The sequence below is a fragment of the Pristiophorus japonicus genome, chromosome 8, assembly GCF_044704955.1.
Source record: "Pristiophorus japonicus isolate sPriJap1 chromosome 8, sPriJap1.hap1, whole genome shotgun sequence".
Taxonomy (NCBI): domain Eukaryota; kingdom Metazoa; phylum Chordata; class Chondrichthyes; family Pristiophoridae; genus Pristiophorus; species Pristiophorus japonicus.
The window spans coordinates 142,939,427-143,217,250 of NC_091984.1; the positions used below are offsets into that span (position 1 = coordinate 142,939,427).

A 277,824-nucleotide genomic window follows, 5' to 3' on the forward strand; every position below is an offset into this window, starting at 1 on the left:
TCCATTTAATATGACTGTAAAGTGAGGGGCAGCATGGCTGGTTGCCTTTTATATGCCCCTGCACAGCAGGACAGGAAACCCCTGGGGCCTCCAACAGCAGCGCCCTCAGGTGGTACATCATACATAGTTACATAGTGAATACAAAGAGTTTGCATACATGACATCATTCCCCCCAAAGTCTTTGATGCGAATTGATTACAGGTTAAGGCGTTCCGGAGCCCTGCGCTCCCTGGTTGACCGTCAGAGTGTTGTTTCTGGCCTGGGTGAGTTGGTTGGGCCACTGCTGTCTTGCAGCAGAACTGGTTGGGCTGGACTGTTGGGGGTGGTGGGATCATCCTCGTGGTTGGCAGCGAGGTCTGTTGTCAATCGGGTATGTGTCGGTGGGTCGCTGAAGATGAGGTCCTCTTCCGGTGGTTCCTGGTTATCTGTGAATCGTATTTTGGTTTGGTCCAAATGTTTTCTGCACATTTGACCGTTAAGCAGTTTGTCAACAAACACTCTATTCCCCTCCTTGGCTAATACAGTGCCGGTGACCCATTTGGGGCCCTGACTGTAATTCAGCACAAACACAGGGTCATTTACAATGATGTCGCGTGATACAACCGCGCGATCACGGTATGTGTTTTGCTGATCAATGAGGTCATGGTGTACTAAGGAGAGCCTGCTTTTGAGTGCTTGTTTCATTAGTTAATCTGCAGGGGGAAATCCCGGTAAGTGAGTGGGGTCGTGAAGTGTAGCTGAGTAAAACCCAGGACAGGTGGGTTTGTAAGGAGCCTTCCGTGACACGTTTCAAGCTCTGCTTTATGGGTTTCAATTGCCTGCTCCACTTGGCCGTTGGATGCGAGCTTGAAAGGGGCAGATCTAACATGCTTGATGCCATTACGGGTCATGAATTCATTGAATTCTGAGCTGGTGAAGCACGGACCATTGTTGCTGACAAGAATGTCGGGTAAGCTATGGGTGGCAAACCTGGCCCTGAGGCTTTCAATGGTGGCTGCGGACATGCTGGATGCCTTTATTGCACATTCAATCCATTTGGAGTCGGCGTGCACAACAACCAGGAACATCTTTCCCAGATAGGGGCCCACATAATCCACATGGATCCTGGACCATGGTTTCGAGGGCCAGGACCAGAGACTAAGTGGAGCTTCCCTGGGGGCATTGCTCAATTGTGAGCACGTGTTACACTGGTGCACGCACGACTCCAAGTCCGAGTCAATGTCGGGCCACCAGACGTCGGGCCTTCATCATGACTATGCCTGGGTGGGTGGTGTGTAGGTCACGTATGAAGGTTCCCTGCCTTTCTTTGGTACGATAACGCGGTTGCCCCATAAGAGGCAATCTGAATGGATCGACATTTGGTCTTTACGACGGTGAAACGGCTTGATCTCGTCTTGCATGACTCTAGGGACCGCTGACCAGCTCTCATTGAGGACACAACTTTTTACATGGGTAGCAGAGGATCCTGGTGGGTCCAGGCCTTAATTTGGCGGGCCATTATGGGTGACCCTTCGCTATCAAAGGTATCCATGGCCAGCAGCAGGTCTGCGGGCTGTGCCGTTTCCACCCCGGTGGTGGGCAACAGTAGTCGGCTGAGAGCATTGGCGCAGTTTTCAGTGCCTGGCCTGTGGCGGATCACATAGTTGTAGGCAGACAGTGTTAGTGCCCATCTTTGGATTCGAGATGAAGCATTGGTGCTTATGCCTTTGCTTTCCGAAAACAGTGAGATTAGGGGCTTGTGGTCCGTCTCTAACTCGAACCCGAGTCCAAACAAATATTGGTGCATCTTTTTTACAGCCTAAACACAGGCTAAAGCCTCCTCCTTCAGCCTTTGATAGGCTTCTGGACGCATATGCAACCACTTGGAGCTTGCCCACTGCACTGGCTTCCTGCAAAACACACCCGACACCATACGGCAGCGCATCACATGTTAAAACTAGATGTTTACATGGGTCATATAATACCAGCAACTTATTCGAACACAGCAGGTTTCTGGCCTTCTCAAAGGTGACCTCTTGATTTTGACTCCAAGCCCAGTCATCTCCCTTACATAACAGCTTGTTCTATGGTTCCAGCAAGGTGCCCAACCCTGGAAGAAAGTTACCAAAATAGTTGAGTCCCAGGAACGAGTGCAGCTCCGTTACATTTCGTGTTGTGGGTGCGTTCTTGATGGCCTCTGTCTTCGAGTCCGTGGGTCTGATGCCGTCTGCCGCAATCTTGCTCCCCAGGAATTCTACCTCTGGCGCAAGGAAGACACATTTGGATCGTTTGATAGGTTGAGTAGACTGGGTCTTTACTCGTTGGAGTTCAGAAGGATGAGGGGTGATCTTATAGAAACATTTAAAATCATGAAAGGGATAGACAAGATAGAGGCAGAGAGGTTGTTTCCACTGGTCGGGGAGACTAGAACTAGGGGGCACAGCCTCAAAATACGGGGGAGCCAATTTAAAACCGAGTTGAGAAGGAATTTCTTCTCCCAGAGGGTTGTGAATCTGTGGAATTCTCTGCCCAAGGAAGCAGTTGAGGCTAGCTCATTGAATGTATTCATCACAGATAGATAGATTTTTAACCAATAAGGGAATTAAGGGTTACGGAGAGCGGGCGGGTAAGTGGAGCTGAGTCCACGGCCAGATCAGCCATGATCTTGTTGAATGGCGGAGCAGGCTCGAGGGGCTAGATGGCCGACTCCTGTTCCTAATTCTTATGTTCTTATGTTCTTATGTTTCAACCGGAGTCCAACTCTGTTTAGTCAACTTAAAACTTCTTCCAAGTTGTGCAGGTGTTCAGAGGTGTCGCGGCCAGTGATGAGGATGTCGTCCTGAAATACGACGGTGTGTGGAACCGATTTCAACAGGCTCTCCATGTTTCTTTGGAATATGGCCGCAGCCGAGTGAATCCCGAACGGGCACCTGTGGTACACAAACAGTTCTTTGTGCGTGTTAATGCATGTTAATTTTTTTGCCGACTCAACCAGCTCCTGGGTTATGTAAGCAGAGGCTAGATAGAAACATAGAAACATAGAAAATAGGTGCAGGAGCAGGCCATTCGGCTCCTCGAGTCTGCACCACCATTCAATAAGATCATGGCTGATCATCACCTCAGTACCCCTTTCCTGCTTTCTCTCCATACCCCTTGATCCCTTTAGCCTTAAGGGCCATATCTAACTCCTGTTTGAATATATCCAATGAACTGGCATCAACACCTCTCTGCGGTAGAGAATTACACAGGTTAACAACTCTCTGAGTGAAGAAGTTTCTCCTCATCTCGGTCCTAAATGGCTTACCCCTTATTCTTAGACTGTGTCCCATGGTTCTGGACTTCCCCAACATGGGGAACATTCTTCCTGCATCTAACTTGTCCAGTCCCGTCAGAATTTAATACGTTTCCAGAGATCCCCTCTCATTCTTCTAAACTCCAGTGAATGCAGGCACAGTCAATCCAGTCTCTCCTCATATGTCAGTCCTGTCATCCCGGGAATCAGTCTGGTGAAACTTTGTTGCACTCCCTCAATAGCAAGAACATCCTTCCTCAGATTAGGAGACCAAAACTGAACACAATATTCCAGGTGAGGCCTCACCAAGGCCCTGTACAACTGCAGTAAGACTTCCCTGCTCCTATATTCAAACCCCTAGCTATGAAGGCCAACATACCATTTGCCTTCTTCACCGCCTGCTGTACCTGCATGCCAACTTTCAATGACTGATGTACCATGACACCCAGGTCTCGTTGCACCACCTCTTTTCCTAATCTGCTGTCATTCAGATAATAATCCACCTTCATGTTTTTGCCACCAAAGTGGATAACCTCACATTTATCCACATTATACCTCATCTGCCATGCATTTGCCCACTCACCTAACCTGTCCAAGTCACCCTGCAGCCTCTTAGCATCCTCCTCGCAGTTCACACCGTCACCCAGCTTAGTGTCATCTGCAAACTTGGAGATATTCCTTCATTTAAATCATTGATGTACATTGTAAATAGCTGGGGTCTCAGCACTGAGCCCTGCGGCACCCCACTAGTCACTGCCGGCCTTTCTGAAAAGGACCCATTTATCCAGACTCTCTACTTCCTGTCTGCTAACCAGTTGTCTATCCACGTCAATACATTACCCCCAATACCATGTGATTTAATTTTGCACATCAATCTCTTGTGTGGGACCTTGTCAAAAGCCTTTTGAAAGTCTAAATACATCACATCCACTGGTTCTCCCCTGTCCACTCTACTAGTTACATCCTCAAAAAATTCTAGAAGATTTGTCAAGCATGATTTCCTTTTCATAAATCCATGCTGACTTGGACCGATCCTGTCACTGCTTTCCAAATGCACTGCTATTTCATTTTTAATAATTGATTCCAACATTTTCCCCACCACTGATGTCAGGTTAACCGGTTTATAATTCCCCATTTTCTCTCTCCCTCCTTTCTTAAAAAGTGGTGTTACATTAGCTACCCTTCCGTCCATAGGAACTGATCTAGAGTCGATAGACTGTTGGAAAATTATCACAAATGCATCCACTATTTCTAGGACCACTTCCTGAAGTACTCTGGGATGCAGACTATCAGACCCTGGGGATTTATCGGCCTTCAATCCCATCAATTTCCCTAACACAATTTCCTGACTAATAAGGATATCCTTCAGTTCCTCCTTCTCACTAGACCCTCGGTCCCCTAGTATTTCCAGAAGGTTATTTGTGACTTCCTTCGTGAAGACAGAACCAAAGTATTTCTTCAATTGGTCTGCCATTTCTTTGTTCCCCATTATAAATGCACCTGATTCTGACTGCAAGGAACCTACGTTTGTCTTCACTAATCTTTTTCTCTTCACATATCTATAGAAGCTTTTGCAGTCAGTTTTTATGTTCCCAGCAAGCTTTCTCTCATACTCTATAATTTCTCCCTCCTAATTAAACCTTTTGTCCTCCTCTGCTGAATTCTAAATTTCTCCCAGTCCTCAGGTTTGCTGTTTTTTCTGGCCAATTTATATGCCTCGTCCTTAGATTTTACACTATTCTTAATTTCCGTTGTTAATCACGGTTGAGCCACCTTCCCCGTTTTATTTTTATTCCAGACAGGGATGTACAATTGTTGAAGTTCATCCATGTGATCTTTAAATGTTTGCCATTACCTATCCACCGTCAACCCTTTAAGTATCATTTGCCAGTCTATTCTAACCAATTCACGTCTCATACCATCGAAGTTACCTTTCCCTAAGTTCAGGACCCTAGTCTCTGAATTAACTGTGTCACTCTCTATCTTAATAAAGAATTCTACCATATTATGGTCACTCTTTCCCAAGGGGCCTCGCACAACAAGATTGCTAATTAGTCCTTTCTCATTACACATCACCCAGTCTAGGATGGCCAGCCCTCTAGTTGGTTCCTCGACATATTGGTCTAGAAAACCATCCCTAATACACTCCAGGAAATCCCCCTCCATCGTATTGCTGCCAGTTTGGTTAGCACAATCTATATGTAGATTAAAGTCGCCCATGATAACTGCTGTACCTTTATTGCATGCATCCCTAATTTCTTGTTTGATGCTGTCCCCAACCTCACTACCACTGTTTGGTGGTCTGTACACAACTCCCACAAGCGTTTTCTGTCCTTTGTTATTCCGCAGCTCTACCCATACAGATTCCACATCATCCAAGCTAATGTCCTTCTTTACTATTGCATTAATTTCCTCTTTAACCAGCAACGCGACCCCACCTCCTTTTCCTTTCTGTCTATCCTTTCTGAATGTTGAATACCCCTGGATGTTGAGTTCCCAGCCTTGGTCACCCTGGAGCCATGTCTCCGTAATGCCAATTATATCATATCCAGCCTTTCCTCCTGCTAATGTTGTGAAAAGGTCATCGGCTTTGGGTAGTGGGTACTGGTCCTGTAACGAGACTCGGTTAATCGTTACTTTGTAGTCGCCGCAGATTCTGACCGTGCCATCGCTCTTTAGTACCGGAACAATCGGGCTGGCCAATTGTTGAACTCGACTGGCGATATGATTCCTTCGCGTTGAAGTCTGTCCAATTCGATCTCCATTTTCTCCCTCATCATGTAGGGGACCGCTCGAGCCTTGTGATGAACGGGCCGTGCCTCGGGGACCAAGTGGATCTGTACTTTGGCGCCTGTGAAGTTGCCGATGCCCGGTTCAAATAAAGATGGAACTTGCTAAGCAGTTGAACACAGGAAGCATTGTCCACTGAAGATAGTGCTTTGACATCTTCCCAGTTCCACCGAATCTTCCCCATCCAGCTTCTGCCAAGCAGCGTTGGCCCATCGCCTGGTACAATCCACAGTGGCAGCTCGTGTGCCTCTCCATCATAGGATACTTTTACTTTCGCACTGCCAATAACGGGTATCAGTTCTTTGGTGTAAGTGTGCAGCTTTATCTGAATCGGGCCCAGCTTGGGTCTTTGTGCTTTGCTGTTGCCCCACAGCCTTTCAAATGCCTTCCTGCTCATAATTGACTGACTCGCCCCCGTGTCCAGCTCCATGGATACAGGAACGCCATTTAATTTGACTTTTATCATCATGGGAGGACTTTTTGTGGAGAGAGTGTGCACCCCGCACGCTGCTCCCTTGGGCTGAGTTGCCTCTTTCGCTTGTCCTTTGTGAGCTATTCTGGATCGGGACTCTTCTGCCGACTCCACTGCCATGTGGTAAGTCGCAGTACGTTTGCACATTCGCTGGAAGTGGCCCCTTGTTCTGCAGCTTTTGCACGCATAGTCTTTAAATCGACATTGATAGGCCCCATGATTACCCCCACAATGCCAGCATTGTGTTAATGATTTTGCATTTACACCCCTTGGGGCCTAGCAGCAGCAGGCATATAGGCTCTGCTGTGTACAGTTCTTATTAGTTCAACAGTTCTGTCTGCAATCGGCGTTATTTTACATACAGTACTTGCCAGTGAGCGCCGATTCTGGTAGTCATCTGTATGGTATCGCGAATTAGTTCAGTCAGTTCATTGTATGTCTTATCCTTGGCCTTCGTGGATGCCAGCACGTCCCTGACGAGGCGGTAGACCTCGGACCCACAACTGGTCAGCAGTATAGCCTTGTGCTTCTCCGCCAATATGTCCGTCTCCCCTGCCAGGTCATTTGCCACGAAATATTGTTCGATCCTTTCCGTGAAGACATCCTAACCATCACCCTCTGCGAAGTCTTTTAGTGTGCCAAAGGTAGCCATAATCATGTGAAAGTCCGTATTCTCGTCGCCAGTTATTATGTCTGCAATTGCCATGAAATAACTGCACGAGTCCTTGTACTGTGAGTAAGAGCTGTGTGACTTCAGTCCATTTACTATGACTGTAAAGTGAGGGGCAGCATGGCTGGCTGCCTTTTATAAGCCCCTGCACACCAGGGCAGGAAACCCCTGGCCCTCAGGTAGAACATTGTACATAGTTACATAGTGAATACAAAGAGTTTGCATACATGACAATAAGGATGCAAATTTTAAAATGGAGAGGTTGTTGGGCTGGGGTGTCAGTGTAGGTCAGAGAGCACAAGGCTGGTGGAATTAGAGGGAGGGTAGAAAACTGGATTGGAAATTGGTTGGAAAGGAGAAACCGAGAGTCGGAGTTGACAGTTCTTCAGAGTGGTTGGAAGTGAGTCGTGGTGAGGCACAGGGATCTGTTCTAGGGCTACTTCGATCCACTATGTCTGTCAACAATTTGGATATAGACCCAGAGGGAGTAGTGTCAAAATGTGCAGATGATAACATTCTTCAGAAGACCAAATCAGGCTGCAAAAGGGCTATCGATAAGATGGGAGGATGTGCTAAAAACTGGCTGAAGCAAGTCATTGTAAGCATGAGGTGACGCATTTTGCGCTTTGGTAAAATTAACAGCAGTAATTCATAGGATCAGAGAATGATACAGCATAGAAGGAATCATGCCCGTGATGAGACCTAACCAGTGTTTTATAAAGGTGTAATGTATTTGCTTCATGGGTTTTTCGCTGAAGAATTCATAGCAACAGATTGCTATTAAGAACTAGTTGGTTTATTAACAAAGGTTTAACAATCACACTACACATTACCAGTTCATCCACCTGCCTCATCGTGGAACCCCGAACCCAACTGGCTGGGGTTTTATTGAGTCTTGTGAACATCACGTGACTGGCTAAGCCACTCCCAACTCAACAGCTCAACAAAGCTGTGAGCATACTGCTCCAAATAGTTTGAAGTACAAAAACCATGGGGGAATAAATAAGAATATTACACAAGGTTTAGCATAATGTCTTTACTGTTGTACTCTATTCCTCTATCAATAAAGCCAAGCACCCCCTGTGCTTTTTTAACAGCCTTCTCAACCTGACCAACCACCTTCAAAGATTTGTGCACAACCACCCCCAGGTCTCTCTGTTCCTGCACCTCCTTTAAAATTCAACCATTTGCATCATATTGGGGCTGAAATTGCGGTCGGAGGCTTCCCATGGGTAATTGCCTCCGACGTGAAACATTTCTATGAAAGTACCTGGTGGTCCCAGAGGAGCACGGGATTCCGGTGGGGAGGCCTTCTCTTCCCGTGCTGCGAAGCGCACCCCCGGCCTCCAGGTTTCCACACAGAAGGTGCAGTCACGTGTGACTGCTCAGCCAATCAGGTGCCGTATGCCACAGCTTTCTCATTAAAAGCAATGGGAACTCCGTATCTATCAGTTCTCATTGCTATTAATGGGGAAAAAAAACAAGCACACTAAACACATACAATAAAAAATAAAATACAGACCTCACATAATTAAAATTAAAGTTAATAAATATCTTATAGAAAAAAGAAATTCTGTGTTTTTAAAATTTTTTTTTAACTATGTTTAAAAATAAATGTAACCTGGTGGGCAGTGTTTTTTTTTAACAACAAAATGTGTTTTTTAAATTGAATTTAATTATATTTGTATATGTTTTTAAACACTTACGCCTGTACCAGTAGGCTATGTGCCTGCTTTTATCAGGCGCAAGAATTTTGAGGACATTTGCTGGGCAAGATATTGGTAAATCCCGAAATCTTGCCCTTGCAAATGTCCTCGCTCCCGAGATGCGGATGATCTGTCAAGCTCCGGTTTTCAGCACGTGCGCATTGTGCGCTGAAAACCGGCTTTTCCGATGTCTTCCCAGGTCTGTAGAAATTTCGTACGGACCTGGGGAGGCCAGAATTTAGAAACATAGAAACATAGAAAAATAGGTGCAGGAGAAGGCCATTCGGCCCTTTGAGCCTGCACCGCCATTCAATAAGATCATGGCTGATCATTCCCTCAGTACCCTTTTCCTGCTTTCTCTCCATACCCCTTGATCCCCTTACCCATAAGAGCCATATCTAACTCCCTCTTGAATATATCCAGTGAACTGGCATCAACAACTCTCTGAGGCAGGGAAGTCCAGAGGTTAACAACTCTCTGAGTGAAGAAGTTTCTCCTCATCTCAGTCCTAAATGGCCTACCCCTTATCCTAAGACTATGTCCCCTGGTTCTGGACTTCCCCAACATCGGGAACATTCTTCCCGCATCTAACCTGTCCAGTCCCGTCAGAATCTTACATGTTTCTATGAGATCCCCTCTCACCCTTCTAAACTCCAGTGAATAAAGGCCCAGTTGATCCAGTCTCTCCTCATATGACAGCCCAGCCATCCCTGGAGTCAGTCTGGTGACCCTTCGCTGCACTCCCTCAATAGTAAGAACATCCTTCCTCAGACTAGGAGACCAAAACTGAACACAATATTCCAGGTGAGGCCTCACTAAGGCCCTGTACAACTGCAGTAAGACCTCCCTGCTTCTATATTCAAATCCCCTAGCTATGAAGACCAACATACCATTTGCCTTCTTTACCGCCTGCTGTACCTGCGTGCCCACTTTCAGTGACTGATGAACCATGACACCCAGGTCTCATTGCACCTCCCCTTTTCCTAGTCTGCCGCCATTCAGATAATATTCTGCCTTCGTGTTTTTGCTCCCAAAATGGATAACCTCACATTTATCCACATTATACTGCATCTGCCTTGCATTTGCCCACTCACCTAGCCTGTCCAAGTCATCCTGCAGCCTCTTAGCATCCTCCTCACAGCTCACACCGCCACCCAGTTTAGTGTCATCTGCAAACTTGGAGATTTTACACTCTACTCCTTCATCCAAATTGTTAATGTATCTTGGAAAGAGCTGGAGTCCCAGCACTGAGCCCTGCGGCACTCCACTAGTCACTGCCTGCCATTCTGAAAAGGACCCGTTTATCCCAACTCTCTGCTTCCTGTCTGCCAACCAGTTCCCTATCCATGTCAGTATATTACCCCCAGTACCATGTGCTTTGACTTTGCACACCAATCTCTTGTGCGGGACCTTGTCAAAAGCCTTCTGAAAGTCCAAATACACCACATCCACTGGTTCTCCCTTGTCCACTCTGCTAGTTTCATCCTCAAAAAATTCCAGAAGATTCGTCAAGTATGATTTCCCTTTCATAAATCCATGCTGACTTGATCCGATCCTGTCACCGCTTTCTAAATGCGCTGCTATTTCGTCCTTGATAATCGATTCCAACATTTTCCCCACTACTGATGTCAAGCTAACTGGTCTATAATTACCCGTTTTCTCTCTCCCTCCTTTTTAAAAAAGTGGTGTTACATTACCTACCCTCCAGTCCATGGGAACTAATCCAGAGTTGATAGACTGTTGGAAAATGATCACCAATGCATCCACTATTTCTCGGGCCACTTCCTTAAGTACTCTGGGATGCAGACTATCAGGCCCCGGGGATTTATCAACCTTCAATCCCATCAATTTCCCTAACACAATTTCCCGCCTAATAAGGATATCCTTCAGTTCCTCCTTCTCACTAGACCCACTGTTCCCTAGTACCTTTGGAAGGTTATTTGTATCTTCCTTCGTGAAGATAGAACTGAAGTATTGGTTCAATTGGTCTACCGTTTCTTTGTTCCCCATTATAATTTCACCTGAATCCGACTGCAAGGGATCTACGTTTGTCTTTACGAATCTTTTTCTCTTCACATATTTATAGAAGCTTTTGCAGTCAGTTTTTATATTCCCTGCAAGCTTCCGCTCGTATTCTATTTTCACCCTCTTAATTAAACTCTTAGTTATCCTCTGTTGAATTCTAAATTTCTCCCAGTCCTCAGGTTTGTTGCTTTTTCTAGCCAATTTATATGCCCCTTCCTTGGCTTTAACACTATCCTTAATTTCCTTTGTTAGCCATGGTTGAGCCACCTCCCCAGTTTTATTTTTACTCCAGACAGGGATGTACAATTGCTGAAGTTCATCCATGTGATCTTTAAATGTTTGCCATTGCTTATCCACCATCAACCCTTTTAGTATCATTTGCCAGTCTATTCTAGCCAATTCACGCCTCATACCATCGAAGTTACCTTTCCTTAAGTTCAGGACCCTAGTTTCCGAATTAACTTTGTCACTCTCCATCTTAATAAGGAATTCTACCATGTTATGGTCACTTTTCCCCAAGGGGCCTCGCACAACAAGATTGCTAATTTGTCCCTTCTCATTACACATCACCCAGTCTAGGATGGCCAGCTCCCTGGTTGGTTCCTCGACATATTGGTCTGGAAAACCATCCCTAATACACTCCAGGAAATCCTCCTCCACCGCATTGCTACCAGTTAGGTTAGCCCAACCAATATGTAGATTAAAGTCACTCATGATTACTGCTGTACCTTTATTGCACACATCCCTTATTTCTTGCTTGATGCTGTTCCCAACCTCACTACTACTATTTGGTGGTCTATACACAACACCCACTAGTGTTTTCAGCCCTTTGGTATTCCGCAGCTCCACCCATACCGATTCCACATCATCCAGTCTAATGTCCTTCCTTACAATTGCATTGATTTCATCTTTAACCAGCAACGCCACCCTGCCTCATTTTCCTTTCTGTCTATCCTTCCTAAATGCTGAATACCCCTGGATGTTGAGTTCCGAGCCTTGGTCATCCTGGAGCCATGTCTCCGTGATGCCAATCACATCGTATCCGTTAACTGCTATCTGCGCAGTTAATTCATCCACCTTATTCTGAATACTCCTTGCATTGAGTCACAGAGCCTTCAGGCTTGTTTTTTTAGCACAATTTGCCTCTTTAGAATTTTGCTGTAATGTGACCCCTTTTGTTTTTTGCCTTGGGTTTCTCTGCCCTCCACTTTTATTATTCTCCTTTTGATATTTTGCTTCTGCCTTCTTTTTATTTCCCTCTGTCTCCCTGCATAGGTTCCCATCCCCCTGCCATATTAGTTTAACTCTTCCCCAACAGCACTAGCAAACACTCCCCCTAGGATATTGATTCCAGTCCTGCCCAGGTGCAGACCATCCGGTTTGTACTGGTCCCATCTCCCCCAGAACCGGTTCCAATGTCCCAGGAATTTGAATCGCTCCCTTCTGCATCACTCCTCAAGCCACGTATTCATCTGAGCTATCCTGTGATTCCTACTCTGACTAGCACGTGGCACTGGTAGCAATCCTGAGATTACTACTTTTGAGGTCCTACTTTTTAATTTAGCTCCTAGTTCCCTAAATTCGCCTCATAGGACCTCATCCCGTTTTTTACCTATGTCGTTGGTACCTATATGCACCATGACAACTGGCTGTTCACCCTCTCTTTTCAGAATGTCCTCACCCGCTCCGAGACATCCTTGACCCTTGCACCAGGGAGGCAACATACCATGCTGGAGTCTCGGTTGCGGCCGCAGAAATGCCTATCTATTCCCCTTACAATCGAATTCCCTATCACTATCGCTCTCCCACTCTTTTTCCTGCCCTCCTGTGCAGCAGAGCCAGCCATGGTGCCATGAACTTGGCTGCTGCCCTCCCCTGATGAGTCATCCCCCTCAACAGTACTCAAAGCAGTGTATCTGTTTTGCAGCGGGATGACCGCAGGGGATCCCTGCACTACCTTCTTTGCACTGCTCTTCCTGTTGGTCTTCCATTCCCTATCTGACTGTGTACCCTTTACCTGCGGTAAGACCAACTCACTAAATGTGCTATTCACGTCATTCTCAGCATTGTGCATGCTCCAGAGTGAATCCACCCGCAGCTCCAGTTCTGTAACGCGGTTGGTCAGGAGCTGGAGGCGGATACACTTCCCGCACACGTAGTCGTCAGGGTCACCGGAGGCGTCCCTGATTTTCCACATAGTACAGGGGGAGCATAACATGTGTCCGAGCTCTCCTGCCATGACTTAACCCTTAGATACACTTAAATTGGCAACAACAATGCTAAAAGTTACTTACTGATATAGAAGAGAAAAAAGAAAAACTACTTACCAATCACCAGCCAATCACTTACCCCCTTGGCTGTGATGTCACCTTTCTATTTCTTTCTAATTCTTTTTTGCCCTCTCCCTGTAGCTGCACAAGTACGCCTCTTGCCCGACGCACCTCCCGACTGCCACCGCGTTGGGTCTTTTATAGGCCTCTCGCCGACCCCGGACTCACGCCTCTTGCCCGACGCACCTCCCGACTGCCACCGCGTTGGGTCTTTTATAGGCCTCTCGCCGACCCCGGACTCACGCCTCTTGCCCGACGCACCTCCCGACTGCCACCGTGTTGGGTCTTTTATAGGCCTCTCGCCGACCCCGGACTCACGCCTCTTGCCCGACGCACCTCCCGACTGCCACCGCGTTGGGTCTTTTATAGGCCTCTCGCCGACCCCGGACTCACGCCTCTTGCCCGACGCACCTCCCGACTGCCACCGCGTTGGGTCTTTTATAGGCCTCTCGCCGACCCCGGACTCACGCCTCTTGCCCGACGCACCTCCCGACTGCCACCGTGTTGGGTCTTTTATAGGCCTCTCGCCGACCCCGGACTCACGCCTCTTGCCCGACGCACCTCCCGACTGCCACCGCGTTGGGTCTTTTATAGGCCTCTCGCCGACCCCGGACTCACGCCTCTTGCCCGACGCACCTCCCGACTGCCACCGTGTTGGGTCTTTTATAGGCCTCTCGCCGACCCCGGACTCACGCCTCTTGCCCGACGCACCTCCCGACTGCCACCGCGTTGGGTCTTTTATAGGCCTCTCGCCGACCCCGGACTCACGCCTCTTGCCCGACGCACCTCCCGACTGCCACCGCGTTGGGTCTTTTATAGGCCTCTCGCCGACCCCGGACTCACGCCTCTTGCCCGACGCACCTCCCGACTGCCACCGCGTTGGGTCTTTTATAGGCCTCTCGCCGACCCCGGACTCACGCCTCTTGCCCGACGCACCTCCCGACTGCCACCGCGTTGGGTCTTTTATAGGCCTCTCGCCGACCCCGGACTCACGCCTCTTGCCCGACGCACCTCCCGACTGCCACCGCGTTGGGTCTTTTATAGGCCTCTCGCCGACCCCGGACTCACGCCTCTCGCCCGACGCACCTCCCGACTGCCGCCGCGTTGGGCCTTTTATAGGCCTCTCGCCGACCCCGGACTCACGCCTCTCGCCGATGCACCTCCCGACTGCCGCCGCGTTGGGTCTTTTATAGGCCTCTCGCCGACCCCGGACTCACGCCTCTCGCCAATGCACCTCCCGACTGCCACCGTGTTGGGTCTTTTATAGGCCTCTCGCCGACCCCGGACTCACGCCTCTCGCTGACGCAGGGATTTCCAGGGATCTTCATTCTTTCTACCTGTCATATCTTTAGAGAGCACACAACACAAAACCTGTAAGATGGCTGCAGGTTCCGGAATCTTTCGACCTGCTTGTCAGGTGACCTGCTCTTTATTAAACAGCACTAGCTGCAGTAACACAGGCGCCCACAGTGTGGAGCTACAGGCATTACACTTCTCCCTCCTTAATGAAGAGTTTTTATAACAAACAATCATCATACATAATTTGCATGGTTATACATGACAAAGAATATGGCCTTATTTTGCCATATTTACAAATCAAGCTTAACCACTTGTTTTCTGTTTCGAAGAGGATACCTTCGCTCTCGAATAGAACCTTCCAAACATGGTATCGAAGTTAAACTCATTCGAGGCTGATCCTGAAGGAAGTTTTCCTCCAAGGGATGCCCTTGATTTCCATTTGAACAATCTCTAACTTCAGACTGCTTGTTTTCCTGACTCGGACTCGAACTTAAATTCTGATTTTCTCTTGGATTTGTTTCCAGTACATTGGATGTAGGATTTGCTACTGGTGTATCAAAACTATCTGATGAGTCAGAAATAATTGAATTATTCCCACCTTCAACTACTTCTATGTCTGTGGGTAAAATATGATCAATGTGAACAAACCTAACCTGTCCATTATCAAACATCTTTACCAAATATGTGCGAGGACCACATAGCTTCACTACTCTTCCTAGTAACCACTTTACCCATTTATGGTGATGGTTCTTCACTCTCACCTTCTGGTTTAATTTCACACTCCTCTCTTTTACTCTACCTCTATTATGATTCTCTTTCTGTCTTAGTTGTGTCTCTTCTACGGACTATGCCAAATTTGGTTTTAACAACGAGAATCTGGTTCGTGGCTGTCGTTTGAGAAACAACTCTGCTAGTGTTCTACCAGTAGTTGCGTGAGGAGTATTACAATACGTTATTAGAAAATTAGCTAATTTGTGGTCCAATGACAACTGGCGTTTCTTTGGATTTGGATCCAACATGTGTTTTATGAGACCACGTTTTACAATTTGTACAGTGCGCTCTGCTGCACCATTCAAGGCAGGGTGGTACAGTGGAACCTTGGTATGTTTCACACCATTTTTACTCGTGAACTGTGCAAATTCTTCTGAACGAAATTGTGGTCCATTATCCGAAACAATTTCTTCTGCGAGGCCAAATGAAGAAAATAATCTTCGTAAAATGTCTAATGTTTTACTTGTTATTTTCCACATTGGAAACGCCTCGACCCACTTCGAATGGCTATCAATCACAATGAACAATTGTTGTCCTTCTAGCTCAGCAAAATCAGTATGTAGCCTTTGCCACATCCTGGGAGGCCATTTCCATGGCTGTAATGGTACTGGTGGTGGTTGCTTGCTTACCGATTGACATGTCGTACACCAACTGACGATGTACTCTGTATCTTTATCAAGACCTGGCCACCATAAATAACTGCGTGCAAAACTCTTGGTCTAGCACATTTCCAGGTGCTGGTCATGGAGGTCTCCTAATAATTTGGACCTGAATTTATTTGGTATAACCACTCTTGCACCCCACATGATACAATCTTTATCAACTGATAATTCATTCCTACAAATGAAGAATGGATGAATATCTTTGCCTGTTACCTGGTTTGGCCATCCATTTACAATATAATCATACACCTTTGACATAACTGGGTCACGTTTGGTTGCTCTACTAATCTCTTCAGCTGTGACTGGCAGTTCATCAATGTATGAAAAATAGAACACCTCTTTCCTATCGGGTGTAACTTGTGATGGGAAAGGCAATCTAGACATTGCATCAGCATTACTGCGGTCAGCTGATGGTCTGTATTCAATATCATATGTATATGCTGACAAAATCAAAGCCCATCTCTGCATTCGGGCTACAGCTAATGTTGGAACTGGGGACTTTGGATGGAAGATTGCTGTCAGGGGCTTATGGTCCGTAACGAGAGTAAACTTACGACCATACAAGTGTTTGTGGAATTTCTTGACCCCAAAAATTAATGTCAAAACTTTCCTTTCGATTTGCGCATAATTACTCTCACTAGCACTGAGAGTGCATGAAGCAAAAGCAATTGGTCTCTTCTCCCCACTATGTAATACATGAAAGATTACTGCCCCAACTCCATACGGAGAGGCGTCACATGCTAGCTTGATCTTAAATATGTCATAGTGAATTAACATGATGCTCTCTACCAATTTGCTTTTAAATTCCTTGAATGCTGTATCGCATTCTTTTGACCACTTCCAATGGACCTGTTTTTTCAAGAGTTCATTCAGTGGATGTAATACTGTAGCCAAATTTGGAAAAAACTTCCCATAATAGTTCAAAAGACCCAAAAATGATCAAAGTTCAGTGACATTCTTAGGAGTGGGTGCATTTCTGATTGCATCCAGTTTTTCCTTGGTTGGGTGTAAACTATCTTTGTCGACTCTGTACCCTAAGTACTCCACAGAGTTTTGAAATAACTCACACTTGCAAGCAGCCACTCATACTCTGTGCTTCTCTAGCCATTTGAGGATTTCATTCAATATATTATTATGAATTTGCCTATTTGGTTCTGAAATTAGTATGTCATCTAAATAACATACTACCCCTTCAATACCTTGCAAAATCTGGTTCATTTCTCCTTGAAATATGGCAAGGGCGGAAGACACTCTAAATGGTAGCCTATTAAATTGATATAGACCTAGATGAGTATTTATAGTCAAGCTTGACTTGGATTCCTCATCTAGTTCAAGCTGTAAGTAGGCATTCATCAGATCCAACTTTGAGAAAATCTGACCCCGTGAGAATGTTGTGAACAAATCTTCTATATTTGGCAATGTATTGGGGACATTACCCTCAAGAACCTGGTTTACGGTGACTTTATAATCACCACATAATCTTACCTTACCATCGGACTTAGGTACAACAACAATGGGTGTAGCCCAATTATATCTTAGAAATAATGTTCTCAGTCTCTAGTCTTTTGAGTTCTTGCTCAACATTCTCCTTGAGTGCATATGGTACGGGACGTGGCTTGCAGTAAACCGATCTAGCGTCCTTCTGTACCCTGACACTCGCCTTGAAGCCTTGGATCGAACTGCCCGTTTCGCAGAACACCTTCGGATAATTCTTGATGACATCATCCTTTGATGCAAATCTCGTTTCAACACGACAAATCTCTCTTCAATCCAGCTTCAGTGATCCCAACCAATTTCTTCCTAGTAAGGCAGGCTTGTCTCCTGCCACTACTATTAGAGGCAAGCTCTGAAATTGATCCTTGTATGTCACCGATACGGTGATACGACCTACCACCAGAATGTTCTCTCCCGAGTAGCCTCGCAGCTCTATCTTGGATTTCTCCAATGGGAAATGACCCAATTTGTCGAGGTATAGCGACTCCGGTGCTACACTCACAGATGCACCAGTGTCGATTTCCATGGGTATCTTGAATCCTGCAACATCGATGTGGATTATGATACTTTTCGAATCGCCGTCCGTTAACCTCGTGCTCCTGATGCCGTTTAATTCTAACATCTCCTTGTCCTGTTGTTCTTCTTCCATGCTATGTAGTCTCTGGAAATTTCTACTCATAGCTTTGAAAGCTGGTTTACCCTTCAGTTGACATGCCTTCGCAAGATGCCCAGTTTTCTTGCAGACGAAACACTCTGCCTTCACATATGGACAACTTTGAGCAATGTGTTGACCCAGGCACCTATAGCAGGACGTCAATGCTCTGTTCCAGTTTCTGAGATTTTGGGGCCCTAACCCTAACCCTTTTACTTTGAATCTGCAGGCGATTTATCTCGGTTGTCTGATGACTGAAATTAGTATGAAATTGGTCAGCCATGCTCATCGACCTAGCTGTCTGACAAACCAAATCAAAAGTCAAGTTAGGCGTCGTCAATAACTTTCTTCTGATCGCATCATTTTTCATTCCACAACAAAGCGGTCTCGCAATGCTCGGTTCTGAAAGTTTCCGAAATTACAGTGAATAGATAGCTTTTTAATGCTACAATGTATTCACTGATATTTTCTTTGGTCTTCTGATTTCGTATTCCGAAACAATAACTGTTATATATGTATACTTGTATTTACTCTGTACAGCCACCAGAGTGCTCATCCCCTGGAGTCCCAAGGGATCTCCTAATGCCTTGGGAGCACAGGTATTTAAGGAGCCTTCACAGGTTGGAGAAGCCCTCTGGAGACTTACAATAAAAGACCAAGGTCACACTTTACTTTGAGCTCACAGTGTTCAGTCTGACTCTTTCTCCATACACAACAACTAACGCGACGAGATACAGATAGCGAACCCAAAGATGCAGAGAACAGTGGGCATCTTGGAGAAATTCTCGGAGGGAGGTGATTGGGAAACTTTTGTGGAGCGACTCGACCAATACTTCGTGGCCAACGAGCTAGATGGGGAAGAGAGCACTGCCAAACGAAGGGCGAAACTCCTCACCATCTGTGGGGCACCAACGTATGGCCTCATGAAGAATCTGCTCACTCAAGCGAAACCCACAGAGAAATCGTATGACAATTTGTGCATACTGGTCCGAGAGCATTTGAACCCGAAGGAAAATGTTCTGATGGCGAGGTACAGATTCTACACCTACAAAAGGTCTGAAGGCCAGGAAGTGGCGAGTTATGTCGCCGAGCTAAGACACCTTGCAGGATGTTGCAAATTTGATGGACATTTGGAGCACATGCTCAGAGACTTTTTCGTACTTGGCAGTGGCCACGAAACCATACTTCGCAAACTTTTGACTGTAGGGACCCCAAACTTGAGTAAGGCCATAGCGATAGCCCAAGCGTTCATTGCCACCAGTGACAATACGAAGCAAATCTCTCAGCACACAAGTGCTGCTACAAGTACTGTGAGCAAAGTGATGTTGTTTTCGAATTGTAACGTACAGGGCAGGTAAAACATACCTGCAGCTGCACGTCCGCAGATGACTCAGAGTCCACCATCAAGGGTGATGAATGCAAGGCCATTAACACCTTGTTGGCGCTGCGGGGGTAATCATCGATTCCATTCATGCCATACAATGAGTACGTTTGCAAGGGCTGTGGAACAATGGGATACATTCAACGAGTGTGCAGGCGAGCTGCAAAGCCTGTTGAACCTGCAAACCACCATGCTGCAGAGGAGGACAGATCCACAGCAGATTAGGATGAATCAGAGCCTCAGTTAGACGAGGCAGAGGTACATGGGGTGCACACATTCACCACGAATTGTCCCCCGATAATGCTGAATGTTGAACTAAATGGACTCCTGGTGTCAATGGAGCTGGACACGGGCGTGAGCCAGTCCACCATGGGCAAAAAGACTTTCGAAAGGTTGTGGTGCAACAAGGCCTCAAGGCCAGTCTTAACTCCAGTTCGTACGAAACTAAGAACTTACACGAAAGAACTGATTTCTGTAATCGGCAGTGCTACCGTAAAGGTCTCCTACAATGGAGCGGTGCACAAGCTACCACTCTGGGTGGTACCGGGCGATGGTCCCACGCTGCTCGGCAGGAGCTGGCTGGGAAAGATACGCTGGAACTGGGACGACGTCCGAGCGCTATCGCCCGCTGACGACACTTCGTGTGCTCAGGTGTTAAACAAATTTCCTTCGCTGTTCGGACCAGGCATCGGGAAATTCCAAAGAGCAAAAGTACAGATCCACCTAATTCCGGGGGTGCGACCCATCCATCACAAGGCGAGAGCAGTACCATACATGATGATAGAAAGGCTTGAGATCGAGCGAGACCGGCTGCAAAGAGAGGACATCATTTCTCCGATCGAGTTCAACAAGTGGGCAGTCCTATCATTCCAGTACTCAAGGGAGACGGCACCGTCAGAATCTGTGACGATTACAAAGTAACTATCAATCGTTTCTCCCTGCAGGACCAATATCCACTACCAAAGACCGATAACCTCTTTGCAACAGAGGAAAGACGTTCACGAAGCTGGATCTGACTTCAGCCTACATGACGCAGGAACTGGAGGAATCATCGAAGGCCCTCACCTGCATCAACATGTACAAAGGTCTTTTTGTTTATAACAGATGCCCGTTTGGAATCCGATCAGCGGCGGTGATATTCCAGAGAAACATGGAAAGCTTACTGAAGTCGGTCCCGCACATCCTGGTCACAGGTCAGAACACAGTCGAGCATCTGCAGAACCTGGAGGAGGTTCTTAGTCGACTCAACCGCTTGGGACTCAGGTTAAAATGCTCGAAGTGCATTTTCCTGGCACCTGAAGTGGAGTTCCTGGGAAGGAGGATTGCGGCGGATGGCATCAGGCCCACCAACGCGAAGACGGAGGCAATCGAGAACGCACCGAGGCCACAGAACGTGACGGAGCTGCGGTCGTTTTTGGGACTCTTGAACTACTTTGGTAACTTCTTACCGGGTCTCAGCACACTGTTAGACCCACTGCATGTCTTACTATGAAAAGGGGACAAATGGGTTTGGGCAAAAGCCAAGAAAATGCCTTTGTAAAAGCTAGAAAATTGTTATGCTCAAACAAATTGCTTGTGGTGCATGATCCATGTAAGCATTTAGTATTAGCATGTGATGCGTTGTCATATGGCGTCGGGTATGTATTGCAACAAGCTAATGATTTCAGGAAACTGCAACCAGTTGCTTATGCATCCAGGAGTCTGTCTAAGTCTGAGAGAGCCTATAGCATGATTGAGAAAGAAACGTTAGCGTGTGTCTATGGGGTAAAGAAAATGCATCAATACCTGTTTGGGCTAAAATTCAAATTGGAAATGACCATAAGCCACATATATCCCTGTTCTCCGAGAGTAAAGGGATAAAAACCAACGCATCGGCCCGCATCCAGAGATGGGCGCTCACGTTGTCCGCATACAACTACGCCTCCCACCACATGCCAGGCACAGAAAACTGCGCTGATGCTCTCAGTAGGCTGCCATTGCCCACCACGGGGGTGGAAATGGCGCAGCCCACAGATCTAGCCATGGTTATGGAAGCATTTGAGAGTGAGCAATCATGCATCGCTGCCCGGCAGATCAAAACCTGGACAAGCCAGGACCCCTTATTATCTCTAGTCAAAAGCTGTGTGCTTCACGGGAGCTGGTCCAGTGTCCCAGTGTAAATGCAGGAAGAGATAAAGCCGTTCCAGCGGCGCAAAGATGAAATGTCTATACAGGCAGACTGCCTTCTGTGGGGCAATCGAGTAGTGTCCCAAGAAAGGCAGAGACACCTTCATCAATGACCTCCACAGTACCCACCCAGGCATTGTAATGATGAAAGCGATAGCCAGATCCCACGTGAGGTGGCCCGGTATCGATGCAGACTTAGAGTCCTGTGTTCACAGATGTAATACATGCTCGCAGTTAAGCAATGTACCCAGGGAGGCACCACTAAGCTTATGGTCTTGGCCCTCCAAACCGTGGTCTAGAGTACACTTCAACTATGCAGGCCCGTTCTTGGGTAAAATGTTCCTTGTAGTTGTAGATGCGTACTCCAAGTGGATTGAATGTGAGATAATGTCGGCTAGCATGTCCACTACCACTACTGAAAGCCTGCGGGCCATGTTTGCCACATACGGCCTACCTGATGTCCTGGTGAGTGACAACGGGCCATGTTTTATCAATGCTGAGTTGAAAAAATTCATGACCCGTAACGGGATCAAACATGTCACATCTGTCCCGTTTAAACCAGCGTCCAATGGTCAGGCAGAGAGAGCAGTGCAAACCATCAAGCAAGGCTTGAAGAGGATAACTGAAGGCTCACTGCAGACTCGCCTATCCCGAGTCCTGCTTAGCTACCGCACGAGAGCCCACTCACTCACTGGGATCCCACCTGCTGAACAGATCATGAAAAGAGCACTTACGACAAGGCTCTCGTTAGTTCACCCTGATCTACATGAACAGGTCGAGAACAGGCGGCTTCACCAAAGTGCATACCATGATACCATGGTTGACCAGGAAGCAGAACCCATCATCCACAGCAGCCCAGAAGGGCCCAACACACCAGGCACCCCAGTAAGGCCAGCTGCACAGCAGCCCAGCGAGGGCCCAACAAGTGATTCAACAACATGAGCTTTCACACCGAGACGATCAACCAGGGCAAGAAGGGCCCCAGATCGACTCACATTATAAATAGTTACACTTTTGACTTTGGTGGGAAGTGTTGTTATATATGTATACTTGTATTTACTCTGTAACACCACCAGAGGGCTCATCCCCTGGAGTCCCAAGGGATCCCATAATCCCTTGGGAGCACAGGTTTTTAAGGAGGCTTCACAGGTTGGAGAGGCACTCAGGAGACCTGCAATAATAGACCTAGGTCACACTTTACTTTGAGCTCACAGTGTTCAGTCTGACTCTTTCTCCATACACAACAATAACGTCCAGCAATTTCTAACGGAACGGGGCTGTAATGTTGTTCTAACTTAGTTAGAATCTGTTTCAGCATTGTATCCTTTGGCTTGTCGGGCACAAGAAAATTTATCAGAGTTTCAAACAAGTTGGGCCCGGCCTAAGTTAAGAATATAGCTCTTTTCCTTTCCAACACTGTCCAGTTATTGTCTTCATTACTGGAAATTTCGATGATATTATTTGCAATGAAAAACATTTCTAGCCGATCCACATATGGTCTGAAACTTTCACGGTCGCGTTGAAATGCCCCTAAATGCCGTATAACTCCCATAGGGGCAGCCATTTTGACTCTGGCAGTTTAGCCAAGTGTACTCATAATTTACCTCGGATTTGTAGCTGTTTCCAAAAACAGAGAGGCTCTCAAAGTCTCTCTGTCGGCTGGCTGAATCCTTCACCAACAAAAATTTCAGCTTTGTATTATCCGATTACATCCCATTCTCGTCGCCAAATGTCATATCTTCGGAGAGCACACAACCTGTAAGATGGCTGCCGGTTCCGGAATCTTCTGATCTGCTGGTCAGGTGACCTGCTCTTTTTTAAACAGCACTAGCTGCAGTAACACAGGCGTCCACAGTGTGGAGCTACAGACATTACATTACCAAATTGTATCATTTCACACTTCATCTGCCACATGTCTACCCATTTTACCAGTCAGTCTATGTCCTCTTGAAGTCTGTTACTATCCTCCTCATTGTCTACTACATTTCCAAGTTTCTTATCATATGCAAACTATGAAATTATGCCCTACACACTTAAGTCCAGGTCATTAATATATATCAAAAAGAACAGTGATCCCAATACCGACCCCTGGGGATACCACTGCAAATTTCCCTCCAGCCTGAAAAGCAACCATTCCTCACATCTCTCTGCTTTCTGACCCTCGCCCAATCGAGTGTCCATGCTACCACTGCCCCTTTAATCCAACGGGCTTTAATTTTGCGAACAAGTCTATTATGTAGACGCACATTGGAGGGGGCTAAGGTTAGATCCTTGGGGTCTCCAGGAGTAATGGTGCAGGTGATTCTCTGGCCACGACTGGATAGATAGGAATGGAAATGCTGTGGAAATCTCAGCAGGTCAGGCAGCATCTGTGGAGAGAGAAACAGAGTTAATGTTTCGGGTATGTGACCCTTCGTCAGAAATTCATCGACCTGAAACGTCGACTCTGTTTTTCTCTCCACAGATGCTGCCTGACCCGCTGAAATTTCCAGCATTTTCCGTTTTTATTTCAGATTCTAGCATCCGCAGTATTTTGCTTTTGTGGACAGGAATGGAACCAGAGGAGGGTTGTCCCACCCAGCTGGACCACGGAGTTATGCTACAACTATATAAAGTATTGGTGAGGCCACACCTGGAATACTGAGTGCAGTTTTGGTTTCCATATTTACGAAAGGATATACTTGCTTTGGAGGCAGTTCAGAGAAGGTTCACTAGGTTAATTCCGGGGATGAGGGGGTTGATTTATAAGGAAAGGTTGAGTAGGTTGGGCCTCTACTCATTGGAATTCAGAAGAATGAGAGGTGATCTTATCGAAACGTAAGATTATGAGGGGGATTGACAAGGTGGATGCAGAGAGGATGTTTCAACTGATGGGGGAGACTAGAACTAGAGGGCATGATCTTAGAATAAGGGGCTGCTCATTTGAAACAAGCATGAGGAGAAATTTCTTCTCTCAGAGGGTTGTAAATCTGTGGAATTCGCTGCCTCAGAGAGCTATGGAAGCTGGGACATTGAATAAATTTAAGACAGAAATAGACAGTTTCTTAACCGATAAGGGGATAAGGGGTTATGGGGAGCGGGCGGGGAAGTGGAGCTGAGTCCATGATCGGATCAGCCATGATCGTATTAAATGGCGGAGCAGGCTCGAGGGGCCTTATGGCCTATTCCTGCTCCTATTTCTTAAGTTCTTATGTTCTTAGGAGAGAGGTTGGAGGGGCATGATGTGGTCAACCGTGTCACAGGCTGCAGACTGATTGAATAGGATAAGGAGGGATAGCTTACCACAGTCACAGGGAATGTCATGCAGCAATTACAGTGAATCTCCCTGCGATCAGCCACTGGGAAAGTCGTCACTAGAGTCCTCAACCCTCTTCTCCCCATGGCCGAGGAGCTCCTCCCAGAGTCGCAGTGTGGATTTCGTCCCCTCTGGGGCACAACAGGCATGATCTTTGCAGCGCGACAGCTGCAGGAAAAATGCAGGGAGCAGCACCAGCCCTTATACATGGCCTTCTTCGAACTTACAAAGGCCTTTGACCCTGCCAACCGCGAGGGTCTATGGAGCATCCTCCTCCGTTTTGGATGTCCCCAAAAGTATGTCACCATCTCTCCCTTGCTCCACGACAATGGATCCACCACAGACCCAATTCACGTCCGGACTGGGGTCAAGCAGGACTGCGTCATTGCCCCAACCCTCTTCTCGATCTCCCACGCTGCCATGCTCCATTTCACAGTTGACAAGCTCCCCGCTGGAGTGGAACTAAACTACAGAACCGGTGGGAAGCTGTTGAAACTTCGCCATCTCCAGGCCAGGTCCAAGACCACTCCAACCCCTGTCGTCGAGCTACAGTACGCGGACGATGCCTGTGTCTGTGCACACACAGAGGCTGAACTCCAGGACATAGTCGACTTATTTACCGAGGCGTATGAAAGCATGGGCCTTACGCTAAACATCAGTAAGATAAAGGTCCTCCACCAGCCTGTCCTCGCCGCACAGCACTGCCCTCCAGAAATCAAGATCCGCGGCGTGGCCCTGGATAACTTCCCTTATCTCGGGAGCCTCCTATCAACAAGAGCAGGCATTGACTACGAGATCCAACACTGCCTCCAGTGAGCCAGTGCAGCCTTTGACTGCCTGAGGAAAAGAGTCTTTGAAGACCAGGCTCTCAAAACTGTCACCAAGTTCATGGTCTACAGGGCTGTGGTAATACCTGCCCTCCCGTATGACTGAGACGTGGACCATGTACAGCAAACATCACAAGTCACTGGAGAAATACCACCAGCGATGTCTCTGCAAGGTCCTACAAATCCCCTGGGAGGACAGACGCACAAACATTAGCGTCCTCGTCCAGGCCAACATCCCCAGCATTGAAGCACTGACTACACTTGATCAGCTCTGCTGGGCAGGCCACACGAGACTCCCAAAGCAAGCGCTCTACTCAGAACTCGTCCACCGCAAACGAGCCAAAGGCGGGCAGAGTAAATGTTACAAGGACATCCTCAAATAGTCCCTGATAAAGTGCGACATCCCCACTGACACCTGGGAATCCCTGGCCATAGACCGCCCTAAGTGGAGGAAGTGCATCCGGGAGGGCACTGAGCACCTCGAGTCTCATCGCTGAGCATGCAGAAATCAAGGGCAGGCAGCGGAAAGAGCGTGCGGCAAACCAGTCCCACCCACCCTTTCCCTCAATGACTGTCTATCCCACCTGTGACAGGGACTGTGGCTCTCGTATTGGACTGTTCAGCCACCTGAGGACTCATGTTAAGAGTGGAAGCAAGTCTTCCTCGATTGCGAGGGACTGCCTGTGACGATTTGTGACTTTGACGAGGGCTGTTTCAGTGCTGTGACAGGGGGCGGAAACCCAATTGGACTCGAGCATGGAGTTGTAGGCACGGATTTGAGAGGCGACAACACATTCAAAGAATTTGGAGAGGAAAGGGAGGTTTGAGGTGGGGCGGTAGTTTCCAGGGACAGAGGGGTCAAGGGATTTTTTGAGGAGAGGGGTGATGACAGCAGATTTGAAGGGGAGAGGGGGACATTACCCGAGGAGAGGGAACTATTAACAATATCAGCTGACAGAAAGGGAGGTTGGGTGGTCTGCGGCTTAGTGGGAATAGGCTCGAGGGAGGAGGAGTGAGCTCAGAGAGGGCATGAGGAGAGACAGGAAAGCATCTAGAGAAAGGTAAAAGTTCAGGGCTAGGACAGGGGGGCATCGTTAGAGAAAGTTTGACCTGGTGGGCTTGGGGAGGGGAGTGAAGTGGATGGTCTCAGTCTCTGTGACGAAGAAGTTCATGAGCTCCTCGCCCTGGGTGCAAGGTCCACATTCTCACCTCTCTCTGGGCACAGACGTTTCTATTGATTTCCCTATTAGCTTTGTTAGTGACTATCTCATACTGATTGCCCCTAAGAAGGGAGTTAGGTAGGGAGTTCCAGGATCCTGACACACTGACACTGAACAAGGTATGATATAGGGCCAAGTCGGGGTTCTGTGTGACGCGATGTAAGATTTCTAAATCTCTGGCATTAAATTGACAGCAAGACCAATTCTTTTAAAACAATTTTGAATAAGTGTATTAAACACACACATACATGTGAATAGTCTATTGAACACAACATCAGTCTATTATTATACTGAGTTACAACAGATACAATGATGTTACAATAATAAAGGTATACATCACTTCCCTCTGGCAAAGCACATGGCCTGCTCCTTTGTCTGTAGCGAGAGGTCTTGCTTTTTGCCATGTGCTTAAGAAAAGGGAGCCACAGCAATCTTTGGCTTGACATTATGCCATTGTTTCTCAGAAAGCCTCAGGATTGGGTCTTGGTTTCCAGGGCCTTTCCTGATTGGCTTCTCCTCATACGTGTGTCTGTCTGGAGGGCCAATGCCATTCCTTGATTAGGTTCATCATAGGCAGTCCCTTGGAATCGAGGAAGACTTGCTTCCACTCTTACAATGAGTCCTTAGGTGGCTGAACAGTCCAATATGAAAACCACAGTCCCTGCCACAGGTGGGACAGATAGTTGTTGAAGGTAAGGGTGGGTGGGACTGGTTTGCCGCACGTTCCTTCCGCTGCCTGCGCTTGTTTTCTGCATGCACTCGGCGATGAGACTCAAGGAGCTCAGCGCCCTCCCAGATGCACTTCCTTCACTTAGGGCGGTCTTTGGCGAGGGTCTCCCAGGTGTCAGTGGGGATGTTGCACTTTATCAGGGAAACTTTGAGGGTGTCTTTGTAACGTTTCCTCTGTCCACTTTTGGCTCATTTGCCGTGAAGGAGTTCCAAGTAGAGCGCTTGCTTTGGCAATCTTGTGTCTGGCATGTGGACAATGTGGCCCACCCAGCGGGGCTGATCAAGTGTGGTCAGTGCTTCGATGCTGGGGATGTTGGCCTGCTAAAGGACGCTGATGTTGGTGCACCTGTCCTCCCAGGGGATTTATAGGATCTTGTGGAGGCATCGTTGGTGGTATTTCTCCAGCGACTTGTGGTGTCCACTGTACATGGTCCATGTCTCTGAGCCATACAGGAGGGCTGGTATTACTACAGCCCTGTAGACCATGAGCTTGGTGGTAGATTTGAGGGCCTGGTCTTCAAACACTTTTTTCCTCAGGCGGCCGAATGCTGCGCTGGCGCACTGGAGACGGTATTGAATCTCCTCATCGATGTCTGCTTTTGTTGATAAAAGGCTCCCGAGGTATGGGAAATAGTCCACATTGTCCAGGGCTGTGCCATGTTCGTCGACATCCTCCGCCTGTGCACGACGACATGCAAGCCGTCATCCTTACCAACGGATCCATCACAGACCCAATCCACATCTGGACCGGGGTCAAACAGGGCTGCGTCATCGCCCCAACCCTCTTCTCAATCTTCCTCACTGCCATGCTCCACCTCACACTCAACAAGATTCCCACTGGAGTGGAACTAAACTACAGAACCAGTGGGAAGCTGTTCAACCTTGATTAGGTTAAAGGCTCTCCAATTAAATTCTTTTCTAGTTTGGTGAGTTTCAAAGCTGTTAAGTATCGAATAATTCCATGAGGCTAAGTACAGTGAGCTAGTTCAGGCATGACCTTACTCCAGTTTATTTATTCACAAAGTGAGGATTCAACATGGCTGCCAACATTATATATATTATGTATGAATAAAGGTTCAAACTGAGTACTGTTTAACTAAGCAAGGTACAACCTTGCTTCTGCTTTATTTTGGCCCAAAGAGTCTGACTCACTAAATGGCTGGCCTTTTATACCTGAGCAGCACCATGTGTGTGCTGCTCAGTGGCCCCCAGCAATTATACCATCTGTTGGCTACAAACAGCATGTACATACATGACAATACCCCTCTCTGAGATCTTATCACAGTCTTTCACAGGTTGAGATGGTCCGGTGCTTTACGCTCCCGGGTTGACCGTCTCAGTTCGATTCCGGCCTTGGGTGAATGTGCAGAGTCTGTTGTGGCTGGTGGCTGGATGATTGACTTGTTGGGGGTGGCAGTGGCCATGTCAGAAATTGCATGTCCATTTTTATTGAACAAGTCCGTGATGGAAATTCCGGGTTCACTGATGACCCTTGAATCCACTGAAGGCTGCTGGCAGGTTGGTTGGTCGTCGACGGTTTCTTTGTCCGACTACTCTGGCTCCTCTGTGTGCCTCAGCTTTGTTTGGTCCACGTGTTTCCTGCAAGTTTGCCCATTCTTGAGCTTAATAACAACTTGGCCATGACCATACCAGCGATTCATTTGGGACACTGACCATAATTCAACACATATACAGGATCATTAACAGAAATCTCACGTGACATAGTTGCGCGATCGTGGTACCCTTGTTGACTCTGTCTTCTGTATTCTACATGATTATTTAAATCCGGGTGTACAAGAGATAACTTGGTCTTAACATCTCTTTTCATCATGAATTCAGCAGTCGAGACCTCTGTGAGTGTGTGGGGTCTTGTCCTGTAACTCAGCAGTGTACAGGACAAGCGGGTCTCCAGTGACCCTTGGGTTACTCTCCTCATGCTTTGCTTGATAATTTGTACTGCACGTTCTGCTTGCCCGTTGGACGCAGCTTGAATGGTGCTGACCTTACATGTTTTATGCCGTTAAATTTTACAAACTCCTGAAACTCCTGACTGGTGAAGAACAACCCATTGTTGCTCATCACTATGTCAGGCAGACCATGTGACGCGAACATGATATTGAGATTCTCTATGGTTGCCGTGGACGTGCTGGATAACATGATTATGCATTCTATCCACTTCGAATAAGCATCCTCCACCACTAAACACATCTTGCCAGGAAGAAATCTACATGGATCCTGGACCAAGGTTTGGATGGCCATGACCACAGACTCAGCGGCGATTCCACTGGTGCTTTGCTGAGCTGCATGCAGGTGTTGCACTGATGCACGCATGCTTCCAGCTCAGAGTCAATTCCTGGCCACCAGATGTGGGACCTGGCGATGGCCTTCATCATCACAATACCAGGGTATGTGCTATGTAACTCACGCATAAACTTCTTTCTCCCTTTCTTAGGCATTACAACTCGATTGCCCCACAATATGCAATCTGCTTGAATAGACAGTTCGTCCTTGCGACGAATGTACAGTTTGGTCTCCTTGCACATTTGCTTGGGTATGGCAGACCAATCCCCTTTGAGGAGGAAACCCTTTACCACGATAAAATCGGGTCCTGGCTGGTCCAGGTCTTAATTTGTTGAGCCGTGACAGGTGTACCTTCACTCTCAAAAGCATCCATGATTAACATTAGATCTGCCGGTTGTGGCGTTTCCACCTCCAGTGTGGCAACGGCAACCAGCTCAAAGCATCGGCACAATTCTCGGTGCCAGGTCTGTGGCATAACCATAGGCAGATAATGTCAGCACCCACCTTTGGATGTGGGATGAAGCGTTGGTATTGATACCTTTGCTCTCGGAAAACAACAAAATGAGCAGCTTGTGATCGGTCTCTAATTCGAACCTCAAACCAAATAGGTATTGATGCATCTTTTTAACACCGTACACACACGCTAAAGCTTCTTTTTCTACCATACTGTAAACTCGCTCTGCTTTAGACAAACTTTTGGATGCATACACAACAGGTTGAAGTTTCCCTGACTCATTGGCTTGTTGTAATACACAACCAATTCCATATGACGATGCGTCACAGGCCAAAACTAAACATTTACTTGGGTCATAATGTATCAGCAGCTTGTTCGAGCAAAGCAGATTAGTGGCTTTCTCGAAGGCTCTGTCTTGCAATGCGCCCCAAATCCAGTTGTTGCCTTTTCTCAATAGCATGTGCAATGGTTCCAAGATGACATCCTGATTACCTGTCATGACTCCAAGGAACATCTGAACAACCTGGAAGAGGTTCTACTGCATTTGGAAAGAGTGGGACTCAATTTAGGGAGGAAGTTACCAAAGTAGTTGAGTAGACCCAAGAACGAACGCAGCTCCGGCTTGGGTGCATTCTTGATGGCTTTGGTTTTCATGTCAGTCGATCTGATGCCGTCAGCGGCGATTTTCCTCCCGAGGAATTCGACCTCCGATGACATGAAGACACACTTCGAGCGTTTCAGTCTGAGTCCCACTCTGTCCAAATGCAGTAGAACCTCTTCCAGCTTGTTCAGATGTTCCTTGGAGTCATGACAGGTGATCAGGATGTCATCTTGGAACATGACAGTTCTGGGAACAGACTTAAGTCGACTTTCCATATTGCTGCAGCCGAGCGAATGCCAAACGGGCACCTGTGTTAAATAAACAGTCCTTTGTGCATAAGTCTCTTCAACATCTCGACCAACTCCTGCATCATATAGGCTGATGTCAAGTCCAGTTTTGTGAATGACTTCCCTCCGGCTAGCATCGCAAACAAGCCATCAGCCTTCGGTAATGGGTACTGATCTTGTTTCGAAACCCTGTTGATCGTAGCCTTGTAGTCTCCACAGATTCTGACTGTGCCATCACTTTTCAGCACAGGAACATTCATTAAATTTGACCGGTGATATGATCCCTTTACGCTGGAGTCTGTTCAGTTCAATTTCAACCTTCTCCCTCATCAGATATGACACTGCCCGAGCTTTATGGTGGATGGGTCTTGCATCTGAGTCCACGTGGATCTGCACCTTGGCTCCCGTGAAGTTGCCGATACCTGGTTCGAACAGCGAGGGGAACTTGCTCAATACTTGGGCACATGTATCCTCCTCCGATGACAATGCCTTTATGTCATTCCAGTCGCATCTGATTTTCTCCAACCAGCTCCCACCGAGCAGAGTTGGGCCATTGCCTGGAACAATCCACAGCGGTAACTCATGAACCGCACCATTATACGACATATTAATTTGTGCACTGCCAATCGCCTTTATCAGTTCTTTGGTGTACGTGCGCAGCTTGGCGTTAACAGGGCTCAGCCTGGGCCTCACAGTCTTAGTATCCCACAGCTTATTAAATGCCCTCTCGTTCATGATCGATTGACTCGCCCCGTGTCCAGTTCCATCGATACCGGTATCCATTAAACTTCACATTAATCAAATTTGGTTTACTCTTGGTTATGAAAGAGTACAGTCCATACACTTCCTCCTCTGGTATCTCAGATTGTGTATCTGGATCCGCGCTAGTCTGACTCTCATCCTCCACGTGGTGTGTCGCCTGCTCATCTTCGGACACTTGCGCTGGAGATGCCCCACTCTCAGACAACCTTTGCAACTATATTGCTTCAATCGGCACTGCTGGTGCCGATGATTTCCCCCACAACGTCAACATGGAGAAGTCAGATACATTCCCGCTGGTGGACTTTGGGCAGCCACAGGTTTCGCCAACACAGCCGGATAGGCCCTGCCATGTGTCGCTCTGCTGAACGCCGAATCAATCGCGTTTACAGTACTTGCCGAGGTTCAGTTCTTCACCGATATTTGCTTTAAACTCCTGTCCATCGTCATACATGATTGACCGATCTGGATGGCCCTTTTTAAATCCAACTCCTCCACCGCCAGAAGTTTGCACAGGATCACGTCGTGGTTGATACCGATAACAAAGAAGTCCTGCAGCATGTCTGCCAACACCGTCCCGAACTTGCACGGTCCCGCTCGACGTCTCAGGTCGGCAACGAATTCCGCCGTGCTCTGGCCCTCCGATCGAACGTGTGTATAAAACCTTTATCTCGAGATGATGATGCCGTCATCTGGCTTAAGTTGCTCCCATACCAATGTACACAACTCCTCGTACGTTTTCTCTGTTGGATCACTTGGCATGAGTAGATTCTTTATCAAACTGTAGATCTTTGACCCGCACACAGTGAGGAACACGGTCCGGGGCCGATCTGCATCGTCGACCCCCTCCGTTTTGTTGGCCACGAAGTACTGGTTCAAACGGCTCACAGAGTCTGCCCAATCTTCTCCCTCCACGAATCGCTCTAAAAATCCAATCGTGCTCATTTTGCTTCTGCTTTATTTAGGCCCAAAGTGGCTCACTCACAAAATGGCTGGCCTTTTATACTGCGTGCTGCTCAGTGGTCTCCAGCAATGATACCATCTGGTGGCTACAAACAGAATGTACATACATGACAATATACACGGCTTGCACGTGTCTGCCAGTGACCATTAGGACTCCGACAGTCACGCCTTCCGGTGGCAGGTAAAACCCAGTTAACATACATAACATCATCCTCCCCAAAGTCCTTGGTACAGGTTGTATTTACAAGTTGTGACAGTAGGGCCTTCCGCTCCCTGGTTGATCTTCTCAGTTCGAACCCAAGCTTGGGTGAGTTAGGAGGACCATTGCTGCATTGCGGAGCAGTCGGTCTGACAGGACTGTCGGGGATGGTAGGTTCGTCTTCGTGAATGACACAAGGGTCAACTGATGGTTGGATGTGTGTTGGTTGGTTGATGATGATACGATCTTCAATTTGTTCTAGGTTGTCAGTAAATCGCAGTTTGGTTTGGTCAATGTGCCTCTTGCACGTTTGGCCATTTAACAGTTTGACTACAAACACCCTGTTCCCCTCCTTGGCCAAAACCGTGCTAGCAACCCACTTTGGACCATGACCATAATTCAGGACAAAGACAGGGTCATAAATAGCAATGTCACATGATACGGCCGCACAATCGTGGTGCCATTGCTGCCCTTGCCTTCAGGTTTCGACGTGATCATTGAGATCCGGGTGTACAAAGGAGAGCCTGGTTTTGAGGCCTTTCTTCATTAACAGCTCGGCAGGAGGGACCCCGGTGAGCGAGTGGGGTCTCGTCCGGTAACTGAGCAGAATGCAGGACAAGCGGGTCTGTAGGGAGAAGTGAGTCACGCGTTTTAGGCTCTGCTTAATGGTTTGGACAGCCCGCTCTGCTTGACCATTAGACGCTGGCTTGAAAGGGGCAGATCTGAAATGCTTGATGCCATTACGGGTCATAAACTCGTGGAACTCCGAACTGGTGAAACTCAGTCCGTTATCGCAGGGAGGCCATGGGTGGCGAACTTGGCCCGGAGACTTTCAATAGTGGCTGGACATGCTGGATGACATGATTATGCATTCAATCCATTATCATTACTACTAAAAATATTTTGCCAAGAAAGGGGCCGGCAAAGTCTATGTGGATCCTTGATCACGGTTTGGATGGCCATGACCACAAACTCAGCGGAGTCTCCACAGGTGCGTTACTCAGTTGCATGCAAGTGTTGCACTGATGCATGCATGACTCCAAGTCCCGGGCTGCCAAACGTGAGACCTGGCAATGGCCTTCATCATGACAATGCCTGGGTGGGTACTGTGAAAATCTCGAACAAAAGTTTCCCTGCCTTTTTTTGGCATAACAACACGATTACCCCATAACAGACAATCAGACTGAATAGACAATTCATCTTTGCAGCAGCTATTAGGCTTAATTTCATCCTGCATTTCCCTGGGAATGGCAGACCAATTTCCATTTAGGACACACCTTTTTACGCTTGACAGTACAGGATCGTGGCTGGTCCAGGTCCTAATTTGGCGAGCCGTGACGGGTGACTCCTCGCTCTCGAAGGCATCCATGACCAGCAGCAAGTCTGCAGGCTGCGGCATTTCCACCCCGGTTGTGGGCAATGGTAGCCGGCTAAGCGCATCAGCACAGTTTTCAGTGCCTGGCCTGTGGTGGATGACATAATCATAAGCTGATAATGTCAGTGCCCATCTTTGGATGCGGGACAAGGCATTGGTGTTTATACCTTTGCTCTCAGAAAACAATGAAATGAGCGGCTTGTGGTCTGTTTCAAGCTTAAACCAAAGCCCAAACAGGTATTGGTGCATTTTCCTAACCCTGTATACGCATGCTAAAGTCTCTTTCAGCCTCAGACAGACTTCTGGACGCATATGCAATTGGTTGGAATTTGCCTGATACATTGGCTTACTGGAGCACAAAACCGACCCCATAGGATGAGGCATCGCAGGCCAGCACTAACTGCTTACATGGGTCGTAGTGTACCAATAATTTATTGGAACATAGCAGGTTCCTGCCCTTCTCAAAGGCTCTGTCTTGAGATTTGCCCCAAACTCAGTCATTACCCTTTCTAAGCAACATATGCAAGGGCTCTAGCAAGGTAGAAAATTACCAAAATAGTTGAGAAGACCCAGGAACGAACGCAGCTCCGTCACATTCTGGGTGCATTCTTGATGGCCTCTGTCTTCCAGTCATAGGCCTGATGCCGTCTGCTGCAATCTTTCTCCCCAGGAATTCAACTTCTGGTGCCATGAAAACGCACTTGGAGCGTTTTATCCTGAGTCCCACTCTGTCCAGGTAACGTAGAATCTCTTCCAGGTGTTCAGTGGCATCGTGACCAGTGATCAGGATGTCATAGAAACATAGAAACATAGAAAATAGGTGCAGGAGTAGGCCATTCGGCCCTTCGAGCCTGCACCGCCATTCAATGAGTTCATGGCTGAACATGCAACTTCAGTACCCCATTCCTGCTTTCTCGCCATAACCCTTGATCTCCCTAGTAGTAAGGACTTCATCCAACTCATCTTGGAACACGACGGTTCTCAGGACGGACTTCAGCAAAATCTCCATGTTTCTCTGAAATATGGCTGCCACTGAGCGAATTCCGAAAGGGCTTCTGTGGTATATAAACAGTCCTTTGTGCGTGTCGATGCACGTCAGTTTTTTTGACGATTCAACCAGCTCCTGTGTCATGGTCCAATTTGGTGAACGACTCCCCCCCCTCCCCACCCTGCTGGCATTGCAAACAGGTCATCAGCCTTGGGTAACAGGTACTGATCCTGTATCGTGACTCAGTTGATCATTACCTTGTAGTCCCGGCAGATCCTGACCGTGCCCTCATTTTTCAACACCGGGACAATTGGACTGGCCCATTCGCTGAACTCGACTGGTGAAATGATTCCTTCCCGTTGAAGTCTGTCCAGTTCGATCTCGACCTTCTCCCTCATTATGTACGGAACCGCCCGAGCCTTGTGATGAAAAGGCCGTGCATCGGGGCCAAGGTGGATCTGCACCGTGGCTCCCGTGAGGTTGCCGATGCCTGGTTCGAACAACGAGGGAAACTTGCTCAGCACTTGAGCACACGAAGCATCATCCACTGATGATAAGGCTTTAATTTCGTTCCAGTTCCATTTAATTTTCTCAAGACAACTCCTGCCGAACAGCGTTGGGCCATTGCCTGGAACGATCCACAACGATAAATCACGCACAGCTTCATCGTACGATACCTTCACTGCCGCACTGCCAATGACTGGTATGAGCTCTTTGGTGTAGGTATGCAGCTTCGCATTGATTGGGCTCAGTCTGGGTCTTTTTGCCTTAGTGTCCCACAGCTTCTCTAAAGCCCACTGGCTCATTATTGACTGACTCACACCCGTGTCCAATTCCATGGATACTGGAACCCCATTTAATTTAGCATTATCGGAGGACTTTTGGTAAAAGAATGTACCCCATAAACTTCTTCTTCCTGTAATTCTGGTTGAGTTGCCTGTGCCGCTTGATCCATGCTGGATCGATCATCCTCTGCCACGTGGTGTGTCACAGCACGCTTGCTCGGTTGCGGACACATTCACCGAAGGTGCCCCGTTGTTGCACAGCCTTTGTACACGTATTGCTTGAATTGGCATTGATGGGCCCGATGATAGCCCCCACAATGCCAACAAGGTGACGTTTGATTCACCCCTGATGGTGGACTTTGAGCAGTTACAGGTCGTACGAACGCGGACGATTAGGCCCTGCCATGTGTTGCTCTGCTTGCCAACGATATTATTTTATGTGCAGTACTTGCCGGTGAGTTTTGATGCTGGGAAGATATCTGTTTTGAGTTTTTGTCCGTGGACATGCATGCCTGGGCGATCATTATGGCCCTGCTCAGGTCGAGAGACTCAGCAGCCAGCAGCTTTCGAAAGATGACCTCCTAGCCAATGACAAGCACGAAAAAGTCCCGCAGCATTTCCTCCAATGCAGCTCCGAAGTTGCACAGCCCAGCGACGTGTCTCAGGTCGGCGACAAATTCCACCTCCTGGCCCTCGGAGTGATTCTGTGTATAGAAACGATGCCTCGCCATAATGATGCTTTCCTTTGGTTTAAAGTGGTTCCGAACCAGTGTACACAATTCATCGTAAGTCTTATCCATTGGTCAAGTCGGTGAAAGTAGATTCTTGATAAGGCCATAAATTTTTGACCCACAAACGGTGAGTAGAACCGCCCTGCACTTAATTGCCTCATCAGTTCCTTCCAATCCGTTGGCTACGAAGTACTGGTCGAGCTGATCAGTGAAATCCTCCCAGTCTTCCCCTTCCACGAATCCCTCCAAAGTTCCAACAGACATGGTTGCGTGAAAGTTCGTATTTTTGACTCGTCGCCAATTGTTAAGTATCGAATAACTCCACGATAAGCTCCGAGATGCGGAGGAACTTCTTCACCCAGAGAGTGGTGAACCTGTGGAATTCTCTACCACAGAAAGTTGTTGAGGCCAATTCACTAAATATATTCAAAAAGGAGTTAGATGAGGTCCTTACTGCTAGGGGGATCAAGGGGTATGGCGAGAAAGCAGGAATGGGGTACTGAAGTTGAATGTTCAGCCATGAACTCATTGAATGGCGGTGCAGGCTAGAAGGGCCGAATGGCCTACTCCTGCACCTATTTTCTATGTTTCTATGTTTCTATGTAAGTACGGTGAGCTGGTTCAGGTTCCAGTTTATTTATTCTCAAAGTGAAGATTCAACATGGCTGCCAACATTATATTCACGGCTTGCACATGTCCGCCAGTGACCATTAGGACTCCGACAATCGCGCCCTCTGGTGGCAGGTAAAACCCAGTTAACATAAATAATAAAAGCCATGCTTCCTTTGTTCCTTGGGCTCCTCCCAGCCAGGAGACATGAACTTGGGGAAGGTATCCATTGTGCCTCTGCAAACTTGTCTTTTCGTATAATCTACACTTTTAACATTTTTATATATATATATATATATATATATATGGGAAGTGGTCCACTGTCTGTCCCACCTGTGACAGAGACTGTGGTTCTCGTATTGGACTGTTCAGCCACCTAAGAACTCATGCTAAGAGTGGAAGCAAGTCTTCCTCGATTCCGAGGGACTGCCTATGATGATGATATATATACACACAGAATCAATGTTATCATTACCAAACACTTTTACTCTTCCAGCGGAGAGGATGGTGAAGGTGGGGAAGTTCCCACAACATCGCTGCTCCTGTCCTATTGGGTGGGGAGGTTGCAGGGGAGGGAGCTCCGGTCCGATGAACCTTGATGAAGTTGCCGCAGGGCATTGTGTAGGTCGTACTTACAACGGCCGCAGTGGTGGAGGGACTGGATATTGGGACCAGTGCTAGGGGAGAATGTGACGGGCGTTGAGCGATGTGAGGGTGTGTCAGACTTGCTGGACTGGATGCAAATAGACAAGACAGGTCGGCAACATTTGGGAGATTTGTCCGCTGGGCGACGCTCTGTAAGGATCCTCAAAATAGCTACTCATTGTGAGTCGGGGAAAAAAAAAGGAAAGATTTGGATTTATATAGCGTCTTTCACGACCACCGAACATCCCAAAGCGCTTTACAGCCAATGAAGTACTCTTGGAGTGTAGTCAATTACTCCTCAGATAACGAAGCAGTCCATGCCCACATGTAGCAAGACCTGGACAATATCCAGGCTTGGGCTGATAAGTGGCCAGTAACATTCACGCCACACAAGTGCCAGGCAATGACTATCTCCAACAAGAGAGAGTCTAAGCACCGCCCCTTGACACTCAACACCATCACCATCACCGAACCCCCCACCATCAATATCCTGGGGGTCACCATTGACCAGGAACATAACTGGACCAGCCACATAAATACTGTGGCAACAAGAGCAGGTCAGAGGCTGGGTATTCTGTTACGTGTGACCCACCTCCTAACACTTCAATTTCTTTCTAACAGAAAGAAGCACTTGCATTTATAGAGCGCCTTTCACGACCACCGGACGTCTCAAAGTGCTTTACAGCCAATGAAGTACATTTTGGAGTGTAGTCACTGTTGTAATGTGGGAAACACGGCAGCCAACTTGCGCACAGCAAGCTCCCACAAACAGCGATGTGATAATGAGCGGATGATCTAATTTTGTTATGTTGATTGAGGGATAAATACTGGCCAGGACACCGGGGATAATGCCCCAGCTCTGCTTCAAAATAGTGCCCTGGGATCTTTTAGGGGGCAGGAAGGCAAGTTCGACTGCAGTTGGAAGGTAGAAGGGTGAAATTATACTTGGAGCAGATGCGGGACCTGGAGGGGTTATCTTATTCTCTCTCGTTCTTCTCCTTGCTGCAGGTTTGGGCTCTACCTGCAAACTTACACAGTGGGCGTTGAAGAGAAAATAGAATTGACGCCAGCCCTGAGGTCGATCCAGACCATAAGCCATTTGGTGAGTAACTCTCCTAACTCTCATTTCGTGACCTGCATTTCTATAGCGCCTTTCACGACCTCAGGATGTCCCAAAGCGCTTTACAGCCAATGAAGTACTGTTGTAATGTGGGAAACGCGGCAGCCAACGTGCGCACAGCAAGCTCCCACAAACAGCAATGTGATAATGACCAGATAATCTCTTTGTTATGTTGAGTGAGGGATAAAAATATTGGCCAGGACACCAGGGATAACTCCCCTGCTCCTCTTCAAAATAATGCCATGGGATCTTTTACATCCACCTGAGAAAGCAAACGGGGCCTCAGTTTAACATCACATCCGAAAGATGGCACCTCCAACAGTGCAACTCTCCCTCAGCATAGCACTGGAGTATCAGCCTAGATTTTATGCTCAAGTCCCTGGAGTGGGACTTGAACCCACAACCTTCATGACTCTGAGGCGCGTGTGCTACCCACTGAGCCATAGCTGACACAAATAGCCCATGATCTCTTTTAACTGTGGGACAGTGAACTGCTCAATGAGTGCTTATGTGTCCACCCAGACCCGAAGGATCTGTGGTTTCAAGCCCTGGTTTGAGTTGTATTAGCAGATCAGGGGCTGTGGTGGTTAATTGGGGCAGGGGATGGCTGGGAGGCGGTTTACAGTCCTCCTGCATCACCTGCACTTTCTGCTCAGTTCACCATCCGGAGACTCCTCTTGCAAAGTCAGATGAGGACCTGGATGGGGCTTGGTTGCGCTGATCCCCATGATGGAATAGCTTATGTCGGAGGTTTTGTGGGGTAACAAAGGTGCGCGGCAGTGCCCTTGGAATTGTGGAACAGCTACTGTGGCTCGGCACCATTGTGCTCCCGCGCATCGTGCATTATGGGAACATAAGACCATAAGAAATAGGAGCAGGAGTCGGCCATACGGCCCCTCGAGCCTGCTCCGCCATTCACTAAGATCATGGCTGATCATTGATCACCCGGTCGCCATATCCCTTGATTCCCTTCGACCCCCAAAAATCTATCGCTCTCTGAGGGATGCTGAGACCTGAGGCTTACTCAGCACGTGGTGCAGAATAATGTGTCCCCGACACACTTGCAGCGCTCCAAGCCTGACCTTTAGGTCAGTGCTGTGCCCCTTGACGCATCAGCAAACAGTTAACCTCAGCTGAGGAGGATCACCCTCGTGTTCGTTCCTGGCTCTTAAAAGGGACGACGGCATTGTTTCTCTGTTGCTACCGGTGCCTGGACTGCTGTTGAGCTGCTTTGGGACATAGGCACTGTGCAGAATCAGTTTCGTAAAGGGGCATAAAAACAGAGAATGCTAAAAATCATCATCATAGACAGTCCCTCGATATCGAGGAAGACTTGCTTCCACTCTAAAAATGAGTTCTCAGGTGGCTGTGCAGTCCAATACAAGAACCACAGTCCCTGTCACAGGTAGGACAGATAGTCGTTGAGGGAGGGGGTGGGTGGGACAGGTTTGCCGCACGCTCTTTCCGCTGCCTGCGCTTGATTTTTGCATGTTCTCGGCGATGAGACTCGAGGTGCTCAGCGCCCTCCCGGATGCACTTCCTCCACTTAGGGTGGTCTTTGGCCAGGGACTCCCAGGTGTCAGTGGGGATGTTGCACTTTATCAGGGAGGCTTTGAGGGTGTCTCTGTAACGTTACCCCTGCCCACCTTTGGCTTGTTGCTGTGTAGGAGATCCGAGTAGAGCGCTTGCTTTGGGAGTCTCGTGTCAGGCATGCAGACAATGATACCTGCCCAGCGGAGCTGATCGAGTGTGGTCAGTGCTTCAATGCTGAGGATGTTGGCCTGGTCGAGGACGCTAATGTTGGTGCGTCTGTCCTCCCAGGGGATTTGTAGGATCTTGCGGAGACATCGTTGGTGGTATTTCTCCAGCGACTTGTGGTGTCTACTGTACATGGTCCATGTCTCTGAGCCATACAGGAGGGCGAGTATAACTACAGCCTTGTGGACCATGAGCTTGGTGGCAGATTTGAGGGCCTGGTCTTCAAACACTCTCTTCCTCTGGCATAAAAACAGAAAATGCTGGAAATACTCAGCAGGTCAGGCAGCATCTGTGGCGAGAGAAACAGAGTTAACGTTTCAGGTCGATGACCCTTCATCAGAACCAGGAAAAGTTAGAGCTGTGACACGTTTTTAAGCAAATGTAGGGGCAGGGAAAGGCGGGAGGGAAGGAAAGAAAAATAAGGGAAGGTTTGCGATAGGGTGGAAGGCAGGAGTGATTAAACGTCAAAAGGGATGATGGTGCAAGAAAGAAGAAAGAAAGACCTACATTTATATAGCACCTTTCACGACCACCGGACGTCTCAAAGTGCTTTACAGCCAATGAAGTACTTTTGGAGTGTAGTCACTGTTGTAATGTAGGAAACATAACAGCCAACTTGCGCACAGCAAGCTTCCACAAACAGCAATATGATAATGACGGGATAATCTGTTTTTGTGATGTTGATTGAGGGATAAATATTGGCCAGGACACCGGGGAGAACTCCCTTGCGCTTGTTTGAAATAGTGCTGTTATGTAATGATGTGTGTATCGTCCCAGTACCTTAAATGTATTGTAAGTACTATGCCACACCACAGAGGGCGCTGCAGTGGGAAACCCTGGTAGTACCTGTAACAGGCACTATATAAGGCTGACCACCACACCTGAGAGGCACTCTGGAGCTGAACAATAAAGGACGACGGTCACAGCAGTTAGATTTACACCAGACTGTGTGGAGTCAGTGATTTGTGTGCTAGATACACCACATTGGCAACGAGGAAGCGGACGAACTCCACGCAACCATGGCTACTCTGGGCTCGCTAAAGGATTTTACCATGGGCAATGATTGGGAGGCCTTTACGGAAAGGCTCGAGTACTACTTCATAGCAAACGACCTGACGGAGGACACATACGCAATGAGAGAGAAGCGTAAGGCGATATTGCTCTCCAGTTGTGGCGATGAGGTTTACTGTCTCGTCAGGGATTTGCTGGCACCTTGGAGCGCCAGGGACAAGTCATATGAGGAGCTGATTGAACTCATTCGTGACCAGTTGAAACCGAAGGAGAGCATCCTCACGGCCAGATACAAATTTTACCATCACTGCAGACCCGAGGGCCAGGATGTCACCAAATATGCTGCAGACCTCAAGAGACTCGCGGCGCCGTGTGATTTTGGGGCACACCTTGACGAGGCTTTGTGGGACGTTTTCGTTATGGGGATTGGCCACGAGGGCCTCCTTCACAAGCTGCTGGCCACGGAACCCACAGTCACTCTGACAAAGGCCATCGCCATCAGCCAGGCATATATGACCTCGACTTGCAGCACCAACCAAATAATCCACACAGTCTCGAACCCGGCAGGCACTGTCCACAGGATAGCGCCCACCATGGACAAAACTGCAGAACGTGGCTTTGCCCGGGGCAGAGAGCATGGACCTCGGGATCCTGGAGCTCAGAGTCCGCCGAGGGGGGCCAATCAAGCAGCACCATGCTGGCGTTGTGGAGGAAGCCATGGGGCTCACCGGTGCAGGTTTGTGGAGTACACGTGCAATACCTGCCACGTTAAAGGCCACCTTCAGCGTATGTGTAAAAGAAATCAGACTCACCGTGTGGCTGAGGAGATGGGGGATGATCCACTGTTCAGCGAGAAGCAGGTGGAAGAAGATGAGGTGCTTGGACTGTATACGTGTACCGACGATTCGCCCCCAGTGATAAGTGAAGTAAAAATCAACGGAGTCCCAGTGAGTATGGAAGTGGACACGGGCTCGGGTCCGTCGTTGATGAGTCAGAGAACTTTTGATAAACTGTGGATTAACCCAGCTGCACGACACAAGCTGGTCCCGGTCACGGCGAAGCTGCGTACCTACACCAGGGAACTAATACCTGTTCTCGGCAGAGCGATGGTGCAGGTATCCCAAGGGGACGAGACGCACGCTTTACCTTTGTGGGTCGACACTCCTCGGCCGGAGGTGGATGGGGATGGTCCGTGGGAGCTGGGAAGACTTCACCACTCCATAGGCTGCTGCTCCCCGGGGTGCTGCCGTGCCCCTGGTCCCCAGAGAGCAGCGCCAACCGAGCTGGAGCTGCAGCCTCAATCCCCCCACAGGCAAGTCCCAGGCCCGGACCTCACACAGAGACCCTGCAGCCTCAATCCCCCCACAGGCAAGTCCCAGGCCCGGACCTAACACAGAGACCCTGCAGCCTTAATCCCCACAGGCAAGTCCCAGGCCCGGACCTCACACAGAGACCCTGCAGCCTTAATCCCCACAGGCAAGTCCCAGGCCCGGATCTCACACAGAGACCCTGCAGCCCTAGCCCCCACACGCAAGCAGCCCTGCACAGAGAGGCCCAAGGGGGGGGTGGGGGTTGAGCCGGCGGGGCGCTGCGGGCGGGGTGCTGAGGGATCCAGGGCCCGGCGGATCGCAAGAGCCCCGCAGAGGAGCTGTTAGCGTCGGGCGGCGGCAGCAGCTGGAGGTCGGGGGCTACGGAGGCCGCGGGGGACACGGTACGTGCGACCTCTGGAGAGGCCACGACGGCCGCAGGAGAGGCGGCAAGTCAGGTGGCAGCGGAGGGGAGCGGAGGCTGCGGCGGCGGCATCGAAGGTGGCGGTTGTCTTGCGTCCAGGTGGAGGGGGGGAAGGTGATGTTATGTAATGATGTGTGTATCGTCCCAGTACCTTAAATGTATTGTAAGTACTATGCCACACCACAGAGGGCGCTGCGGTGGGAAACCCTGGTAGTACCTGTAACAGGTGCTATATAAGGCTGACCACCACACCTGGGAGGCACTCTGGAGCTGAACAATAAAGGACGAAGGTCACAGCAGTTAGACTTACACCAGACCGTGTGGAGTCAGCGATTTGTATGCTACATACACCACATGTGCCATGGGATCTTTTACATCCACCTGAGAGAGCAGTCGCGACCTCGGTTTAATGTCTCATCCGAAAGACCGCAAGGCAAAAGGAGATGGTAATGGGGCAAATTAAGAAACAGAAGATGGGTCAAGATAGGGTGTAAGTGGAAATGGCAGAATCATCAACAGCTGCCGTGGGAAAGAGAAAAAAACATCAGTTCAACAATGTCAAACCAAAACATCTGCCGCTATTTTTATTTTCCTGTTTGTATTCTCTCTTTCGCCTCTGCGCCCACTTCTTTGGCCGGGAGTCTTCCCCCCACACAGCTGCTCCTTTCTGCCATGTTCAGAATTCTCGCCCCACCTGGACCCCTCCCTCTGGCCTCTCGCCCTCTCTCGATCTTTTCATTGTGAACTGCCGGCATGCCATTGGCCGTCTCAATTTCTCTGCTCCCCTCACTCACTCCAACAAACCGGCTGAGTATTTGCAGCATTTTCTCTCTTCATTTCAGGTACCAGCATCCGCCGTGGCCCTGAAATCCTGGCCTCACCGTGTCAGTGTGGGATACGCACGGGCCCGGCGAGGCTTCGGGGTGCGAAGCGCATTCGCCAAAAAACGGCTTTTCCAATCTGTCAAGATGCCTCTTGAGGTAAAGAGTGTTTGAAGATCAGGCCCTCAAATCTGCCATTAAATTCATGGTCTACAGGGCTGTAGTGATGCCCACCCTCCTGTATGTCTCAGAGACGTGGACCATGTACAGTAGACACCTCAAGTCGCTGGAGAAATACCACCAACGATGTCGCCGCAAGATCCTACAAATCCCCTGGGAGGACAGACGCACCAACGTTAGCGTCCTCGACCAGGCCAACATTCCCAGCATTGAAGCACTGACCACACTCGATCAGTTCCGCTGGGCAGGCCACATTGTCCGCATGCCAGACACGAGACTCCCAAAGCAAGCGCTCTACTCGGAACTCCTTCACAGCAAACGAGCCAAAGATGGGCAGAGGAAACGTTACAGGGACAGCCTCAAAGCCTCCCTGATAAAGTGCAACATCCCCACTGACACCTGGGAGTCCCTGGCCAAAGACCGCCCTAAGTGGAGGAAGTGCATCCGGGAGGGCGCTGAGTCTCATCGCCGAGAGCATGCCGAAATCAATCGCAGACAGCGGAAAGAGCGTGCGGCAAACCAGGCTCCCCACCTGTGACAGGGATTGAGTTGTGTGTGCAATGACTGTTAGACTGAGAACTGTTTAACTCCAAGAGGTATGGCCTTGGCTCTGCTTTATTAAGGCCCAAAGTGACTAATATACAAAATGGCTGGCCTTTTATACTTGGGCTGCACACACGTGCATGCAACTCAATGGCATCCAACAGTGACGCCATCTAATGGCTAGTGATCCCAAAAGTACATACATGACAATACACCCCTCTGCGATATTAACACAGTCTTTCACAAATTGAGATGGTCCGGTGTTTTACGCTCCCGGGTTGACCATCTTAGTTCAACTCCAGCCTTGGGTGAGTGTTCAGAGTTTATTGTGACTGGTGCCTGGGTGGCTGACCTGTTGGGAGTGGCAATGCTCATTTCAGGGATTGAAAGTCCATTTTCATTGAACATGTCAGTAATTGAAAGTCCCGATTCACTGACGATCACTGAGTCCTCTGATGACTGGGGGTGGGTTGGTTGGTCGTCGATTGTCTCTTCCTCCGACTGTTCCGGTTCGTCTGTGCACCACAGCTTTGTCTGATCCATATGTTTCCTGCATATTTGCCCATTTTTGAGCTTGACAATAAATACTCTGTTGCCGTCCATGGCCATGACAGTACCAGCGATCTACTTGGGACCCTGACCATACTTCAGAACATATACAGGATGATTTACAGAAATATCGCGTGACACAGCTGCGTGATTGTGATACCCTTGCTGACTTTGTCTTTTATATTCAACATGGTTATTCAAGTCAGTGTGTACTAGAGATAGCTTGATCTTAAGACCTCTCTTCATCATTAGTTCAGCAGATGAGACCCCGGTAAGCGTATGTGGTCTTGTCCTGTAACTAAGCATTATGCATGACAGTCAGGTCTGCAGTGACCCTTGGGTTACTCGCTTCATACTCTGCTTTATGATTTGGACAGCACGTTCTGCTTGCCCATTGGATGCAGGTTTGAACGTTGCTGATCTTATATGTTTGATAACATTGAGTTTCATGAACTCTTGAAACTCCCGACTGGTGAAACACGATCCGTTGTCGCTAACAACGATGTCAGGCAGATCATATGTCACGAACATTCTCAATGATAGCTGTGGATGTGCTGGATGACATGATTATACACTCTAACCACTTCGAATATGCATCCACCACAACTAAAAGCATCTTCCCCAGGAAGGGACCTGCAAAGTCTATGTGGATCCTGGACCAAGGTTTTGACGGCCACGACCACAGACTCAGCGGCGATTCCGCTGGTGCTTTGCTGAGCTGCATGCAAGTGTTGCATTGATACACACATGATTCCAGCTCAGAGTCAATTCCCGACTACTGTCCATGAGACCTAGCGATGGCTTTCATCATTACAATGCCGGGATGTGTGCTATGTAGCTCACGTACAAATTTCTCTCTCCCTTTCTTGGGCATAACAACATGATTGCCCCACAGTATACAATCCGACTGAATAGACAGTTCGTTTTTGCGTCGAATGTAAGGTTTGGTCTCCTCGCACATTTGCTTGGTATCACCTTTGAGGATGCAACTCTTCACCACCAATAAAATCGGATCCTGGCTGGTCCAGGTCTTAACTTGTTGAGCTGTGACAGGGCTTCCTTCACTCTCAAAAGCATCCATAACTAACAATAGGTCCGCCGGTTGTGGCGTTTCCACCTCCGGTGTGGGCAACGGCAGACTGCTCAGTGCATCGGCACAATTCTCAATGCCAGCTCTATGGCCAATGACATAATCATAAGCAGATAATGTCAGCGCCCATCTCTGGATGCGGGATGAAGCATTGGTATTGATACCTTTGTTTTCAGAGAACAGTGAAATGAGCGGTTTGTGATCTGTCTCCAGTTCAAACCGAAGACCAAACAGGTACTGATGCATCTTTTTAACCCCATACACACAGGCTAGTGCTTCTTTCTCTACCATGCTGTAGGCTCTTGCTAACTTAGACAAACTTTTTGAAGCATACACGACTGGCTGAAGTTTACCCGATTCATTAGCTTGTTGGAGCACGCAACCAATTCCATATGACGAAGCATCACAGGCCAGTACTAAACGTTTACATGGGTCATAATGTACCAGTAGCTTGTTAGAGCAAAGCAGATTAGTGGCTTTCTCAAAAGCTCTGTCTTGAGACGCACCCCACACCCAGTTGTCGCCTTTTCTTAGCAGCATATGCAGTGGTTCTAATAAGATGCTCAATCTAGGTAGGGAGTTACCAAAGTAGTTGAGTAGACCCAGGAACGAACGCAGCTCCGTCACATTCTATGGCTTGGGTTTTCGCGTCCATGGGCCTGATGCTGTCAGCAGCAATTTTCCTCCCCAGGAATTCGACTTCCGGTGCCATAAGGACACACTTCGAGCGTTTCACTCTGAGTCTCACTTTGGCAAGACGATGTAGAACCTCTTCCAGGTTGTTCAGATGTTCCTCGGATTCATGACCTGTGATCAGGATGTCATCTTGGATCATGACGGTTCTGGGAACAGACTTCAATAGACTCTCCATGTTCCTCTGAAATATTGCTGCGGCCGAGCGAATTCCAAAAGGACACCTGTGATAAATAAACAGTCCTTTATGCGTCTCGACCAGCCTCTGTGTCATGTAGGCCAATGTCAGGTCCAGTTTGGTGAACGACTTCCCCCCGGCTAGCGTTGCAAACAAGTCATCAGCCTTCGGTAACGGGTACTGATCCTGTTTCGAAACCTTGTTGATCATGGCCTTGTAGTCGCCACAGATTCTGACTGTGCCATCACTTTTCAGCACAGGAACAATGGGGCTGGCCCATTCATTAAATTCAACCGGTGATATGATCCCTTCACGCTGGAGTCTGTCCAGTTCAATTTTGACCTTCTCCCTCATTATATACAGAACTGCCCGAGCTTTATGATGGACAGGTCTTGCATCCGAGTCCATGTGGATCTGCACCTTGGCTCCCGTGAAGTTGCCGATGCCTCGTTCGAACAGTGAGGGAAACTTGCTCAGTACTTGGGCACATGTATCTTTCTCCACAACAATGCCTTAATGTCTTTCCAATCGCATCTGATTTTTTCAAGCCAGTTCCCGCCGAACAGCACTAGGCCATTATTTGGGACAATTCACAGCGGTAACTTGTGAACCGCACCGTCATATGATACTTTAATTGTGGCACTGCTAATCAGCATTATGAAATCTTTGGTGTACGTGCGCAACTTGGCATTGACTGGACTCAGCCTGGGCCTCACAGTCTTAGTATCCCACAGCTTGTCAAATGCCCTCTGGCTCATTATTGATTGACTCGCCCCTGTGTCTAGTTCCATCGATACTGGCACCCCATTAAATATCACGTGATCATTATCGGTTTGCTCTTAGTTAGGAACGAGTACAGTCCATATACTTCCTCCTCTGGTATCTCGGATTGCGTATCCGGATCTGCGCTAGTCTGACCATCATCCTCCATGTGGTGTGTCGCAGCACGCTTGCTCATCTGCGGACACTTGCGCTGGAGATGCCCCAATCTCAGACAGCCTTTGCAACTGTATTGCTTAAATCGGCACTGCTGGTGCCGGTGATTTTCCCCACAACGCCAACACGGAGAAATCAGATGCATTCCTGCTGGTGGACTTTGGACAGCCACAGGTTTCACATACACCTTCGGGTAGGCCCTGCCATGTGCCGCTCTGCCAAACGCCGAATCAATCATATTTATAGTACTTGCCGAGTTTCGATTTTTCACTGATATCTGCTTTAGACTTCTATCCATTGTCATGCATGACTGAGCGATCGTGATGGCCCTGTTCAAGTCCAACAACTCCACCGCCAATAGTTTACACAGGATCACCTCGTGGTTGATGCCGATTACAAAGAAGTCCTGCAGCATGTCTGGCAACACAGCCCCGAACTTACATGGTCCCGCTAGACGTCTCATGTCGGCAATGAATTCCGCCGCATTCTGGCCCTCTGAGCGAACGTGTGTGTAAAATCTGTATCTCGAGATGATGATGCCTTTGTCTGGCTTCAGGTGGTCCTGTACCAGTGTACACAATTCTTCATACGTCTTCTCTGTTGGACTCACAGGCAGGAGTAGATTCTTTTTCAAACCATAAATTTTTGGACCGCAAACAGTGAGGAACACCTCCGGCGCCGATCTGCGTCACCGACCTCCTCCTTTTTTTTGGCCACGAAGAACTGGCTCAAACGGCTCACAAAGTCTGCCCAATGTTCTTCTTCCAGAAATCGCTCCAACAATCCAATTGTGCTCATTTTTGCATGCAAAGGTTCTTGTTGCCTCGTTGCCAAATGTTGCGTATGCAATAACTGTTAGACTGAGTACTGTTTAACTCCAAGAGGTATGACCTTGGCTCTGCTTTATTAAGGCCCAAAGTGACTAATATACAAAATGGCTGGCCTTTTATACTTGGGCTGCACACACGTGCGTGCAGCCCAATGGCCTCCAACAGTGACCCCAATCAAGTGGCTAGTGATCCCAAAAGTACATACATGGCAGACTGTAATTCCTGTATTGGACTGTTCAGCTACTTAAGGACTCATTTTTAGAGTGGAAGCAAGTCTTCCTCAATTCCGAGGGACGCCTATGATGACAGATCTTCCGCATCTGCGGGAGAAGGACATCTGTGCGGGAGCGATTGGGCTATTTGCCCAACTCCTGCCCAGCGAATGTCCTTCAAACTTTTACACCTGGTAAAAGCAGGCGCATAGCTTACTTTTACCGGCGTGAGAGTTTTAATACATATAAAACTTAAATTTAAATACACATTTTTATAGTAACAACCCTGTTCACGAAGGTAAGTTTATTTTAAGCCCCATTAAAATACACAAAAAAAATCCCCCCAGAAATATATTTTTTAAAACATTTGATTAACTTTAATTTCAATTAATTTTAAATATGTGTGGTGTTTTTTAAATGTATTATATTGTGTTTGGGTGATGGAGGGGGTTGTTCTCATTGATTGTAATTGGAACTCGTAAAATCGGAGTTCCCATGACGATCAGTGAGAATATTGCACAGTGATTGGTTGTCCAGGCCCATGTGACTCCAAGACGGGGACACGCTGTGAAGCGTGGGAAAGAAGGCCTCTGACCGGAATCTAAGGTGCCTCCGGGACCACCAGGTACTTTTGTAGAGAGATTTCGGGTCGGAGGCGTTCGTCCGAAGGAATCATCTGGCTGGAATTTCAGGGCAATTTTGTTCTTTTTTTCAGGCAAAGGAATTTTTTCACATACCTCACTAATACTCAAAACAATTTAAATGTATATTTATTTATATTGATACACAATTTAGAATCGGAGCTGCTGGAAGAACCATTTATTCTTTCCTGTCTTGTATCTTTCCTCAAATGTTACTTTGGCTTCCCGTCGGGCTTTGAGTTTCAAAGCAGGATCCCTACAAAATGTCCTTGTTCACAATCGTCTTATCCAGGGGAATGTCAACTGAGTACCTGGGAGGAAGTGTATCCGGGAGGGCGCTGAGCATCTCGAGCCTCGTCGCCGAGAGCATGCAGAAATCAAGCGCAGGCAGCGGAAAGAGCGTGCGGCAATCCAGTCCCACCCTCCCTTTCCCACCACAGTCCCTGTCCCACCTGTGACAGGGACTGTGGCTCTCGTATTGGACTGTTCAGTCACCTAAGGACTCATGTTAAGAGTGGAAGCAAGTCTTCCTCGATTCCGAGGGACTGCCTATGATGATGGTCTGGTTGTCATCAGGTGGTTGTAGTTGTACACTTTCGCAAAGGCCTTGATATTGGACCTGTTGGCCACCACCTTCTTGCCCATTTTGGCTGTCACTTTACCAGGGTAACGATCAACGTCAGCAACAAGAGGAAGACTGTAAGACCTGTCAGAGGTTGCATCATCGACGCTCTTTACGATCACACCTTTGTGTCCAGCATAGCGGCCAGCCAGCACCAGAACCACCTTCCCTGCTTTCATAAACATGCCCATTTCAGCTAGTGCTGCTCAGTCTACCTTTGGCTCTGCCTGGAGGAGGAGGTTCAGATAGGAAGCTGGAACATGCCCTTATTGCCCGGATCACCCTGCTGAATCTACACTGCATGCTCTCTATGGGCTCTGTTATGTATTTAACCCCTTGTAACCTGCATCACACCTGTCCACCAGAGGGCCTACCTGTTGGAGTCCCAAGTGATCCCAGCATCCCTTGGGAGTACAGTATATAAAGCAGGCCTCCCACGAGGTCCTGCACTCTGGAACTACAATAAAGGAGCTAAAGTCACACTTGGTGATTGTCCATATATTATGATTCAATGTTCCCCAGAGATTTGTGCCATTTTTGGGTGGGGCGGAGAGAGAGAGAGCGGCGGGGTTGGAGGTAAGTTGTTGCTATGTGTTTTTTAGTTCTTTTAATGTGTTGGGAGCTGGCTGTATGCTTCACTTTGCAGTCTCAGCTCGCATTGTGTCCCTGGTTACCATGGCAGCCCGATCTTTTTGGCACAGATCAAGGCTCCACCCCCAAAACTAAAGGTCGGGTTAGGCCAGGCCAAAGTGAAGAGATCCAACGGGGAAACTTAGAATATTATTTTTGCCGTACTTAGGCCCCCAAAAATCGGGCGTAACACTTTAAGTACGCCAAAAAAATGCTTTGAGGAAAATTGAGCCCTTAATTTTTAACATTCTTTCTATAGTGGGTATTGAAAACTGCACACAGTCCTCCAACTGTGCATAGATTAATCATTATTTCTTTACTCTTGCACGATGTCCTGATTTATAAAATCCCAAATGCTGTTGTCATTTTAAACAACAACTTGTATTTATATAGCACCTTTAATGTAGAAAACGTCCCACGGCACTTCACAGAAGTGTTTTAAGACAAACCAAATACATTTGACACTGAGCCACATAAGAAGAAATTATGGCAGGTGACCAAAAAGTTGGTCAAAGAGGCAGGTTATAAGCAGCGTCATAAACGAGGAAAGAGAGGTAGAGAGGCGGAGAGGTTCAAGGAGGGAGTTCCAGAGCTTAGGGCTCAGGCAACAGAAGGCACGGCCACCAATGGTTGAGCGATTATAATCAGGGATGCTCAGGAGGGCAGAATTAGAGGAGCGCAGACATCTCGGGGGGGGGGGGGGTGGTGATTGTGGGGCTGGAGGAGATTAGGAGGCCATGGAGGGATTTGAAAACATGGATGAGAATTTTGAAAAGGAGGTGTTGCTTAACCGGGAGCCAATGTAGTTCAGCGAGCACAAGGGCGATGGGTGAGTGGGACTTGGTGCGAGTTAGGACATGGGCTGCCGAGTTTTGGATCACCTCTAGTTTATGCAGGGTAGACTTTGGGAGGCCAGCCAGTAGTGCGTTGTAATAGTCAAGTCTAGATGTAACAAAGGCATGGATGAGGGCTTCAGCAGCAGATGAGCTGAGGCAGGGGCCTTAATGGCTTCTTCTATCTCCTTTCGCGCTCTCATTAAATGATTTATTTGAACTCCTAGATATCTCTGATCAGCCAAGCCTTCAGTGTCTTTCCATTCATTGCACACTCTCATTTCTGGTCTCTCCTCCCATGAAGTTGCACCGATGGCTCTCTCGGGATCTCACTATTGCACACTGGTTGCTAACTGAGCACCAGGACTCCATCAACTCCCCCTGTAGGAGTGCTGCACTGTCGGAGGCCCAGTCTTTTTGATGAGACGTTAAACCGAGGCCCCGTCTGCCCTCTCAGGTGGACGTAAAAGATCCCATGGCGTTTCGACGAAGAGCAGGGGAGTTATCCCCAGTGTCCTGGTCAATATTTCATCATCATACGCGGTCCCTCGAACGAGGATGACTTGCTTTCACATGAGTTCACAGATGTTTCGATGAAGGACCTGTTGTTCCTGTCCTGAACTCCAATTGAGAGGGTGGAAGATGCCTGTGTGTGGATTTTTTTAACGTGTGGTGACCATTGCACATCAGCCACCACACGGACTTGACAGAGCTAGGTCTTTATCCAGTGGCAAGGGTTAACCAGGACGACTGGAGACCTGCTCTGCTGCACGGACTTAGTGCACACACATATTGCAGTGTTGACTGGCCCGTGTTGCCCCTGGGCCCTCGGCTCTTGTGGGCCCTGTACCCTCATTTGCCGCACCTCCGCTACGATATCTTGCCACTCCTCCACCACAAACATTCGCCGCTCCTCTGCCATGATCCCTCATCAATATTTATCCCTCAAGCAACATCACTAAAATAGATCGCTTGGTCATTATCGCATTGCTGTTTGTGTGATCTCGCTGTGTGCAAATTGGCTGTCGTGTTTCCTACATTACAACATTTCAAAAGTACCTAGTTGGCACTTTGTTACCTCTAGACTTGACTATTCCAATGTACTCCTCGCTGGCTGACTTCATCAGTCACCTGAGAACTCATTTTTAGTGTGGAAGCAAGTCATCCTTCACCCCAAGGGACTACCTATGATGATGATGGCTGGCCTCCCACATTCTACCCTACGTAAGCTCGAGGTGATCCAAAACTCTGCTTCCCGTGTCCTAACTCGCACCAATTCCCACTCACCCATCACCCCTGTGCACGTTGACCTACATTGGCTTCTGGTTAAGCAACGCCTCGATTTCAAAATTCTCATCCTTGTTTACAAATCCCTCCATGGCCTCACCCCTCCCTATCTCTGTAATCTCCTCCAGCCCCACAACCCTCCGAGATGTCTGTGCTCCTCCAATTCTGCCCGCCTGAGCATCCCTGATTATAATCGCTCAACCATTGGTGGCCATGCCTTCTGTTGCTTGAGCCCCAAGCTCTGGAACTCCCTCCCTAAACCTCTCCACCTCTCTACCTCTCTTTTCTCCTTCAAGGCGCTCCTTAAAACCTACCTCTTTGACCAAGCTTGCGTTAATCTCTACTTATGCGGCTCGGTGTCAAATGTATCAGCCCATAATACGCCTGTGAAGTGCTTTGGGATGTCTCACTAGGTTAAAGATGCTATATAAATACAAGTTGTTGTGTATAAATGGCAGCTTTTTTTTCTTCTTGTAACCCAACTTGCTTAACCTGCTGCTGCTGTGGAGGAGTGAGGGTGCGAGAAGGGAGGCCATGTTTTCCAATGGGTAGATAAAGTGGGGCGGGGGAGGCCCAGCTCACCTCGGTGACCAGTTTCCTGCTCCCGGGGTCTGCGCTTTCAGTGGGGCACGGGCCATGATTCTGCGCAGGGGCGGAGGGGGCCGAGCGGCCGCTCGCTGGGGGAGGGGGGCTGATATTCGTGGTTGCGGCGGTGCGCACGCACGTGTGTGACTGACGGACTGAGCCGTGTCGATCTCCTGCCGCCGCTTTCAGAACCATGCGTGGAAGGAGCTGCAGAGGGTGATCGGATTGACCATTGGCTTCCTCCGCATGACGAGGAATCCGGAAATCCGCATGCTCTTCGAGAACTACCTGCGCGACGAGCTGTACAATGACCAGGAGAGTATGTTCACCGGCAGCCGGGGCCTCGGTGGGGCGGGGGGAGGGGGCGCAGGAGAGACGGCGTGGTGGGGGGGGAGGAGGGGAGACACAGCGGGAGTTGGGGGCGAGACACGGTGGGGGTTGGGGGGGGGGGAGACACGGCAAGGGTTGGGGGGGGAGCGGAAATAGAGCAGGGATTGGGAGGGAGGGAAGACATGATGGGTGGGGGGGGGGGGAAGGGGAGACATGGCGGAGGGGGGGAAGGGGAGACATGGCGGGGGGGGGAAGGGGAGAGGAGACACAGCGGGGTGTTGGGGGGAGACACGGCGGGGGGGGGCGCAGGGTGAGGGGAGGAGAGACACGGCGGGGGGGGCGCAGGGGGAGGGGAGGGGAGACACAGCGGAGGGGCGCGGGGGGAGGGGAGTGCGGGGGGGCGCGGGGGGAGGGGAGACACGATGGGGGGGAGACACGGCGGGGGGGTGCGGGGGGGAGGGAAGGGGAGACACGGCGGGGGGCGCGGGGGGAGGGGAGACATGGCTGGGGGTTGGGGGGGGAGACACGGCGGGGGGAGGGGTGACATGGCGTGCGGGGGGGGGGTGGGGAGACACGGTGGTGGGGGGTGATACGGCCGGAGGGGGGGAGCAGTCATGGTGGGGAGGGTGACATTGCGGGACGGGTGAGGCACCTTTTCCCACAGGCTAAATAAACAGCATGTAACAAGGCCCTTCGGCCCATCACCTCAGTCCTAGTCCTTCACATGGCACCCTCTCCCTCTCCCTCTCCCTCTCCCCTATCTCCGCTTAACGTGCCTCCTTCTCAAATCCTGCGCCAATTCCCTTCTTAATGCTGCTGTAATCATAGAATCAGAGAAAATTACAGTACGGAAGGAGGCCATTTCGGCCCATTGTGTCCGCACCGCCCAACAAAGAGCTACCCAGCCTAATCCCACTTTCTACTCTGGGTCCGTAGCCCTGTGGGTTACGGCACTTCAAGTGCCCATCCAAGTACTTTTTAAATGTAGTGAGGGTTTCTGCCTCTACCTCACTATCAGGCAGTGAGTTCCAGACCCCCACCACCCCATGGGTGAAGACATTTCACCTCAGACACGACCTTCCCTTAATAAATCCATGCTGACTGTCCTTGATTAACCCAGTCTTTTTAAATGAAGATTTATAATGTCCCTCAGAACTTTTTCCAATAATTTTCGCACCACCGAGGTTAGCAGAGGGGCCGTCAACCAGGGAATACAGTCTCTGCATCAATAGCCATCCGTGGCTAACTAAAGAGATAAAGGACAGTATCCAATTAAAAACAAGGGCATTCAAAGTGGCCAAAACTAGTGGGAGGACAGAAGACTGGGAAGCTTTTAAAAGCCAGCAAAGAATGACTAAAAAATGATTAGGAAGATAGACTATGGGCCCAAATTTGGCCCTCCGGTTTTTTCGGCACTCTCACGTGAGATGCACCAACTTCCTATGCTCAAAACAGCGGCGAAAAGATATCCCCGTATTCTCCCCGCTCTGTCGACTGTGCTTGTGCTTGGCACGGCGTGTCAAATCCATTGGGGGGCGGAGCTAGGGTCCTGCGCTCAAAAGAGTGCCGGCAGCTCAATGCATGCGCACTGGAGGTTTGGTGCATGCACAGTAGCTCCTCTGCAGTGTGGGACCCGATGTCCCGCCCCTATCCCAGGCTGAGTGGTATCACGAGAGATGTCCAGCAGTCCCTCGGAGGAGAAGTCCACCAGTCCCTCGGAGGAGAAGTCCTGCAGTCCCTCGGAGGAGAAGTCCACCAGTCCCTCGGAGGAGAAGTCCTGCAGTCCCTCGGAAGGAGAAGTCCACCTGTCCCTCGGAAGGAGAAGTCCATCAGTCCCTCGGAGGAGAAGTCCATCAGTCCCTCGGAGGAGAAGTCCATCAGTCCCTCGGAGGAGAAGTCCACCAGTCCCTCGGAGGAGAAGTCCATCAGTCCCTCGGAGGAGAAGTCCTGCAGTCCCTCGGAGGAGAAGTCCACCAGTCCCTCGGAGGAGAAGTCCACCAGTCCCTCGGAGGAGAAGTCCAGCAGTCCCTCGGAGGAGAAGTCCAGCAGTCCCTCGGAGGAGAAGTCCACCAGTCCCTCGGAGGAGAAGTCCACCAGTCCCTCGGAGGAGAAGTCCACCAGTCCCTCGGAGGAGAAGTCCACCAGTCCTTTGGAGGGAGAAGTCCACCAGTCCCTCGGAGGGAGAAGTCCTGCAGTCCCTTGGAGGGAGAAGTCCATCAGTCCCTCGGAGGAGAAGTCCTGCAGTCCCTCGGAGGAGAAGTCCACCTGTCCCTCGGAGGAGAAGTCCACCAGTCCATCGGAGGAGAAGTCCACCTGTCCCTTGGAGGAGAAGTCCACCAGTCCCTCGGAAGAGAAGTCCACCAGTCCCTTGGAGGAGAAGTCCACCAGTCCCTTGGAGGAGAAGTCCACCAGTCCCTCGGAGGAGAAGTCCACCAGTCCCTTGGAGGAGAAGTCCTGCAGTCCCTTGGAGGAGAAGTCCATCAGTCCCTCGGAGGAGAAGTCCATCAGTCCCTCGGAGGAGAAGTCCTGCAGTCCCTTGGAGGAGAGGTCCAGCAGTCCCTCGGAGGAGAAGTCCACCAGTCCCTTGGAGGAGAAGTCCTGCAGTCCCTTGGAGGAGAAGTCCATCAGTCCCTCGGAGGAGAAGTCCACCAGTCCCTCGGAGGAGAAGTCCTGCAGTCCCTCGGAAGAGAAGTCCACCAATCCCTTGGAGGAGAAGTCCACCAGTCCCTCGGAGGAGAAGTCCACCTGTCCCTCGGAGGAGAAGTCCACCTGTCCCTCGGAGGAGAAGTCCACCAGTCCCTCGGAAGAGAAGTCCACCAGTCCCTCGGAGGAGAAGTCCACCAGTCCCTCGGAGGAGAAGTCCACCAGTCCCTCGGAGGAGAAGTCCTGCAGTCCCTTGGAGGAGAAGTCCATCAGTCCCGCGGAGGAGAAGTCCAGCAGTCCCTCGGAGGAGAAGTCCACCAGTCCCTCGGAGGAGAAGTCCTGCTGTCCCTTGGAGGAGAGGTCCAGCAGTCCCTCGGAGGAGAAGTCCACCAGTCCCTTGGAGGAGAAGTCCTGCAGTCCCTTGGAGGAGAAGTCCATCAGTCCCTCGGAGGAGAAGTCCACCAGTCCCTCGGAGGAGAAGTCCTGCTGCCCCTCAGAAGAGAAGTCCACCAGTCCCTTGGAGGAGAAGTCCACCAGTCCCTCAGAGGAGAAGTCCACCAGTCCCTTGGAGGAGAAGTCCACCAGTCCCTTGGAGGAGAACTCCACCAGTCCCTTGGAGGAGAAGTCCAGCAGTCCCTCGGAGGAGAAGTCCAGCAGTCCCTCGGAGGAGAAGTCCTGCAGTCCCTTGGAGGAGAAGTCAAGCAGTCCCTCGGAGGAGAAGTCCACCAGTCCCTCGGAGGAGAAGTCCACCAGTCCCTCGGAGGAGAAGTCCAGCAGTCCCTCGGAGGAGAAGTCCAGCAGTCCCTCGGAGGAGAAGTCCTGCAGTCCCTTGGAGGAGAAGTCAAGCAGTCCCTCGGAGGAGAAGTCCACCAGTCCCTCGGAGGAGAAGTCCAGCAGTCCCTCGGAGGAGAAATCCTGCAGTCCCTCGGAGGAGAAGTCCAGCAGTCCCTCGGAGGAGAAGTCCAGCAGTCCCTCGGAGGAGAAGTCCAGCAGTCCCTCGCAGGAGAAGTCAAGCAGTCCCTCGGAGGAGAAGTCCACCAGTTCCTCGGAGGAGAAGTCCACCAGTCCCTCGGAGGAGAAGTCCACCAGTCCCTCGGAGGAGAAGTCCACCAGTCCCTCGGAGTTGACTCCTGCAGCCTCCGTGTTCTGCGATCCCAGCCTGCTGTGTGTTGTGTGCGGCCAGTTCCCTGCGCTCTCTCTCCTGTCCGGGCGTCCCACCCACCTGCACCTATCCCCAATAGACTGGTCTCTCGCACTTGCAGGCCCGCTAACTTCCCGGGCTGAGTTATGAAGGTAGGACTTAAGTTTTATTTTTTATTTATTTAAAAAAAAATTATTATTGATGGTTTTTTGCTTCTTGAATGTTGTTGTGAAGGTGTTTAGTGCTTTGTAAGGTCCTCTCCGCATCCCTTTCACCTCCCCCGCCCCATCTCTGGCTACCTGCGCTGATTTCTTAACTCTCTGCAAGGGTTTTCTGTGCGGCCACAAGTGGCCACATAAGCTGGCCTAAGTTAGTTTGGAGCAACAATTAGCTGTCCAAACTGGCTTAAATGGGCAAAACTGGCGTAGGTGGTTGGTAATGCCCTCTTTTGAAAAAAAAACTAACCCAAAAAAAATCCTAACTAACTCACTAACACTGGCACAAATTAAATGTGCAGAATGGGGATTTTTAAGATACTCCAGAAAAATCAAGTTGCTCCAAAAAAAAAACGGAGCAATTCCTGGGCAAATTTGGGACCTAAGAAAGTAAACTAGCACAAAATATAAAAACAGATAGCAAGGGTTTCTATAGGTATAGAAAAAGAAAAAGAGTGGCTAAAGTAAATGTTGGTCCCTTAGAGGACGAGACCGGGGAATTAGTGATGGGGAACATGGAGATGCCAGAAACTCGATACAAATATTTTATATCAGTCATTACGGTAGAGGACACTAACAATATTCCAACAGTGGATAGTCAAGGGGCTATGGGGGGTAGGAACTTAACACAATCACAATCACTAAGGAGGTGGTTCTCAGTAAGATAATGGGACTAAAGGCGGATAAATCCCCTGGACCTGATGGCTTGCATCCTAGGGTCTTAAGAGAAGTAGCGGCAGGGATTGTGGATGCATTGGTTGTAATTTACCAAAATTCCCTGGATTCTGGGGAGGTCCCAGCAGACTGGAAAACTGCAAATGTAACACCCCTATTTAAAAAAGGAGGCAGACAAAAAGCAGGAAACTACAGACCAATTTGCCTGACATCTGTGGTTGGGAAAATGTTGGAATCCATTATTAAAGAAGCAGTAGCAGGACATTTGGATAAGCATAATTCGGTCAGGCAGAGTCAGCATGGATTTATGAAGGGGAAATCATGTTTGACAAATTTGCTGGAATTCTTTGAGGATGTAACGAACAAGGTAGATAAAGAGGAACCAGTGGATGTGGTGTATTTGGACTTCCAGAAGGCATTTGACAAGGTGCCACATAAAATGTTACTGCACAAGATAAAAGTTCACAGGGTTGGGGGTAATATATTAGCATGGATAGAGGATTGGCTAACTAACAGAGAACAAAGAGTTGGGATAAATGGTTCTTTCTCGGGTTGGCAACCAGTAACTAGTGGGGTGCTGCAGGGATCAGTGCTGAGATCCCAACTATTTACAATTTATATTAACGACTTGGATGAAGGGATCGAGTGTAACGTAGCCAAGTTTGCTGATGATACAAAGATGGGAGGAAAAGAAATGTGTGAGGAGGACACAAAAAATCTGCAAAAGGAAACAGTCAGGCGAAGTGAGTGGGCAAAAATTTGGCAGATGGAGTATAATGTTAGAAAGTGTGAGGTCATGCACTTTGGCAGAAAAATCAAAGAGCAAGTTATTATTTAAGTGGAGAAAGATTGCAAAGTGCTGCAGTACAGCGGGACCTGGGAGTACTTGTGCACGAATAGGGGATAGTAATAGGGGATTCAATCGTAAGGGGAATAGATAGGCGTTTCTGCAGCCGCAACTGAGACTCCAGGCTGGTATGTTGCCTTCCTGGTGCAAGGGTCAAGGATGTCTCGGAGTGGGTGCAGGACATTCTGAAAAGGGAGGGTGAACAGCCAGTTGTCGTGGTGCACATCGGTACCAACGACATAGGTAAAAAAAGGGATGAGGCCCTACGAGACGAATTTAAGGAGCTAGGAGCTAAATTAAAACGTAGGACCTCAAAAGTAGTAATCTCAGGATTGCTACCAGTGCCATGAGCTAGTCAGAGTAGGAATCACAGGAGAACTCAGATGAATACGTGGCTTGAGCAGTGGTGCAGCAGGGAGGGATTCAAATTCCTGGGGCGTTGGAACCGGTTCTGGGGGAGGTGGGACCAGTACAAACCGGACGGTCTGCACCTGGGCAGGACTGGAACCAATGTCCTAGGGGGAGTGTTTGCTAGTGCTGTTAGGGAGGAGTTAAACTAATATGGCAGGGGGATGGGAACCAATGCAGGGAGACAGAGGGAAACAAAATGGAGACAAAAGCAAAAGACAGAAAGGAGATGAGTAAAAGTGGAGGGCAGAGAATCCCAAGGCAAAAAACAAAAAGGGCCACTGTACAGCAAAATTCTAAAGGGTTAAAGTGTAATAAAAAGGCAAGCATGAAAGCTCGGTGCCTCAATGCAAGGAGTATTCGGAACCTAGGACAGGGCTCTGAGCTAGTTAGAGTGGGTGAGAACTCAGATGAACAGGACCCCAAGAAAGAATGCAAAAGGCAGGAGGCAACAGAGCAGAGTAGCACTGGGGTAAGTGTAAACCACAAAGTGACAGGAAGGGACAATATGTATGAATATAAAGGGGCTGCAGGAGGGGTCAAAACTAAAAATCATGGTTTAAAAATTAGTATTAAAACACTACCTAAATGCACGCAGCATTCAAAATAAAGTAAATGAGTTGACGGCACAAATCATTACAAATGGGTATGATTTGGTGGCCATTACAGAAACGTGGTTGCAGGGTGGCCAAGACTGGGAATTAAACATACAGGGGTATCTGACAATTCGGAAAGATAGACAAGAAGGGAAAGGAGGTGGTGTAGCTCTGTTAATAAAGGATGATATCAGGGCAATTGTGAGAGACGATATTGGCTCTAATGAACAAAATGTTGAATCATTCTGGGTGGAGATTAGAGATAGTAAGGGGAAAAAGTCACTGGTGGGCGTAGTTTATAGGCCCCCAAATAATAACTTCATGGTGGGGCGGGCAATAATCAAGGGAATAATGGAGGCATATGAAAAAGGAACGGCAGTAATCATGGGGGATTTTAACCTACATATCGATTGGTCAAATCAAATCGCCTTGAGGAGGAATTCATAGAATGCATACGGGATTGTTTCTTTGAACAGTATGTTACAGAACCTCCAAGGGAGCAAGCTATCTTAGATCTGGTCCTGTGTAATGAGACAGGAATAATAAACGATCTCCGAGTAAAAGATCCTTTCGGAATGAGTGATCACAGTATGGTTGAATTTGTAATACAGATTGAGGGTGAGGAAGTAGTGTCTCAAACGAGCGTATTATGCTTAAACAAAGGGGAATACAGTGGGATGAGGGCAGAGTTGGCTAAAGTAGACTGGAAACACAGACTAAACGGTGGCACAATTGAGGAACAGTGGAGGACTTTTAAGGAGCTCTTTCATAGTGCTCAACAAAAATATATTCCAGTGAAAAAGAAGGGCGGTAAGAGAAGGGATAACCAGCCGTGGATAACCAAGGAAATAAGGGAGAATATCAAATTAAAAACCAATATGTATAAGGTGGCCAAGGTTAGTGGGAAACTAGAAGATTGGGAAAATTTTGAACGACAGCAAAGAATGACTAAGAAAGCAATAAAGAAAGGAAAGATAGATTACGAAAGTAAACTTGCGCAAAACATAAAAACAGATAGTAAAAGCTTTTACCGATATATAAAACGGAAAAGAGTGACTAAAGTAAATGTTGGTCCCTTAGAAGATGAGAAGGGGGATTTAATAATGGGAAATGTGGAAATGGCTGAGACCTTAAACAATTATTTTGCTTCGGTCTTCACAGTGGAAGACACAAAAACCATGCCAAAAATTGCTGGTCACGGGAATGTGGGAAGGGAGGACCTAGAGATAATCACTATCACTAGCGGGGGTAGTGCTGGATAGGCTAATGGGACTCAAGGTAGACAAGTTTCCTGGTCCGGATGAAATGCATCCCAGGGTATTAAAAGAGATGGCGGAAGTTATAACAGATGCATTCATTATAATCTAGCAAAATTCTCTGGACTCTGGGGAGGTACCAGCGGATTGGAAAGCAGCTAATGTAACGCCTCTGTTTAAAAAAAGGGGCAGACAAAAGGCAGGTAACTATAGCCGGTTAGTTTAACATCTGTAGTGGGGAAAATGCTTGAAGCTATCATTAAGGAAGAAATAGCGGGACATCTAGATAGGAATAGTGCAATCAAGCAGACGCAACATGGATTCATGAAGGGGAAATCATGTTTAACTAATTTACTGGAATTCTTTGAGGATATAACGAGCATGGTGGATAGAGGTGTACCGATGGATGTGATGTATTTAGATTTCCAAAAGGCATTCGATAAGGTGCCACACAAAAGGTTACTGCAGAAGATAAAGGTACGCGGAGTCAGAGGAAATGTATTAGCATGGATCGAGAATTGGCTGGCTAACAGAAAGCAGAGAGTCGGGATAAATGGGTCCTTTTCGGGTTGGAAATCGGTGGTTAGTGGTGTGCCACAGGGATCAGTGCTGGGACCACAACTGTTTACAATATACATAGATGACCTGGATGAGGGGACGAAGTGTAGTGTAACAAAATTTGCAGATGACACAAAGATTAGTGGGAAAGCGGGTTGTGTAGAGGACACAGAGGGGCTGCAAAGAGATTTAGATAGGTTAAGCGAATGGGCTAAGGTTTGGCAGATGGAATACAATGTCGGAAAATGTGAGGTCATCCACCTTGGAAAAAAAAACAGTAAAAGGGAATATTATTTGAATGGGGAGAAATTACAACATGCTGCGGTGCAGAGGGACCTGGGGGTCCTTGTGCATGAATCCCAAAAAGTTAGCTTGCAGGTGCAGCAGGTAATCAGGAAGGCGAATGGAATGTTGGCCTTCATTGCAAGAGGGATGGAGTACAAAAGCAGGGAGGTCTTGCTGCAACTGTATAGGGTATTAGTGAGGCCACACCTGGAGTACTGCGTGCAGTTTTGGTCACCTTTCTTAAGGAAGGATATACTAGCCTTGGAGCGGGTACAGAGACGATTCACTAGGCTGATTCCGGAGATGAGGGAGTTACCTTATGATGATAGATTGAGTAGACTGGGTCTTTACTCGCTGGAGTTCAGAAGGATGAGGGGTTATCTTATAGAATCATTTAAAATAACGAAAGGGATAGACAAGATCAAGGCAGAGAAGTTGTTTCCACTGGTCGGGGAGACTAGAACTAGGGGGCACAGCCTCAAAATACGGGGGAGCCAATTTAAAACCGAGTTGAGAAGGAATTTCTTCTCCCAGAGGGTTGTGAATCTGTGGAATTCTCTGCCCAAGGAAGCAGTTGAGGCTGGCTCATTGAATGTATTCAAATCACAGATCGATAGATTTTTAACCAATAAGGGAATTAAGGGTTATGGGGAGCGGGCGGGTAAGTGGAACTGAGTCCACGGCCAGATCAGCCGTGATCTTATTGAATGGTGGAGCAGGCTCGAGGGGCTAGATGGCCTACTCCTGTTCCTAATTCTTATGTTCTTATGTTCTTATGAAACACAAAAGGATAATATGCATACAGTAAGTGATCAGGAAAGCCAATGAAATCTTGGCCTTTATTGCAAAGGGGATGGAGTATAAAAGCAGGGAAGTCTTGCTGCAGTTATACAGGGTATTGGTGAGGCCACAACTGGAATACTGCATGCAGTTTTGGTTTCCATATTTACGAAAGGATACACTTGCTTTGGAGGCAGTTCAGAGAAGGTTCGCTAGGTTGATTCCGGAGAGGAAAAGTTAAATGGGTTGGATCTCTACTCATTGGAATTCAGAAGAATGAGAGGTGATCTTATCGAAACATAAAAGATTATGAGGGGGCTTGACAAGGTGGATGCAGAGAGGATGTTTCAACTGATGGGGGAGACTAGAACTAGAAGGCATCATCTTAAAATAAGTGGCCGCCCATTTAAAACTGAGATGAAGAGGAATTTCTTCTCTCTGAGGGTTGTAAATCTGTGGAATTAGCTGCCTCAGAGACCGGTGGAAGCTGGGACATTGAATAAATTTAAGACAGAAATAGACAGTTTCTTAACCGATAAGGGGATAAGGGGTAATGAGGAGCGAGCAGGGAAGTGGACCTGAGTCCATGATCAGATCAGCCATGATCTTATCGAATGGCGGAACAGCTCGAGGGGCCGTATGGCCTACTCCTGTTCCTATTTCTTATGTTCTTATGTTCTTATAGCCACTCGTGATGAGGGATTCCCTGTTCCAATAACCCTCTGTGTGAAAATGTTTCTTCAAAGTCCCTTCTTTGTTGTGCTGGTGTTAATCCTCAGTGACCCCTTGTTACTGATGCATCAACCAGAGGAAGCAACACAGGCACAACCTCCGAAATCCAGAGACCTCGGGACCGAGATCTTGCCGGTTTTCGGGTTTGTCCGGATTTCGGAACAGAAATCCGACGTCCCGAATCCGGAAACCCCTGTGCAGACCTTCGTGCATTTCCGGATTTAAAATAACACGTAAAATCTAACTGTTCGGACTGGGATAAAACAACACCAATTCACACAATACCTGTACAGACCTTTAAATCGGGAAAAACACCAGTGATGGGGTCAAGTTGGCGTGGGTCCTGATCGAGGGCAGTGGGTGGGTCAGGCTGGTTCGGCTCGGGTCACACGTGGGTCAGGGTCGTGGGGCATTCCCAAACGCTCAGACCCATCGCATGTCTGCATTTGCGCCATTTAAAAAGAAAAAAAAAACAGACTTCCGGATTTCGGACGTCCACTCGAGCGATCTGCACGTTGTCCATTTCTTGGAACATTCCTGTTTTTAGAACTCCGGATTTTGGAGTTCGTCACAGTTGACTGTCTCAAACCCTTCAGATGTTTGACAACCTGTCCCACCCACCACCCCCCCCACCCCCCCTGCTACCCCAGCAGATGAAATTATTGTCATCATCATAGGCAGTCTCTCGAAACAAGGATGACTTGCCTCCACACCAAAAAAGGATAAGTTCACAGGTGTTTCAATGTTCCAGATCCCGAACTAATATTCAATGGTGGAAACTGCCTGTGTGTGGATTTTTTTAACGTGTTGTGGCCATTGCACACCAGCTACCACACGGGCTTGACAGAGCTAGGTCTTGGTCCAGTGGCAAGGATTACCCAAGACGACTGGAGACCAGCTCTGCTGCACAGACCCAGCACGCACACACATCGCAGTGTGGGCTGGCCCGTGCTGCCCCTGGGCCCTCGCCTCTTCTGGCCCCGAACTCACGCCTCTCCTGGGCCCCGATCACATCCCTCTACAGTCTCTCGCCGCGCCTTCGCCCCGACCTCCCCGCTCTTGCTGTACCTGCCCATGCTCCAATCACCGACCTGGACCTTGATGACATTTATCTTCGCTGCCGTTACCCTCCTGCACCAGCTCGCACTGCTCCCCGTGGCCGCTCGCCGCTCTTTTTATGGCCCCGACCTGCCGCTGGTGTTCTCACGCAAGTCGGGGCCTCCACGCTGCTGAATCCATTGTACACCACTGGATGTGCCACAGTTTGTCACAAAACAGCTCACGAGTAAACAGTCATAGAATCTTACAGCACAGATGGAGGCCATTCGGCCCATCGTGCCTGTGTTGGCTCTTTGAAAGAATTACCCAATTAGTCCCACTCCCCCTCTCTTTCCCCGTAACCCAGCAAATTGATCCTTTTCCAAGTATATATATCCAATTCCCTCTTGAAAGTTATTATTGAATCTGCTTCCACCAATCCTTCAGGCAGCGGGTTCCCGATCACAACCATTCGCTGAATAAAACAAATTCTCCTCGTCGCCCTCTCATTCCCCTCTCATTCTTTTGCCAATTATTTTAAGTCTGTGTCCTCTGGTTACCAACCCTTCTGCCAGTGGAAACGGTTTCTTCTTCTTTACTCTGTCAAAACCCTTCTTTTTGTGATGTATGCACCTGTGAGTTCGTAGAGCTGTTGCACCTGCATTTTCTGCCGTCTGGAAGAGTCCGTGCTCCATGTTTGTATACAGTGTGTGAGATTGCATTATTTAAAGGGGCTGCTCCTCAAATTCTGTTTCCACTTCAGTCCCATGCTCCTGATCTTTGGGCACCCTGTGCGGAGGGGAGTGGGTAAGTCGGAAGGCGTCCTTGTAGGACTGCTCCTGGGCACGGCCAAGGTGGCCCTCAGCCAGACAAGGCAGCGGGCGGTCGAGGGGGTCGTTCAGCCTGACTGCCTGCCTCTCTTCCGCGGTTACATCCGAGCCAGGATGTCCCTGGATATGGAGCACGCGGTGTCCACCGGTACACTCGCGGCCTTCCGCGAGAGGTGGATGCCGGAGGAACTGGAGTGCATCATCACCCCCGGCAACCAAATTTTAATTTGATTTGGCAAGGTTGCCTTAAAGTTTACTTGGAAATTTGTGGGTTCTAGTGCCTTTACCCAAAGGGGGCATGGCTTAAAGTTATAATTTAAAAATAGTTGTAGAGCTGTTGCATTGGGAGTGTCTTAGCCAGTCACGTGATATTCACAAGACTCAATAAAACCCAAGTCAGTTGGGTTCGAGGGATCCACGATGAGGCAGGTGGTTGTGAGCCTGGTGGATGAACTGGTAATGTGTAGTGTGATTGTTAAACCTTTGCTAATAAACCAACTAGTTCTTAATAGCAATGTGTTGCTAGGAATTCTTAAGCAAAGAACCCGTGAAGCAAATACATTACAATTTTGAACACCTCTATTAAATCTCCCCTTAACCTTCTCTGCTCTAAGGAGAACAACTCTAGTTTCTCCGGTATCTCCACATAGCTGAAGTCCCCCACCCCTGGCACCATTCTCGCCAATCTCCTCTGCACCCTCTCCAAGGCTGTGACATCCAATGCTAAGTGCAGTGAGTTAAACAAAGTCCTGGCTTGTCAGAAGGTTGGGCAGGTGCCCGGCCTGGGTCAATGCTGGGTCCTTGCAGGTGGAATGTGAGCATCACTCTCTGAGCTGAACTGACCTGATTGCCTCCCTCCCTCCTGCTAAAGCTTTTCCGTGTTATTTCCAGACCTGACCAGCTCTCGCCTGATGACCGTGGTGCCCTCTCAGGCCAGCTCCTTCATGCAGCGTGGGAGTGGTCACGGAGAGGAAACTGAGATGATCCAGCTGAAAAGGCGAATCGTGAATGGCCGGCCCCTCATCATCAACTACCTGGTCAACGACCTGCACTTCTGCATGGAAATCCAACAGTAAGTTGGGAGAGGATTGGGTGGCGAGGCCCCAGCGACTTTGGCGATCTGAGCTGATCACGGCACCCGCTGGGTGAACCAGGAAGGATTGTTCCTTAATACTTGAGGCTGACCCCTCCAAGGGGCGTGTATGTGTGGGTGTGCACGTCTGACAGATTGTATGCATTTAATGAGTGTGTGTACTTGTGTGTCTGTGGGCGTGTGTGACTTTGTATGTGTGTGTATGTGTGAGTGAGATTTTGTGTCTGCGTGTGAGTGTGTGTGTGTGTGTGTTTGTGAATGTGTGAGTTTGCATATGAGTCGGTGTGTGTGTAAATGTGTGTGTGCCTGCATGTGTAAGTGAATGTGTGACACTGAGTATGCATGTGTCTGAGTGAGTGTGTCAGATTGACTGCAAGAGTATGTGTGTATGCGTGATTGTCGGAGTTCTTATGTCAGAGTGTAGGTTAGATCCAGAGTAAAGCTCCCTCTACACTGTCCCATCAAACACTCCCAGGGCAGGTCGGGTTGGTGTGTGTGTGGCGTGAGCTGTGTCCAGACGCTGGGCCGTGTGTGCTGATGATTTTGCTGCTGTTTCAGTTACGTGTGGCGAGCGGAAGCGGCGATCTTGATGGTTCGCATGGGGATGCACGACAACATTTACGAAGGACTGCTTCGGGCCAAAGCGGAAATGATCATCAAACTGTTCATCCAGTCGGACATGCCGCCGCGGGTCAGGGTGAGCAGTGCTACTTCCTGGGCAGGCCCTGCACCTTCCTGCCCCCTCCCCCTGACCCCCAACCCCCCCGAGTAATGCCGTGGGCACTGACCGTGGCGAGCCCCTGGGGTCACTGGGCCCAGTGCCCCGTGCCTCTCCTGCCGCTGAGTTCTCAGCCTGGCCACTAGGTGGAGACGTCTCCTACCTTCAGACTGCGGGAGGTGAAAGGCAGCGACAATTACCACGGCAACGGAGAGGCAGACTTCGGGTTCCCAGCTTTAGTTGCACCTCTTCCCGCAGCTTTCAACATGTTCGATCCCCCGCCGCCCGTTCCCGTGACATCCAATCCTGTGACCTTCAATCAGGCGATCTTCGATCTATACCCCAGCGAGTCCAGGCCCCGAGCTCCATACCCGACCCCGGGCCACTTACCTCAATCCAGGCCCCATACCCCAATCCAGGACCCCAGGCCCTGTACCCGACACCGGGCCCTGTACCTGACCCTAGGCCCTGTACTCAACCACAGGCTCCGTACCTGACCCCAGGCCACTTACCTCAATCCAGGCCCCATACCCCAATCCCGGACCCCAGGCCCTGTACCCGACACTGAGCCCCATACCCGACACCGGGCCCCGTACCTGACCCTAGGCCCCGTACTCAACCTCAGGCTCCGTACCTGACCCCAGGCACCGTACTTCAATCCAGGACCCCAGGCCCCGTACCCGACACCGGGCTCCGTACCCGACAGCGGGCCCCGTACCCGACCCCAGGCACCGTAACTGACCCCCAGGCTCCGTACCCGACCCCCCAGGCCCCGCACCCGACCCCCAGTCTCCGTACCCGACCCCAGGCTGCGTACCTGACCCCCAGGCTCCATACCTGACCCCCAGGCTCCAAACCCGACCCCCAGGCTCCGTACCCGACCCCCAGGCTCCGTACCCAACCCCAGGCTCCGTACCCAACCCCAGGCTCCGTACCCAACCCCCATTCTCCGTACCCGACCCCCAGGCTCCGTACCCAACCCCAGGCTCCGTACACGACCCCCAGGCTCCATACCCGACCCCCAGGCTCCGTACCCGACCCCCAGGCTCCGTACCCAACCCCAGGCTCCGTACCAGACCCCCAGACTCCGTACCCGACCCCCAGGCTCCGTACCCGACCCACAGGCTCCATACCCGACCCCGGGCTCCGTACCCGACTCCCAGGCTCCGTACCCGACTCCCAGGCTCCGTACCCGACTCCCAGGCTCCGTACCCGACCCCGGGCTCCGTACCCGACTCCCAGGCTCCGTACCCGACCCCGGGCTCCGTACCCGACTCCCAGGCTCCGTACCCGACCCCGGGCTCCGTACCCGACTCCCAGGCTCCGTACCCGACCCCGGGCTCCGTACCCGACTCCCAGGATCCGTACCCGACTCCGGGCTCCGTACTCGACTCCCAGGCTCCGTACCCGACCCCGGGCTCTATACCCAACCCCCCAGGCCCTGTACCCGACCCCCAGGCTCCGTACCCGACCCCCAGGCTCCGTACCCGACCCCCAGGTCCCATACCCGACCTCGGGCCCCGTACCCGACCCCCAGGCCATGTACCCGACCCCCAGGCCCCGTACCCGACCCCCAGGCTCCATTCCCGACCCCCAGGCCCCGTACCCGACCCCCAGGCTCCATTCCCGACCCCCAGGCCCCGTACCCGATCCCCACGCTCTGTACCCGACCTCGGGCCCCGTACCTGAACTCGGGCCCCGTACCTGACCCCCAGGCTCTCAGGCGCCCTATCCAACCCCCAGGCTCCGTACCCGACCCCAGGTCCCGTACCCGACCCCAGGCCCCGTACCCGACCCAAGGCCCCGTACCCGACCCCAGGCCCCGTACCCGACCCAAGGCCCCGTACCCGACCCCCATGCCCTGTAAGTGACCCCCAGGCCCCATACCCGACTCCCAGGCCCTGTACCCGACCCCCAGGCTCCGTGCCAAACCCCAGGCTCTGTACCCGACGTCGGGCCCCGTACCCAACCCCAGGCCCCGTACGTGACCCCCAGGCCCCGTACCCGACCCCAAGCCCTGTACCCGACCCCCAGGCTCCGAACACAACCCCAGGCTCCGTACCCGGCCCCCAGGCCCCGTACCCGACCCCCAGGCTTCATACCCGACTCCCAGGCCCCGTACCCGACCAGCAGGCTCCGTACCCAACCCCCAGGCTCCGTACTCGACCCCAGGCCCCGTACCCCAATCCAGGACCCCGGGCCCCGTACCCGACACAGGGCCCTGTATCCGACCCAGGCCCCATACTCGACCCCAGGCCCTGTACCCGGCCCCACGCCCCATATTTGACCCCAGGTCCCGTACTCAACCACAGGCTCCGTATCTGACACTGGGCCCCGTACCCGACCCCAGGCACCGTACCTTACCCCCAGGCTCCGTACCCGACCCCCAGGCTCCGTACCCAACCCCAGGCCCCGTACCCGAGCAGCAGGCTCCGTACCCGATCCCCAGGCTCCGTACTCGACCCCCAGGCTCCGTACCCGACACAGGGCCCTGTACCCGACCCAGGCCCCGTATCTGACCCCCAGGCTCCGAACATAACCCCAGGCTCCGTACCCGACCTGGGGTCCCGTACCCGACCCCCAGGCCCGGTACTCGACCCCCAGGCTCCGTACCCAACCCCCAGGCCTCGTACCCGACCCCCAGGCGCCGTACCCAACCCCCAGGCCCCGTACCCGACCCCCAGGCTCCGTACTCGACCCCAGGCCCCGTACCCCAATCCAGGACCCCAGGCCCCGTACCCGACACCGGGCCCCGTACCCGACCCCAGGCACCGTACCTTACCCCCAGGCTCCGTACCTGACCCCCAGGCTCCGTACCCAACCCCAGGCGCGGCACCCGACCCCCAGGCTCCGTATCCGACCCCGGGCAACGTACCCGACTCCCAGGCTCCGTACACCAATCCAGGACCCCAGGCCCCGTACCCGACCCCAGGCCCCGTACCCGACCCCCAGGCCCCGTACCCGACCAGCAGGCTCCGTACCCGACCCCCAGGCTCCGTACCCGACCCCCAGGCTCCGTATCCGACCCCGGGCTCCGTACCCGACTCCCAGGCTCCGTACACCAATCCAGGACCACAGGCCCTGTACCCGACCCCTGGCCCCGTACCCGACCCCCAGGCTCCGTACCCGACCTCGGGCCCCGTACCTGAACTCGGGCCCCGTACCTGATCCCAGGCCCTGTACTCGACCCCAGGCCCCATACCCGACCCCAGACTCTGTACCCGACCCCCAGGCTCCGTACCCAACACCGGGCCCCAATCCAGGGCCCCGGGCCCCGTACCCGACACAGGGCCCTGTACCCGACCCAGGCCCCGTATCTGACCCCAGGCCCCATACTCGACCCCAGGCCCAGTACCCGGCCCCAAACCCCATACCTGACCCCAGGCCCCGTACTCAACCACAGGCTCCGTACCTGACCCCAAGCCCCATACCTCAATCCAGGACCCGGGCCCCGTGCCCGACGTGGGCCCTGTACCCGAACCCAGGCACTGTACCTGACCCCCAGGCTCCGTACCCGACCCCCAGGCTCCGTACCCGACCCCCAGGCCCCGTACCGAACCCCCAGGCTCCGTACCCGACCCCCAGGCCCCGTACCCGACCCCCAGGCTCCATACCCGACTCCCAGGCTCCGTACCCGACGTCGGGCCCCGTACCCAACCCCAGGCCCCGTACGTGACCCCCAGGCCCCGTACCCGACCCCCAGGCTCCGAACATAACCCCAGGCTCAGTACTCGACCCCAGGCCCCGTACGTGACCCCCAGGCCCCATACCCGACCCCAAGCCCTGTACCCGACCCCCAGGCTCCGAACATAACCCCAGGCTCCGTACCCGGCCCCCAGGCCCCGTACCCGACCCCCAGGCTCCGTACCCGACTCCCAGGCCCCGTACCCGACCAGCAGGCTCCGTACCCAACCCCCAGGCTCCGTACTCGACCCCAGGCCCCGTACCCCAATCCAGGACCCCGGGCCCCGTACCCGACACAGGGCCCTGTATCCGACCCAGGCCCCATACTCGACGCCAGGCCCTGTACCCGGCCCCACGCCCCATATTTGACCCCAGGTCCCGTACTCAACCACAGGCTCCGTACCCGACACTGGGCCCCGTACCCGACCCCAGGCACCGTACCTTACCCCCAGGCTCCGTACCCGACCCCCAGGCTCCGTACCCAACCCCAGGCCCCGTACCCGACCAGCAGGCTCCGTACCCGATCCCCAGGCTCCGTACTCGACCCCCAGGCTCCGTACCCGACACAGGGCCCTGTACCCGACCCAGGCCCCGTATCTGACCCCCAGGCTCCGAACATAACCCCAGGCTCCGTACCCAACCCCCAGGCCTCGTACCCGACCCCCAGGCGCCGTACCCAACTCCCAGGCCCCGTACCCGACCAGCAGGCTCCGTACCCGACCCCCAGGCTCCGTACTCGACCCCAGGCCCCGTACCCCAATCCAGGACCCCAGGCCCCGTACCCGACACCGGGCCCCGTACCCGACCCCAGGCACCGTACCTTACCCCCAGGCTCCGTACCCGACCCCCAGGCTCCGTACCCAACCCCAGGCGCGGCACGCGACCCCCAGGCTCCGTATCCGACCCCGGGCTCCGTACCCGACTCCCAGGCTCCGTACACCAATCCAGGACCACAGGCCCCGTACCCGACCCCTGGCCCCGTACCCGACCCCCAGGCTCCGTACCCGACCCCCAGGCTCCGTACCCGACCTCGGGCCCCGTACCTGAACTCGGGCCCCGTACCTGATCCCAGGCCCTGTACTCGACCCCAGGCCCCATACCCGACCCCAGACTCTGTACCCGACCCCCAGGCTCCGTACCCAACACCGGGCCCCAATCCAGGGCCCCGGGCCCCGTACCCGACACAGGGCCCTGTACCCGACCCAGGCCCCGTATCTGACCCCAGGCCCCATATTCGACCCCAGGCCCAGTACCCGGCCCCAAACCCCATACCTGACCCCAGGCCCCGTACTCAACCACAGGCTCCGTACCTGACCCCAAGCCCCATACCTCAATCCAGGACCCGGGCCCCGTGCCCGACGTGGGCCCTGTACCCGAACCCAGGCACTGTACCTGACCCCCAGGCTCCGTACCCGACCCCCAGGCTCCGTACCCGACCCCCAGGCCCCGTACCCGACCCCCAGGCTCCGTACCCGACCCCCAGGCCCCGTACCCGACCCCCAGGCTCCGTACCCGACTCCCAGGCTCCGTACCCGACGTCGGGCCCCGTACCCAACCCCAGGCCCCGTACGTGACCCCCAGGCCCCGTACCCGACCCCAAGCCCTGTACCCGACCCCCAGGCTCCGAACATAACCCCAGGCTCCGTACCCGGCCCCCAGGCCCCGTACCCGACCCCCAGGCTCCGTACCCGACTCCCAGGCCCCATACCCGACCAGCAGGCTCCGTACCCAACCCCCAGGCTCCGTACTCGACCCCAGGCCCCGTACCGCAATCCAGGACCCCAGGCCCCGTACCCGACACAGGGCCCTGTATCCGACCCAGGCCCCATACTCGACCCCAGGCCCTGTACCCGGCCCCAAGCCCCATATTTGACCCCAGGTCCCGTACTCAACCACAGGCTCAGTACCCGACACTGGGCCCCGTACCCGACCCCAGGCACCGTACCTTACCCCCAGGCTCCGTACCTGACCCCCAGGCTCCGTACCCAACCCCAGGCCCCGTACCCGAGCAGCAGGCTCCGTACCCGATCCCCAGGCTCCGTACCCAACACAGGGCCCTGTAACCGACCCAGGCCCCGTATCTGACCCCCAGGCTCCGAACATAACCCCAGGCTCCGTACCCGACCTGGGGTCCCGTACCCGACCCCCAGGCCCCGTACTAGACCCCCAGGCTCCGTACCCAACCCCCAGGCCCCGTACCCGACCCCCAGGCGCCGTACCCAACCCCCAGGCCCCGTACCCGACCAGCAGGCTCCGTACCCGACCCCCAGGCTCCGTACTCGACCCCAGGCCCCGTACCCCAATCCAGGACCCCGGGACCCGTACCCGACACAGGGCCCTGTATCTGACCCAGGCCCCGTATCTGACCCCAGGCCCCGTACCTCAATCCAGGACCCCAGGCCCCGTACCCGACACCGGGCCCCGTACCCGACCCCAGGCACCGTACCTTACCCCCAGTCTCCGTACCCGACCCCCAGGCTCCGTACCCAACCCCAGGCGCGGCACCCGACCCCCAGGCTCCGTATCCGACCCCGGGCTCCATACCCGACTCCCAGGCTCCGTACACCAATCCAGGACCCCAGGCCCCGGAGCCGACCCCAGGCCCCGTACCCGACCCCCAGGCTCCGTACCCGACCTCGGGCCCCGTACCTGAACTCGGGCCCCGTACCTGATCCCAGGCCCTGTACTCGACCCCAGGCCCCATACCCGACCTCAGACTCTGTACCCGACCCCCAGGCTCCGTACCCAACACCGGGCCCCAATCTAGGGCCCCGGGTCCCGTACCCGACACAGGGCCCTGTACCCGACCCAGGCCCCGTATCTGACCCCAGGCCCCATACTCGACCCCAGGCCCTGTACCCGGCCCCAAACCCCATATCTGACCCCAGGCCCCGTACTCAACCACAGGCTCCGTACCTGACCCCAAGCCCCATACCTCAATCCAGGACCCGGGCCCCGTACCCGACGTGGGCCCTGTACCCGAACCCAGGCACTGTACCTGACCCCCAGGCTCCGTACCCGACCCCCAGGCTCCGTATCCGACCCCCAGGCCCCGTACCCGACCCCCAGGCTCCGTACCCGGCCCCCAGGCCCCGTACCCGACCCCCAGGCTCCGTACCCGACTCCCAGGCCCCGTACCCGACCCCGGGCTCCGTCCACGACTCCCAGGCTCCGTACCCGACCCCGGGCTCCGTACCCGACTCCCAGGCTCCATACCCGACTCCCAGGCTCCGTACCCGACTTCGGGCTCCGTACCCGACTCCCAGGCTCCGTACACGACCCCGGGCTCCATACCCAACACCCAGGCCCTGTACCCAACCCCCAGGCACCGTACACGACCCCCAGGCCCCGTACCCGACCTCGGGCCTCGTACCCGACCCCCAGGCTCCCAACCCGACCCCCAGGTTCCGTATCCGACCCCGGGCCCCGTACTCGACCCCAGGCCCCGTACCCGACCCCAGGCCCCGTACCCGACCCCCAGGCTCCATACCCGACACCCAGGCTCCGTACCCGACCCTGGGCCCCATACCCGACCCCCAGGTTCCGTACCCGACCTCGGGCCCCGTACCTGAACTCGGGCCCTGTACCTGACCCCCAGGCCCTGTACCTGACCCCAGGCCCCATACCCGACCCCAGGCCCCGTACCCGACCCCAGGTCCTGTACCCGACCCCAGGCCCCGTACCCGACCCAAGGCCCAGTACCGGACCCCCAGGTCCTGTACGTGACCCCCAGGCCCCGTTCCCGACTCCCAGGCCCTGTACCCGACCCCCAGCCTCCGTGCCCAACCCCAGGCTCCGTACCCAACCCGGGGTCCCGTACCTGACCCCCAGGATCCGTACACAACCCCAGTCTCCGTACCCGACCCCGGACCCCGTACCCGACCCCGGACCCCGTACCTGACCACGGGCCCCGTACCCGACCCCCAGGCCCCGTACCGGCCCCCAGGCCCTGAACCTGACCCCAGGCACCGTACCCGACCCCCAGGCTCTGTACCTGACCCCCAGGCCTCGTAGCCGACCCCAGCCCCGTACCCGAACCCAGGCCCCGTACCCGACCCGCAGGCTCTATACCCGACCCCCAGGCTCCATACCCAAACCCCAGGCCCCGTACCCGACCCCCAGGCGCCGTACCCAACCCCCAGGCTCCGTACCCAACCACAGGCCCAGTACCCAACCAGCAGGCTCCGTACCCGACCCCCAGGCTCCGAACCCGACCCCCAGGCGCCGTACCCGACCCCCAGGCTCTGTACCCGACCCCCAGGCGCCGTACCCAACCCCAGGCCCCGTGACCTGACCAGCAGGCTCCGTACCCGATCCCCAGGCTCCGTACCCGACCCCAAGGCTCTGTACCCAACACCAGGCTCCGTACCTGACCCTAGGCCCTGTACTCGACCCCAGGCCCCGTACCCCAATCCAGGACCCCGGACCCCGTACCCGACACAGGGCCCTGTACCCGACCCAGGCTGCGTACCTGACCCCCAGGCTCCGTACATGACCCCAGGCCCCGTACCCGACCCCCAGGCCCCGTACCCGACCCCCAGGCTCCGTACCCAAACCCAGGCTCCGTACCCGACCCCCAGGCTCTGTACCTGATCCCCAGGCTCCGTACCCGAACCCCAGGCCCCGTACCCGACCCCAGGCTCTGTACCCGACTCCCAGGCTCCGTACCCGACCCCGGGCCCCATACCCGACCCCCAGGCCCCGTACCCGACCCTGGGCTCCGTACCCGACTCCCAGGCTCCGTACCCAACCCCGGGCTCCTTACCCGACTCCGAGGCTCCGTACCTGACTTCCAGGCTCCGTACCCGACTCCCAGGCTCCGTACCTGACTTCCAGGCTCCGTACCCGACTCCCAGGCTCCGTACCCGACTTCCAGGCTCCGTACCTGACTCCGGGCTCCGTACCCTACTCCCAGGCTCCGTACCCGACCCCGGGCTCCGTACCGGACCCCCAGGCCCCGTACCCGACCCGCAGGCTCCGTACCCGGCCCCCAGGCTACGTAACCGACCCCCAGGTCCCATACCCGACCTCGGGCCCCGTACTCGACCCCAGGCCATGTACGCGACCCCCAGCCCCGTACCCGACACCCAGGCTCGGTACCCAACCCTGGGTCCCGTAACCGACCCCCAGGCTCCGTACCCGAACCCAGGCCCCGTACCCGACCCCCAGGCCCCGTACCCGACCCCCAGGCTCCGTATCCAACCCCAGGCGCGGTACCCGATCCCCAGGCTCCGTAACCAACCCCCAGGCTCCGTACCCAACCCCATACCCCGTACCCGACCAGCAGGCTCCGTACCCGACCCCCAGGCTCCGTACCCGACCCCTAGGTGCCGTACCCAACCCGCAGGCTTCGTACCCAACCCCAGGCCCCGTACCCGACCAGCAGGCTCCGTAGCCGATCCCCAGGCCCCGTACCCGACCAGCAGGCTCCGTACCCGATCCCCAGGCTCCGTACCCGACCCCCAGTCTCCGTACCCGACACCCAGGCCCCGTACCCAACCCCAGGCCCCGTACCCGACCAGCAGGCTCCGTACCCAATCTCGGGCCCCGTACCCGACCTCGGGCCCCGTACCTGTACCCCCAGGCCCCGTACCTGACCCCCAGGCCCTGTACCCGACCCCCACGCTCCATTCCCAACCCCCAGGCTCTGTATCCGACCTCGGGCCTCGTACCCGACCCCCAGTCTCCGTACCCGACCCCAGGCCCCGTACCTGACCCCAGGCCCTGTACCCGACCCCCAGGCTCCGTACCCGACCCCCAGGCTCCGTACCCGACCCCAGGCCCCGTACCCGACCCCCAGGCTCCATACCCGACACCCAGGCTCCCAGGCTCCCAGATTCCGTACCCGACCCCCAGGATCCATATCCGACCCCAGGCCCTGTACCCGACCCCCAGGCTCCGTATCCGACCCCAAGCCCCGTACCCGACCCCAAGCCCCGTACCCGACCCCAGGCACCGTACCCGACCCCAAGCCCCGTTACCGACCCTGGCCCCATACCCGACCTCGGGCCCTGTACCCGGCCCCAAGGCCCCGTACCCGACCTCGGGCCCCGTACCCGACCCAGGGCTCTGTAACTGACCCCAGGCCCCGTACCCGACCCCCAGGCTCGTACCCGACACCCAGGCTCTGTACCTAACCCCAGGCCCCGTACCCGACCCCCCAGGCCCCGTACCCGACCCCCCAGGCCCCGTACCTGACCCCCCAGGCCCTGTACCCAACCCCAGGCCCCGTATCCGACCCGCAGGTTCCGTACCCGAGCCCCAGGCTCCGTACCCGACCCTCAGGCTCTGTACGCAACCCCAAGGCTCCGTACCTGATCCCCAGGCTCCGTGCCCGACCCCCAGGCCACATAACCGACCCCAGGCCCCGTACCCGACCCCAGGCCCCGTACCCGACCCCAGGCCCTGTATCCGACCCCAGGCCCCGTTCCGACCCCAGGCCCAGTAACTGACCCCCAGGCCCTGTACCCGACTCCCCCAGGCCCCGTACCCGACCCCGGGCCCTGGACCCGACCTCGGGCCCCGTACCCGACATCCGTTCCCGTACCTGACCCCCAGGCCCCTTACCCGACTTCGGGCCCCGTACCCGACCCCAGGCCCTGTACCCGACCCCGGGCCCTGTACCCCACTCCAGGGCCCAGTAAATATCTCTATGTCGAGTGATTGAGAGGAGCTACCCCGGTTGTGATGCTCTCTCCAGTCAGAGCTACTCCATTTTACGTTAACTTATGATTATCTCTCCACCAATTCCTTTGCTTCATCAGTGGATGTGGATCTGAAAGCAAACAATGCCAGGTGGACATCTAAAACTGGTGTTGCATCGCATGAAGGAAATTCCTTTCTCTCACATCTTTGCATTTAGAATAACAGTTATAAACTTGCAGTCTGCATTTGTTAAAATTCTTACAAGTAGAGGAATTGCCTGGCCCCATGGATCTGTACCCCAGTGAGAGTCAGCACCTTCAGGAGAAGGGGGGGGGGGCATGGATCTGTACCACAGTGAGAGTCAGCACCTTCAGGAGAAGGGGGGGGGGGCATGGATCTGTACCACAGTGAGAGTCAGCACCTTCAGGAGAAGGGGGGGGGGGGCATGGAACTGTACCCCAGTGAGAGTCAGCACTTTCAGGAGAAGGGGGGGGGGCCATGGAACTGTACCCCAGTGAGAGTCAGCACCTTCAGGAGAGGGGTGGGGGGGCATGGATCTGTACCCCAGTGAGAGTCAGCACCTTCAGGAGAAGGGGCGGGGGGGCATGGATCTGTACCACAGTGAGAGTCAGCACCTTCAGGAGAGGGGTGGGGGGGCATGGATCTGTACCACAGTGAGAGTCAGCACCTTCATTTCAACTCCTTTGGCCGCCTTTTCTCCGTAGCCCTTGATACCCTTATCTAACAACAATCTATCCATCTCAGTGTGTAGTAAAAGTGTTCCATCACTTCACTCTTTAATGGCCTGGCCCTAATTTGAAGGTTATGCACTCTTTTCATGATTTCTCCACCAGAGAAAATAGTTTCTATCTAATCCCTTTATTTTAAAAACGTTGATCAGATCACCCTTCAATCTTCTAAACTCGAGGGAATACAGGCGCAGTCTATGCAACCTGCCCTCGTAAATTAACCCCTTAAGTCCCGGTATCATTCTGGTGAATAAGAACATATGAATATAAGAAATAGGCCCCTCGAGCCTGCTCCACCATTTAATACGATCATGGCTGATCCGATCATGGGCTCAGCTCCACTTCCCTCCCTGCTCCCCATAACCCCTTATTCCCTTATCGGTTAAGAAACTGTCTATCTCTGTCTTAAATTTATTCAATGACCCAACTTCCACAGCTCTCTGAGGCAGCGAATTCCACAGATTTACCACCCTCTGAGAGAAGAAATTTCTCCTCATCTCAGTTTTAAATGGGCGGCCCCTTATTCTAAGACCATGCCCTCTAGTTCTAGTCTCCCCCATCAGTGGAAACATCCTCTCTGCATCCACCTTGTCAAGCCTCATAATCTTATACGTCGATAAGATCACCTCTCAGTCTTCTGAATTCGAATGATTAGAGGCCCAACCTCCTCAACCTTTCCTCATAAGTCAACCCCCTCATCCCCAGAATCAACCTAGTGAATCTTCTCTGAACTGCCTCCACAGCAAGTATATCCTTTCATAAATATGGAAACCAAAACTGCCGCAGTATTCCAGGCGTGGCCTCACCAATACCCTGTAAAATCTGTGCTGCCAAGGCCCATACATCCTCCCTAAGAGGCGGTGCCCAGAACTGAAGGAAGTACTTCAGATGGGGTCTGACCAAGGCTCTGAATAACTTGATTATAACATTGCAAAATATTATTTAAATGGGGAGAGATTACAAAGTGCTGCTGAAGAGAGGGACCTGTGGGGTCCTCGTACATGAAACACAAAAAGTTAGTATGCAGGTACAGCAAGTTATTGGAAGGTAAATGGAATGTTGGCCTTTATTGCAAGGGGGGATGGAGTATAAAGGCAGGGAAGTCCTGCTACAACTGTACAGGGTATTGGTGAGACCACACCTGGAGTATTGTGTACAGTTTTGGTCTCCATATTTAAGGAGGGATATACTTGCATTGGAGGCAGTTCAGAGAAGGTTCACTCGGTTGATTCTGGAGATGAAGGGGTTGACTATTATCTGAATGGTGACAGATTAGGAAAAGGAGAGTTGCAAGGAGACCTGGGTGTCATGGTACATCAGTCATTGAAGATTGGCATGCAGGTACAGCAGGCGGTTAAGAAAGCAAATGGCATGTTGGCCTTCATAGCGAGGGGATTTGAGTACAGGGGCAGGGAGGTGTTGCTACAGTTGTACAGGGCCTTGGTGAGGCCACACCTGGAGTATTGTGTACAGTTTTGGTCTCCTAACCTGAGGAAGGACATTCTTGCTATTGAGGGAGTGCAGCGAAGGTTCACCAGACTGATTCCCGGGATGGCGGGACTGACCTATCAAGAAAGACTGGATCAACTGGGCTTGTATTCACTGGAGTTCAGAAGAATGAGAGGGGACCTCATAGAAACGTTTAAAATTCTGAAGAATGTTCCCAATGTTGGGGAAGTCCAGAACCAGAGTTCACAGTCTAAGGATAAGGGGTAAGCCATTTAGGACCGAGATGCGGAGGAACTTCTTCACCGAGAGTGGTGAACCTGTGGAATTCTCTACCACAGAAAGTTGTTGAGGCCAATTCACTAAATATATTCAAAAAGGAGTTAGATGAGGTCCTTACTACTAGGGGGATCAAGGGGTATGGCGAGAAAGCAGGAATGGGGTACTGAAGTTTAATGTTCAGCCATGAACTCATTGAATGGCGGTGCAGGCTAGAAGGGCCAAATGGCCTACTCCTGCACCTATTTTCTGTGTTTAGACAGGTTAGATGCAGGAAGAATGTTCCCAATGTTGGGGAAGTCCAGAACCAGGGGTCACAGTCTAAGGATAAGGGGTAAGCCATTTAGGACCGAGATGAGGAGAAACTTCTTCACCCAGAGAGTGGTGAACCTGTGGAATTCTCTACCACAGAAAGTAGTTGGAGCCAATTCACTAAATATATTCAAAAAAGAGTTAGATGAAGTCCTTACTACTCGGGGATCAAGGGGTATGGCGAGAAAGCAGGAAGGGGGTACTGAAGTTGCATGTTCAGCCATGAACTCATTGAATGGCGGTGCAGGCTAGAAGGGCCGAATAGCCTACTCCTGCACTTATTTTCTATGTTTCTATGACTTATGAAGAAAGATTGAGCAGGTTGAGCCGATACTCATCTGAGTTCAGAAAAATCAGAGGTGATATTATTGAAACATATCAGATTCTGAGGGGGCTCAACAAGGTGGATGCAGAGAGGATGTTTCCACTCGTGAGGGAATCTAGAACTAGGGGGCATAGTTTCAGAATAAGGGGCCGTCCATTTACGATGAGATGAGGAGGAATTTCTTCTCAAAGGGTCGTGAATCTTTGGAATTCTCTACCCCAGAGAGCTGTGGAGGCTGGGTCATTGAACATATTTAAGGTGGAGATAGACAGATTTTTGAACAATAATGGAGTAAGGGGTTATGGGGAGAGGGCAGGGAAATGGAGTTGAGGCCAAGATCAGATCAGCCATGATCTTAATAAATGGTAGAGCAGGCTCGAGGGGCCGTATGGCCTGCTCCTGCTCCTATTTCTTATGTTCTTATGTATTCCAGTCCCTAAAGGCCACATTCCTCAGCCTTGGTGATGACATTTTGTAGCTGTGCACTAGCTTTTGGTGCTTCCTCTACAAGGATAGCCAAACTTTTTGTTTCTCCAAATTTCCTAGCCCTAGAAATTGGGCTCCTTCACACCTCCCATTATGGGAGCTGACGCGGCGAAATGAACGACTCCCGCTAACTTCGGCCTGGAGGTTTGCGTCCCGATCTCCTTCGCCCGGAGATCGAGACGTCATCGCCATACACATCGCCCTGGTTAAGCCCCGGACCCGCACTTTGATTCTGCCCCTTGCAACATCGCCGGGCAAGCTGTTGTCGGGGAGGCCGGGGAGCTTCTTGGAGGCGCAAGTTAAAGGGGAGCTGGCCGAGGTAAGTACTAATATTTATACAGTGCTGTTTTCCAATGTTTTTCATCCCTCTCTGGCCACGATCAATCAGCACGGCTCTGTTGCAGGGCGTGGAGCTGATCGGGTCGGCTCTGTCGCCAAGTTTGCTGGCGATACAAAGATGGGAGGAAAAGCAATGTGCGAGGAGGACACAAAAAATCTGCCAAAGGACATAGACAGGCTAAGTGAATGGGCAAAAATTTGACAGATGAAGTATAATGTTGGAAGGTGTGAGGTCATGCACTTTGGCAGAAAAAATCAAAGAGCAAGTTATTATTTAAATGGCGAAAAATTGCAAAGTGCTGCAGTACAGCGGGACCTGGGGGTACTTGTGCATTAAACACAAAAGGTTAGTGTGCAGGTACAGCAAGTGATCAGGAAGGCCAATGGAATCTTGGCCTTATTGCAAAGGGGATGGAGTATAAAAGCAGGGAAGTCTTGCTACAGCTATATAAGATATTGGTGAAGCCACACCTGAAATATTGCGGCAGTTTTATTTTCCACATTTACGAAAGGATATACTTGCTTTGGAGGCAGTTCAGAGAAGGTTCACTAGGTTGATTCCGGAGATGAGGGGGTTGACTTATGAGCAAAGGTTGAGTAGGTTTGGCCTCTACTCATTGGAATTCAGAGGTGATCTTATCGAAACTTATAAGATTATGAGGGGGCTTGACAAAGTGGATGCAGAGAGGATGTTTCCACTGATGAGGGAGACTCGAACCAGAGGGCATGATCTTAGAATAAGGGGCCGCCCATTTAAAACTGAGATGAGGAGAAATTTCTTCTCTCAGAGGGTTGTAAATCTGTGGAATTTGCTGCCTCAGAGAGCTGTGGAAGCTGGGACATTGAATAAATTTAAGACAGAGATAGACAGTTCTTAACCGATAAGGGAATAAGGGGTTATGGGGAGCGGGCAGGGAAGTGGACCTGAGTCCATGATCGGATTAGCCATGATTGTATTAAATGGCGGAGCAGGCTCGAGGGGCCGTATGGCCTACTCCTGCTCCTATTTCTTATGTTCGTATGTCGCAGGCCATGGGGCTGATGGAGTCAGATGGCGGTTGCCGTTGGGGACCAGCTCACTGGGCCAAATGCAGGGCCTGCGATGATGGGCCTCCCCTTTAAGGGAGGGAAGGAGCCTCAGAATGCGGCAGCACTGCATCACTCCCACCCTGCGCTGCAGGACGGAAGTGCTGCACTTGATTTAGTTATTTCCTGAAGAGCAAACACCAGGGGCTGGATTTTCGGTCGCCTGCCACCCCTCTTAGCGCCCCGGAGGGGCATCAATGGCGACGGAAAGTACGTGTGCCCGTGTGGCCATCTTTCAGCGTCCCGCCGGGACGTTCGGGTTTGCGGGCGCCACACGGGAGAGGCGAGCCGGTGAGCAACACCTCTGGTTGCGACAGCGGCTCGTTATTTGGACTGCGCCCAATCTGGAGTGCCCCCTAGTGGGACCGCCTGGGAAAGCGGGCAGTCCGAGCTGCGGCGGTCGCAGTGGGGGAAGGAATGTTGACCTGAGGTAAGTGTGACTGTTTTTCATTTTGTTTTTCTTTTGGCGATTTAAGTCGTGGTCGTGTCAGTAATGAATCGGGAATGTTTTTGGTGGGTTTCTTTCAAATTTTTTTTCTCCATGGGTTGGGGCGCTCCGAGGCCGACTGTTTAGCTCGGGGCTTTTCAGTGGCTCAGCCGGCCTAGCGCCCTGAGAGAGGTGTGGAACGCTGCGCTCCAAACACAGGACGCACCTGGTGAATTTTGCGGCTGGAGATGCAAACCGTTTCCCAGCGCCAAGTTTAACCACAACAGAGGCGCGAACCAATTTCCACCACTACATTTTTTAAAAGCTGGGTATTATTAGCATCTGGCGCATCTGATTACCATCATCATCATCATCATAGGCAGTCCCTCGGAATCGAGGAAGACTTGCTTCCACTCTTAACATGAGTCCTTAGGTGGCTGAACAGTCCAATACGAGAACCACAGTTTCTGTCACAGGTGGGACAGACAGTCATTGAGGGAAGGGGTGGGTGGGACCAGTTTGCCGCACGCTCTTTCCGCTGCCTGCGCTTGATTTCTGCATGCTCTCGGCGATGAGGCTCAGCGCCCTCCCGGATGCACTTCCTCCACTTAGGGTGGTCTTGGGCCAGGGACTCCCAGGTATCAGTGGGGATGTCGAACTTTATCAGGGAGGCTTTGAGGGTGTCCTTGTAGCGTTTCTGCTGCCCACCTTTGGCTCGTTTGCCTTGAAGGAGCTCCGAGTGGAGCAGTTGCTTTGGGAGTCTCATGTCTGGCATGAGGACTATGTGGCCTGCCCAGCGGAGCTATCGAGTGTGGGCAGTGCTGGGGATGTTGACCTGGTTGAGGACGCTAACATTGGTTCGTCTGTCCTCCTGATTACCAGCTTTCAAAGGCTAGCGTCCCAAATGAGCTCCCGAATTTCTCTCCCCCCCACCCCCATCCCCGGGTCTCTCGCCATTTAGAAAATATTCGATCGATCTTTCTTGGATCCAAAGTGGCTGGCCTCACATTTCCCCACATTGAACTGCATCTGCCACAGATTTACCCACTCACTTAGTCTATCAACGTCCCTTTGCAACTTGCTTCTCTCATCAACAGAACTTACCACGCAATCTATAAACGTGGATATACAACTCTCGATTCCTTCATCCAACCCATCGATAAACTGTAAGAGGTGGTTTGCAGGGGGTCAGCTTTCCCTTCTGACCTTATATGAGCAGTTCCGAATCGCTCCCACACCCTTGGTTCTAGACACTGGAATTATGAAGGGACTGTGACAGACTTGGACAGACAATCGGTTTCAAGGTAGGAAGCAGGTATGGCTTTATTGTGTTTAAAAAGAAGTAAAAGGCACACCTTTAATAACACACACAGACCAATACACACTGAGGGGTACAACACATTGAATAAATTGTCAAATTGCAGCCTGTGGGGAAAAGAATACAGCTTAAACTCTAAATGGGGTAAAGAGGCGAATGCAGATGCATTTACACAAGTTATCCCAGCCTCCCCCCTCCCAATTCCCCTAACTAACTAAGTTATAGCTCTGAGGGTTCAGGGGCCATGCTCACCAATCCCTTTTGACAGTTGCCGGTGAATCGCGGTTTCGGGGTTTGCTGCACTTGGCCTTCGAGGCGAGCCGTACCCCGGTCGGAGGAGAGGACTTCGGACTGCATAGTCTTCGGTTGGGGTGCGCCCGTTGATGCGGTAAGTTGCGTTTTGGATGTATGGGGTAAGTACCCACTTTCTTTGGTTAGGAATAGTTTTAGTTCGTCCCTTTTGGTAATTTCTCACCCGTTGGCCATTCCGAAGTAGATTGTAGAGTGGAAATAAATGTCGATTCTTCGGTTTTTGCTGAGTTGGTTGCAGTTGGTCGTTTCGCTGGTTGTGGTGGCCCGGGTTGTCAATTTTGTTGCTGACAACCTTCTATTTCGTGGGCCTCGTTCTCAGTCGGTCCTTGATGATTTCTTATAGTTTCCTTCACTACTCCATTTCTTCACTCCCCACCTCCGGCTGCTTGTGTCTGTCTGTGTTTGAGTCTGTGTTCTGCTTTCTGTGTTCTGTTCCTTGGTAAAACTGGGAATAGATATACCCACAAAAGGCTTCCTTATCTCCCACCAAATCTAGCCTAGCTAACTGAAACTTGATTAAGTGGTTTTAATCTGGCGTTAATAGGCTTTTCGAAGTTGATGAGCTCTCCATTGTGCTAGTCTGGCTTTGGGTCCTCAGGGTGCGGTGATAAATGTTTCTTCCATCGTTGATTGTTTAAATGCTAATGTTTTCAAGGGGCAAGTTTCAAGGGTATACAGTTCCCAGGCAATTTGATTAGTTCCAATGTCCAAACTGGCCCTTTAGATATTGACCCCACCCCTTTTCTTGCAGACCCAACATACACCTTTTAAAAATCCCAAATTCGATTAAAGTTTGTAGTTTCTTCCATGTGCACTTTAGGATTTCAAACTTTCTGGTAGATAGTTCCAAATTAAATTCCCTTTCCTATGAGTCCAAACACTGGGGGGGGGGGGGGTCCTCCATGAATGCATCCCCTTTTATCCCCTGCAGGCCTCGTCTGCCCCTTTAAAATTCATTTGTGTCCCAAAGTTTTCCTTCCATTTTAAAAGTCCAGAAAGGTATTCTTCTCCTCTGCAAGGGAAAGGTACCTGGAATCTTTGCGAGATATTGGTAAATTCTACAAAACCGAGTGAAAAGCTGAGGCCCCAGCACAGATCCCTGGAGCAACACTTGTCCCATCCCACCAATCAGAGAACAAACCCTGCAGCCCTACTCTCTGTCTCCTACCCAATTTCTAACGCATGTCCCAAGGTTACCTCCAATTCCATGTAATAATCTCTTCGGTGGAACCTTATCAACTGCCTTCCTGAAGTCCACATTGACAATATCCATAGACAGTGACTTGAGGTGTCTACTGTACATGGTCCATGTCTCTGAGCCATACAGGAGGGCGGGTATTACTACAGCCCTGTAGAGCGAGAGCTTGGTGGCAGTTTTCAAACACTCTTTTCCTCAGGCGGCCGAAGGCAGACGTACCAAATTTAGCGTCCTTGACCAGGTCAACATCCCCAGCATTGAAGCACTGACCACACTCAATCAGCCCCACTGGGCAGGCCACATTGTTCGCATGCCAGACACGAGACTCCCAAAGCAAGCACTCTACGTGGAGCTCCTTCACGGCAAACGATCTAAAGGTGGACAGAGGAAATGTTACAAGGACACCCTCAAAGCCTCCCTGATAAAGTGCAACATCCCCACTGACACCTGGAGTCCCTGGCCAAAGATTGCCCTAAGTGGAGGAAGTGCATCCGGGAGGGCGCTGAGCACCTCGAGTCTCGTCACCGATATCATACAGAAATCAAGCGCAGGCAGCGGAAAGAGCGTGCGGCAAACCTGTCCCACCCACCCTTTCCCTCAACGACTATCTGTCCCACCTGTGACAGAGACTGTGGTTCTCGTATTGGACTGTTCAGCCACCTAAGGACTCATGTTAAGAGTGGAAGCAAGTCTTTCTCGATGCCTATGATGATGATGATAATCCATAGACACACCGCTATTCACCATGTTAGTGACCTTTCATGATCAATCAGACATGACCTGCCTTTCACAAACCCATGCTGATTGCACCTGACATACTCCAATAATTTGGAATATTGTGGCAAGTGCTCACTATATTTAAAATATATGTATTTATATCGCGCCTTTCACAGCAACAGAATGCCCCAAAGCGCTTTACAGCCAATGAGGCACTTTTGGAGTGTAGTCACTGTTGTAATGTGGGAAACGTGCAGCAAGCTCCCACAAACAGCGATGTGATAATGACCATATAATCTGTTTTTGTTATGTTGGTTGAGGGATAAATATTGACCAGGACACCGGGGATAACTTCTTCTTCAAAATAGTGGCCATGGGATCTTTTACATCCACCTGAGAGGGCAGACGGGGCCTCGGTTTAACGTCTCATCCGAAAGACGCTACCCACTGACCTCTCGATACTGGGCAGATACTCTGGTTAATGTGTCAACTGTGGCTCAGTGCGTTGCACTCTCGCCTCTGAGTCAGAAGGTTGTGGGTTCAAATGCCACACCAGGGACTTGAGCACCTAAATCCAGGCTGACACGCCAGTGCAGTGCTGAGGGAGTGCTGCACTGTCGGAGGTGCCGTCTTTCGGATGTTAAACCGAGGCTCCATCTACTCTCTCAGGTGGACGTACACGATCCCGTGGCACTATTTCAAAGAAGAGCAGGGGAGTTATCACCGGTGTCTGGGACAATAACCCTCAACCAACATAACAAAAACAGATTATTTGGGTCATTATCACATTGCTGTACGTGGGACCTTGCTGTGCGCAGATTGGCTGCCTCGTTTCCCACATTACAACAGCGACTACACTCCAAAAGTACTTCATTGGCTGTAAAGCACTTTGGGACGTCCGGTGGCTGTGAAAGGCGCTATATAAATGCAAGTCTTTAAGACCACTTTAGGCCTTTGAAGCGGAACCATAAAACATGTACAATGTGATACTTCTGTCTTGTCCGCTTATGTTTCTTTCCCTCACTCCTCTCTCCATGGACAGGTGAATATCTCAGACCACGAAAAAGATTGGATCATCATGGAAGTTCGACACGGCAAACTGGACCCTAGCCTGTTCCACACCGCCCGCATGGCCGTCATCTGCCCTCTCCTCCACTTCTGGAAAAGGTCAGCCCCCAGGCAGCACGGAGCGCCGACACACAGCCCGTTCGCGGCACAGGGTCAGACTGACCATAAGAACATAAGAAATAGGAGCAGGAGTAGGCCATACGGCCCCTCGAGCCTGCTCCGCCATTCAATAAGATCATGGCTGATCTGATCATGGACTCAGGTCCACTTCCCTGCCCGCTCCCCATAACCCCTTATTCCCTTATCGGTTAAGAAACTGTCTATTTCTGTCTTAAATTTATTTAATGTCCCAGCTTCCACAGCTCTCTGAGGCAGTGAATTCCACAGATGTACAACCTTCTGAGAGAAGAAATTCCTCCTCATCTCAATTTTAAATGGGCGGCCCCTTATTCTAAGATCAAGCCCTCTAGTTCTAGTCTCCCCCATCAGTGGAAACATCCTCTCTGCATCCACCTTGTCAAGCCCCCTCATAATCTTATACGTTTCGATAAGATCACCTCTCATTCTTCTGAATTCCAATGAGTAGAGGCCCAACCTACTCAACCTTTCCTCATAAGTCAACCCCCTCATCTCCTGAATCAACCTAGTGAATCTTCTCTGAACTGCCTCCAAAGCAAGTATATCTTTTGTAAATATGTAAGCCAAAACTGCACGCAGTATTCCAGGTGAGGCCTCACTGATACCCTGTAAAACTGTAGCAAGTCTTTCCTGCTTTTATATTCGACTGGCAGCACCTCGGGATCCTGGGCGCCAGTCCTAGCCATGGAGTTGCATTTGGGTAACTGGGGGGAGGGTGGTGGGGTCTTTAGGTTGGGTAGGTCTTACTCAACCGACATGGACATGATGGGCCGAGTACTCGTGAATCTCCTCTGCACCCTCCTGTAAGGTGGTGACCAGAACTGCACGCAGTAGTCCAGCTGCGGACTAACTGGTGTGTAGGAGGGACCTGTTTCCCGTAGCGCTTTGGGCCGAATGGCCTCGTTCAGTGTCGTAATTTTCTATGATTCTATGATACAACCGAAGGTATTGGTGAGGCCACACCTAGAATACTGCGTACAGTTTTGGTTTCCATATTTAAGAAAGGATATACTTGCTTTGGAGGCAGTTCAGAGAAGGTTCACTTGGTTAATTCTGGAGATGAGGGGGTTGACTTATGAGGAAAGGTTGAGTAGGTTGGGCCGCTACTCATTGGAATTCAGAAGAATGAGAGGTGATCTTATTGAAACGTATAAGATTATGAGGGGGTTTGACAAGGTGGATGCAGAGAGGATGTTTCCACTGATGGGGGAGACTAGAACTAGGGGGAATAATCTTAGAACAAGGGGCCGCCCATTTAAAACAGAGATGAGGAGGAATTTCTTCTCTGAGGGTTGTAAATCTGTGGAATTCGCTGCTTCAGAGAGCTGTGGAAGCTGGGACATTGAATAGATTTAAGACAGAAATAGACAGTTTCTTACCTGATAAGGGAATCATCATCATCATAGGCAGTCCCTCAGAATCGAGGAAGACTTGCCTCCACTCTAAAAATGAGTCCTTAGATGGTTGAACAGTGCAATACGAGAACCACAGTCCCCGTCACAGGTGGGACAGATAGTCGTTGAGGGAAGGGGTGGGTGGGACTGGTTTGCCGCACGCTCCTTCCGCTGCCTGCGCTTGATTTCTGCATGCTCTGGGCGATGAGACTCGAGGTGCTCAGCGCCCTCCCAGATGCACTTTCTCCACTTAGGACGGTCTTTGGCCAGGGGACTCCCAGATGTCAGTGGGGATGTTGCATTTTATCAGGGAGGCTTTGAGGTTGTCCCTGTAACGTTTCCTCTGCCCACCTTTGGCTCGTTTGCCGTGGAGGGAATAAGGGAGCGGGCAGGGAAGTGGACCTGAGTCCATGATTAGATCAGCCATGATCGTATTAAATGACGGAGCAGGCTCGAGGGGCCGTATGGCCTACTCCGGCTCCTATTTCTTATGTTTGCTCGGCAACTTCTGAGGGCAGTTAAGAGTCAATCAGATTGATGTGAGACTGGAGTCACATGTAGGCCCAGACCGGGAACAGATGGCAGATTTCCTTCTCCAAATGACATCAGTGAACCAGTCAGGCCGCTTCAGGGACACGTTCATCGACACCGGCGTTCCAAATATTGTGATTAAAAACTGAACTCAACTTCTCAATCTGCGGCTGTGGGATTTGAACCCGCGTTTCTCTGGCTTATTCGTCCAGGCTTCGGGATTACTAGTTGAGGTTGAACCTAACAACAACAACAACTTGTATTTATATAGCGCCTTTAACGTAGCGAAATGTCCCAAGGCGCTTCACAGGAGTATTATGGTATAAAACTTTTGACACTGAGCTGCATAAATAGAAATTAGCGCAGGTGACCAGAAGCTCGGTGAAAGAGGTAGGTTTTAAGGAGCGTCTTGAAGGAGGAAAGAGAGTTGGAGAGGCGGAGAGGTTTAGGGAGGGAGTTCCAGAGCTTGGGGCCTCGGCAACAGAAGGCACAGCCTCCAATGGTTGACTGATTACAATCAGGGATGCTCAGGAAGGCAGAATTAGAGGAGTGCAGACATCTCGGGCAGTTGTGGGACTGGAAGAGATTACAGAGATAGGAAGGGGTGAGTTCATGGAGGGATTTGAAAATAAGAATGAGAATTTTGAAATCGAGACGTTGCTTAACTAAGGCACATTAAAGGCAATGTGGAGGTTGCATTAACTATGCTGCACCTGACCTGGTGCGGACAGAAGGGAGCAGTGTTGCTCTGACCACTGAAGGCAGTAACGTGGTGCATGCATCTCCCTGTAACCTGCTAGCCAATCACGTCTCAGTTATGTTTTCGGTACGACCTTACAAACACACAGGCTTGAAGATGGCTGATGACTTCAGGGAGCCGATTACACTCTCAGTGCCCAGAATTGTTCCCTCTGTCTCATCGTAAAGATTCAGAACCAATCTAGCAGCTCAAAACTGGGCATCCATGAGGTGCTGTGGGCTGTCAGCAGTAGCTGAATTGTATTCCACCACAATCTATAACCACATGGCCCCTCCCTCACTCTACCATTACCATCCAGCAGAAGACCAACCCTGGTTCAATGAGGAGTGTATAAGAGCATGCCAGGGGCAGCACCAGGAGTACCTAAAAATGAGGTGCCAACCTGAGGAAGCTGCAACACAGGACTCATCATCATAGGCAGTCCCTCGGAATCGAGGAAGACTTGCTTCCACTCTTAGAATGAGTCCTTTGGTGGCTGAACAGTCCAATATAAGAACCACAGTCTCTGTCACAGGTGGGACAGATAGTCGTTGAGGGAAGGGGTGGGTGGGACTGGTTTGCCACATGCTCCTTCCGCTGCCTGCACTTGATTTCTGCATGCTCTCGGCGAAGAGACTCGAGGTGCTCAGCGCTCTCCCGGATGTACTTCCTCCACTTAGGGTGGTCTTTGGCCAGGGACTCCCAGGTGTCGGTGGGGACGTTGCACTTTATCAGGGAGGCTTTGATGGTGTCCTTGTAACGTTTCCTCTGTCCACCTTTGGCTCGTTTGCCATGAAGGAGTTCCGACTAGAGCGCTTGCTTTGGGAGTCTCGTGTCTGGCATGCGGACAATGTGGCCTGCCCAGCGGAGCTGATCAAGTGTGGTCAGTGCTTCAATGCTGGGGATGTTGGCCTGGTCGAGGATGCTAACGTTGGTGCGTCTGTCCTCCCAGGGGATTTGTAGGATCTTGCAGAGGCATCGTTGGTGGTATTTCTCCAGCGACTTGAGGTGTCTACTGTAAATGGTCCATGTCTCTGAGCCTAACAGGAGGGCGGGTATTACTACACCTCTGTAAACCATGAGCTTGGTAGTGGATTTGAGGGCCAGGTCTTCAAACACTCTTTTCCTCAGGCGGCCGAAGGCTGCGCTGGCGCACTGGAGGCTGTGTTGAATCTCCTCATCGATGTCTGCTTTAGAAACATAGTACATAGAAAATAGGTGCAGGAGTAGGCCATTTGGCCCTTCGATTCTGCACCACCATTCAATATGATCATTGTTGATAAGAGGCTCCCGATATATGGGAAATGGTCCACGGTGTCCAGGGCCGCGCCGTGGATCTTGATGACTAGGGGGCAGTGCTGTGCGGCGAGGACAGGCTGGTGGAGGACCTTTGTCTTTCGGATGTTTAGCGTAAGGCCCATGCTTTCATATGCCTCAGTAAATCCGTTAACTATGTCCTGGAGTTCAGCCTCTGAATGTGCGCAGGCGTCGTCCGCGTACTGTAGTTCGACGACAGAGATTGGGGTGGTCTTGGACCTGGCCTGGAGACGGCACAGGTGGAACAGCTTCCCACTGGTTCTGTTGTTTAGTTCCACTGCAGCGGGGAGCTTGTTGATTGTGAGGTGGAGCATGGCAGCGAGGAAGATTGAAAAAAGGGTTGGGGCGATGATGCAGTCCTGTTTGACCCCGGTTCGGACTACATGCATGCTAAACAAGGGAAGCAGCATGTTATAGACAGAGCTCAGCAATCCCACAGCCAATGGATCAGATCAAAGCTCTGCAGTCCTGCCACATCCAGTCGTGAATGGTGATGGACCATTAAACAACTAACGGGAGGAGGAGGCTCCATGAATATCCCGATCGTCAATGATAGCGGAGCTCAGCACGCGAGTGCAAAAGAAAAGGCTGTAGCATTTGCAACCATCTTCAGTCGGAAGTGCCGAGTGGATGATCCATTTCGGCCTCCTCCTGAGGCCCTCACCATCACAGAAGCCAGTCTTCAGCCAATTCGATTCACTCCATGTGCTATCAAGAAACGGCTGAGCTCACTGGATACAGCAAAGGCTATTGGTCCCGACAATATCCCGGCTGTTGTGTTGAAGGCTTGTGCTCCAGACAGGTACGGGAGCACAGTGGTTAAATTACTGGACTAATGATCCAGAGACACGAGTTCAAATCCCACCATGGCAGCTGGGGAATTTAAATTCAGTTAATTAAATAAATCTGGAATAAAAAGTGAGTGTCAGTAATGGTGACCATGTAACTTCCGGATTGTCGTAAAAACCCATCAGGTTCACTAATGTTCTTTACGGAAGGAAATCTTCCATCCTTGCCTGGTCTGGCCTGTATGTGACTCCAGACCCACAGCAATGTGGTTGACTCTTAATTGACCTCTAAAATGGCCCAGCAAGACACTCACTTGCAACAAACTGTTACAATAAAACCGGACAGACCACTTGGCACCGGTTACGGACAGCATAATGGCACACCCAGCACAGTCGACCCTGCAATGTCCTCCTCACCAACATCTGGGGACTTGTGCCAAAAGTGGGAGAGCTTCCCCACAGACTAGTCAAGCACCAGCCTGACATAGTACTACTCACAGAATTATACCTTTCAGCCAATGTCCCAGACTCCTCCATCACCATCCCTGGGAGTGTCCTGTTCCCAGGGGCCGGACAGATCCACCCAGGGTGCTGGCCGTGGTATATTGTTTATGACATCACAAACACACAGGATTTCACAAGATGGCTTCCACACAGGAACTTGTCAGGCGACCTGACACCTGATGTCTTTATTGTATTGGCTGCATTACCACTAAGTGGAATTATATTACAGCGGCTCAGTGGTACACAGTCGGGAGGGATTGGCCCTGGGAGTCCACACCCCATGAAGTCCCACGGCTTCAGGTCAAACACGGGCAATGAAACCTCCTGCTGATTACCACTCCCACCTTCCCTCAGCTGATGAAATGGCTGGGTGCACTGGAACAGAAAACAGAGTCAGGATAAATGGTTCATTTAGTAATCAGAGGTGTGCCGCAGGGATCAGTGCTGGGACCCAGCTATTTACAGTTTATAGTAACGACTTGGAAGAAGGGACTGAGTGTAACATAGCCAAGTTTGCTGACGATACAAAGATGGGAGGAAAAGCAATATGTGAGGAAGACGCAAAAAATCTGCAAAAGGACATAGACAGGCTAAGTGAGTGGGCAAAAATTTGGCAGATTGAGTATAATGTCGGTGTAAAGTCCTGACCCTGCAGTACAGACTTACATGAGGCATATGATGAAGTCAAGGTCACTCTGGACCTGCACCTTTATTTCACAGCTCTCGAGTGCCACACTTGCCTGAGACCTGCCTTTATATACCTGTGTGGAACAGGTATGCAGTGTCTCCTGCAAGTGCACCCCTGGTGGTAAAGTATGCTTGTGGTTACAGGTCATATGTAGTTACAGTCATGTATAGCATGGTAAGATACAGTTATATACAGCAGTGTGAGATACATGACAGTCGGAAAGTGTGAGGTCATGCACTTTGGCAGAAAAAAAATCAAAGAGCAAGTTATTATTTAAATGGAGAAAGATTGCAAAGTGCTGCAGTACAGCAGGACCTGGGGGTCCTTGTGCATGAAACACAAAAGGTTAGTGTTGTGTATGGAGAAAGAGTCAGACTGAACACTGTGAGCTCAAAGTAAAGTGTGACCTTAGTCTTTTATTGCAGGTCTCCAGAGTGCCTCTCCAACCTGTGAAGCCTCTTTAAATACCTGTGCTCCCAAGGGATTATGGGATCCCTTGGGACTCCAGGGGATGAGGCCTCTGGTGGCTGTACAGAGTAAATACAAGTCCACATCGATAACAACACTCCTCACCCACCCCCCCCCCCAAAAGTCAATAGTGTAACTATTTACAATGTGAGTTGATCTGGGGCCCTTCTTGCCCTGGTTGATCATCTCGGTGTGAAAGCTGATGTTGTTGAATCATTTGTTGGGCCCTTGCTGGGATGCTGTGCAGTTGGCCTTGCTGGGCTGCCTGGTGTGTTGGGTCCTGCAGGGCTGCTGTGAATGATGGGTTCTGCTTCGTGGTTAACCGTGGTGCCGGTTGCCACTGGTGTGTGTGTTGGGGGATCAAAAAATAGTAGGGTTACTCAGGATAGTCCGTGAATCTGAGTTTGATTTGGTCCAAGTGATTCCGTTGAATGAGTCCATTTGAAAGTTTGACCCGAAACACCCTGCTCTCCTCTTTGGCCACGACAGTGCCGGGAAGCCACTTGGGACCTTGTCCATAATTTAATACAAATACAGGATCATTGATTTCGATCTCGCATGACACATTTGCGCTGTCATGGGATGCACTTTGTTGAAGCCGCCTGCTCTCTACCTGTTCATGTAGATCAGGGTGAACTAACGAGAGCCTTGTCTTAAGTGCTCTTTTCATGAGCAGTTCAGCAGGTGGGATCCCAGTGAGTGAGTGGGGTCTCATGCGGTAGCTAAGCAGGACTCGGGATAGGCGAGTCTGCAGTGAGCCTTCAGTTACCCTCTTCAAGCCTTGCTTGATGGTTTGCACTGCTCTCTCTGCCTGATCATTGGACGCTGGTTGAAACGGGGCAGATGTGACATGTTTGATCCCGTTGCGGATCCTGAATTCTTTGAACTCAGCACTGGTAAAACATGGCCCGTTGTCGCTCACCAGGATATCAGGTAGGCCATGTGTGGCAAACATGGCCCGCAGGCTTTCAGTAGTGGCAGCGGACGTGCTAGACGACATTATCTCACATTCAATCCACTTGGAGTACGCGTCTACAACCACAAGGAACATTTTACCCAAGGACGGGCCTGCATAGTCGATGTGTACCCTAGACCACGGTTTGGAGGGATAAGACCATAAACTTAGCGGCGCCTCCCTGGGTGTATTACTTAACTGCGAGCAGGACTCTAAGTCCGCATCGATACCAGGCCACCACACTTGGGATCTGGCTATCGCTATCATCATTACAATGCCTGGGTGGGTACTGTGGAGGTCAATGATGAAGGTGTCTCTGCCCTTCTTGGAGACCACTACTCGATTGCCCCACAGAAGGCAGTCTGCCTGTATAGACATTTCATCTTTGCGCCGCTGGAACGGCTTTATCTCTTCCTGCATTTCCACTGGGACACTGGACCAGCTCCCATGAAGCACACAGCTTTTGACTAGAGATAATAAGGGATCCTGGCTTGTCCAGGTTTTGATCTGTCGGGCAGTGACGGGTGATTGCTCACTCTCAAATACTTCCATAACCATGGCTAGATCTGCGGGTTACGCCATTTCCTCCGCCCCCCCCCCGGTGGGCAATGGCAGCCTACTGAGAGCATCAGCGCAGCTTTCTATGCCTGGCCTGTGGCGGATGGCGTAGTTGTATGCGGACAACGTGAGCGCCCATCTCTGGATGCGGGCCGTTGCGTTGATATTTATCCCTTTACTTGGAGAACAGGGATATAAGTGGCTTATGGTCAGTTTCCAATTTGAATTTTAGCCCAAACAGGTATTGATGCATTTTCTTTACCCCATAGACACATGCTAACGCTTCTTTCTCAATCATGCTGTAGGCTCTCTCAGCCTTAGACAGACTCCTGGATGCATAAGCAACCAGTTGCAGTTTCCCAAAATCATTAGCTTGTTGCAATGCACACTCGACGCATCACATGCTAGTACCAAACGCATACAACACAAGCAATTTGTTAGAGCATAACAATTTTCTCGCTTTTACAAAGCCATTTTCTTTGGGTTTGGGGCAAAAGCCTTCGTCCCCTTTTCGTAGTAAGACATACAGTGGTTCTAACAGTGTGCTGAGACCCGGTAAGAAGTTACCAAAGTAGTTCAGGAGTCCCAGAAACGACCGCAGCTCCGTCACGTTCTGTGATCTCGGTGCGTTCTCGATTGCCTCCGTCTTCGCGTTGGTGGATCTGATGCCATCCGCCGCAATCCTCCTTCCCAGGAACTCCACTTCAGGCACCAGGAAAACGCACTTCGAGCAATTTAACCTGAGGCCCACGTGGTTGAGTCGACTAAGGACCTCCTCCTGGTTCTGCAGATGCTCGACTGTGTTCCAACCTATGACCAAGATGTCATCCTGGAAGACCACAGTGTGCGGGACCGACTTCAGTAAGCTTTCCATGTTTCTCTGGAATATCGCTGCCGCTGATCGGATTCCAAACGGGCAACTGTGAGGAACAAAAAGACCTTTGTGCGTGTTGATGCAGGTGAGCGCCTTCGATGATTCCTCCAGTTCCTGCATCATGTAGGTTGAAGTCAGATCCAGCTTCGCAAATGTCTTTCCTCCCACCAGCATTGCAAAGAGGTCATCAGCCTTTGGTAGTGGGTATTGGTCCTGCAAGGAGAAACGATTGATAGTTACTTTGTAATCGCCACAGATTCTGATGGTGCCGTCTCCCTTTGAGGACTGGGACGATAGGACTGGCCCACTTGTTGAACTCGATCAGGGAAATGATGCCCTCTCTTTGCAACCAGTCTAGCTCGATCTCTACCCTTTCTCTCGCCTTGTGATGGATGGATTGCACCCCCGGAATTAGGTGGATCTGCACTTTTGCTCCATGGAATTTCCCGATGCCTGGTTCGAACAGCGAAGGAAATTTGTTTAAGACCTGGGCACACGAAGTGTCGTCAGCGGGCGATAGTGCTCGGACGTAGTCCCAATTTCAGTGTATCTTTCCCAGCCAGCTCCTGCTGAGCAGCGTGGGACCATCACCTGCTATTACCCAGAGTGATAGCTTGTGCACCGCTCCATCGTAGGAGACCTTTAGGGTAGCACTGCCAATTACAGGAATCAATTCTTTCATGTAAGTTCTTAGTTTCGTGCAAACTGGAGTTAAGACTTGCCTTGAGGCCTTGTTGCACCACAACCTTTCGAAAGTCTTTTTGCCCATGATGGACTGGCTCGTGCCCGTGTCCAGCTCCATTGACATCGGGAGTCCATTTAGTTTAACATTCAGCATTATCGGGGGACAATTCGTGGTGAATGTGTGCACCCCATGTACCTCTGCCTCCTCTATCTGAGGCTCTGGTTCGTCATGATCCTCCGTGGATCTGTCCTCCTCTGCAACATGGTGGTTTGCAGATTTAACAGGCTTTGCAGCTCACCTGCACACTCGTTGGAGGTGTCCCATTGTTCCACTGCCCTTGCAAATGTACTCTTTGAATCAGCATGAATGGAAACGATGATCACCCCCGCAGCGCCAACAAGGTGTTAATAGCTTTGCATTCATCACTCTTGATGGTGAACTCTGAGACATCTGCAGACGTGCAGCTGCAGGTATGTGTGACCTGCCCTGTACGTTACGATTCGAAAACAACATTACTTTGTTCACAGTACTTGTAGCAGCACTTGTGTGCTGAGAGATTTGCTTTGTATTGTCACCGGTGGCAATAAACGCCTGGGCTATCGCTATGGCCTTACTCAAGTTTGGGGTCTCTGCAGTCAAAAGTTTGCGAAGTATGGTTTCGTGGCCAATGCCAAGTATGAAAAAGTCTCTGAGCATGTGCTCCAAATGTCCTTCAAATTCGCAATATCCTGCAAGGTGTCTTAGCTCGGTAACATAACTCGCCACTTCCTGGCCTTCAGACCTTTTGTTGGTTTAGAACCGGTACCTCACCATCAGAACGCTTTCCTTCGGGTTCAAATGCTCTCGGACCAGTGTGCACAAATCGTCGTATGATTTCTCCGTGGGTTTCACTGGAGTGAGCAGATTCTTAATGCGGCCATACGTTGGTGCCCCACAGATGGTGAGGAGGATCGTTTGGCAGCGCTCTCTTCCCCATCTAGCTAGTTGGCCATGAAGCATTGGTCGAGTCGCTCCACAAAAGGTTTCCAATTAACTCCTGCTGAGAATTTCTCCAAGATGCCCACTGTTCACTGCATCTTTGGGTTCGCTATCTGTATCTCGTCGCCAGTTGTTGTGTATGGAGAAAGAGTCAGACTGAACACTGTGAGCTCAAAGTAAAGTGTGACCTTAGTCTTTTATTGCAGGTCTCCAGAGTGCCTCTCCAACCTGTGAAGCCTCTTTAAATACCTGTGCTCCCAAGGCATTATGGGATCCCTTGGGATTCCAGGGGATGAGCCCTCTGGTGGCTGTACAGAGTAAATACAAGTTTACATATATAACAGTTAGTATGCAGGTACAGCAAGTGATCAGGAAAGCCAATGGAATCTTGGCCTTTATGGCAAAGGAGATGGAGTATAAAAGCAGGGATGTCTTGCTACAGTTGTACAGGGTATTGGTGAAGCCACACCTAGAATACTGCGTGCAGTTTTGGTTTCCATATTTACCAAATAATATACTTGCTTTGGAGGCAGTTCAGAGAAGTTTCACTAGGTAGATTCCGGGGATGAGGGGTTTGACTTATGAGGAAATGTTCTGTAGGTTGGGCCTCTACTCATTGGAGTTCAGAAGAATGAGAGGTGATCTCATCGAAACGTATAAGATTATGAGGGGGCTCGACAAGGTGGATACAGAGAGGATGTTTCCACTGATAAGGGAGACTAGAACTAGAAGGCATGATCTTAGAATAAGGGGCTGCCCATTTAAAATTGAGATGAGGAGGAATTTCTTCTCTGAGAGGCTTGTTAATCTGTGGAATTCGCTGCCTCAGAGATCTGTGGAAGCTGGGACATTGAATAAATTTAAGACAGAAATAGACAGTTTCTTAAACGATAAGGTGATAAGGGGTTATGGGGAGCGGGCAGGGAAGTGGACCTGAGTCCATGATCGGATCAGCCATGATCTTATCGAATGGTGGAGCAGGCTCGAGGGGCCGTATGGCCTACTCCTGCTCCTATTTCTTATGTACTTATATAGCAAATTCTCACCTCCTGACTCCCCAAAGCCTTTCCACCATCTACAAGGCACAAGTCAGGAGTGCGATGGAACCTCTCCACTTGCCTGGCTGAGGGCAGCTCCAACAATTCTCAAGAAGCTCAACACCATCCAGGACAAAGCAGCCCACTTGATCAGCACCCCAACCACTACCTTAAACATTCACTCCCTCCACCACCGGCACACCATGGCTGCAGTGTGTACTATGGACAAGATGCACTGCAGCAACTCGCCAAGGCTTCTTCGGCAGCACCTCGCAAACCCACGACCTCTACCAATTAGAAGGACAAGAGCAGCAGGCGCATGGGAACACCACCACCTCCATGTTCCCCTCTATCTGGACTTGGAAGTATATCGCCGTTACTTCATCGTCACTGAGTCAAAATCCTGGAACTCCCTTGCTGACAGCACTGTGGTTCACCACCACCTTCTCAAGGCAATAAATGCTGGCCTTGTTAGTGACGCCCACATCTTGTGAACGTATAAAATAAAGTACTGCCCCTCCGACAGTGCAGCAATCCCTCAGTACTGCCTCTCTGAAAGTGCAGCACTCCCTCAGTACTGCCCCTCCAACAGTGCAGCACTCCCTCAGTACTGCCCCTCTGACAGTGCAGCACTCCCTCAGTACTGCCCCTCTGACAGTGCAGCACTCCCTCAGTACTGCCCCTCCGACAGTGCGGCGCTCCCTCAGTACTGTCCCTCCGAAAGTGCAGCACTCCCTCAGTACTGCCCCTCCGACAGTGCGGCACTCCATTAGTACTGCCCTTCTGATAGTGCAGCACTCCCTCAGTACTGCCCCTACAACAGGATAGTGCTCCCTCAGTACTGCCCCTCCGACAGTGCAGCGCTCCCTCAGTACTGCCCCTCTGACAGTGCAGCACTCCCTCATTACTGCCCCTCCGACAGTGCAGCACTCCCTCAGTACTGCCCCTCTGACAGTGCAGCACTCCCTCAGTACTGCCCCTCCGACAGTGCAGCACTCCCTCAGTACTGCCCCTCCAACAGTGCAGCACTCCATCAGTACTGCCCCTCTGACAGTGCAGCACTCCCTCAGTACTGCCCCTCCGACAGTGCAGCACTCCCTCAGTACTGCCCCTCCGACAGTGCAGCACTCCCTCAGTACTGTCCCTCTGACAGTGCAGCACTCCCTCAGTACTGCCCCTCCGACAGTGCAGCACTCCCTCAGTACTGCCCCTCCAACAGTGCAGCGCTCCCTCAGTACTGGCCCTCCGACAGTGCAGGCCTTGTTCAATACTGCTGCTCTGACAGTGCAGCACTCCCTCAGTACTGCCACTCTGACAGTGCAGCACTCCCTCCAGTGGGCCCTCAGTAATGCCCCTCCGACAGTGCAGTGCTCCCTCAGTACTGCCCCTCTGATAGTGCAGCACTCCCTCAGTACTGCCCCTCAGACAGTGCAGCGCTCCCTCTGTAATGCCCCTCCGACAACGCAGTCCCTCAGTACTGTCACTCCGACAGTGCAGTGCTCCCTCAGTACTGCCCCTCCGACAGTGCAGCACTCCCTAAGTACTGGCCCGTCGACAGTGCAGCACTCCCTCCAGTGGGCCCTCAGTAATGCCCCTCCGACAGTGCAGTGCTTCCTCAATTCTGCCCCTCTAAAAGTACAGCACTCCCTCAGTACTGCCCCTCTGATAGTGCAGCACTCCCTCAGTACTGCCCCTCAGACAGTGCACCGCTCACTCTGTAATGCCCCTTCGACAATGCAGTCCCTCAGTACTGTCACTCCGACAGTGCAGCGCTCCCTCAGTACTGCCCCTCCGACAGAGCAGCACTCCCTAAGTACTGGCCCGTCGACAGTGCAGCAGTCACTCAGTAAATCCCCTCCGACAGTGCAGCACTCCCTCAGTACTGTCCCTCCGATAGTGCGGGACTTCCTCAGTATTTCCCCTCCGACAGTGCAGCACTCCCTCAGTATTACCCCTCCGACAGTGCGTCACTCCCTCAGAACTGACTCTCAGACAGTGCAGCACTCCCGAAGTAATGCACCTCCGACAAAGCAGTCCCTCAGTACTTCCCCTCTGACACTGCAGCACTCCCTCAGTGCTGCCCCTCAGATAATGCAGCACTCCCTTAGTACTGTCCATCTGAGCAGTACTGTGCACCCTCATTAATGCCCCTCCAATTGTGCAGCACTCCCTCAGTACCGTCCGTCTGACAGTACAGCGCTCCCTCAGTACTGCCACTCCGACAGTGCAGCGCTCCCTCAGTACTGCCCCTACGACTGTGCAGCACTCCCTCAGTACTGGCCCTCCGATATTACAGCGCTCCCTCGGTACTGTCCCTCCGACAGAGCTGCGCTCCCTCAATACTGCCCCTCCAACAATGCACCGCTCCCTCAGTACTGGCCCTCCAACAGTGCGGCGCTTCCTCAGTACTGCCCCTCCGATAGTGCGCTACTCCCTCAGTACTGTACTTCCGACAGTGCAGCACTCCCTCAGTACTGCCCCTCTGACAGTGCAGCACTCCCTCAGTACTGCCCGTCCGACAGTGCGGCGCTCCCTCAGTACTGTCCCTCCGAAAGTGCAGCGCTCCCTCAGTACTGTCCGTCTGACAGTACAGTGCACTCTCGTTAATGCCCCTCCGACAGTGTAGCGCTCCCTCAGTACTGCCCCTCCGACAGTGCTGCACTCCCTCATTACTGCCGCTCCAATAGTGCAGCGCTCACTCAGTACTGCCTCTCCGACAGTGCAGTGCTCCCTCAGTACTGCCCCTCCGACAGTGCAACGCTCCCTCAGTAATTCTCCTACAAAAGTGCAACACTCCTTCCGTACTGCCCCTCCAACAGTGCACCACTCCCTCAGTACTGGCCCCCTGACAATGCAGCGCTCCCTCAGTAATTCCACTCCGACAGTGCAACACTCCTTCCGTACTGCCCCTCCAACAGTGCACCACTCCCTCAGTACCGGCCCCCTGACAATGCAGCGCTCTCTCAGTAATTCCACTCCGATAGTGCGGCATTCCCTAAGTACTATCCCTGCGACAGTGCGGCATTCCCTAGGTACTGTCCCTCTGACGATGCAGCATTCCCTCAGTACTGCCCCTCCGACAGTGCAGCACTCCCTCAGTACTGCCACTCCGACAGTGCATCAGTCCCTCAGTACAGCCCCTCCAACAGTGCAGCACTCCCTCAGTACTGACACGCCGACAGTGCAGTGCTCCCTCAGTAGTGGCGCTCCCTCAGTACAGTCCCTCTGAGTGTGGCACTGCCTCAGTACTGCCCCTCCGACAGCGCAGCATTCCCTCAGTACTGCCCTTCTGCAGTGCAGACCTTGTTCAGTACTGACCCACTGACAGTGCAGCAGTCCTTCAGTACTGTCCCTCCAACAGTGCAGCGCTCCCTCAGTTATGCCCCTCCGACAGTGCAGCACTCCCTCAGTACTGACCCTCCGACAGTGCAGCGCTCCCTCTGTAGTGGGCCCTCAGTAATGTCCCTTCGACAGTGCAGTGATCCCTCAATTCTGCCCCTCCAAAAGAGCGGCACTGCCTCAGTACTGCCCCTCCGACAGCGCAGCACTCCCTCAGTACTGCCCTTCTGCCAGTGCAGACCTTGTTCAGTACTGACCCACTGACAGTGCAGCACTCCCTTAATACTGCCCCTCCGACAGTGCAGCAGTCCTTCAGTACTGTCCCTCCAACAGTGCAGCGCTCCCTCAGTTATGCCCCTCCGACAGTGCAGCACTCCCTCAGTACTGCCCCTCAGACAGTAAAGCGCTCCCTCTGTAATGCCCCTCCGACAACGCAGTCCCTCAGTACTATCAAGAAAGACTGGATCAACTGGGCTTGTATTCACTGGAGTTCAGAAGAGTGAGAGGGGACCTCACTGAGACATTTAAAATTCTGACGGGTTTGGACAGGTTGGATGCAGGAACAATGTTCCCAATGTTGGGGAAGTCCAGAACCAGGGGTCACAGTCTAAGGATAAGGGGTAAGCCATTTAGGACCGAGATGAGGAGAAACTTCTTCACCCAGAGAGTGATGAACCTGTGGAATTCTCTACCACAGAAAGTAGTTGAGGCCAATTCACTAAATATATTCAAAAGGGAGTTAGATGAAGTCCTTACTACTCGGGGGATCAAGCGGTATGGCGTGAAAGCAGGAAGGGGGTACTGAAGTTTCATGTTCAGCCATGAACTCATTGAATGGCGGTGCAGGCTAGAAGGCTGAATGGCCTGCTCCTGCACCTATTTTCTATGTTTCTATGTTTCTACTGTTCCTCCGACAGTGCAGCGCTCACGCAGTAAATCCCCTCCGACAGTGCAGCACTCCCTCAGCACTGTCCGTCTGACAGTACAACGCTCCCTCAGTACTGCCACTCCGACGATGCAGCATTCCCTCAGTACTGCCCCTCCGATAGTACAGCATTCCCTCGGTACTGTCCCTCCGACAGTGCAGTGCTCAATCAATACTGCCCCTCCAACAATGCAGCACTCCCTCAGTACTGTCCCTCTGATAGTGCGGCGCTCCCTCAGTACTGCTCCTCCGACAATGCGGCGCTCCCTTATTACCGCCCCTCCGACAGCGCAGCATTCCCTCAGTACTGCCCTTCTGCAGTGCAGACCTTGTTCAGTACTGACCCACTGACAGTGCAGCAGTCCTTCAGTACTGTCCCTCCAACAGTGCAGCGCTCCCTCAGTTATGCCCCTCCGATAGTGCAGCACTCCCTCAGTACTGACCCTCCGACAGTGCAGTGCTCCCTCTGTAGTGGGCCCTCAGTAATGTCCCTTCGACAGTGCAGTGCTCCCTCAATTCTGCCCCTCCAAAAGAGCGGCACTGCCTCAGTACTGCCCCTCCGACAGCGCAGCACTCCCTCAGTACTGCCCTTCTGCCAGTGCAGACCTTGTTCAGTACTGACCCACTGACAGTGCAGCACTCCCTTAATACTGCCCCTCCGACAGTGCAGCAGTCCTTCAGTACTGTCCCTCCAACAGTGCAGCGCTCCCTCAGTTATGCCCCTCCGACAGTGCAGCACTCCCTCAGTACAGCCCCTCCAACAGTGCAGCACTCCCTCAGTACTGACACGCCGACAGTGCAGTGCTCCCTCAGTAGTGGCGCTCCCTCAGTACCGTCCCTCTGAGTGTGGCACTGCCTCAGTACTGCCCCTCCGACAGCACAGCATTCCCTCAGTACTGCCGCTCCGACAGTGCAGCACTCCCTCAGGACTGCCACTCCGACAGTGCGGCATTCCCTCAGTATTGCCCCTCCGACAGTGCAGCATTCCCTCAGTATTGCCCCTCCGACAGTGCAGCGCTCCCTCAGTACTGTCCCTCAGACAGTTCGGCACTCCCTCAGAACTGACTCTAAGATAGTGCAGCTCTCCCTCAGTAATGCACCTCCGACAAAGCAGTCTCTCAGTAATGCCCCTTTGACAGTGCAGCGTTCCCTTAATATACCAATCCGACAGTGCAGCACTCCCTCGGTACGGTTCCTCTGACAGTTCAGCGCTTCCTCAGTACTGTTCCTTCGGCAGTGCAGTGCTCTCTCAGTACTGCCCCTCCGACAGTGCAGCAGTCATTCAGTACTGTCCCTTCAACAGTGCAGCGCTCCCTCAGTTATGCCCCTCCGACAGTGCACCACTCCCTTGGTACTGCCCCTCCGACAGTGCGCCCTCCCTCGGTACTGCCCGTCCGACAGTGCAACGCTCCCTCCGTACTGTCCCTCCGACAGTGCGGCACTCCCTTGGTACTGCCCCTCCGACAGTGCAGCACTCCCCAGTACTGCTGCTCCGACAGTGCAGCACTCCCTCAGTACTGCCACTCCGACAGTGCATCAGTCCCTCAGTACAGCCCCTCCGACAGTGCATCAGTCCCTCAGTACAGCCCCTCCAACAGTGCAGCACTCCCTCAGTACTGACACGCCGACAGTGCAGTGCTCCCTCAGTAGTGGCGCTCCCTCAGTACAGTCCCTCTGAGTGTGGCACTGCCTCAGTACTGCCCCTCCGACAGCGCAGCATTCCCTCAGTACTGCCCTTCTGTAGTGCAGACCTTGTTCAGTACTGACCCACTGACAGTGCAGTAGTCCTTCAGTACTGTCCCTCCAGCAGTGCAGCGCTCCCTCAGTTATGCCCCTCCGATAGTGCAGCACTCCCTCAGTACTGACCCTCCGACAGTGCAGCGCTCCCTCTGTAGTGGGCCCTCAGTAATGTCCCTTCGACAGTGCAGTGCTCCCTCAATTCTGCCCCTCCAAAAGAGCGGCACTGCCTCAGTACTGCCCCTCCGACAGCGCAGCACTCCCTCAGTACTGCCCTTCTGCCAGTGCAACATCCCTCCGTACTGTCCCTCCGACAGTGCAGCACTCCCTTGGTACTGCCCCTCCGACAGTGCAGCACTCCCCAGTACTGCTGCTCCTACAGTGCAGCACTCCCTCAATGCTGCCCCTCAGATAGTGCAGCACTCCCTTAGTACTGTCCGTCTGAGCAGTACTGTGCACCCTCATTAATGCCCCTCCGACAGTGCAGCACTCCCTCAGTACCATCCGTCTGACAGTACAGCGCTCCCTCGGTACTGCCACTACGACAGTGCAGCGCTCCCTCAGTACTGCCCCTCCGACTGTGCAGCACTCCCTCAGTACTGCCCCTCCGACAGTACAGTGCTCCCTCGGTACTGTGCCTCCGACATTGCAGCGCTCCCTCAATACTGCCCCTCCAACAATGCAGCACTCTCTCAGTACTGTCACTCCGACAATGCAGCACTCCCTCAGTACTGCCCCTCCGACAGTACAGTGCTCCCTCGGTACTGTGCCTCCGACATTGCAGCGCTCCCTCAATACTGCCCCTCCAACAATGCAGCACTCTCTCAGTACTGTCCCTCCGACAATGCAGCACTCCCTCAGTGCTGCCCATCCGACAGTGCGAGAATCCCTCAGTACTGCCCCTCTGACAGTGCAGCACTCCCGCAGTACTGCCACTCCGACCGTGCAGCACTCCCTCAGTACTGTCCGTCTGACAGTACAGTGCACCCTCGTTAATGCCCCTCCGACAGTGTAGCGCTCCCTCAGTACTGCCCCTCCGACAGTGCTGCACTCCCTCATTACTGCCGCTCCAATAGTGCAGCGCTCACTCAGTACTGCCTCTCCGACAGTGCAGCGCTCCCTCAGTACTGCCCCTCCAACAGTGCAACGCTCCCTCAGTAATTCTCCTACAAAAGTGCAACACTCCTTCCGTACTGCCCCTCCAACAGTGCACCACTCCCTCAGTACTGGCCCCCTGACAATGCAGCGCTCCCTCAGTAATTCCACTCCGACAGTGCAACACTCCCTCCGTACTGCCCCTCCAACAGTGCACCACTCGCTCAGTACTGGCCCCCTGACAATGCAGCGCTCCCTCAGTAATTCCACTCCGACAGTGCAACACTCCCTCCGTACTGCCCCTCCAACAGTGCACCACTCCCTCAGTATCGGCCCCCTGACAATGCAGCGCTCTCTCAGTAATTCCACTCCGACAGTGCGGCACTCCCTAAGTACTATCCCTGCGACAGTGCGGCATTCCCTCGGTACTGCCCCTCCGACTATGCAGCATTCCCTCAGTACTGCCGCTCCGACAGTGCAGCACTCCCTCAGTACTGCCACTCCGACAGTGCATCAGTCCCTCAGTACAGCCCCTCCGACAGTGCATCAGTCCCTCAGTACAGCCCCTCCAACAGTGCAGCACTCCCTCAGTACTGACACGCCGACAGTGCAGTGCTCCCTCAGTAGTGGCGCTCCCTCAGTACAGTCCCTCTGAGTGTGGCACTGCCTCAGTACTGCCCCTCCGACAGCGCAGCATTCCCTCAGTACTGCCCTTCTGTAGTGCAGACCTTGTTCAGTACTGACCCACTGACAGTGCAGTAGTCCTTCAGTACTGTCCCTCCAGCAGTGCAGCGCTCCCTCAGTTATGCCCCTCCGACAGTGCAGCACTCCCTCAGTACTGACCCTCCGACAGTGCAGCGCTCCCTCTGTAGTGGGCCCTCAGTAATGTCCCTTCGACAGTGCAGTGCTCCCTCAATTCTGCCCCTCCAAAAGAGCGGCACTGCCTCAGTACTGCCCCTCCGACAGCGCAGCACTCCCTCAGTACTGCCCTTCTGCCAGTGCAGACCTTGTTCAGTACTGACCCACTGACAGTGCAGCACTCCCTTAATACTGCCCCTCCGACAGTGCAGCAGTCCTTCAGTACTGTCCCTCCAACAGTGCAGCGCTCCCTCAGTTATGCCCCTCCGACAGTGCAGCACTCCCTCAGTACTGACCCTCCGACAGTGCAGCGCTCCCTCTGTAGTGGGCCCTCAGTAATGTCCCTTCGACAGTGCAGTGCTCCCTCAATTCTGCCCCTCCAAAAGAGCGGCACTCCCTCAGTACAGCCTTCCGACAGTGTAGCTCTCCCTCAGTACTATCTCTCCAACAGTGCAGCACTCCCTCAGTACTGCCCCTCAGACAGTAAAGCGCTCCCTCTGTAATGCCCCTCCGACAACGCAGTCCCTCAGTACTATCAAGAAAGACTGGATCAACTGGGCTTGTATTCACTGGAGTTCAGAAGAGTGAGAGGGGACCTCACTGAGACATTTAAAATTCTGACGGGTTTGGACAGGTTGGATGCAGGAACAATGTTCACAATGTTGGGGAAGTCCAGAACCAGGGGTCACAGTCTAAGGATAAGGGGTAAGCCATTTAGGACCGAGATGAGGAGAAACTTCTTCACCCAGAGAGTGATGAACCTGTGGAATTCTCTACCACAGAAAGTAGTTGAGGCCAATTCACTAAATATATTCAAAAGGGAGTTAGATGAAGTCCTTACTACTCGGGGGATCAAGGGGTATGGCGTGAAAGCAGGAAGGGGGTACTGAAGTTTCATGTTCAGCCATGAACTCATTGAATGGCGGTGCAGGCTGGAAGGGCTGAATGGCCTGCTCCTGCACCTATTTTGTATGTTTCTATGTTTCTACTGTTCCTCCGACAGTGCAGCGCTCCCTCAGTACTGCCCCTCCGACTATGCAGCATTCCCTCAGTACTGGCCCGCCGACAGTGCAGCAGTCACGCAGTAAATCCCCTCCGACAGTGCAGCACTCCCTCAGCACTGTCCGTCTGACAGTACAACGCTCCCTCAGTACTGCCACTCCGACAGTACAGCGCTCCCTCAGTACTGCCCCTCCGACTATGCAGCATTCCCTCAGTACTGCCCCTCCGATAGTACAGCATTCCCTCGGTACTGTCCCTCCGACAGTGCAGTGCTCAATCAATACTGCCCCTCCAACAATGCAGCACTCCCTCAGTACTGTCCCTCCGATAGTGCGGCGCTCCCTCAGTACTGCTCCTCCAACAATGCGGCGCTCCCTTATTACCGCCCCTCCGACAGCGCAGCATTCCCTCAGTACTGCCCTTCTGCAGTGCAGACCTTGTTCAGTACTGACCCACTGACAGTGCAGCAGTCCTTCAGTACTGTCCCTCCAACAGTGCAGCGCTCCCTCAGTTATGCCCCTCCGACAGTGCAGCACTCCCTCAGTACTGCCCCTCCGACAGCGCAGCATTCCCTCAGTACTGCCCTTCTGCAGTGCAGACCTTGTTCAGTACTGACCCACTGACAGTGCAGCAGTCCTTCAGTACTGTCCCTCCAACAGTGCAGCGCTCCCTCAGTTATGCCCCTCCGATAGTGCAGCACTCCCTCAGTACTGACCCTCCGACAGTGCAGTGCTCCCTCTGTAGTGGGCCCTCAGTAATGTCCCTTCGACAGTGCAGTGCTCCCTCAATTCTGCCCCTCCAAAAGAGCGGCACTGCCTCAGTACTGCCCCTCCGACAGCGCAGCACTCCCTCAGTACTGCCCTTCTGCCACTGCAGACGTTGTTCAGTACTGACCCACTGACAGTGCAGCACTCCCTTAATACTGCCCCTCCGACAGTGCAGCAGTCCTTCAGTACTGTCCCTCCAACAGTGCAGCGCTCCCTCAGTTATGCCCCTCCGACAGTGCAGCACTCCCTCAGTACTGACACGCCGACAGTGCAGTGCTCCCTCAGTAGTGGCGCTCCCTCAGTACCGTCTCTCTGAGTGTGGCACTGCCTCAGTACTGCCCCTCCGACAGCACAGCATTCCCTCAGTACTGCCGCTCCGACAGTGCAGCACTCCCTCAGGACTGCCCCTCCGACAGTGCGGCATTCCCACAGTATTGCCCCTCCGACAGTGCAGCATTCCCTCAGTATTGCCCCTCCGACAGTGCAGCGCTCCCTCAGTACTGTCCCTCAGACAGTTCGGCACTCCCTCAGAACTGACTCTAAGATAGTGCAGCTCTCCCTCAGTAATGCACCTCCGACAAAGCAGTCTCTCAGTACTGCCCATTTAACAGTGCAGCGTTCCCTTAATATACCAATCCGACAGCGCAGCACTCCCTCGGTACGGTTCCTCTGACAGTTCAGAGCTTCCTCAGTACTGTTCCTTCGGCAGTGCAGTGCTCTCTCAGTACTGCCCCTCCGACAGTGCAGCAGTCATTCAGTACTGTCCCTTCAACAGTGCAGCGCTCCCTCAGTTATGCCCCTCCGACAGTGCACCACTCCCTTGGTACTGCCCCTCCGACAGTGCGCCCTCCCTCAGTACTGTCCCCCTGACAGTGCAGTGCTCCCTCAGTAATTCTCCTGCGACAGTGTGGCACTCCCTCAGTACTGCCCCTCTGACAATGCAGCATTCCCTCGGTACTGCCCGTCCGACAGTGCTACATCCCACCGTACTGTCCCTCCGACAGTGCAGCACTCCCCAGTACTGCTGCTCCTACAGTGCAGCACTCCCTCAGTGCTGCCCCTCAGATAGTGCAGCACTCCCTTAGTACTGTCCGTCTGAGCAGTACTGTGCACCCTCATTAATGCCCCTCCGAGAGTGCAGCACTCCCTCAGTACCATCCGTCTGACAGTACAGCGCTCCCTCGGTACTGCCACTACGACAGTGCAGCGCTCCCTCAGTACTGCCCCTCCGACTGTGCAGCACTCCCTCAGTACTGCCCCTCCGACAGTACAGTAGTACAGTGCTCCCTCGGTACTGTGCCTCCGACATTGCAGCGCTCCCTCAATACTGCCCATCCAACAATGCAGCACTCTCTCAGTACTGTCCCTCCGACAATGCAGCACTCCCTCAGTACTGCCCCTCCGACAGTACAGTGCTCCCTCGGTACTGTGCCTCCGACATTGCAGCGCTCCCTCAAACTGCCCCTCCAACAATGCAGCACTCTCTCAGTACTGTCCCTCCGACAATGCAGCACTCCCTCAGTGCTGCCCATCCGACAGTGCAGCACTCCCTCAGTACTGCCACTCCGACAGTGCATCAGTCCCTCAGTACAGCCCCTCCAACAGTGCAGCACTCCCTCAGTACTGACACGCCGACAGTGCAGTGCTCCCTCAGTAGTGGCGCTCCCTCAGTACAGTCCCTCTGAGTGTGGCACTGCCTCAGTACTGCCCCTCCGACAGCGCAGCATTCCCTCAGTACTGCCCTTCTGTAGTGCAGACCTTGTTCAGTACTGACCCACTGACAGTGCAGTAGTCCTTCAGTACTGTCCCTCCAACAGTGCAGCGCTCCCTCAGTTATGCCCCTCCGACAGTGCAGCACTCCTTCAGTACTGACCCTCCGACAGTGCAGCGCTCCCTCTATAGTGGGCCCTCAGTAATGTCCCTTCGATAGTGCAGTGCTCCCTCAATTCTGCCCCTCCAAAAGAGCGGCACTGCCTTAGTACTGCCCCTCCGACAGCGCAGCACTCCCTCAGTACTGCCCTTCTGCCAGTGCAGACCTTGTTCAGTACTGACCCACTGACAGTGCAGCACTCCCTTAATAGTGCCCCTCTGACAGTGCAGCAGTCCTTCAGTACTGTCCCTCCAACAGTGCAGCGCTCCCTCAGTTATGCCCCTCCGACAGTGCAGCACTCCCTCAGTACTGACCCTCCGACAGTGCAGCGCTCCCTCTGTAGTGGGCCCTCAGTAATGCCCCTTCGACAGTGCAGTGCTCCCTCAATTCTGCCCCTCCAAAAGAGCGGCACTCCCTCAGTACAGCCTTCCGACAGTGTAGCTCTCCCTCAGTACTATCTCTCCAACAGTGCAGCACTCCCTCAGTACTGCCCCTCAGACAGTAAAGCGCTCCCTCTGTAATGCCCCTCCGACAACGCAGTCCCTCAGTACTATCAAGAAAGACTGGATCAACTGGGCTTGTATTCACTGGAGTTCAGAAGAGTGAGAGGGGACCTCACTGAGACATTTAAAATTCTGACGGGTTTGGACAGGTTGGATGCAGGAACAATGTTCACAATGTTGGGGAAGTCCAGAACCAGGGGTCACAGTCTAAGGATAAGGGGTAAGCCATTTAGGACCGAGATGAGGAGAAACTTCTTCACCCAGAGAGTGATGAACCTGTGGAATTCTCTACCACAGAAAGTAGTTGAGGCCAATTCACTAAATATATTCAAAAGGGAGTTAGATGAAGTCCTTACTACTCGGGGGATCAAGGGGTATGGCGTGAAAGCAGGAAGGGGGTACTGAAGTTTCATGTTCAGCCATGAACTCATTGAATGGCGGTGCAGGCTGGAAGGGCTGAATGGCCTGCTCCTGCACCTATTTTGTATGTTTCTATGTTTCTACTGTTCCTCCGACAGTGCAGCGCTCCCTCAGTACTGCCCCTCCGACTATGCAGCATTCCCTCAGTACTGGCCCGCCGACAGTGCAGCAGTCACGCAGTAATTCCCCTCCGACAGTGCAGCACTCCCTCAGCACTGTCCGTCTGACAGTACAACGCTCCCTCAGTACTGCCACTCCGACAGTACAGCGCTCCCTCAGTACTGCCCCTCCGACTATGCAGCATTCCCTCAGTACTGCCCCTCCGATAGTACAGCATTCCCTCGGTACTGTCCCTCCGACAGTGCAGTGCTCAATCAATACTGCCCCTCCAACAATGCAGCACTCCCTCAGTACTGTCCCTCCGATAGTGCGGCGCTCCCTCAGTACTGCTCCTCCAACAATGCGGCGCTCCCTTATTACCGCCCCTCCGACAGCGCAGCATTCCCTCAGTACTGCCCTTCTGCAGTGCAGACCTTGTTCAGTACTGACCCACTGACAGTGCAGCAGTCCTTCAGTACTGTCCCTCCAACAGTGCAGCGCTCCCTCAGTTATGCCCCTCCGACAGTGCAGCACTCCCTCAGTACTGCCCCTCCGACAGCGCAGCATTCCCTCAGTACTGCCCTTCTGCAGTGCAGACCTTGTTCAGTACTGACCCACTGACAGTGCAGCAGTCCTTCAGTACTGTCCCTCCAACAGTGCAGCGCTCCCTCAGTTATGCCCCTCCGATAGTGCAGCACTCCCTCAGTACTGACCCTCCGACAGTGCAGTGCTCCCTCTGTAGTGGGCCCTCAGTAATGTCCCTTCGACAGTGCAGTGCTCCCTCAATTCTGCCCCTCCAAAAGAGCGGCACTGCCTCAGTACTGCCCCTCCGACAGCGCAGCACTCCCTCAGTACTGCCCTTCTGCCACTGCAGACGTTGTTCAGTACTGACCCACTGACAGTGCAGCACTCCCTTAATACTGCCCCTCCGACAGTGCAGCAGTCCTTCAGTACTGTCCCTCCAACAGTGCAGCGCTCCCTCAGTTATGCCCCTCCGACAGTGCAGCACTCCCTCAGTACTGACACGCCGACAGTGCAGTGCTCCCTCAGTAGTGGCGCTCCCTCAGTACCGTCTCTCTGAGTGTGGCACTGCCTCAGTACTGCCCCTCCGACAGCACAGCATTCCCTCAGTACTGCCGCTCCGACAGTGCAGCACTCCCTCAGGACTGCCCCTCCGACAGTGCGGCATTCCCACAGTATTGCCCCTCCGACAGTGCTGCATTCCCTCAGTATTGCCCCTCCGACAGTGCAGCGCTCCCTCAGTACTGTCCCTCAGACAGTTCGGCACTCCCTCAGAACTGACTCTAAGATAGTGCAGCTCTCCCTCAGTAATGCACCTCCGACAAAGCAGTCTCTCAGTACTGCCCATTTAACAGTGCAGCGTTCCCTTAATATACCAATCCGACAGCGCAGCACTCCCTCGGTACGGTTCCTCTGACAGTTCAGAGCTTCCTCAGTACTGTTCCTTCGGCAGTGCAGTGCTCTCTCAGTACTGCCCCTCCGACAGTGCAGCAGTCATTCAGTACTGTCCCTTCAACAGTGCAGCGCTCCCTCAGTTATGCCCCTCCGACAGTGCACCACTCCCTTGGTACTGCCCCTCCGACAGTGCGCCCTCCCTCAGTACTGTCCCCCTGACAGTGCAGTGCTCCCTCAGTAATTCTCCTGCGACAGTGTGGCACTCCCTCAGTACTGCCCCTCTGACAATGCAGCATTCCCTCGGTACTGCCCGTCCGACAGTGCTACATCCCACCGTACTGTCCCTCCGACAGTGCAGCACTCCCCAGTACTGCTGCTCCTACAGTGCAGCACTCCCTCAGTGCTGCCCCTCAGATAGTGCAGCACTCCCTTAGTACTGTCCGTCTGAGCAGTACTGTGCACCCTCATTAATGCCCCTCCGAGAGTGCAGCACTCCCTCAGTACCATCCGTCTGACAGTACAGCGCTCCCTCGGTACTGCCACTACGACAGTGCAGCGCTCCCTCAGTACTGCCCCTCCGACTGTGCAGCACTCCCTCAGTACTGCCCCTCCGACAGTACAGTAGTACAGTGCTCCCTCGGTACTGTGCCTCCGACATTGCAGCGCTCCCTCAATACTGCCCATCCAACAATGCAGCACTCTCTCAGTACTGTCCCTCCGACAATGCAGCACTCCCTCAGTACTGCCCCTCCGACAGTACAGTGCTCCCTCGGTACTGTGCCTCCGACATTGCAGCGCTCCCTCAAACTGCCCCTCCAACAATGCAGCACTCTCTCAGTACTGTCCCTCCGACAATGCAGCACTCCCTCAGTGCTGCCCATCCGACAGTGCAGCACTCCCTCAGTACTGCCACTCCGACAGTGCATCAGTCCCTCAGTACAGCCCCTCCAACAGTGCAGCACTCCCTCAGTACTGACACGCCGACAGTGCAGTGCTCCCTCAGTAGTGGCGCTCCCTCAGTACAGTCCCTCTGAGTGTGGCACTGCCTCAGTACTGCCCCTCCGACAGCGCAGCATTCCCTCAGTACTGCCCTTCTGTAGTGCAGACCTTGTTCAGTACTGACCCACTGACAGTGCAGTAGTCCTTCAGTACTGTCCCTCCAACAGTGCAGCGCTCCCTCAGTTATGCCCCTCCGACAGTGCAGCACTCCTTCAGTACTGACCCTCCGACAGTGCAGCGCTCCCTCTATAGTGGGCCCTCAGTAATGTCCCTTCGATAGTGCAGTGCTCCCTCAATTCTGCCCCTCCAAAAGAGCGGCACTGCCTTAGTACTGCCCCTCCGACAGCGCAGCACTCCCTCAGTACTGCCCTTCTGCCAGTGCAGACCTTGTTCAGTACTGACCCACTGACAGTGCAGCACTCCCTTAATAGTGCCCCTCTGACAGTGCAGCAGTCCTTCAGTACTGTCCCTCCAACAGTGCAGCGCTCCCTCAGTTATGCCCCTCCGACAGTGCAGCACTCCCTCAGTACTGACCCTCCGACAGTGCAGCGCTCCCTCTGTAGTGGGCCCTCAGTAATGCCCCTTCGACAGTGCAGTGCTCCCTCAATTCTGCCCCTCCAAAAGAGCGGCACTCCCTCAGTACAGCCTTCCGACAGTGTAGCTCTCCCTCAGTACTATCTCTCCAACAGTGCAGCACTCCCTCAGTACTGCCCCTCAGACAGTAAAGCGCTCCCTCTGTAATGCCCCTCCGACAACGCAGTCCCTCAGTACTATCAAGAAAGACTGGATCAACTGGGCTTGTATTCACTGGAGTTCAGAAGAGTGAGAGGGGACCTCACTGAGACATTTAAAATTCTGACGGGTTTGGACAGGTTGGATGCAGGAACAATGTTCACAATGTTGGGGAAGTCCAGAACCAGGGGTCACAGTCTAAGGATAAGGGGTAAGCCATTTAGGACCGAGATGAGGAGAAACTTCTTCACCCAGAGAGTGATGAACCTGTGGAATTCTCTACCACAGAAAGTAGTTGAGGCCAATTCACTAAATATATTCAAAAGGGAGTTAGATGAAGTCCTTACTACTCGGGGGATCAAGGGGTATGGCGTGAAAGCAGGAGGGGGGTACTGAAGTTTCATGTTCAGCCATGAACTCATTGAATGGCGGTGCAGGCTGGAAGGGCTGAATGGCCTGCTCCTGCACCTATTTTGTATGTTTCTATGTTTCTACTGTTCCTCCGACAGTGCAGCGCTCCCTCAGTACTGCCCCTCCGACTATGCAGCATTCCCTCAGTACTGGCCCGCCGACAGTGCAGCAGTCACGCAGTAAATCCCCTCCGACAGTGCAGCACTCCCTCAGCACTGTCCGTCTGACAGTACAACGCTCCCTCAGTACTGCCACTCCGACAGTACAGCGCTCCCTCAGTACTGCCCCTCCGACTATGCAGCATTCCCTCAGTACTGCCCCTCCGATAGTACAGCATTCCCTCGGTACTGTCCCTCCGACAGTGCAGTGCTCAATCAATACTGCCCCTCCAACAATGCAGCACTCCCTCAGTACTGTCCCTCCGATAGTGCGGCGCTCCCTCAGTACTGCTCCTCCGACAATGCGGCGCTCCCTTATTACCGCCCCTCCGACAGCGCAGCATTCCCTCAGTACTGCCCTTCTGCAGTGCAGACCTTGTTCAGTACTGACCCACTGACAGTGCAGCAGTCCTTCAGTACTGTCCCTCCAACAGTGCAGCGCTCCCTCAGTACAGCCCTTCCAACAGTGCAGCACTCCCTCAGTACTGACACGCCGACAGTGCAGTGCTCCCTCAGTAGTGGCGCTCCCTCAGTACCGTCCCTCTGAGTGTGGCACTGCCTCAGTACTGCCCCTCCGACAGCACAGCATTCCCTCAATACTGCCGCTCCGACAGTGCAGCACTCCCTCAGTATTGCCCCTCCGACAGTGCAGTGCTCCCTCTGTACTGTCCCTCAGACAGTTCGGCACTCCCTCAGAACTGACTCTAAGACAGTGCAGCTCTCCCTCAGTAATGCACCTCCGACAAAGCAGTCTCTCAGTACTGCCCCTTTGACAGTGCAGCGCTCCCTTAATATACCAATCCGACAGGTCAGCGCTTCCTCAGTACTGTTCCTTCGGCAGTGCAGTGCTCTCTCAGTACTGTCCCTCCGACAGTGCAGCAGTCCTTCAGTACTGTCCCTTCAACAGTGCAGCGCTCCCTCAGTTATGCCCCTTCGACAGTGCACCACTCCCTTGGTACTGCCCCTCCGACAGTGCGCCCTCACACAGTACTGCCCCCCTGACAGTGCAGTGCTCCCTCAGTAATTCTCCTGTGACAGTGCGGCACTCCCTCAGTACTGCCCCTCTGACAATGCAGCATTCCCTCGGTACTGCCCGTCCGACAGTGCAACATCCCTCCGTACTGTCCCTCTGACAGTGCAGCACTCCCTTGGTACTGCCCCTCCGACAGTGCACCACTCCCTTGGTACTGCCCCTCCGAATGTGCAGCACTCCCCAGTACTGCTGCTCCTACAGTGCAGCACTCCCTCAGTGCTGCCCCTCAGATAGTGCAGCACTCCCTTAGTACTGTCCGTCTGAGCAGTACTGTGCACCCTCATTAATGCCCCTCCGAGAGTGCAGCACTCCCTCAGTACCATTCGTCTGACAGTACAGCGCTCCCTCGGTACTGCCACTACGACAGTGCAGCGCTCCCTCAGTACTGCCCCTCCGACTGTGCAGCACTCCCTCAGTACTGCCCCTCCGACAGTACAGTGCTCCCTCGGTACTGTGCCTCCGACATTGCAGCGCTCCCTCAATATTGCCCCTCCAACAATGCAGCACTCTTTCAGTACTGTCCCTCCGACAATGCAGCACTCCCTCAGTGCTGCCCATCCGACAGTGCGAGAATCCCTCAGTACTGCCCCTCTGACAGTGCAGCACTCCCGCAGTACTGCCACTCCGACCGTGCAGCACTCCCTCAGTACTGTCCGTCTGACAGTACAGTGCACCCTCGTTAATGCCCCTCCGACAGTGTAGCGCTCCCTCAGTACTGCCCCTCCGACAGTGCTGCACTCCCTCATTACTTCTGCTCCAATAGTGCAGCGCTCACTCAGTACTGCCTCTCCGACAGTGCAGTGCTCCCTCAGTACTGCCCCTCCGACAGTGCAACGCTCCCTCAGTAATTCTCCTACAAAAGTGCAACACTCCTTCCGTACTGCCCCTCCAACAGTGCACCACTCCCTCAGTACTGGCCCCCTGACAATGCACCGCTCCCTCAGTAATTCCACTCCGACAGTGCAACACTCCCTCCGTACTGCCCCTCCAACAGTGCACCACTCCCTCAGTACTGCCCCCCTGACAATGCAGCGCTCCCTCAGTAATTCCACTCCGACAGTGCAACACTCCCTCCGTACTGCCCCTCCAACAGTGCACCACTCCCTCAGTACCGGCCCCCTGACAATGCAGCGCTCTCTCAGTAATTCCACTCCGACAGTGCGGCACTCCCTAAGTACTATCCCTGCGACAGTGCGGCATTCCCTAGGTACTGTCCCTCTGACAATGCAGCATTCCCTCAGTACTGCCCCTCCGACAGTGCACCACTCTCTCAGTACTGCCCCTCCGACAGTGCAGCACTCCCTCAGTACTGCCACTCCGACAGTGCATCAGTCCCTCAGTACAGCCCCTCCAACAGTGCAGCACTCCCTCAGTACTGACACGCCGACAGTGCAGTGCTCCCTCAGTAGTGGCGCTCCCTCAGTACAGTCCCTCTGAGTGTGGCACTGCCTCAGTACTGCCCCTCCGACTGCGCAGCATTCCCTCAGTACTGCCCTTCTGTAGTGCAGACCTTGTTCAGTACTGACCCACTGACAGTGCAGCAGTCCTTCAGTACTGTCCCTCCAGCAGTGCAGCGCTCCCTCAGTTATGCCCCTCCGACAGTGCAGCACTCCCTCAGTACTGACCCTCCGACAGTGCAGCGCTCCCTCTGTAGTGGGCCCTCAGTAATGTCCCTTCGACAGTGCAATGCTCCCTCAATTCTGCCCCTCCAAAAGAGCGGCACTGCCTCAGTACTGCCCCTCCGACAGCGCAGCACTCCCTCAGTACTGCCCTTCTGCCAGTGCAGACCTTGTTCAGTACTGACCCACTGACAGTGCAGCACTCCCTTAATACTGCCCCTCCGACAGTGCAGCAGTCCTTCAGTACTGTCCCTCCAACAGTGCAGCACTCCCTCAGTACTGACCCTCCGACAGTGCAGCGCTCCCTCTGTAGTGGGCCCTCAGTAATGTCCCTTCGACAGTGCAATGCTCCCTCAATTCTGCCCCTCCAAAAGAGCGGCACTGCCTCAGTACTGCCCCTCCGACAGCGCAGCACTCCCTCAGTACTGCCCTTCTGCCAGTGCAGACCTTGTTCAGTACTGACCCACTGACAGTGCAGCACTCCCTTAATACTGCCCCTCCGACAGTGCAGCAGTCCTTCAGTACTGTCCCTCCAACAGTGCAGCGCTCCCTCAGTTATGCCCCTCCGACAGTGCAGCACTCCCTCAGTACTGACCCTCCGACAGTGCAGCGCTCCCTCTGTAGTGGGCCCTCAGTAATGCCCCTTCGACAGTGCAGTGCTCCCTCAATTCTGCCCCTCCAAAAGAGCGGCACTCCCTCAGTACAGCCTTCCGACAGTGTAGCTCTCCCTCAGTACTATCTCTCCAACAGTGCAGCACTCCCTCAGTACTGCCCCTCAGACAGTAAAGCGCTCCCTCTGTAATGCCCCTCCGACAACGCAGTCCCTCAGTACTATCAAGAAAGACTGGATCAACTGGGCTTGTATTCACTGGAGTTCAGAAGAGTGAGAGGGGACCTCACTGAGACATTTAAAATTCTGACGGGTTTGGACAGGTTGGATGCAGGAACAATGTTCCCAATGTTGGGGAAGTCCAGAACCAGGGGTCACAGTCTAAGGATAAGTAGTAAGCCATTTAGGACCGAGATGAGGAGAAACTTCTTCACCCAGAGAGTGATGAACCTGTGGAATTCTCTACCACAGAAAGTAGTTGAGGCCAATTCACTAAATATATTCAAAAGGGAGTTAGATGAAGTCCTTACTACTCGGGGGATCAAGGGGTATGGCGTGAAAGCAGGAAGGGAGTACTGAAGTTTCATGTTCAGCCATGAACTCATTGAATGGCGGTGCAGGCTGGAAGGGCTGAATGGCCTGCTCCTGCACCTATTTTCTATGTTTCTATGTGTCTACTGTTCCTCCGACAGTGCAGCGCTCCCTCAGTACTGCCACTCCGACTATGCAGCATTCCCTCAGTACTTCCCCTCCGACAGTGCAGCGCTCCCTCAGTACTGCCCCTCCGACTATGCAGCATTCCCTCAGTACTGCCCCTCCGACAGTGCAGCACTCCCTCAGTACTGCCACTCCGACAGTGCATCAGTCCCTCAGTACAGCCCCTCCGACAGTGCAGCGCTCCCTCAGTACTGTCCCTCAGACAGTTCGGCACTCCCTCAGAACTGACTCTAAGATAGTGCAGCTCTCCCTCAGTAATGCACCTCCGACAAAGCAGTCTCTCAGTACTGCCCCTTTGACAGTGCAGCGCTCCCTTAATATACCAATCCGACAATGCAGCACTCCCTCGGTACGGTTCCTCTGACAGTTCAGCGATTCCTCAGTACTGTTCCTCCGGCAGTGCAGTGCTCTCTCAGTACTGCCCCTCCGACAGTGCAGCAGTCCTTCAGTACTGTCCCTTCAACAGTGCGCCCTCCCTCAGTACTGCGCCCCTGACAGTGCAGTGCTCCCTCAGTAATTCTCCTGCGACAGTGCGGCACTGCCTCAGTACTGCCCCTCTGACAATGCAGCATTCCCTCAGTACTGCCCGTCCGACAGTGCAACATCCCTCTGTACTGTCCCTCCGACAGTGCAGCACTCCCTTGGTACTGCCCCTCCTACAGTGCAGCACTCCCTTGGTACTGCCCCTCAGATAGTGCAGCACTCCCTTAGTACTGTCCGTCTGAGCAGTACTGTGCACCCTCATTAATGCCCCTCCGACAGTGCAGCACTCCCTCAGTACCATCCGTCTGACAGTACAGCGCTCCCTCGGTACTGCCACTACGACAGTGCAGCGCTCCCTCAGTACTGCCCCTCCGACTGTGCAGCACTCCCTCAGTACTGCCCCTCCGATAGTACAGTGCTCCCTCGGTACTGTGCCTCCGACATTGCAGCGCTCCCTCAATACTGCCCCTCCAACAATGCAGCACTCTCTCAGTACTGTCCCTCCGACAATGCAGCACTCCCTCAGTGCTGCCCATCCGACAGTGCGAGAATCCCTCAGTACTGCCCCTCCGACAGTGCAGCACTCCCTCAGTACTGTCCGTCTGACAGTACAGTGCACCCTCGTTAATGCCCCTCCGACAGTGTAGCGCTCCCTCAGTACTGCCCCTCCGACAGTGCTGCACTCATTACTGCCGCTCCAATAGTGCAGCGCTCCCTCAGTACTGCCTCTCCGACAGTGCAGTGCTCCCTCAGTACTGCCCCTCCGACAGTGCAGCACTCCCTCAGTACTGTCCGTCTGACAGTACAGTGCACCCTCGTTAATGCCCCTCCGACAGTGTAGCGCTCCCTCAGTACTACCCCTCCGACAGTGCTGCACTCCCTCATTACTGCCGCTCCAATAGTGCAGCGCTCCCTCAGTACTGCCTCTCCGACAGTGCAGTGCTCCCTCAGTACTGCCCCTCCGACAGTGCAACGCTCCCTCAGTAATTCTCCTACAAAAGTGCAACACTCCTTCCGTACTGCCCCTCCAACAGTGCACCACTCCCTCAGTACTGGTCCCCTGACAATGCACCGCTCCCTCAGTAATTCCACTCCGACAGTGCAACACTCCCTCCGTACTGCCCCTCCAACAGTGCACCACTCCCTCAGTACCGGCCCCCTGACAATGCAGCGCTCTCTCAGTAATTCCACTCCGACAGTGCGGCACTCCCTAAGTACTATCCCTGCGACATTGCGGCATTCCCTAGGTACTGTCCCTCTGACAATGCAGCATTCCCTCAGTACTGCCCCTCCGACAGTGCACCACTCTCTCAGTACTGCCCCTCCGACAGTGCAGCACTCCCTCAGTCCTGCCCCTCCGGCAGTGCGGCACTCCCTCAGTACTATCCCTGTGAAGTGCGACACTCCCTCAGTACTGTCCGTCTGACAGTACAGCACTCCCTCGGTACTGTCCCTCCCACAGTGCAGCGCTCCCTCAATACTGCCCCTCCAACAATGCGGCGCTCCCTCAGTACTGTCCCTCCGACAGTGCGGCGCTCCCTCAGTACTGCCCCTCCGACAATGCGGCGCTGCCTTAGTACTGCCCCTCCGACAGTGCAGCACTCCCTCAGTACTGCCCCTCCGGCAGTGCAGCACTCCCTCAGTACTGCACCTCCGACAACGCAGCACTCCCTCAATACTGCAACTCCGACAGTGCGGCACTCCCTCAGTACTCTCCGTCCGACAGTGCGCCCTCCCTCAGTACTGGCCCCCTGACAGTGCAGCGCTCCCTCAGTAATTCCCCTCCGACAGAGCGGCACTCCCTCAGTAATATCCCTGCGACAGTGCGGCACTCCCTCAGTACTGTCCTTCTGACAATGCGGCACTCCCTCAGTACTGCCCCTCTGACAATGCAACGTTCCCCCCGTACTGTCCCTCCGACAGTGCGGCACTCCCTAAGTACTGCCCCTCCGACAATGCAGCACTCCCTCAGTACTGTCCGTCTGATAGTACAGTGTACCCTCATTAATGCCCCTCCAACAGTGCAGCACTCTCTCAGTACTGCCCCTCCGACAGTGCAGCGCTCCCTCAGTATTCCCCTCCGACAGTGCAGTACTCCCTCAGTATTACCCCTCCGATAGTGCGTCACTCCCTCAGAACTGACTCTCAGACAGTGCATCACTCCCTCAGTAATGCACCTCCGACAAAGCAGTCCCTCAGTACTTCCCCTCTGACAGTGCAGCACTCCCTCAGTGCTGCCCCTCAGATAGTGCAGCACTCCCTCAGTACTGTCTGCATGAACAATACTGTGCACCCTCATTAATGCCCCACCGACTGTGCAGCACTCCCTCAGTACTGCCCCTCCGATAGTACAGCGCTAACTCGGTACTGTCCCTCCGACAGTGCAGCGCTCCCTCACTACTGTCCCTCCAACAATGCAGCGCTCCCTCAGTACTGTCCCTCCGACAGTGAGGAACTCCCTCAGTACAGCCCCTCCGACTGTGCAGCGCTCCCTTAGTACTGCCCCTCCGACAGTGCGCGACTTCCTCAGTACTGCCCCTCCGACAGTACAGCACTCCCACAGTACTGCCCCTCCGATTTTGCAGCGCTCCCTCAGTACTGCCCCTCCAACAGTGCGGCACTCCCTCAGTACTGCCCCTCCGACAGTGCAGCGTTCCCTCAGTACTGCACCTCCGACAGTGCAGCATTCCCTCAGTACTGCCGCTCCAAAAGTGCAGCGCTCCATCAGTACTGCCCCCCGACAGTGCAGCGATCCCTCAGTACTGCCCCTCCGACAGCACAACACTCCCTCAGTACTGCCCCACCGACAGTGCAGCACTCCCTCAGTACTGCACCTCCGTCAGTGCAGCACTCACTCAGTATTCCCCTCCATCAGTGCAGTTCTCCCTCAGTATTATCCCTCCGACAGTGCGTCACTCCTTCTGGACTGACTCTCAGACAGTGCAGCACTCCCTCAGTAATGCACCTCCGACAAAGCAGTCCCTCAGTACTGCCGCTCCAACAGTGCAGCGCTCCCTCAGTACTGCCCCTCCGACAGTGCAGCACTCCCTCAGTACTGCCCCTCCGACAGTGCAGCACTCCCTCAGTACTGTCCGTCTGACAGTACAGTGCACCCTCGATAATGCCCCTCCGACAGTGTAGCGCTCCCTCAGTACTGCCCCTCCGACAGTGATGCACTCCCTCAGTACTGCCGCTCCAATAGTGCAGCGCTACCTCAGTACTGGCCCTCCGACAGTGCAACGCTCCCTCAGTACTGGCCCCCTGACAATGCACCGCTCCCTCAGTAATTCCACTCCGACATGGCAACACTCCCTCAGTACTGACCCACCTACTGTGCAGCACTCCCTGAGTACTGCCTCTCCGACAGTGCAGCACTCCCTCAGTACTGACCCACCTACTGTGCAGCACTCCCTCAGTACTGCGCGTCCGACAGTGCAGCACTCCGTCAGTACTGACCCACCTACTGTGCAGCACTCCCTCAGTACTGCCCCTCCGACGGTGCGGCACTCCCTCAGTACTGCCCCTCCGACAGTGCAGCACTCCCTCAGTACTGCCCCTCCGACAGTGCAGCACTCCCTCAGTACTGCCCGTCCGACAGTGCAGCGCTACCTCAGTACTGCCCCTCAGACAGTGCAGCACTCCCTCAGTACTGCCCCTCCGACAGTGCAGCGCTACCTCAGTATTGCCCCTTCAACAGTGCAGCACTCCCTCAGTACTGACCCACCTACTGTGCAGTACTCCCTCAGTACTGCACTGAGGTGTCAGCCTGGATTAGGTGCTGTTGTATCTGGAGTGGGGCTTTGAAGCAGATTGCGACCCAATAAGTTCGATGACGGTGCTCGGTGTTACAATCAGTGTGGGAACCACTGCAATAAAGACAGTGGGAATAATGCTCTTCAAATATTTTTATCAGGAGCCAGTCATTTTGATGTCTCTCTCCCTCTCTCTTTCACTCCTTGGCCTTCCCACAGGTTCTATCATCAGAATTTATTGAGCATATTTGGCAAACCCATCATTCGATGGAGGAAGGAATACGTCTCTCCCAATTACGTCCACCCATCTTTTCGAGATGAGTTCCATAAGATAATCCAACAATTTGGTGCAGGTAAGGATTGGTCGAACTGGGAATGGAAAGGATAGAGGCCACTTGAACACATGTTGCACCTCAGTTACTCTGCCGAGACTTCCTATCACTCCCTCATTGTCAACCAAACCAAACCTGGCACTGTATCTTATAGCAGAGCCTTTGCGGTCCGATCGGATGACAGTGTCTTCTGCCTGCTGACTAAAGATTCTGCATGAAGAGCATTGGCCCAGTGTCGGTTCCTTTGGCGGGAAGACCTCAATGTCAGCCACACTGATCAAACACAACACAACAGTGCACTATTCTGAGGTTGGGGCTGAAGCCCAATGTTGGGACACTGTAGAGGAAGTTTTACTCCGTATCTAATCCGTGCTGTACCTGCCCTGGGAATGTTTGATAGGACAGTGTAGAGGGAGCTTTACTCTGTATCTAACCCGTGCTGTACCTGCCCTGGGAGTGTTTGATGGGACAGTGTAGAGGGAGCTTTACTCTGTATGTAACTCGTGCTGTACCTGCCCTGGGAGTGTTTGATGGGACAGTGTAGAGGGAGCTTTACTCTGTATGAAACCCGTGCTGTACCTGCCCTGGGAGTGTTTGATGGGACAGTGTAGAGGGAGCTTTACTCTGTATCTAACCCGTGCTGTACCTGCCCTGGGAGTGTTTGATGGGACAGTGTAGAGGGAGTTTTACTCTGTATGTAACCCGTGCTGTACCTGCCCTGGGAGTGTTTGATGGGACAGTGTAGAGGGAGCTTTACTCTGTATGTAACCCCTGCTGTACCTGCCCTGGGAGTGTTTGGTGGGACAGTGTAGAGAGAGCTTTATTCTGTATCTAACCCGTGCTGTACCTGCCCTGGGAGTGTTTGGTGGGACAGTGTAGAGAGAGCTTTATTCTGTATCTAACCCGTGCTGTACCTACAAAAGCAAAATACTGCGGATGCTTGAATCTGAAATAAAGACAGAAAATGCTGGAAAGCTGAGCGGGTCAGGCAACATCTGTAGAGAGAAACAGAGTTAACGTTTCGGGTCGATGACCCTTCGTCAGAACTGGCAAATGTTCCAAAGGAGCATTCTTAAGGAACACTGAAAGGGGGAGGGGAGGAAAGATAACAAGGGAAGGTCTGTGAATCGGGTGGAAGACAGGAGAGATCAGTCTTTACGGTAGAGGGCACTAACAATATTCGAACAGTGGACAGTCAAGGAGCTATAGGGGGGAGGAACTTAACACAATCATAATCACTAAGGAGGTGGTACTCAGTAAGATAATGGGACTAAAGGTAGATAAATCTCCTGGACCTGATGGCTTGCATCCTGGGGTCTTAAGAGAAGTAGCAGCAGGGATTGTGGATGCATTGGTTGTAATTTACCAAAATTCCCTGGATTCTGGGGAGGTCCCAGCAAATTGGAAAACTGCAAATGTACCGCCCCTATTTAAAAAAGGAGGCAGATAAAAAGCAGGAAATTATAGACCAGTTAGCCTAACATCTGTGGTTGGGAAAATGTTAGATTCCATTATTAAAGAAGCAGTAGCAAGACATTTGGATAAGCAAAATTCGGTCAGGCAGAGTCAGCATGAATTTTTCGTATTTGACAAATTTGCTGGAATTCTTTGAGGATGTAACGGACAGGGTGGATAAAGGGGAACCAGTGGATGTGGTGTATTTGGACTTCCAGAAGGCATTTGACAAGGTGCCATATAAAAGGTTACTGCAGAAGATAAAAGTTCACGGGGTTAGGGGTAATATATTAGCATAGATAGAGGATTGGCTAACAAACAGAAAACAGAAAGTCGGGATAAATGGTTCATTCACAGGTTGGCAACCAGTAACTAGTGGGGTGCTGCAGGGACCCCAATTATTTACAATCTATATTAGCGACTTGGAAGAAGGGACTGAGTGTAACGTAGCCAAGTTTGCTGATGATACAAAGATGGGAGGAAAAGCAATGTGTGAGGAGGACACAAAAAAAAAATTTGCAGAAGGACATAGACAGGCTAAGTGCGTGGGCAAAAATTTGGCAGACGGAGTATAATGTTGGAAAGTGTGAGATCATGCACTTTGGCAGAAAAAAAACAAAGAGCAAGTTATTATTTAAATGGAGAAAGATTGCAAAGTGCCACAGTACAGCGGGACCCGGGGGTGAGCCACTCACCATACAACAGCTCGACAAACCCGTGAGCATGCTCACAGGTACATACATTACTGTACTTCCTCTTTATTTTGAAGCATGGTATCCATACAATATTTCAATAGGTTACTTCTCACAATTACAATGTTACAAATTCGGCTGCTGAGCCCGAACATCTTGTTGTAAGCTTTGAGCTTCCGTCTGCTCCAACCTCCATTTCTTTGCTGTTGGCTGGCTTTACCCATTTTTTATATTTTTATTTGACTCCAGAGACCGTCTTGAGGAATTTCTGTTTTCAGGGTGTGTAGCCCAGGATTCCTGACGTTGATCTTGCTGTGTCCTCTTGAGTTTCCTTGGAACCCTTACATCCGTCCTCATGTTAGTTTTCTTCCCCAGGCCTTGGAATTCTCAGTTGTCAATATCCTGACTAGTTGGTTTGCGATTTCTCATTGATCTTCTCAGCTGAAGCCCAACTCCACCTCCTCCCTCCCCTCAGAAGATACAGAGTCTCTGCGAGATTGTCCATACCCGCAGAACCACCTTCAATCAGCTGCAGCCGAGGTGATGGGGATATGGATGTGGTGTTTGTTGGAGTACTTGGACCTGCCAACTCGCTCTGACTCATAATCATCTACTTGTGGTACCAAAGGTGCATCACTCGCTCGAAACATTTGAGCCACATGAACCTTCCTTTTGTATTCACAAATTTTGACCATTGTCCTGCTTGGTGCCACATACCCGAATATGACCATTGACCATTGTTCCATTTGTGTGGACTTGCCCTTTTCAATGGATTGAGAACTCTGACCTGATCGCCCTCCTGAAAGCACCGCTCTTTGATATCGAAACGAGAATGATGTTTCTGCACCGATTGTGTCTTCACTAACTTAATAGACAAGTTTGATTACCATAACCTGAGATGCGTCCTCAGTCTACGCTTCATCAATAATTCAGCAGGTGTGTACCCTGTTGTCGAATTGGGTGCAGTTCTGTATTTGAAAGCAAAATTCACTAACCTATGTTTCATGCTCACCGATGATCCAGTCTGTCGAACTTGTTTCCGCAAAGCCTCCTTGACAATCCTGACCGACTTTTCAGCTGCACCATTCGAAGCAGGATGATATGGTGCTTTCAATGTGTGTTTGATACCGTTGTGTCTGGCAAAATTTGCAAATTGCATGGGACGAAATTGTGGCCATTATCTGACACATCCAACATTATCCGAATATGTGCATTGTATCCCTTGATTCCCTCGTATGAGTCTTCAAACATATTAGCATATTTCTCCAGCAGAGTATCTAGCCGAGACTTAACCATTTCTGTACCAATCCAAATGAAGCACTCTTAGCCATCTTTGCCCATAGGTGTCGGCCGATTGCCGTATTTCGCTACAACAATAGGAAATCTTGCTTGTTGCCGCTGGTATTGTACTGTACACTCCATTTGTCCAAACATCTAGTTTCTCCCCTGAATATCGTTTCAGCTTCGCTGAGCTTGTCTTTAGTGGTATGCTTCTGAGATTCTTGTAAGATCAGGCCCTCAAATCTGGCACCAAGCTTATGCTCTACAGGGCTGTAGTGATACCCGCCCTCCTGAACGTGAACCATATACAGTAGACACCTCAAATCGCTGGAGAAGTACCACCAACGATGCCTCTGCAAGATCCTACAAATCCACTGGGAGGACAAACGCAACAACGTTAGTGTTCTCACTCAGGCCAACATCCCCAGCATCAAAGCACTGACCACACTTGACCAGCTCCGTCGGGTGGGCCACATTGTCCGCAAGCCCGACCAAAGACTCCCAAAGCAAGCGCTTTACTCAGAACGTCTACACAGCAAGCATTTCCCAGGTAGGGAGAGGAAACGTTTCAAGGACACCCTCAAAGCCTCCTTGATAAAGTGCAACAACCCCATCGACACCTGGGAATCCTTGGCCCAAGACAGCTCTAAGTGGAGGAAATGCATCCGGGAGGGCACTGAGCCTTGAGTCTCGTCGCCGAGAGCATGCAGAAACCAAGCGCAGGCAGCGGAAGGAGCGTGTGGCAAACCAGATTCCCCACCCACCCTTTCCTTCAACGACTGTCTGCCCCACCTGTGACAGAGACTGTAATTCCCGTATTGGACCGTTCAGTCACCTGAGAACACAATTTTAGAGTGGAAGCAAGTCTTCCTCGATTTCGAGGGACTGCCTATGATGATGTAATACACATCCTGACTTATTATTGAATAATCAGCCGCTGTATCTATTGTCATATTAATCCATCAATTATTAATCAGTACTAACGTTCTGAAATCCTGACATCAGGAATGTATTGCCTTGCCCTTCACTGCATATACACCAACACCCGCAGTGTTCTGATTGGTTTCCACTCAGAGAAGTCTTTGATTATCGTTGGGCCTGTGATTGGATTTACATGTGGCTGCAATGTGTCCCCTTACTTGGCACCGGTAGCAACTTGCCCACTTGAACCCACACTGTTGTGCGCTATGGTTGCCATAAAACTATGACATCTATTTTTCTTGGTTTCATAACTCTCTCACTGACTAGGGCTCACGATCTTCCATGTTTCTTCAGCCCTGTGGCTGTGAATCGCTATTACTGCCGATAATGGGTAAAATTCCTTAATATTTTTCTCTGCCATTTTCGTGGCTTTCTTGCAAGCTCTCTCAAAAGAGAGATTATCCATATCAAACAATTTTGACTGGATGTGTTATACACACTAATTTATCTCAAAAAGCCCTGTTTAGGAATACTCTAAAACTGAAGTGTAGAGGCAATTTTCTTATGGCAACAATGTATTCACTGATGGTTTCATCAGGGCTTTGGTATCTCACTGCAAACTTCTAGCTCTCCGCTATTTCTAAAGGCTGTGGTTCAAAATGATTCTCCAATATCTATAGTATGTCTGAGAATGAAGCATCCTTAACCTATCTTGGGGTTAACAAATTCACTAAGATACCATAATTCTCTGCTCCAATCATGACTGTCAGAATAGCTTTCATCCTCTCCTGAACTGCTTGATTCCTTAACTGCAAATCTGCCACACATGCTGGGACTTTATTGCCTTCATTAGCTCTAAAAACAACATCTGCAGTCTTTCACTGTAGGATCTAAACCATTCCTTATTCTTGTCAAATGCTCCCAAATTACTGACATAATTCGTTGTCACATCCATGTTGCCTTCTTAGCTTAATAACCATTAATCACTCTGAATATTCTTGAATTGCTTTCAATGAATTGCTCCGCAGACTGTAACGAGTGGGTTGCTACAGGGATCAGTGCTGGGGCCCCAACTATTTACAATCTATATTAATGACTGAGATGAAGGGACCGAGTGTAATGTAGCCAAGTTTGCTGATACAAAGATGGATGGGAAAGCAAATTGTGAGGAGGACACAAAAAATCTGCAAAGGGATATAGACAGGCTAAGTGAGTGGGCAAAAATTTGGCAGATGGAGTATAATGTGGGAAAATGTGAGGTTATTCATTTTGGCAGAAAAAATAAAAAAGAAAATTATTATTTAAATGGAGAGAAATTACAAAATGTTGCAGTACAGAGGGATCTGGGGGTTCTTGTGCATGAAACACAAAAAGTTAGTATGCAGGTACAGCAAGTAATCAGGAAGGCAAATGGAATGTTGGCCTTTATTGCAAGGGGGATGGAGTATAAAAGCAGGGAAGTCCTGCTACATCTGTACAGGGTATTGGTGAGGCCACACCTGGAGTACTGCGTACAGTTTTGGTTTCCATATTTACAAAAGGATATACTTGCATTGTAGGCTGTTCAGAGAAGGTTCACTAGGTTGATTCCTGAGATAAAGGGGTTGACTTATGAAGAAAGATTGAGCAGGTTGGGCCTATACACATTGGAGTTCAGAAGAATGAGAGGTGATCTTATTGAAACATATAAGATTCTGAGGGGGCTTGACAAGGTAGATGCAGAGAGGATGTTTCCACTCGTCGGGGAATCTAGAACTAGGGGGCATAGTTTCAGAATAAGGGGTTGCCCATTTGGAACTGAGTTAAGGAGGAATTTCTTCTCTCAGCGGGTCATAAAGCTGTGGAATTCTCTGCCCCAGAGAGCTGTGGAGGCTGGGTCATTGAATATATTTGATAGACAGATTCTTGAACGATAAGGGAGTGAAGGGTTATGGGGAGCGGGCAGGGAAGTGGAGTTGAGGCCAAGATCAGATCAGCCATGATCGTATTGAATGGCGGAGCAGGCTCGAAGGGCCAAATGGCCTAGTCCTGCTCCTATTTCTTATGTTCTTAAATGGCTTACTCGAAGCTCTTTTTGTCAGCTCCACACTGTTCACTCCTCACAAAAGAAATGGTACTGCAGATTCTCATTCGGGAATCACCCTGCCGATACATCCTCTCGCTGGGCACCACTTGCAATTGCCTTCAAAAGGAAATTCCACCAAAATGTCTTCATAAAGAAACTCCCATTCTCATTGCCATTTTGTAATGTATTTGCTTCATGGGTTTTTTGCTTAAGAATTCATAGCAACACATTGCTATTAAGAACTAATTGGTTTATTAGCAAAAGGTTTAACAACCACACTGCACATTGCCAGTTCATCCACCAGGCTCACAACCACCTGCCTCATCGTGGATGACCTAGACCCAACTGGCTGGGGTTTTATTGAGTCTTGTGAACTCCACCTGACTGGCTAAAGCCACTCACAATGCAACAGCTCTACCAACCTGTAAGCATGCTCACAGGGGCATACATTGCAGGAGTTCACGTATGCGGACTGAATGGAGGGGTTTTAGCAAAGCGATCACGGTGGGAAGGGAGGAGGTAAAAGGGGCAGGTGTTGCATCTTCTGCGCTTGCATGGGACGTTGCAGCAGGGAAGGGAGGGGATGCTGGGGCTAACTGAGGAATGGACCAGGGTGTCGCGGACGGAGCTGTCCCTTCGAAACGTATAAAATTCTGACTGGGTTGGATAGACTGGATGTGGGGAGGATGTTTCCCTGGGACTTGGAAGTCTAGCACAAGGGGTCACAGTCTCAGGATACGGGGTAGGAAATTTAGGACCGAGATGAGGAGAAATGTTTTCACTCAGAGGGTGGTGAACCTGGGGAATTCTCTACCACAGAAGGCTGTGGAGGCCAAGTCACTGAATATATTGAAGAGGGAGTTGGATAGATTTCTAGAAACAAATGGCATCAGTGGGTATGGGGAACAGGCGGGAATATGGTGTTGAGATAGAGGATCAGCCATGATCATATGGAATGGTGGTGCAGACTCGAAGGGCCGAAGGGCCTACTGCTCCTATTTTCTATGTTTCTATGTTTGGAATGTTGAGAGGGGAGGGGAAGATGTGGTGGGATTGCTCTGGAGGTTGGGGTAAATGGTGGCAGATGGTGCGGTGAATGTGGAGGCTGCTGGGGTGAGAGGAGAGGCAACGTGGAACCCTGTCGTGGTTGTGGGAGGACAGGGAAGCTGCATCGAGCTTGTGATGTCCCTGCCCTCCTGCTCTGTGCGGCAAGGTGCATTCAGAAACTGAGTCAGCCGACCTCACGAATTGTGAAATATTAGCAAACTAGTTGATGCGAAATGTTCTGCGTGTGCTTGCTCTAATATTGTTAGCTGCGCTACGTTAAGTAACTATCCTCGTCCATGCCTGTGTTTTCCAGAGGACTTCCCAATACTCAGGTTCACGCTAGCCAAAGGGATTCAGCTGCTCATGCCGAACGAGAAGCCAAAGACTTCTCCTGCAGGTAAGGTTTAGTCCAAAACTGACCCCAATGGGAAGCTGTTGCAATAACTTCATTTTGACATTTTTATATGGAGGACTGCCAATTTGGGAGAGACTCCTTCACCTGTGCTTTATATTGCTGGTCATCAATTGTAGATTCATGTGCTTGTGGGAATGATTCTCACTGTGTCTCTCTGCCTCTCCGTTCATCTCTCTCTGTGTTTCTGTCAGTCTCTCTCTCTGTGTTTCTGTCATTCTCTCTCTGTGTTTCTGCCAGTCTCTCTCTCTGTTTCTTTCAGTCTCTCTGTGTTTCTGTCAATGTCTCTGTGTTTCTGTCAGTCTCTCTCTCTGTGTTTCTGTCAGTCTCTCTGTGTTTCTGTCAATGTCTCTGTGTTTCTGTCAGTGTCTCTCTCTGTGTTTCTGTCAGTCTCTCTCTGTGTGTTTCTGTCAGTCTCTCTCTGTGTATCTGTCGGTCTCTCTCTCTGTTTCTCTCAGTCTCTGTATGTTTCTGACAGTCTCTCTGTGATCCTGTCAGTCTCACTCTCTGTTTCTCTCAGTCTCGCTCTGTGTTTCTTTAAGTGCCTCTCTGTGTTTACGAACATACGAACAATGACGGTCAGGCAAAGACCATCTGGTCCATCGAGCCTGTCCCACACAATTGCGATACCTTGTGTATCACAACATATACACTCCAAACCATGTGATCTCCTGGGAGAGGCAAACAAACAGATAAAAAACCCAGCCAATTTTGGAAATAAAATTGGGGAAATTCCTCTCCGACCCATCTAGGGGATCAAAACTAGTCCAGGAGATCAGCATCATCATCTTGCTTCCACCCTAAATATGAGTCCTTAGGTGGCTGAACAGTCCAATACGAGAACCACAGTCCCTGTTACAGGTGGGACAGATAATCGTTGAGGGAGGGGGTGGGTGGGACTGGTTTGCCACACGCTCCTTCCGCTGCCTGCACTTGGTTTTTGCATGCTCTCGGCGATGAGACTCGAGGTGCTCAGCGCCCTCCCAGATGCATTTCCTCCACTTAGGGCGGTCTTTGGCCAGGGACTCCCAGGTGTCACTGGGGATATGGCACTTTATCAGGGAGGCTTTGAGGGTGTCCTTGTAATGTTTCCTCTGCCCACCTTTGGCTGGTTTGCCGTGAAGGAGTTCCGAGTAGAGCGCTTACTTTGGGAGTCTTGTGTCTGGCATGCGAACAATGTGGCCTGCCCAGTGGACCTGATCAAATGTGGTCAGTGCTTCAATGCTGGGGATGTTGGCCTGGTCGAGGGCGCTAACGTTGGTGCGTTTGTTCTCCCAGGAGATTTGTAGGATCTTGCAGAGATATCGTTGGTGGTATTTCTCCAGCGACTTGAGGTGTCTACTGTACATGGTCCATGTCTCTGATCCATATAGGAAGGCTGGAATTACTACAGCCTTATAGACCATGAGCTTGGTGACAGATTTGAGGGCTGCACTGGTGCACTGGAGGCGGTGTTGAATCTCGTCGTCAATGTCTGCTCTTGTTGATAAGAGGATCTTGATGACTGGGGGCAGCACTGTGGTGGAGGACAGGTTGGTGGAGGACCTTTGTCTTACGGATGTTTAGCATAAGGCCCATGCTTTCGTACGCCTCAGTGAAGATGTTGACTATGACTTGGAGTTCAGCCTCTATGTGCGTAGACGCAGGCGTCGTCCGCATATTGTAGCTCGATGACAGTGGTTGGGACAGTCTTGGACCTGGCCCGGAGGCGATTGAGGTTGAACAGGTTGCCACTGGTTCTGTAGTTTAGTTCCACTCCAGCGGGGAGCTTGTTGACAGTGAGGTGGAACATGGCAGCGAGGAAAATTGAGAAGAGGGTTGGGGCGATGACGCAGCCCTGTTTGACCCCGGTCCGGACGTGGATTGGGTCTGTAATGGATCCGTTGGTAAGGATCAAGGCCAGCATGTTGTCGTGGAGCAGGCGGAGGATGTTAAGGAACTTTTGGGGGCATCCGAACACCTCGAAAAATCCCTGTCCCATGTCCCCGCGGACGCCAAACTGATCCTCCTCGGTGACTTCAATGCCAGGGTCGGCAAGGACACAGCACTCTGTGGAGGCGTGATTGCCAGAGAGGGGGTAGGGAAAGCCAATTCCAGCGGTACCGTGCTCCTGACAAAATGTCCAGAGCATGAACTTGTCATCACCAACACCTTGTTCCGCCAGAGGGACATGTACAAGGCATCGTGGCAACACCCTCGCTCCAAACACTGGCACGTGCTCGACTATGTCATCGTCCAAGCCAGGGATCGCAAGGATGTGCACATCACCTGCACCATGACAGGAGCTGACAACTGCTGGATGGACTACCGCCTAATCTGATCCATCATTGACATTAATGTAGTCCCAAAGTGGAAGGGACAGCAGAAGCAGTGCCGCAAAAAAGTCAATGCTGGGACACTTAAAAACCCAGCTAAGAGAGCCCTATACAGCCAGCGCCTCACAGCTAACCTGGCGTGCCTTGATGACCCTGAGACACAGAATGCCCACAGCACTTGGTCTGCCCTCCAGGCCTCCATAACCAGTGCCTGCGAAAAGACGCTCGGTCACTCAACCCAAGAAACACCAGGACTGGTTTGATGAGAATGACCAGGAGATCCAAGAACTAATAGATCGCAAGCACAGGGCATTTCTGAGCCTTAAACAACAACCCAACTCGGGAACAGCAAGGCAGCGTTACAGATGACTTAAGGCCAAGGTCCACCAAAAAACCCGGGACCTAAAGAACAGATGGTGGATGGAGAAAGCACAGGAGATACAGCAGCTGGCCGACAGCCATGATGTGCGAGGATTCTTCATCGCAGTCAAGACCACCAACAGTACAAACACTCAAGGACTCACCCCACTGCTGGCCAAGAATGGGGAAACACTCATCAAGGACACCGAGGCAGTCAGGGTCCGCTGGATGGAGCATTTCGAAGATCTCCTCAATCGAGACTCTGCCTTTGACTCGAGTGTTCTTGACTCCATCTCGCAGCATGCTACCCACCACCACCTCAGTGAGACCTCAACACTGCACGAGGTAGAAAAAGCCAAAAGACAGCTTAAGAACAACAAGGCTATGGGTGCGGACGGAATCCCTGCTGAGGATTTGAAGTATGGCGGAGAGGCATTGTTGGTGCGAATACACAACCTCATCTCCCTCATCTGGAGGGAGGAGAGCATGCCGGGAGATCTCAGAGATGCAGTGATCGTGACCACCTTTAAAAAAGGGGACAAGTCCGACTTCGGCAACTACAGAGGAATCTCCCTGTTATCAGCCACTGGGAAAGTCGTCGCTAGAATCCTCCTCGACAGTCTTCTCTCTGTGGTTGAGGAGCTCCTCCCAGAGTCACAGTGCAGATTTTGTCCTCTATGGGGTACAACGGACATGATATTTACGGTGCGACAACTACAAGAGAAATGCAGGGATCAGCACCAGCCCTTATACATGGCTCTCTTCGAACTTACAAAGGCTTTTGACACTGTCAACCGCGAGGGTCTGTGGAGCATCCTCCTCTGTTTCGGATGCCCCCAAACGTTCATCACCATCCTCCAGGAGATCACTCTGGCCTTGAATTCCCTGCAGTACCTACCTTCTGGAAGAGGTGATCTCCGCTGCAGAAAGAAACAAACCCTGCTTTCGTTTGAAGATATTCAGCGAGTCTGCATCCATTTCATGAAATGGCTGCTTGTTCCAGAGGTCCACTATTCTCTGGGAAAAGACCCACCTCCTGACGTCGAACCTAGGTCTAGCCCTGGTCCTGCCTAACCTCTTTAATTGAAATAAGCGGTCAGCTGGAACACTGTCTATTCCCTTCATTATCTTATAAACCTCAATCAGATCCCCCAAAGTCTACCACTGGTGACCGATCTCCAAATAGATCCAAATCCATCGATAACTACTCTTTGCCTGCGTCCTGCCAGCCAGTTCTGAATCCAACTCAATATATTTCCATTAATACCAGAGGCTCCGATCTTATAGAGAAGCCTCTTATGCGGTACCTTCTCAAAAGCTTTTTGGAAATCTAAGTCGACAATGAAGATGTTGACTATGACTTGGAGTTCAGCCTCTATGTGCGCAGATGCCAACTTTGTAACTTCCTCAAAAAATACAATTAAATTTGTGAGACATGACCTCTTTTTTTATGAAGCCATGTTTGGTGTCCCAAATATGTCCCTCGCTATCCAAGTATTCATATATTGCATCCCTTATGATTTCTTCAAGCATCTTCCCTATTACTGATGTTAAACCGTTGGGACTCTCGTTACCCGGGTCTGCCTTGTCACCTTTTTTAAAAATGGGGACGACATTAGCCTCCTTCCAATCTGTAGGAACCTATCCAGAGTGCAGTGAGCTATTAAACATACAGGTCAGGGACTCGCACAGCACATGTTCCATCTCCCGGAGGACCCTCGGGTGGCTATCATCCGGCCTGGCTGCTCGATCCATTTTCAAGTTCTTAATTCTCTCTTAACACAGTATGTTTATCTCTGTTAATGTTTCTAAGAAAACTAATACAGGTGCAGCATCCCGAATCCGAAACCCTTGGGACTGAGGCCATTCCAGATTCCACGTTTTTCCGGACTTTGCAACGTCTTTCTGACGTCACCAATCCGGAAACACCCGAGCCCAGGTTCGTTTAGTTCCGGATTTGAGAATGTCAGGGGGAGGGGTGAGGGGGTACCTGCCAAGGAGCTGTTTGGGCCGTCCGGGGCCTGCTGAGGAAGTCGTCGTCGGGCCAGCCCCGCCAAGGGTGTTGTTGGGCGGGGCCCCACTGAGGAGGTGTTCGGGCAGGGCCCACTGAAGAGGTGTTTGGGCGGGGCCCACTGAGGTGGTGTTTGGGCGGGGCCCACTGAGGAGGTGTCCGGGCAGGGCCCACTGAGGTGTTTGGGCGGGACCCACTGAGGTGGTGTTCGGGCGGGGCCCACTGAGGTGGTGTTCGGGCTGGTCCCACTGAGGTGGTGTTTGGGCGGGGCCCACTGAGGTGGCGTTTGGGCGGGGCCCACTGAGGAGTTGTTCGGGCGGGGCCCACTGAGGTGTTTGGGCGGGGCCCACTGAGGAGGTGTTTGGCCGGGGCCCACCGAGGAGGTGTTCGGGCGGGGCCCACTGAGGTGTTTGGGCGGGGCCCACTGAGGTGGTGTTCGGGAGGGGCCCACTGAGGTGGTGTTCGGGCGCGTCCCACTGAGGAGGTGTTTGGCCGGGGCCCACCGAGGAGTTGTTCGGGCGGGTCCCACTGAGGAGGTGTTTGGGCGGGGCCCACTGAGGTGGTGTTCGGGCGGGTCCCAGTGAGGAGGTGTTTGGCTGGGCCCTGGCGAGGAGGCCTTGAGGTAAGTACAGCGGTAGTGGGGCTAGGTGAGAGGCGGTGGGGCGAGGCCCGAGGTTGGGCAGTGGCGGTGCCCCGAGATCGGCAGGATTGTCGGCTCCGGATTCTGGAACATTTTACGGAACCTGGACGACCCTGCCACCGATTGACCCGGATTCTGGAAGATTCTGGAACTCCGGATTCTGGACGATGCACCTGTATTAAATTTTAATATTTGAGCATCATCTTCAAGGGTGAAGACTGATGCAAAGTGCTCATTTAATATTTCTGCCATTCTCAGTGAGTCCTTTGTAACCTGTCCTTGAACACCTGGCAGTGGCCCAGTAAAGTCTTTGATCGTTCTCTGACTCTTCACCTAACCGAAAAAGTTCTTCCCATTACTGCCACAACCCTTTTTACCATTAGCCTTTTGCTTGATCTAATAGCAACCTTTGTTTTCTTTAGTTGTTCCTTGTATTCACCTTGTTTATTCAAGTATAAAGGGGGAGTCATTCGATCATGCCTCAGTTGGGGCGGTGTCCCGGGCGGGGTGGTAAATTTTGCGCCGGAAAATGGTTTGCGCCTGCCGCCGAAAATTCACCAGCTGGGCCGGGAGTGTGGGGCGTAGCGCTAAGGGAGGCGTTGTATACCTCTCTCAGGGCGCTAGGCCGGCTGAGCATGGGAAAATTCCAAGCTAAAGAACTGGCCTTGGAGCACCAAAGCACAGGCCTGGGGCGGTGGGGGCAGGGCGGGGGAACCTGGACATACCCACTAAAAACATTCCCAATACATAGCTCATGCTGCCACAACATAAATCGCAAAAAAAAAAAAATGAAAAAACAATCACACTTACCTCAGGTCGACATTCCTTCCCTCACTGCGGCCGCTCCAGCTCGCAACGCCCGCTTTCCCAGGCAGTCCCACTAGGGTGCGCTACGGGTCAGGTGGCAACCAAACATCGAGCCGATGTCGCAACATGGGACGTTGCACGCCGGCTCACCTCTGCCGGGCGATAATGCTCCATGCCCACTGTCCATACCGGCACCAAATGTCCCGGCTGGGCGCTGGATGCAATTCCACCCCTAAATGTTTTCAATTGATAGAAACATTTCTGTTTACATTCTATTTGTCTTTGTACAGAGCCAGTCAGCCCTCTTGGCTTTTTATCGCAGCACATTTACCTTCTCTTGATTTGGGGTACATGTTTGCTTTCCACATTTTTCATCTTGTTCTCAAATACTTTGCATTTATATTCAACATAGTTCTCATCAGTACTGAGGAGGGTTAGCCAATTTAACCCTTCCAAGTCATCTGCCATTTTGGAGAAGTTTGCCCTTCTGAAATCCGGTCCGAATTGGAGGTTCTCAGAACCTTTAGTTGCACTAGCCAATTGGAACCGTATAATGTTGTGATCACTGTTGCCCAGATGTTCCCCCCCACATGGAGGCCGGATACGAGGTCAGGCTCATTACTAAACACCAGGTCCAATATATGATTACCCTCGATAATTCATGAACGAGTGTTTTCTGCCAATGTCTATCTGTGTGTTTCTGCCAATGTCTCTTGTTGTGTACGTAAATAAACAGACTAACTGAAACAGGAGTATTTTAACTTAACTGTGTCCTTTATAGCAACTCCCAAAATTGTGTCCCGAACCAGCATGTTTACAGTAGTGTGTGAATAGCTCCCGCAGGATCCTAATGCCTGTCTAGTGTCCTGTAACAAACAAATAGAGTATGAACACAACATATTTCCCCGTTTCTGAAAACACAGTCTATGAACTGACAAAGTCCTTGAGATAGCCAGGCTGTGTTCTGATATGCTGAGACCGGCGTGGAGCTTGCGGTGTTTGATCCAGGTTTTTGGTTGCGAAACAGAACATTGCCTCTGTTCCATTCTGCTGGTCTGTTGGCCTGTGAGTTGGGATCAGTCTACGAGCGTTCCATCGAGTTTCATCATTGAGCTTGTAGGTATGAGGGCTGAACTTTCGCCCGATCTGTTTTGGAGGCGAAAGTGAAGATGTGGTTTGGCGCTTAACTCTGACCCAATCTCCGTTCTTCAGTTGGGGCTTTTGAGCACGTCGTTTTGTGTCAGTGGTTACTGTTGGTACTATCTCAAGATGTGCCACCAGAGGCCACAGCAGTGGAAGACTCGTAGGGTACCTGTACAGGTGTGCCTGGCCTAGTATAAAAGGCAAGCCACCAGGTGTGATCCTCACTCTGGAGTTAACTAATAAAGGACTAAGGTCACTACAGTTTAAGTACAACACATTGCCTCGTGAAGTCATTTTTAGAGCATCTAAGGACACAACAACTGGCGACGAGATTATGAACTTTCACGTGGAAATGGCTACCCTTGGTACATTGCAGCAGTTCACCGATGGTGATGATTGGGATACCTTTGTGGAGAGGCTGGAACATTTCTTCACAGCAAACAACCTGGCAGGCGATAATCCGGCCACACTGGCTGATAAGCACAGAGCTATCCTGCTAACCAGTTGTGGGCCCAATGTCTATGGCCTCGTCAGGGACTTGCTGGCACCAGTGAAGACAACGACCAGTCGTACAAGGAGCTCGTAACCCTGATCCAGGAGCAACTCAAGCCCAAGGAGAGCATCCTCATAGCCAGACACCGGTTCTACACCCACCGAAGGCCTGAAGGCCAGGAAGTCGCGAAGTACACCGTAGACCTCAGGAGGATGGCAGCACTGTGCAAGTTCGGCACCCATCTCAACGAAGCGCTGCGGGACATTTTTGTCATTGGAATCGGCCATGAGGGCCTTCTTCATAAGCTACTGTCGATGGATACCACAGTCACACTGCAGAAAGCTATCTCTGTGAGCCAGTCATTCATGACCTTGATCTGTGAGCAGGATAGTGCGGCACTTATCAGCCAGTGAGGCCGGATCGTCCCTTGCCAGGTCATTTGCTGTGAAGAAGTGTTCTAGCCTCTCCACAAAGGTGTCCCAATCATTATCATCGGCGAACTGCTGCAATGTACCATGGGTAGCCACTTCCACGTGAAAGTTCGTAATCTCGTCGCCAGTTGTTGTGTCCTTAGATGCTCTAACAATGACTCCACGAGGCAGTGTGTTGTACTTGAACTGTAGTGACCTTAGTCCTTTATTAGTTAATTCCAGAATGAGGATCACACCTGGTGGCCTGCCTTTTATACTAGGCTAGGCACACCTATGAGTAACCTACAAGTCTCCCACTGCTGTGCCCTCTGGTGGCACACCTTGAGATAGTATCAACAGTAGCCATGTAGAATACATGACAGATGAGGTCACTGAACTTGTAGCGATTTCTGGCCATTTGGAATGCAGGTCATGTACTACAACAAGGAAACGCTGGTTCTGTGAAGCTGCTTCAACTGGACTGAAGTTATCCAACTGAAGTTGTTGCCATGGTCTTTGTGGCCATGGAATGGGCTTCAATGGCGATGCTCGGATATTTGTGGCCTTTTTGCTCAGACTGCATGCTTCACAGTGTGAGACAAGCTCCTCGATGCGAGTGTCAATCCCAGACCACCATACTGAATCGCGGCATCTTTGCTTCATATGGACAATGCCAGGGTGTCCATTGTGTGCCAATGCGAGAACGCGCTGTTGAAGTGACTTGGGAATTACTGCTCTATCACCACGAGCTAGGCAGCCATCGTTCTAAACGGAAAATTCACCGCGAAGTCTGTGGAATGTTTTCAGCTCTTCCGAAATTTGCTTAGGCCACTCCGTCTGGAGGAAGTGGCACACGTTCTGGAGCATAGCATCACTCTGTGATCCGTCGCAGGAGACGAGGTTTCTGATGGACTGAGTGATGATCGACGTGACATATGTGTCGTCATCTGTGAACAAGTCAGCACCAGAGTCCAAAGCAGGTGTCGAGCAGCTGAGCATGTCAGCTACGTGGTTGCGACTGCCAGCAATGTACTGTACAGCAAAGTTATACTGATAAAGGCGATCTGACCATCGGCTGATTCGTAGTGGCCTGTGCCCGGATCCAGTTGTAGCCAGTAACGTAGTTAGTGCTTAGTGATCCGTACGGAGGGTAAATTTCCTGCCATAGAGCTAGATGTGCCAGCGTTCACATGCTTAGATGCAAGCAAGTGCTTCGCGTTCCCCTGAAGAGTATTTACATTCTGCAGGCGAGAACGTGTGAGAGACGAAGGCTACTGGGCGTTCCAGGCCGTCAACCCATTACAAGAGCACAGCACCCATGGCGGTGCCTGATGCATCCGTGGTGACGTACATAGTGGCATTCGGATCAAAGTGCGCGAGGATAAGAGCGGATGTGATTTTCTCCTTGAGCGTGGTGAATGCCTGAGCCTGGGAATCTGTCCATTCCCAAGGGACGTCCTCGCGCAGCAACTTGTGAAGTGGTTCGGCAATGTGCGCGTGGTGTGGGACGAACTTCAGATCGAAGCTGCACGTGCCGAGGTATGATGAAAGTTCTTTGACGCTGGTAGCCTCCTGCATTTGCTGGATCACGGCAATTACCTTGTGCTGTGACTCTGTAGCCCAGAAAGTTTATTTCTCCAACAGCGAATGTACACTTATGGGCATTAAGTGTAATGTTACGTGTAGCAAGTCTAACCATAACTGTGTGAAGTCGCTGGTCATGTTCTTCCATTGTCTATCCATGGACGACGATGTGGTCAAGCAGATTGAGGGCTCCCTCTGTGCCTGCTAGCATAGTAGTGACAGTCTTCTGAAATGCACTTGGTGTAGAAGATAGTCTGAAGGGCATGCGTCGATATTGATACGGACCATCATGCATCGTGAATGCCGTGAGTGGTTTGCTGTTCTCTGCTAGGGGTATTTTCAGGTAACTGTTGAGTTTCGTAAAAACTATTGAGCCGTGGAATTCTGAAGACAATTCGTCGATGGTAGGAAGAGGGTACTTGTTGGGGATGATGGCCTTGTTGACCTCTTTCAGGTCGATGCATAGGTGGATCTCCCCATTTTTCCGGCAAGCAATGACTAAGTTCGAGATCCAAGGTGAGGAGTCGATGCTCTCAATGATTCCCTGAGATTCAAGTCGCGTTAATTCTGCGGATACTTGGTCGCGAACCGCGAATGGGAGACGGCGAAGTCGCTGCGTAACCGGTTTGACGGAAGGGTCAATGTGGGGACGATGGCAGAATTTTGTTATCACTCCAAACCCTGTGAAGATTGAGGGATACTGCTTGTCAAAGTCCACCGTGTACACAGGTGTGCCGGTTGGGTCATAAACTTTGAACCCAAGCTTGTCAAAAAGGTCAACAGCCATGAGGCTTCGTCCCTTCGTGACATGAAAGGAAACGTTCGCCAATGTTATGCCCTTGTAGTATATCGGGACAGATATGACCCCAAGTACCTCAATTTTGGAGTTGGAGTACGCATGTAGAGTGGAAGTTGCGGGCTGCAGTTGACAGTGTGTGAAATGGGTTTTGTACACAGCCTCGCTCAATATGGAGACTTTGGCTCCAAGGTCAATGAGGAGGCAGCAGGGCATGCCATCAATGTTTACCTCACAGTCCTTGAATTTGCCCGAACTGATGTGCGAAATGTCACAAACGGTGTGAACCATACTGGATTCATCACTATCGGGATTGTCACATGTCGAATATGCTGCAATTAGCGACAGTCACTAGCAAAATGGTTCATTTTACCACATGCAGAACATTTCTTCCCACGCGCAGGGCAGTTAGGACTCTTGGCTGAATGTGATCAGTCCCCACAGTTAAAGCAGTGGAAGTTAGGCCCGCAATCCATAGTGGGAGGCTTATTACTAGCCCTGGGTCTCTGCTGTGATTTCCGCTTTGGACGAACGCCTTGCACATGGGCTGTAGCTGCTGTCTGCTGCACAGGGGAGCAGGGGGTCTGATCGCTTTAAAATCGGAAAGCGCTGATTCGATTTGGATGGCCAAATTAGTTGCTTTGTCCAATATCAATTTGTCATCCTCCATTAGCAATCGTTCCCGAATTCGAGGGATCGTTATGTTCTTAATAATCTGATCCCTGATCATTTCTTCTGTGAGTGCTCCAAAGTTGCATGTAGCAACCAGTTCGGTTAATGAAATGATGTACTGTTTGGTTCACCGTTCGCTTGCTCCCTTTGATGAAATTTCTATCTCTCCATCATGATACTTTTCTTTGGCCCAAAATATTTTTCTAGGGCACTTACTGCTTTGTCGCAGGACTCCGTGTCTTCGATTTGGCCAAAGATGCGTTGGCCTTCGATGCCGAGGCAGTGGATAAGTATTGCACGGCGGCGAGCTGGTGTTACATTGTCGCCGTCTAACCCACTCGCCGTGATGTATGTAGAAAAACTTTCTATCCATCTTGGCCACGAAATTGGAGGTTCCCCGGTGTGGAGAGAGGGGTGGGGGTGGGGGTGTGGCTGGGGTAGAGAAGTTAATTTGATTCATCCTAGTTGCCAAATTATGTTCTGTATGTAAATAAACAGACTAACTGAAACAGGAGTATTGTAATTCACTGTGTCCTTTATAGCAACTCCCAAAATGGTGTCCCAAACCAGCATGTTTACAGCAGTGTGTGAATAGCTCCCGCTGGATCCTAATGCCTGTCTAGTGTCCTGTAACAACAAACAGAGTATGAACACAACACCTCTTTCTCTGTTTCTGTCAGTCTCTCTCTGTGTTTCTGTCAGTATCTCTGTCTTTCTGTCAGTCTCTCTTTCTGTCTTTCTGTCAGTCTCGCTCTCTGTGTTTCTGTCAGTCTCTCTGTATTTCTGTCAGTGTCTCTCTCTGTGTTTCTGTCAGTGTCTCTCTGTGTTTCTGTCAGTCTCTCTCTGTGTTTCTGTCAGTCTCTCTCTCTGTTTCTGTCAGTATATCTCTGTGTTTCTGTCAGTCTATCTGTGTTTCTATCAGTCTCTCTCTCTGTGTTTCTGTCCGTGTCTCTCTGTGTTTCTGTCAGTCCCTCTCTCTCTGTGTTTCTGTCAGTCTCTCTGTATTTCTGTCAGTGTCTCTCTGTGTTTCTGTCCGTCTCTCTTTCTGTGTTTCTGTCAGTCTCTCTTTCTGTGTTTCTGTCAGTCTCTCTCTCTGTATTTCTGTCAGTATCTCTCTCTATGTTTCTGTCAGTCTCTCTCTCTGTTTCTGACAGTATATCTCTGTGTTTCTGTCAGTCTCTCTGTGTTTCTATCAGTGTCTCTCTCTTTGTGTTTCTGTCAGTGTCTCTCTGTGTTTCTGTCCGTCTCTCTTTCTGTCTTTCTGTCAGTCTCGCTCTCTGTGTTTCTGTCAGTCTCTCTGTGTTTCTATCAGTGTCTCTCTCTTTGTGTTTCTGTCAGTCTCTCTCTGTATTTCTGTCAGTGTCTCTCTCTGTGTTTCTCTCAGTCTCTCTGCGTTTCTGTCAGCCTCTCTCTGTGTTTCTGTCAGTCTCTCTCTGTGTTTCTGTCAGTCTCTCTCTGTGTTTCTGCCAGTCTCTTCCTCTGTGTTTCTGTCAGTGTCTCTCTCTCTCTGTTTCTCTCAGTCTCTGTGTTTCTGTCAGTGTCTCTGTGTGTTTCTGTCACTCCGAGGTCCCTTTGTTCCTCTACACTTCTCAGTGTCGTACCATTTAATGTGTATTCCCTTGCTTTGTTAGTCCTCCCAAAATGCATTACCTCACACTTTTCCGGATTAAATTCCATTTGCCACTGCTCTGCCCACCTGACAAGTCGATTGATATCTTCCTGCAGTCCACAGCTTTCTTTTTCATTATCTACCACACAGACAATTTTAGTATCATCTGCAAACTTCTTAATCATATCCCCTACATTCAAGTCGAAATCATTGATATATACCACAAAAAGCAAGGGACCCAGCATTGAGCCCTGCAGAACCCCACTGGAAACAGCCTTCCAGTCACAAAAACACCTGTCAACCATTACCCTTTGCTTCCTGTCTCTGAACTAATTTTGGATCCAAATTGCCACTTTACTCTGAATCCCATGGTTTTTTACTTTTGTGACCAGTCTGCCATGTGGGACATTTTCAAAAGCTGTTATGCTCATAATAAATAGTCAGACCGAGTAGTGTGTGTACTGAGCAAGTGTGACCTTAGCTCCTTTATTGTAGTTCCGGAGAGCAGGTACCTCGTGGGTGGCCTGCTTATATACTGTACTCCCAAGGGATGCTGGGATCCCTTGGGACTCCAACAGGTAGGCCCTCTGGTGGACAGGTGTGATGCAGGTTACAAGGGGTTAAATAAACAACAAAAGCCTCGTTAAACTTGATATACACTACATCATACGCACAGCCCTCATCGATCCTCCTTGCTAACTTCAAAAAAAATTCAATCAATTTAGTCAGACACGACCGTCCCTTAAATCCATGATGACTATCCTTGAATAAAAGAACTAATGAACATCAGAAATAGGAGCAGGAGTCGGCCGTTTAGCCTCTCGAGCCTGCTCCGCCATTCAATAAGATCATGGCTGATCTGATCATGGACTCAGCTCCACTTCCCTGCCCGCTCCCCATAACAGTTGAGTCCCTTATCGCTCAAAAATCTGTCTATCTCCGCCTTAAATATATTCAATGACCCAGCCTCCACAGCTCTCTGGGTCAGAGAATTCCATGATTTACAACCCTCAGAGAAGAAATTTCTCCTCATCTCAATTTTAATGGGCGGCCCTTTATTCTGAGGCTATGTCCTCTAGTTTTAGTTTCCTCTGAGTGGAAATATCCTCTCTGCATCCATCAATCCCCCTTGTCAAGCCCCCTCATTATTTTATATGTTTTAATAAGATCACCTCTCATTCTTCTGAACTCCAATGAGTATAGACCCAACTTACTCAACCTAACTTCATAAGTCAACCCTCTCATCTCCGGAATCAACCTAGTGAACCTTCTCTGAACAGCCTCCAATGCAAGTATATTCTTCCTTAAGTACGGAGACCAAAACTGTACGCAGTACTCCAGGTGTGACCTCACCAATACCCTGTACAGTTGTAGAAGGACTTCTCTGCTTTTATACTCCATCCCCCTTGCAATAAAGGCCAACATTCCATTTGCCTTCCTGATCACTTGCTGTACCTGCATACTAACTGTTATATATGTAAACTTGTATTTACTCTGTACAGCCACCAGAGGGCTCATCCCCTGGAGTCCTAAGGGATCCCATAATCCCTTGGGAGCACAGGTATTTCAGGAGGCCTCACAGGCTGAAGAGGCACTTTGGAGATCTGCAATAAAAGACTAAGGTCACACTTTACTTTGAGCTCACAGTGTTCAGTCTTACTCTTTATCCATACATAACACTAACTTTTTGTGTTTCATGCACAAGGACTCACAGGTTCCTCTGTACTGCAGCACTTGGCAATTTTTCTCCATTTAAATTATAATTTGCTTTTCTAATTTTTCTGCAAAATGAATAACCTCACATTTTCCCACATTATACTCCCTCTGTCAAATTTTTGCCCACTCACTTACCCTGTCTATATCCCTTTTCAGATTTTTTGTGTCCTCCTCACAATTTGCTTTCCTACCCATCTTTGTATCATCAGCAAACTTGGTTAAATTACACTCGGTCCTTTCATCCAAGTCATTAATATAGAATGTAAATAGTTGAGGATCCTGCGGCACCCCACTGTTTACCAACCTAAAAATGATCCATTTATCCCAACTCTCTGTTCTCTGTTAGTTAGCCAATCCAATACCTATGCTAATATATTGACCCCAATCCAGTGAGCTTTTTTCTTGTGCAGTAACCTGTTATGTGGCCCCTTATCGAATGCCTTCTGGAAATCCAAATACACCACATCCACTGGTTCCCCCTTATCCACCCTGCTCATTACATCCTCAAAGAACTCCAGCAAATTCATCAAACATGATTTCCCTTTCATAAAACCATGCTGACTCTGCTTCCTTGAATCGTGATTTTCCAAATGTCCCTCTACTGTTTCCTTAACAATGGACTCCAGCATTTTCCCAAAGACAGATGTTAGGCTAACTAGTCTATAGTTTTTGTCAGCCTCCTTTTTTATATAGGGGCATTACATTTGCAGTTTTCCAATCTGCTAGGTGGGACCGCACCAGAATCCAGGGAATTTTAGTAGATTACAACGAATGCATCCACTATCTCTGCAGCCACTTCTCTTAAGACTCTAGGATGCAGGCCATCACGTCCAGGGGACTTGTCCACCTTTAGTCTCATTATTTTACCTAGTACTGCTTCATTAGTGACAGTGATTGTATTAAATTCCTCCCTCCTTATAGCCCCTTGATTATTCACTAGTGGAATGCTTTTAGTGTCTTCTATCGTGAAGACCAATACAAAATATTTGTTCAACGTCTCTGCCATTTCCCTGTTGTCCATTATTAATTCTCCAGTCTCATCCTCTAGGGGACCAACATTTACTTTAGCTCACCTTTTCCTTTTTATGTACCTGTAGAAACTCTTATTATCTCTTTTTATAATACATGCTAGTTTACTTTCTGTGTATTTTATGACAATTTATCCTTTCCTCAGGATTTTTTACAATAATTTTCCCACCGCTGAGGTTAGGCTGACTGGCCTGTAATTACTTGGTCGATCCCTTTCTCACTTTTTAAACAAAGGTACAACATTAGCAGTCCTCCAGTCCTCTGGCACCACACCTGTAGCCAGAGAGGATTGGAAAATGATGGTCAGAGCGTATGCTATTTCATATTTACTTCTCTTAACAACCTGGGATACATTTCATCTGGGCTTGGGGATTTATCCACTTTCAAAGCTGCTAAGCCCCTTAATACTTCCTCTCTCACTATGTTTATCTCATCTAATATTTCACACTCCTCCTCCCTGATTGCAAAGTCTGCATCACCCCTCTCTTTTGTGTTATTTATGAAGAAAGAGCCAAAGTAAAGTGTGACCTTTGTCTTTTATTGCAGGTCTCCAAAGCGCCTCTCCAACTTGTGAGGCTTCCTTAAATACCTGTGCTCCCAAGGGATTATGGGATCCCTTGGGACTCCAGGGGATGAGCCCTCTGGTGGCTGTACAGAGTATATACATGTTTACATACATAACAACACTCCCCCCCGCCCCAAAGTCAACAGTGTAACTATTTGCAAGGTGAGTCGATCTGGGGCCCTTCTTGCCCTGGTGGATTGTCTCGGGGCAAATACTGGTATTGGTGAATCGTCTGTTGGGCCTTCACTGGGATGCTGTGCAACTGGCCTTCTGGGCTGCCTGGTTTTGTGAATCCTACTGGGCTGCTGTGGATGCTGGGTTCTGCTTCGTGGTCAACCGCGGTGTCGGTTGGCACTTATGTGTGTGTTGAGGGGCCAAAGAAGATAGGGTCCAAAATGGGTTGCTCAGGATAGTCCGTGAATCTGCGTTTGATTTGGTCCAAGTGTTTCTGGTGAATGAGTCCATTTGAAAGTTTGATCCTAAATGCCCTGCTCCCCTCTTTGGTCACAACAGTCCCAGGAAGCTACTTGGGACCTTGTCCATAATTCAATACAAATACAGGATCATTGATTTCAATCTCGTGTGACACATTTGCGCTATCATGATATTGACTTTGTTGAAGCCGCCTGCTCTCTACCTGTTCATGTAGATTGGGGTGAACTAACGAGAGCCTTGTCTTAAGTGCTCTTTTCATGAGCAGTTCAGCAGGTGGGATCCCAGTGACCGATAGGGGTCTCGTGTGGTAGCTGAGCAGGACTCGAGATAGGTGAATCTGCAGTCAGCTTTCTGTTACCCTCTTCAACCTTGCTTGATGGTTTGCACTGCTCTCACTGCCTGACCATTTGATGCTGGTTTAAACGGGGCAGATGTAACATGCTTTATCCTGTTACGGGTCATGAATTCCTTGAACTCAGCACTGATAAAACATGGCGTTGTTGCTCACCAGGACATCGGGCAGGCCGTGCGTGGGAAACATGGTCCGCAGGCTTTCAGTGGTGGCAGCGGACGTGCTTGCCGACATTATCTCACATTCAATCCATTTGGAGTACGCATCTACAACCACAAGAAACATTTTACCCAAGAATCGACATGGACCCTGGACCACGGTTTGGAAGGCCAAGACCATAAGCTTAGCTGCGAGCATGTGTTGCATCTGTGCATGCAGGACTCTAAATCCGCATCGATACCGGGCCACCACACGTGAGATGTGACTATTGCTTTCTTCATTACGATGCCTGGGTGGGTACTGTGGCGGTCACTGACGAAGGTGTCTCTGCCCTTCATGGGAACCAATACCTGATTACCCCACAGAAGGCAATCTGCCTGTATAGACATTTCAGCTTTGTGCCGCTGGAACAGCTTTATCTCTTCCTGATTCCCACTGGGACATTGGACCAGCTACCGTGAAGCACACAGTTTTTGACGAGGTACAATAACGGGTTCTGGCTCGTCCACGTTTTAATCTTCCGGGCAGTGACGGGTGATTGCTCACTCTCAAATGCTTCCATAACCATGACTAAATCTGCGGGTTGCATCATTTCCACCCCCGTGGTGGGCAATGGCAGCCTTTTCAGAGCATCGGCACAGTTTTCTGTGCCTGGCCTGTGGTGGATGGCGTAGTTGTATGCGGACAACGTGAATGCCCATCTCTGGATGCGGGCTGATGCATTAGTATTTATCCCCTTACTCTCGGAAACACAGATATAAGTGACTTATGGTCAGTTTCCAATTCGAATTTTGGCCCAAGCAGATCTTGATGCATTTTCTTTAACCCATAGACACACGCTAACGCTTCTTTTTCAATCATGCTGTAGGCTCTCTCAGCCTTAGACAGACTCCTGGATGCATAAGCAATCAGTTGCAATTTCGCAAAATCATTAGCTTGTTGCAATACACACCCGATGCCATAAGACAATGCATCACATGCTAGTACCGAATGCTTACATGGATCATACAACACAAGCAATTTGTTTGAGCATAACAATTTTCTAGCTTTTACAAAGGCATTTCCTTGGCTTTTGCCCCATACCCATTCATCTCCTTTACGCAGTAAGGCGTGCAGTGTTTCGAACAGTGTGCTGAGGCCCGGTAAGAAGTTACCAAAGTAGTTCAGGAGTCCTAGAAACGACCGCAGCTCCGTCATGTTCTATGGCCTCGGTGCGTTCTCAATTGCCTCCATCTTCACATTGGTGGGCCTGATGCCGTCCGCCGCGATTCTCCTCTCCAGGAACTCCACTTCAGGTGCCAGGCAAACGCACTTAGAGCGTTTTAACCTGAGCCCCATGTGGTTGAGTCGACTAAAAACCTCCTCCAGGTTCTGCAGGTGCTCGACTGTGTCCCGACCTGTGACCAAGATGTCGTCCGGGAAGACCACGGTGTGCGGGACTGACTTCAGTAAGCTTTCTATGTTTCTCTGGAATATCGCCGCTGCTGATCGAATTCCAAACGGGCATATGTTATAAATGAAGAGACCTTTGTGCCTGTTGATGCAGGTGAGGGCCTTTGATGATTCCTCCAGCTCCTGCGTCATGTAGGCTGAAGTCAAATCCAGCTTCGTGAACGTCTTTCCTACCGCCAGCATTGCAAATAGGTCGTCGGCCTTTGGTAGCAGGTATTGATCCTACAGGGAGAAACGATTGATAGTTACTTTGTAATCGCTATAGATTCTGACGGTGCCATCTCCCTTGAGGACTGGGGCAATCGGACTGGCCCACTCGTTGAATTCGATCGGTGAAATTATCCCCTCTTTTTTCAACTGGTCTAGCTCGATCGCTACCCTTTCTCTCATCATGTACGGTACTGCTCTCGCTTTGTGATGAATGGGTCGCGCCCCCCGGAATTAGGTGGATCTGCACCTTTGCTCCTTGGAATTTCTCGATGTCTGATTCGAACAGCGAAGGAAATTTGTTTAAGACCTGGGGACACGAAGTGTCATCAGCGGGCAATAGCGCTCGGACGTTGTCCCAGTTTCAGCGTATCTTTCCCAGCCAGCTCCCGCCGAGCAGCATGGGACCATCGCCCGGTACCACCCAGAGTGATAGCTTGTGCACCACTCCATTGTAGGAGACCTTTACAGTAGCATTGCCGATTACGGTAATCAGTTCCTTTGTATAAGTTCTTAGTTTCGTGCGAACTGGAGTTAGGACTGGCCTTGAGGCCTTGCTGCACCACAATTTTTCAAAAGTCTTTTTGACATGATGGCCTGGCTTGCGCCCATGCCCAGCTCCGTTGACACCGGGAGTCCATTTAGTTCAACGTTCAGCTTTATCGGGGGACATTTTGTGGTAAATGTGTGTAGCCCATGTACCTCTGCCTCCTCGGTCTGAGGCTCTGGTTCGTCGTGATCCGCCGTGGATCTGTCCTCCTCTGCAACATGGTGGTTTGCCGGATCAACAGGATTTGCAACTCGCCTGCACATACGTTGGAGGTGTCCCATTGTACCACAGCCCTTGCAAACGTACCCTTTGAAGCGGCATGAATGGAAACAATGATAACCTCTGCAGCGCCAACAAGGTGTTAATCGTCTTGCATTCATCACCCTTGATGGTGGATTCTGAAACATCTGCGGATGTGCAGCTGCAGGCATCTGTGACTTGCCCTGTACATTGCGATTTGAAAACATCATCACTTTGTTCACAGTACTTGTAGCAGCACTTGTGTGCTGAGAGATTTGCTTCGCATTGTCACTGGTGGCAATGAATGCCTGGGCTATTGCTATGGCCTTACTCAAGGTTGGGGTCTCTGCAGTCAAATGTTTGCGAAGTATAGTTTCGTGGCCAATTCCAAGTACGAAAAAATCTCTGAGCATGTGCACCAAATGTCCTTCAAATTCTCAATGTCCTGCAAGGCGTCTTAGCTTGGCAACATAACTCGCCACTTCCTGGCCTTCAGACCTTTTGTAGGTGTATAACCGGTACCTTGCCATCAGAACGCTTTCATTCAGGTTCAAATGCTTCCGGACCAGTGTGCGCAAATCATTGTATGATTTCTCCGTGGGTTTCGCTGGAGCAAGCAGATTTTTCATGAGGCCATAAGTTGGTGCCCCGCAGACCGTGAGGAGGATCGCCCTTTGTTAGGCAGCGTTCTCTTCTCCATCCAGCTCGTATGTTACGAAGTATTGGTCGAGTCGCTTCACAAATGTTTCCCAATCATCTCCATCTGAGAATTTCTCCAGGCTGCCCACTGTTCTCTGCATCTTTGGGTTCGCTATCTTTATCTCGACGCCAGTTGTTATGTATGAAGAAAGAGCCAGACTGAATACTGTGAGCTCAAAGTAAAGTGTGACCGTAGTCTTTTATTGCAGGTCTCCGGAGTGCCTCTCCAACCTATGAGGCCTCCTTAAATACCTGTGCTCCCAAGGGATTATGGGATCCCTTAGGACTCCAGGGGATGAGCCCTCTGGTGGCTGTACAGAGTAAATACAAGATTACATATATAACAGTTGGTATGCAAGTACAGCAAATGATCAGGAAGGCAAATGGAATGTTGGCCTTTATTGCAAGGGGGATGGAGTATAAAAGCAGAGAAGTCCTGCTACAACTGTACAGGGTATTGGTGAGACCACACCTAGAGTACTGCGTTCAGCGTCTCTTAATAGCCTGGGATACATTTCATCTAGGCCTGGAGATTTATCCACTTTCAAAGCTGCTAAGGCCCTTAATACTTCCTTTCTCACTAATATTTCACACTCCTCCTCCCTGATTGCAAAGTCTGCATCACCCCTCTCTTTTGCGTTATTTATGAAGAAAGAGCCAAAGTAAAGTGTGACCTTTGTCTTTTATTGCAGGTCTCCAAAGTGCCTCTCCAACTTGTGAGGCCTCCTTAAATATCTGTGCTCCCAAGGGATTATGGGTCCCTTGGGACTCCAGGGCATGAGCCCTCTGGTGGCTGTACAGAGTATATACAAGTTTACATATATAACATTTTGTGAAAACAGATGCAAAGTATTCATTAAGAACCATACCCACGTCTTCCACCTCCACACACAGATTACCTTGACGGTCTCAAATATGCTCCACTCTTTTGTTTTCCTCTTGTTCTTAATGTATTTATCAAACATCTTTGGATTTTCCTTGAGTTTCCTTGCCAACATGTTTTCATACACTTTCTTTGCTTTCCTAATTTCCTTTCTGTCAGACTCTCTCTGTATTTCTGTCAGTGTCTCTGTTATGTTCAGAATAAATCCACAGGACCATATCGCAAGCTCAAACTGTTGTGAACTTAGTCTCTTTATTCAGACTCCAGAGTGGGGAAGCAGCATACCTGCGTGCCCCAGGGTGCACAGGTGACCCTTAGGTCTCCCACAGGTGTGCCCCCTAGTGGCATGTCTTACATTTGGGTAAGATCTACCGACATACGTAACAGTCTCTATCTCTTTTCTATAAGTGTCTTTCTGTTTTTGTGTCAGTCTCTCTCTATGTTTCTCTCAGTCTCTCTCTATGTGTTTCTGTCAGTCTCTCTCTCTGTGTTTCTGTCAGTCTCTCTCTCTGTGTTTCTGTCAGTCTCTCTCTGTGTTTCTCTCAGTCTCTCTCTCTGTGTTTCTCTCAGTCTCTCTCTCTGTGTTTCTGTCAGTCTCTCTCTCTGTGTTTCTGTCAGTCTCTCTCTCTCTGTCTCTGTCAGTCTCTCTCTTTGTCTGTCAGTCTCTCTGTGTTTCCGTTTTTATTTTGTTTATTAATGATCTGGATTTTTGGATTGGGGTTACAATTTGCAAATTTTCAGATGATACCAGTGTTAGAACTGTAGAAAATGCTCGTTTGCTTCAGGTAGATCTGAATGTATTGCGAGTCTGGGCTCATGACTAGAGAATGATGTATAACTTAGATAAGTGCAGTGTTATGCATGTGGGCAGGGCAAATGCTCAACATTCACACACCCTTCAGGGAAAGGTATTAAAGATGATGGAGATAGAAATACATTTTGGCATTCTAGTGCATATATCCTTAAAGGTACACAAGCAATGCCGTGCAGCGATAACTAGAGCAAATAGGGTATTGGGGTGTATCCATAGGACAATTGAGCATAAGACAAGGCATACTGCCTCGTCCATGTACAAGACCTTAGTCAGGCCGCAGTTGGAATACTGTGCCCAGTTTTGGTCTCCTCACATGGTGGGTGATATTGAGGCTCTGGAAAGGGTGCAGAAGAGGGCCACTAGACTAATTCCAAGTCTGAAGCATCTTAGTTATCAAGATAGGCTAAAAGTGTTTGGTTCATATACCTTCGAGCAGTGCAGACTTTCGGGGATCTGATTGAGGTTTATAAGATAATGAAGGGAACAGGTGGTGTTTCAGCTGACAGTTTCTTTCAATTAAAGAGGTTAGGCAGGACTAGGGGGCACAAATTTAAGTTGTACAGGGCTAGACCTAGGTTAGACATCTGGAGGTGGGTCTTTTCCCAGAGAATAGTGGACCTCTGGAACAAGCTGCCATTTCATGAGATGGATGCAGACTCGCTGAATACCTTCAAACGAAAGCAGGATTTGTTTCTTTCTGCGGCGGAGATCACCTCTTCCAGAAGGTAGGTCTCTACCTGTCCATCATTGTTCGTATGTTCATATGTCACTCTGTGTTTCTGTCAGTCTCTCTCTGTGTTTCTGTCAGTCTCTCTCTGTGTTTCTGTCAGTCTCTCTGTGTTTCTGTCAGTCTCTCTCTCTCCGTTTCTGTCAGTCTCTCTGTGTTTCTGTCAGTCTCTCTCTGTGTTTCTGTCAGTCTCTCTCTCTCTGTTTCTGTCAGTCTCTCTCTGTGTTTCTGTCAGTCTCTCTCTCACGTGTTTCTATCAGTCTCTCTCTGTGTTTCTGTCAGTCTCTCTGTGTTTCTCTCAGTCTCTCCCTCTGTGTTTCTGTCAGTCTCTCTCTGTGTTTCTGTCAGTATCTCTCTGTGTTTCTGTCAGTCTCTCTCTGTGTTTCTCTCAGTCTCTCTCTCACGTGTTTCTATCAGTCTCTCTCTCTGTGTTTCTGTCAGTCTCTCTCTGTGTTTCTCTCAGTCTCTCCCTCTGTGTTTCTGTCAGTCTCTCTCTGTGTTTCTGTCAGTCTCTCTCTGTGTTCCTGTCAGTATCTCTCTGTGTTTCTGTCAGTCTCTCTCTGTGTTTCTGTCAGTCTCTCTCTCTCTCTGTGTTTCTGTCAGTCTCTCTCTGTGTTTCTGTCAGTCTCTCTGTGTTTCTGTCAGTCTCTCTCTCTGTGTTTCTGTCAGTCTCTCTGTGTGTTTCTGTCACTCACTCTCTCTGCAGTTCTGCCAGTTTTTCTCCTGTGTTTCTGTTAGTCTCTCTCTCTCTGTGTTTCTGTCAGTCTCTCTCGCTGTATTTGTGTCGGTCTCTCACTCCTGTGTTTCTCTCAGTCTCTCTCGCTGTGTTTCTGTCTGTCTCGCTCTGTGTTTCTGTCAGTCCCTCTCTGTGTTTCTGTCAGTCCCTCTCTGTGTTTCTGTCAGTCACTCTCTCTCTGTGTTTCTGTCAGTATCTGTCTGTGTTTCTCTCAGTCTCTCTCTCTGTTTCTGTCATTCTCACTCTGTGTTTCTGTCACTCTCTCTCTCTCTGTGTTTCTGTCAGTCTCTCTCTCCTGTGTTTCTGTCAGTCTCTCTAGCGGTGTTTGTGTCAGTCTCTCACTCCTGTGTTTCTGTCAGTATCTGTCTGTGTTTCACTCAGTCTCTCTCTCTGTTTCTGTCATTCTCACTCTGTGTTTCTGTCACTCTCTCTCTCTCTGTGTTTCTGTCAGTATCTCTCTGTGTTTCTGTCAGTCTCTCTCTGTGTTTCTCTCAGTCTCTCTCTCACGTGTTTCTATCAGTCTCTCTCTCTGTGTTTACGTCTGTCTCTCTCTGTGTTTCTGTCAGTCTCTGTCTGTGTTTCTCTCAGTCTCTCTCTCTGTTTCTGTCATTCTCACTCTGTGTTTCTGTCACTCTCTCTCTCTCTGTGTTTCTGTCAGTCTCTCTAGCGGTGTTTGTGTCAGTCTCTCACTCCTGTGTTTCTCTCAGTCTCTCTCTCTGTGTTTATGTCTGCCTCTCTCTGTGTTTCTGTGAGTCTCTCTCTGTGTTTCTGTCAGTCTCTCTTTCCTGTTTTTCTCTCAGTCTCGCTCTTGGTGTTTCTGTCAGTCTCTCTCTGTGTTTCTGTCAGTCTCTTTCTCACTGTGTTTCTGTCAGTCTCCCCTTGTGTTTCTGTCAGTCTCTCTCTCTCTCTGTGTTTCTGTCAGTCTCTCTCGCTGTATTTCTGTCGGTCTCTTCACTCCTGTGTTTCTCTTAGTCTCTCTCTCTGTGTTTCTGTCTGTCTCGCTCTGTGTTTCTGTCACTCTCTCTCTCTCTGTGTTTCTGTCAGTCTCTCTCTCATGTGTTTCTGTCAGTCTCTCTAGCGGTGTTTGTGTCAGTCTCGCACTCCTGTGTTTCTCTCAGTCTCTCTCTCTGTGTTTATGTCTGTCTCTCTCTGTGTTTCTGTGAGTCTCTCTCTGTGTTTCTGTCAGTCTCTCTCTCCTGTTTTTCTCTCAGTCTCTCTCTTGGTGTTTCTGTCAGCCTCTATCTGTGTTTCTGTCAGTCTCTCTCTGTGTTTCTCTCAGTCTCTCCCTCTGTGTTTCTGTCAGTCTCTCTCTGTGTTTCTGTCAGTCTCTCTCTGTGTTCCTGTCAGTATCTCTCTGTGTTTCTGTCAGTCTCTCTCTGTGTTTCTGTCAGTCTCTCTCTCTCTCTGTGTTTCTGTCAGTCTCTCTCTGTGTTTCTGTCAGTCTCTCTGTGTTTCTGTCAGTCTCTCTCTCTGTGTTTCTGTCAGTCTCTCTGTGTGTTTCTGTCACTCACTCTCTCTGCAGTTCTGCCAGTTTTTCTCCTGTGTTTCTGTTAGTCTCTCTCTCTCTGTGTTTCTGTCAGTCTCTCTCGCTGTATTTGTGTCGGTCTCTCACTCCTGTGTTTCTCTCAGTCTCTCTCGCTGTGTTTCTGTCTGTCTCGCTCTGTGTTTCTGTCAGTCCCTCTCTGTGTTTCTGTCAGTCCCTCTCTGTGTTTCTGTCAGTCACTCTCTCTCTGTGTTTCTGTCAGTATCTGTCTGTGTTTCTCTCAGTCTCTCTCTCTGTTTCTGTCATTCTCACTCTGTGTTTCTGTCACTCTCTCTCTCTCTGTGTTTCTGTCAGTCTCTCTCTCCTGTGTTTCTGTCAGTCTCTCTAGCGGTGTTTGTGTCAGTCTCTCACTCCTGTGTTTCTGTCAGTATCTGTCTGTGTTTCACTCAGTCTCTCTCTCTGTTTCTGTCATTCTCACTCTGTGTTTCTGTCACTCTCTCTCTCTCTGTGTTTCTGTCAGTATCTCTCTGTGTTTCTGTCAGTCTCTCTCTGTGTTTCTCTCAGTCTCTCTCTCACGTGTTTCTATCAGTCTCTCTCTCTGTGTTTACGTCTGTCTCTCTCTGTGTTTCTGTCAGTCTCTGTCTGTGTTTCTCTCAGTCTCTCTCTCTGTTTCTGTCATTCTCACTCTGTGTTTCTGTCACTCTCTCTCTCTCTGTGTTTCTGTCAGTCTCTCTAGCGGTGTTTGTGTCAGTCTCTCACTCCTGTGTTTCTCTCAGTCTCTCTCTCTGTGTTTATGTCTGCCTCTCTCTGTGTTTCTGTGAGTCTCTCTCTGTGTTTCTGTCAGTCTCTCTTTCCTGTTTTTCTCTCAGTCTCGCTCTTGGTGTTTCTGTCAGTCTCTCTCTGTGTTTCTGTCAGTCTCTTTCTCACTGTGTTTCTGTCAGTCTCCCCTTGTGTTTCTGTCAGTCTCTCTCTCTCTCTGTGTTTCTGTCAGTCTCTCTCGCTGTATTTCTGTCGGTCTCTTCACTCCTGTGTTTCTCTTAGTCTCTCTCTCTGTGTTTCTGTCTGTCTCGCTCTGTGTTTCTGTCACTCTCTCTCTCTCTGTGTTTCTGTCAGTCTCTCTCTCATGTGTTTCTGTCAGTCTCTCTAGCGGTGTTTGTGTCAGTCTCGCACTCCTGTGTTTCTCTCAGTCTCTCTCTCTGTGTTTATGTCTGTCTCTCTCTGTGTTTCTGTGAGTCTCTCTCTGTGTTTCTGTCAGTCTCTCTCTCCTGTTTTTCTCTCAGTCTCTCTCTTGGTGTTTCTGTCAGCCTCTATCTGTGTTTCTGTCAGTCTATTTCTCTGTGTTTCTGTCAGTCTCTTTCTCTGTGCTTCTGTCAGTCTCTCTCTCTGTGTTTCTCGCAGTTTCTCTTATGTGTTTCTGTCAGTCTCTCTCTCTCTGTGTTTCTGTCAGTCTCTCTGTGTGTTTCTGTCACTATCTCTCTCTGTTTTTCTTTCAGTCTCTCTCTCTGTGTTTCTGTCAGTCTCTCTGTGATTCTGTCAGTCCAACTGTGTTTCTGTCAGTCATTCTCTCTTGAGTTTCTGTCAGTCAGTCTCTCTCTGTGTTTCTGTCAATGTCTCTGTGTTTCTGTCAGTCTCTCTCTGTGTTTCTGTCACTCTCTCTGTCAGTCTCTCTCTCTGTCTTTTTGTCAGTTTCTCTCTCTCTGTCTTTCTGTCAGTTTCTCTCTCTGTGTTTCTGTCACTCTCTCTCTCTGTTTTCTTTCAGTCTCTCGCTCTGTGTTTCTTTCAGTCTCTCTGTGTGTTTCTGTCACTATCTCTCTCTGTTTTTCTTTCAGTCTCTCTCTCTGTGTTTCTGTCAGTCTCTCTGTGATTCTGTCAGTCCAACTGTGTTTCTGTCAGTCATTCTCTCTTGAGTTTCTGTCAGTCAGTCTCTCTCTGTGTTTCTGTCAATGTCTCTGTGTTTCTGTCAGTCTCTCTCTGTGTTTCTGTCACTCTCTCTGTCAGTCTCTCTCTCTGTCTTTTTGTCAGTTTCTCTCTCTCTGTCTTTCTGTCAGTCTCTTTCTCTGTGCTTCTGTCAGTCTCTCTCTCTGTGTTTCTCGCAGTTTCTCTTATGTGTTTCTGTCAGTCTCTCTCTCTCTGTGTTTCTGTCAGTCTCTCTGTGTGTTTCTGTCACTATCTCTCTCTGTTTTTCTTTCAGTCTCTCTCTCTGTGTTTCTGTCAGTCTCTCTGTGATTCTGTCAGTCCAACTGTGTTTCTGTCAGTCATTCTCTTTTGAGTTTCTGTCAGTCAGTCTCTCTCTGTGTTTCTGTCAATGTCTCTGTGTTTCTGTCAGTCTCTCTCTGTGTTTCTGTCACTCTCTCTCTCTGTTTTTCTTTCAGTCTCTCGCTCTGTGTTTCTGTCAGTCTCTCTGTGATTCTGTCAGTCCAACTGTGTTTCTGTCAGTCATTCTCTCTTGAGTTTCTGTCAGTCAGTTTCTCCCTCTGTGTTTCTGTCAGCCTCTCTCTGTGTTTCTGTCAGTCTCTCTCTCTCTGTTTTTCTTTCAGTCTCTCTCTGTGTTTCTGTCACTCTCTCTCTCTGTTTTTCTTTTAGTCTCTCTCTCTGTGTTTCTGTCAGTCTCTCTGTGATTCTGTCAGTCTCTCTCTGTGTTCCTGTCAGTATCTCTCTGTGTTTCTGTCAGTCTCTCTCTGTGTTTCTGTCAGTCTCTCTCTCTCACACGTGTTTCTATCAGTCTCTCTCTGTGTTTCTGTCAGTCTCTCTGTGTTTCTCTCAGTCTCTCCCTCTGTGTTTCTGTCAGTCTCTCTCTGTGTTTCTGTCAGTATCTCTCTGTGTTTCTGTCAGTCTCTCTCTGTGTTTCTGTCAGTCTCTCTCTCACGTGTTTCTATCAGTCTCTCTCTCTGTGTTTCTGTCAGTCTCTCTCTGTGTTTCTCTCAGTCTCTCCCTCTGTGTTTCTGTCAGTCTCTCTCTGTGTTTCTGTCAGTCTCTCTCTGTGTTCCTGTCAGTATCTCTCTGTGTTTCTGTCAGTCTCTCTCTGTGTTTCTGTCAGTCTCTCTCTCTCTCTCTGTTTCTGTCAGTCTCTCTCTGTGTTTCTGTCAGTCTCTCTGTGTTTCTGTCAGTCTCTCTCTCTGTGTTTCTGTCAGTCTCTCTGTGTGTTTCTGTCACTCACTCTCTCTGCAGTTCTGCCAGTTTTTCTCCTGTGTTTCTGTTAGTCTCTCTCTCTCTGTGTTTCTGTCAGTCTCTCTCGCTGTATTTGTGTCGGTCTCTCACTCCTGTGTTTCTCTCAGTCTCTCTCGCTGTGTTTCTGTCTGTCTCGCTCTGTGTTTCTGTCAGTCCCTCTCTGTGTTTCTGTCAGTCCCTCTCTGTGTTTCTGTCAGTCACTCTCTCTCTGTGTTTCTGTCAGTATCTGTCTGTGTTTCTCTCAGTCTCTCTCTCTGTTTCTGTCATTCTCACTCTGTGTTTCTGTCACTCTCTCTCTCTCTGTGTTTCTGTCAGTCTCTCTCTCCTGTGTTTCTGTCAGTCTCTCTAGCGGTGTTTGTGTCAGTCTCTCACTCCTGTGTTTCTCTCAGTCTCTCTCTCTGTGTTTACGTCTGTCTCTCTCTGTGTTTCTGTCAGTCTCTGTCTGTGTTTCTCTCAGTCTCTCTCTCTGTTTCTGTCATTCTCACTCTGTGTTTCTGTCACTCTCTCTCTCTCTGTGTTTCTGTCAGTCTCTCTAGCGGTGTTTGTGTCAGTCTCGCACTCCTGTGTTTCTCTCAGTCTCTCTCTCTGTGTTTATGTCTGTCTCTCTCTGTGTTTCTGTGAGTCTCTCTCTGTGTTTCTGTCAGTCTCTCTCTCCTGTTTTTCTCTCAGTCTCTCTCTTGCTGTTTCTGTCAGCCTCTATCTGTGTTTCTGTCAGTCTATTTCTCTGTGTTTCTGTCAGTCTCTTTCTCTGTGCTTCTGTCAGTCTCTCTCTCTGTGTTTCTCGCAGTTTCTCTTATGTGTTTCTGTCAGTCTCTCTCTCTCTGTGTTTCTGTCAGTCTCTCTGTGTGTTTCTGTCACTATCTCTCTCTGTTTTTCTTTCAGTCTCTCTCTCTGCGTTTCTGTCAGTCTCTCGTGATTCTGTCAGTCCAACTGTGTTTCTGTCAGTCATTCTCTCTTGAGTTTCTGTCAGTCAGTCTCTCTCTGTGTTTCTGTCAATGTCTCTGTGTTTCTGTCAGTCTCTCTCTGTGTTTCTGTCACTCTCTCTGTCAGTCTCTCTCTCTGTCTTTTTGTCAGTTTCTCTCTCTCTGTGTTTCTGTCAGTTTCTCTCTCTGTGTTTCTGTCACTCTCTCTCTCTGTTTTCTTTCAGTCTCTCGCTCTGTGTTTCTTTCAGTCTCTCTGTGATTCTGTCAGTCCAACTGTGTTTCTGTCAGTCATTCTCTTTTGAGTTTCTGTCAGTCAGTCTCTCTCTGTGTTTCTGTCAATGTCTCTGTGTTTCTGTCAGTCTCTCTCTGTGTTTCTGTCACTCTCTCTCTCTGTTTTTCTTTCAGTCTCTCGCTCTGTGTTTCTGTCAGTCTCTCTGTGATTCTGTCAGTCCAACTGTGTTTCTGTCAGTCATTCTCTCTTGAGTTTCTGTCAGTCAGTTTCTCCCTCTGTGTTTCTGTCAGCCTCTCTCTGTGTTTCTGTCAGTCTCTCTCTTCTGTGTTTCTGTCAGTCTCTCTCTCTGTGTTTCTGTCAGTCTCTCTGTGTTTCTGTCAATCTCGCTCTCCTGTGTTTCTGTCAGTCTCTCTCTCTGTGTTTCTCTCAGTCGCTCTCTGTGTTTCTGTCAGTCTCTCTCTGTGTTTCTGTCAGTCTCTCTCTGTGTTTCTGGAAGTCTCACTCTGTGTTTCTGTCACTCTCTCTCTCTCTCTGTGTTTCTGTCAGTCTCTCTCTCCTGTGTTTCTGTCAGTCTCTCTTGCTGTGTTTGTGTTGGTCTCTCATTCCTGTATTTGTCACAGTCTCTCTCTCTGTGTTTCTGTCAGTCTCTCTCTCTGTGATTCTGTCAGTCTCTCTGTGTGTTTCTGTCACTCACTCTCTCTGCAGTTCTGTCAGTTTCTCTCCTGTGTTTCTGTTAGTCTCTCTCTCTCTGTGTTTCTGTCAGTCTCTTTCGCTGTATTTGTGTCGGTCTCTCACTCCTGTGTTTCTCTCAGTCTCTCTCGCTGTGTTTCTGTGTCTCGCTCTGTGTTTCTGTCAGTCTCTCTCTCTGTGTTTCTGTCAGTCTCTCTGTGTGTTTCTGTCACTCACTCTCTCTGCAGTTCTGCCAGTTTTTCTCCTGTGTTTCTGTTAGTCTCTCTCTCTCTGTGTTTCTGTCAGTCTCTCTCGCTGTATTTGTGTCGGTCTCTCACTCCTGTGTTTCTCTCAGTCTCTCTCGCTGTGTTTCTGTCTGTCTCGCTCTGTGTTTCTGTCAGTCCCTCTCTGTGTTTCTGTCAGTCCCTCTCTGTGTTTCTGTCAGTCACTCTCTCTCTGTGTTTCTGTCAGTATCTGTCTGTGTTTCTCTCAGTCTCTCTCTCTGTTTCTGTCATTCTCACTCTGTGTTTCTGTCACTCTCTCTCTCTCTGTGTTTCTGTCAGTCTCTCTCTCCTGTGTTTCTGTCAGTCTCTCTAGCGGTGTTTGTGTCAGTCTCTCACTCCTGTGTTTCTCTCAGTCTCTCTCTCTGTGTTTACGTCTGTCTCTCTCTGTGTTTCTGTCAGTCTCTCTCTGTGTTTCTGTCAGTCTCTCTCTGTGTTCCTGTCAGTATCTCTCTGTGTTTCTGTCAGTCTCTCTCTGTGTTTCTGTCAGTCTCTCTCTCTCTCTGTGTTTCTGTCAGTCTCTCTCTGTGTTTCTGTCAGTCTCTCTGTGTTTCTGTCAGTCTCTCTCTCTGTGTTTCTGTCAGTCTCTCTGTGTGTTTCTGTCACTCACTCTCTCTGCAGTTCTGCCAGTTTTTCTCCTGTGTTTCTGTCAGTCTCTCTCTCTCTGTGTTTCTGTCAGTCTCTCTCGCTGTATTTGTGTCGGTCTCTCACTCCTGTGTTTCTCTCAGTCTCTCTCGCTGTGTTTCTGTCTGTCTCGCTCTGTGTTTCTGTCAGTCCCTCTCTGTGTTTCTGTCAGTCCCTCTCTGTGTTTCTGTCAGTCACTCTCTCTCTGTGTTTCTGTCAGTATCTGTCTGTGTTTCTCTCAGTCTCTCTCTCTGTTTCTGTCATTCTCACTCTGTGTTTCTGTCACTCTCTCTCTCTCTGTGTTTCTGTCAGTCTCTCTCTCCTGTGTTTCTGTCAGTCTCTCTAGCGGTGTTTGTGTCAGTCTCTCACTCCTGTGTTTCTCTCAGTCTCTCTCTCTGTGTTTACGTCTGTCTCTCTCTGTGTTTCTGTCAGTCTCTGTCTGTGTTTCTCTCAGTCTCTCTCTCTGTTTCTGTCATTCTCACTCTGTGTTTCTGTCACTCTCTCTCTCTCTGTGTTTCTGTCAGTCTCTCCAGCGGTGTTTGTGTCAGTCTCTCACTCCTGTGTTTCTCTCAGTCTCTCTCTCTGTGTTTATGTCTGCCTCTCTCTGTGTTTCTGTGAGTCTCTCTCTGTGTTTCTGTCAGTCTCTCTCACATGTGTTTCTGTCAGTCTCTCTAGCGGTGTTTGTGTCAGTCTCGCACTCCTGTGTTTCTCTCAGTCTCTCTTTCTGTGTTTATATCTGCCTCTCTCTGTGTTTCTGTGAGTCTCTCTCTGTGTTTCTGTCAGTCTCTCTTTCCTGTTTTTCTCTCAGTCTCGCTCTTGGTGTTTCTGTCAGTCTCTCTCTGTGTTTCTGTCAGTCTCTTTCTCACTGTGTTTCTGTCAGTCTCCCCTTGTGTTTCTGTCAGTCTCTCTCTCTCTCTGTGTTTCTGTCAGTCTCTCTCGCTGTATTTCTGTCGGTCTCTTCACTCCTGTGTTTCTCTTAGTCTCTCTCTCTGTGTTTCTGTCTGTCTCGCTCTGTGTTTCTGTCACTCTCTCTCTCTCTGTGTTTCTGTCAGTCTCTCTCACATGTGTTTCTGTCAGTCTCTCTAGCGGTGTTTGTGTCAGTCTCGCACTCCTGTGTTTCTCTCAGTCTCTCTCTCTGTGTTTATGTCTGTCTCTCTCTGTGTTTCTGTGAGTCTCACTCTGTGTTTCTGTCAGTCTCTCTCTCCTGTTTTTCTCTCAGTCTCTCTCTTGCTGTTTCTGTCAGCCTCTATCTGTGTTTCTGTCAGTCTATTTCTCTGTGTTTCTGTCAGTCTCTTTCTCTGTGCTTCTGTCAGTCTCTCTCTCTGTGTTTCTCGCAGTTTCTCTTATGTGTTTCTGTCAGTCTCTCTCTCTCTGTGTTTCTGTCAGTCTCTCTGTGTGTTTCTGCCACTATCTCTCTCTGTTTTTCTTTCAGTCTCTCTCTCTGTGTTTCTGTCAGTCTCTCTGTGATTCTGTCAGTCCAACTGTGTTTCTGTCAGTCATTCTCTCTTGAGTTTCTGTCAGTCAGTCTCTCCCTGTGTTTCTGTCAATGTCTCTGTGTTTCTGTCAGTCTCTCTCTGTGTTTCTGTCACTCTCTCTGTCAGTCTCTCTCTCTGTCTTTTTGTCAGTTTCTCTCTCTCTGTGTTTCTGTCAGTTTCTCTCTCTGTGTTTCTGTCACTCTCTCTCTCTGTTTTCTTTCAGTCTCTCGCTCTGTGTTTCTTTCAGTCTCTCTGTGATTCTGTCAGTCCAACTGTGTTTCTGTCAGTCATTCTCTTTTGAGTTTCTGTCAGTCAGTCTCTCTCTGTGTTTCTGTCAATGTCTCTGTGTTTCTGTCAGTCTCTCTCTGTGTTTCTGTCACTCTCTCTCTCTGTTTTTCTTTCAGTCTCTCGCTCTGTGTTTCTGTCAGTCTCTCTGTGATTCTGTCAGTCCAACTGTGTTTCTGTCAGTCATTCTCTCTTGAGTTTCTGTCAGTCAGTTTCTCCCTCTGTGTTTCTGTCAGCCTCTCTCTGTGTTTCTGTCAGTCTCTCTCTCTCTGTTTTTCTTTCAGTCTCTCTCTGTGTTTCTGTCACTCTCTCTCTCTGTTTTTCTTTTAGTATCTCTCTCTGTGTTTCTGTCAGTCTCTCTGTGATTCTGTCAGTCTCTCTCTGTGTTCCTGTCAGTATCTCTCTGTGTTTCTGTCAGTCTCTCTCTGTGTTTCTGTCAGTCTCTCTCTCTCACACGTGTTTCTATCAGTCTCTCTCTGTGTTTCTGTCAGTCTCTCTGTGTTTCTCTCAGTCTCTCCCTCTGTGTTTCTGTCAGTCTCTCTCTGTGTTTCTGTCAGTATCTCTCTGTGTTTCTGTCAGTCTCTCTCTGTGTTTCTGTCAGTCTCTCTCTCACGTGTTTCTATCAGTCTCTCTCTCTGTGTTTCTGTCAGTCTCTCTCTGTGTTTCTCTCAGTCTCTCCCTCTGTGTTTCTGTCAGTCTCTCTCTGTGTTTCTGTCAGTCTCTCTCTGTGTTCCTGTCAGTATCTCTCTGTGTTTCTGTCAGTCTCTCTCTGTGTTTCTGTCAGTCTCTCTCTCTCTCTGTGTTTCTGTCAGTCTCTCTCTGTGTTTCTGTCAGTCTCTCTGTGTTTCTGTCAGTCTCTCTCTCTGTGTTTCTGTCAGTCTCTCTGTGTGTTTCTGTCACTCACTCTCTCTGCAGTTCTGCCAGTTTTTCTCCTGTGTTTCTGTTAGTCTCTCTCTCTCTGTGTTTCTGTCAGTCTCTCTCGCTGTATTTGTGTCGGTCTCTCACTCCTGTGTTTCTCTCAGTCTCTCTCGCTGTGTTTCTGTCTGTCTCGCTCTGTGTTTCTGTCAGTCCCTCTCTGTGTTTCTGTCAGTCCCTCTCTGTGTTTCTGTCAGTCACTCTCTCTCTGTGTTTCTGTCAGTATCTGTCTGTGTTTCTCTCAGTCTCTCTCTCTGTTTCTGTCATTCTCACTCTGTGTTTCTGTCACTCTCTCTCTCTCTGTGTTTCTGTCAGTCTCTCTCTCCTGTGTTTCTGTCAGTCTCTCTAGCGGTGTTTGTGTCAGTCTCTCACTCCTGTGTTTCTCTCAGTCTCTCTCTCTGTGTTTACGTCTGTCTCTCTCTGTGTTTCTGTCAGACTCTGTCTGTGTTTCTCTCAGTCTCTCTCTCTGTTTCTGTCATTCTCACTCTGTGTTTCTGTCACTCTCTCTCTCTCTGTGTTTCTGTCAGTCTCTCTAGCGGTGTTTGTGTCAGTCTCTCACTCCTGTGTTTCTCTCAGTCTCTCTCTCTGTGTTTATGTCTGCCTCTCTCTGTGTTTCTGTGAGTCTCTCTCTGTGTTTCTGTCAGTCTCTCTTTCCTGTTTTTCTCTCAGTCTCGCTCTTGGTGTTTCTGTCAGTCTCTCTCTGTGTTTCTGTCAGTCTCTTTCTCACTGTGTTTCTGTCAGTCTCCCCTTGTGTTTCTGTCAGTCTCTCTCTCTCTCTGTGTTTCTGTCAGTCTCTCTCGCTGTATTTCTGTCGGTCTCTTCACTCCTGTGTTTCTCTTAGTCTCTCTCTCTGTGTTTCTGTCTGTCTCGCTCTGTGTTTCTGTCACTCTCTCTCTCTCTGTGTTTCTGTCAGTCTCTCTCTCATGTGTTTCTGTCAGTCTCTCTAGCGGTGTTTGTGTCAGTCTCGCACTCCTGTGTTTCTCTCAGTCTCTCTCTCTGTGTTTATGTCTGTCTCTCTCTGTGTTTCTGTGAGTCTCTCTCTGTGTTTCTGTCAGTCTCTCTCTCCTGTTTTTCTCTCAGTCTCTCTCTTGCTGTTTCTGTCAGCCTCTATCTGTGTTTCTGTCAGTCTATTTCTCTGTGTTTCTGTCAGTCTCTTTCTCTGTGCTTCTGTCAGTCTCTCTCTCTGTGTTTCTCGCAGTTTCTCTTATGTGTTTCTGTCAGTCTCTCTCTCTCTGTGTTTCTGTCAGTCTCTCTGTGTGTTTCTGTCACTATCTCTCTCTGTTTTTCTTTCAGTCTCTCTCTCTGCGTTTCTGTCAGTCTCTCTGTGATTCTGTCAGTCCAACTGTGTTTCTGTCAGTCATTCTCTCTTGAGTTTCTGTCAGTCAGTCTCTCTCTCTGTTTCTGTCAATGTCTCTGTGTTTCTGTCAGTCTCTCTCTGTGTTTCTGTCACTCTCTCTGTCAGTCTCTCTCTCTGTCTTTTTGTCAGTTTCTCTCTCTCTGTCTTTCTGTCAGTTTCTCTCTCTGTGTTTCTGTCACTCTCTCTCTCTGTTTTCTTTCAGTCTCTCGCTCTGTGTTTCTTTCAGTCTCTCTGTGATTCTGTCAGTCCAACTGTGTTTCTGTCAGTCATTCTCTTTTGAGTTTCTGTCAGTCAGTCTCTCTCTGTGTTTCTGTCAATGTCTCTGTGTTTCTGTCAGTCTCTCTCTGTGTTTCTGTCACTCTCTCTCTCTGTTTTTCTTTCAGTCTCTCGCTCTGTGTTTCTGTCAGTCTCTCTCTCTCTGTGTTTCTGTCAGTCTCTCTCTCTCTCTGTTTTTGTCAGTCTCTCTGTGTTTCTGTCAGTCTCTCTCTCTGTGTTTCTGTCAGTCTCTCTCTCTGTGTTTCTCTCTGTCTCTTTCTCTGTGTTTCTATCAGTCTCTCTCTGTATTTCTGTCAGTCTCTCTCTGTGTTTCTGTCAGTCTCTTTCTCTCTGTTTCTGTCAGTCTCTCTCTGTGTTTCTCTCCATCTCTCTCTCTGTATTTTTGTCAGTCTCTCTCTCTCTCTGTTTCTGTCAGACTCTCTTTGTGTTTCTGTCAGTCTCACTCTCTCTCTCTGTTTCTGTCAGTCTCTCTCTGTGTTTCTGTCAGTCTCTCTCTCTCTATGTGTTTCTGTCAGTCTCTTTCTCTGTGTTTCTATCAGTCTCTCTCTGTGTTTCTGTCAGTCTCTTTCTCTGTGTTTCTGTCAGTCTCTCTCTCTCTCTGTTTATGTCAGACTCTCTTTGTGTTTCTATCAGTGTCTCTCTCTCTGTGTTTCTGTCAGACTCTCTCTCTCTCACTTTTTGTCAGTCTCTCTCTGTGTTTCTGTCAGTCTCGCTCTCTCTCTCCCTGTGTTTCTGTCAGTCTCTCTCTCTATGTGTTTCTGTCAGATTCTCTATCTCTGTTTTTATCAGTCTCTCTCTGTGTTTCTCTCAGTCTCTCTCTTCTGTGTTTCTGTCAGTCTCTCTCTATGTTTCTGTCAGTCTCTCTCTCTCTGTTTCTGTCATTCTCTCTGCGTTTCTGTCAGTCTTTCTCTGTATTTCTGTCAGTCTCTCTGTGTTTCTCTCAGTCTATCTCTCTCTGTGTTTCACTCAGTCTCTCTCTCTGTGTTTCTGTCAGTCTCTCTCTATTTTTCTGTCAGACTCTCTCTCTCTGTGTTTCTGTCAGTCTCTCTTTGTGTTTCTGTCAGTCTCACTCTCTCTCTCTGTTTTTGTCAGTCTCTCTGTGTTTCTGTCAGTCTCTCTCGCTCTCTGTTTCTGTCAGTCTCTCTCTGTGTTTCTTTCAGTCTCTCTCTCTCTATGTGTTTCTGTCAGTCTCTCTCTCTGTGTTTCTGTCAGTCTCTTTCTCTGTGTTTCTGTCAGTCTCTCTCTGTGTTTCTCTCCGTCTGTCTCTCTGTATTTTTGTCAGTTTATCTCTCTCTCTGTTTCTGTCAGACTCTCTTTGTGTTTCTGTCAGTGTCTCTCTCTCTGTGTTTCTGTCAGACTCTCTCTCTCTCTTTTTGTCAGTCTCTCTCTGTGTTTCTGTCAGTCTCTCTCTCTCTCTCTCTCTCTGTGTTTCTGTCAGTCTCTCTCTCTATGTGTTTCTGTCAGATTCTCTATCTCTGTTTTTGTCAGTCTCCATCTGTGTTTCGCTCAGTCTCTCTCTCTCTGTGTTTCTGTCAGTCTCTCTCGATGTTTCTGTCAGACTCTCTCTCTCTGTGTTTCTGTCAGTCTCTCTTTGTGTTTCTGTCAGTCTCACTCTCTCTCTCTGTTTTCTGTCAGTCTCTCTCCGTTTTCTGTCATTCTCTCTCTCTGTCTTTCTGTCAGGCTCTCTCTGTTTTCTGTCAGTCTCTCTCTGTTTTCTGTCAGTCTTTCTCCTTGTGTTTCCTTCAGTCTCTCTATCTCTGTTTCTCTCAGTCTCTTTCTCTGTGTTTCTATCAGTCTCTCTCTGTGTTTCTATCAGTCTCTCTCTGTGTTTCTGTCAGTCACTGTGTCTGTGTTTCTGTCAGTCTCTCTCTGTGTTTCTGTCAGTCTCTCTGTGTTTCTGTCAGTCTCTCTTTGTGTTTCTGTCAGTCTCACTCTCTCTCTCTGTTTTTGTCAGTCTCTCTCGCTCTCTGTTTCTGTCAGTCTCTCTGTCTGTGTTTCTGTCAGTCTCTCTCTCTCTGTGTTTCTGTCAGTCTCTCTCTCTCTGTTTTTCTGTCAGTCTCACTTTCTATGTGTTTCTGTCAGTCTCTCTCTCTCTGTGTTTCTGTCAGTCTCTCTCTCTCTGTTTTTCTGTCAGTCTCACTTTCTATGTGTTTCTGTCAGTCTCTCTCTCTCTGTTTTTTTCAGTCTCTCTCTGTGTTTCTGTCAGTCTCTCTCTCTCTCTGTGTTTCTGTCAGTCTCTCTCTCTATGTGTTTCTGTCAGATTCTCTCTCTCTGTTTTTGTCAGTCTCTCTCTGTGTTTCTGTCAGTCTCTCTCTCTCTGTGTTTCTGTCAGTCTCTCTCTGTGTTTCTGTCAGTCTCTCTCTTTGTGTTTCTGTCAGACTCTCTCTGTGTTTCTGTCAGTCTCTCTCTGTGTTTCTGTCAGTCTCTCTCTCTCTCTGTGTTTCTGTCAGTCTCTCTCTCTATCTGTTTCTGTCAGATTCTCTCTCTCTGTTTTTGTCAGACTCTCTCGGTGTTTCTGTCAGTCTCTCTCTCTCAGTGTTTCTGTCAGTCTCTCTCTCTATGTGTTTCTGTCAGATTCTCTCTCTCTGTTTTTGTCAGTCTCTCTTAGTGTTTCTGTCAGTGTCTCTCTCTCTCTGTGTTTCTGTCAGTCTCTCTTTGTGTTTCTGTCAGTCTCACTCTCTCTCTCTGTTTTTGTCAGTCTCTCTCTGTGTTTCATGTCTGTCTCTCTCTGTGTTTCTGTCAGTCTCTCTCTCTCTATGTGTTTCTGTCAGTCTCTCTCTCTGTGTTTCTGTCAGTCTCTCTCTCTCTCTGTGTTTCTGTCAGTCTCTCTTTCTCTGTATTTCTGTCAGTCTCTCTCTGTGTTTCTGTCAGTCTCTTTCTCTGTGTTTCTGTCAGTCTCTCTCTCTCTGTGTTTCTGTCAGTCTCTCTCTCTCTGTGTTTCTGTCAGTCTCTCTCTGTGTTTCTGTCAGACTCTCTTTGTGTTTCTGTCAATCTCTCCCTCTCTCTCTGTTTCTGTCAGTCTCTCTCTGTGTTTCTGTCAGTCTCTCTCGCTTTCTGTTTCTGTCAGACTCTCTCTGTGTTTCTGTCAGTCTCTCTCTCTATGTGTTTCTGTCAGTCTCTCTCTCTCTGTGTTTCTGTCATACTCTCTCTGTGTTTCTGTCACTCTCTCTCTCTGTGTGTCTGTCAGTCTCTCTCTCTGTGTTTCTGTCAGTCTCTCTCTGTGTTTCTGTCACTCTCTCTCTCTGTGTTTCTGTCAGTCTCTCTCTGCGTTTCTGTCAGTCTCTCTCTGTGTTTCTGTCACTCTCTCTCTCTGTGTTTCTGTCAATCTCTCTCTGTGTTTCTGTCGCTCTCTCTCTTTGTGTTTCTGTCAATCTCTCTCTATGTTTCTGTCAGTCTCTCTCTCTCTTTTTCTGTCAGTCTTTCTCTGTGTTTCTGTCAGTCTCTCTGTGTTTCTCTCAGTCTATCTCTCTCTGTGTTACTGTCAGTCTCTCTCGCACTGTGTTTCTGTCAGTCTCTCTATCTGTGTTTCTCTCAGTTTCTCTCTCTGTGTTTCTGACTGTCTCTTGCCCTGTGTTTCTGTCAGACACTCTCTCTGTTTTTCTGTCAGACACTCTCTCTGTTTTTCTGTCAGATCTCTCTCTCTGTGTTTTTCTCAGTCTCTCTCTCTGTGTTTCTGTCAGTCTCTCTTTGTGTTTCTGTCAGTCTCTCTCTCTGTGTTTCTGACTGTCTTATGCCCTGTGTTTCTGTCAGACACTCTCTCTGTGTTTCTCTCAGTCTCTCTCTCTGTGTTTCTGTCAGTCTCTCTCTATGTTTCTGTCAGACTCTCTCTCTCTCTGTTTCTGTCAGTCTCTCTTTTTGTTTCTGTCAGTCTCTCTCTCTGTGTTTCTGACTGTCTCATGCCATGTGTTTCTGTCAGACACTCTCTCTGTGTTTCTGTCAGTCTCTCTCTCTGTGTTTCTGTCAGTCTCTCTCTGTGTTTCTGTCAGTCTCTCTCTCTGTGTTTCTGTCAGTCTCTCTCTGTGTTTCTATCAGACTCTCTCTGTATTTTTGTCAGTCTCTCTCTCTCTGTGTTTCTGTCAGTCTCTTTCTCAGTGATTCTGTCAGTCTCTCTCTGTGTTTCTCTCTGTCTCTCTCTCTCTGTATTTTTGTCAGTCTCTCTCTCTCTGTGTTTCTGTCAGTCTCTTTCTCTGTGATTCTGTCAGTCTCTCTCTGTGTTTCTCTCAGTGTCTCTCTCTGTGTTTCTGTCAGTCACTGTGTCTGTGTTTCTGTCAGTCTCTCTCTGTGTTTCTGTCAGTCTCTCTGTGTTTCTGTCAGTCTCTCTATGTGTTTCTGTCAGTCTCTTTCTCTGTGTTTCTATCAGTCTCTCTCTGTGTTTCTGTCAGTCTCTTTCTCTGTGTTTCTGTCAGTCTCTCTCGCTCTCTGTTTCTGTCAGTCTCTCTGTCTGTGTTTCTGTCAGTCTCTCTTTCTCTGTGTTTCTGTCAGTCTCTCTCTCTCTGTGTTTCTGTCAGTCTCTTTCTCTGTGATTCTGTCAGTCTCTCTCTGTGTTTCTCTCAGTGTCTCGCTCTGTGTTTCTGTCAGTCTCTCCCTCTCTCTCTGTTTCTGTCAGTCTCTCTCTCTATGTGTTTCTGTCAGTCTCTCTCTCTCTCTGTTTTTGTCAGTCTCTCTCTGTGTTTCTGTCAGTCTCTCTCTCTCTGTGTTTCTGTCAGTCTCTCCCTATGTTTCTGTCAGTCTCTCTCTCTCTGTTTCTGTCAGTCTCTCTGCGTTTCTGTCAGTCTTTCTCTGTGTTTCTGTCAGTCTCTCTGTGTTTCTCTCAGTCTATCTCTCTCTGTGTTTCTGTCAGTCTCTCTCTCTCTGTGTTTCTGTCAGTCTCTCTCTCTCTCTGTTTTTGTCAGTCTCTCTCTGTGTTTCTGTCAGACACTCTCTCTGTGTTTCTCTCAGTCTCTCTCTCTGTGTTTCTGTCAGTCTCTCTTTGTGTTTCTGTCAGTCTCACCCTCTTTCTGTTTTTGTCAATCTCGCTCTGTGTTTCTGTCAGTCTCTCTCGCTCTCTGTTTCTGTCAGTCTCTCTCTCTGTGTTTCTGTCAGTCTCTCTCTCTCTGTTTCTCTCTGTCTCTTTCTCTGTGTTTCTGTCAGTCTCTCTCTGTGTTTCTGTCAGTCTCTCTCTCTATGTGTTTCTGTCAGTCTCTCTCTCTCTCTGTTTTTGTCAGTCTCTCTCTCTGTTTCTGTCAGTCTATCTCTCTCTCTGTGTTTCTGTCAGTCTCTCTCTATGTTTCTGTCAGTCTCTCTCTCTGTTTCTGTCAGTCTCTCTGCGTTTCTGTCAGTCTTTCTCTGTGTTTCTGTCAGTCTCTCTGCGTTTCTCTCAGTCTATCTCTCTGTGTTACTGTCTGTCTCTCTCGCACTGTGTTTCTGTCAGTCTCTCTCTCTCTGTGTTTCTGTCAGTCTCTCTCTCTCTGTTTTTGTCAGTCTCTCTCTGTGTTTCTGTCAGACACTCTCTCTATGTTTCTCTCAGTCTCTCTCTCTGTGTTTCTGTCAGTCTCTCTTTGTGTTTCTGTCAGTCTCACTCTCTCTCTCTGTTTTTGTCAGTCTCTCTGTGTTTCTGTCAGTCTCTCTCGCTCTCTGTTTCTGTCAGTCTCTCTCTGTGTTTCTGTCAGTCTCTCTCTCTCTCTATGTGTTTCTGTCAGTCTCTCTCTCTCTGTTTCTCTCTGTCTCTTTCTCTGTGTTTCTATCAGTCTCTCTCTGTATTTCTGTCAGTCTCTCTCTGTGTTTCTGTCAGTCTCGTTCTCTGTGTTTCTATCAGTCTCTCTCTGTGTTTCTCTCCATCTCTCTCTCTGTATTTTTGTCAGTCTCTCTCTCTCTGTGTTTCTGTCAGTCTCTTTCTCTGTGATTCTGTCAGTCTCTCTCTGTGTTTCTCTCAGTGTCTCTCTCTGTGTTTCTGTCAGTCACTGTGTCTGTGTTTCTGTCAGTCTCTCTCTGTGTTTCTGTCAGTCTCTCTGTGTTTCTGTCAGTCTCTCTATGTGTTTCTGTCAGTCTCTTTCTCTGTGTTTCTATCAGTCTCTCTCTGTGTTTCTGTCAGTCTCTTTCTCTGTGTTTCTGTCAGTCTCTCTCGCTCTCTGTTTCTGTCAGTCTCTCTGTCTGTGTTTCTGTCAGTCTCTCTTTCTCTGTGTTTCTGTCAGTCTCTCTCTCTCTGTGTTTCTGTCAGTCTCTTTCTCTGTGATTCTGTCAGTCTCTCTCTGTGTTTCTCTCAGTGTCTCGCTCTGTGTTTCTGTCAGTCTCTCCCTCTCTCTCTGTTTCTGTCAGTCTCTCTCTCTATGTGTTTCTGTCAGTCTCTCTCTCTCTCTGTTTTTGTCAGTCTCTCTCTGTGTTTCTGTCAGTCTCTCTCTCTCTGTGTTTCTGTCAGTCTCTCCCTATGTTTCTGTCAGTCTCTCTCTCTCTGTTTCTGTCAGTCTCTCTGCGTTTCTGTTAGTCTTTCTCTGTGTTTCTGTCAGTCTCTCTGTGTTTCTCTCAGTCTATCTCTCTCTGTGTTTCTGTCAGTCTCTCTCTCTCTGTGTTTCTGTCAGTCTCTCTCTCTCTCTGTTTTTGTCAGTCTCTCTCTGTGTTTCTGTCAGACACTCTCTCTGTGTTTCTCTCAGTCTCTCTCTCTGTGTTTCTGTCAGTCTCTCTTTGTGTTTCTGTCAGTCTCACCCTCTTTCTGTTTTTGTCAATCTCGCTCTGTGTTTCTGTCAGTCTCTCTCGCTCTCTGTTTCTGTCAGTCTCTCTCTCTGTGTTTCTGTCAGTCTCTCTCTCTCTGTTTCTCTCTGTCTCTTTCTCTGTGTTTCTGTCAGTCTCTCTCTGTGTTTCTGTCAGTCTCTCTCTCTATGTGTTTCTGTCAGTCTCTCTCTCTCTCTGTTTTTGTCAGTCTCTCTCTCTGTTTCTGTCATGTCTATCTCTCTCTCTGTGTTTCTGTCAGTCTCTCTCTATGTTTCTGTCAGTCTCTCTCTCTGTTTCTGTCAGTCTCTCTGCGTTTCTGTCAGTCTTTCTCTGTGTTTCTGTCAGTCTCTCTGCGTTTCTCTCAGTCTATCTCTCTGTGTTACTGTCTGTCTCTCTCGCACTGTGTTTCTGTCAGTCTCTCTCTCTCTGTGTTTCTGTCAGTCTCTCTCTCTCTGTTTTTGTCAGTCTCTCTCTGTGTTTCTGTCAGACACTCTCTCTGTGTTTCTCTCAGTCTCTCTCTCTGTGTTTCTGTCAGTCTCTCTTTGTGTTTCTGTCAGTCTCACTCTCTCTCTCTGTTTTTGTCAGTCTCTCTCTGTGTTTCTGTCAGTCTCTCTCGCTCTCTGTTTCTGTCAGTCTCTCTCTGTGTTTCTGTCAGTCTCTCTCTCTCTCTATGTGTTTCTGTCAGTCTCTCTCTCTCTGTTTCTCTCTGTCTCTTTCTCTGTGTTTCTATCAGTCTCTCTCTGTATTTCTGTCAGTCTCTCTCTGTGTTTCTGTCAGTCTCGTTCTCTGTGTTTCTATCAGTCTCTCTCTGTGTTTCTCTCCATCTCTCTCTCTGTATTTTTGTCAGTCTCTCTCTCTCTGTGTTTCTGTCAGACTCTCTTTGTGTTTCTGTCAGTCTCACTCTCTCTCTCTGTTTCTGTCAGTCTCTCTCTGTGTTTCTGTCAGTCTCTCTCTCTCTATGTGTTTCTGTCAGTCTCTGTCTCTGTGTTTCTATCAGTCTCTCTCTGTGTTTCTGTCAGTCTCTTTCTCTGTGTTTCTGTCAGTCTCTCTCTCTCTCTGTTTCTGTCAGACTCTCTTTGTGTTTCTGTCAGTGTCTCTCTCTCTGTGTTTCTGTCAGACTCTCTCTCTCTGTTTTTGTCAGTCTCTCTCTGTGTTTCTGTCAGTCTCTCTCTCTCTCTCTCTCTGTGTTTCTGTCAGTCTCTCTCTCTATGTGTTTCTGTCAGATTCTCTATCTCTGTTTTTGTCAGTCTCTCTCTGTGTTTCTCTTAGTCTCTCTCTCTCTGTGTTTCTGTCAGTCTCTCTCTATGTTTCTGTCAGACTCTCTCTCTCTGTGTTTCTGTCAGACTCTCTCTGTGTTTCTGTCAGTCTCTCCCCCTCTCTCTGTTTCTGTCAGTCTCTCTCTGTGTTTCTGTCAGTCTCTCTCTCTATGTGTTTCTGTCAGTCTCTCTCTCTCTCTGTTTTTGTCAGTCTCTCTCTGTGTTTCTGTCAGTCTCTCTCTCTCTGTGTTTCTGTCAGTCTCTCTCTATGTTTCTGTCAGTCTCTCTCTCTCTGTTTCTGTCAGTCTCTCTGCGTTTCTGTCAGTCTTTCTCTGTGTTTCTGTCAGTCTCTCTGTGTTTCTCTCAGTCTATCTCTCTCTGTGTTTCTGTCAGTCTCTCCCTCTCTGTGTTTCTGTCAGTCTCTCTCTCTCTCTGTTTTTGTCAGTCTCTCTCTGTGTTTCTGTCAGACACTCTCTCTGTGTTTCTCTCAGTCTCTCTCTCTGTGTTTCTGTGAGTCTCTCTTTGTGTTTCTGTCAGTCTCACCCTCATTCTGTTTTTGTCAATCTCTCTCTGTGTTTCTGTCAGTCTCTCCATCGCTCTCTGTTTCTGTCAGTCTCTCTCTGTGTTTCTGTCAGTCTCTCTCTCTCTCTGTTTTTGTCAGTCTCTCTCTGTGTTTCTGTCAGTGTCTCTCTCTCTGTGTTTCTGTCAGTCTCTCTCTATGTTTCTGTCAGTCTCTCTCTCTCTGTTTCTGTCAGTCTCTCTGCGTTTCTGTCAGTCTTTCTCTGTGTTTCTGTCAGTCTCTGTGTTTCTCTCAGTCTATCTCTCTCTGTGTTTCTGTCAGTCTCTCTCTCTCTGTGTTTCTGTCAGTCTCTCTCTCTGTTTTTGTCAGTCTCTCTCTGTGTTTCTGTCAGACACTCTCTCTGTGTTTCTCTCAGTCTCTCTCTCTGTGTTTCTGTCAGTCTCTCTTTGTGTTTCTGTCAGTCTCACCCTCTTTCTGTTTTTGTCAATCTCTCTCTGTGTTTCTGTCAGTCTCTCTCGCTCTCTGTTTCTGTCAGTCTCTCTCTCTGTGTTTCTGTCAGTCTCTCTCTCTCTGTTTCTCTCTGTCTCTTTCTCTGTGTTTCTGTCAGTCTCTCTCTGTATTTCTGTCAGTCTCTCTCTGTGTTTCTGTCAGTCTCTTTCTCTGTGTTTCTGTCAGTCTCTCTCTGTGTTTCTCTCCATCTCTCTCTCTGTATTTTTGTCAGTCCAAATCTCTCTGTGTTTCTGTCAGACTCTCTGTGTTTCTGTCAGTCTCTCCCTCTCTCTCTGTTTCTGTCAGTCTCTCTCTGTGCTTCTGTCAGTCTCTCTCTCTATGTGTTTCTGTCAGTCTCTCTCTCTCTCTGTTTTTGTCAGTCTCTCTCTGTGTTTCTGTCAGTCTCTCTCTCTCTGTGTTTCTGTCAGTCTCTCTCTATGTTTCTGTCAGTCTCTCTCTCTCTGTTTCTGTCAGTCTCTCTGCGTTTCTGTCAGTCTTTCTCTGTGTTTCTGTCAGTCTCTCTGCGTTTCTCTCAGTCTATCTCTCTGTGTTTCTCTCAGTCTCTCTCTCTGTGTTTCTGTCAGTCTCTCTCTATGTTTCTGTCAGACTCTCTCTCTGTGTTTCTGTCAGTCTCTCTTTGTGTTTCTGTCAGTCTCACTCTCTCTCTCTGTTTTTGTCAGTCTCTCTCTGTGTTTCTGTCAGTCTCTCACGCTCTCTGTTTCTGTCAGTCTCTCTCTGTGTTTCTGTCAGTATCTCTCTCTCTCTATGTGTTTCTGTCAGTCTCTCTCTCTCTGTTTCTCTCTGTCTCTTTCTCTGTGTTTCTATCAGTCTCTCTCTGTATTTCTGTCATTCTCTCTCTGTGTTTCTGTCAGTCTCTTTCTCTGTGTTTCTATCAGTCTCTCTCTGTGTTTCTCTCCATCTCTCTCTCTGTATTTTTGTCAGTCTCTCTCTCTCTGTGTTTCTGTCAGACTCTCTTTGTGTTTCTGTCAGTCTCACTCTCTCTCTCTGTTTCTGTCAGTCTCTCTCTGTGTTTCTGTCAGTCTCTCTCTCTCTATGTGTTTCTGTCAGTCTCTTTCTCTGTGTTTCTATCAGTCTATATCTGTGTTTCTGTCAGTCTCTTTCTCTGTATTTCTGTCAGTCTCTCTCTCTCTCTGTTTCTGTCAGACTCTCTTTGTGTTTCTGTCAGTGTCTCTCTCTCTGTGTTTCTGTCAGACTCTCTCTCTCTGTTTTTGTCACTCTCTCTGTGTTTCTGTCAGTCTCTCTCTCTCTCTCTCTGTGTTTCTGTCAGTCTCTCTCTCTAAGTGTTTCTGTCAGATTCTCTATCTCTGTTTTTGTCAGTCTCTCTCTGTGTTTCTCTCAGTCTCTCTCTCTCTGTGTTTCTGTCAGTGTCTCTTTGTATTTCTGTCAGTCTCACTCTCTCTCTCTGTTTTTGTCAGTCTCCCTCTGTGTTTCTGTCAGTCTCTCTCGCTCTGTTTCTGTCAGTCTCTCTCTGTGTTTCTGTCAGTCTCTCTCTCTCTCTATGTGTTTCTGTCAGTCTCTCTCTCTCTGTTTCTCTCTGTCTCTTTCTTTGTGTTTCTATCAGTCTCTCTCTGTATTTCTGTCAGTCTCTCTCTGTGTTTCTGTCAGTCTCGTTCTCTGTGTTTCTATCAGTCTCTCTCTGTGTTTCTCTCCATCTCTCTCTCTGTATTTTTGTCAGTCTCTCTCTCTCTGTGTTTCTGTCAGACTCTCTTTGTGTTTCTGTCAGTCTCACTCTCTCTCTCTGTTTCTGTCAGTCTCTCTCTGTGTTTCTGTCAGTCTCTCTCTCTCTATGTGTTTCTGTCAGTCTCTTTCTCTGTGTTTCTATCAGTTCCCCTCTGTGTTTCTGTCAGTCTCTTTCTCTGTGTTTCTGTCAGTCTCTCTCTCTCTCTGTTTCTGTCAGACTCTCTTTGTGTTTCTGTCAGTGTCTCTCTCTCTGTGTTTCTGTCAGACTCTCTCTCTCTGTTTTTGTCAGTCTCTCTCTGTGTTTCTGTCAGTCTCTCTCTCTCTCTCTCTCTGTGTTTCTGTCAGTCTCTCTCTCTATGTGTTTCTGTCAGATTCTCTATCTCTGTTTTTGTCAGTCTCTCTCTGTGTTTCTCAGTCTCTCTCTCTCTGTGTTTCTGTCAGTCTCTCTCTATGTTTCTGTCAGACTCTCTCTCTCTGTGTTTCTGTCAGACTCTCTCTGTGTTTCTGTCAGTCTCTCCCTCTCTCTCTGTTTCTGTCAGTCTCTCTCTGTGTTTCTGTCAGTCTCTCTCTCTATGTGTTTCTGTCAGTCTCTCTCTCTCTCTGTTTTTGTCAGTCTCTCTCTGTGTTTCTGTCAGTCTCTCTCTCTCTGTGTTTCTGTCAGTCTCTCTCTATGTTTCTGTCAGTCTCTCTCTCTCTGTTTCTGTCAGTCTCTCTGCGTTTCTGTCAGTCTTTCTCTGTGTTTCTGTCAGTCTCTCTGTGTTTCTCTCAGTCTATCTCTCTCTGTGTTTCTGTCAGTCTCTCTCTCTCTGTGTTTCTGTCAGTCTCTCTCTCTCTCTGTTTTTGTCAGTCTCTCTCTGTGTTTCTGTCAGACACTCTCTCTGTGTTTCTCTCAGTCTCTCTCTCTGTGTTTCTGTGAGTCTCTCTTTGTGTTTCTGTCAGTCTCACCCTCATTCTGTTTTTGTCAATCTCTCTCTGTGTTTCTGTCAGTCTCTCCATCGCTCTCTGTTTCTGTCAGTCTCTCTCTGTGTTTCTGTCAGTCTCTCTCTCTCTCTGTTTTTGTCAGTCTCTCTCTGTGTTTCTGTCAGACACTCTCTCTGTGTTTCTCTCAGTCTCTCTCTCTGTGTTTCTGTCAGTCTCTCTTTGTGTTTCTGTCAGTCTCACCCTCTTTCTGTTTTTGTCAGTCTCTCTCTCTGTGTTTCTGTCAGTCTCTCTCTCTCTGTTTCTCTCTGTCTCTTTCTCTGTGTTTCTGTCAGTCTCTCTCTGTATTTCTGTCAGTCTCTCTCTGTGTTTCTGTCAGTCTCTTTCTCTGTGTTTCTGTCAGTCTCTCTCTGTGTTTCTCTCCATCTCTCTCTCTGTATTTTTGTCAGTCTAAATCTCTCTGTGTTTCTGTCAGACTCTCTGTGTTTCTGTCAGTCTCTCCCTCTCTCTCTGTTTCTGTCAGTCTCTCTCTGTGTTTCTGTCAGTCTCTCTCTCTATGTGTTTCTGTCAGTCTCTCTCTCTCTCTGTTTTTGTCAGTCTCTCTCTGTGTTTCTGTCAGTCTCTCTCTCTCTGTGTTTCTGTCAGTCTCTCTCTATGTTTCTGTCAGTCTCTCTCTCTCTGTTTCTGTCAGTCTCTCTGCGTTTCTGTCAGTCTTTCTCTCTCTGTGTTTCTGTCAGTCTCTCTCTATGTTTCTGTCAGTCTCTCTCTCTCTGTTTCTGTCAGTCTCTCTGCGTTTCTGTCAGTCTTTCTCTGTGTTTCTGTCAGTCTCTCTGCGTTTCTCTCAGTCTATCTCTCTGTGTTACTGTCAGTCTCTCTCGCACTGTGTTTCTGTCAGTCTCTCTCTCTCTGTGTTTCTGTCAGTCTCTCTCTCTCTCTGTTTTTGTCAGTCTCTCTCTGTGTTTCTGTCAGACACTCTCTCTGTGTTTCTCTCAGTCTCTCTCTCTCTGTGTTTCTGTCAGTCTCTCTCTATGTTTCTGTCAGACTCTCTCTCTCTCTGTTTTTGTCAGTCTCTCTTTGTGTTTCTGTCAGTCTCACTCTCTCTCTCTGTTTTTGTCAGTCTCTCTCTGTGTTTCTGTCAGTCTCTCTCGCTCTCTGTTTCTGTCAGTCTCTCTCTGTGTTTCTGTCAGTCTCTCTCTCTCTCTATGTGTTTCTGTCAGTCTCTCTCTCTCTGTTTCTCTCTGTCTCTTTCTCTGTGTTTCTATCAGTCTCTCTCTGTATTTCTGTCAGTCTCTCTCTGTGTTTCTGTCAGTCTCTTTCTCTGTGTTTCTGTCAGTCTCTCTCCGTGTTTCTCTCCATCTCTCTCTCTCTATTTTTGTCAGTCTCTCTCTCTCTGTGTTTCTGTCAGACTCTCTGTGTTTCTGTCAGTCTCACTCTCTCTCTCTGTTTCTGTCAGTCTCTCTCTGTGTTTCTGTCAGTCTCTCTCTCTCTATGTGTTTCTGTCAGTCTCTTTCTCTGTGTTTCTATCAGTCTCTCTCTGTGTTTCTGTCAGTCTCTTTCTCTGTGTTTCTGTCAGTCTCTCTCTCTCTCTGTTTCTGTCAGACTCTCTTTGTGTTTCTGTCAGTGTCTCTCTCTCTGTGTTTCTGTCAGACTCTCTCTCTCTGTTTTTGTCAGTCTCTCTCTGTGTTTCTGTCAGTCTCTCTCTCTCTCTCTCTCTGTGTTTCTGTCAGTCTCTCTCTCCATGTGTTTCTGTCAGATTCTCTATCTCTGTTTTTGTCAGTCTCTCTCTGTGTTTCTCAGTCTCTCTCTCTCTGTGTTTCTGTCAGTCTCTCTCTATGTTTCTGTCAGACTCTCTCTCTCTGTGTTTCTGTCAGACTCTCTCTGTGTTTCTGTCAGTCTCTCCCTCTCTCTCTGTTTCTGTCAGTCTCTCTCTGTGTTTCTGTCAGTCTCTCTCTCTATGTGTTTCTGTCAGTCTCTCTCTCTCTCTGTTTTTGTCAGTCTCTCTCTGTGTTTCTGTCAGTCTCTCTCTCTCTGTGTTTCTGTCAGTCTCTCTCTATGTTTCTGTCAGTCTCTCTCTCTCTGTTTCTGTCAGTCTCTCTGCGTTTCTGTCAGTCTTTCTCTGTGTTTCTGTCAGTCTCTCTGTGTTTCTCTCAGTCTATCTCTCTCTCTGTTTCTGTCAGTCTCTCTTTGTGTTTCTGTCAGTCTCACTCTCTCTCTCTGTTTTTGTCAGTCTCTCTCTGTGTTTCTGTCAGTCTCTCTCGCTCTCTGTTTCTGTCAGTCTCTCTCTGTGTTTCTGTCAGTATCTCTCTCTCTCTATGTGTTTCTGTCAGTCTCTCTCTCTCTGTTTCTCTCTGTCTCTTTCTCTGTGTTTCTATCAGTCTCTCTCTGTATTTCTGTCATTCTCTCTCTGTGTTTCTGTCAGTCTCTTTCTCTGTGTTTCTATCAGTCTCTCTCTCTATGTGTTTCTGTCAGTCTCTCTCTCTCTCTGTTTTTGTCAGTCTCTCTCTGTGTTTCTGTCAGTCTCTCTCTCTCTCTGTTTTTGTCAGTCTCTCTCTGTGTTTCTGTCAGTCTCTCTCTCTCTGTGTTTCTGTCAGTCTCTCTCTATGTTTCTGTCAGTCTCTCTCTCTCTGTTTCTGTCAGTCTCTCTGCGTTTCTGTCAGTCTTTCTCTGTGTTTCTGTCAGTCTCTCTGCGTTTCTCTCAGTCTATCTCTCTGTGTTTCTCTCAGTCTCTCTCTCTGTGTTTCTGTCAGTCTCTCTCTATGTTTCTGTCAGACTCTCTCTCTGTGTTTCTGTCAGTCTCTCTTTGTGTTTCTGTCAGTCTCACTCTCTCTCTCTGTTTTTGTCAGTCTCTCTCTGTGTTTCTGTCAGTCTCTCTCGCTCTCTGTTTCTGTCAGTCTCTCTCTGTGTTTCTGTCAGTATCTCTCTCTCTCTATGTGTTTCTGTCAGTCTCTCTCTCTCTGTTTCTCTCTGTCTCTTTCTCTGTGTTTCTATCAGTCTCTCTCTGTATTTCTGTCATTCTCTCTCTGTGTTTCTGTCAGTCTCTTTCTCTGTGTTTCTATCAGTCTCTCTCTGTGTTTCTCTCCATCTCTCTCTCTGTATTTTTGTCAGTCTCTCTCTCTGTGTTTCTGTCAGACTCTCTTTGTGTTTCTGTCAGTCTCACTCTCTCTCTCTGTTTCTGTCAGTCTCTCTCTGTGTTTCTGTCAGTCTCTCTCTCTCTATGTGTTTCTGTCAGTCTCTTTCTCTGTGTTTCTATCAGTCTATATCTGTGTTTCTGTCAGTCTCTTTCTCTGTGTTTCTGTCAGTCTCTCTCTCTCTCTGTTTCTGTCAGACTCTCTTTGTGTTTCTGTCAGTGTCTCTCTCTCTGTGTTTCTGTCAGACTCTCTCTCTCTCTGTTTTTGTCACTCTCGCTGTGTTTCTGTCAGTCTCTCTCTCTCTCTCTGTGTTTCTGTCAGTCTCTCTCTCTAAGTGTTTCTGTCAGATTCTCTATCTCTGTTTTTGTCAGTCTCTCTCTGTGTTTCTCTCAGTCTCTCTCTCTCTGTGTTTCTGTCAGTGTCTCTTTGTATTTCTGTCAGTCTCACTCTCTCTCTCTGTTTTTGTCAGTCTCTCTCTGTGTTTCTGTCAGTCTCTCTCGCTCTCTGTTTCTGTCAGTCTCTCTTTCTCTGTGTCTCTGTCAGTCTCTCTCTCTATGTGTTTCTGTCAGTCTCTTTCTCTGTGATTCTGTCAGTCTGTCTCTGTGTTTCTCTCAGTGTTTCTCTCTGTGTTTCTGTCAGTCTCTCCCTCTCTCTCTGTTTCTGTCAGTCTCTCTCTCTATGTGTTTCTGTCAGTCTCTCTCTCTATGTGTTTCTGTCAGTCTCTCTCTCTCTCTGTTTTTGTCAGTCTCTCTCTGTGTTTCTGTCAGTCTCTCTCTCTCTGTGTTTCTGTCAGTCTCTCTCTATGTTTCTGTCAGTCTCTCTCTCTCTGTTTCTGTCAGTCTCTCTTTGTGTTTCTGTCAGTCTCACTCTCTCTCTCTGTTTTTGTCAGTCTCTCTCTGTGTTTCTGTCAGTCTCTCTCGCTCTCTGTTTCTGTCAGTCTCTCTCTGTGTTTCCGTCAGTATCTCTCTCTCTCTATGTGTTTCTGTCAGTCTCTCTCTCTCTGTTTCTCTCTGTCTCTTTCTCTGTGTTTCTATCAGTCTCTCTCTGTATTTCTGTCATTCTCTCTCTGTGTTTCTGTCAGTCTCTTTCTCTGTGTTTCTATCAGTCTCTCTCTGTGTTTCTCTCCATCTCTCTCTCTGTATTTTTGTCAGTCTCTCTCTCTGTGTTTCTGTCAGACTCTCTTTGTGTTTCTGTCAGTCTCACTCTCTCTCTCTGTTTCTGTCAGTCTCTCTCTGTGTTTCTGTCAGTCTCTCTCTCTCTATGTGTTTCTGTCAGTCTCTTTCTCTGTGTTTCTATCAGTCTATATCTGTGTTTCTGTCAGTCTCTTTCTCTGTGTTTCTGTCAGTCTCTCTCTCTCTGTTTCTGTCAGACTCTCTTTGTGTTTCTGTCAGTGTCTCTCTCTCTGTGTTTCTGTCAGACTCTCTCTCTCTCTGTTTTTGTCACTCTCGCTGTGTTTCTGTCAGTCTCTCTCTCTCTGTGTTTCTGTCAGTCTCTCTCTCTAAGTGTTTCTGTCAGATTCTCTATCTCTGTTTTTGTCAGTCTCTCTCTGTGTTTCTCTCAGTCTCTCTCTCTCTGTGTTTCTGTCAGTGTCTCTTTGTATTTCTGTCAGTCTCACTCTCTCTCTCTGTTTTTGTCAGTCTCTCTCTGTGTTTCTGTCAGTCTCTCTCGCTCTCTGTTTCTGTCAGTCTCTCTTTCTCTGTGTCTCTGTCAGTCTCTCTCTCTATGTGTTTCTGTCAGTCTCTTTCTCTGTGATTCTGTCAGTCTGTCTCTGTGTTTCTCTCAGTGTTTCTCTCTGTGTTTCTGTCAGTCTCTCCCTCTCTCTCTGTTTCTGTCAGTCTCTCTCTCTATGTGTTTCTGTCAGTCTCTCTCTCTATGTGTTTCTGTCAGTCTCTCTCTCTCTCTGTTTTTGTCAGTCTCTCTCTGTGTTTCTGTCAGTCTCTCTCTCTCTGTGTTTCTGTCAGTCTCTCTCTATGTTTCTGTCAGTCTCTCTCTCTCTGTTTCTGTCAGTCTCTCTGCGTTTCTGTCAGTCTTTCTCTGTGTTTCTGTCAGTCTCTCTGTGTTTCTCTCAGTCTATCTCTCTCTGTGTTTTTGTCAGTCTCTCTCTCCGTTTCTGTCAGTCTCTCTCTCTCTGTGTTTCTGTCAGTCTCTCTCTATGTTTCTGTCAGTCTCTCTCTCTCTGTTTCTGTCAGTCTCTCTGCGTTTCTGTCAGTCTTTCTCTGTGTTTCTGTCAGTCTCTCTGCGTTTCTCTCAGTCTATCTCTCTGTGTTACTGTCAGTCTCTCTCGCACTGTGTTTCTGTCAGTCTCTCTCTCTCTGTGTTTCTGTCAGTCTCTCTCTCTCTCTGTTTTTGTCAGTCTCTCTCTGTGTTTCTGTCAGACACTCTCTCTGTGTTTCTCTCAGTCTCTCTCTCTGTGTTTCTGTCAGACTCACTCTCTCTCTGTTTTTGTCAGTCTCTCTTTGTGTTTCTGTCAGTCTCACTCTCTCTCTCTGTTTTTGTCAGTCTCTCTCTGTGTTTCTGTCAGTCTCTCTCGCTCTCTGTTTCTGTCAGTCTCTCTCTGTGTTTCTGTCAGTCTCTCTCTCTCTCTATGTGTTTCTGTCAGTCTCTCTCTCTGTGTTTCTCTCTGTCTCTTTCTCTGTGTTTCTATCAGTCTCTGTCTGTATTTCTGTCAGTCTCTCTCTGTGTTTCTGTCAGTCTCTTTCTCTGTGTTTCTGACTGTCTTATGCCCTGTGTTTCTGTCAGACACTCTCTCTGTGTTTCTCTCAGTCTCTCTCTCTCTGTTTCTGTCAGTCTCTCTCTGTGTTTCTGTCAGTCTCTCTCGCTCTCTGTTTCTGTCAGCCTCTCTCTGTGTTTCTGTCAGTCTCTCTCTTTATGTGTTTCTGTCAGTCTCTCTCTCTCTGTGTTTCTGTCACTCTCTCTCTCTCTGTGTCTGTCAGTCTCTCTGTGTTTCTGTCACTCTCTCTCTCTGTGTTTCTGTCAGTCTCTCTCTGCGTTTCTGTCAGTCTCTCTCTGTGTTTCTGTCACTCTCTCTCTCTATGTTTCTGTCAATCTCTCTCTGTGTTTCTGTCACTCTCTTTCTCTGTGTTTCTGTCAGTCTCTCTCTATGTTTCTGTCAGTCTCTCTCTCTCTTTTTCTGTCAGTCTCTCTGCGTTTCTGTCAGTCTTTCTCTGTGTTTCTGTCAGTCTCTCTGTGTTTCTCTCAGTCTATCTCTCTCTGTGTTACTGTCAGTCTCTCTCGCACTGTGTTTCTGTCAGTCTCTCTCTCTGTGTTTCTCTCAGTTTCTCTCTCTGTGTTTCTGACTGTCTCTTGCCCTGTGTTTCTGTCAGACACTCTCTCTGTTTTTCTGTCAGACACTCTCTCTGTTTTTCTGTCAGATCTCTCTCTCTGTGTTTCTCTCAGTCTCTCTCTCTGTGTTTCTGTCAGTCTCTCTTTGTGTTTCTGTCAGTCTCACTCGCTCTCTCTGTTTTTGTCAGTCTCTCTCTGTGTTTCTGTCAGTCTCTCTCGCTCTCTGTTTCTGTCAGAATCTCTCTGTGTTTCTGTCAGTCTCTCTCGCTCTCTGTTTCTGTCAGACTCTCTCAGTGTTTCTGTCAGTGTCTTTCTCTCTGTGTTTCTGTCAGACTCTCTCTCTCTGTGTTTCTGTCATACTCTCTCTGTGTTTCTGTCACTCTCTCTCTCTCTGTGTCTGTCAGTCTCTCTCTCTGTGTTTCTGTCTGTCTCTCTCTGTGTTTCTGTCAGTCTCTCTCTGTGTTTCTGTCACTCTCTCTCTCTGTGTTTCTGTCAATCTCTCTCTGTGTTTCTGTCACTCTCTCTCTCTGTGTTTCTGTCAGTCTCTCTCTATGTTTCTGTCAGTCTCTCTCTCTCTTTTTCTGTCAGTCTCTGCGTTTCTGTCAGTCTTTCTCTGTGTTTCTGTCAGTCTCTCTGTGTTTCTCTCAGTCTATCTCTCTCTGTGTTACTGTCAGTCTCTCTCGCACTGTGTTTCTGTCAGTCTCTCTCTCTGTGTTTCTCTCAGTTTCTCTCTCTGTGTTTCTGACTGTCTCTTGCCCTGTGTTTCTGTCAGACACTCTCTCTGTGTTTCTCTCAGTCTCTCTCTCTGTGTTTCTGTCAGTCTCTCTTTGTGTTTCTGTCAGACTCTCTCTCACTGTGTTTCTGTCAGTCTCTCTTTGTGTTTCTCTCAGTCTCACTCGCTCTCTCTGTTTTTGTCAGTCTCTCTCTGTGTTTCTGTCAGTCTCTATCTCTCTATGTGTTTCTGTCAGTCTATCTCTCTGTGTTTCTGTCAGTGTCTCTCTCTCTGTTTCTCTCTGTCTATTTCTCTGTGTTTCAGTCAGTCTCTCTCTGTGTTTCTCTCCGTCTCTCTCTCTGTGTTTCTGACTGTCTCATGCCCTGTGTTTCTGTCAGACACTCTCTCTGTGTTTCTCTCAGTCTCTCTCTCTGTGTTTCTGTCAGTCTCTCTGTATGTTTCTGTCAGACTCTCTCTCACTGTGTTTCTGTCAGTCTCTCTTTGTGTTTCTCTCAGTCTCACTCTCTCTCTCTGTTTTTGTCAGTCTCTCTCTGTGTTTCTGTCAGTCTCTCTCTGTGTTTCTATCAGTCTCTCTCTGTATTTCTGTCAGTCTCTCTCTGTGTTTCTGTCAGTCTCTTTCACTGTGATTCTGTCAGTCTCTCTGTGTTTCTCTCTGTCTCTCTCTCTGTATTTTTGTCAGTCTCTCTCTCTCTATGTTTCTGTCAGTCTCTTTCTCTGTGATTCTGTCAGTCTCTCTCTGTGTTTCTCTCTGTCTCTCTCTCTGTATTTTTGTCAGTCTCTCTCTCTCTGTGTTTCTGTCAGACTCTGTTTGTGTTTCTGTCAGTCTCTCCTTCTCTCTCTGTTTCTGCCAGTCTCTCTCTGTGTTTCTGTCAGTCTCTCTCGCTCTCTGTTTCTGTCAGACTCTCTCTGTGTTTCTGTCAGTCTCTCTCTCTATGTGTTTCTGTCAGTCTCTCTCTCTCTGTGTTTCTGTCAGTCTCTCTCTGTGTTTCTATCAGCCTCTCTCTGTGTTTCTGTCAGTCTCTCTCGCTCCCTGTTTCTGTCAGACTCTCTCTGTGTTTCTGTCAGTCTCTCTCTCTCTGTCTTTCTGTCATACTCTCTCTCTCTGTTTTTGTCAGTCTCTCTTTGTGTTTCTGTCAGTCTCTCTCTCTCTCTTTGTTTCTGTCAGTCTCTCTCTGTGTTTCTGTCAGTCTCTCTGTGTTTCTCTCAGTCTCTCTCTCTGTGTTTCTGTCAGTCTCTCTCTGTGTTTCTCTCAGTCTCTCTCTGTGTTTCTGTCAGTCTCTCTCTGCATTTCTGTCAGTTTTTCTCTGTGTTTCTGTCAGTCTCTCTGTGTTTCTCTCAGTCTCTCTCTCTGTGTTTCTGTCAGTCTCTCTACGTTTCTGTCAGTCTTTCTCTGTGTTTCTGTCAGTCTCTCTGTGTTTCTCTCAGTCTATCACTCTCTGTGTTACTGTCAGTCTCTCTCGCACTGTGTTTCTGTCAGTCTCTCTCTCTGTGTTTCTCTCAGTTTCTCTCTCTGTGTTTCTGACTGTCTCATGCCCTGTGTTTCTGTCAGTCTGTCTCTATGTTTCTGTCAGACTCTCTCTCTCTGTGTTTCTGTCAGTCTCTCTCGCTCTCTGTTTCTGTCAGTCTCTCTCTGTGTTTCTGTCAGTCTCTCTCTCTCTATGTGTTTCTGTCAGTCTCTCTCTCTGTGTTTCTGTCAGTCTCTCTCTCTCTGTTTCTCTCTGTCTCTTTCTCTGTGTTTCTATCAGTCTCTCTCTGTATTTCTGTCAGTCTCTCTCTGTGTTTCTGTCAGTCTCTTTCTCTGTGATTCTGTCAGTCTCCCTCTGTATTTCTATCAGTCTCTCTCTGTATTACTGTCAGTCTCTTTCTCTGTTTCTCTCTGTCTCTTTCTCTGTGTTTCTATCAGTCTCTCTCTGTATTTCTGTCAGTCTCTCTCTATGTGTTTCTGTCAGTCTCTCTCTCTGTGTTTCTGTCAGTCTCTCTCTCTCTGTTTCTCTCTGTCTCTTTCTCTGTGTTTCTATCAGTCTCTCTCTGTATTTCTGTCAGTCTCTCTCTGTATTTCTGTCAGTCCCACTCTCTCTGTTTCTGTCAGTCTCTCTCTCTGTGTTTCTGTCACTCTCTTTCTCTGTGTTTCTGTCAGTCTCTCTCTATGTTTCTGTCACTCTCTCTCTGCGTTTCTGTCAGTCTCTCTCTGTGTTTCTGTCACTCTCTCTCTCTGTGTTTCTGTCAATCTCTCTCTGTGTTTCTGTCACTCTCTTTCTCTGTGTTTCTGTCAGTCTCTCTCTATGTTTCTGTCAGTCTCTCTCTCTCTTTTTCTGTCAGTCTCTCTGCGTTTCTGTCAGTCTTTCTCTGTGTTTCTGTCAGTCTCTCTGTGTTTCTCTCAGTCTATCTCTCTCTGTGTTTCTGACTGTCTCTTGCCCTGTGTTTCTGTCAGACACTCTCTCTGTTTTTCTGTCAAACACTCTCTCTGTTTTTCTGTCAGATCTCTCTCTGTGTGTTTCTCTCAGTCTCTCTCTCTGTGTTTCTGTCAGTCTCTCTTTGTGTTTCTGTCAGTCTCACTCGCTCTCTCTGTTTTTGTCAGTCTCTCTCTGTGTTTCTGTCAGTCTCTCTCTCTCTGTCTTTCTGTCATACTCTCTCTCTGTGTTTTTGTCAGTCTCTCTTTGTGTTTCTGTCAGTCTCTCTCTCTCTCTCTGTTTCTGTCAATCTCTCTCTGTGTTTCTGTCACTCTCTCTCTCTGTGTTTCTGTCAGTCTCTCTCTCTCTGTGTTTCTGTCAGTCTCTCTCTATGTTTCTGTCAGTCTCTCTCTCTCTTTTTCTGTCAGTCTCTCTCTGTGTTTCTGTCAGTCTCTTTCTCTGTGATTCTGTTAGTCTCCCTCTGTATTTCTATCAGTCTCTCTCTGTATTTCTGTCAGTCTCTCTCTCTGTTTCTCTCTGTCTCTTTCTCTGTCTTTCTATCAGTCTCTCTCTTTATTTCTGTCAGTCTCTCTCTATGTGTTTCTGTCAGTCTCTCTCTCTGTGTTTCTGTCAGTCTCTCTCTCTCTGTTTCTCTCTGTCTCTTTCTCTGTGTTTCTATCAGTCTCTCTCTGTATTTCTGTCAGTCTCTCTCTGTATTTCTGTCAGTCTCACTCTCTCTGTTTCTGTCAGTCTCTCTCTCTGTATTTTTGTCAGTCTCTCTCTCTCTGTGTTTCTGTCAGACTCTCTTTGTGTTTCTGTCAGTCTCACTCTCTCTGTTTCTGTCAGTCTCTCTCTGTGTTTCTGTCAGTCTCTCTCGCTCTCTGTTTCTGTCAGACTCTCTCTGTGTTTCTGTCAGTCTCTCTCGCTCTCTGTTTCTGTCAGACTCTCTCTGTGTTTCTGTTAGTCTCTCTCTCTATGTGTTTCTGTCAGTCTCTCTCCCTCTGTGTTTCTGTCATACTCTCTCTGTGTTTCTGTCACTCTCTCTCTCTGTGTTTCTGTCACTCTCTCTCTCTGTGTTTCTGTCAATCTCTCTCTGTGTTTCTGTCACTCTCTTTCTCTGTGTTTCTGTCAGTCTCTCTCTATGTTTCTGTCACTCTCTCTCTGCGTTTCTGTCAGTCTCTCTCTGTGTTTCTGTCACTCTCTCTCTCTGTGTTTCTGTCAATCTCTCTCTGTGTTTCTGTCACTCTCTTTCTCTGTGTTTCTGTCAGTCTCTCTCTATGTTTCTGTCAGTCTCTCTGTCTCTTTTTCTGTCAGTCTCTCTGCGTTTCTGTCAGTCTTTCTCTGTGTTTCTGTCAGTCTCTCTGTGTTTCTCTCAGTCTATCTCTCTCTGTGTTTCTGACTGTCTCTTGCCCTGTGTTTCTGTCAGACACTCTCTCTGGTTTTCTGTCAGACACTCTCTCTGTTTTTCTGTCAGAACTCTCTCTCTGTGTTTCTCTCAGTCTCTCTCTCTGTGTTTCTGTCAGTCTCTCTTTGTGTTTCTGTCAGTCTCACTCGCTCTCTCTGTTTTTGTCAGTCTCTCTCTGTGTTTCTGTCAGTCTCTCTCGCTCTCTGTTTCTGTCAGACTCTCTCTGTGTTTCTGTCAGTCTCTCTCGCTCTCTGTTTCTGTCAGACTCTCTCTGTGTTTCTGTCAGTGTCTTTCTCTCTGTGTTTCTGTCAGACTCTCTCTCTCTGTGTTTCTGTCATACTCTCTCTGTGTTTCTGTCACTCTCTCTCTCTCTGTGTCTATCAGTCTCTCTCTGTGTGTTTCTGTCTGTCTCTCTCTGTGTTTCTGTCAGTCTCTCTCTGTGTTTCTGTCACTCTCTCTCTCTGTGTTTCTGTCAATCTCTCTCTGTGTTTCTGTCACTCTCTCTCTCTCTTTTTCTGTCAGTCTCTCTGCGTTTCTGTCAGTCTTTCTCTGTGTTTCTGTCAGTCTCTCTGTGTTTCTCTCAGTCTATCTCTCTCTGTGTTACTGTCAGTCTCTCTCGCACTGTGTTTCTGTCAGTCTCTCTCTCTGTGTTTCTCTCAGTTTCTCTCTCTGTGTTTCTGACTGTCTCTTGCCCTGTGTTTCTGTCAGACACTCTCTCTGTGTTTCTCTCAGTCTCTCTCTCTGTGTTTCTGTCAGTCTCTCTTTGTGTTTCTGTCAGTCTCACTCGCTCTCTCTGTTTTTGTCAGTCTCTCTCTGTGTTTCTGTCAGTCTCTCTCTCTCTATGTGTTTCTGTCAGTCTCTCTCTCTGTGTTTCTGTCAGTGTCTCTCTCTCTGTTTCTCTCTGTCTCTTTCTCTGTGTTTCTGTCAGTCTCTCTCTGTGTTTCTCCCCGTCTCTCTCTCTGTGTTTCTGACTGTCTCATGCCCTGTGTTTCTGTCAGACACTCTCTCTGTGTTTCTCTCAGTCTCTCTTTCTGTGTTTCTGTCAGTCTATCTCTCTCTGTGTTTCTGTCAGTCTCTTTCTCTGTGATTCTGTCAGTCTCTCTCTGTGTTTCTCTCTGTCTCTCTCTCTGTATTTTTGTCAGTTTCTCTCTCTCTGTGTTTCTGTCAGTCTCTTTCTCTGTGATTCTGTCAGTCTCTCTCTGTGTTTCTCTCTGTCTCTCTCTCTCTATTTTTGTCAGTCTCTCTCTCTCTGTGTTTCTGTCAGTCTCTCTCTCTGTGTTTCTGACAGTCTCTATCTGTGTTTCTCTCTGTCTCTCTCTCTGTATTTTTGTCAGTCTCTCTCTCTCTGTGTTTCTGTCAGACTCTGTTTGTGTTTCTGTCAGTCTCTCCCTCTCTCTCTGTTTCTGTCAGTCTCTCTCTGTGTTTCTGTCAGTCTCTCTCGCTCTCTGTTTCTGTCAGACTCTCTCTGTGTTTCTGTCAGTCTCTCTCTCTATGTGTTTCTGTCAGTCTCTCTCTCTCTGTGTTTCTGTCAGTCTCTCTGTGTTTCTATCAGTCTCTCTCTGTGTTTCTGTAGTCTCCCTCGCTCTCTGTTTCTGTCAGACTCTCTCTGTGTTTCTGTCAGTCTCTCTCTCTCTGTCTTTCTGTCATACTCTCTCTCTTTGTTTTTGTCAGTCTCTCTTTGTGTTTCTGTCAGTCTCTTTCTCTCTCTGTGTTTCTGTCAATCTCTCTCTGTGTTTCTGTCACTCTCTCTCTCTGTGTTTCTGTCAGTCTCTCTCTATGTTTCTGTCAGTCTCTCTCTCTCTTTTTCTGTCAGTCTCTCTGCGTTTCTGTCAGTCTTTCTCTGTGTTTCTGTCAGTCTCTCTGTGTTTCTCTCAGTCTATCTCTCTCTGTGTTACTGTCAGTCTCTCTCGCACTGTGTTTCTGTCAGTCTCTCTCTCTGTGTTTCTCTCAGTTTCTCTCTCTGTGTTTCTGACTGTCTCTTGCCCTGTGTTTCTGTCAGACACTCTCTCTGTGTTTCTCTCAGTCTATCTCTCTGTGTTTCTGTCAGTCTCTCTTTGTGTTTCTGTCAGTCTCACTCGCTCTCTCTGTTTTTGTCAGTCTCTCTCTGTGTTTCTGTCAGTCTCTCTCTCTCTATGTGTTTCTGTCAGTCTCTCTCTCTGTGTTTCTGTCAGTGTCTCTCTCTCTGTTTCTCTCTGTCTCTTTCTCTGTGTTTCTGTCAGTCTCTCTCTGTGTTTCTCCCCGTCTCTCTCTCTGTGTTTCTGACTGTCTCATGCCCTGTGTTTCTGTCAGACACTCTCTCTGTGTTTCTCTCAGTCTCTCTTTCTGTGTTTCTGTCAGTCTCTCTCTATGTTTCTGTCAGACTCTCTCTCACTGTGTTTCTGTCAGTCTCTCTTTGTGTTTCTGTCAGTCTCACTCTCTCTCTCTGTTTTTGTCAGTCTCTCTCTGTGTTTCTGTCAGTCTCTCTCTATGTTTCTATCAGTCTCTCTCTGTATTTCTGTCAGTCTCTCTCTGTGTTTCTGTCAGTCTCTTTCACTGTGATTCTGTCAGTCTCTCTCTGTGTTTCTCTCTGTCTCTCTCTCTGTATTTTTGTCAGTCTATCTCTCTCTGTGTTTCTGTCAATCTCTTTCTCTGTGATTCTGTCAGTCTCTCTCTGTGTTTCTCTCTGTCTCTCTCTCTGTATTTTTGTCAGTTTCTCTCTCTCTGTGTTTCTGTCAGTCTCTTTCTCTGTGATTCTGTCAGTCTCTCTCTGTGTTTCTCTCTGTCTCTCTCTCTCTATTTTTGTCAGTCTCTCTCTCTCTGTGTTTCTGTCAGTCTCTCTCTCTGTGTTTCTGACAGTCTCTCTCTGTGTTTCTCTCTGTCTCTCTCTCTGTATTTTTGTCAGTCTCTCTCTCTCTGTGTTTCTGTCAGACTCTGTTTGTGTTTCTGTCAGTCTCTCCCTCTCTCTCTGTTTCTGTCAGTCTCTCTCTGTGTTTCTGTCAGTCTCTCTCGCTCTCTGTTTCTGTCAGACTCTCTCTGTGTTTTTGTCAGTCTCTCTCTCTATGTGTTTCTGTCAGTCTCTCTCTCTCTGTGTTTCTGTCAGTCTCTCTCTGTGTTTCTATCAGTCTCTCTCTGTGTTTCTGTAGTCTCCCTCGCTCTCTGTTTCTGTCAGTCTCTCTCTGTGTTTCTGTCAGTCTCTCTCTCTCTATGTGTTTCTGTCAGTCTCTCTCTCTGTGTTTCTGTCAGTCTCTCTCTCTCTGTTTCTCTCTGTCTCTTTCTCTGTGTTTCTATCAGTCTCTCTCTGTATTTCTGTCAGTCTCTCTCTGTGTTTCTGTCAGTCTCTTTCTCTGTGATTCTGTCAGTCTCCCTCTGTATTTCTATCAGTCTCTCTCTGTATTACTGTCAGTCTCTTTCTCTGTTTCTCTCTGTCTCTTTCTCTGTGTTTCTATCAGTCTCTCTCTGTATTTCTGTCAGTCTCTCTCTATGTGTTTCTGTCAGTCTCTCTCTCTGTGTTTCTGTCAGTCTCTCTCTCTCTGTTTCTCTCTGTCTCTTTCTCTGTGTTTCTATCAGTCTCTCTCTGTATTTCTGTCAGTCTCTCTCTGTATTTCTGTCAGTCCCACTCTCTCTGTTTCTGTCAGTCTCTCTCTCTGTGTTTCTGTCACTCTCTTTCTCTGTGTTTCTGTCAGTCTCTCTCTATGTTTCTGTCACTCTCTCTCTGCGTTTCTGTCAGTCTCTCTCTGTGTTTCTGTCACTCTCTCTCTCTGTGTTTCTGTCAATCTCTCTCTGTGTTTCTGTCACTCTCTTTCTCTGTGTTTCTGTCAGTCTCTCTCTATGTTTCTGTCAGTCTCTCTCTCTCTTTTTCTGTCAGTCTCTCTGCGTTTCTGTCAGTCTTTCTCTGTGTTTCTGTCAGTCTCTCTGTGTTTCTCTCAGTCTATCTCTCTCTGTGTTTCTGACTGTCTCTTGCCCTGTGTTTCTGTCAGACACTCTCTCTGTTTTTCTGTCAAACACTCTCTCTGTTTTTCTGTCAGATCTCTCTCTCTGTGTTTCTCTCAGTCTCTCTCTCTGTGTTTCTGTCAGTCTCTCTTTGTGTTTCTGTCAGTCTCACTCGCTCTCTCTGTTTTTGTCAGTCTCTCTCTGTGTTTCTGTCAGTCTCTCTCTCTCTGTCTTTCTGTCATACTCTCTCTCTCTGTTTTTGTCAGTCTCTCTTTGTGTTTCTGTCAGTCTCTCTCTCTCTCTCTGTTTCTGTCAATCTCTCTCTGTGTTTCTGTCACTCTCTCTCTCTGTGTTTCTGTCAGTCTCTCTCTCTCTGTGATTCTGTCAGTCTCTCTCTATGTTTCTGTCAGTCTCTCTCTCTCTTTTTCTGTCAGTCTCTCTCTGTGTTTCTGTCAGTCTCTTTCTCTGTGATTCTGTTAGTCTCCCTCTGTATTTCTATCAGTCTCTCTCTGTATTTCTGTCAGTCTCTCTCTCTGTTTCTCTCTGTCTCTTTCTCTGTCTTTCTATCAGTCTCTCTCTTTATTTCTGTCAGTCTCTCTCTATGTGTTTCTGTCAGTCTCTCTCTCTGTGTTTCTGTCAGTCTCTCTCTCTCTGTTTCTCTCTGTCTCTTTCTCTGTGTTTCTATCAGTCTCTCTCTGTATTTCTGTCAGTCTCTCTCTGTATTTCTGTCAGTCTCACTCTCTCTGTTTCTGTCAGTCTCTCTCTCTGTATTTTTGTCAGTCTCTCTCTCTCTGTGTTTCTGTCAGACTCTCTTTGTGTTTCTGTCAGTCTCACTCTCTCTGTTTCTGTCAGTCTCTCTCTGTGTTTCTGTCAGTCTCTCTCGCTCTCTGTTTCTGTCAGACTCTCTCTGTGTTTCTGTCAGTCTCTCTCGCTCTCTGTTTCTGTCAGACTCTCTCTGTGTTTCTGTTAGTCTCTCTCTCTATGTGTTTCTGTCAGTCTCTCTCCCTCTGTGTTTCTGTCATACTCTCTCTGTGTTTCTGTCACTCTCTCTCTCTGTGTTTCTGTCACTCTCTCTCTCTGTGTTTCTGTCAATCTCTCTCTGTGTTTCTGTCACTCTCTTTCTCTGTGTTTCTGTCAGTCTCTCTCTATGTTTCTGTCACTCTCTCTCTGCGTTTCTGTCAGTCTCTCTCTGTGTTTCTGTCACTCTCTCTCTCTGTGTTTCTGTCAATCTCTCTCTGTGTTTCTGTCACTCTCTTTCTCTGTGTTTCTGTCAGTCTCTCTCTATGTTTCTGTCAGTCTCTCTGTCTCTTTTTCTGTCAGTCTCTCTGCGTTTCTGTCAGTCTTTCTCTGTGTTTCTGTCAGTCTCTCTGTGTTTCTCTCAGTCTATCTCTCTCTGTGTTTCTGACTGTCTCTTGCCCTGTGTTTCTGTCAGACACTCTCTCTGGTTTTCTGTCAGACACTCTCTCTGTTTTTCTGTCAGAACTCTCTCTCTGTGTTTCTCTCAGTCTCTCTCTCTGTGTTTCTGTCAGTCTCTCTTTGTGTTTCTGTCAGTCTCACTCGCTCTCTCTGTTTTTGTCAGTCTCTCTCTGTGTTTCTGTCAGTCTCTCTCGCTCTCTGTTTCTGTCAGACTCTCTCTGTGTTTCTGTCAGTCTCTCTCGCTCTCTGTTTCTGTCAGACTCTCTCTGTGTTTCTGTCAGTGTCTTTCTCTCTGTGTTTCTGTCAGACTCTCTCTCTCTGTGTTTCTGTCATACTCTCTCTGTGTTTCTGTCACTCTCTCTCTCTCTGTGTCTATCAGTCTCTCTCTGTGTGTTTCTGTCTGTCTCTCTCTGTGTTTCTGTCAGTCTCTCTCTGTGTTTCTGTCACTCTCTCTCTCTGTGTTTCTGTCAATCTCTCTCTGTGTTTCTGTCACTCTCTCTCTCTCTTTTTCTGTCAGTCTCTCTGCGTTTCTGTCAGTCTTTCTCTGTGTTTCTGTCAGTCTCTCTGTGTTTCTCTCAGTCTATCTCTCTCTGTGTTACTGTCAGTCTCTCTCGCACTGTGTTTCTGTCAGTCTCTCTCTCTGTGTTTCTCTCAGTTTCTCTCTCTGTGTTTCTGACTGTCTCTTGCCCTGTGTTTCTGTCAGACACTCTCTCTGTGTTTCTCTCAGTCTCTCTCTCTGTGTTTCTGTCAGTCTCTCTTTGTGTTTCTGTCAGTCTCACTCGCTCTCTCTGTTTTTGTCAGTCTCTCTCTGTGTTTCTGTCAGTCTCTCTCTCTCTATGTGTTTCTGTCAGTCTCTCTCTCTGTGTTTCTGTCAGTGTCTCTCTCTCTGTTTCTCTCTGTCTCTTTCTCTGTGTTTCTGTCAGTCTCTCTCTGTGTTTCTCCCCGTCTCTCTCTCTGTGTTTCTGACTGTCTCATGCCCTGTGTTTCTGTCAGACACTCTCTCTGTGTTTCTCTCAGTCTCTCTTTCTGTGTTTCTGTCAGTCTATCTCTCTCTGTGTTTCTGTCAGTCTCTTTCTCTGTGATTCTGTCAGTCTCTCTCTGTGTTTCTCTCTGTCTCTCTCTCTGTATTTTTGTCAGTTTCTCTCTCTCTGTGTTTCTGTCAGTCTCTTTCTCTGTGATTCTGTCAGTCTCTCTCTGTGTTTCTCTCTGTCTCTCTCTCTATTTTTGTCAGTCTCTCTCTCTCTGTGTTTCTGTCAGTCTCTCTCTCTGTGTTTCTGACAGTCTCTATCTGTGTTTCTCTCTGTCTCTCTCTCTGTATTTTTGTCAGTCTCTCTCTCTCTGTGTTTCTGTCAGACTCTGTTTGTGTTTCTGTCAGTCTCTCCCTCTCTCTCTGTTTCTGTCAGTCTCTCTCTGTGTTTCTGTCAGTCTCTCTCGCTCTCTGTTTCTGTCAGACTCTCTCTGTGTTTCTGTCAGTCTCTCTCTCTATGTGTTTCTGTCAGTCTCTCTCTCTCTGTGTTTCTGTCAGTCTCTCTGTGTTTCTATCAGTCTCTCTCTGTGTTTCTGTAGTCTCCCTCGCTCTCTGTTTCTGTCAGACTCTCTCTGTGTTTCTGTCAGTCTCTCTCTCTCTGTCTTTCTGTCATACTCTCTCTCTTTGTTTTTGTCAGTCTCTCTTTGTGTTTCTGTCAGTCTCTTTCTCTCTCTGTGTTTCTGTCAATCTCTCTCTGTGTTTCTGTCACTCTCTCTCTCTGTGTTTCTGTCAGTCTCTCTCTATGTTTCTGTCAGTCTCTCTCTCTCTTTTTCTGTCAGTCTCTCTGCGTTTCTGTCAGTCTTTCTCTGTGTTTCTGTCAGTCTCTCTGTGTTTCTCTCAGTCTATCTCTCTCTGTGTTACTGTCAGTCTCTCTCGCACTGTGTTTCTGTCAGTCTCTCTCTCTGTGTTTCTCTCAGTTTCTCTCTCTGTGTTTCTGACTGTCTCTTGCCCTGTGTTTCTGTCAGACACTCTCTCTGTGTTTCTCTCAGTCTATCTCTCTGTGTTTCTGTCAGTCTCTCTTTGTGTTTCTGTCAGTCTCACTCGCTCTCTCTGTTTTTGTCAGTCTCTCTCTGTGTTTCTGTCAGTCTCTCTCTCTCTATGTGTTTCTGTCAGTCTCTCTCTCTGTGTTTCTGTCAGTGTCTCTCTCTCTGTTTCTCTCTGTCTCTTTCTCTGTGTTTCTGTCAGTCTCTCTCTGTGTTTCTCCCCGTCTCTCTCTCTGTGTTTCTGACTGTCTCATGCCCTGTGTTTCTGTCAGACACTCTCTCTGTGTTTCTCTCAGTCTCTCTTTCTGTGTTTCTGTCAGTCTCTCTCTATGTTTCTGTCAGACTCTCTCTCACTGTGTTTCTGTCAGTCTCTCTTTGTGTTTCTGTCAGTCTCACTCTCTCTCTCTGTTTTTGTCAGTCTCTCTCTGTGTTTCTGTCAGTCTCTCTCTATGTTTCTATCAGTCTCTCTCTGTATTTCTGTCAGTCTCTCTCTGTGTTTCTGTCAGTCTCTTTCACTGTGATTCTGTCAGTCTCTCTCTGTGTTTCTCTCTGTCTCTCTCTCTGTATTTTTGTCAGTCTATCTCTCTCTGTGTTTCTGTCAATCTCTTTCTCTGTGATTCTGTCAGTCTCTCTCTGTGTTTCTCTCTGTCTCTCTCTCTGTATTTTTGTCAGTTTCTCTCTCTCTGTGTTTCTGTCAGTCTCTTTCTCTGTGATTCTGTCAGTCTCTCTCTGTGTTTCTCTCTGTCTCTCTCTCTCTATTTTTGTCAGTCTCTCTCTCTCTGTGTTTCTGTCAGTCTCTCTCTCTGTGTTTCTGACAGTCTCTCTCTGTGTTTCTCTCTGTCTCTCTCTCTGTATTTTTGTCAGTCTCTCTCTCTCTGTGTTTCTGTCAGACTCTGTTTGTGTTTCTGTCAGTCTCTCCCTCTCTCTCTGTTTCTGTCAGTCTCTCTCTGTGTTTCTGTCAGTCTCTCTCGCTCTCTGTTTCTGTCAGACTCTCTCTGTGTTTTTGTCAGTCTCTCTCTCTATGTGTTTCTGTCAGTCTCTCTCTCTCTGTGTTTCTGTCAGTCTCTCTCTGTGTTTCTATCAGTCTCTCTCTGTGTTTCTGTAGTCTCCCTCGCTCTCTGTTTCTGTCAGACTCTCTCTGTGTTTCTGTCAGTCTCTCTCTCTCTGTCTTTCTGTCATACTCTCTCTCTCTGTTTTTGTCAGTCTCTCTTTGTGTTTCTGTCAGTCTCTCTCTCTCTCTGTGTTTCTGTCAATCTCTCTCTGTGTTTCTGTCACTCTCTCTCTCTGTGTTTCTGTCAGTCTCTCTCTATGTTTCTGTCAGTCTCTCTCTCTCTTTTTCTGTCAGTCTCTCTGCGTTTCTGTCAGTCTTTCTCTGTGTTTCTGTCAGTCTCTCTGTGTTTCTCTCAGTCTATCTCTCTCTGTGTTACTGTCAGTCTCTCTCGCACTGTGTTTCTGTCAGTCTCTCTCTCTGTGTTTCTCTCAGTTTCTCTCTCTGTGTTTCTGACTGTCTCTTGGCCTGTGTTTCTGTCAGACACTCTCTCTGTGTTTCTCTCAGTCTCTCTCTCTGTGTTTCTGTCAGTCTCTCTTTGTGTTTCTGTCAGTCTCACTCGCTCTCTCTGTTTTTGTCAGTCTCTCTCTGTGTTTCTGTCAGTCTCTCTCTCTCTATGTGTTTCTGTCAGTCTCTCTCACTGTGTTTCTGTCAGTGTCTCTCTCTCTGTTTCTCTCTGTCTCTTTCTCTGTGTTTCTGTCAGTCTCTCTCTGTGTTTCTCCCCGTCTCTCTCTCTGTGTTTCTGACTGTCTCATGCCCTGTGTTTCTGTCAGACACTGTCTCTGTGTTTCTCTCAGTCTCTCTTTCTGTGTTTCTGTCAGTCTCTCTCTATGTTTCTGTCAGACTCTCTCTCACTGTGTTTCTGTCAGTCTCTCTTTGTGTTTCTGTCAGTCTCACTCTCTCTCTCTGTTGTTGTCAGTCTCTCTCTGTGTTTCTGTCAGTCTCTCTCTGTGTTTCTGTCAGTCTCTCTCTGTGTTTCTGTCAGTCTCTTTCACTGTGATTCTGTCAGTCTCTCTCTGTGTTTCTCTCTGTCTCTCTCTCTGTATTTTTGTCAGTCTATCTCTCTCTGTGTTTCTGTCAGTCTCTTTCTCTGTGATTCTGTCAGTCTCTCTCTGTGTTTCTCTCTGTCTCTCTCTCTGTATTTTTGTCAGTTTCTCTCTCTCTGTGTTTCTGTCAGTCTCTTTCTCTGTGATTCTGTCAGTCTCTCTCTGTGTTTCTGTCAGTCTCTCTCTCTGTGTTTCTGACAGTCTCTCTCTGTGTTTCTCTCTGTCTCTCTCTCTGTATTTTTGTCAGTCTCTCTCTCTCTGTGTTTCTGTCAGACTCTGTTTGTGTTTCTGTCAGTCTCTCCCTCTCTTTCTGTTTCTGTCAGTCTCTCTCTGTGTTTCTGTCAGTCTCTCTCGCTCTCTGTTTCTGTCAGACTCTCTCTGTGTTTCTGTCAGTCTCTCTCTCTATGTGTTTCTGTCAGTCTCTCTCTCTCTGTGTTTCTGTCAGTCTCTCTCTGTGTTTCTATCAGTCTCTCTCTGTGTTTCTGTAGTCTCCCTCGCTCTCTGTTTCTGTCAGACTCTCTCTGTGTTTCTGTCAGTCTCTCTCTCTCTGTCTTTCTGTCATACTCTCTCTCTCTGTTTTTGTCAGTCTCTCTTTGTGTTTCTGTCAGTCTCTCTCTCTCTCTGTCTTTCTGTCAGACTCTCTGTGTTTCTGTCAGTCTCTCTCTCTCTCTTTGTTTCTGTCAGTCTCTCTCTGTGTTTCTGTCAGTATCTCTGTGTTTCTCTCAGTCTCTCTCTCTTTTTCTGTCAGTCTCTCTCTGTGTTTCTCTCAGTCTCTCTCTCTGTGTTGATGTCAGTCTCTCTCTCTCTGTTTCTGTCAGTCTCTCTCTGTGTTTCTCTCAGTCTCTCTCTGTGTTTCTGTCAGTCTCTCTCTGTTTCTGTCAGTTTTTCTCTGTGTTTCTGTCAGTCTCTCTGTGTTTCTCTCAGTCTCTCTCTCTGTGTTTCTGTCAGTCTCTCTACGTTTCTGTCAGTCTTTCTCTGTGTTTCTGTCAGTCTCTCTGTGTTTCTCTCAGTCTATCACTCTCTGTGTTACTGTCAGTCTCTCTCGCACTGTGTTTCTGTCAGTCTCTCTCGCTCTCTGTTTCTGTCAGTCTCTCTCGCTCTCTGTTTCTGTCAGCCTCTCTCTGTGTTTCTGTCAGTCTCTCTCTCTCTATGTGTTTCTGTCAGTCTCTCTCTCTGTGTTTCTGTCAGTCTCTCTCTCTCTGTTTCTCTCTGTCTCTTTCTCTGTGTTTCTATCAGTCTCTCTCTGTATTTCTGTCAGTCTCTCTCTGTGTTTCTGTCAGTCTCTTTCTCTGTGATTCTGTCAGTCTCCCTCTGTATTTCTATCAGTCTCTCTCTGTATTTCTGTCAGTCTCTCTCTCTGTTTCTCTCTGTCTCTTTCTCTGTGTTTCTATCAGTCTCTCTCTGTATTTCTGTCAGTCTCTCTCTGTATTTCTGTCAGTCTCACTCTCTCTGTTTCTGTCAGTCTCTCTCTCTGTATTTTTGTCAGTCTCTCTCTCTCTGTGTTTCTGTCAGACTCTCTTTGTGTTTCTGTCAGTCTCACTCTCTCTTTTTCTGTCAGTCTCTCTCTGTGTTTCTGTCAGTCTCTTTCTCTGTGATTCTGTTAGTCTCCCTCTGTATTTCTATCAGTCTCTCTCTGTATTTCTGTCAGTCTCTCTCTCTGTTTCTCTCTGTCTCTTTCTCTGTCTTTCTATCAGTCTCTCTCTTTATTTCTGTCAGTCTCTCTCTATGTGTTTCTGTCAGTCTCTCTCTCTGTGTTTCTGTCAGTCTCTCTCTCTCTGTTTCTCTCTGTCTCTTTCTCTGTGTTTCTATCAGTCTCTCTCTGTATTTCTGTCAGTCTCTCTCTGTATTTCTGTCAGTCTCACTCTCTCTGTTTCTGTCAGTCTCTCTCTCTGTATTTTTGTCAGTCTCTCTCTCTCTGTGTTTCTGTCAGACTCTCTTTGTGTTTCTGTCAGTCTCACTCTCTCTGTTTCTGTCAGTCTCTCTCTGTGTTTCTGTCAGTCTCTCTCGCTCTCTGTTTCTGTCAGACTCTCTCTGTGTTTCTGTCAGTCTCTCTCGCTCTCTGTTTCTGTCAGACTCTCTCTGTGTTTCTGTTAGTCTCTCTCTCTATGTGTTTCTGTCAGTCTCTCTCCCTCTGTGTTTCTGTCATACTCTCTCTGTGTTTCTGTCACTCTCTCTCTCTGTGTTTCTGTCACTCTCTCTCTCTGTGTTTCTGTCAATCTCTCTCTGTGTTTCTGTCACTCTCTTTCTCTGTGTTTCTGTCAGTCTCTCTCTATGTTTCTGTCACTCTCTCTCTGCGTTTCTGTCAGTCTCTCTCTGTGTTTCTGTCACTCTCTCTCTCTGTGTTTCTGTCAATCTCTCTCTGTGTTTCTGTCACTCTCTTTCTCTGTGTTTCTGTCAGTCTCTCTCTATGTTTCTGTCAGTCTCTCTGTCTCTTTTTCTGTCAGTCTCTCTGCGTTTCTGTCAGTCTTTCTCTGTGTTTCTGTCAGTCTCTCTGTGTTTCTCTCAGTCTATCTCTCTCTGTGTTTCTGACTGTCTCTTGCCCTGTGTTTCTGTCAGACACTCTCTCTGGTTTTCTGTCAGACACTCTCTCTGTTTTTCTGTCAGAACTCTCTCTCTGTGTTTCTCTCAGTCTCTCTCTCTGTGTTTCTGTCAGTCTCTCTTTGTGTTTCTGTCAGTCTCACTCGCTCTCTCTGTTTTTGTCAGTCTCTCTCTGTGTTTCTGTCAGTCTCTCTCGCTCTCTGTTTCTGTCAGACTCTCTCTGTGTTTCTGTCAGTCTCTCTCGCTCTCTGTTTCTGTCAGACTCTCTCTGTGTTTCTGTCAGTGTCTTTCTCTCTGTGTTTCTGTCAGACTCTCTCTCTCTGTGTTTCTGTCATACTCTCTCTGTGTTTCTGTCACTCTCTCTCTCTCTGTGTCTATCAGTCTCTCTCTGTGTGTTTCTGTCTGTCTCTCTCTGTGTTTCTGTCAGTCTCTCTCTGTGTTTCTGTCACTCTCTCTCTCTGTGTTTCTGTCAATCTCTCTCTGTGTTTCTGTCACTCTCTCTCTCTGTGTTTCTGTCAGTCTCTCTTTATGTTTCTGTCAGTCTCTCTCTCTCTTTTTCTGTCAGTCTCTCTGCGTTTCTGTCAGTCTTTCTCTGTGTTTCTGTCAGTCTCTCTGTGTTTCTCTCAGTCTATCTCTCTCTGTGTTACTGTCAGTCTCTCTCGCACTGTGTTTCTGTCAGTCTCTCTCTCTGTGTTTCTCTCAGTTTCTCTCTCTGTGTTTCTGACTGTCTCTTGCCCTGTGTTTCTGTCAGACACTCTCTCTGTGTTTCTCTCAGTCTCTCTCTCTGTGTTTCTGTCAGTCTCTCTTTGTGTTTCTGTCAGTCTCACTCGCTCTCTCTGTTTTTGTCAGTCTCTCTCTGTGTTTCTGTCAGTCTCTCTCTCTCTATGTGTTTCTGTCAGTCTCTCTCTCTGTGTTTCTGTCAGTGTCTCTCTCTCTGTTTCTCTCTGTCTCTTTCTCTGTGTTTCTGTCAGTCTCTCTCTGTGTTTCTCTCCGTCTCTCTCTCTGTGTTTCTGACTGTCTCATGCCCTGTGTTTCTGTCAGACACTCTCTCTGTGTTTCTCTCAGTCTCTCTCTCTGTGTTTCTGTCAGTCTCTCTCTATGTTTCTGTCAGTCTCTCTCTCTCTGTGTTTCTGTCAGTCTCTCTTTGTGTTTCTGTCAGTCTCACTCGCTCTCTCTGTTTTTGTCAGTCTCTCTCTGTGTTTCTGTCAGTCTCTCTCTCTCTATGTGTTTCTGTCAGTCTCTCTCTCTGTGTTTCTGTCAGTGTCTCTCTCTCTGTTTCTCTCTGTCTCTTTCTCTGTGTTTCTGTCAGTCTCTCTCTGTGTTTCTCCCCGTCTCTCTCTCTGTGTTTCTGACTGTCTCATGCCCTGTGTTTCTGTCAGACACTCTCTCTGTGTTTCTCTCAGTCTCTCTTTCTGTGTTTCTGTCAGTCTATCTCTCTCTGTGTTTCTGTCAGTCTCTTTCTCTGTGATTCTGTCAGTCTCTCTCTGTGTTTCTCTCTGTCTCTCTCTCTGTATTTTTGTCAGTTTCTCTCTCTCTGTGTTTCTGTCAGTCTCTTTCTCTGTGATTCTGTCAGTCTCTCTCTGTGTTTCTCTCTGTCTCTCTCTCTCTATTTTTGTCAGTCTCTCTCTCTCTGTGTTTCTGTCAGTCTCTCTCTCTGTGTTTCTGACAGTCTCTCTCTGTGTTTCTCTCTGTCTCTCTCTCTGTATTTTTGTCAGTCTCTCTCTCTCTGTGTTTCTGTCAGACTCTGTTTGTGTTTCTGTCAGTCTCTCCCTCTCTCTCTGTTTCTGTCAGTCTCTCTCTGTGTTTCTGTCAGTCTCTCTCGCTCTCTGTTTCTGTCAGACTCTCTCTGTGTTTCTGTCAGTCTCTCTCTCTATGTGTTTCTGTCAGTCTCTCTCTCTCTGTGTTTCTGTCAGTCTCTCTGTGTTTCTATCAGTCTCTCTCTGTGTTTCTGTAGTCTCCCTCGCTCTCTGTTTCTGTCAGACTCTCTCTGTGTTTCTGTCAGTCTCTCTCTCTCTGTCTTTCTGTCATACTCTCTCTCTTTGTTTTTGTCAGTCTCTCTTTGTGTTTCTGTCAGTCTCTTTCTCTCTCTGTGTTTCTGTCAATCTCTCTCTGTGTTTCTGTCACTCTCTCTCTCTGTGTTTCTGTCAGTCTCTCTCTATGTTTCTGTCAGTCTCTCTCTCTCTTTTTCTGTCAGTCTCTCTGCGTTTCTGTCAGTCTTTCTCTGTGTTTCTGTCAGTCTCTCTGTGTTTCTCTCAGTCTATCTCTCTCTGTGTTACTGTCAGTCTCTCTCGCACTGTGTTTCTGTCAGTCTCTCTCTCTGTGTTTCTCTCAGTTTCTCTCTCTGTGTTTCTGACTGTCTCTTGCCCTGTGTTTCTGTCAGACACTCTCTCTGTGTTTCTCTCAGTCTATCTCTCTGTGTTTCTGTCAGTCTCTCTTTGTGTTTCTGTCAGTCTCACTCGCTCTCTCTGTTTTTGTCAGTCTCTCTCTGTGTTTCTGTCAGTCTCTCTCTCTCTATGTGTTTCTGTCAGTCTCTCTCTCTGTGTTTCTGTCAGTGTCTCTCTCTCTGTTTCTCTCTGTCTCTTTCTCTGTGTTTCTGTCAGTCTCTCTCTGTGTTTCTCCCCGTCTCTCTCTCTGTGTTTCTGACTGTCTCATGCCCTGTGTTTCTGTCAGACACTCTCTCTGTGTTTCTCTCAGTCTCTCTTTCTGTGTTTCTGTCAGTCTCTCTCTATGTTTCTGTCAGACTCTCTCTCACTGTGTTTCTGTCAGTCTCTCTTTGTGTTTCTGTCAGTCTCACTCTCTCTCTCTGTTTTTGTCAGTCTCTCTCTGTGTTTCTGTCAGTCTCTCTCTATGTTTCTATCAGTCTCTCTCTGTATTTCTGTCAGTCTCTCTCTGTGTTTCTGTCAGTCTCTTTCACTGTGATTCTGTCAGTCTCTCTCTGTGTTTCTCTCTGTCTCTCTCTCTGTATTTTTGTCAGTCTATCTCTCTCTGTGTTTCTGTCAATCTCTTTCTCTGTGATTCTGTCAGTCTCTCTCTGTGTTTCTCTCTGTCTCTCTCTCTGTATTTTTGTCAGTTTCTCTCTCTCTGTGTTTCTGTCAGTCTCTTTCTCTGTGATTCTGTCAGTCTCTCTCTGTGTTTCTCTCTGTCTCTCTCTCTCTATTTTTGTCAGTCTCTCTCTCTCTGTGTTTCTGTCAGTCTCTCTCTCTGTGTTTCTGACAGTCTCTCTCTGTGTTTCTCTCTGTCTCTCTCTCTGTATTTTTGTCAGTCTCTCTCTCTCTGTGTTTCTGTCAGACTCTGTTTGTGTTTCTGTCAGTCTCTCCCTCTCTCTCTGTTTCTGTCAGTCTCTCTCTGTGTTTCTGTCAGTCTCTCTCGCTCTCTGTTTCTGTCAGACTCTCTCTGTGTTTTTGTCAGTCTCTCTCTCTATGTGTTTCTGTCAGTCTCTCTCTCTCTGTGTTTCTGTCAGTCTCTCTCTGTGTTTCTATCAGTCTCTCTGTGTTTCTATCAGTCTCTCTCTGTGTTTCTGTCAGTCTCTCTCTCTATGTGTTTCTCTCAGTCTCTCTCTCTGTGTTTCTGTCAGTCTCTCTGTGTTTCTATCAGTCTCTCTCTGTGTTTCTGTAGTCTCCCTCGCTCTCTGTTTCTGTCAGACTCTCTCTGTGTTTCTGTCAGTCTCTCTCTCTCTGTCTTTCTGTCATACTCTCTCTCTCTGTTTTTGTCAGTCTCTCTTTGTGTTTCTGTCAGTCTCTCTCTCTCTCTGTGTTTCTGTCAATCTCTCTCTGTGTTTCTGTCACTCTCTCTCTCTGTGTTTCTGTCAGTCTCTCTCTATGTTTCTGTCAGTCTCTCTCTCTCTTTTTCTGTCAGTCTCTCTGCGTTTCTGTCAGTCTTTCTCTGTGTTTCTGTCAGTCTCTCTGTGTTTCTCTCAGTCTATCTCTCTCTGTGTTACTGTCAGTCTCTCTCGCACTGTGTTTCTGTCAGTCTCTCTCTCTGTGTTTCTCTCAGTTTCTCTCTCTGTGTTTCTGACTGTCTCTTGGCCTGTGTTTCTGTCAGACACTCTCTCTGTGTTTCTCTCAGTCTCTCTCTCTGTGTTTCTGTCAGTCTCTCTTTGTGTTTCTGTCAGTCTCACTCGCTCTCTCTGTTTCTGTCAGTCTCTCTCTCTCTATGTGTTTCTGTCAGTCTCTCTCACTGTGTTTCTGTCAGTGTCTCTCTCTCTGTTTCTCTCTGTCTCTTTCTCTGTGTTTCTGTCAGTCTCTCTCTGTGTTTCTCCCCGTCTCTCTCTCTGTGTTTCTGACTGTCTCATGCCCTGTGTTTCTGTCAGACACTTTCTCTGTGTTTCTCTCAGTCTCTCTTTCTGTGTTTCTGTCAGTCTCTCTCTATGTTTCTGTCAGACTCTCTCTCACTGTGTTTCTGTCAGTCTCTCTTTGTGTTTCTGTCAGTCTCACTCTCTCTCTCTGTTGTTGTCAGTCTCTCTCTGTGTTTCTGTCAGTCTCTCTCTGTGTTTCTCTCTGTCTCTCTCTCTGTATTTTTGTCAGTTTCTCTCTCTCTGTGTTTCTGTCAGTCTCTTTCTCTGTGATTCTGTCAGTCTCTCTCTGTGTTTCTGTCAGTCTCTCTCTCTGTGTTTCTGACAGTCTCTCTCTGTGTTTCTCTCTGTCTCTCTCTCTGTATTTTTGTCAGTCTCTCTCTCTCTGTGTTTCTGTCAGACTCTGTTTGTGTTTCTGTCAGTCTCTCCCTCTCTTTCTGTTTCTGTCAGTCTCTCTCTGTGTTTCTGTCAGTCTCTCTCGCTCTCTGTTTCTGTCAGACTCTCTCTGTGTTTCTGTCAGTCTCTCTCTCTATGTGTTTCTGTCAGTCTCTCTCTCTCTGTGTTTCTGTCAGACTCTCTCTGTGTTTCTGTCAGTCTCTCTCTCTATGTGTTTCTGTCAGTCTCTCTCTCTCTGTGTTTCTGTCAGTCTCTCTCTGTGTTTCTATCAGTCTCTCTCTGTGTTTCTGTAGTCTCCCTCGCTCTCTGTTTCTGTCAGACTCTCTCTGTGTTTCTGTCAGTCTCTCTCTCTCTGTCTTTCTGTCATACTCTCTCTCTCTGTTTTTGTCAGTCTCTCTTTGTGTTTCTGTCAGTCTCTCTCTCTCTCTGTCTTTCTGTCAGACTCTCTGTGTTTCTGTCAGTCTCTCTCTCTCTCTTTGTTTCTGTCAGTCTCTCTCTGTGTTTCTGTCAGTCTCTCTGTGTTTCTCTCAGTCTCTCTCTCTTTTTCTGTCAGTCTCTCTCTGTGTTTCTCTCAGTCTCTCTCTCTGTGTTGATGTCAGTCTCTCTCTCTCTGTTTCTGTCAGTCTCTCTCTGTGTTTCTCTCAGTCTCTCTCTGTGTTTCTGTCAGTCTCTCTCTGTTTCTGTCAGTTTTTCTCTGTGTTTCTGTCAGTCTCTCTGTGTTTCTCTCAGTCTCTCTCTCTGTGTTTCTGTCAGTCTCTCTACGTTTCTGTCAGTCTTTCTCTGTGTTTCTGTCAGTCTCTCTGTGTTTCTCTCAGTCTATCACTCTCTGTGTTACTGTCAGTCTCTCTCGCACTGTGTTTCTGTCAGTCTCTCTCGCTCTCTGTTTCTGTCAGTCTCTCTCGCTCTCTGTTTCTGTCAGCCTCTCTCTGTGTTTCTGTCAGTCTCTCTCTCTCTATGTGTTTCTGTCAGTCTCTCTCTCTGTGTTTCTGTCAGTCTCTCTCTCTCTGTTTCTCTCTGTCTCTTTCTCTGTGTTTCTATCAGTCTCTCTCTGTATTTCTGTCAGTCTCTCTCTGTGTTTCTGTCAGTCTCTTTCTCTGTGATTCTGTCAGTCTCCCTCTGTATTTCTATCAGTCTCTCTCTGTATTTCTGTCAGTCTCTCTCTCTGTTTCTCTCTGTCTCTTTCTCTGTGTTTCTATCAGTCTCTCTCTGTATTTCTGTCAGTCTCTCTCTGTATTTCTGTCAGTCTCACTCTCTCTGTTTCTGTCAGTCTCTCTCTCTGTATTTTTGTCAGTCTCTCTCTCTCTGTGTTTCTGTCAGACTCTCTTTGTGTTTCTGTCAGTCTCACTCTCTCTTTTTCTGTCAGTCTCTCTCTGTGTTTCTGTCAGTCTCTTTCTCTGTGATTCTGTTAGTCTCCCTCTGTATTTCTATCAGTCTCTCTCTGTATTTCTGTCAGTCTCTCTCTCTGTTTCTCTCTGTCTCTTTCTCTGTCTTTCTATCAGTCTCTCTCTTTATTTCTGTCAGTCTCTCTCTATGTGTTTCTGTCAGTCTCTCTCTCTGTGTTTCTGTCAGTCTCTCTCTCTCTGTTTCTCTCTGTCTCTTTCTCTGTGTTTCTATCAGTCTCTCTCTGTATTTCTGTCAGTCTCTCTCTGTATTTCTGTCAGTCTCACTCTCTCTGTTTCTGTCAGTCTCTCTCTCTGTATTTTTGTCAGTCTCTCTCTCTCTGTGTTTCTGTCAGACTCTCTTTGTGTTTCTGTCAGTCTCACTCTCTCTGTTTCTGTCAGTCTCTCTCTGTGTTTCTGTCAGTCTCTCTCGCTCTCTGTTTCTGTCAGACTCTCTCTGTGTTTCTGTCAGTCTCTCTCGCTCTCTGTTTCTGTCAGACTCTCTCTGTGTTTCTGTTAGTCTCTCTCTCTATGTGTTTCTGTCAGTCTCTCTCCCTCTGTGTTTCTGTCATACTCTCTCTGTGTTTCTGTCACTCTCTCTCTCTGTGTTTCTGTCACTCTCTCTCTCTGTGTTTCTGTCAATCTCTCTCTGTGTTTCTGTCACTCTCTTTCTCTGTGTTTCTGTCAGTCTCTCTCTATGTTTCTGTCACTCTCTCTCTGCGTTTCTGTCAGTCTCTCTCTGTGTTTCTGTCACTCTCTCTCTCTGTGTTTCTGTCAATCTCTCTCTGTGTTTCTGTCACTCTCTTTCTCTGTGTTTCTGTCAGTCTCTCTCTATGTTTCTGTCAGTCTCTCTGTCTCTTTTTCTGTCAGTCTCTCTGCGTTTCTGTCAGTCTTTCTCTGTGTTTCTGTCAGTCTCTCTGTGTTTCTCTCAGTCTATCTCTCTCTGTGTTTCTGACTGTCTCTTGCCCTGTGTTTCTGTCAGACACTCTCTCTGGTTTTCTGTCAGACACTCTCTCTGTTTTTCTGTCAGAACTCTCTCTCTGTGTTTCTCTCAGTCTCTCTCTCTGTGTTTCTGTCAGTCTCTCTTTGTGTTTCTGTCAGTCTCACTCGCTCTCTCTGTTTTTGTCAGTCTCTCTCTGTGTTTCTGTCAGTCTCTCTCGCTCTCTGTTTCTGTCAGACTCTCTCTGTGTTTCTGTCAGTCTCTCTCGCTCTCTGTTTCTGTCAGACTCTCTCTGTGTTTCTGTCAGTATCTTTCTCTCTGTGTTTCTGTCAGACTCTCTCTCTCTGTGTTTCTGTCATACTCTCTCTGTGTTTCTGTCACTCTCTCTCTCTCTGTGTCTATCAGTCTCTCTCTGTGTGTTTCTGTCTGTCTCTCTCTGTGTTTCTGTCAGTCTCTCTCTGTGTTTCTGTCACTCTCTCTCTCTGTGTTTCTGTCAATCTCTCTCTGTGTTTCTGTCACTCTCTCTCTCTGTGTTTCTGTCAGTCTCTCTTTATGTTTCTGTCAGTCTCTCTCTCTCTTTTTCTGTCAGTCTCTCTGCGTTTCTGTCAGTCTTTCTCTGTGTTTCTGTCAGTCTCTCTGTGTTTCTCTCAGTCTATCTCTCTCTGTGTTACTGTCAGTCTCTCTCGCACTGTGTTTCTGTCAGTCTCTCTCTCTGTGTTTCTCTCAGTTTCTCTCTCTGTGTTTCTGACTGTCTCTTGCCCTGTGTTTCTGTCAGACACTCTCTCTGTGTTTCTCTCAGTCTCTCTCTCTGTGTTTCTGTCAGTCTCTCTTTGTGTTTCTGTCAGTCTCACTCGCTCTCTCTGTTTTTGTCAGTCTCTCTCTGTGTTTCTGTCAGTCTCTCTCTCTCTATGTGTTTCTGTCAGTCTCTCTCTCTGTGTTTCTGTCAGTGTCTCTCTCTCTGTTTCTCTCTGTCTCTTTCTCTGTGTTTCTGTCAGTCTCTCTCTGTGTTTCTCCCCGTCTCTCTCTCTGTGTTTCTGACTGTCTCATGCCCTGTGTTTCTGTCAGACACTCTCTCTGTGTTTCTCTCAGTCTCTCTTTCTGTGTTTCTGTCAGTCTATCTCTCTCTGTGTTTCTGTCAGTCTCTTTCTCTGTGATTCTGTCAGTCTCTCTCTGTGTTTCTCTCTGTCTCTCTCTCTGTATTTTTGTCAGTTTCTCTCTCTCTGTGTTTCTGTCAGTCTCTTTCTCTGTGATTCTGTCAGTCTCTCTCTGTGTTTCTCTCTGTCTCTCTCTCTCTATTTTTGTCAGTCTCTCTCTCTCTGTGTTTCTGTCAGTCTCTCTCTCTGTGTTTCTGACAGTCTCTCTCTGTGTTTCTCTCTGTCTCTCTCTCTGTATTTTTGTCAGTCTCTCTCTCTCTGTGTTTCTGTCAGACTCTGTTTGTGTTTCTGTCAGTCTCTCCCTCTCTCTCTGTTTCTGTCAGTCTCTCTCTGTGTTTCTGTCAGTCTCTCTCGCTCTCTGTTTCTGTCAGACTCTCTCTGTGTTTCTGTCAGTCTCTCTCTCTCTGTCTTTCTGTCATACTCTCTCTCTTTGTTTTTGTCAGTCTCTCTTTGTGTTTCTGTCAGTCTCTTTCTCTCTCTGTGTTTCTGTCAATCTCTCTCTGTGTTTCTGTCACTCTCTCTCTCTGTGTTTCTGTCAGTCTCTCTCTATGTTTCTGTCAGTCTCTCTCTCTCTTTTTCTGTCAGTCTCTCTGCGTTTCTGTCAGTCTTTCTCTGTGTTTCTGTCAGTCTCTCTGTGTTTCTCTCAGTCTATCTCTCTCTGTGTTACTGTCAGTCTCTCTCGCACTGTGTTTCTGTCAGTCTCTCTCTCTGTGTTTCTCTCAGTTTCTCTCTCTGTGTTTCTGACTGTCTCTTGCCCTGTGTTTCTGTCAGACACTCTCTCTGTGTTTCTCTCAGTCTATCTCTCTGTGTTTCTGTCAGTCTCTCTTTGTGTTTCTGTCAGTCTCACTCGCTCTCTCTGTTTTTGTCAGTCTCTCTCTGTGTTTCTGTCAGTCTCTCTCTCTCTATGTGTTTCTGTCAGTCTCTCTCTCTGTGTTTCTGTCAGTGTCTCTCTCTCTGTTTCTCTCTGTCTCTTTCTCTGTGTTTCTGTCAGTCTCTCTCTGTGTTTCTCCCCGTCTCTCTCTCTGTGTTTCTGACTGTCTCATGCCCTGTGTTTCTGTCAGACACTCTCTCTGTGTTTCTCTCAGTCTCTCTTTCTGTGTTTCTGTCAGTCTCTCTCTATGTTTCTGTCAGACTCTCTCTCACTGTGTTTCTGTCAGTCTCTCTTTGTGTTTCTGTCAGTCTCACTCTCTCTCTCTGTTTTTGTCAGTCTCTCTCTGTGTTTCTGTCAGTCTCTCTCTATGTTTCTATCAGTCTCTCTCTGTATTTCTGTCAGTCTCTCTCTGTGTTTCTGTCAGTCTCTTTCACTGTGATTCTGTCAGTCTCTCTCTGTGTTTCTCTCTGTCTCTCTCTCTGTATTTTTGTCAGTCTCTCTCTCTCTGTGTTTCTGTCAGACTCTGTTTGTGTTTCTGTCAGTCTCTCCCTCTCTCTCTGTTTCTGTCAGTCTCTCTCTGTGTTTCTGTCAGTCTCTCTCGCTCTCTGTTTCTGTCAGACTCTCTCTGTGTTTCTGTCAGTCTCTCTCTCTCTGTCTTTCTGTCATACTCTCTCTCTTTGTTTTTGTCAGTCTCTCTTTGTGTTTCTGTCAGTCTCTTTCTCTCTCTGTGTTTCTGTCAATCTCTCTCTGTGTTTCTGTCACTCTCTCTCTCTGTGTTTCTGTCAGTCTCTCTCTATGTTTCTGTCAGTCTCTCTCTCACTTTTTCTGTCAGTCTCTCTGCGTTTCTGTCAGTCTTTCTCTGTGTTTCTGTCAGTCTCTCTGTGTTTCTCTCAGTCTATCTCTCTCTGTGTTACTGTCAGTCTCTCTCGCACTGTGTTTCTGTCAGTCTCTCTCTCTGTGTTTCTCTCAGTTTCTCTCTCTGTGTTTCTGACTGTCTCTTGCCCTGTGTTTCTGTCAGACACTCTCTCTGTGTTTCTCTCAGTCTATCTCTCTGTGTTTCTGTCAGTCTCTCTTTGTGTTTCTGTCAGTCTCACTCGCTCTCTCTGTTTTTGTCAGTCTCTCTCTGTGTTTCTGTCAGTCTCTCTCTCTCTATGTGTTTCTGTCAGTCTCTCTCTCTGTGTTTCTGTCAGTGTCTCTCTCTCTGTTTCTCTCTGTCTCTTTCTCTGTGTTTCTGTCAGTCTCTCTCTGTGTTTCTCCCCGTCTCTCTCTCTGTGTTTCTGACTGTCTCATGCCCTGTGTTTCTGTCAGACACTCTCTCTGTGTTTCTCTCAGTCTCTCTTTCTGTGTTTCTGTCAGTCTCTCTCTATGTTTCTGTCAGACTCTCTCTCACTGTGTTTCTGTCAGTCTCTCTTTGTGTTTCTGTCAGTCTCACTCTCTCTCTCTGTTTTTGTCAGTCTCTCTCTGTGTTTCTGTCAGTCTCTCTCTATGTTTCTATCAGTCTCTCTCTGTATTTCTGTCAGTCTCTCTCTGTGTTTCTGTCAGTCTCTTTCACTGTGATTCTGTCAGTCTCTCTCTGTGTTTCTCTCTGTCTCTCTCTCTGTATTTTTGTCAGTCTATCTCTCTCTGTGTTTCTGTCAATCTCTTTCTCTGTGATTCTGTCAGTCTCTCTCTGTGTTTCTCTCTGTCTCTCTCTCTGTATTTTTGTCAGTTTCTCTCTCTCTGTTTTTCTGTCAGTCTCTTTCTCTGTGATTCTGTCAGTCTCTCTCTGTGTTTCTCTCTGTCTCTCTCTCTCTATTTTTGTCAGTCTCTCTCTCTCTGTGTTTCTGTCAGTCTCTCTCTCTGTGTTTCTGACAGTCTCTCTCTGTGTTTCTCTCTGTCTCTCTCTCTGTATTTTTGTCAGTCTCTCTCTCTCTGTGTTTCTGTCAGACTCTGTTTGTGTTTCTGTCAGTCTCTCCCTCTCTCTCTGTTTCTGTCAGTCTCTCTCTGTGTTTCTGTCAGTCTCTCTCGCTCTCTGTTTCTGTCAGACTCTCTCTGTGTTTTTGTCAGTCTCTCTCTCTATGTGTTTCTGTCAGTCTCTCTCTCTCTGTGTTTCTATCAGTCTCTCTCTGTGTTTCTGTAGTCTCCCTCGCTCTCTGTTTCTGTCAGACTCTCTCTGTGTTTCTGTCAGTCTCTCTCTCTGTGTTTCTGTCAGTCTCTCTCTCTCTGTCTTTCTGTCATACTCTCTCTCTCTGTTTTTGTCAGTCTCTCTTTGTGTTTCTGTCAGTCTCTCTCTCTCTCTGTGTTTCTGTCAATCTCTCTCTGTGTTTCTGTCACTCTCTCTCTCTGTGTTTCTGTCAGTCTCTCTCTATGTTTCTGTCAGTCTCTCTCTCTCTTTTTCTGTCAGTCTCTCTGCGTTTCTGTCAGTCTTTCTCTGTGTTTCTGTCAGTCTCTCTGTGTTTCTCTCAGTCTATCTCTCTCTGTGTTACTGTCAGTCTCTCTCGCACTGTGTTTCTGTCAGTCTCTCTCTCTGTGTTTCTCTCAGTTTCTCTCTCTGTGTTTCTGACTGTCTCGTGGCCTGTGTTTCTGTCAGACACTCTCTCTGTGTTTCTCTCAGTCTCTCTCTCTGTGTTTCTGTCAGTCTCTCTTTGTGTTTCTGTCAGTCTCACTCGCTCTCTCTGTTTTTGTCAGTCTCTCTCTGTGTTTCTGTCAGTCTCTCTCTCTCTATGTGTTTCTGTCAGTCTCTCTCACTGTGTTTCTGTCAGTGTCTCTCTCTCTGTTTCTCTCTGTCTCTTTCTCTGTGTTTCTGTCAGTCTCTCTCTGTGTTTCTCCCCGTCTCTCTCTCTGTGTTTCTGACTGTCTCATGCCCTGTGTTTCTGTCAGACACTTTCTCTGTGTTTCTCTCAGTCTCTCTTTCTGTGTTTCTGTCAGTCTCTCTCTATGTTTCTGTCAGACTCTCTCTCACTGTGTTTCTGTCAGTCTCTCTTTGTGTTTCTGTCAGTCTCACTCTCTCTCTCTGTTGTTGTCAGTCTCTCTCTGTGTTTCTGTCAGTCTCTCTCTGTGTTTCTGTCAGTCTCTCTCTGTGTTTCTGTCAGTCTCTTTCACTGTGATTCTGTCAGTCTCTCTCTGTGTTTCTCTCTGTCTCTCTCTCTGTATTTTTGTCAGTCTATCTCTCTCTGTGTTTCTGTCAGTCTCTTTCTCTGTGATTCTGTCAGTCTCTCTCTGTGTTTCTCTCTGTCTCTCTCTCTGTATTTTTGTCAGTTTCTCTCTCTCTGTGTTTCTGTCAGTCTCTTTCTCTGTGATTCTGTCAGTCTCTCTCTGTGTTTCTGTCAGTCTCTCTCTCTGTGTTTCTGACAGTCTCTCTCTGTGTTTCTCTCTGTCTCTCTCTCTGTATTTTTGTCAGTCTCTCTCTCTCTGTGTTTCTGTCAGACTCTGTTTGTGTTTCTGTCAGTCTCTCCCTCTCTTTCTGTTTCTGTCAGTCTCTCTCTGTGTTTCTGTCAGTCTCTCTCGCTCTCTGTTTCTGTCAGACTCTCTCTGTGTTTCTGTCAGTCTCTCTCTCTATGTGTTTCTGTCAGTCTCTCTCTCTCTGTGTTTCTGTCAGTCTCTCTCTGTGTTTCTATCAGTCTCTCTCTGTGTTTCTGTAGTCTCCCTCGCTCTCTGTTTCTGTCAGACTCTCTCTGTGTTTCTGTCAGTCTCTCTCTCTCTGTCTTTCTGTCATACTCTCTCTCTCTGTTTTTGTCAGTCTCTCTTTGTGTTTCTGTCAGTCTCTCTCTCTCTCTGTCTTTCTGTCAGACTCTCTGTGTTTCTGTCAGTCTCTCTCTCTCTCTTTGTTTCTGTCAGTCTCTCTCTGTGTTTCTGTCAGTCTCTCTGTGTTTCTCTCAGTCTCTCTCTCTTTTTCTGTCAGTCTCTCTCTGTGTTTCTCTCAGTCTCTCTCTCTGTGTTGATGTCAGTCTCTCTCTCTCTGTTTCTGTCAGTCTCTCTCTGTGTTTCTCTCAGTCTCTCTCTGTGTTTCTGTCAGTCTCTCTGTGTTTCTGTCAGTTTTTCTCTGTGTTTCTGTCAGTCTCTCTGTGTTTCTCTCAGTCTCTCTCTCTGTGTTTCTGTCAGTCTCTCTACGTTTCTGTCAGTCTTTCTCTGTGTTTCTGTCAGTCTCTCTGTGTTTCTCTCAGTCTATCACTCTCTGTGTTACTGTCAGTCTCTCTCGCACTGTGTTTCTGTCAGTCTCTCTCGCTCTCTGTTTCTGTCAGTCTCTCTCGCTCTCTGTTTCTGTCAGCCTCTCTCTGTGTTTCTGTCAGTCTCTCTCTCTCTATGTGTTTCTGTCAGTCTCTCTCTCTGTGTTTCTGTCAGTCTCTCTCTCTCTGTTTCTCTCTGTCTCTTTCTCTGTGTTTCTATCAGTCTCTCTCTGTATTTCTGTCAGTCTCTCTCTGTGTTTCTGTCAGTCTCTTTCTCTGTGATTCTGTCAGTCTCCCTCTGTATTTCTATCAGTCTCTCTCTGTATTTCTGTCAGTCTCTCTCTCTGTTTCTCTCTGTCTCTTTCTCTGTGTTTCTATCAGTCTCTCTCTATATTTCTGTCAGTCTCTCTCTGTATTTCTGTCAGTCTCACTCTCTCTGTTTCTGTCAGTCTCTCTCTCTGTATTTTTGTCAGTCTCTCTCTCTCTGTGTTTCTGTCAGACTCTCTTTGTGTTTCTGTCAGTCTCACTCTCTCTGTTTCTGTCAGTCTCTCTCTGTGTTTCTGTCAGTCTCTCTCGCTCTCTGTTTCTGTCAGACACTCTCTGTGTTTCTGTCAGTCTCTCTCGCTCTCTGTTTCTGTCAGACTCTCTCTGTGTTTCTGTCAATCTCTCTCTGTGTTTCTGTCACTCTCTCTCTCTGTGTTTCTGTCAGTCTCTCTCTCTCTTTTTCTGTCAGTCTCTCTGCGTTTCTGTCAGTCTTTCTCTGTGTTTCTGTCAGTCTCTCTGTGTTTCTCTCAGTCTATCTCTCTCTGTGTTACTGTCAGTCTCTCTCGCACTGTGTTTCTGTCAGTCTCTCTCTCTGTGTTTCTCTCAGTTTCTCTCTCTGTGTTTCTGACTGTCTCTTGCCCTGTGTTTCTGTCAGACACTCTCTCTGTGTTTCTCTCAGTCTCTCTCTCTGTGTTTCTGTCAGTCTCTCTTTGTGTTTCTGTCAGTCTCACTCGCTCTCTCTGTTTTTGCCAGTCTCTCTCTGTGTTTCTGTCAGTCTCTCTCTCTCTATGTGTTTCTGTCAGTCTCTCTCTCTGTGTTTCTGTCAGTGTCTCTCTCTCTGTTTCTCTCTGTCTCTTTCTCTGTGTTTCTGTCAGTCTCTCTCTGTGTTTCTCTCCGTCTCTCTCTCTGTGTTTCTGACTGTCTCATGCCCTGTGTTTCTGTCAGACACTCTCTCTGTGTTTCTCTCAGTCTCTCTCTCTGTGTTTCTGTCAGTCTCTCTCTATGTTTCTGTCACTCTCTCTCTCTGTTTCTGTCAGTCTCTCTTTGTGTTTCTGTCAGTCTCACTCTCTCTCTCTGTTTTTGTCAGTCTCTCTCTGTGTTTCTGTCAGTCTCTCTCTATGTTTCTATCAGTCTCTCTCTGTATTTCTGTCAGTCTCTCTCTGTGTTTCTGTCAGTCTCTTTCTCTGTGATTCTGTCAGTCTCTCTCTGTGTTTCTCTCTGTCTCTCTGTCTGTATTTTTGTCAGTCTCTCTCTCTCTGTGTTTCTGTCAGTCTCTCTCTCTGTGTTTCTGTCAGTCTCCCTCTGTGTTTCTCTCTGTCTCTCTCTCTGTATTTTTGTCAGTCTCGCTCTCTCTGTGTTTCTGTCAGACTCTGTTTGTGTTTCTGTCAGTCTCTCCCTCTCTCTCTGTTTCTGTCAGTCTCTCTCTGTGTTTCTGTCAGTCTCTCTCGCTCTCTGTTTCTGTCAGACTCTCTCTGTGTTTCTGTCAGTCTCTCTCTCTATGTGTTTCTGTCAGTCTCTCTCTCGCTGTGTTTATGTCAGTCTCTCTCTGTGTTTCTGTCAGTCTCTCTCGCTCTCTGTTTCTGTCAGACTCTCTCTGTTTTTCTGTCAGTCTCTCTCTCTCTGTCTTTCTGTCATACTCTCTCTCTCTGTTTTTGTCAGTCTGTCTCTGTGTTTCTGTCAGTCTCTCTCTCTCTCTGTCTTTCTGTCAGACTCTCTGTGTTTCTGTCAGTCTCTCTCTCTCTCTCTGTGTTTCTGTCTGTCTCTCTCTGTGTTTCTGTCAGTCTCTCTCTGTGTTTCTCTCAGTCTCTCTCTCTGTGTTTCTGTCAGTCTCTCTGTGTTTCTCTCAGTTTCTCTCTGTGTTTCTCTCAGTCTCTCTCTGTGTTTCTGTCACTCTCTCTCTGTGTTTCTGTCAGTCTCTCTCTGTGTTTCTCTCAGTCTCTCTTTTTGTTTCTGTCAGTCTCTCTCTCTGTGTTTCTGACTGTCTCATGCCCTGTGTTTCTGTCAGACACTCTCTCTGTGTTTCTGTCAGTCTCTCTCTCTGTGTTTCTGTCAGTGTCTCTCTCTCTCTGTTTCTCTCTGTCTATTTCTCTGTGTTTCTGTAAGTCTCTCTCTGTGTTTCTCCCCGTCTCTCTCTCTGTGTTTCTGACTGTCTCATGCCCTGTGTTTCTGTCAGACACTCTCTCTGTGTTTCTCTCAGTCTCTCTTTCTGTGTTTCTGTCAGTCTCTCTTTGTGTTTCTGTCAGTCTCTCTCGCTCTCTGTTTCTGTCAGACTCTCTCTGTGTTTCTGTCAATCTCTCTCTGTGTTTCTGTCACTCTCTCTCTCTGTGTTTCTGTCAGTCTCTCTCTCTCTTTTTCTGTCAGTCTCTCTGCGTTTCTGTCAGTCTTTCTCTGTGTTTCTGTCAGTCTCTCTGTGTTTCTCTCAGTCTATCTCTCTCTGTGTTACTGTCAGTCTCTCTCGCACTGTGTTTCTGTCAGTCTCTCTCTCTGTGTTTCTCTCAGTTTCTCTCTCTGTGTTTCTGACTGTCTCTTGCCCTGTGTTTCTGTCAGACACTCTCTCTGTGTTTCTCTCAGTCTCTCTCTCTGTGTTTCTGTCAGTCTCTCTTTGTGTTTCTGTCAGTCTCACTCGCTCTCTCTGTTTTTGTCAGTCTCTCTCTGTGTTTCTGTCAGTCTCTCTCTCTCTATGTGTTTCTGTCAGTCTCTCTCTCTGTGTTTCTGTCAGTGTCTCTCTCTCTGTTTCTCTCTGTCTCTTTCTCTGTGTTTCTGTCAGTCTCTCTCTGTGTTTCTCTCCGTCTCTCTCTCTGTGTTTCTGACTGTCTCATGCCCTGTGTTTCTGTCAGACACTCTCTCTGTGTTTCTCTCAGTCTCTCTCTCTGTGTTTCTGTCAGTCTCTCTCTATGTTTCTGTCAGTCTCTCTCTCTCTGTGTTTCTGTCAGTCTCTCTTTGTGTTTCTGTCAGTCTCACTCTCTCTCTCTGTTTTTGTCAGTCTCTCTCTGTGTTTCTGTCAGTCTCTCTCTATGTTTCTATCAGTCTCTCTCTGTATTTCTGTCAGTCTCTCTCTGTGTTTCTGTCAGTCTCTTTCTCTGTGATTCTGTCAGTCTCTCTCTGTGTTTCTCTCTGTCTCTCTGTCTGTATTTTTGTCAGTCTCTCTCTCTCTGTGTTTCTGTCAGTCTCTCTCTCTGTGTTTCTGTCAGTCTCCCTCTGTGTTTCTCTCTGTCTCTCTCTCTGTATTTTTGTCAGTCTCGCTCTCTCTGTGTTTCTGTCAGACTCTGTTTGTGTTTCTGTCAGTCTCTCCCTCTCTCTCTGTTTCTGTCAGTCTCTCTCTGTGTTTCTGTCAGTCTCTCTCGCTCTCTGTTTCTGTCAGACTCTCTCTGTGTTTCTGTCAGTCTCTCTCTCTATGTGTTTCTGTCAGTCTCTCTCTCGCTGTGTTTATGTCAGTCTCTCTCTGTGTTTCTGTCAGTCTCTCTCGCTCTCTGTTTCTGTCAGACTCTCTCTGTTTTTCTGTCAGTCTCTCTCTCTCTGTCTTTCTGTCATACTCTCTCTCTCTGTTTTTGTCAGTCTGTCTCTGTGTTTCTGTCAGTCTCTCTCTCTCTCTGTCTTTCTGTCAGACTCTCTGTGTTTCTGTCAGTCTCTCTCTCTCTCTCTGTGTTTCTGTCTGTCTCTCTCTGTGTTTCTGTCAGTCTCTCTCTGTGTTTCTCTCAGTCTCTCTCTCTGTGTTTCTGTCAGTCTCTCTGTGTTTCTCTCAGTTTCTCTCTGTGTTTCTCTCAGTCTCTCTCTCTGTGTTTCTGTCACTCTCTCTCTGTGTTTCTGTCAGTCTCTCTCTGTGTTTCTCTCAGTCTCTCTTTTTGTTTCTGTCAGTCTCTCTCTCTGTGTTTCTGACTGTCTCATGCCCTGTGTTTCTGTCAGACACTCTCTCTGTGTTTCTGTCAGTCTATCTCTCTGTGTTTCTGTCAGTGTCTCTCTCTCTCTGTTTCTCTCTGTCTATTTCTCTGTGTTTCTGTAAGTCTCTCTCTGTGTTTCTCCCCGTCTCTCTCTCTGTGTTTCTGACTGTCTCATGCCCTGTGTTTCTGTCAGACACTCTCTCTGTGTTTCTCTCAGTCTCTCTTTCTGTGTTTCTGTCAGTCTCTCTTTGTGTTTCTGTCAGTCTCACTCGCTCTCTCTGTTTTTGTCACTCTCTCTCTGTGTTTCTGTCAGTCTCTCTCTATGTTTCTGTCAGTCTCTCTCTCTCTTTTTCTGTCAGTCTCTCTGCGTTTCTGTCAGTCTTTCTCTGTGTTTCTGTCAGTCTCTCTGTGTTTCTCTCAGTCTATCTCTCTCTGTGTTACTGTCAGTCTCTCTCGCACTGTGTTTCTGTCAGTCTCTCTCTCTGTGTTTCTCTCAGTTTCTCTCTCTGTGTTTCTGACTGTCTCTTGCCCTGTGTTTCTGTCAGACACTCTCTCTGTGTTTCTCTCAGTCTATCTCTCTGTGTTTCTGTCAGTCTCTCTTTGTGTTTCTGTCAGTCTCACTCGCTCTCTCTGTTTTTGTCAGTCTCTCTCTGTGTTTCTGTCAGTCTCTCTCTCTCTATGTGTTTCTGTCAGTCTCTCTCTCTGTGTTTCTGTCAGTGTCTCTCTCTCTGTTTCTCTCTGTCTCTTTCTCTGTGTTTCTGTCAGTCTCTCTCTGTGTTTCTCCCCGTCTCTCTCTCTGTGTTTCTGACTGTCTCATGCCCTGTGTTTCTGTCAGACACTCTCTCTGTGTTTCTCTCAGTCTCTCTTTCTGTGTTTCTGTCAGTCTCTCTCTATGTTTCTGTCAGACTCTCTCTCACTGTGTTTCTGTCAGTCTCTCTTTGTGTTTCTGTCAGTCTCACTCTCTCTCTCTGTTTTTGTCAGTCTCTCTCTGTGTTTCTGTCAGTCTCTCTCTATGTTTCTATCAGTCTCTCTCTGTATTTCTGTCAGTCTCTCTCTGTGTTTCTGTCAGTCTCTTTCACTGTGATTCTGTCAGTCTCTCTCTGTGTTTCTCTCTGTCTCTCTCTCTGTATTTTTGTCAGTCTATCTCTCTCTGTGTTTCTGTCAATCTCTTTCTCTGTGATTCTGTCAGTCTCTCTCTGTGTTTCTCTCTGTCTCTCTCTCTGTATTTTTGTCAGTTTCTCTCTCTCTGTGTGTTTCTGTCAGTCTCTTTCTCTGTGATTCTGTCAGTCTCTCTCTGTGTTTCTCTCTGTCTCTCTCTCTCTATTTTTGTCAGTCTCTCTCTCTCTCTCTGTTTCTGTCAGTTTCTCTCTCTGTGTTTCTGACAGTCTCTCTCTGTGTTTCTCTCTGTCTCTCTCTCTGTATTTTTGTCAGTCTCTCTCTCTCTGTGTTTCTGTCAGACTCTGTTTGTGTTTCTGTCAGTCTCTCTGTGTTTCTCTCAGTCTATCTCTCTCTGTGTTACTGTCAGTCTCTCTCGCACTATGTTTCTGTCAGTCTCTCTCTCTGTGTTTCTCTCAGTTTCTCTCTCTGTGTTTCTGACTGTCTCTTGCCCTGTGTTTCTGTCAGACACTCTCTCTGTGTTTCTGTCAGTGTCTCTCTCTCTGTTTCTCTCTGTCTCTTTCTCTGTGTTTCTGTCAGTCTCTCTCTGTGTTTCTCCCCGTCTCTCTCTCTGTGTTTCTGACTGTCTCATGCCCTGTGTTTCTGTCAGACACTCTCTCTGTGTTTCTCTCAGTCTCTCTTTCTGTGTTTCTGTCAGTCTCTCTCTATGTTTCTGTCAGACTCTCTCTCACTGTGTTTCTGTCAGTCTCTCTTTGTGTTTCTGTCAGTCTCACTCTCTCTCTCTGTTTTTGTCAGTCTCTCTCTGTGTTTCTGTCAGTCTCTCTCTATGTTTCTATCAGTCTCTCTCTGTATTTCTGTCAGTCTCTCTCTGTGTTTCTGTCAGTCTCTTTCACTGTGATTCTGTCAGTCTCTCTCTGTGTTTCTCTCTGTCTCTCTCTCTGTATTTTTGTCAGTCTATCTCTCTCTGTGTTTCTGTCAATCTCTTTCTCTGTGATTCTGTCAGTCTCTCTCTGTGTTTCTCTCTGTCTCTCTCTCTGTATTTTTGTCAGTTTCTCTCTCTCTGTGTTTCTGTCAGTCTCTTTCTCTGTGATTCTGTCAGTCTCTCTCTGTGTTTCTCTCTGTCTCTCTCTCTCTATTTTTGTCAGTCTCTCTCTCTCTGTGTTTCTGTCAGTCTCTCTCTCTGTGTTTCTGACAGTCTCTCTCTGTGTTTCTCTCTGTCTCTCTCTCTGTATTTTTGTCAGTCTCTCTCTCTCTGTGTTTCTGTCAGACTCTGTTTGTGTTTCTGTCAGTCTCTCCCTCTCTCTCTGTTTCTGTCAGTCTCTCTCTGTGTTTCTGTCAGTCTCTCTCGCTCTCTGTTTCTGTCAGACTCTCTCTGTGTTTCTGTCAGTCTCTCTCTCTATGTGTTTCTGTCAGTCTCTCTCTCTCTGTGTTTCTGTCAGTCTCACTCTCTCTGTTTCTGTCAGTCTCTCTCTCTGTATTTTTGTCAGTCTCTCTCTCTCTGTGTTTCTGTCAGACACTCTCTTTGTGTTTCTGTCAGTCTTTCGCTCTGTGTTTCTGTCAGTCTCTCTCTCTCCTTGTGTTTCTGTCAGTCTCTCTGTTTGTGTTTCTCTCAGTCTCTCTCCTTGTGTTACTGTCAGTCTCTCTCTGTTTTCTGTCAGTGTCCTGAAATATCACACTTAGAAAATAGGTGCAGGAGCAGGCCATTTCCGCCCTTCTACCCTGCACCGCCATTCAATGAGTTCATGGCTGAACATTGCACAGAGAGCGCACCTCACTGCTCTATCAAAACCGTTCATGATTTTCAGCACTTCTATAAAATCTGCTCTCAACATTCTCGGATCTAAGGAGAACAACCCCAGCTTCTTCAGTCTTGCGGTGCCCAGAATTGTACGCAGTACTGGAGCTAACACCTAACCGGTGGTTTATACATGTTTAGCAATTGTCCTTGTGTGTCGGCTGGGTGCTTCTAATAATAAAGCCCAGCATCCCGTCTTCCTTCATAACAGCCTTTTCATCTTGTCGTGCCACCTTCACCGTCTTGTGAGTGTACCCCCAGCTCTCTCTCTGTCTCTCCCACACCCCCAGCTCTCTTTGTCCCTGTACCCCCGATCTCTCTGTCCCACACCCCAGCTCTCTCTGTCCCACACGCCCAGGTTTCTCTGTCCCTGTACCCCCAGCTCTCTCTGTCCCTCACCCCGAGGTCTCTCTGTCCCTGTACCCCCAATCTCTCTGTCCCACACGCCCAGCTCTCTCTGTCCCTTTATTCCCGGCTGTCTCTGTCCCACACGCCCAGGTTTCTCTGTCCCTGTACCCCCAGCTCTCTCTGTCCCTGTATCCCCAGCTCTCTCTGTCCCTCACCCCGATGTCTCTCTGTCCCTGTACCCCCTGCTCTCTCTGTCCCTGTACCCCCAGCTCTCTCTGTTCCTGTATCCCCAGCTCTCTCTGTCCCTCACCCCGATGTCTCTCTGTCCCTGTACCCCCAGCTCTCTCTGTCCCTGTACCCCCAGCTCTCTCTGTCCCTCACCCCGATGTCTCTCTGTCCCTGTACCCCCAGCTCTCTCTTTCCCTGTACCCCCAGCTCTCTCTGTCCCTCACCCCGATGTCTCTCTGTCCCTGTACCCCCAGCTCTCTCTGTCCCTGTACCCCCAGCTCTCTCTGTCCCTCATCCTGATGTCTCTCTGTCCCTGTACCCCCAGCTCTCTCTGTCCCTGTACCCCCAGCTCTCTCTGTCCCTGTACCCCCAGCTCTCTCTGTCTGTACCCCCAGCTCTCTCTGTCCCTCACCCCGATGTCTCTCTGTCCCTGTACCCCCAGCTCTCTCTGTCCCTGTACCCCCAGCTCTCTCTGTCCCTGTACCCCCAGCTCTCTCTGTTCCTCACCCCGATGTCTCTCTGTCCCTCACCCCGATGTCTCTCTGTCTCTGTACCCCCAGCTCTCTCTGTCCCTGTACCCCCAGCTCTCTCTGTTCCTCACCCCGATGTCTCTCTGTCCCGGTACCCCCAGCTCTCTCTGTCCCTGTACCCCCAGCTCTCTCTGTCCCTGTACCCCCAGCTCTCTCTGTCCCTCACCCCGATGTCTCTCTGTCCCTGTACCCCCAGCTCTCTCTGTCCCTGTACCCCCAGCTCTCTCTGTCCCTCACCCTAATGTCTCTCTGTCCCTGTACCCCCAGCTCTCTCTGTCCCTGTACCCCCAGCTCTCTCTGTCCCTGTATCCCCAGCTCTCTCTGTCCCTGTACCCCCAGCTCTCTCTGTCCCTGTACCCCCAGCTCTCTCTGTCCCTGTACCCCCAGCTCTCTCTGTCCCTGTACCCCAGCTCTCTCTGTCCCTGTACCCCCAGCTCTCTCTGTCCCTGTACCCCCAGCTCTCTCTGTCTCTGTACCCCCAGCTCTCTCTGTCCCTGTACCCCAGCTCTCTCTGTCCCTGTACCCCCAGCTCTCTCTGTCTCTGTACCCCCAGCTCTCTCTGTCCCTGTACCCCCAGCTCTCTCTGTCCCTGTATCCCCAGCTCTCTCTGTCCCTGTACCCCCAGCTCTCTCTGTCTCTGTACCCCCAGCTCTCTCTGTCCCTGTACCCCCAGCTCTCTCTGTCCCTCACCCCGATGTCTCTCTGTCTCTGTACCCCCAGCTCTCTCTGTCCCTGTACCCCCAGCTCTCTCTGTCCCTGTACCCCCAGCTCTCTCTGTCCCTGTACCCCCAGCTCTCTCTGTCCCTGTACCCCCAGCTCTCTCTGTCCCTGTACCCCCAGCTCTCTCTGTCTCTGTACCCCCAGCTCTCTCTGTCCCTGTACCCCCAGCTCTCTCTGTCCCTCACCACGATGTCTCTCTGTCCCGGTACCCCCAGCTCTCTCTGTCCCTGTACCCCCAGCTCTCTCTGTCCCTGTACCCCCAGCTGTCTCTGTCCCTCACCCCGATGTCTCTCTGTCTCTGTACCCCCAGCTCTCTCTGTCCCTGTACCCCCAGCTCTCTCTGACCCTCACCCCGATGTCTCTCTGTCTCTGTACCCCCAGCTCTCTCTGGTGCTGCACCATTTAGTTGATATTAACATTCCTCATACTTCCTACCAAAGTGAATCATTTCACACTTTTCTGATTCAAATTTCAGCTGCCTTGTGTCTGCCCATTTCACCAGGCTGTCTGTGTCCGCCTGATGTCTGTTACTACCCTTATAGTTTACTGCATTTCTGATCCCCACGTCATCTGCAAACGTTGCGATTATGCCCCTTGGCCCCTTGGCCCCAAGTCATTATACGAAGACACAGTAGCCAGTTTCAGCACAGCAAGATCCAAAATAGCAGCAAAGGAGATAAATAACTCAGCGTACAATATCCGGGGGGCGTCTCTCCTGCTGCAATCAGCACATTGGTGGAAGATTGATTCAGGCCCCTGCGAATCAGTCACTGGCCATTAAATAATTCTAGTTACAGAGTTACATCGAGCAATTCTACTTCCACATAATCTGTTTTTGTCACATTGATTGAGGAATAAATATTGGTTCAGGATACCGGGGAGAACTCCGCTGCTCTTCTTCGAAATAGTGGCATGCACCTGAGAGCGCAGACGATTTAACGTCTCACCCGACAGACGGCACCTTCGACAGTGCAGCGCTCCCTCAGCACTATGCTGGAGTGTCAGCCTGGATTGTGTGCTCAAGTCCCTGGAGTGAGACTCGAACCTACAACCCGCTGCCTCAAGCCTCTGTTTGCCTAACGAGCGGCAACTGCCGGAGGATGGGGAGCAAACTGTGATTAGCCAGAAGGTGTGACTCCACCAGCGCTGTTACATGAACTGCAGGTCTGCCTCAGCTCAGAGGACAGGAGGGGGAGAAAAGTGGGAAAGGAACCTTATTCTCATCGTTCTCTAGGTGTGGGTGTCACTGGCAAGGCCAGAATTTCATGTCCGGAACTAGTTGCCCTCTGTGTGAGATGTCTCCGCAAGATCCTGTAAATCCCCTGGGAAGACAGACACACCAACGTTAGCGTCCTCGACCAGGCCAACATCCCCAGCATTGAAGCACTGACTGCACTTGATCAGATCCGCTGGGCAGGCCACATTGTCTGCATGCCAGACACGAGACTCCCAAAGCAAGTGCTCCACTCGGAACTCCTTCACGGCAAACGAGCCAAAGGTGGGCAGAGGAAACATTACAAGGACACCCTCAAAGCCTCCCTGATAAAGTGCAACATCCCCACTGACACCTGGGAGTCCCTGGCTAAAGACCGCCCAAAGTAGAGGAAGTGCATCCAGGAGGGCGCTGAGCTCCTCGAGTCTCATCGCCGAGAGCATGCAGAAATCAAATGCAGGCAGTGGAAAGAGCGTGCGGCAAACCTGTCCCACCCTCCCTTACCCTCAACAACTATCTGTCCCACCTGTGACAGGGACTGTGGTTCTCGTATTGGACTGTTCAACCACCTGAAACTCACTTTTAGAGTGGAAACACGTCTTCCTCGATTCTGAGGGACTGCCTATGATGATGATGAGGATAATTATACAGGTTTTGGCACATGAGTGTCCTCATTGACGGACCTTAACAGTGACGTGATTGGTCGTACTAACCCGTGATCGAATACCCATTTGTTCCCTTCTTCCAGGTGTCACTCACCTTATATGGTTAGTTCCTCTTTGGATTTTCTTTACTGCTTCCTTGAGCCCGAGGTCAACGAGTGGTCACCTTGTGACTCTATTGTGTTTTATGCATATGTGTGGTTTTTAGCATACCTCTTGTTTAGCCAGCTCAGTCGTCATCATCATCATCATCATAGGCAGCCCCTCGGAATCGAGGAAGACTTGCTTCCACTCTAAAAGTGAGTTCTCAGGTGGCTGAACAGTCCAATACGAGAACCACAGTCCCTGTCACAGGTGGGACAGATAGTTGTTGAGGGAAGGGGTGGGTGGGACAGGTTTGCCGCACGCTCTTTCCGCTGCCTGCACTTGATTTCTGCATGCTCTCGGCGACGAGACTCGAGGTGCTCAGCGCCCTCCCGGATGCACTTCCTCCACTTAGGGCGGTCTATGGCCAGGTGCCGGTGGGGATGTTGCACTTTATCAGGGAGGCTTTGAGGGTGTCCTTGAAACATTTCCTCTGCCCATCTGGGGCTCGCTTGCCGTGTAGGAGTTCCGAGCAGAGCGCTGGCTTTGGGAGTCTTGTGTCAGGCATGTGGACAATGTGGCCTGCCCAGCGGAGCTGGTCGAGTGTGGTCAGTACTTCAATGCTGGGGATGTTGGCCTGGTCGAGGACGCGAGTGCCTTCACAATAGCCAGGTAACATCTTTGATGATCAATCTTGCCCTTACAGTTCTGTAACCTTTGATACCCTTACCTAACAAAGACCTATCAATCTCAGTGTTGAAAGCTCCAATTGACAAACCCCCCGCCCGGCCGACCCCCTCCCACCCACCCACAGCCTCAACAGCTTTTCGAAGGGAGAGAGTGCTAGTTTTCCACTACTCCTCGTGTGAAGCAGTGCTTCCTGACCTCAAGGGACCTGGCTCTAATTTTAAGGTTATGACTCCCCCCAGCAGAGGAAATAGTTTCCCTTGCTCGATTCAATCATCTCCTTTAATCATCTTAACCACCTGAATTAGATATTCTGCACTCGAGGGATTATAAACCTAGTCTATGCAACCTGTCCTCAGAATGTAACCCTTTCGGCCCTGGTATCATTCTTTTGAAGGTCAAGATAACCTCCCGAAATACTGGCAGCATAAAGTGTTTTATGAAAGCTGTTTTAACTGCGATAATTTGCTCTTTCCATGTATAACCGAATTCAGGAAGTACAGTTTCAACAAGTGGCAAAGTCTCCATTATAAACCAACCTCATGGAACCAGGTAAGTCTGACCACTTCAATATTCTGTCATGCTTCAATAACTTGCCCCAGATAGCCCATTTCCCCACCCACCCCACCCGTTTCCCCACGTACCCCTCCTCTTGCCCCACAAACCACACCCATTCTCCCATAGGCTCCGCCTGTTTCCCCACCCACCCTCCCCTTGCCCCACAAACCACACCCATTCTCCCCGAGTCCCTGCCCGTTTCCCCACGCCCCCCTCTCCTTGCCCCACAAACCACACCCATTCTCCCATAGGCCCCGCCCATTTCCCCATGCACCCCTCCCCTTTTCACACAAACCACACCCATTCCCCATGGACGCCGCCCATCTCCCCACCCACCCCTCCCATTTCCTCATGCACCCACAGATTTTTTCACAAACCTCACCCCTCTACCCAGAGGCCACACTCCTTTCCCCACAGATCCCGCCCATTTCTGCATAAATTAGGCCCTTCCCATACAGACCTCCACCCCTTCTCCCAAAGATCTGCCCATTCTCTCTCAGACCTCTCCCCTTTCTCCATCGGCTTCCCCCTTCCCCCACAAACCCGCTCATTCCCCCAAAGACCGCACCCCTTTTGCCATAAACACTGCCCCTTCCCCCACAGACCTGCCCCTTTCCCCAACAACCTGCACATTCCCCCAAAGAACCACCACTTCCCCAACAGACCCCATCCCTTTCCCCACAGAACCTTCCCCTTTCACCATAGACCATGCCTCTTCCTGCACAGGCCCTGCCCCTTTCCCCATGGACTCGCCCTCCCCCCATAGAACTCTCCACTCTCCCTATAGACCCCACCCGTCTCCCCATAGATCCCTCTCCCCATATACCCGCCCCTCTCCCCATAGACCCCACCCCTCTCCCCATAAAACCCTCCCCTCCCCATAGACTCCTCCCCTCTCCCCATAGACTCCTCCCCTCTCCCCATATGCCCCACCCCTCTCCCCATAGAACCCTCCCCTCTCCCCATAGGACCCTCCCCTCTCCCCATAGAACCCTCCCCTCTCCCCATAGACCCCGCCACTCTCCGCATAGACCCCACCCCTCTCCCCATAGACCCCGCCCTCTCCCATGGACCCTCCCCTCTCCCCATGAACCAGCCCCTCTCCCCATAGACCTCGCCCCTCTCCCCATAGATCCCTCCCCTCTCCCCATGGACCCCTCCCCTCTCCCCATAGACCCCACCCCTCTCCCCATAGACCCCGCCCTCTCCCATGGACCCTCCCCTCTCCCCATAGATCCCTCCCCTCTCCCCATAGACCCCTCCCCTCTCCCCATAGACCCTGCCCCTTTCACCATCGACCCTGCCCCTCCCCACAGACTGTTTTGTTTTTTGGACTGTGATGCCAATACATGTCTTGCTAACAGTGGCTGTCTGTGTGCTCTGTTCATGGTGTGGTATCCTAGTGTGCTGGGTGGCAAGCTGTCAGCATCCCAGAAGGAAGGGAAGAGAAGAAATAGCAGCATCAAAGAAAGTGTGCTGTGATCGCAAACAGAGCAAGATGTGGCTCAGGAAGCCTAACAGAGAAAGTTTGGAAGCATGGATGGAAACGGAGAGAGAATTGGAACGGGTTATGTGGGGTGGGGGAGCTGCAGGGAGGGGAGATTAGGCCTCTGCTATTTTCTGTTGCATTAAAGATATTTTCATTGTGTTCCTTATTCTTTCTCCTTTATTGTAAAAGTTTTCTCCCAGGGAGCTGCTGAGAATTAATTTTGCAGTGAAAGGGAATGTGAGGAATGAAATAAGAGCGGTCCTTGGGGATTTTCGCATCTTTTCCTCAAAAAATATTTTCAAGAGCTCTCCTACATACATTGGGACAGGGTGGGGTTTCTTCAGTCATCACATGAAGAGGCACTGACTGCCTAAATAGTTCACTGGTGCTCGACACTCTTAATGTGTAAAGTGGGTCGCAGCCTGTGGCCAGGGAGAGATACCCGGTCAATCACCCATCGCCACAGGTTGCTGCACGATTTGCCCCGCTCCACCCTGAGCCTTGGAAAAGGGGCAGCTCACCCTCGACTATTCTAACTCACACAGTTAACCAAGTGCCCTCCTTGTTAAAGGGGACAGCAGTTCTACAACTTTTGTAAAGTCACTTTCAGTCAAGTGCCCCCTTTCTTTTGGGAGGGCACCAAAAACCACAAATTAACAATTGAACATTAAGGGAACCTTTGTCGAATGAAATCAAATTCAAATTCTGCTCCCTGTTGAAATGATGCACCCCAGTCCCTCCGGCGCCCACCTCTCGCGGAAGGCCGCGAGCGTACCGGTGGACACCGCGTGCTCCATCTCCAGGGACACCCTGGCTCAGATGTAAGCACGGAAGAGAGGCAGGCAGTCAGGCTGAATGACCCCGTCGACCGCCCGCTGCCTGGACCGGCTGATGGCACCCTTGGCCGTGCCCAGGAGCAGTCCTACGAGGAGGCCTTCCGACCTGCCCGATCCCCTCCGCACAGGGTGCCCAAAGATCAGGGCAGCTCGCCCTCAACTTTCCCGGTGAGCCTCAATAAATTGCAGAATTTGTGCATTAATTGCCAATTAAACTCACCGCAGGAATTTAGGGCTATTATTTAACAGCACAATGATGAGACTTATGTTCCTGCAATGTCAGTTAACCTCTGCAGCCCAACAAAGGAACAATTGAAATGGTGCCCTCTCATTCCTACATGTAGTAAATTGCTGGAGATTCTACAATTGAAAGTTTAATATTTTTTCTTACTTTTTCTTTCTGTCTCTTCCCTCTTAATCCGATCTCTTTCCCTCTCTTTACTTCTCTTTCTGTATCTGATTTGATTCAAATTCACCCTATTTCCTTCTCTGTCATTCCTGTTTCTTTCTCAACGCACCTTGGTTAAAGAGACAGACGGGTGGTCCCTTCGTTCACTGAGATTCCAGATACCCTGCTGCCACTTCCAACAACTTGCAGGGTGAAAACTTTGAGATTAAGGGCGAGGGAAGACATTCGACTCACGGGGCCTGCCGCGAGATGCCCCGACTCCGGCAAAATCTGGGCCAAACGTAGGCTGAGGTCCTCAATCTTTGGGCAATTGTATTTGTATTGGTTGGAGCCAGTTTAATTGTGGACACATTAAGTGTCATGACTTAGTCCAGCCACAGGGTGGTGTTTTTCCAATTGGACAGAAAAGATCAAAGAGAAAGCAAAACCAGAGAGAAAACCAGCAGCGGCAGGGAAGCCACAAACATCCATTTTAGTTTACACTGTATGTAGTTTTAGTGATTAAAAACTAACCTCCTGCTGTATTAAACCTTCCCAGAAGTACAGTGATGTAAGTAACTTCTCCTCATCCAATTGTTCTAGACTTGTTGTATTTGTATGTGATGTGCAGAAAGAGATAAGTAACTTCTGTTGATTACTGCTTGTATTCAATTGCTAATGTTGATTTACAAAAATGTTAGATCTCTCTTTTATTCTTTATCAACTGTTGTCACACTACATTATTAAAGGATTTGGATTCTGAAGCTCTGACCTTTGGCCGTATTTCTTGGTGTAGTGTTGAAGCTAGCTGGAGAATAAGAGCTACGCTCGCATTACGCTACGCTCTGACTGAGTCCTGTACGTTATTGTTGGCAGGCACTTTGTGAAATACTCGAGGGCTTTAGGCAGTCAAATCGCTGAGGGCATGTGTTGATGAGTGGGACGGTTAGGAACACTTATCTTGGAGACATTTTAATATGTCATTGTAACTCTTATATTAAACATTGTTTTAAAGAATAACAGGGTCCTTATAAAGGGTGCTAGGAGTGGTATTTACAAAAGTTGTGTAGTTACATTGGGGGAGATTTTAACCTGGAGGAGTGCGTGATTTTCAGGGAGGGGGAAGGGGATTGAAAGTGACAAACATGTGAGCGTATCAGAAAGATCAGAGTAGCTCGCCCTCAACCACCTCGCCTCAATAAGTTGCAGAATTTGCGCAATAGTTACCAATTAAACTCACCGCACAAAGTTAGGGCTATTATTTGACAGCGCAAGTACCCACCCACCTCGGAGTTTAACTGGAGTGCGTTTGATTAATTGCGCCAACCCCCTCGGGAGGGGCGAGTTAATATTAACATTCGCTAAATACTCAATTACAAGTGAGATTTCACCACAGCTAAAATTTATCGGTGTGGTCAATGGGTTTTCCGCGCTTCCTGAAACTCGCCGTAAAAATCCTGGGAAATACTGCACCAAATCTTTAACACTCACAGCCACTTTCTTACCAGTGAGAAAGGGTTTGTTCACAGCACTGTTGCTGAGAGATCACTTTAGGCGTTTTCTGAAGCACATCAGGATGGGTGGAGGTTAAGGCTGCCTGAGATTGGACCTCGGACGAGGAGCAATATGACCAGCAGCTCCACCAGCAGCAGCCCGCTCTTGAGCGACCAGTAGCTGGACAGCAGAGAGCGGAGGGAGCAGCTCACAGGAGGCACTACCCAGGACACAGTGTATACAGGGTAGAGGCTGCCTTCCCTCACCATGTTGGAACAGCAGTGTTTCAGGGGGCTCAGGTTGTGGTGTCAGGTGTTGGCAGACATTTGCAGCCTCCGGGAAGTGCCTGCTGGACCTGGTGGCCACGCATTGCCAGCGGCTGTCAAAGGCACCACTGCCCTTAATGTCTTTGCCTCCAGACGCTGCCAGGGCTCTGCCGCAGACAAAGGCCGGGATCACCCAGTCGCCAGCCTGCAAATTGCAAAGTGTTGCAGTACAGCGGGACCTGGGGGTCCTGGTGCATGAAACACAAAAGGATAGTATGCAGGTACAGCAAGTGATCAGGAAGTCAAATGGAATCTTGGCCTTTATTGCAAAAGGGATGGAGTATAAAAGCAGAGAAGTCTTGCTACAGTTATACAGGGTATTGGTGAAGCCACACCTGGAATACTGCGTACAGTTTTGGTTTCCATATTTACAAAAGGATATACTTGCTTTGGAGGCAGTTCAGAGAAGGTTCACTAGGATGAATCCGGGGATGAGGGGGTTGACTTATGAGGAAAGGTTGAGTAGGTTGGGCCTCTACTCATTGGATTGCAGAAGAATGAGAGGTGATCTTATCAAAACGTATAAGATTATGAGGGGGCTTGACAAGGTGGATGCAGAGAGGATGTTTCCACTGATGAGGGAGACTAGAACTAGAGGGCATGATCTTAGAATAAGGGGTCACCCATTTAAAACTGAGATTAGGAGGAATTTTTTCTCTCAGAGGGTTGTAAATCTGTGGAATTCGCTGCCTCAGAGAGCTGTGGAAGCTGGGTCATTGAATAAATTTAAGACAGAGATAGACAGTTTCTTTACCGATAAGGGAATAAAAGGTTATGGGGAGCGGGCAGGGAAGTGGAGCTGAGTCCATGATCGGATCAGCCATGATCATATCAAATGGCAGAGCAGGCTCGAGGGGTCGTATGGTCTACTCCTGCTCCTATTTCTTATGTTCTTAAATGCATGAGCCAGATGGTTTTCTGTAGCCGGCAGTTATGCGACTGTCGCCTGCGGTGACCCCAGTCTGAGTGAGCAGGCGCTCAGCTTTGCAGCTCTGGCTGGCTTCCCACGGGCAGGGCATCATCGACTGCACACACGTGGCAATCCGCTCACCCCCTCCAGATCACCCAGGAGTGTTCGTCAACCACAAGGGCTTCCACTCCGTCAATGTGCAGCTGGTGCGCAACCGATAAAAGATATTTCTGCAGGTGTGCGCAGGATTCCAGGGGGAGCGGACATGATGCTTTCGTCCGGCGGCATTCCAAACACACTGATCCCTTTCGGACCTGAAAGCACAATGAAGAGGTGGTAGTTCTGAGATGAGGGACAAACTTGGGTTGATGACGCCCATCAGAAACCCAGCCAATGATGCCCAACATCCCTGCAGTGAATGCCATGTGACCACCAGGTATGTAATCGAATGAGCCATCGGCATGCTGAAGATTTGCTTCAGGTGCCTGGACAGGTCTGGAGGAGCCTTTTAGTATGCATCAGCCAGGGTCGCTAGACTGGTGCTGTGTGCTGTGCTCTGTGCAACATCGCCCCACAGCGAGGTTCGGAGCTGCAACAGGAACAAGGCGCAGAACACACATGGGGCTGGACTTTCCCCTGACGATCACTGGGCTATCGCTCATCTATCACCCAAATAGCCAGGCTATCGGCCATCTATTGCCCAAATAACCAGGCTATCGCCCATTTTACCCAAAAAGTGGAAAGTTGGGCCGGAACATCACCCAAAGATCGCCGGCCCAACTTTCGGCACACAAGAATTTCACATCGCCGAGGTGATTGCCCACCGCAAATCTCACCACATCGCCCACACGTCGCCGGGCTGAACACTTGCCGAGAGCATCGCTGGACATCGCTGGACAAAAGCTTCTCCCGAATGGCATTGTTCACAGGACTCAACACTACGGACCCCATTTTGAACGTCGGAGGAAGTGAGAGGCTACTTGAAGAAGGGGCTTATCAGGAGAAATAATTTGTGAGTTATTTTAAGGGCCTTATTTACTGACTCACCTTCTCACATTTCTATTTATTGAGGACAAAGGGCATTTATAGCAATATTGATGGCGTCTGTAACTTCTGTACCATTAGTTGTAAATGCTCACATGATGGAGACTGAAGTTGGTTTTAGTGAAGAGCCCAATCAAAGAAGTGGCAGACTGATACAGAGGAGGAAACCTTGCACCTGATGAACAGGGAAAAGCGATCATACCTGAACTTGTCGGATACAAGTGCCTTAGGAGGCTGCGCTTCCGAAAGGAGGTCATTGATGAGATATGTCAGCTAATTAAGGGAGATGCAGCCTACCAGCACCATCAGGATCGCACTGCCCATTGAGGTTGAGGTTACTGCGGCACTTTCCTTATATGCACCGGGATCCTTTCAGGCCTCAGCTGGCGACATTTGCGGTATTTTTCAGCACGCCACACATTGCTGCATTCGCCAGGTGACTGAAGTCCGTTACGCACACAGGATGGACTTTATCAGCTTCCCTATGACCAGGGAGGCACAGACTGGGAGAGTTTTGTGTTTCTCAAGAATAGCAAACGCCCCCAAGGTGCAGGGAGCAATAGACTGTACGCACATCGCCCTGCGAGCATCGTTACAGGATGCAGAGGTGTTTCGGAACCGAAAGGTATTCCGCTCCCGGAATGTGAAGCTTGTTGTCGACCACAAGCAAATAATCAGGGCAGTAAATGCTAATTTTCCAGGCAGCATCCAATCTACAGACGCTTCCGTGGAGGAAGAGGAAGGTGATGAGGACAATGTAGCACCAACTGTTCACATGGCTGCCCGGGAACCTTAGTGGTGCAAGGTTCACTTTGGCTGCACCAATGGACTGATGTCAGAACCACCTCCAATGGCCACTCTTCCCGCAGTCCCCCGCTCCCCCCCCACACAATGCCACCAGCACAAAGCGGCCCTGCAAGCAATGAACAACCTCCTTGCACATCCCCCCCACACCCGCCAAGGGCCCCGTCAGTTCCTGTCTCTCCATTCACCATCAAGCAGGTTAAAGGTGACGTGCTGCCCAGCACCCGAGAATGGGTGAGATGGTAAAGTGGAGATGCTGATGGACGATGACCTCTGGGCTTTGGAGCCCATGTGGGCCCCGCCAAAGACTGCTCCACCTGGACGGGGGCGGGCCTTGCCATCGGGACACAAGGCAGCGTATCGGGCACTGATTGAGGAGGTGGGGGGAACGGGTGAGATGTGGAAGCGCTTTGAGTGGAGTTCCCGCTTTCATGTCCCCTTTTGCCATCATCCCTCTCAAGGCCCAGCCGCACCTCGCTGCTACCACTGTGGTGAAAAGCCCCTCGGTGTGGATCAGCGTGGCCCTGTAAGGCCAGAGCTAAAGTATGTCCTTCTGTTGAAGGCAGGAGACATGTTGGCACCCAGAGTGGTCCAGGCGTGCATGCACTCATTTAATTGCCCCGTTCCATGTTACGTGGAGTTGCTCACTGTATCCATGCAATTAGACATCATCGCAATGCCCTGCGACATCAACCCTCTCACGCGTGAGATGAACCCCTCCAATCTCTATGCAACTGTGGTCAATGAGATGGAAGGCCTGTCAGTACATCGCACTCGCTCTGCTGCTGCTCAATGATCGATGACCACCCCCACCCCCCCCCCCCCAGTACAGCAGTACAGCATCTTTGTCCCGCTGAGCAGTGCTTGGAGAGGGTTGCACCCTCCAGCTCGGACCCTCCACAGCAGTCCCTGTTGCCACCATCGGCTCTTGCTCATGCCTGAAGTGTGAGTCACCATGTAAATCCCAACTCTCTGCCTCACTGGTCCCTCCACAGTACGTGTGTCCTGGGCCGGGCCGGTGCACGGTGAGCAGGAGTCCTGGGCCGGTGCACGGTGAGCATGAGTCCTGGGCCAATGCACGGTGAGCAGGAGTCCGGGGCCAGTGCACGGTGAGCAGGAGTCCGGGGCCAGTGCACGGTGAGCAGGAGTCCTGTAAGGGGGTGTTGGTGGGTCTCTATGAGGGGGTCAGGTTCCCTTCTGGCCAACTTGAGTGGTTCGAATCGCTCCCACTCCTTTGGGTTCTGTACTCTGGATTTATTTGCGGAGGGGGTGACAAAAATGCAGAGGACACTGGTTTGATGCAAAGAACTTTGTTTTTATTACAGTCAAAGTAATACAGGCTTATTAGACTTATTACTCTCGTAAGAAAATACACGGCCAAACTTACAATCACTCTAATAAACGACAGTACAAGGAAAGGTACAAGGTCAAACTTATAATCACTCTGATAAAGTACTATACACAACACATACAAAAGGGGTTTCAGTAAAATTATACCTCCCACCTCCCAATACCTAACTCTAGCTAGGTTAGACACCAGGGCAGGCAGGGACTTATGCTTACCAATAATTCTGATAGTTAATTGTAGATGGTGATGTTCTTCCTTCCTTCAGGACTTCAAGACTTCGAGGCTGGAGAAGTTAGTTTACAACTGTCGCATTGGTTTCTCGCCTTGTCTTGATGAGGAAATGGCAGCCTTGTAGCGACCTAGCAACCACCTCTCTCTAACCTCTGTTGAAAACCGTGGCCAGTTATACGATTTCAGTGGTTCTAATCTTCACGCCAAATCTCTTCAAAATCCTTTGTATAATTTTGTCGGGGTTGGTTCTTTGTAATATTTTGTCGGGCTCATTAAAAGTTGATATGTCTTGGGTGGTTTGATGTTCGAAAACTGTTTCCTGATGGAAATATTAGTTTGGTAATTGCAATGTCCTTTTGTGCTTAGTCTTTTGCATACAGGCTGTATTGAGCCTCTTTGTGATGTATATGCTGAAATGGTTTGTCCAGACCGATGTTAATGGGGAGCTACCTCTGGGTGATTTTGTGGTGTTAATGTCTTTTGTGGAGAAGGATTTTCAAATACTCATTGTTCCAGACAGGTTAACTTAGTTCTCATACCCAGGTAGCTTTACTTAATTAGACTGTCTCTTGTTAGTTCCTTAGGTCCGCCCACAGCCTTGCGTTTGTCTTTTAAAATCCAAAATTCTATTAAAGTTCGTAGTTTCTTCCATAAACACTTTAGAGTTCCAAATTTTTCGGTAGATAGTCCCAAATTAAATTTCCTTTCGAATGAGCCCAAACACAGGAGGGGAAGTTTGTGAATTTTGCGCCTCTTTCAGTCCTGGGCTGGTGCGCGATGAGCAGGAGTTCTGGGCCGGTGCACGGTGAGCAGGAGTCCTGGGACAGGCCGGTGCATGGTGAGCAGGAGTCCTGGGTCGGTGCACGGTGAGCAGGAGTCCTGGGACAGGCCGGTGCACGGTGAGCAGGAGTCCTGGGTCGGTGCACGGTGAGCAGGAGTCCTGGGACAGGCCGGTGCACGGTGAGCAGGGGTTCTGGGCCAGTGCACGGTGAGCAGGAGTCCTGGGCCAGTGCACGGTGAGCAGGAGTCCTGGGCCAGTGTACGGTGAGCAGGAGTCCTGGGCCAGTGCACGGTGAGCAGGAGTCCTGGGCCAGTGCACGGTGAGCAGGGGTCCTGGGCCAGTGCACGGTGAGCAGGGGTTCTGGGCCAGTGCACGGTGAGCAGGGATCCTGGGCCAGTGCACGGTGAGCAGGGATCTTGGGCCGGGCCGGTGCACGGTGAGCAGGGATCCTGGGCCGATGCACGGTGAGCAGGGATCCTGGGCCGGGATGCTGCACGGTGAGCAGGGATCCTGGGCCGGTGCTCGGTGAGCAGGGATCCTGGGCCGATGCACGGTGAGCAGGGATCCTGGGCCGATGCACGGTGAGCAGGGATCCTGGGCCGGGATGCTGCACGGTGAGCAGGGATCCTGGGCCAGTGCATGGTGAGCAGGGATCCTGGGCCGATGCACGGTGAGCAGGGATCCTGGGCCAGTGCATGGTGAGCAGGGATCCTGGGCCGGGATGCTGCACGGTGAGCAGGGATCCTGGGCCGGTGCTCAGTGAGCAGGGATCCTGGGCCGGGATGGTGCACGGTGAGCAGGGATCCTGGGCCGGTGCTCGGTGAGCAGGGATCCTGGGCCGGGATGCTGCATGGTGAGCAGGGATCCTGGGCCGGTGCTCAGTGAGCAGGGATCCTGGGCCGGGATGCTGCACGGTGAGCAGGGATCCTGGGCCGGTGCTCAGTGAGCAGGGATCCTGGGCCGGGATGCTGCACGGTGAGCAGGGATCCTGGGCCGGTGCTCGGTGAGCAGGGATCCTGGGCCGGCATGCTGCACGGTGAGCAGGGATCCTGGGCCGGTGCTCAGTGAGCAGGGATGCTGGGCCGGGATGGTGCACGGTGAGCAGGGATCCTGGGCCGGTGCTCGGTGAGCAGGGATCCTGGGCCGGTGCACGGTGAGCAGGGATCCTGGGCCGGTGCTCAGTGAGCAGGGATCCTGGGCCGGGATGCTGCACGGTGAGCAGGGATCCTGGGCCGGTGCTCAGTGAGCAGGGATCCTGGGCCGGGATGCTGCACGGTGAGCAGGGATCCTGGGCCGGTGCTCAGTGAGCAGGGATCCTGGGCCGGGATGCTGCACGGTGAGCAGGGATCCTGGGCCGGTGCTCAGTGAGCAGGGATCCTGGGCCGGGATGCTGCACGGTGAGCAGGGATCCTGGGCCGGTGCTCGGTGAGCAGGGATCCTGGGCCGGTGCTCAGTGAGCAGGGATCCTGGGCCGGGATGGTGCATGGTGAGCAGGGATCCTGGGCCGGTGCTCGGTGAGCAGGGATCATGGGCCGGGATGGTGCACGGTGAGCAGGGATCCTGGGCCGGTGCTCAGTGAGCAGGGATCCTGGGCCGGTGCTCAGTGAGCAGGGATCCTGGGCCGGGATGGTGCACGGTGAGCAGGGATCCTGGGCCGGTGCTCGGTGAGCAGGGATCCTGGGCCGGGATGCTGCATGGTGAGCAGGGATCCTGGGCCGGTGCTCGGTGAGCAGGGATTCTGGGCCGGGATGCTGCACGGTGAGCAGGGATCCTGGGCCGGTGCTCGGTGAGCAGGGATCCTGGGCCGGGATGCTGCATGGTGAGCAGGGATCCTGGGCCGGTGCTCGGTGAGCAGGGATCCTGGGCCGGGATGGTGCACGGTGAGCAGGGATCCTGGGCCGGTGCTCGGTGAGCAGGGATCCTGGGCCGATGCACGGTGAGCAGGGATCCTGGGCCGGTGCTCAGTGAGCAGGGATCCTGGGCCGGGATGCTGCATGGTGAGCAGGGATCCTGGGCCGGTGCTCAGTGAGCAGGGATCCTGGGCCGGGATGGTGCACGGTGAGCAGGGATCCTGGGCCGGTGCTCGGTGAGCAGGGATCCTGGGCCGGGATGGTGCACGGTGAGTAGGGATCCTGGGCCGGTGCACGGTGAGCAGGGATCCTGGGCCGGGATGGTGCATGGTGAGCAGGGATCCTGGGCCGGGATGGTGCACGGTGAGCAGGAGTCCTGGGCCGGTGCACGTTGAGCAGGGGTCCTGGGCCGGTGCTCGGTGAGCAGGGATCCTGGGCCGGTGCTCAGTGAGCAGGGATGCTGGGCCGGGATGGTGCATGGTGAGCAGGGATCCTGGGCCGGGATGGTGCACGGTGAGCAGGAGTCCTGGGCCGGTGCTCGGTGAGCAGGGATCATGGGCCGGGATGGTGCACGGTGAGCAGGGATCCTGGGCCGGTGCTCAGTGAGCAGGGATCCTGGGCCGGTGCTCAGTGAGCAGGGATCCTGGGCCGGGATGGTGCACGGTGAGCAGGGATCCTGGGCCGGTGCTCGGTGAGCAGGGATCCTGGGCCGGGATGCTGCATGGTGAGCAGGGATCCTGGGCCGGTGCTCGGTGAGCAGGGATTCTGGGCCGGGATGCTGCACGGTGAGCAGGGATCCTGGGCCGGTGCTCGGTGAGCAGGGATCCTGGGCCGGGATGCTGCATGGTGAGCAGGGATCCTGGGCCGGTGCTCGGTGAGCAGGGATCCTGGGCCGGGATGGTGCACGGTGAGCAGGGATCCTGGGCCGGTGCTCGGTGAGCAGGGATCCTGGGCCGATGCACGGTGAGCAGGGATCCTGGGCCGGTGCTCAGTGAGCAGGGATCCTGGGCCGGGATGCTGCATGGTGAGCAGGGATCCTGGGCCGGTGCTCGGTGAGCAGGGATTCTGGGCCGGGATGCTGCATGGTGAGCAGGGATCCTGGGCCGGTGCTCAGTGAGCAGGGATCCTGGGCCGGGATGGTGCACGGTGAGCAGGGATCCTGGGCCGGTGCTCGGTGAGCAGGGATCCTGGGCCGGGATGGTGCACGGTGAGCAGGGATCATGGGCCGGGATGGTGCACGGTGAGCAGGAGTCCTGGGCCGGTGCACGGTGAGCAGGGATCCTGGGCCGGGATGGTGCACGGTGAGCAGGGATCCTGGGTCGGTGCTCGGTGAGCAGGGATCCTGGGCCGGTGCTCGGTGAGCAGGGATCCTGGGCCGGTGCTCAGTGAGCAGGGATGCTGGGCCGGGATGGTGCATGGTGAGCAGGGATCCTGGGCCGGGATGGTGCACGGTGAGCAGGAGTCCTGGGCCGGTGCACGGTGAGCAGGGATCCTGGGCCGGGATGGTGCACGGTGAGCAGGGATCATGGGCTGGGTCGGTGCACGGTGAGCAGGGATCTTGGGCCGGACCGGTGAGAATCAATAAGCTCCTCTGGGGAATCGTTGTCTGCGAGATCCAGCGACTGTTGCTGCTCGCAGGAAGGCCCCGATCGAGAGAAGATATGAGCTAGTGCTGGCACGGTGAGAATGTTGCAGCTTATCATTATGCAGATGACAAAGACCCAGAAATTGTAGTCGGAGGCTTCCAGCGGGCAGATACCTCCATCCTGAAACATTTCTATGAATTGACCTGGTAGTCCGGGAGGTTTGGAGACCTACGCGTAGGGTCCCAGGTATTCCAGGGATGTGGTGATCACGTGGGCCAGCCCAACCAATAAAAGCAGGGCTATTCCCCTTCATAACTGCGGGGAGTTTTGTATATGTGGAATCACCATTTCCCATACCTCGGGAGCCTCATCAACAAGAGCAGACATGGACGACGAGATTCAACACTGCCGCCAGTGTGCCAGCGCAGCCTTCGGCCGCCTGAGAAAGAGAGTGTTTGAATACCAGGCCCTCAAAGCTGACACCAAGCTCTTGGTCTACAGGGCTGTAGTAATACCCGCCCTCCTGTAAGGCTCAGAGACATGGACCATGTACAGTAGACACCTCAAGTTGCTGGAGAAATACCACCAACAATGTCTCCGCAAGATCCTGCAAATCCCCTGGGAGGACAGACACACCAACGTTAGCGTCCTTGACCAGGCCAACATCCCCAGTATTGAAGCACTGACCACACTTGATCAGCTCCACTGGACAGGCCACATTGTTTGCATGCCAGACACGAGACTCCCAAAGCAAGCGTTCTACTCGGAACTCCTTCACGGAAAACGAGCCAAAGGTGGGCAGCGGAAACGTTACAAGGACACCCTCAAAGCCTCCCTGATAAAGTGCAACATCCCCACTGATACCTAGGAGTCCCTGGCCAAAGACCGCCCTAAATGGAGGAAGTACATCCGGGAGAGCGCTGAGCACCTCGAGTCTCATCGCCGAGAGCATGCAGAAATCAAGCGCAGGCAGCAGAAGGAGCGTGCGGCAAATCTGTCCCGCCCACCCTTACCTGCAACGACTATCTGTCCCACCTGTGACAGGGACTGTGGTTCTCGTATTGGACTATTCAGCCACCTAAGGACTCATGTTAAGATTGGAATCAAGTCTTCCTCGATTCTGAGGGACTGCCGATGATGATGATGATATGGAAATACCCCCAAAACACACAAACACTTAAAAATATATATTTTTAAACATCACCTTTATAAAATGGATCAAATGGAATTTAATTAATTATTTAAAACAAAAATTTAATTTTTGAAAAAATAAATTTACATATTTTAAAGTGTCTAAAAATAAATGATTTTACATGTTTAAAGTATTGAAAAAATGTATACATCTGTCATAAAAAGTCTTATACTGATAAAAACAGGCCTTATGCTTGCTTTATCGGTCGTAAGCATTTGATGGGTATTCGCTGGGCAGGTGATGAGCAAATAGCCCAAATCTCACCCGCGGAGACTCTTTACTTCCGGATGCGTGTGATTCGTCAAGAGGATTCTTGACCGATCGCAAGTTCCGGGTTCAGGCGCATGCGCTTCACATTCCTAATCCGGAACTTGCGTGGCCACCCTGGAGACGTACACATCTCGTACGCGTCCATAGGGGCCGCGAATTCAGGGCCAAAGCGTCATTCGCTGTTGAAATCAAGCCAACATGACCAAGTGTTGTATAACCTTCAGGTCGCTGATATTTAATTGTGTCACAGGGTAGCTGCGATCTCCTTGTCTCCCCATCTCTGATGGCCAGGGACACCAGAACGCCATCGATGTTTAGGGCCTCCTCCTCTGCAGTTGTGAGCTGAGAGAGCTGTGGAAAGCCACCTCCAGATCTTTCCCTCTCCCTGGTACTCTGCGCTCTCTTCTCCTGCAATGGGGAAAGAGCAGTCCTGTGACTGAGTGTCAGGGTATGTTTTCGCTCGACGGATGCGGTGCAGTCGGTGAGGGTGACTATCAGGGTGGGGCATGACATTGCATAATGATGGGGGCGAGTGTCAGTGGTGAATGGATAGATAAGGATTTGAGGAAGGGCACAGAAAGAGAAGGATGTGTGGGTGTACTTGAGGAGTGATATGATGGAGCAGGCTTGACAAGGCAGAGTGAGGTGGTGGGATGATGCGCACAGCAGGACGTGGGTGAATGTGCAACTGTACTTACCTTTCCTGACTTGGTTCGGTCATTGAAGCGCTTCCTGCGCGGAACCCAGGAGCATGGCACAATGATCCTGCTGCTGAGCTCCTGGGCCTCCTCCAGCCAGGCCCTCTCGGCATGGGCAGCAGGTTTCTCCCTCCCATCGCTGGGGAAGTGTATCTCTCTGACTCCTCACTGACCCCAGCAGCGCATCAGGCAAGGAGCCATTGAACCATGGACACAGCCTTTGACCATCCTGAACCCATTGGGAAGTTGCTGTCACTGTGTCAAACCTCCCAACTCCTGCATATTCAATCTTGGGATTCAGCCCGTTAAATACTGGAGTTGGGATCGGGTCGGGCGGGTCGGCATCACTCCCCGCTGCTGGGAAACCGGTGTCAAACCCCGGAGGTAAAACGGTAATCAGCTGGCTGCGTCCCAAAGGCCACTGAACGCCATGCTGGACTTGCCTCCGGGCTGTCCGTCTGGCAGGTGGGCCTTCGTCACCAGACCGCAGCCCCGGAGCGGGGAAGTGGAGAGATGGGGGGATGAAGGAAGAAGGTTGTGGGAACACTACATATTACCAGTTCATCTACCAGGCTCACAACCACATGCTCATCGTGGACCCCCCAAACCCAGCTGGCTGGGGTTTTATTGAGTTTTGTGAACATCACCTGACTGGCTCACAATGCACCAGCTATACAACTATTTAAAAAGTGGAATCATTAATATAAGTGCGCCCTTATTAAAGGGGCACAAAACCCAACAAATTTAAACAAATTAAACTTTAGACATTATGGATCAAGTTAAAATTTGGTTGCCGGGGGTGATGATGCACTCCAGTGCCTCTGGCGCCCACCATTTGCGGAAGGCCGCGAGCGTACCGGTGGATACCCCGTGCTCCATCTCCAGGGACACCCTGGCTCGGATGTAACCACGGAAGAGAGGCAGGCAGTAGGCTGAACGACCCCCTCGACCGCCCGCTGCCTTGTCCGGCTGATGGCCCCCTTGGCCATGCCAAGGAGCAGTCCTAGGAGGAGGCCCTCGGAAATAACCGCTCCCCTCCGCACAGGGTGCCCAAAGATCAGGAGTGTGGAACTGAAGTGCAACCAGAATTTGAGAAGCATCCCCTTCAAATAATGGAAGAGGGTCTGCAACCTCACATATTGAATACATATGTTGAACACGGACTCCTCCAGACACACCAGCTCTGCAAACCTGTGAGCATACTCAAAGGTGAATACATTGCAGTGGGGAGGAGATCACGGGGGGCGGCGGAGAGATCTGTGAGGAACGGAGGTGATTGTGGAGAGCCCCTGGAGGACATGGGAGGGCAGGGGAGGTGATTGTGGGCCATGGAAGGCATGGGGGCGGTTATTGGATGGCGGTAGGGTGAGGAACGGGGGGGGGGGCGAAGTCCGATCACTAGGGAGGTTATCAGGTTTGCTTGGTGGGCCATGGGGAAACACTTCTGCTCCTCCTAACTGTTCCATGATGCACTCTGCACCCCCGATCGGACCAAACGCCAAACCTAATTGGGTTCACGGATTCCCACACCCCATCACCGAAGCTTGGATTCAGGGGGGTGAGACTCAGTCCTCAGCCAGCAGCACCAAAACTGCTTGACTCCTGCAATAAAAGCCATTCCACAACAGCGCACATCACAGGCCAACATCCACTCTCTCTCCTACAACCCCCGCCAGTTTGTGTGTCTCTCTCTCTCCGCCCAGTTTGTGTGTCTCTCTCTCTCCGCCCAGTTTGTGTGTGTCTCTCTCTCTCTCTGCCCAGTTTGTGTGCGTCTCTCTCTCCCCCCCTCCCCCCCAGATTGTGTCTCTCTCTCCCCCCCAGATTTGTGTGTCTCTCTCCCACTCCACCACCCAGATTGTGTGTCTCTCTCTCCCCCCCAGATTGTGTCTCTCTCTCCCCCCCAGATTTGTGTGTCTCTCTCCCACTCCACCCCCCAGATTGTGTGTCTCTCTCCCCCCCACCCCCCAGATTGTGTGTGTCTCTCTCCCCCCCCCAGATTGTGTGCTCTCCCTCCCCCCACCCCAGATTGTTTGTGTCTCTCTCCCCCTCCCAGATTGTGTGTCTCTCTCCCCACCCCCCAGATTGTGTGTTTCTCTCTCTCCCCCCACCGATTGTGTGTCTCGCCCCCCCCCCCAGATTGTGTGTCTCTCTCCCCCCCACCAGATTGTGTGTCTCTCTCCCCCCCCAGATTGTGTGTGTCTCTCTCTCCCCCCCCAGATTGTGTGTGTCTCTCTCCCCCTCCCCCCCAGATTGTGTGTGTCTCTCTCCCCCTCCAAAATTGTGTGTCTCTCTCCCCCCCCCCCGATTGTGTGTGTCTCTCTCCCCCTCCCAGATTGTGTGTCTCTCTCCGCCCCCCCCAAGATTGTGTGTGTCTCTCTCCCCCCCGATTATGTGTCTCTCTCCCCCCCCTCCCCCCACAGATTGTGTCTCTCTCTTCCCTCACAGATTGTGTTTCTCTCTCTCTCCCCCAGTTTGTGTTACTTTCTCTCTCTCTCTTTCCCTCCCTCAGTTTGTGTTTCTCTCCTCCTCCCACTCCCCAGCCCCCCCAAGTTGCTCTCTCAGGACTCACGGAGTTTCCAGGCAATTTTCATTGGTCCCGCTGCCGTCACAACCGTGTGTTGGCATGGTGGGCAGATGAGCATGGCTCAGACAATGCGGTTTGGTTGAAAACTATATCAGTGAGGGTGATGAGCACAAACAGGGACCGTTCCTCCGAGACACCGGAGTGACCCATCGCCCATTCCGGGAGACCAATCACCCATTCCCAGAGACCCATCGCCCATTTCCAGAGACCCATCGCCCATTCCCGGAGACCAATCGGCCATTCCCAGAGAGACCAATCATTCATTCCCAGAGAGACCAATCTTCCATTCCCAGAGAAACCAATCGCTCATTCCCAGAGAGACCAATCTCTCATTCCCAGAGAGACCAATTTCCCATTCCCAGAGAGACCAATCCCCCATTCCCAGAGAAACCAATCGCTCACTCCCAGAGAGACCAATCTCCCATTCCCAGAGAGCCCAATCCCCCATTCCGAGAGAGACCAATCGCCCATTCCCAGAGAGACCAATTTCCCATTCCCAGAGAGACCAATCGCCCATTCCCAGAGAGATCCAGCACCCATTCCCAGAGACCAATCGCTCATTCCCAGAGAGACCCATCACCCATTCCTGGAGACCAATCGCTCATTCCCAGAGAGACCCGTCACCCATTCCCGGAGAGACCCATCACCCATTCCCAGAGAGACCCATCGCCCATTCCCAGAGAGACCAATCACCCATTCCCAGAGAGACCAATCACCCATTCCGAGAGACCAATCGCCCATTCCCAGAGAGACCAATCCCCCATTCCCAGAGAGACCCATCGCCCATTCCCAGAGAGACTAATCGCCCATTCCCAGAGAGACCAATCGCCCATTCTCAGAGAGACCAATCGTCCATTCCCAGAGAGACCAGTCGCCCATTCCCAGAGAGACCAATCGCCCATTCTCAGAGAGACCAATCATCCATTCCCAGAGAGACCAATCCCCCATTCCCAGAGAGACCCATCGCCCATTTCCAGAGACCCATTGCCCATTCCCAGAGAGACGTATCGCCCATTTCCAGAGAGACCAATCACCTATTCCCAGAAAGACCCATAGGCTATTTCCAGAGAGACCAATCGCCCATTCCCAGAGAGACCAATCCCCCATTCCCAGAGAGACCAGTCGCCCATTCCCAGAGAAACCAATCCCCCATTCCCAGAGAGATCAATCCCCCATTCCCAGAGAGACCAATCGCCCATTTCCAGAGAGACCAATCGCCCATTTTCAGAGACACCCATTGCCAATTCCCGGAGACCAATCACCTATTCCCAGAAAGACCCATAGGCTATTTCCAGAGAGACCAATCGCCCATTCCCAGAGAGACCAATCACCCATTCCCAGAGAGACCAATCGCCCATTCCCAGAGAGACCAATCGCCCATTTCCAGAGACACCCATTGCCCATTCATGGAGACCAATTGCCCATTCTGGTAGAGTCCCACCCAGAGTGGGAGAGTTGGGAACTCTGGCTAGTCAACTTTTGTAAATCACATTTCTAACACTGTGGTGGGGGTCATTTTAATGGTTGGATTTGGGTCGGGTGGGAAGTTCAAAAATCTGAAACAGTAGCACAAGCCGCCTCGTACCCGCCCGCTTCATGTTTTAACTGGATTCTGAAAAAAGCGCACCTACCTGAAGCTGCTGCGCCCACGTGGGATCCCGGTCCACACACCTCCCCTGACTGCGCATCGCAGCACGTGCACATCAGGACATGCGCAGGCCTGGAACTGGAGTCACATGGCTCTGGGCAGCCAATCAGGTATAGTATATTCTCATTCATAGTAATAGGAATTCCGTAAGTCTGAAACTGCTATTACTATGAATGAGAAACACCGCCAAACACTACCTAAAACATTAAAAAAACACCTCACATAAATGCACTATAGAAAGTAAAGTTGATAAAAATGTTTTTGAAAAAAAAATTTGCTGATTTTTTAAAACAGTTTTAATTATGGTTTAAAATAAAATTATCTGAGTGGTCAGGGTTTTTAACATAAATATGTATTTTTAAATGTTATTTTGATATGTTTTTGATGTTTTTAAACTCTTACGCTAGTATAAGTCGGCGATGTACCTGCTTTCACCAGGCGCAAGAGTTTTAAGGACATTCGCAGGGCAAGAGACGGGCAAATAGCCCAATCACTGCCACAGGAATATCCTTGCTCCCGATATGTGGGAGATGTGTCAAGCCAGAAAATTGACAGATCAGGAAAGCCGGTTTTCAGTGCATGCGCATTGCGTGCTGAAAACCGGCTTTTCCAATGCCTTCCCGGGTCCGTAGAGACTCTGTACTGACCTGGGGAGGCCGCAATTTCTGGGCCAATATCTTCCAGTGTGGCTCGCTGTCAATTTTTGTCTGATTGCGCTCCCGTGAAGCCCCTTTGGACGTTTCACTATGTTAAAGGCGCTATATATTAGGTTGTTATTAGGAGCTTCCTAGAGTGTTACTGTAGGTGTCACAGTGTGTGTGTGTGTGGGGGGAGGGGGCGTTACCGTGTTACTGTCTCTGTCTCACTATGGGGAGGGGTATGTGGAGCAGGTTTGACCCCACAACCTTTGTTGAGCAGCCGACAGAGGTTAGAAATGGAATGCAGTACATCACTTGCTGCCTTTTATTTCAGTAACACGTCGAGGAGGTCGCCCACTCGCGGTCCATATGTGAAGAAAGGGTTGGGGAATGTCTGAAGGAAAACATGGTGTGTCTACCCCTTGAAGCCCAGTCTGGGCAGACACACTATCACCGGCCCATTCTCACTGATAGTACAAACACATCAGTGATAGGTTTCTCTGAGTTTACATAATTAGATGTCAGTAAACCTGGACTGTTGCTCTCCCGGTCGGTGCTGTTCCCTCTGATCATACCACTCATGCCCCTGGGTGGATCCTCTCCTCTGGTTGTAATGGGCAGACCAGGGGAGTCTGGGCGAGGTTAAGATGCCACTGTGTGTTGGCGTGAAGCTGTTCTTCCATGCGGTTGTGTGCCCGGCTTCTGCCCTCCGGAATGGCCCATCTTCAAAGGGATATGTTTGCATCACATTCCAATCAGGACGGCCCATGATATTGGGAACGGGGTGGTGGGGGGGGGGGGGGGGGTTGGGCTATCTGGGGTCTGGGTCTCACCCTCCATGCTGCCTTACCCCTGCTCAATAACCTTGTCCAAGCGGCCACTCTTCATATTTGAGGCTGTACGGAGAGTCTGGGAGGGCTATTCAATCGCCCGTCCTAATCTCTGTGACCCCCTCCAGCCCTCTCACAATTCTGTTCCTCCGTCTCTGGCCCCTTGTGCACTCCCCTCACCCCACCATTGGTAGTCGTGTCTTCAGTTGTCTTTACTTTACGGCATGGAATTCCCTCCCTAACCCTCTGTCCTCCAGTAAAACCTACCTCTTAGTCCAGGCTGTTATTCACCGGTCGTAATTTCTCCTTTGGCTATTCTGATTACACTTCTGTGAGGCACCTTGAGAGTGACAGCATTGAATGAGGGAATGAGGGAGAGTGTCAGCATTAACTGAGGGAGTGAGGGAGAGTGACAGCATTGAATGAGAGAGTGAGGGAGAGTGTCAGCATTAACTGAGGGAATGAGAGAGAGTGACAGCATTGAATGAGGGAGTGAGGGAGAGTGTCAGCATTAACTGAGGGAGTGAGGGAGAGTGACAGCATTGGTTGAGGGAGTGAGGGAGAGGGTCAGCATTAACTGAGGGAGGGAGGGAGAGTGACAGCATTGATTGAGGGAGTGAGGGAGAGGGTCAGTGTAAAGTCCTTACTCTGCAGCATGAAACCACACGAGGCACATTCCAGGGTAAAGGCCACTCTGTGACCGTAACTCTTTATTACATGACTCCAGAAGAGATGACCCTGTGTGGGACCTCCCTTTATATACCTGTGTGATCAGGTAAGGAGTGTCACCCCCTGTGGTCAAGGTGTGCATCTCAGTTGAGTGTATACAGTAATACAGTGGTGTTACATTGTAGTTACATAAGAACATAAGAATTAGGAACAGGAGAAGGCCATCTAGTCCCTCGAGCCTGCTCCGCCATTCAACAAGATCATGGCTGATCTAGCCTTGGAATCAGCTCCACTTACCCGCCCGCTCCCCGTAACCCTTAATTCCCTTATTGGTTAAAAATCTATCTATCTGTGATTTGAATACATTCAATGAGCTACCCTCAACTGCTTCCTTGGGCAGAGAATTCCACAGATTCACAACCCTCTGGGAGAAGAAATTCCTTCTCAATTCGGTTTTAAATTGGCTCCCCCATATTTTGAGGCTGTGCCCCCGAGTTCGAGTCTCTCCGACCAGTGGAAACAATCTCTCTGCCTCTATCTTGTCTATCCCTTTCATTATTTTAAATGGTTCTATAAGGTCACCCCTCATCCTTCTGAACTCCAACGAATAAAGACCCAGTCTACACAATCTATCGTCATAAGGTAACCCCTCATCTCTGGAATCAGTCCAGTGAATCGTCTCTGTATCCCCTCCAAAGCTTGTATATCTTTCCTTAAGAAAGGTGACCAAAACTGCACGCAGTACTCGAGGTGCGGCCTCACCAATACCCTATACAGTTGCAGCAGGACCTCCCTGCTTTTGTACTCCATCCCTCTCGCAATGAAGGCCAACATTCCATTCGCCTTCCTGATTACCTGCTGCACCTGCAAACTAACTTTTTGGGATACATGCACAAGGACCCCCAGGTCCCTCTGCACCACAGCATGTTGTAATTTCTCCCCATTCAAATAATATTCCCTTTTACTGTTTTTTTTTCCAAGGTGGATGACCTCACATTTTCCGACATTGTATTCCATCTGCCAAACCTTAGCCTATTCACTTAACTGATCTAAATCTCTTTGCAGCCTCTGTGTCCTCTACACAACCCGCTTTTCCACTAATCTTTGTGTCATCTGCAAATTTTGTTACACTACACTCTGTCCCCTCTTTCAGGTCATCTATGTATATTGTAAACAGTTGTGGTCCCAGCACCGATCCCTGTGGCACACCACTAACCACCGATTTCCAACCCGAAAAGGACCCATTTATCCCGACTCTCTGCTTTCTGTTAGCCAGCCAATTCTCGATCCATGCTAATACATTTCCTCTGACTCCGCGTACCTTTATCTTCTGCAGTAACCTTTTGTGTGGCACCTTATTGACTGCCTTTTGGAAATCTAAATACACCACATCCATCGGTACACCTCTATCCACCATGCTCGTTATATCCTCAAAGAATTCCAGTAAATTAGTTAAACATGATTTCCACTTCATGAATCCATGTTGCGTCAGCTTAATTGCACTATTCCTATCTAGATGTCCCGCTATTTCTTCCTTAATGATAGCTTCAAGCATTTTCCCCACTACAGATGTTAAACTAACCGGCCTATAGTTAGCTGCCTTTTGTCTGCCCCCTTTTTTAAACAGAGGCGTTACATTAGCTGCTTTCCAATCCGCTGGTCCCTCCCCAGAGTCCAGAGAATGTTGGTAGATTATAACGAATGCATCTGCTATAACTTCCGCCATCTCTTTTAATACCCTGGGATGCATTTCATCAGGACCAGGGGACTTGTCTACCTTGAGTCCCATTAGCCTGTCCAGCACTACCCCCCTAGGGATAGTGATTATCTCAAGGTCCTCCCTTCCCACATTCCCGTGACCAGCAATTTTTGGCATGGTTTTTGTGTCTTCCACTGTGAAGACCGAAGCAAAATAATTGTTTAAGGTCTCAGCCATTTCCACATTTCCTATTATTAAATCCCTCTTCTCATTTTCCAAGGGACCAACATTTACTTTCGTCACTCTTTTCCATTTTATATATCGGTAAAAGCTTTCACTATCTGTTTTTATGTTTTGCGCAAGTTTACTTTCGTAATCTATCTTTCCTTTCTTTATTGCTTTCTTATTCATTCTTTGCTGTCATTTAAAATTTTCCCAATCTTCTAGTTTCCCACTAACCTTGGCCACCTTATACGCATTGGTTTTTAATTTGATACTCTCCTTTATTTCCTTGGTTATCCACGGCTGGTTATCCCTTCTCTTACCACCCTTCTTTTTCACTGGAATATATTTTTGTTGAGCACTATGAAAGAGCTCCTTAAAAGTCCTCCACTGTTCCTCAATTGTGCCACCGTTTAATCTGTGTTCCCAGTCTACTTTAGCCAACTCTGCCCTCATCCCACTGTATTCCCCTTTGTTTAAGCATAGTACGCTCGTTTGAGACACTACTTCCTCACCCTCAATCTGTATTACAAATTCAACCATACTGTGATCACTCATTCCGAGAGGATCTTTTACTAGGAGATCGTTTATTATTCCTGTCTCATTACACAGGACCAGGTCTAAGATAGCTTGCTACCTTGCAGGTTCTGTAACATACTGTTTTAAGAAACAATCCCGTATGCATTCTATGAATTCCTCCTCAAGGCTATCCCATGCAATTTGATTTGACCAATCGATATGTAGATTAAAATCCCCCATGATTACTGCTGTTCCTTTTTCACATGCCTCTTTTACTCCCTTGATTATTGTTCGCCCCACCGTGAATTTATGATTTGGGGGCCTATAAACTACGCCCACCAGTGACTTTTTCCCCTTACTATCTCGAATCTCCACCCACAATGATTCAACATTTTGTTCAATGGAGCCAATATCGTCTCTCACAACTGCCCTGATATCATCCTTTATTAACAGAGCTTACCCCATCTCCTTTCCCTTCTTGTCTATCTTTCCGAATTGTCAGATATCTCTGTATGTTTAATTCCCAGTCTTGGCCACCCTGCAACCACGTTTCTGTAATGAACACCAAATCATACCCATTTGTAATATGTCCTGACTGGGGATTGGGCGCCCGCACAAGGAGCATGCCTGAGGAGGTCAGACCGTTCCACAGGCGGATGGATGAGCTCTTCTTCCAAGCCGAAAGCCTACTATGGGGCAGCTGGGTAGTCATGCCCCAGAAGGGCAGGGAGTTATTCATCAGGGAACTCCACAGCGAGCACCGAGGCATTGTGATGATGAAGGCCATTGTCCGGTCACACGTTTGGTGGCCTGGAATTGATTCAGACCTGGAACACTGTGTTCGCAGGTGCATGACCTGTGCCCAGCTGGGTAATGCCCCCAGGGAAGCCCCACTCAGCCTGTGGCCCTGGCCCACCAAGGCATGGTCACACATTCACGTTGACTACGCGGGCCCGTTCATTGGGAAGATGTTCCTCATTGTAGTAGATGCGTACTCAAAATGGATCGCGTGCATCATCCTGAATTCATACACGTCATCCACCACCGTGGAAAGCCTACGTGCAATCTTTGCAACCCATGGCTTGCCGGACATCATGGTTAGTGATAATGGCCCATGTTTCACGAGCTATGAATTCTGTGAGTTTATGTCAGGCAATGGTATCAAGCACGTCAGGACTGCGCCGTTCAAGCCGGCCTCCAATGGCCAGGCGGAATGGGCAGTCCAAATCATTAAGCAAGGTATGCTCAGGATTCAAGGACCCTCCCTACAATGCCACCTATCGCGCCTCCTGCTGGCCTATAGATCATGCCCGCACTCGCTCACGGGGGCCCCGCCCGCAGAGGTACTCATGAAACGGACACTCAAAACTCGGTTGTCCCTCATCCACCCAGTCCTGACTGACATAGTTGAGGGCAAGCGCAAGACACAAAACGAGTACCATGACCGTAATTCAAGGGGGAGATGTATAGAAATAAATGATCCTGTATTCATCCTCAATCACGCCATGGGGCCCAAATGGCTTGAGGGTACTGTAGTTGGCAAAGAGGGGAATAGGGTCATCGTGGTAACACTCAACAATGGCCAGATATGCCGTAATCATCTAGACCAAGTTAAAAAAAGGTTCAGCATGGACACGGAGGAATGTGAAGAAGACCATGACATGGAGCTCACACTACCACCAGTGAATGTGCAAGAAGAGCAATCAGAAGAATGCACAGTCCCTGAGGTCAGCTCGGACAGGCCGGAATCACCATAGGTGACAGACACTCATGTCAGTGTCCAACAACCAGAAGCCCAACTGTAGCGCTCCACGAGGGAGCGGAGACTACCTGAAAGACTAAACCTATGATCCCAGTAAGACATTGGGGGGGGGGGGGGGAGGTGATGTCATGTTTGTAACGCGGAGTCAGGGGAAATGTATTCGCATGAATCGAGAATTGGCTGGCTAACAGAAAGCAGAGAGTCGGGATAAATGGGTCCTTTTCGGGTTGGAAATCGGTGGTTAGTGGTGTGCCACAGGGATCGGTGCTGGGACCACAACTGTTTACAATATACATAGATGACCTGGAAGAGGGGACAGAGTGTAGTGTAACAAAATTTGCAGATGACACAAAGATTAGTGGAAAAGTGGGTTGTGTAGCGGACACACAGAGGCTGCAAAGAGATTTAGATAGGTTAAGCGAATGGGCTAAGGTTTGGCAGATGGAATACAATGTCGGAAAATGTGAGGTCATCCACCTTGGGAAAAAAAACAGTAACAGGGAATATTATTTGAATGGGGAGAAATTACAACATGCTGCGGTGCAGAAGGACCTGAGGGTCCTTGTGCATGAATCCCAAAAAGTTAGTTTGCAGGTGCAGCAGGTAATCAGGAAGGCGAATGGAATGTTGGCCTTCATTGCGAGAGGGATGGAGTACAAAAGCAGGGAGATCCTGCTGCAACTGTATAGGGTATTGGTGAGGCCGCACCTCGAGTACTGCGTGCAGTTTTGGTCACCTTACTTAAGGAAGGATATACTAGCTTTGGAGGGGGTACAGAGACGATTCACTAGGCTGATACCGGAGATGAGGGGGTTACCTTATGATGATAGATTGAATAGACTGGGTCTTTACTCGTTGGAGTTCAGAAGGGTGAGGGGTGATCTTATAGAACTATTTAAAATCATGAAAGGGATAGACAAGATAGAGGCAGAGAGGTTGTTTCCACTAGTCGGGGAGACTAGAACTAGGGGGCACAGCCTCAAAATACGGGGGAGCCAATTTAAAACCGAGTTGAGAAGGAATTTCTTCTCCCAGAGGGTTGTGAATCTGTGGAATTCTCTGCCCAAGGAAGCAGTTGAGGCTAGCTCATTGAATGTATTCAAGTCACAGATAGATAGATTTTTAACCATTAAGGGAATTAAGGGTTATGGGGAGCGAGCGGGTAAGTGGAGCTGAGTCCACGGCCAGATCAGCCATGATCTTGTTGAGTGGCAGAGCAGGCTCGAGGGGCTAGATGGCCTACTCCTGTTCCTAATTCTTATGTTCTTATGTTCTTAATCAAGGATGGGAGGGGATCTGTTTGTCCAGATTTTGATCTGGCGGGCTGTAATGAGGGAGCCTGCACTGTCAAAGGCATCGACAGCCATGACCATCTCAGCGCTTTGCTCAGCTGCCCCCTCAGTGATGGCCAGTGGGAGCCTGCTGAGCGCGTCAGTGCAGTTTTTAATGCCGGGCCGGTGCCGGATGGTGTAGGCATAAGCAGTTAATGTGAGAGCCCACCGCTATATGCGAGCTGATGCATTGGCATTGACAGCCTTGCTGTCTGAAAACAGGGATGTGAGTGGCTTGTGGTCCACCTCTAATTCAAGCTTCCTACCGAAGAGGTACTGATGCATTTTTTTTACACCAGATAGAGGCAGAGAGGTTGTTTCCACTAGTCGGGGAGACTAGAACTAGGGGGCACAGCCTCAAAATACGGGGGAGCCAATTTACCAATTTAAAACCAATTTAAAAGCAAGCGCTTCCTTCTCGACCATCCCATATCCCCGTTCTGCTTGAGAGCGCGACCTGGAGGCATAAGCCACAGGTTGTAGCTGACCCTCAGCATTGCCCTGCTGCAACACACACCCAACCCCATAGGACGATGCATCACATGTCAGAACTAAACATTTACAGGGGTCGTACAGGGTCAACAACTTGTTTGAACAAAGTAGGTTTCGCGCCCGATCAAAAGCCTGTTCCTGACAGTCCCCCCAAAACCAATCACAACCCTTACGCAGGCGCACGTATAGCGACTCCAACAACGTGCTCAAGTTCAGCAAAAAATTCCCGAACTAGTTCAACAGTCCCAAGAATGAACGCAGCTCCAATGTGTTGCAGAGTCTGGGTGCTCGTCGAATCGCCTCTGTTTTGGATTTGGTGGGCCGAATCCCATCTGCAGCAAACCTCCTGCCCAGAAACTCAACCTCAGGAGCTAAGAACACACATTTAGACTTCTTGAGTCACAGGCGTAGTGCCTCCTCCAGGTTGTGGAGGTGTTTGTCGTTGTCTCGACCTGTGATGAGGATGTCGTCCTGGAATACGATCGTTCCCAGAATGGATTTAACAGGCTTTCCATGTTACGTTGAAAAATCGCGGCCGCTGATCGAATGCCAAACGGGCACCTGTTATATGCAAACAGTCCCTTGTGCGTGGTGATGGTGGTCAGTAGTTTTGATTCGTCGGCCAGTTCCTGGGTCATATAGGCTGAAGTGAGATCCAACTTGGTGAACAGCTTGCCGCCTGCCAGTGTGGCGAAGAGGTCCTCCACTCTTGGGAGCGGGTATTGGTCTTGTCCGGACATCCGATTGATGGTGGCCTTGTAGTCGCCACAGATCCTGACAGAGCCATCCGCTTTCAGGACAGGAACGATGGGGCTCGCCCAGTCGCTGAATTCAACAGGCGAGATAATGCCCTCTCGCAAAAACCGGTCCAATTCGCTCTCGATTTTTTCCCGCATCACATATGGCACCGCCCTGGCTTTGTGGTGTACTGGCCTGGCATCCGGGGTGATGTGTATCACTATTTTAGTGCCTTTGAAAGTCCCGACGCCCGGTTGGAATAGTGACTCGAATTATTGTAGGACTTGTGAGCACGAACTTCGCTCCACCGAGGACATTGCGTGAACATCCCCCCCCCCATTTCCAGTTCATCTCGGCTAACCAGCTCCTCCTCAACAGTGCAGGACCATTGCCCGGGACAATCCAGAGTGGCAGCCGGTTCACTAGCCCGTTGTGTGTGACAGCCAACATTGCACTGCCGAGCACCAGAATGATTTATTTGGTGTAAGTCCGTAATTGTGTCTCAATACGTTCTAATTTGAGTCTACTGGCTTTGAGTGGCCATAGCTTCTCAAATTGCTGAACGCCCATGAGTGACTGGCTGGCTCCAGTGTCCAGCTCCATGCGTACTGGGATACCGTTTAATAAAACCCTCATCAGCATTGGTGGCGTTTTGGTGTATGAACTGTGAACATTTGCCACATGGACCCGCTGAACCTCGGCATCCATCGATTTGCCCCAAAAGTCATCCTGCCTCACAGACCTTCTTCTGGTCCATCTGCCTCATATATTAGTCTGGTTGCAGGTTTTCTGCACATTCGAGCTAAATGGCCACTGGATTGCATTTCTGCAAAATGTTGGAATCTGCAAGATCTGGCTGAGTGTTTTCCCCCACATCTCCAGCATGAGTTAAAGTTTCCATTGTTGGGGACAAAGGGACTATGGCCAGGCATTCTGTGCTGACTGTCCCTTTGACTGCTCTTAAGTACCCTATTAGTGGGTGTCAATGGCACTATCTCAGGCGGCATTGTCCACTGTGATGGCGTGAACATCCGTTCAGCCTGCCATTGTCTCTGTTGAGGTCCTCCTCTGGGGTCTATTGCTGCCTGGTAAATGTTGGACTGCCCCTGCCTGCCTGCGGGGCTCTGAGTAGCATTGATGATGTTGACTCCCTGATCCATCGCCGTGTTAGAGGCAGAATTGCGCACGTAAATCATTTTCGTCTCTTCCTCCCCCACCATGAAAGTTTGAGCTAACAACGCCGCTGTTTCCAGGGTCAAATCCTTGTTCTCAATTAATTTGCGGAAAATTCCCACATGACCGAAGCTCTCGATAAAGAAGTCCCCTAGCATCTCCCCCCTGCAGGCGTCTGTGAACTTAAAGAGGCTGGCCAAACGCCGGAGGTCCGCTACAAAGTCCGATATGCTCTGTCCTTCACGACGTCGGTGGGTGTTGAATCTGTGTCGAGCCATGTGTATGCTGCTCGCCGGTTTGAGGTGCTCCCCTATTAATTTGCTGAGCTCTTCAAAGGTTTTGTCCGACGGCTTTTCGGGTGCCAGTAAGTCCTTCATGAGCACGTAAGTCTTTGGCCCGCAGCTGGTCAGGAGATGAGCCCTTCGCTTGTCGGCCGCTGCATCCCTCAGCCAGTCTTTAGTAACGAAGCTTTGCTGAAGCCTCTCGACAAAATCGTCCCAGTCTTCCCCAACACAGTACCGCTCCTCTGCACTACCAGTGGCCATTCTCGTGGGTCGTGAATTTGTTTCTCGTCGCCAATGTAAAGTCCTTACTCTACAGCATGAAACCACACGAGGCACATTCCAGGGACAAGGCCACTCTGTGACCTTAACTCTTTATTACAGGACTCCAGAAGAGACTCCCTGCGTGGGACCTCCCTTTATATACCTGTGTGATCAGGTAAGGAGTGTCTCCCACAAGTTCACCCCCTGTGGTCAATGTGTGCATCTAAGTTGAGTGGATACAGTAATAGAGTGGTGTTACATTGTAGTTACAAACATGACAGTCGGCATTAACAGTAATTTGTGTTCCTTCGAGGACCAGCCATATTTAATTGAGATGCCTGGCAGGTGTGCAGTGTGAAATGCTGTGAGCTGGAATTGTGAACAAAGGGAGTGTGCAGAGTGGGTTTAAGTAGTGTATGGGCTGTGATTGCTGCTCGCCTGTTACATGTTCAAATGCTTGAAGCTGTGCTCGACAGCCACACATGGTGACCCTGAGCCCAGGACGCAATGTTTCATCGCCGATTCACCCATGGACACATCCAACTGGTCTGCCTTTCTGCGCAAGTGAAATTATTTTCCACGTGAAAGGATTTCCGGGAGATAAAACATTGCTTGCTCTGCTTTCTTTGTCTAAATCTCTGAAGGCTGTTCACGATGAGGACTGTATTATAATCCCGGGTAAAATCTACCGACCAAAGGGATACGGCAATAGACTATTCCCATTCCAAGAGACTAAGAAAATACTGAAAGTAGTGAGCTCTACTGGATCCTGTTTGTTAGCATTTTACAGTCATCACAGGCAGTCCCTCGAAATCGAGGAAAACTTGCTTTTCCTCCAAAAGTGAGTTCTTAGGTGGCTGTACAGTCCAATACGGGAATTACAGTCTCTGTCACAGGTGGGACAGACAGTGGTTGAAGGAAAGGTGGGTGGGACAGGTTTGCCGCACGCTTTTCACTGCCTGCGCTTGATTTCTGCATGCTTTCAACGATGAGACTCGAGGTGCTCAGCGCCCTCCCGGATGCTCTTCCTCCACTTAGGGGCGGTCTTGGGCCAGGGACTCCCAGGTGTCGGTGGGATGTTGCATTTCATCAAGGAGGCTTTGAAGGTGTCCTTGAAACATTTCCTCTGCCCACCTGGGGCTCGCTTGCCGTGTAGGAGTTCCGAGTAGAGCGCTTGCTTTTAGAGTCTCGTGTCGGGCATGCGGACAATGTGGCCTGCCCAGCGGAGCTAGTCGAGTTTGGTCAGTGCTTTGATGCTGGGATGTTGGCCTGATCGAGAACACAGTTGTTGGTACGTCTGCCCTCCCAGGGGATTTGCAGGATTTTGCGGCGGAATCGTTGGTGGTATTTCTCCAGCATTTTGAGGTGTCTGCTGTATATGGTCCACAGTAAGATAATGGCTGCATGTGTCCAATGTATTTATGCATTTAGCTCAATAAATTTGAGGAAAAACAGAAAATGCTGGGCACACTCAGCTGATCAGGCAGTATCTGTGGATAGAGACACAGCTCTGACAAAAGCCCATCGACCCGACACGCTAACTGTGTCTCTCTCCACAGATGCTGCCTGACCTGCTGATTATTGCCAGTCGTTTTGATTTCACAGATTTCCAGAATCCGCACTACTTCGCTTTTGTTTCAATAGACTTGATTATTTTTTGCGCCTGTATGAACCTGCTCTCGTTTGTGTGGTGTTTCCTGCGATCCAACAGACTGACACGGTGAGGGAACCTGACACGCAGCTGACTGAAATCCAGGTTCGTGCTCACTCCCAGGTCATGGTGGCTCCACAAGTTTCTCCCGCCCAACTCAAAAGGAGAGGACTCGCAGAACCCGAGGACTTGGCGATAAGTACCTAGATGTCCAATGTTTAGGTTTGTAGGGGGTAGATTTTCACCGACTTTGCAACCGGGTTTTCGCTGCAATTTGATGCTCCGCAGAGAAAACCCGGTCGGCGGGATCCTCGGGCATGTCTTTGTGGCGGCGCTTCCACGTGCCGCCGGGGAGAGGTGCGCCAAAGTGCAACGCCTCGGATTGCGTTACCGTCATACTTTCGGCACTCTCCACCATGCCCAGAATACCCACAGGGTCAAACCTGCCAGCAGCGGTAAGCATGAAGACCTGCAAGAAAGGCAAGTTAAAGTTTTTATTTTTAAATTATTTTTCAGCAATTTAGTAAGTAAGGGTTTCGTGAATGTTTTTTTCACAATATTTCCCCCCCCCCCCTCCCAAGGCCTCTCTCGCAGCATTACCGGCCTCGGACTAAAGTTGGTGAAACTCACGGTTTGCGCCGTGAATCCTTGTGCAACGCCAACTTTACCGATGACATAAAGGCCAAAAGTTAGGCCTAAAAATGGTAGCGCAGCAAAATAGCCGTTTTCACCGACAACCGAAAATCTAGCCCTTTGTGTTTGGTGATCTCAGTGGTTCAGGTTAAGCTCCAGTAAATTAGTCTTTGGTTAATTCGCTTTGCGAAGCGAACAGAAAAAGAGTTTAGTTTAGACCTAGTTAACAGCAATTAACTAATCACCTTATATGTAAGGGGCCTGAAATTGGTGGACTTATCACCCGCTGCCGCTGGGTTTTCTGGGCGCTCACCCCTCCGAGCGAGTTTGGTAGAGGCCTCCCGTCGGCGGGGAGAGTAGAACGCTGGGTACCGTCCGCTGGTGTGCAACACCCACAAGAGTCTTCCCGCCCACTGCATCCCCAGTTTGGTCCAGGCGGTCCTCCGCTCCAGCAGGGGAAAAGACCACCGCATGGAGGCAGGTCTGACCTCAACGGTAAGTATGAAGACCTGTGTAATGTCTGTAAGCTTGTAATGTTTGTAGCTCCACACTGTGGATGTGGACGTATTGTGTACTGCAAGTGCAGGGTGAATAATAAACAGAACAAGGCAGATTTCCGGAGACTTCCGAGAGAGATGCCTGCCATGTTAAGAAACTGTGTGTGCTGTGCTCTGTGAATATATCACTTTGGCGATGAGGATGGGATTTTTCGAATGATTTAAAGCTTAAATTTTGTTGGTCAAGGATTTAGCCAGCCGACAGTGAGACTTTGGAAGTTTCTGTCTTTAGAAAAAAGCTACAAAATACGAGGTAAAATACAGCACATGGTGTGAACAGCTAGTGATTAAAATGGCAGGTGGATTGGGATATTTGGGTGAATATAGACACGACCGGGAACGTTTTAAAGTGTATGTGGATCGGCTAGAAATGTATTTCAGTGCAAATATTACAATTGAAGTTCCAAACAATGCAGTCCAGACCGGGCTGTGTTGGAACGTAAGAAAGCGATTTTTTTATCTGAGGCAGGTCTGGCATTGTACAAAACACTTGTAAATCTGCTTGTGCCTGACGAGCCAAAGAACACGACGTTTAAAGAGATTTTAACGAAGCTGGAACAGCACTATAACCCCAAACCGTTAGAAATTGCTGAAAGCTATCGTTTCGAGATTCGGAATCAAAAGGCTGATGAATACATCGTTGCATTAAAGAAGCTATCGATGCACTGTAATTTTGGAAACTTTCAAAACCGAGCATTACGGGATCATTTTGTTTGTGGGTGAAAAATGATGCGATCAGAAGGAAGTTATTGACGACGGATGAGATTGCTTGTCAGACAGCGAGGCCGATGGGCATGGCCGAACAATATTCCCGAGAATTAAATAATAATTACGGTTGTCAGTCAACTGAGGTAAATCACCTGCAGGTTCAAAGTAAAAGACGGTGGGGGCCCAAAGTCTCAGAAACTGGAAATTCTAACACAGCGTCAAAGTCGTGCTATAGGTGCCCGGGACAACACATTGCTCAAAGTTGTCCACACGTGAAGGCAGAGTGTTTCTTCTGTAGAAAGACTGGGCATCTTGCGAAGGCATGCCGACTGAAGGGTAAACCAGCTTTCAAAGCTATGAGTCCAGCGTTCAAAGCTATGAGTAGAAATCCCAAGAGACTACATAGCATGGAAGAACAACAACAGGACGAGGAGATGTTAGAGTTACATGGCATCAGGAGCACGAGGTTAACGGACAGCGTTTCGGAATGCATCAAAATCCACATAGATGTTGCGGGATTCAAGATACCATTGGAAATTGACACGGGTGCATCTGTGAGTGTAGTACCGGAGTCACTATATCGCGACAAATTGCGTGATTTCCAACTGTAGAAATCCAAGGTAGAGCTGCAAGGCTACTCGGGAGAGAGAATTCCGATGGTAGGTCGTATCACCATGCCGGTGAAATATAAAGGTCAATTTCAGAACTTGCCTCTAATATTGGTGAAAGGAGACAAGCCTGCCTTACTAGGAAGAAATTGGTTGAGCTCACTGAAGCTGGATTGGAGTAAGATTTTCTGTGTGGAAGCGAGATTTTCATCAACGGATGAGGTTATCAAGAAGTATCCGAAGGTGTTCTGCGAAATGGGCAGTCCGATTGAAGGCTTCAAGGCGAGTGTCAGGGTACAGAAGGACGCTAGATCGGTTTACTACAAGCCACGTTCCGTACCATATGCACTCAAGGAGAAAGTTGAGCAAGAACTCAAAAGACTAGAGACTGAGATAGATCGATGTAATTGGGCTACACCCATTGTTGTTGTACCTAAGTCCGATGACAAGGTAAGATTGTGTGGTGATTATAAAGTAACCGTAAACCAGGTTCTAGAGGGTAATGTCCCCAATTCATTGCCGAATATAGATCCACTCAAAACTGGATCTTACGAATGTCTACTTACAGCTTGAACTAGATGAGGAGTCCAAGTCATGTTTGACTATAAATACTCATCGAGGCGTCTATCAATTTAATAGGCTACCATTTGGAGTGTCTTCCGCCCCTGCCATATTCCAAGGGGTGATGAACCAGATTTTGCAAGGTATTGAAGGGGTAATATGTTATTTGAATGACATAGTAATTTCAGCACCAAACAGGCAAATTCATAATAACATGTTGAATGAAGTCCTCAAACAGCTAGAGAAGCAAGAGTACGAGTGTCTGCTCGTAAGTGTGAGTAATTTAAAAACTCAATGAAGTACTTAGGATACAGAGTAGACAAAGATGGTTTACATCCAACCATGGAAAAATTGGATGCGATCAGAAATGCACCCACTTCCAGGAATGTCACAGAACTTTGTTCATTCTTGGGTCTTTTGAACTATTATGGGAAGTTCCTACCAAATTTGGCTACAGTATTACATCCACTGAATTAACTTTTGAAAAAACAATTCCATTGGAAGTGGTCAAAAGAATGCGATACAGCATTCAAGGAGTGTAAAAGCAAATTGGTAGAGAGCACTATGTTGGTATACTATGACATATCTAAGGAGATTAAGCTAGCATGTGATGCCTCTCTGTATGAAGTTGGGGCAGTGATCTCTCATGTATTAAGTAGTGGGGAGGAGAGACCAATTGCTTTTGCTTCACGAACAGCAATCCTCCATCGAAAGTCCCCAGTTCCAACATTAACTGCAGCCCGAATGCAGAGATGGGCTTTGATTTTGTTAGCATATACATATGATATTGAATACAGACGATCAGCTGATCATAGTAATGCTGATGCAATGTCTAGATTGCCTTCCCCATCACAAGTTACACCCGATAGGGAAGAAGTGTTTTATTTTTCATACACTGATGAACTGCCAGTCACAGCTGAAGAGATTGGTAGAGCAACCAAACGTGACCCAGTGATGTCACAGGTGTATGAGTATATTGCAAATGCATGGCCAAACCAGGTAACAGACAAAGATACACATCCATGTTTCATTCATAGGAATGAATTATCAGTCGATAAAGATTGTATCATGTGGGGTGTAACAGTGGTTATACCACATAAATTCAGGTCCAAGCTATTAGTAGACCTCCATGACCAGCACCTGGGAATGTGCTTGACCAAGAGTTTTGCACGCAGTTATTTATGGTGGCCAGATCTTGATAAAGGTATAGAGTACATCGTGAGTCAGTGTACGACATGTCAATCGGTAAGCAACCAACCACCACCAGTACCATTACAGCCATGGAAAAGGCCTCCCAGGGTGTGGCAAAGGCTATATATTGATTTTGCTGTTAGAAGGACAACAATTGTTGATTGTGATTGATAGCCATTCGAAGTGAGTTGAGGTGTTTCCAATGTGGAAAATAACAACAAGTAAAAAATTGGATATTTTACGAAAATTATTTTCTTCATTTGGCCTCCCTGAAGAGATTGTTTCAGATAATGGACCACAATTTCGTTCAGAAGAATTTGCACAATTCACGAGCAAAAATGATGTGAAACATACCAAGGTTCCACCATACCACCCTGCTTCAAAAGGTGCAGCAGAGCGCACTGTACAAATTGTAAAACGTGCCCTCATAAAACAAATGTTAGATCCAAATCCAAGGAAACGACAGTTGTCATTGGATCACAAATTGGTTAATTTTTTGATTACATATCGAAATATTTCTCATACAACTACTGGTAGAACACCAGCAGAGTTGTTTCTCAAATGACAGCCTCGAACCAGATTCTCGTTGTTAAAGCCAAATTTGGCACAGTCCATAGAAGAGACAAATTAAGACAGAAAGAGAATCATGATCGAGGTAGAGTAAAAGAGAGAAGTGTGATATTAAACCAGAAGGTGAGAGTGAAGAATCATCACTATAAATGGTTAAAATGGTTACCAGGAAGAGTGGTGAAGATATGTGGTCCTCGCACATATTTGGTAAAGATATTTGATAATGGACAGGTTAGGTTTGTTCATATTGATCATATTTTACCTACAGACATGGAAGGAGTTGAAGATGGAATGATTCAATTATTTCTGACTCATCAGATAGTTTTGATACACCAGTAGCAAATCCTAAATACAATGCACTGGAAACAAATCCAGGAGAGAATCAGAATGAAAGTCTGAGTCTGAGTCAGGAAACCAAAGAGCCTGAAGTTAGAGTGAGTTCAAATGAAAATCAAGGAGATTCTGTGGAGGAAAATATTCCTCAGGATGAACCTCGAATGAGTTTAGATTCGACACCATGTTTGGAAGGTTCTGTTCGAGAGCGAAGGTATCCTCTTCGAAACAGAAAACAAGTGGTAAAGTTAAATTTGTATAAACATGAAAGTTATGTATGATGTTTGTTATGATGGCTTCTTCATTGAGGAGGGAGAAGTGTAATGTCTGTAAGCTTGTAATGTTTGTAGCGCCACACTGTGGATGTGGACGTATTGTGTACTGCAAGTGCAGGGTTAATAATTAAACAGAACCAGGCAGATTTCCGGAGACTTCCGAGATAGCTGCCTGCCATGTTAGAAACCTGTGTGTGCTGTGCTCTGTGAATATATCACAACCTGCAAAAGAGGTTAGTCCACTTTTCTTTAATTAATTTTTGCAGGGATTCAGGTGGATGGGGTCCCCTGAAGGGTTTCTAGTGGTTTTTTAACATTTTGAAAATGTTTTATTTGATCAGTCCCCCCTCCCTGGGCCCGACTCAATCCTCGGTGGTAGTTTGCCGCCCAGAATCGGTGCGCAAGTCCCATATTTTCCGTCAGGCGGTCTATCCCAGATTTTTCCATGAAACTTCCGCCCAAGGTACCGGCAGGATCTCAGCAGTCCTTTGGGCAGTACTTAGCTTTCACCAATTTCGGGCACATGGAGTTTATTGTAAGTTTCTAATTGAGAGGGACAGTGCAATTCCTGCGCCGTGTGGGAACTTCAAGATGCTTCATGTGTCCCGCAGGCCCACGTGTGCAGGAAGTACCTCCAGCTGCTCGAACTCACGCTGAGGGTTTCTGAGCTCGAGGGCCAGCTGGATTCACTGCAGGGTATATAAGTGGGTTGAGTGTGTCCTGGATCGCAGGTTCCAGCAGGTGGTCACCCCACAGCCAGGTGGGAGTTCAGAATAGCAAGTGGGTTGTCACCCGGCAGACAGTGCAGAAATCCTCCAGGAGTGAGGCACTCTCAATCTGACATTCAGCACCGAATACTGGTGAGGGTACCTTGCAGTGGTATGCCTCCATGCTGCCCATGGCCACCGCTCCTTTTATGGCCCCAACCTGCGGCTGATGGCCTCTCGCAGGTTGGGTGGAGGCATGCCACTTCAAGGTACAGCGCGAGCTGGTGCAGGAGGGCGACAGCAGCGAAGAGGGACGGCATCAAGGTCCAGGTCGGTGATTGGAGCATGGGCAGGTACAGCAGGAGCGGCGAGGTCGGGGCGAAGTAGCAACGAGAGAATGTAGAGGGATGTGATCGGGGCACAGAAGAGGTGAGATTTCAGGACCAGGGGCCCAGGGGCAGCATGGGCCAGCCCACACTGCGATATGTGTGCGCACTCGGTCTGTGCAGCAGAGCTGGTCTCCAGTCGTCTTGGGGAATCCTTGCCACTGGACCAAGACCTAGCTCTGTCAAGCCCGTGTGAAGGCTGGTGTGCAACGGCCACCCCACGTTAAAAAAATCCACGCACAGGCATCTTCCATCCTTCAAGATTTAGTTTAGGATCTGGAATTTTAGGTCCTTCATTGAAACACCTGTGAACGCATCCCTTTTTTGGCCTGGAAGCAAGTCATCCTCCTTTCGAAGGACTGCCTATGATGACTGGTGAGGATGACAACACCTCAAAAGAGTGCAGCCCTGAGTCTGGCACCATGATGCCAGGGATTACACGGGGGGGGTAACAGCAAAGTGTAGGAGTGCAGTAGTAGTTGGGGATTCGATAGTGAGGGGGACAGACAAGCAATTCTGCTACCGTTGACGTCAGAACCGTATGGTGTTGCCTCCGTGGTGCCAGGGCAAGGGAACATCACAGGGAGGGTCCAGAACATGCTGCAGAGCGAAGGGGGAAGAGCCAGAAGTCGTGGTCCATGTGGGTACTAACAACATAGGGAAGTAGAGGGATGAGGTACTGCAATCATATGTAGCTAGGAAGGAAGTTAAAAAGCAAGACCTCAAAAGATAGTAATCTCTGGATTACTCCCAGTGCCACACGCTTGTGAGAATAGAAATAGAGAATATGGTAGGTTAATGCGTGGCTATAGACATGTTGCAGGAGAGAGGGCTTCAGATTCCTGGGACATTGGGACCAGTTCTGTAGCAGGCGGGACTCGTTCAAGATGGACGGGTTGCATCTGAACAGAGCTGGGACCAATATCGGCCAAATTAAATAGTGCTGCAGGGGAAGGCTTAAACTAATTCGGCAAGGGGTTGAACACCAAGACGTAGTATTAAAAAGTCAAAACAATGTGCACAAGAGAACTGGGAGAGACAGTTACAGAGTTTGAAATAATACAGAATTAGGTGGGGTCATAGAAAATAAAGAGGTCTGAGTTAGGTTAGGAATGTCTGTGGGGAAACACACAAAGTGTGGTTCAAAGGTTGATGAGCTGCAGGCGCAAATAGGCACACGGGAATATGATGGTGACAGTAATCCTAGCTCCAAAAAGGGGAAGATTGGATGGTTAATATTCCTGGATACAGGGTATTCAGGAAAGAAAAGGAGGGCCCGCAGTTTTGATTCCGGAAAATAGTAGTGCTAGAAAGAGAGCGTGTCGTTGAGGGGAGGTCAAAGACGGAATCTATTTGGTTCGAGTTCTGATTTAGTTGAAACAATAAAGGAGCCAGTACACTATTGGTGTAGTTTATAGGCCACCAAATAGTGGGAAGGAGATAGAGGAGCAGATTTAGAAGGAAATCACCGAGAGGTGCATAAACTATAGGGTGATGATAATGGGAGATTTTAATGACCCCAATATTGCAGAGAAGAGGAAGTATTTATATAGTGTGTTCAAGAGAAATGTCTTGATCAGTATGTTTCCTGTCCAATGAGGAAGGAGAAGGAGGCATTGGTGGATCTAGTCCTGGGCAACGAAGTGGGCCAAGTGGAGAATGTCAGTCGGGAGCGCCGTCGGAATAGTGGTCATAGCATCCTACAGTTTAGATTAGTTATGGAGAAGGACAAGGAGCAATCCAGAATAAAAATATTTAAGGGGAGGAGGGCTAATTTCAGCAAATTGGGGTAAATTGGAGTCAAAGGCGGGCAGGCAGAAATGTAATGGAGCAATGGGCGGCCTTTAAGGAGGAGCTGGTTCGGGTACAGTCGAGGTACATTCCCACAACGGGGGCAACCAAAACCAGAGCTCCATGGACAAAGGAGTTAGGGAGTAGGATGGAGCAAAAAAAGGGGGCGTAGGACAGATGTCAGCTTGGTAATACAAGGCAGAATCAGACCGAATATAAAAATTATAGAAGTGAAAAAGGAAATACAAGAGACAGTACAAGGATAGATTGCAGACCAACATAAAAAGGGAATTGAAAGGTCTTCTATAAGCATATTAACAGTGAAAGGTTTGTCAGAGGTGCAGTGGGGCCGATTAGGGAGCACAATACAGATCGATTGGTGGAGGCAGAAGGTATCGCTGAGGTACTGAATGACGCTGTGCACCAGTGTTTACCAAGGAAGGGGACTTTGTCCAAACTACAGTAAACGAGGAGGCTGTTGGGATACTGGATGATAAAAGTAGATAAAGAGGAGGTACTGGAAAGGATGGAGGTAATTAAAGGTGATAAGTCACGGGATGCATCCTAGGAGGCTGTGGGAAGTAAGGGTAGAAACTGCAGAGGTGCTGACCACAATCTTCCAATTCTCATGGGATAAAAGGGACAAGAGCAGCATGGTTACAAAATTGGCCAAGGGACATAACAGAGTGTTGCGGTGAGTGGCTGTTTTTCAGAGTGGAGGGAGATATACAGTGGTGTTCCCCAGCGTTCAGTACCAGGACCACTGCAGTTTTTGATTTACATTTCTGACTTGGACTTTGGGGGCGGGGGGGAAATCCAGGGCATGATTGCACAATTTGCAAACGGAAGTGTAGTAATCAGCGAGGAAGGTACTTCAAGAGGACACAGACAGGCTGGTGAAATGGGCAGACACATGGCAGATGAATTTCAACGCAGAAACATGAGAGGGACGACATTTTGGTGGGAAGAATGAGAGACAATACAAGCTAAGTGGAGCAATTTCAAAGGGGGTGCAAGAAGAGAGACCCGGGGGGGGTTATGCATAAATATTCGAAGGTGGTTGGACAGGTTAACAAAGCATATGGGATCCTAGGCTTTATAAATAAGAGGCATAGAGTACAAAAGCCAGGAAGTTACACTAAACCTACATGAAACATGAGTTTGCCCCAGCTGGAGTATTGTGTCCAATTTTGGGCACCACACTTTAGGAAGGAAGATAAGAACATAAGAAATAGGAGCAGGAGTAGGCCATATGGCCCCTTGAGCCTGCTCCGCCATTTAATACAATCATGGCTGATCTGATCATGGACTCAGCTCCACTTTCCCGTCCACTCCCCATAACCCCTTATCCGTTAAGAAACTGTCTATCTCTGTCTTAAATTTATTCAATGTCCCAGCTTCCACAGCTCTCTGAGGCAGCAAATTCCACAGATTTACAACCCTCTGAGGGAAGAAATTTCTCATCTCAGTTTTAAATGGGCGGCCCCTTATTCTAAGATTGTGCCCCTTAGTTCTAGTCTCCCCCATCAGTGGAAGCATCCTCTCTGCTTCCACCTCATAACCTTATACATTTCGATAAGATCACCCCTCATTCTTCTGAACTCCAATGAGTGGAGGCCCAACCTACTCAACCTGATGGTATTGGAGAGGGTACAAAAGAGATTTACTCCAATGGTTCCAGGGATGAGGGATTACAGTTACATGGATAGACTGGAGAAGATTGAACTATGAGAAGATTGGTTAAAACATGAAGGGTTTAGATGGAGTAAATAAAGAGAAACTGTTTGCAATGGCGGAAGGGTTGATAACCAGAGGGCACAGATTTAAGTTGACTGGCAAAAGAACCAGAAGCGACATGAGGAAAAACTTTTTTTATGCACCGAGTGGTTGGGATTTGGAAAGCACTGCCTGATAGCAATGTTCCAGCTAATCTTCTTTTGGGGTGTGCGGCCCAAATAATCGTGCATGCGCAGTTTTTCCATTTGAAAGCCAGCGAGCAGCCTGGGCGGGACCTCCAGACCACTGAATGGCCACACAGTTTAACGGTAACACTGCCCGATCGGGTGGTGGGAATGGATTCAGTAGCAGCCTCCAAACGGGAATGGAATAAGTACCTGAAGGAGAAAAAAACTGCAGGGATCTAGGGAAAGAGCGGGGGAGTGGGACTGACTGGATTGCTCTTCGAAAGAGCTAGTGCAGACTCGATGGGCCAAATGGCTGCCTCCTGCGCTGTATTGTTCTATGATTCCATGGTCCAAAAAGCACTAAGCAGATCTAACATAATTGTATTATCCAAAAGTATAATTGTGAAGATTAATGTTACAATTTATGTTTTATACCATGTACAAGTGTTGCATTGCTGCTAATCTAACCAAACTCAATTACCTCAAAATAAATAGCACGTGCATTTAGCACCCTGAACTGAGAACTGTGCTCGAGAACCGCCTGCGAAATAAGTTAAGTGACTTGGGTTTACAAAAAAAACAGCATTTTGTAGAAACAAAATGGCCTCACGTCAGACAAGGAATGGCCGGAGATATGAAACTCAGTTCAGGTCTTCATTCGAAAGACCACATGTGCTGGAAATACACAGTAGGTCCCCACTAGTCAGCGTCTGTAAATAGAGATGACAGATCAGTGTTCGAGGTGGAAATCTTTCATCGGATACATTAACACACCAGAGCTCTACACAGTGGATCAGTCTTTCCACTGGACACTGATGTCACAGCATCACTGCAAGGGACGACAATCAGCTAATCGCAGACTGCTCTCCACACTTGCCCGAGCTTGGCTACGGTTTCACACTTTGGTTGCAAACCAGCCTCCCCACACACATTCCTCTATTCAATAATGTGTATTTCCCACATAATGCCCATGCTTTTTACCACACAACCCTCAAGTTATCCTGGAGTAGTGAGCGTTATCTTCAGTTATCTGTGGAATGACCAGATGATATCCTCAAGTTTAGAAGAATGAGAGGTGATCTCATTGGAACATACACAATTCTGACAGGGCTTGACAGGGTAAATGCAGGGAGGATGTTTCCTCTGGCTGGGGAGCCTAGAACCAGGGGTCACAGTCTCAGAATAAGGGGTCGGCCAATTAGGACTGAGATGAGGAGAAACCTCTTCACTCAGAGGGTGGTGAATCTCTGGAATTCTCTGCCCCAGAGGGCTGTGGAGGCTCAGTCCTTGAGTATATTCTGGAGATCGATAGATTTTTGGATATTAAGGGAATCGAGGGATATGGGGACAGTGCAGGAAAGTGGAGTTAAGGTAAAAGATCAGCCATGATCTCATTGAATGGCGGAGCAGGCTCGAAGGGCCGAATGGCCTCCCCCTGCTCCTAATCCTTATGTTATGTTCTTTTGAGCAGGGGAACATGATTAAAAACTGTGCAACCAGCTGGAGAGACTAAAGCCCCATTTCCTCAGCAGCTTATGGTGAAATCTTCTCCCTGAGCTGCAGGATACATCAGAGCATTTACTTTGAGCCTCATGGTGACATCAACATGAAAATAAACTCATCATTCAGACACTGCTGCTCAAGATTAACAGTTCTGGCGACCGTATTGATCGCACACATTATTCGCAGCCTGCAGTTTAAAAGATCCCCTTCTGGTGATAACTCACATCGGGGAGATCACTCGGGCACCTCAGCAGAAACCGTGGTTAAATGTCGAAAGCAGACAAGCTTTTTAAAAAAAAATTTTAAACATCGAGCTGTGTAACTTTCTGTGGTTTTAGAAAAATAAACAATAGAACGGCAGGCCATCTATTGAAAAAAGTCACCTGCAGCGCTCCTTGCCTAGCAAACACACCACACAGCACAGGCCCAGGCCTGGGACATTGAGCCCCTCGAATGAGAGAATCCTCACTTCACAAACAAATTCTTTTTTTCGTTGATCAGGTAAAGGCCCAACACGTTGTGCAATCTGTGATTTTAACATGTTCAACGCCTGGCCTGGGTTCCTCGGAGCAGCGAGATCCACAATCAATGCCCAGCGGCTCAGTCCCTGTCTGTTCTCACGTGACAGTCCCAGTTGGATGAAAGGCAAGAGTTAGCATCAGCCCAGCACAGCTGTAAAAACTGCCCATTCTCGGAGCCTGGTTTCTGCACTGTAAACTGGCCAGTCACATCATTGAGTGTAATGTCTGGGAGCTTGTAATGTGTGTAGCTCCACACTGTGGATGCGGATGCATTGTGTACTGCAACTTCAGAGTGAATAATAAACAGAACCAAGCATTTCTGGAGGCTTCCGAGAGAGCTGCCTGCCATGTAGGAAGCTGTGTGTGCTGTGCTCTGTGAATATATCACATTTGGTGATGAGATGGGATTTTTCGGATGATTTAAAGCTGAAATTTTGTTGGTGAAGGATTCAGCCAGCCGACAGAGACTTTGGAAGTTTCTGTCTTTGACAAAAGCTACAAAATTCCGAGGTAAAATACAGCACACGATGTGAACAGCTAGAGATTAAAATGGCAGGTGTAATCGGACATTTGGGGGAATATAGACACGACCGGAAAAGTTTTAAAGCGTATGTGGATCGGCTAGAAATGTATTTCACGGCAAATAACATAATCGAAGTTCCAGACAATGCAGTCCAGACCGGGCTGTGTTGGAACGTAAGAAAGCGATCTTCTTATCGGAGGTGGGCCTGGCATTATACGAAACCCTGGTAAATCTGCTTGTGCCTGATGAGTCAAAGGACACAATGCTTCAAGAGATTTTAACCAAGCTGGAGCAGCACAATAACCCCAAACCGTTAGAAATTGCTGAAAGCTATCGTTTCGAGATTCGTAATCAAAAGGCTGATGATTTATCAGTGATTACATCGTAGCATTAAAAAAGCTATCGCTGCACTGTAATTTTGGAAACTTTCAAAACCGAGCATTACGAGATCGTTTTGTTTGTGGGGTGAAAAATGATGCGATCAGAAGGAAGTTATTGATGACAGATGACTTGACTTTTGAGATTGCTTGTCAGACAGCGAGGTCGATGGGCATGGCCGAACAATATTCCCGAGAATTAAATAATGATTACTGTCATCAGTCAACCGAGGTGAATCATCTGCAGGTTCAAAGTAAAAGACGGTGGGGACCCAAAGTCTCAGAAATTGGAAATCGTGCTATAGGTACCTGGGACAACACATTGCTCAAAGTTGTCCACACGTGAAGGCAGAGTGTTTCTTCTGCAGAAAGACTGGGCATCTATGAGTCCAGCGTTCAAAGCTATGAGTAGAAATCCCAAGAGACTACATAGCATGGAAGAACAACAACAGGACGAGGAGATGTTAGAGTTACATGGCATCAGGAGCACGAGGTTAATGGACAGCGATTCGTAAATCATCAAAATCCACATAGATGTTGCGGGATTCAAGATATCAATGGAAATTGACACGGATACATCCGTGAGTGTCGTACCGGAGTCACTATATCGCGACAAATTGCGTAATTTCCAACTTGAGAAATCCAAGTTAGAGCTGCGAGGCTACTCAGGAGAGAAAATTCCTGTGGTAGGTCATATCACCGTACCGGTGAAATATAAAGATCAATTTCAGAACTTGCCTCTAATATTGGTGAAAGGAGACAAGTCTGCTTTACTAGGAAGAAATTGGTTGAGCTCACTGAAGCTGGATTGGAGTAAGATTTTCTGTGTGGAAGCAAGATTTTCATCAACGGATGAGTTATCAAGAAGTATCCGAAGGTGTTCTGTGAATCGGGCAGTCCGATCAAAGGCTTCAAGGCGAGTGTCAGGGTACAGAAGGACGCTAGATCGGTTTACTACAAGCCACGTTCCGTACCATATGCACTCAAGGAGAAAGTTGAGCATGAACTCAAAAGACTAGAGACTGAGAACATTATTTGTAAGATAGATCGATGTAATTGGGCTACACCCATTGTTGTTGTACCTAAGTCCGATGACAAGGTAAGATTGTGTGGTGATTATAAAGTAACCGTAAACCAGGTTCTAGAGGGTAATGTCCCCAATTCATTGCCGAATATAGAAGATATGTTCACAACACTAACAGGTAGTCAGATCTTCTCAAAACTGGATCTTACGAATGCCTACTTACAGCTTGAACTAGATGAGGAGTCCAAGTCATGTTTGACTATAAATATTCATCTAGTCCTCTGTCAATTTAATAGGCTACCGTTTGGAGTGTCTTCTGCCCCTGCCATATTCCAAGGGGTGATGAACCAGATTTTGCAAGGTATTGAAGGGGTAGTATGTTATTTGGATGACATACTAATTTCAGCACCAAATCGGCAAATTCATAACATATTGAATGAAGTCCTCAAACGGCTAGAGAAGCACAGAGTACGAGTGTCTGCCCGTAAGTGTGAGTTATTTAAAAACTCAGTGGTACAGAGTAGACAAAGATGGTTTACATCCAACCATGGAAAAATTGGATGCAATTAGAAATGCATCCACTCCCAGGAATGTCACTGAACTTCGTTCATTCTTGGGTCTTTTGAACTATTATGGGAAGTTCCTACCAAATTTGTCTACGGTATTACATCCACTGAATGAACTATTGAAAAAACAGGTCCATTGGAAGTGGTCAACAGAATGCGATACAGCATTCAAGAAGTGTAAAAGCAAATTGGTAGAGAGCACCATGTTAGTTTACTGTGACATATCTAAGGAGATTAAGCTAGCATGTGATGCCTCTCCGTATGGAGTTGGGGTAGTGATCTCTCATGTATTAAGTAGTGGGGAGGAGAGACCAATTGCTTTTGCTTCATGCATTCTCAGTGCCAGTGACAGTAATTATGCGCAAATTGAAAGGGAAGCTTTGGCATTAATGTTTGGGGTCAAGAAGTTTCACAAATACTTGTATGGGCATATGTTTACCATTGTTACGGACCATAAGCCCCGAACAGCAATCCTCCATCCAAAGTCCCCAGTTCCAACATTAGCTGCAGCCCGAATACAGAGGTGGGCTTTGGTTTTGTCAGCATATACATATATTGAATACAGACGATCAGCTGATCACAGTAATGCTGATGCAATGTCTAGATTGCCTTCCCCATCACAAGTTACAGCCGATAGGTAAGAAGTGTTTTATTTTTCATACATTGATGAATTGCCAGTCACAGCTGAAGAGATTGGTAGAGCAACCAAACGTGACCCAGTGATGTCAAAGGTGTATGAGTATATTGCAAATAGATGGTCAAACCACGTAACAGACAAAGATACACATCCATTCTTCATTCATAGGAATGAATTATCAGTCGATAAAGATTGTATCATGTGGAGTGCAAAAGTGGTTCTACCACATAAATTCAGGTCCAAATTATTAGGAGACCTCCATGACCAGCACCTCGGACTGTGCTTGACCAAGAGTTTTGCACGCAGTTATTTATGGAGACCAGGTCTTGATAAAGATATAAAGTACATCGTGAGTCAGTGTACGACATGTCAATCGGTAAGCAAGCAACCACCACCAGTACCATTACAGCCATGGAAATGGCCTCCCAGGTTGTGGCAAAGGCTACATATTGATTTTGCTGAGTTAGAAGGACAACAGTTGTTTATTGTGATTGATAGCCATTTGAAGTGGGTTGAGATGTTTCAAATGTGGAAATTAATAACAAGTAAAACATTGAACATTTTATGAAAATTATTTTCTTCATTTGGCCTCCCTGAAGAAATTGTTTTGAATAATGGACCACAATTTCATTCAGAAGAATTTTCACAATTCACAAGCAAAAATGATGTGAAACATACCAAGGTTCCACCATACCACCCTGCTTCGAATGGTGCAGCAGAGCGCACTGTACAAATTGTAAAACGTGACCTCATAAAACAAATGTTAGATCCAAATCCAAGGAAACGACAGTTGTCATTAGATCACAAATTGGTTAATTTTTTGATTACATATTAAAATACTTCTCATACAACTACTGGTAGAACACCAGCAGAGTTGTTTCCTCAAACGACAGCCATGAACCAGATTCTCGTTGTTAAAGCCAAATTTGGCAAAGTCCATAGAAGAGACACAATTAAGACAGAAAGAGAATCATGATCGAGGTAGAGTAAAAGAGAGAAGTGTGAAATTAAACCAGAAGGTGAGAGTGAAGAACCATTACCATAAATGGTTAAAGTGGTTACTAGGAAGAGTGAAGATATGTGGTCCTCGCACACATTTGGGAAAGATGTTTGATAATGGACAGGTTTGGTTTGTTCATATTGATCATATTTTACCTACAGACATGGAAGGAGTTGAAGGTGGGGATGATTCAATTATTTCTGACTCATCAGATAGTTTTGATATACGAGTAGCAAATCCTAAATCCAATGTACTGGAAACAAATCCAGGAGAGAATCAGAATGAAAGTCTAAGTCCGAGTCAGGAAAACAAAGAGCCTGAAGTTAGAGTGAGTTCAAATGAAAATCAAGGAAATTCTGTGGAGGAAAACATTCCTCAGGATGAGCCTCAAATGAGATAAGATTCAACACCATGTTTGGAAGGTTCTGTTCGAGAGCGAAGGTATCCTCTTTGAAACAGAAAACAAGTGGTAAAGTTAAATTTGTAAATATGGAAAAAAATAAGTTTATATCCTGTGTTATGTATAAAAATGAAAGTTATGTATGATGTTTGTTGTAATAACTTCTTCATTAAGGAGGGAGAAGTGTAATGTCTGTAAACTTGTAATGTTTGTAGCTCCACACTGTGGATGTGGACGTATTGTGTACTGTAACTGCATAGTTAATAATAAACAGAACCAGGCAGATTCCGGAGGATTCTGAGAGAGTTGCCTGCCACGTTAGGAGCTGTGTGTGCTGTACTCTGTGAAAATATCACATTGAGAAACAAACCAGTTTTACAGAACAGTTTGCCCTTAGTCACAGGAAAGGATCAATCACTTCAGAGACTAAAATCCTGCTTTACAAAAGTGATCAAGCTCCAAGCAACCTACGCCCTGCCCCAAAACAGGAATGTCTTGTCTTTACACGGTGACTATTTACTGAGCCCGGCTGGGGATGAAAGGATCGCAACAGGCTGTGAGCACAACCCACAAGTTATCCTGGAGAAGCGTGCGTTACCTTCAGCTATCTGTGCAATGACTAGATGAGCAGGGGAACACGATTAAAAACTGTGCAACTAGCTGGAGAGACTCAAGCCCCATTTCCTCAGCAGCTTATGGTGAAATCTGCTCCCTGAGCTGCTGGACACATCAGAGCGTTTACTTTGAGCCTCCTGGTGACATCAACATGAAAATAAACACATCATTTGTGATCCTGCTGCTCAAGATTAATAGTTCTGGCTACAGTATTC

The 277,824-nt window shown here is 49.3% G+C and overlaps 1 protein-coding gene and 1 pseudogene across 1 annotated transcript; one reads left to right on the top strand and one right to left on the bottom strand.

The window, feature by feature from the left end:
• Window positions 1–50,900: 50,900 nt before the first annotated feature.
• On the bottom strand, window positions 50,901–51,563 carry LOC139268191 (large ribosomal subunit protein eL27-like; annotated as a pseudogene).
• Window positions 51,564–68,563: 17,000 nt separating this feature from the next.
• LOC139268193 (regulator of G-protein signaling protein-like) lies at window positions 68,564–230,085 on the top strand. Its single transcript, XM_070886243.1, has 6 exons — window positions 68,564–68,831; window positions 89,218–89,342; window positions 125,662–125,795; window positions 133,549–133,632; window positions 228,408–228,465; window positions 229,875–230,085. The coding sequence occupies exons 1-6, from the start codon at window positions 68,724–68,726 to the stop codon at window positions 229,951–229,953; spliced, it is 588 nt and encodes a 195-aa protein (XP_070742344.1). The 5' UTR covers window positions 68,564–68,723; the 3' UTR covers window positions 229,954–230,085.
• Window positions 230,086–277,824: the final 47,739 nt, after the last annotated feature.

Coding starts and splice junctions, on each gene's coding strand:
- LOC139268193 (XM_070886243.1), top strand. CDS start 68,724: ATGGTTCGCATGGGGATGCACGACAACATTTACGAAGGACTGCTTCGG. Junction 133,633..228,407: donor GCCAAAGACTTCTCCTGCAG/GTAAGGTTTAGT, acceptor AACCGAATTCAG/GAAGTACAGTTTCAACAAGT. Junction 228,466..229,874: donor AACCAACCTCATGGAACCAG/GTAAGTCTGACC, acceptor GTGGTATCCTAG/TGTGCTGGGTGGCAAGCTGT.